Source organism: Ceratotherium simum, chromosome 7 (assembly GCF_057802395.1).
Source record: "Ceratotherium simum simum isolate JZ-2026a chromosome 7, ASM5780239v1, whole genome shotgun sequence".
NCBI lineage: Eukaryota > Metazoa > Chordata > Mammalia > Perissodactyla > Rhinocerotidae > Ceratotherium > Ceratotherium simum.
Window position 1 is genome coordinate 23,048,610 of NC_141906.1, and position 212,993 is coordinate 23,261,602.

At 39.3% G+C, this 212,993-nt stretch overlaps 3 protein-coding genes and 3 pseudogenes across 4 annotated transcripts; 3 read left to right on the forward strand and 3 right to left on the reverse strand.

The window, feature by feature from the left end:
- Nucleotides 1–4,171: 4,171 nt before the first annotated feature.
- On the reverse strand, nt 4,172–5,075 carry LOC101402480 (olfactory receptor 2AG1-like; annotated as a pseudogene).
- Nucleotides 5,076–13,446: 8,371 nt separating this feature from the next.
- Nucleotides 13,447–14,389, reverse strand: LOC147916582 (olfactory receptor 2AG2-like; annotated as a pseudogene).
- A 4,023-nt stretch (nt 14,390–18,412) lies between these two features.
- On the reverse strand, nt 18,413–190,172 carry LOC147916583 (uncharacterized). Of its 2 annotated transcripts, XM_087433281.1 has the most exons (3): nt 189,928–190,172; nt 104,203–104,304; nt 18,413–19,845 (listed from the first exon to the last, which is right to left on the reverse strand). In XM_087433281.1, exons 1-3 carry the CDS (start codon nt 190,170–190,172, stop codon nt 19,794–19,796), a joined length of 399 nt encoding a protein of 132 aa, XP_087289407.1. In that variant the 3' UTR covers nt 18,413–19,793. The 2 variants fall into 2 exon arrangements, 1 of the variants encoding a protein (XP_087289407.1); XR_015552675.1 differs by lacking the exons at nt 18,413–19,845; nt 104,203–104,304 and adding an exon at nt 159,848–160,340 and having other exon boundaries at nt 189,928–190,171.
- On the forward strand, nt 26,478–51,623 carry LOC147916584 (interferon-induced very large GTPase 1-like; annotated as a pseudogene).
- On the forward strand, nt 134,264–141,573 carry LOC101390184 (interferon-induced very large GTPase 1-like). The gene has a single exon (XM_004418631.3). The coding sequence runs from the start codon at nt 134,281–134,283 to the stop codon at nt 141,571–141,573; it is 7,293 nt and encodes a 2,430-aa protein (XP_004418688.2). The 5' UTR covers nt 134,264–134,280.
- Nucleotides 190,173–190,244: 72 nt separating the features above from the next.
- MRPL17 (mitochondrial ribosomal protein L17) lies at nt 190,245–191,727 on the forward strand. The gene is made up of 3 exons (XM_004418378.3): nt 190,245–190,468; nt 190,752–190,820; nt 191,164–191,727. The coding sequence occupies exons 1-3, from the start codon at nt 190,295–190,297 to the stop codon at nt 191,437–191,439; spliced, it is 519 nt and encodes a 172-aa protein (XP_004418435.1). The 5' UTR covers nt 190,245–190,294; the 3' UTR covers nt 191,440–191,727.
- Nucleotides 191,728–212,993: the final 21,266 nt, after the last annotated feature.

Below are 212,993 nucleotides of genomic sequence, written 5' to 3' on the forward strand. Positions count from 1 at the left end.
AAATCATAAAGGAAGAACAGATTAGCAGGAGGACTAATCAAGAGTTATGTGTTGGATTAGGTTTGAAATTCCTAGTGGACACAGTGAGTAGGTAATCGATGTGTGAGTCTGTGGTTTATGGAAGCAGTCAGGTGCTTTTAAACCTATGCAACTACATGAAATTACTCAGAAAGAAATTATTGAATGAGAAGAAAGAGAGGTTCATGTTAGTACTATGGGGAACTTCCAAATTCAGAAAGAGAAGGGGATTCAATAAGGTGAATAGAGTTAAGGGAGAAAGGAGGAAAACTAAGAGTGAGTGGTCTCTAGAAGCCAAGAGAAGAAACAATTTCAAGAGGAAGGGAGTGGTCAACAGTATCAATGTTGCTGAATGGTTGAAGGAAGAGCGTACAGAAATGATCACTTTATTTGAAACATCAATGATGACTTTAACAAAGAACAAGTCCATGGAAACAGATGAGGCCTTTCAGAGAAGAAAGTGGCAAGAGATGTACCTTTTGAGACTTTTCTTTCCCTGAAGAGAAGCTGAGAAAATAGGTCAATAACTGAAGGAGAAGTGGAGTCATGGAAAGGGATTTTTATGATGGGATAATCAGAGCATTTTTGTATCCTTATGGTTATGATCTAGAAGAGAGGAAGAAAATGATTAAAGAGATTCTGATGAAAGAGATTAAAGAGATGCTGCAGGAGCAAAATCTTTGGTAGGTGAATGAGATTGGGATCCAAATTACTAGTGGAGGGGTCAGCCTTGGATAGACAGTTGTAAAGGGGGAAAGCAGGATGTGAATGTGCACATACAGACAGGCGGGTGGGAGGCTTGAAGATGGGAAGATAGGGGTTACTCTTTTTCAGCTTCCCTTCCCCTTCTGATCCTACACTTCACTTTCTGTTCCAAGTGAGATATGGGGTAAAATTGTCAGCTCAGACTGAAGGTGTGAAATAGTTATTTTAATAAAGGAATTGAGACTGGGTTCAGAAAGTGTGGTAGTACACCATGTTCTGGAAGACATAGCTGAGTATTGCAAAAAATGCCCAAATTATAAATTAATTTATAAGTTTAATAGATTCATAATCAAATTACCAGTAAGTTTTTAATATGTAGATGATAGAATCAAATATCTTCAGAAAGAGTAAAGAAGAGAACAAAGCTAGAACTGAAGAGATAGCCAAGAAATGTAGCTTAAAACGGCATTTATGAGAACATAATATGTGGTAAAAGAAATAGAAGAAATTAATGGAAAAGGGAAGAATTATTTTAAAATGTTACTAAGAAAATTACAACTTAGAAAAAAATTAAAAAGGCACCATATCAAGATAAATTAGAAATTTACATTAAAGGTTAAATGTAAATTATGAAATGATTAAGAAAAAATAAAATATATAAATTGTTACCTAAAGAGAGAGTGGAAAATTACATCTTAGTAATTTTAGCAAAATCACTGAAAGAAAACAGAAAAGATGGATGGATTTCACTATGTAAATAATTTTAATACCTCTCAGTCTAAAAATTTTTACCGCAGAGACATAAAAAGTTAAATAGCAAACTGGAGAACGAGTTACTATCACAAATATAACAAAGTATCGGTATCCCTAAACTGTAAGGATTCCAACAACTCAATAAGAAAAAAAATAATTTATGAAAATTAAAATAACAGATTTAAATGTTATACCTAATAAATTAGTAAAGACTATATGTTAAACTTACCATGGAAAAAGGTGTCGTGGATTAAATACACATACATGTTGCTGGTAAAAATGCAAAATGTTTAGCATTTTTAAAAAATCAACATGTATTTTTCTATCAAGAATGTTAAATAGATTTAGACCTTGGTTTTACTAATTCCATTCATAAGAATTTATTCTAAGGGAAAAAATCAGTCACACATCCAAAAGATCAAGATTGCTGTTTTTACACAAACACACCACCCACCACCGCCACCAATATTAAATGCATAATGGTGATGAAATGGCCAATTCTATTACAAAGCATCCATGTGATTTAATATTATGTCACCATGTAAAAGTATTTCCAAGGTTATTTATTCATGAGGGAGTTAAGATTTATTAAGTACTCATTATATGCCAGAGGCTGTTCTAAAGTACTTATATTTACTACACTTATATTTACGCTTATATTTACTAACTTTTATTTAATCCTCACAACAACATCTATGAAGTAGGTCTTAATATTACTGCCGATTTACAGTTTGTAGACGTACAGACTTAGGTACAGAGAGGTTAAGTAACATACTCAAAGTTATATAAGTAAGTATTGAATTCAAACATTGGTACTCTGACAACTGACCCCAGGCTCGTTGTCACTGCTCTATACAGCCGCCATATAATACAGGAAAACATTCACTATATATTAATAAGTGAAAAAAATCTTTATATTACATGCACTTATCAACTCAGTAAAATACATGCCTGCATTAATAACGGAAGGAAACCTATCGAAATATGTATAGAAGTTATCTCTGGGTAAGGAGAATTTAGTTGGTTTTTGTCTATTTCTAGTGTTCTTAATCTTATTATTTTTTTTTTTTTTAAAGATTTTATTTATTCAGTTTTTTCCCCCCAAAGCCCCAGTAGATAGTTGTACGTCATAGGTTCACATCCTTCTAGTTGCTGTACGTGGGACTCGGCCTCGCGTTGGACGGAGAAGTGTTGCCACGGGGCGCTCCCGGGATACGAACCCGGGCCGCCAGCATCAGAGCGCGCGCACTTAACCGCTAAGCCACGGGGCCGGCCCTATTTTTTTAAGAATAACTTCTTTTAGTGTCACAGATGAAACAGTGCTGTTTTATTTTTGAAAGAAAAGGGGCAACTGTTAGCAAATTTCCACAAAAAGCAATATTCCCTAAAATAGTACCACTCGGATGAACCACGTTATTTTGAAGCTTCAAAACAACACACAGCTTTTGTTTAAATATTTCCAGACTTATAAACAAATGGTAGGAGAACAGAATATTTAAACTACTAGAAAAGGAAGGTATATGTTCTCGTCTCCTTTTGCAGCACAAATACACATCCACAGACTCACACATTCACGCATATCAAGCGTATGAACCCTTTGCGATTGTACGGATGCTTCAAGACAGCCTTGAAATAATGGAAAACCAATTTTGTTTTGTTTGCGTGTTTGTTTATTGTCAAGGAATAAGCATAGTTGTTTATTATGGATCTTGCTTATAAGATGCCTTAACTTTCTATTTTATTCATTTCAGTAGCAACTGAATTTTAGGCAGTATAAAATATTGCCATGTCAAAAACAAACAAAAAAAAACCCAAACCAAAAAAAAAAAACAGGGGTTGACATCCAGGTGGGGCAGTTTCCATAATGGCTGATGTTTGGAAAAAAGAGGAGTGAACATGATGTAAATACATGAAAATTGCTACCAGATTGGGCATAAAACTAGGCTGGCTACATGATTTTTTTTTTTTTTTGCTGAGGAAGACCCGCCCTGAGCTAACATCTATTGCAAATCCTCCTCCTTCTTTTTTCTTTCCCCTTTTTCTCCCCAAAGCCCCGGTAGATAGTTGTATGTTGTAGTTGCACATCCTGCTAGTTGCTGTAGGTGGGACGCTGCCTTAGCATGGCCAGACAAGTGATGCCTCAATGCGCGCCCTGGATCCGGATCTCGGCCGCCAGTAGCAGAGCACGTGCACTCAACCGCTAAGCCACGGGGCCAGCCCCTGGCTGTATGATTTTTAACAAAGCCACTTAGTCTAGAATTTGTGCAATTCTCAAAGTGTCCTCCCCTGATTTATGGGCCTTGTTAAGGCCTCCCACTTGAAACTTTCTTTTCTTTGGTTCTCATGTTGGTCCAATATGGACTCCCAAGATTAGAGGTCGTGTCTAAAGTTGGCAAAAGTCCCTAATCCCATTTAACTTAGAAGCAACCAGGGAAAATAGAGAGTAAATTTTAGAGTATGACTCATACCTTATAAACTACCTCCTGGAAAGAAGAATTAAAAGAGCGTTTGACAAGTCAAGTTACATTCCTTCACTTTTCTGCTAAAAGATATATTCCGCACTATGGTGTTTATGCCTCGAGTATTTGACTCTTAGCAGAAATCTTCTGATGTTGAGGAGGAAAGAATTTTGAGGGAAGCCATAAGCTCTTCCTAGGTGGCAGAGTGTGTTGGCAGTATTTCCCCAGGACCCTCCTCAAGGCCCCCATGACCTCCTTATTCCTGAGGCTGTAGATAAGGGGGTTCAGGGCTGGGGTGAAAATCGTGTAGAAAACAGAAATGATGTTGTCCTGCTCGGGGCTGTGGAGAGAACTGGGCAGGATGTACATGAATGTGGCAGCTCCATAGAACATTCCGACCACAGTCAGGTGGGAAGAGCAGGTGACGAGGGCCTTCTGATGCCCCTCATTTGAGGGCATATGGAGTATAGTAAATAGGATTAGTGTGTAGGAGGCAAGGATAGCAACAAGAGGGGGCATCAGGAAGGTCACACCCATCACATACACCACGAGTTCATATCTGGAGGTATCTGCGCAGGCCAACTTCAGCAGAGGTGGGATCTCACAGAGTAGGTGCCTGATCTTCTGGGATGTGCAGAAAGGGAACTGCATGGTATACCAGGTGTATCCAAGGGCACTCAGGGATGCCAGGATCCAGGATGTGGCCACCATGAGCCAGCAGACCCTGGGCCTCATGAGGACCATGTAGTTCAGAGGATAGCAAATGGCCACATACCTGTCACAGGCCATGAAGGCCAGTAAGAGGTCCTCTGCACCACCCAGCATCAGTGCCAGGAACATCTGAAGGGCACAGCCCCCAAAGGAGATGGTATTGTCACAGCGCAGAAAATCCACGATGGCCTTGGGAGCAACAACAGATGTGAAGAGGAGGTCCATGAGTGAGAGCTGCCCGAGCAGAAGGTACATGGGCACATGGAGCTGGGCATCCATTGTGATGACGAGGAGCAGCAGGCCATTGCTGGTCAGGGCCAACATGTACAGGACTGTGATTGTGGCACAGAGCAGCTCAGGAGACCCACTGTTATTCAGAATCCCCGTCAATATGAAGCCACTTCCCAGAGTGGAGTTCCAGTGCTCCATTCTGTGTTGTTTGTTTAGTTGCCTAGAACGAAATGGATTCTCAGTGAATTTTTGTTAACATGGCCCCCTAGTTTTGTAACATCAGAGGCCCTGACGATGGCAACTTGAGTCAAATGAGGTGATGCCATTCCCACGGGTAACTGACTTGACCTCTTGATCTCTGAGTTTCTGACTCTTTTAATTGTTTCTTGATAAAAGAGCCACGTAAATGGAGAACAGGCATCACGGTAATAGAGAAATATTAAGAGATCACTACTTGAAAATAATATTCAGGACATCAAACCTGAAAGTATGTCTTTCGGGAAATTGAAATCATCTCTCTCTCAATATGAAAACAATGTTCTGGCACCCATGCCCTTGATTATTCTTGCATAGGTTTTTTAAGTCTAATGTTTGACTAACGATTTAAATACCCAGGTAGTGTTCTGCATAGACCTATTTTGAACATGAAATTCTAAAACAGGTACAGAAATGTGATTTGGTTTTCAATACAACTTACATCCACATTTGTTTGCAGCACTCAAGGCTGTAAAGACGAGCCATCATTGGAAGAGCTAAAGCTGTGTCCACCTTAGTGTGTTCACCTCTCTGGACAAGCTCCACACTCTCCGTGGGCCTGAGAGAGAAGGGAGTCTAGACTGTCTGAGACTAGGAGACGGTGTGTGTGACATTGTGCTGCTTTTAGAGATGAACCTTTAGGATCAATGCAAACTTAGGTTTTTGGGGTTTTTTTTTTAACAGGTCATGATGAAATGTGAGCCTCAGAGGACTCAGAAATATAGCAGACAAGACCCTTTCCAGAAAGATCAGGGTGTTTTTGTTTGGGAGAAATGGTGAAAAGTGTAGGCAACAAAAGAGCATGTACTGTATGTTGTAATTAGTCTCAATAATCCTACCTTCACTCTCCTGCACCTGACCCAGATCCCCACTTGCCCTCTTGCAGAGACAGAGTATCCACACTGGATTGAAGGGCCACAGGGACAGCAACAAGGAACTCCTGTTCTGGAAGCTGCTGTTGGAGTGTGGTACCCAATTCCAGAGAGAAGCCAGAAGAGACAGGGACCTGAGATTGACAGAAATCAGGGTCCTGCATCATGAGTATTGCACAGATAAAGCCAACTCTGAACATGTGTTAGCAAATCTGTAAGGGAAGCATTTTTCTCTAAATCATTTCCCTATATTGTGGCTTCTGTATTTTTGCATTTCACTGGTTACTACTGATCTCCTCTGAGTTTAATGTTAAAAAGGTATTAGAGCATATGACAGGCATATCATCTGCTCTTAGATGGGACCTTGGTGGCATTTATTATCAGATAGGTGCAAAACTGCCTTATCAGAGGCCAGCGAAGCCCATTGGGGTCTAAAGACAGGTACTGATATTTCCACCAGGAAGCAGACAGCCAGGCCTGGGATGTAACAGAGATGCTTTCATCATCCTCACTGATTTCTCTTCATGTTTAGAACACCAAGAATAGAGCGAATTGGGATGGGTATAGAGCCCAAAGCAATAGAGAAGCTAGAGACAGAATAGCTTGAGTTCTTAGGGTCTGCTTTGGGCTCTGTTTCTCCGCTCAATATTCTTAGAGGCTGCATGCTTCCCAGAAAGAGAGAAAAGTCCTTACCTCAAGAGATGAGAAGGCCAGTTGCTTGAGCATGCAGACTGCTCTGGGGGTGGTTACAGGGTCAAGGATGTTCCCGCAGAAATGGGGAAGGAAGATAGGACTTTTCCAGCAGTATCCAATTTGCTTAATTTCTCCTGAGTTAAGAGTCTGAGGAGTCTGACCGAGATAGGTGTCAGCACCCTGTCTGGTCTTCTGTTCCTCTGCAGGTCCTCTCTGGAGATGCAGTAGATACACACGGAGAGCTAATACACTCCTTGGGTCTTTTCTATGGAGCAAGAAGATGGTTTCCTGTTCTTACACCTTAGGGGAATTAGGAGAAACTGTTTCTGTCACACAGTTTCCTCGGGAGAGAGTCCATCTAGCTCTGGAGCAGTAGTCGGACTGTGTTCTTGAGTACAGATGCTCAGACATTCATTTAGTCTTGCTAGGGTCTGGGGGCAAAGAGGAATGCAGCAGGAATCTGGAGGAAGTAGATATTGGACAAGCTGCCCAAGGGAGACCCTGCCCTGCCTGCCTTCACTGTCTCTGGGCAACAGAGAGCCAGGGCTCTGTCCTGGGGGAGGTTGCTCTGTCTCCTCATCCCATGACCCCACCCTTTCTCCTTTATTATTCTCCTAAATTCAAAGGGACTTATCTTCTCAGCTGAAATGGCCTCTCCTGGAAATGCTGGTCCAGGAAATAGGATGTTAATGAATCCTCTTGGGCATATTTCCTGGCCTGGTATCCCTGCTTTCTTCTCTCACTAAATGAGCTTCGAGACCCCAGGTTTCTATCTCTCTCTAAGGGAGGTACTGATGGCCCATTTCTAAAGTGCTGACTAAATAGACCAGGAAGAAAGGGCCCCTTTCATAGTCAGCACTCCTCCACAGATCACAAGGTGGGTTTTGTGGCATCTGTGGGACACTCCTTCCACCTTCCTCCCCCTGGCCTCTTTTATGATCCTCTAAGCCTGGACTATTTCCAATTCAATATGACTGTGCTGTGTGGAGTCTGTAATTACAAGATCTTCTTCACTGACCTTTGACAGTCCAGTGCGTCCTGTGCATGAGTCTGTGTGTCTTGGTGTTACTGTTTTCTGCCACCAGTGATGCTTGAAGAGAGTGGACAATTTTATATGTATTGAGCAGGAAAAATAAAAAGAAACACACATGGTACTGAAGCTGGAGAATGTCAATGTTAACGAAAATCTTTAAATGCTCTCAGAGACAAAAGATAGATTACCCACTAAATAAAGATAAGTAGATGATAGTGGACTTTTCAATGGCAGTAATAGGACACGAGAGAAAACCTTCAAAAGTTCTGATGGGGGGCTGGCCCAGTGGCGTAGTGGTTAAATTCGCGTGCTCTGCTTCTGTGGCTCAGGGTTCTCAGGTTTGGATCCCGGCGTGGACCTACGTTCCATTCATCAAGTCTTGCTGTGGTGGCATCACAAATACAAAATAGAGGAGGATGGGCACGGATGTTAGCCAAGGGCCAATCTTCCTCACCAGAAAAAGAAAAAAAAGTGTTGATGGAATATAACTGCACACTTAGAATTCTATGCACAGCTAAACCATCGTTAAAGAGTTGGGACAAATTAAAACAAAAATGGAAGAATCTACTGTGAAAGACCCCCCAATAAAATAATTTCAAGAAGAAGAAAAGTGATGCCTAGGGAATATATATAATATAGGAAGCAATGGTGATCACAGAAATTGGTTCAGTAAATGAGTTGGCAAGTTTAATTCATCAAAGAGAATAAATATACTTGTATTTTTAAAGAAGTAACACTAAAATTCTTCAACAAAACAACGAGATGGAAGTGGGATTTTTCTATGGGTACTTAAAGAAAGCCGTAGAAGCAGAATATTAAAAGTCTCATATTCATTTATTTAAAATGATCATTTCCCATTTTTAAAATTTTATTAAGGCAAAATCTGCATACTATAAATTCAGCTTTTTCAATATACATTTCTGCAAGTTTGACAAATGTATATAGTCATGTAACCACCGCCAAAATCAAGATATAGAAATTTCATCAACCCCACACATTCTCCTGTGCCCTTTCGTAATCATCTCCTGCCCCCACCCAAGCCCCTGCCAACTGTCTGGTCTGTTTACTGTCACTATTATATTGGCCTTTTCCGGAATGTCATGTAAATGATATCATACATTTGGAGTCTCGCTCCTTTCACTTAGCATTATATATTTGAGATTCATCCATATTCTTGTGTCTATTAGCAGTCCGTTGCCATTTATTACTGAGTTGTATCCAGTTATATGGATGTATCATTGTTTGTTCATCCATTCACCAATTGAAGGACATTTGTGATGTTTCCAGGTTTTGTTGATTGTGAAAAAAGCCATTATACACACTCATGCATAGGTTTTTGAGGGGACATAAATAGTCTATTCATGGGTAAATACCTCAGAGTGAACTTGCTCAGTTGTATGGTACGTGTATGTTTAAGTTGATAAGAAACTGACAAATTGTTTTCCATAATGACTGAACCATTTTGCATTCCCAATTTACTCTCGTTTTGCATTTTATTAAGCTGTAAAATATAGGTTCTTTAAATTCTTATTCAAAATGAATGAAATATTGCCTGAAGCTTTAAATTACAAGTCTTCCCAAGTCGCATTTTTTAAAAAAAAACAATTTGGGGAAATGAGAAGGATTATTTATGCAAGTAAAGAAGAAGGTGCAATTCAAGAGAGAAAGTCATCCGGGGAAACACACACACACACACACACACACACACACACACACTAATCATGCACACTTAGACTTGGAGACTAAAAACATTAATGACAATTAAGTCCTGTCTAGTTAAGGATGTTGTAAGTATTCTTACAAAATTGCTTTACGATTTTTTAAAATATGTGGATTATAAAGATTTACTATATTTCTAATGGAATATAGCTTTTAATCTCCACCCACTTTTATGCTCATTGGTCATTATAGGTAATGATATTAAAATTCACATTTACCAATTTATAAAATATATAAACACTCATTTTCTTTGTCAGACAGATGAATCATAAACCTGTGTCTTTATTTCTTCTTCCTTTGTTCATATCAAAGTACAATTTTAGAAAAAGCCAAAAATATGATGCATTCAAATATAAAGTGATACATTTATTAACTTATGCAAGATATCAAAGCTGATTCAAAAGGTATAAGGAACAGGGCTTTATATATTGCATCAGGAAAGGCATTTTTAAATGTTAGAAATAATGATTGTCAAGTTAAATACAAAATTGATTGAGGTCCCAGAGAACAATAAATCACAAGCCTTGTGGTTAGCGGTTAACATTTCTTACCATTGAGAAATCGTTCTTGGATCTATAGGACACAGGACCACAAACTAAAAGGTAACTTCAAAAGTCTGCACCTCTAGAAGATGGGCACGGATGTTAGCTCAGGGCCAATCTTCCTCAGCAAAAAGAGGAGGATTGGCATCAGATGTTAGCTCAGGGCTGACCTTCCTCACCCAAAAAAAAAAAAAAATGCTGTAGATAGAATTGAAACTCATGAGATGATGAAATAACCAAGGCAGAAAGTGTTGAGTGAGAAGAAAAGGGGGCTTGCAATGGAGCCAGGAGGAAATTCAATATTTAGATGTTGTGTTGAAAAGGAGGAGTAGACCAAGTGAAGACTGAGTCCAGTGGGGTACTTGGAAAATCTAGTGTGTGTGGTGGCCTGGAAGTCAGAAAAAGGAGGTGTTTCAAGAGGGAGAGAGTGGCCAATTGTGTCAAATGTGGCTGAAAGTTTGAGTAAGATGGAGACAGAGAAGTGATATTGAATTTGCAATACAAATATTACTGCTGATTTTCACAAGCGCAACTGCAGTGCGGGGGCGCGAGGAGAGAGCCTGATTACAGAGGCATGAGTCATAAATGGTAGAAAATGGTGTGGAAACTATGAGTATAGACAAATCTTTCAAGAGGATTTGCTCTGAGAAATGGAGTACACCTGCAGGAGAATCGTGGTTCAGGGAAGGGATCTTTAAGATGGGAGATACTAGAGCATGTGTGTAACCTATAGCAAATGCTCCAGTAGAGAGGGAGACGATGCATAGGAGAAGCAGGCAATTCCAAGACCAATTTCTTTGAGCAGTAAGGGAGCTAGGTATCAAGAATGCTAGTGGAAGGTGTGGCCTCTGATGGGCTCTTTGAAAAGACAAAAAGCTATGGGCAGATGTGCTGGTATGTTTGGTAGTGAAAGATGAGGAAAGACCTCTCTTTTCTCAAGGATGTATAATGCAAGGTTGTAGGGTGAGTGAAGGTGTAAAATGGTATTTTCAGAGGGTAACAAACAGATTGTACTAGGGTGGATCCTATGTTCCTGGAAGGTGAGACTGAGTATCGCAAAAAGTCAAAATTTCCAAATCAGTCTATGAATTAAATACAGTCGCAAAGAACATACCAATGGAATTTTTTTGGACATATAGCAGATGATTCAAAAGTTCATCAGAAAGAAAGTTGATGATAAAACTTAAGGAAAAGTTGGTGAGAAAAAATGAAGGAAGACAGTCTTAATAGACCACTAGAACTAGAGAAACAAGCCCAGAAATACTGCCAATTGCTATTCTTATAAATATTTATAACATAAATATTGTAACGCTTCCTATACAACAACTCTTACCACATAGCTAAACAATAAACTGAAAATAAATGTTGCCACATACATAACCGTCAAACTGTTCGTGATCTTCATCTATAAAGAGCTAGAGAAAATCATTAGATTAAAACAAAATTAGTAACATAAATGAAAACATCTGCTACATTTCATTAATATGTTTAATAAATTAGCAACGAGAGTTCATGTAATAAGTACACACTAAAAAGGGCACAGTGGGGCACGCGCTTCCACCTACTGCTCCCAGAATGCGGTGTTCCTAACTTTCTAGAAAGCAATTTGATTCTTTGTCACAAGAATTTTAAATAGTATCTTTGCCTATACCCCAGTAATTCCACTTCTAGAAATTTCACCTAAGATAAAATCAGACCCTCACATAAGAAAATTTGGGAGAATAAAACTAAATGTAAGCAATGCCTAAATGTATTACAGAGAACTCATATGATGGAGTATTACGTAGTCATTTAAAATTAAGTTTTTTCCTTCCAGTTATAAAAGAAGTAAGTCATGGGAGTGTAATGTACAACATGGTGACTATAGTTAATTATACTGCATTGCATATTTGAAAGTTTTTAAGAGAGTAGATCTTAAAAGTTCTCACCACAAGAAAAAAAATTCGTAACTATGTGTGGTGACAGATGCTATTACAGATGTGGTTACAGACTTATTGTGTGATCATTTTGCAATATGTACAAACATCGAATCTTCTGTTGTACACCTGAAACTAATAGAATGTTATACGTCAATTATACCTCAATAAAACAAATTAAGTTTCTTCAAGACTGTTTACTATTTATTCATGTCATAGGCAGAATGTTTTAAGAACTATTTGCCACACTCTGGTCTAAGCCCCTGATACTTATTGTCTTATTTATCCTCCACAAAACATCACGAAATCATCGTGAGTCCTAATATTATCACCACTTTTAAATGAGCAAACTGAGGCACAAAGAGCTTAATTTAGTGTCCAAAGACACACAGATAATAAAGAGGGAGCAGAGATTCACACACACGCATTCTGGCCTCCTGCCTCCCTGCCACTCACCCCCTACTTCTAAAGTATAATGTCCCCTCTTAACAAGGAAGAAAGTTCACCAAATTTAAAATGACAAAAAAGCAAGATTTTAATCAACATGTACATAACAATTCAGTAGAATACATATGTGGATAACAAAAATGAAAAGAAAACTTTTTAGGTAATTTTTGCTTTTTTTCAAATTTCAAAATTTTCTCAGTTTTCATAATGAATTTGGGTTAGTTTTATAAATTAGCTTTAGCTTTTATATTACGGTTTAGCTTTGTAGATTAAGCAATTTAAGATTCTTTTGGTCAAGAAAAGAAAGTATTCTGAGTTTTCACAAAGCACTATCCTCAACTATAATTCCAACTATGTGAGTCAGGGTATTACGGAGCTTCTTAACTGAACAGACTTAAGTTCCCAGCTTTTATTATAAACCTGCCCATACTGATAAATCCAATGATAAAATGAAGCGTATTTAAGCTTCCTAGAAAGTGAATTATATATTTTATCCCTCCTTTCCTGTGGATACTGACATATACATATACTCGCCTCAAGAATATGAACTCCTTGCAATTGTTTTGATGTTTCAAAACATGTCTGTATACATGTAAGGTCACATTTTTAAAAAATTCAAGCAATACACACAACGGATGTCTCTCACTGTTATCGTATCTCTAATCATCACTTCAAATTTGGTACTTTACATTCTCTTTTATTCATTTCTCTATTTTAATTTTAAATTGAATTTCAGGCAGTATAAAAACACCCTGTTCAGCCTTTTCCACTATGTCAACAGAGGTATTGTCTTTATTTATATAATCAATCCAAAGTGCTCCTTAATTCTGGGGTACAAATGCAGTCACAAATCTAGCATTCTTTCCAATTAATTGCTCAAACAACCATCTGCCTAATAAAGAAGCCCAATATATCTTCTAAAGATACTTCTCTCTATTAATTGTCTAAAAATCCAGTTCAACTGAGAGTGGTCCTCCCCTGATGTTAAGAAGCTATTGGAGTTTGGTCAGCCTAAAACTACTGCTGTTTCTCACTGCTGCATGATATTAAAATGGAAACTTAGTCCCCTACTGTGTCTACTTGGTAATTACGTCAGGAGTGTGTCAACAGCATGTATTTCCCCAAGACCCTCCTCAAGGCCCCCATGACCTCCTTATTCCTGAGGCTGTAGATGAGGGGGTTCAGGGCTGGGGTGACTATTGTATAGAAAACAGAGATGATGTTGTCCTGCTTGGGGCTGTGGAGAGAACTGGGGGGACATACATGAATGTGGCAGCTCCATAGAACATCCCGACCACAGTTAGGTGGGAAGAGCAGGTGGTGAGGGCTTTTTGCTGCCCCTCATTTGAGGGCATGTGGAGCACAGTAAGTAGGATTAGTGTATAGGAGGCAACAATGACAGAAAGAGGGAGCAAGAGGAAAGTCACACCTGTCACATATACCATGAGTTCATATCTGGAGGTATCTTCACAAGCCAACTTCAGCAGAGGTGGGATCTCGCAGAGCAGGTGCCTGATTTTCCGGGATGTGCAGAAAAGGAGGTGCATAGTATACATGGTATGTCCGAGGGCACTCAGGGATGCCAGGATCCAGGATGTGGCCACCATGAGGCAGCAGACCCTGGGCCTCATGAGGACCATGTAGTTCAGAGGATAGCAAATGGCCACATACCTGTCATAGGCCATGAAGGCCAGTAGAGGTCCTCTGAACCACCCAGCAACAGTGCCAGGAACATCTGAAGGGCACAGCCCCCAAAGGAGATGGTATTTTCACCGCACAGAAAATCCAAGATGGCCTTGGGAGTGACAACAGATGTGAAGAGGAGGTCCATGAGTGAGAGCTGCCTGAGCAGGAGGTACATGGGCACGTGGAGCCGGGCATCCACTGTGATGACGATGAGCAGCAGGCCATTGCTGGTCAGGCCCAACATGTACAGGACTGTGATTGTGGCACAGAGCAGCTCAGGAGACCCACTGTCATTCAGAATCCCCACCAAGATGAAGCCACTTTCCAGAGTGGAATTCCAGTGCTCCATTCTGTGTTGTTTGTTTAGTTGCCTAGAATCAAATGGATTCTCAGTGAAAGCCTTTCCAAAGAAGTTCACCCTAGTTTTACATTGTCTCATGTCACTATGGAGTGGCCCATAAGAATTCCATGAGATGGTATCTTTTCCTCTTGGTGGCTATGTTTGACATCTTACTTCTGAATTTCTGAATCTCTTCACTGATTTATGAGAAAGCATGTTGCTAATAGCTAATCATTTAGAAATCCCTTTAAATAAGCTATCCAAGAAAAGGTGCCTAAGCAAACATCTTTGTAGATAGATAAAAACATATCTATCTGCATCATAAAGAAACACATGGGCCATTGCTTTAAAATCTAGCTGGTTTTCTTCTTAAACTATACTTGAGATCCCAATTCAGTTTTTGAAGGGTTTTTTTTTTTATAATAAAGCTCTATGACATCTTCTCCACAGATGTGACATCTGCCTTCACTTCCTGGTCTCACTGTTGTTGACATCTTCCTCAACAAGGAACCTCTCGGCTCTTGGACCATTTGATCTCTTGTGTTCTTGAACTATCCTCACATCTTTAAGAGCATACCACTACTCTGTTGGAGGGAAAAAGAATTCTGGGCTGAATCGAATGGTTGGAGTAGTATAGATTTTGGAGGTTGACGTGCAGGAACAGTACAAAAAGTGTTTGCTTATTTGCAGGTAATGATAAAACATTTGCTTGGACAGAATCAGGGAAAAGTTAATAGATGAGATTTGCAAAGATCCCAAGGTGTTTGTGTTTAGGGCATATGATATAAGGGGTGAGCCATAAAAGAGGAGACTTTATAGAAAAGTCCCAAAGCCATCCTGCAGCCTGCAAGTAAAAGCAAGACCCTGAACAGGAAAAGGAGATTCTTCTATCTGACAAATCTAGCAATGTACAGAGGAAAGCTGGTCCTACTGAACCCTGAATCTATATGATAGTACTGGTGGAAGGTGTTGAGGAGGAGAGAAAGTGGAGAGTGTGGGGTGTGTGGGACAGTGTTCAGTCAGCTGTTCTTTATGAACGCAGCTCTTTCACAATTGAATGCAGAGGTTAGGAAGCTCTCTGGAAGAGAAGAGAATAATTCATGAAAAAATTCTTCATCATTCCCATGTAGCATCTGCTCCTACTCCTCCTATCTTCTGTGTATGTCATCATCCTGGTCAACTTAAAGTTGGGACCTTGAAGTGGTAGGATCATAAAATCCTGAAATTGGACAGCCCATCTGATCCAGCTCCTTTCATTCACTCAATAAATATTTACTAAAGACCTACAATGTATCAGGCACTACACTTGATGCTAGGGAAATGGCATACATGTGAAAAACCCATTACACAAACACCTACATTCATCCACTGGTGATGGTTGATATATGAAGGAAAGTATACGATGAGTCCACGTAAGTAAGGTTTCAGGAAAGAATTCCCTGAGGACATGACATATAAGCTACGGGCTGAGGATGATTAGAAGGTGGCTAAAAAAAAAAGGGTCAGGTATGACTATAGGGAAAGGAAATAACATTACAAAGGTCAGGACACTGAACCACAGTTCAAGAAGTCCTCCCTGCAATTCTGCTGCAATGAAGTCTGAGCAAGAAGCCAGCCAGGAAACCGTCCCCTGTAAAACTGTGTCTCATAATTCCTTGGAGTCTGAGATCTTTCCCTTGCCTTACAAAACCAAAACTATGGGTTTAAATACGAAGGATTGGCATGAAGACCTTCTTTGCCTACTGACAACAACAAGACAAATTCAAAGACAATTTTTAGCATTGCTCCTGGTTAATATTTGACTTGAAATATTTTTTCTTTTGTTGACTAAAAATGATGAATGGATAGAGTAATATATGGAAGAAATAATTAATTGGCATATTTTTCAAGATTTCTGCACCAAGAGGTTTTTCAAAGAGCAGAAAAAACAGGGCTTAAGGTGCTAATCCTTAGGACTCAGGATCCTACCTATCTGTCTTCCACCCCTTGATTCAGACTCCTCCTTTCCCTACTTTTCCATTCTCTGGTTCCTCTCCTCTAGGCCATCTGAAGATAAAGGCTGGAGAACACACACTGGGCATGCAGAGGAAGAGCCTGCTCTCTGGAAAACTGCTGTTGGTGGGGACCTCAGACCAAGAGATGTCAGCAGAGACAGATTAACAGGCAGACGTTATTGTACTTCACAGAAAATGGTCAGACAGAGCCAATTAACAAGATGAAGCTAAAAATTTGGAAGCATATTTTATGGTTTTATTTTGTTTATTACTTTATTATTTTTATAAGTTATTTCTCTGTATCATTTCTCAGGATATTTCAAAAATTTCATTGACTTCAATTGGCTTTTTCTGTGGCTTTGGGCTGTAGTGTAAAGCAGGCGTGTAGGGAAGAGGCACTTCAACTGATTCTAGATGATTGTCTTTTGAGGTACCACTCTTTTAGGGGCACACGTCAGACTATTAGAGGCCAGGATAATCCAGGTCCAAAGGTAAGAACTGAGACTTTTTTACCAGGGCACCAGCATCGGGAAGTACAGGAACCCAGGTCTGGCCAATGGAACAGACGCATATGTACCCGCACACGCAGAGTGCCCAGAGTGTAGAAGGGAGTGGGTGAGCTATAAAGCCTGAGGGACTAGAGAATCTGAGAAGCAAAGCAGTGAGGTCTTAACCTTGTTTCTCAAGACTTCAGGACTCCACATAATTCTGGATACAGAGGCAGAGCCCTTACCTCAGATGAGGAGTGGCACAGCTGCCAGACCACACCTACTGCCCTGTGATTCGTTTGAGGGATGAAGATGTTCAAGATGATGAAGTCAGAAGAGGTGGTTCTTCTGGCAGGGTGGGATGTAGAGGTGTGCCTGGCTGTGTCTGAGATCAGAGGTCAAAATCTCCTCCAGTCACTGGCATTGCAGATCCTCTCTAGGGGTAGAGATAGATGCAGACAGGCAGCTGAGAACCTAGGCAGGAAGCAAGGAGCTAAATCCCTCCCAACTTCTCTTGTCCATTCTCCTCGTGAGAAAGCCTTCACAGCCTTGGCATGGTTCTGGCCAAGTCCTTGAGTCCAAGTACTCTGATTTTCATGTGGTCCTCTCCTGCTGGGGTCCGTGAGAAAAGATGAGCACAGCAGGAATCTGGGTAAAGAGGTATGAGAGGAGCTTCCCCAAGGAGATGCTACGGGGCCCAGCCTCACTGCCCCTGGGGTAACAGTGAGCTGGGGCCCTGTCCTGGGGGAGGCATCATGGTCTCATCCCCTCAGCTGACATGAAAATGCTGATCCAGGAAACAAGATTTTAATGAATCCCCAGGCATATCCTGGCCTCCCACTCCTGCAAACTTCACCCACTAAATGAGCTCTGAGGCCTGAGGGCTTGTTTTGCCTCACATGGACTTACTGAGGCTGTTTCCAAAACCCTATCTATAGAGGCAGTGTCAGTAATGGACCTAAGAACAACCCCCACCCCCCGCCCAGTCCTCTGCTCAAATTATAAAGTATGTCTCAAGAGCACTGTGAATGCTGCCACTCCCGGTCTCCCTCTTTGTGCCTCGAGCATGAGCTATTACCAGCCAGAGGGAACTGAAATCAGCAGTGCTTCTGTTCATGTCAGGTCTTCCTTCCTTAACATTTAATTACCATCAAAGCACTGATTTATTGGACCTTTCTGTGCTTTTAAGTTATTTGTTGCTTCTTTCTCCTTCTAATGTACATGCACACGTATGTGCAGGAATGTATATATGTCCCTGCTCTCTGTGTCCAGTGGGCTCAGCTGCTTAGAGCCCTGGGATGATGATACAACACCCGCCTCCACCCATCACTGCTTTAGTTCAGGCCATTCTCTCCCTCAGTTTTCTGCCAGGTCTCTCTCATTCTTCAGTCTCTCTTTAATCACTGATTTTGTCAGTAAATGCTGAAACTGTTACTGGAGTTATATCTTTTTCTTTCAACTTTAAGAAAATTAAAAATAAGTTTTCATTTTCTGATTGTAAAAAGGCAAAGATACTCAAGAAAATTACTGCACAAGTACAACAAGAGAAATATAATACAAGATCTTTTTATTTTTCTTTTTATAAAAGGAACGTACTCCTAAGGTTTTACACATATAAAATGTTAGAACAACACTATTCACAATAGAACAAAAACTGGAAACCACCCTTATGTCCATCAACAATGGAATGGATAAATATTCACTCATGAGGATAGTATAAAGCAATCAAAACAAAGGAACCAGAAGGACATACAACCAAAAGAATAACTCAGTAATCTAATATTACGTGAAAAAAGGGAGTCCTAAGCATAATATATCATGATACTCCTTTCATAGAGTTAAAAACTCAAATAAAAATAAACTTCTTATGAATGCATTTAGATTCAGTAAAAATACATAAAAGAGCGAAAAGAGAATGATGGACATAGGACTTTGAACAACAGTTACTACAATGAAAGGAGGCAGAGACCTAATGGTTAGATGAAGGATGTTATCAAGGTCTTAGCTTTTGTTTCTGGATGGTGAGTTCATGGTAATGATGAATGAGGTCCTAATGCACCTGACTTTCAATCTTGCTTTCCACTTCATAGATAAAATAAAGATCAGAGGTGATTACATCCCTCAGATGCAAACTTCCTTTCACCTCTTCATTATCTTCTGTAGGAATTATTTTTACTGCTTTACCTTTTATTTCAAAGGAATGAATGCACCTTCTCCACTTGAGCATTGACTTCTCCAATTATTACTGAGATTCTATCTTTCTCATCTTCACTGCCTGCTCTATCTCTTTGATCCTACATTTACATGTTCTTCTTGTATCTTAAGGTCTCTCTCAATCCTCTGATTAAGCTTCCAAGGATGATGAAGATTTCCCTGTTCACAAAACTGTCCCTTGGGCCAGTCCCAGTGACCTAGCGGTTAAATTCGGCATGATCTACTTTGGTGGCCTGGGTTCGGTTCCTGGGCACCGACCTATACCACTCGGTTGTCAGTGGCCATGCTATGGTAGCGCCTCACATACAAAAAGAGGAAAATTGGCACCAGATGTTGGCTCAGGGTGAATCTTCCTAAGCAAAAAAAAAAAACACAAAACACACAAACAAAAAAAAAAACAGTCCTTTGGTTTTCCTTTCCTTGCACACTATTTCTCTAAATCCCCCCATTTTTTACAACAAATTTCTTGGAAAAGCATTTGGAATAACTGAGTCTACTTCTACTTTGAGTTGCTCACTCATTATATGTGAAGGTAACACTTGCTACCTGCTATATCAGACAACCCAGAAATGACAGCAGCATAACCCAATAAAATTGTATTTCTCACTCGTGTAACAGTTCAATGCAGATTTCTTGGTTAGGGAGCTGTCCTTAACTGCTTTCCTCTAAGAGGTGCTTTGAGGACCCAAGCTTTTCCATTTGGTGAAGGCAATTTCTTCAATATGTGCTTCCCAGGTTGACAACAAGAGTCATCTCCATTCTGTGTAGCCTGAAAAAAAAGAGATCCTTAGGTGTCAAGTGTAGGTGTTTTCTGTGGCTCCGACTTCACTTTATAACACACTTTGTGGCACACTTCACTTCTGCACTGCACTCCTCAGCCTGTTTATATCACCTCCTGCCAAGCGTCCGACGTGAGCTGAACTGACATTCTTTGTCCCAAAATCACCAATGTCCTCTTTGCAAAATCCAGTAGTGTGTACTGTTTTATGCTACTGGGTTTGTTTTAAACTCATTAAATTCCCATATTCCTCCTTCCTTTTGTGCAAAAAAGACTAACACTTTGTTTGTTTCATGCTAGCCCCAATACTTTCTTCCTGCTGATCTCAGGGTTATCTGGTAGCACTAGCATCTAAGCCCCAGAAAGGCAGAAACTGGACCTGTTTTGTTTCCAATCACATCTCTAGCTTCTAGCATGTAACCGGCGGAGGGTTGGTACTCAATAAATGTTTGCTGAATTAATAAATGTGTGAAAGTGTCTTTCACAGTTCCTCTCAAATTCCAACTAAAATATCCATGAAGATAAAAATATTTTTAAAAGCTGACTTCAGGTCAGTAAACCAGAGAAAAGAAAGGGTTATAGAACAAGGTTTAGAATAAATCACTATCAACTCTGTAATAACAATAATAATAGAGTTATATTAAAAACATAGTTTTTACTTCAAACTTGGGAGTATTTAAAGTTTGAGATATCCAAACAATTTAGGCTAAGTTTTATTTATGTCTAATTCTAGTATAAAGGGACTCTGCAGACCAGAAAATGGAGAAATATCAACTAATGATGCAGGAGCTAGGCCACGTCAGAGCCTTCCCCATGTTTTCTCTTCTCTACCTCCTTCACTCAGAACACGCAGGGAACACAGTTTTCAATGACTATTAAAGGATTAGGGGGCCGGCCCCGTGGCTTAGCGGTTAAGTGTGCACACAGCACTACTGGCGGCCCGGGTTCGGATCCGGGGGCGCACAGACGCACCGCTTGTCCGGCCATGCTGTGGCAGCGTCCCACATACAGCAACTAGAAGGATGTGCAACTATGACATACAACTATCTACCGGGGCTTTGGAAAGAAAAAGAGGATTGGCAATAGATGTTAGCTCAGGGCCAGTCTTCCTCAGCAAAAAGAGGCGGATTGGCGTGGATGTTAGCTCAAGGCTGATCTTTCTCACGGGAAAAAAAAAGTTAAAGGATTAGGCAGAGATAGCTTGCATTCTGAAACAATTTACAGCAAAGGGAAAACAATGACAAACAGTGAGTTATCTTAGTTTAGCGTCTCTCAAAAGTTGACCCTGAACGAGGATTTGAGTGCAAAAAGTTTATTTAGGAAGACATCTCAGAAAAAATTAGTCAGATAGGGAAGTGGGACAGAAAAGCAAAAGAGTCAATAAAGGGTGTGTCATCTAACAAGTTACCGTGGGCAACTGGATCTTAATAGTCTTGGGGAGCTCTGAGAAACAGAGTTGATCATATATCTCAGAGGCATATCACACCCAAGGTGTGAGGGATGTGGGGTATTTACATGCCAGCTCTCCTCAATCATCAGTTAAGGCCTGGTTGCTGCAGAGGACATTAACTCCTTGGGCCATTCTAGCTTCCTGGGCATGGGGGCAGAACTGGCATGTCAGCCAAAGAAAGTCCTCATGCAAAAGATGCAGATACTGGCTGTTGGAAGTCAGCATGCCCTGAGACGATAAGGAGCAAAAGGAGATGTGCAGGGCTTTGCCCTCATTTGCTATATTGTAAGACAATAAGGTTTATAATAATGACTGCTCAGAGGTGTAGTCTCAAATTTGCTAGAATGTACAAAAAGATGAAGAGATAAGGGAAATGATGGAATGATGAGTCTAATGAAGAATAACTAAAAATATTATGGCACATTATTTTTTAATTATACTCCTTGACTCAATTTCCTAGAATTTCAGTTAGATTATTGCTTCTATGCTAACGTAATAGAATAGAAATATTATCTAAAATCCAAAAATAAAACAATATTTTCCATGTACCTCCAAATTCTAAACTGAGGTGCTACAACATTAGGGGGGGACTTACATGGAGGTGATCAGTAGATGATTTAAAAACATTAAACCTTCAACCTTTCTAAGGTGTAAAAAAGAGATAGTTGGAAGCTGGTGGAGAGGAATACTTTGAAGATATTTTTCAGAATAGTCTTTTACTCCTCCCTCCATAAGAAAATAAGGTGCTTCCCCTCATCTTAAGTTAAGTGACAAGAGCTTCAAAAGCCCTGCCAGAGAACTTCATGTGTCTTATCTGGAATTTGAAAAATGATAGAACAAGTACTTTCCTCACACATAAAATATCCAAAGGTCAATTATGGACTGGCATGGTGTCCCTGGTTGAGGAGAAGGGACACAGCATTCCACACTCCCAGAATTTAGCAAGACAGGGTACATGTATGACTCCACTCGGCCATATGTGGATCCTGTGGAAGAGAATTAGCCAGGGCTCTTTGTAAAAGGGACTCAGTCCAATAGAACCACCTGGCAGGTTGAGGTGACTACCAATGGAGGGATAAACTATTAATTAAGGGGGAATCATATGTGACCAGCTGATGGAGGCTTTGCACATGCCAAATTACTCTTGATAGAGGATCTCCTGTGTTATGGGCTGAATTGTGCCCTCCCAAAATTCATATGTTGAAGCCCTAACTCCCAAAATCTCAGAAAATGACTGTATTTGGAGATAAGGTCTTTGAAGAGCTGGTTACATTAAAATGAGGCTATTAGGGTGGGCCCTAAATTCAATCTGACTGGTGTCCTCATATGAAGAGGAAATGTGGACATACAAAGAGACACCAGGGGTGCATGTGCATAGAGGATAGACCACGTGAGAACTCAGTGAGAAGATGGTCATCTACAAGCCAAGGAGAGGACTCAGGAGAAACCAAACCTGCCAAAACCTTGATCATGGACTTAGCTCTTTTCCTCTCTTTCTGCTCTCCTCCTCCTCCTTCTCCTCCTCCTCCTCCTTCTCTCTCTTTTTCTCTCTCTTCCTACTTCACCCCATTAGGTGATTACTTTTTCCTTCTCAAAATATTCTTGGCGGTTCTTTATACCAGCCACTTTCAATATCAAATCTTATAATGGCATTTTGGAGCTCCTGTCCTTGTCACCAATCCTAAAATTTCCTATATTTGGTCTAAATATTATGTTACTTTCCTCCAACCTTCTTGGGCTGACAGCTTTTTATAGATCCATAGTACTAGGAAGCAGGTTGGCAGCAATTTTGTTCAGATTCGTTTCACTGAGGGTTTGGTGGAATATGTACAGAAAAAGCCCTACTCTAAGCAATGAGCCTTATTCTAGTTCTTCATGTACATGGAACAATTTCAATTCTTATTATCTCACCATCACTGCATGCTTTCTTGTGAAAGAGAGAGATAGAGAATCCTGAAAGGATAAAAGTTGAAACATTGGCAACAGTTATTTCTGGAGAGAGTGTTTTTTTGTTTTATATGTGTTTATTTTTTAGTATTTTTCACCTTATTTCTTTCATAATCAGAAAAGGAAACATTTAGTTTTTATTTTCTGAGTTGAATTCACCTACCTTCTCTCTCCTCCAAAAAAAAAGAATGATAAATTTGAAAGCACTCTCACACTTATTGCGGGAAATGCAGACAGCTAGAAGGATGAGGAAGATATGGAAAACGATTGGGTAACAGATGAGATTGGCCTGAGGTAAAGTGGCATTTAGTCAAGGAGTGAGAAGGTGTCAGATTCAGGACTATTGGCAGAGAATTCTATATAGTTAAACTTACTTGTCACAGACAGGCACACATACACACAGACAATTATACATACTCACATACTCTTTCACATCTGCACACACTATACATAAAAACACCCACAAAAAAATGGAGGCAAGAGAAAGGAGAGAGAGGAAAGGGGTGCCTTAGGAAGGGTCATGATGCACCACAGCTAAATTCATCACAGAAACACTATAAGATTCAATCACTTTTAACTGGAAATAAGGCAATTGGAGGTAGAACACCAATGGGTACCATTCCATAGGTGCCATACGACACTCTTATGTCTGGACTGAATGCTGGCTTTCTGGCCAGTCACTGTTGATTTAGTCAGGAATGTGGAAACAAAACCTCAGCAAGCCCATAGGTGGCTGTATGACAACTTGGGCTTCCAGCTCATTTAGTGGGTGAAGGATGCTAGAAAAATGCTCAGGGAGATTAATCAAATTTTTTCCCTTGGGCCAACATTTCAAGGGTGAGTTTACTCTGCTGCAAGGGCACTTCCTTGTGGCAGAAATGCAGGAAGAAATGCAGATAGAGACCATAAGATAACAGAAGAGTGCAACCTCCCCTTAGGACAGAGCACAGCTCTCTGTTGTCCCAGGCGTAACGAAATCTTTTAAGGAAGGCACTAAGTTATACTAGTATTGAGAGGTTCTGGCACAGTTTTTGCACAGAGTAGGCATTTAATGAATATTTGTGGAGAAGAAAATCAACCGAGGCAAATAAAGCAAGGGAAGGAAAGGATGAGGATAGTAGAGCCACTGTTAATCACAGTGTTCCAAGTACTTAAGAAAACTGTCAGAAATCACTGCATCTGAAGGTGGACTATCTTCCAGCCAGCTTCCCAAGAGCGCCCTTCACATCCTTGTTCCTAAGGCTGTAAATGATGGGGTTCAACATGGAAGTCATAAATGAATAGAACTCAGAGATGACCTTATCCTTTTCATTCATTGCCTTGGAATTGGGTCTCATGTAGGCAAATATTCCAGAGCCATAGTAGAGAACCACAACAGTGAGGTGGGAGCCACAGTGAGGCTCAAGAACAACTTGAGCCTCCCCTCTCCTGACCGCATCTGAAACACAGTGGAGACAATACGCCAGTAGGAGACAAGGATGAGGGAGAAAGGTACTAAGAGGATAATCACACTCATTGAAAAGAGCACCATCTCAGCATTGTTGGTGTCTGCTGAACCCAGCTTCAGGAGTACAGGAGGTTCACCTAAACAATGATTAATAACATTCTGTCCCTGGTAGGGGAGACGCAGTGTAAATACACTGTCCACTGAACATGCAAACGCCCTGCTGATCCAGGACAGCTTGGTTTGAGTCTGAGGGCTGTGAATTAATAAATAGACCATCTTAAATAAGTCATTTGAGTTACATAAGCCTCAGTTTCTACATCCATAAAATGAGAATATTAGTATCTAATTTTCCCATTTCCTGCAACGATTAAATGAAATAATTTACATAAACACAGCTATTATTTGGTACATAATAAGTTTTAATTATCTAGAATAATAATAAACACGTGTTACTTAATGCACGCATATGGGACAGTCACTTTACATGTATTTTCTCATTTAACTTCCAATTTAAGACAACCAAAATTGAAACTATTATACTCCTTCTCTGTTTTTTTCTATAGTTTATGTTCTACACAAATGTTCCTTTTTTTTCTTCTATTGACGTAACTACTAAGTCAATCTCTCAGATGAAAATGGGAGCCATTTTCTCTTCCTTCCTTTTCCACCTACTGGACAGTTTAAATAGCCACTGGATTTATCTCAAATCTCTCTTCTCCTCTCTATTCTCAGTATCATAAACCTATTTTCTGACCCCATAGTTTCTACTTGTTATACCTCTATGATCTCTCTGCCTCCCATATTGTTCTTTCAAATAACAGAACAATCTATATAATTGTATCATTTTCAATTCCCCACTAAACCAAATCAATAGCTCTCCATTGTTTGTAGACTTAAATCCAAATGCATGATCAGGTCCTAAAGCATCTCTGCAAGGCGATCTCTCTCTACTTCCTAACTCCTAACTCATGCCCCTGTCGTACTTACAGATACATGAACCCATGCTTTTGCCTATACCATTTCCTCTACAGAAGTTCACTTCCTGCTTTATCAATTGGATAAACTCCTAGTCATCCTCCAATACTCGCTTCTAATGTCACTTCCTCACCCAAGCTTTCACTGACATCGTTAAGCTGAGTTGTTATCTTCCATCTCTCCACTTCTCTAGGTGTTATATCTACTACTATTACCATATCTTTTCTGTTATATAATATACATTTACTTCCAAGTCACTTTGTTTTTTATGTTTTATAAATTCTTTGAAGATAAAGACTGCCAGTAATCTTATCCATGTCACTTGACACAGACAATTTTTTCAATAAATATCTGTTGAACGAATCAATAAATGTATATCCCCTGCACATATTATCACACATACAAATTCATACATATTTTCACGCATATACCCAAACACAAACACTTATACAACCAGGAATAACAAAGTGTGAATTAAGTACAGAGACACAATATCTATTAGCATTGGTACCCACAGAAATGACCAGCAGGAAAAAGGAGGCTTGCTCACCTGCTCGGGGAGTAGGGTCAGTTGCAAAAACAATGGGTTTTTTTTCTTCCTACCTTGAGCTCAAGAAGAAACAAAGATTATAAATTGAACAAACTTTACCTTCCATATGAGTGGTGACAGAGATGATAGAGCAGGGTATTGGGTCTTACAGTAACATAAGTCCTCAAATAGCTGCCATATTTATGTCACTTTCTAGACCCAAGGATTTTCAAAATCAAAAAACCAGGTTTCTCTGGAGTCTTCTGCATGTGGTAATGGGGAAAGAACAAGGGGATGGGAACACAGAGTCAGCAAAGGGCAGCAGGGTATCTGGCAGAGTCCAGCTGTCAGAAGATGAGGTCAATGCGGGAGGTTATTACCCTAGAGATTTTAGGGTAAAAATCCTAGATTTTTTTTTCTTCTGTGTGGAATTTGATTTCTGCAGGCACCTTAGAGCCAGATTTCTATACTGACTTCCATGCAAGGAGAATTAAAGATAAGCCCTCCCTCAAAAAAAAAAAACAAAAAGGAAAGCCTAATTCTTTACAAACCCTGCAGAAGCTCCTGAAGAGACGCAGCCCCCTTGACCCATTCTCTACTCTCACTTGCTGGGCTCAGCTGAGATAAGCACAGAGCAGTAGAGTCACTGATGAGGGGGTCAAGGGCTGAGTACAGGATGGTGAAATCTGCTGATGGTGAAATCTGAAGATCTGAATCCTACTTGGCAGTTCTCACTGGATTTTTATTCCTAGACACACAGAATATTTCTGCATATTAAATCTAGGCCAACCACTTGTCTTAAAGACGCAAACCTAAATTCTCCAAGGGCCTGAACAGTGGATTTTTTTTTTTTTAATTTTTTGTTTATTGCAGTAACATTGGTTTATAACATTGTAAAAATTTCAGGTGTACATCATTATACTTCTATTTCTGCATAGATTACATCATGTTCACCACCAAAATACTAATTACAACCCATCACCACACACATGTACCAAATTATCCATTTCACCCTCCTCCCTCCCCCCTTCCCCTCTGGTAACCACCAATCCAATCTCTGTCCCTATGTGTTTGTTTATTGTTGTTATCATCTACTACTTAATGAAGGAAATCATACGGTATTTCACCTTCTCCCTCTGACTTATTTCACTTTGCATTATACCCTCAATGTCCATCCATGTTGTCACAAATGGCTGGATTTCATCGTTTCTTATGGCTGAGTAGTATTCCATTGTGTATATATACCACATCTTCTTTATCCATTCATCCCTTGATGGGCACTTAGGTTGCTTTCAAGTCTTGGCTATTGTGAAAAACGCTGCAATGAACACAGGGGTGCATGTACCTTTACAAATTGGTGTTTTCAAGTTCTTTGGATAAATACCCAACAGTGGAATAGCTGGATCATATGGTAGTTCTATCCTTGCTTTTTTGAGGAATCTCCATACTGTTTTCCATAGTGGCTGCACCAGTTTGCACTCCCACCAGCAGTATATGAGAGTTCCCTTCTCTCCACATCCTCTCCAACATATCTTGTTTCCTGTCTTGTTAATTATAGCCATTCTGACGGGCATGAGATGATATCTCATTGTAGTTTTGATTTGCATTTCCCTGATAGTTAGTGATTTTGACCTAAAGTATCTGGAATTATCCTAGAACTTCAATCTTTCAGCTATTGATAATCAAATCAGCCAAATAAGTAAATGTTATGAATATTGTGAAGCAGAGTTCTTTATAAGTGTACATGGAAATATATCATATAAACTCCTACATTTGTTGCATCATAATAGTAACTAGGTAAGTGTAGTAATAACAATTTTTTGTTGAATTTTGCAATTATTTCATCTCATTTTATTTGGAGGAAAGATATTGCTGCAATCTAAGGTGTAGAGCAGACTTGCCATCAGCTGCCTGTTCCATGTGTCCTTTGTCTGGTCTCCTGTCCTCTTTTGCTTTGGATCCTGGCTTATTTTCTTCTTGGATCTCTGAGAATGGCTATTCTTCCTTCTAAACCTCTTCTTCAGTTATTCTCAATAACTATTTACATAAGCAGGAAAGAGAAGAGCAAAGTAAAACAATCCAAAAGGAAGATCCAAGACAAGAGAAGTTTCCTTAAAAGATAAAAGAACCCAAACAGGCTACTTCTAAATTTGCTTTACCCACCAAAGCTTGATTTCCTAGCCTTATGTGCAATCATGTGTATCGATGCTGGGGAACACCCTTCTCCTGAGGAGAGGGATGGGAGGGAAACTTGTGCTTCTACCTAGAGCTTAGTATGTACTCTTAACACCGTTAAGTCATCTTTTGTAATTATGATCCTCTCACCAGCACCCCCTCTGAATAATATTAACGCCTTAAAATAATGGGTCACCAATAATAGTTACCTCCCAGACAACCACGGAAAGGAAGGAAAATCAAAGTTTGAGACTAGGGTTAGGATGAGTCATCAGGCTGATTTGCCATGAACCTGTTGCTGTTCTTCTCTGTTTCTCTATCTGATGATCATCTAGCATCTTCTCTGTTTGTTGACCTTTTGAAGTCACTAGGGAAATTTCTCTAACTTCTTTGTTATTGTTGTTCTTGAAACTCCTATAGAATTTGTGAATCAGATCCCCAAGGCTGTGTCTTTTAAAGAACAGTTTTCTTTGCTGAGCAGTGGGCTCACTGCATCCTGGACCTGTCCAGCTCTTGGTTCTCTCTGGGTGAGGACTGTGGGAGGAGTCAACATACAAAGCCAGCCCAAGTTCAGCGGCAGAACAACAAAGAATGAGATTGAGAGAAAGAAAGAGAGGAGTGAGAAGAGACACACACTGAACAGATACAGAGAAAAAACATATGAAACAAACATCTCTCGCATCTTGGGCTCTTATCAGCCAACAGGGCATCCAACAGGCCCAGAAGTAATGTTTTAATTCTAGATTTAAAAGTCTTACCACAAATATGAATTGAAGTGATTTTGCATTTTCTTTGAATCAATTGTAGAATAATTTTTCATTTCCCTATAATCTTTCTAGACCCCAGAATCTTTCCAAGGAAAGAAGAATCACAAAGTCATGGAACTCTTGAGTTTCACAGAGAAGCAATTATCTAGGATTTAGATCAGGCTATTCAAAAGACTCTCCTTTATTTCCTTTTCCCCTTCTTTTCCCTTTGCCTTTCTGTCACCTATCTGCAACTCCCTTCAGGTGGAGAGGCAAGGACTCACAGGGGCGGCACAGGCCATATTCTCCAGAACACCTCTCCATTGATCTGACCACTGGACAGCTGAACCAAGATCTCTAAGCCAGACTCAACCAAGATGACCTACCTCACCCAGGTCCCTAAAGAGACGTAAATAGAATGCACTATGGTTAGATATCTGGTCTTAATTAAACATTACAAATTATTTTCTTATTGAGTGCCAACCATGCATCAGGAACTGTGCTAGACACTAGAGATAAAAAGATGAACAAGTTGAAAATAGGATAAAATTGTTATTTTCCAAGGAGTTCACAATCTGGTAACGGTGACTGGTAAGCAAAATGATACATGTTATCATGATATGATGCTCTAAGGTCTAAAATGTTACAAAACCAGATAGCTGGGGTGATGGGCAGGCAGTGGAGATAGTGGGAGAGCTGTTAGGGATGGTTTGAGAGGATGAATCTGAGTAGGCATTCGCCAGGTGGCAAGAGTTAGAAAGAATTTCGGGTAGAAGACAGGGTATATGCAAATGTGGCTCAAGCCTGGCTTGAGTATATGACAAAGGAATAAGATTAGGATATGAGAAACATGGGGGTCATATCATGAGAGACCTGCTGCGGAGTGTAAGGAATTCAGACGTACAGTAGCCACTGAAGGATTTAAACTGCAGAGTCACATGTTCATATTTATATTTTGTCAAGATCACTCAGTCTGGAGACAAGAACACTATATAGTATCTACAAATGCTGTCTTACATGGAAAATAGCCCTTTTACCTGCCTCTATGTGTCTTGCAAGGCATGCCTACTCTATCTCTGCTGAGACTTGAAATTTTCATTTTCCTTTCCATCCTACCTTCCTGGTATTTGCACTATTTAACAAAGACCTCCAAGTTAGGAAATGGGCAGTAATGAGGTGGAACACACCAGGGCAGGGGCTGGATCAGAGGTCAATGTACGGTGGGGGAGGTCATGTAGATTCAGACTTTAAAGACATTTGGGGGTCTAACTAGAGGTGCGGTGAAAAGTATCTCAAATATTAGGGGGTCTTGAATGTTACATAAACCTGGAGGGTAAGTTGCTCATGGAAAACAACTAGCCAAATCAGGCTTTGGAATTTCAGATTGATAATAAAGGCTCAGATAGGGTGTAAAGTCTAAATTCAGGAGTGAACGGTTTGGACATGCAAGACTTGAATGAAAAGGAAAATTGGTTTCAGTACGAGGGTAAAGCCAGGCATAAAGAGAGTGGACAAGATGGTAAAGAAATAAGAAAAGAACAGACTATGGATCTACAATATTTGGGGTGTGAATTGGGAGTGTGGCAGTGGGAAGAGACAGAGGTGGGAAGCAATACCTAGAGAAGGAGGATTATTGCATAGTTGAAAGAGTATAGAGATTGACAGTCTTAGGTTATAATTCCATGTCTGCCACTTTTTACGTGTATGAACTTAGCCAATTGTTTCCCTTATTACCTGTAATGTGAGACCAATAATATCTGCCTTATTTGGTTGTTGTGAGAATTAAGTGAGATACAGTACGGAAAGGACTTAGTACCAATTCTGCCATATGATAGATACCCAGTAAATGATGAGTATTTTTATTCTCGGACAGATTATACAGGGAAAAACAGAGATGAGGAGTGAAGATGATGAAATCCAAGTAGCAAAACAGGGTGAGCATTCAGCAGAGAGCAAGTGTAGGACGTGTGTCTCTCATTCATGTATCCAGAATGGTGGGTATGTGCAGAGATCTAGGTCGTGTCTGAGGCAATACAATACTATCAACTTACTCTAAGTTTCAAGAATAAAATATGAACCTTAAAAATCGAGAGAGCTCAGGCTAATATTAAAGAATATGTAAATGAGACTCATCTTGTTTTCCACATGTGGTCACTGTGACAAGAAGTATTCCATCAGATGTTGCATGACCCAGTGTGTTGGAAATGGGGAGAATTAGTAAAAAGTTATAGGAAAAAGTGTGAAGTATTAGGACTAACCGTATATCACCTCATTCTCTAGCCTTGTCTTGAGCCATTTCTTTCCTCCATGCCACCAATTCTTTCTAATCAAAATGCAAATCATTCTATCATCAACTTTTTATCTCTTTACTCTGTGCCTTTGCATTTGCTATTTTTCTCTCCTTGATATTTCTCTTTCCCTCCGAAACTCTACAATGCTACATTTACATTCACATGGCATCTCCTTGGTGAAGGTTTTCTGGGCTTCTCTGACAAAGAATTATTCTCTACCCTGGCTTCCCAATACTCAGTATTCTATTGAGTATTAGAATACCCAATATTCTATTGCAATGCTTATTACATTATAGTCTAATTCTCTGTCCCTTTCTCTCTCCTTTACTAGATAGCTCCAATGTCTGTCTGTCTTGGTGTTTTCAGTGCCTGGAACTACCAGGCCCATGGTAGGCATAAAGGTGTGGGGGCTGGGATGAGGGGAGGGGTCATGGATTGGGAAACTAAAACTAGTATTTTTAAGATAGGAAAGACCTGGATATTACCAGAGAGGTAGTAGCAGTAGAAAGTAAGCAGTCAAAGGCAAGAAAAAAGAGGGGTTAATTGATGGAATGGTATTCTGAAGCAGATACAAAATTATGGCTAGTAAAGAAGGATTATTTTTAGGAACAAAGATAACTGATTGATCAACCTTAACAGTTATAGGAAATTATTCAAATAAGAAGAACCTGTCAGAAGAATTCTTGAAACATTGATAAGATCAGGTCACTCAACTGCTCAAGACCTTCCAAAGTGGCCCCGATCCACTCAGCGCAAAAGCCAATATGATTACAGCTGCTTAAAAGGACCATGGTGATAAGCTCATCATCAGCTCCCCTAACTCTTACTTCTCTGACTTCATTTCTCTCTTCCACTCACTCTGCTCCAACCATACTAGACTCCTTGCTGTTCCTCACATTGTGCCTCACCTTAGGGTCTTTCAACTACCTATCCCCTTTGTCTGGAAAGCTCCTCCACCAGACGACCACATTTGCTAATGCCTTTACTTTCTTCCTGACTCTGCTCAGTGAGACTAATCCCAACCATTCTACTTAAAATATAAACCTGCCACTACTCCACACACTCCTGATTTTACTTAACTTGCTCTATCTATTTTCTCCATAGAACTTATCAGTTCCCACATTTATATCTTTATTGTATTTATTCAAAGTCTTGAGAAGGACTGATTTACTACCTGTAGCCCTCCACTAGGATGTAGCTTCTTAAGATGAGGGCTTTGGGCCTGTTTTTGTCTGTTTTGTTCAGTGAGCTATAGCAAGCACCTAGAATAGCACCTGTCACATAGGAGGTGCTCAGTGAATATTTGTGAAGAGAATGATCTTAATACACAGAAAGAGACGGGATTTCTGATAGATGAGTTTCCTGAGAAAACTCATAGATGAGTTTCCTGAGAAAACTCATGGGTTGTAGAGCAGATAGAGGAAGCATGTTAGATAAGAAGTAAGGAAGGAATAAGCAGAGATGCCAGAAGGTGAGTATAATTATTTAGTAGTGGGAAGTTGAATAAATACACATCTGATAGCTTCATTTGACTTTGTAAAATAAGAAGTAAAATTGTCTGCTCAGAGTTGGAGGAGGAAGTGGAGTGGCAGATTGGAAATCAGAGGTGGGAGTCTCTAAGAAAAGTGGAGAGTGAATTGATTTAAAATATAGCGTAGGATAGCCAGCCATTGTTTGTGACCCAGTTGAGCTCCATGAGCATTAATTTATGATGGTATCATCTATTCTCGTTTGTGATTTTTCTCCAGCAAAATATGGGCTCAGATGCCCAGGCACAGATAAGAAGAAAGTCCCATTGTTTTCTTGGAAGGCCACCTCTGAAGACAGTGTTAGGACCTTCCTAGGGATATTGGAACATGTATCTTTCTTATGGCTGTAACACATTGGACTGTAATGGCTTGTTGACTTGTTTTATCTCCTTCTCAAGACTTTGGATGGAGAAATCTGACATTTTTCGTGTGTGTGTGAGGAAGATCAGCCCTGAGCTAACATCCATGCTAATCCTCCTCTTTTTGCTGAGGAAGACCAGTTCTGAGCTAACATCCACTGCCAACCCTCATCCTTTTTTTTCCTCAAAGACCCAGTAAATAGTTTTATGTCATAGTCGCACATCCTTCTAGTTGCTGTTTGTGGGACACGGCCTCAGTATGGCCGGAGAAGCGGTGCATCGGTGCGTGCCCGAGATCAGAACCCGGGCCGCCAGTAGTGGAGCACGCACACTTAACCGCTAAGTCACGGGGCCAGCCCGAAATCTGACTTTTTCATCTTTATAATTTCAATATGCAGTGTGGGGCTAGGCCCCCGAGAAGTACTCAATAGCTCCTTATCTTACCCACTAGCAATGCTATACATTGTCTGCATCCATGATTTGCTGAATTTTTTTAGTATTAGAGTCTTTTTTTCACTCTTAAGGGAACTGAAGTTTAGATAAATTGAGGTTTGCTTCACATTCAAAAGTTAGTTAGAGATAAATCATGGACTAGAATTCAGGTCTTCCAATTATTTGTCCCACTGCTCTGTAGTTTCTTTAAGGCTTTAGTGCATTCTGAATATTGGGGCTTCTTTTGTCCATGTTGAGTCTCTTGTTATGTAACTTTTGTTTTTCTATGATTCCTGAAATAGCAGACATGGGTCAGTGTGCATTCACATATGAAAATTCCTTCACAACCTTGTTCTGTAATTGTTCAGATTTAGGCTGTGTGCTTCCACATTGCTTCACACCTCTTGGGTAAAAATCACCTCCCTGAGAGAGTTGTTAAAATTAATTAAAGGCTATTTCTTTTTAGTGGAGAAAGCAGTCAAATTTGAGTTCTATTTCACTGTGGTCATTTTTCCAATACACATACCCAACTACTTTATTGTGGATCTGGGGGTATTAGGCCATTAAGTGCATGAAATACTTAATTAGTATATCAGAAATAATCACTAGGGGCCAGCCCGGTGGCTTAGCGGTTGAGTGCACGTGCTCCGCTGCTGGCGGCCCGGGGTTCGGATCCTGGGCGTGCACCGACGCACCGCTTCTCCGGCCATGCTGGGGCCGTGTCCCACATGCAGCAGCTGGAAGGATGTGCAGCTATGACATACAACTATCTGCTGGGGCTTTGGGGGAAAAAATAAATAAATAAAATCTTTAAAAAAAAAAAAAAGAAATAATCACTAATTATCAGAAATAATTACTAATTATCTAGGAAATTCCACGTCTTGTTCTTATGTCCAATTCCCTTAATTCTGCATTTCTTTTTCTAGATCATCTCTATTGGTCTCCTTGAAAAGTATCTTTTTAGAATAATTTTATTTATAGTCTCAAGCCAACTTTTATCTTTAATTCTCTTTTTCTTCTATCCGCATTTGTGAAGAAAGTGTTTTTAAATTTCAGTTCTCTCCTCAGATCATGTTGTATCCTGGGAAACTCAGAACCCTCTGAGTTGTTGCATTTCCTAACTCCCCACTCCCAAGGCAGCTCCTTATGCAATTTGTCCTCAGGCAGTGCCCATAATAAGGAGGAGTTTCAAAGTCAAGGAGTAAATAGAATTAATCAAGTAATACTTCTTCCAAGATCTCGAGTCAAGATGACGGCGTAAGCAGACTCGGAACTCACCTCCTCCCGTGGACACAGCCAATTTACAACTACTCGTGGAAAAATTACCCCTGAGACAGAACTGCAAACTGGATCAGAGGAACTCCTGCAACAACGGACAATCCTAACTGAGGTAGAAGAGGCAGAGACTATCTTCTGGAGACAAAAAACCCCACCTTCACAAGCAGCCAGCTTCACAGCTGCCGGGAGCAGCTCACAGGTACGCAGCCCTCCCTGGAGGCGCAGGCCCCTGAGCCGGGGAGCACCCCTGCTGTGGGCATTTTGTGGACCCAGCACAATCGAGACGAGTGGCATAATATCTGACTGTGCCTACTACTAAAACATTGGGGAGTACCCCCAGAAAACCCGGTTCACAAAGAAACTAAAACTGGCTCTTAAAGGGACTGCGCAAACTCACCTGTTTCAGAAATCAACCTAAAATCACCAGAAAGAAAGGTGCACAGTGCTGTGGTGAAAAGAGACTCACCTAATAGGCCCTGAGTGCATCTCGGTGAGAAATGAGACCTCTCCAGGGACTGGGACATTGGTGGCGACCATTGTTGTGGCCTGGTGTGGGCGTGCTGACACAGACGCCATTGGAGTTCTCCCTGAGGCCTGCTAGCCTAGGGTCTGCCCCACCCACTAGAACACCTATTTAATCCAGCTCAGCCAGGGCAGGCAGCCCACCCTAGAGACTGGCCCCACACAACAACAAGCCCTCAGGCAACTTGTGGGCCTGCATATATAGGTGACTGGATACTCTGCAGCCTGGCAACTGAGCCGAGTTTAGCGGGGCAGGGTGTGCATAAGGAGTGGGTGGAGAGTGCGGGGCGGTGGCGGAGTGTGTGGGGCTCCCACAGTGGAGAAACTGGGTCCGCTTGGGGAGGTCGGGGCGCGCACACGGGGCAGGACTGTGTTGACTGTGTGTGTGGACTTGTGGGTGGCAGGGCTTGTCAGCTGCAGAAGACTTGTGCTTCTCAAAGACCCACATAGGGGGTTTGCCCCACCTTCCAAAGCCTGAAACAATTGGGTGCTCCTGAGCCTGAGGCCAGCCCAACCCAGCTGCAATCCTCAGAGAGCTGACAAGAGACCTAATAGGCTAGAGGCTTACAGCAATTGTAAGGCCCTGAGCCTAACAACCTGCCACACTGGGGGCCTACTCACTTAAAAGAAATACTGCAACACAAATGTGCTATTAGAAGTTGCAGCCAACTGTGCTGGGGCTCCAATACCTGATAAAGAGACTGAAGGGCCCACAACAAATACAAGCAGCTGAGCATTACAACAGCTGGCCAGGAGCATAACTCGGCCTCCCTGGGTGCCTACAGGGAGAGCAAACAGGCCACAACAGAAGGACACATGTAGCCCACATAGGGGTCACCCCTGGAACATTGAGAACTGAGGGAAGCACACTGGAAGCCTCCTAAGGCATCACTTACATAAGGTCACCTATCCAAGAGCAGGAGACGTAGCTGACCTACCTAATACGTAGACACAAGCACAGGGAAAGAGGCAAAATGAGGAGGCAAAAGAATACATTCCAAGTAAGGGAACAGGACAAAACCCCAGAAAAGGGACTAAGCGAAAAAGAAATGAGCAACCTACCTGACAGAGAGTTCAAACTAAGAGTGTTAAGGATGTTCACTGATCTGGGGAGAAGAATAGATGAACTCAGTGAGAATGTCAACAAAGAAATGGAAGATATAAAAAAAACCACTCAGAAATGAAGAATACAGTACTGGAAATAAAAAATTCATTAGAGGGACTCAAAAGCAGAGTAGAGGATACAGAAGAACGGATCTGTGAGCTGGATGAAAGACTAGAAGAAATTACCCAAGGTGAACAGCTAAAAGAGAAAAGAATTAAAAAGAGTGAGGACAGTCTAAGGGACCTCTGGGACAACATCAAGCACACTAACATCCGTGTTATAGGTGTCCCGGAAGTAGTAGAGTGAGACAAGGGGGCAGAGAATCTATTTCAAGAAATAATAGAAGAAAACTTCCCTAACCTAAGGAAGGAAACAGACATCCAGGTACAGGAAGCACAGAGAGCCCCAAACAAGATAAACCCAAAGAGGCCCACACCAAGACACATCATAATCAAAATGTCCAGAATTAAAGATAAAGAGAGAATCCTAAAAGCTGCAAGAGAATGTCAAGTTACATACAAAGGAAACCCCATAAGGCTATCAGCTGACTTCTCAGCAGAAACCTTACAGGCTAGAAGAGAGTGACACGATATATTTTGAGTGATAAAAGGAAAAAACGTACAGCCAAGAAGACTCCACCCAGCAAGGTTATCATTCAAAATGGAAGGAGACATCAAAATTTTCCCAGACAAGCAAAATTAAAGGAGTTTGTCACCAAGAAACCAGTGCTACAAGAAATGTTAAAGGGACCGATTTAAGGGGAAAGGGAAGACCACAAACAGGAAAAGTTATCTATTTCCATGATAAGCACGTAATGGATACAAATGCACGAGAAAGAGGATAGATATGATATCAAAAACATAAAAGGAGGGAGGAGGGGAGTTAAATAGTACAGCTTTCAGACAGAGGTCAAACTAAAGTGACCATCAATTCTGTATAGAAGAAGAAAGGAACAGAGAAGGACTACTAAAAAAAAAAAAAGTTAAAAAATGGCAGTAAGTACATACTTATCAATAGCTACTTTAAACACCAATGGACTAAATGCTCCAATTAAAAGGCATAGAGTGGCTGACTGGATAAAAAAACAAGACCCACATATACGCTGCATACAAGAGACACACTTCAGACCTAAAGACACTCACAAACTGAAAGTGAAGGGATGGAAAAAGATACTCCACGCAAATGGCAATGAAAAGAAAGCTGGGGTAGCAGTACTCATATCAGACAAAATAGACTTTAAAACAAAAACTGTAAAAAGAGACAAAGAAGGGCATTACATAATGATCAGGGGAACAATCCAACAAGAGGACATAACACTTGTAAATATCTATGCACCCAATGTAGGTGCACCTAAATATATAAAGCAATTATTAACAGACATAAAAAGAGCAATAGACAGTAACACAATAATAGTAGGGGACTTTAACACTCCACTTACACCAACGGATAGATCATCCAAACAGAAGATCAATAAGGAAACATTGGCCTTAAATGACACACTAGAACAGATGGACCTAGTAGATATATACAGAGCATTCCATCCAAAAACCGAAGAATACACGTTCTTTTCAAATGCACATGGAACATTCTCCAGGATTGATCACATATTAGGCCACAGAACAAGTCTCCATAAATTTAAGAAGATTGAAATAATACCAAGCATCTTTTCTGACCACAATGGTATGAAACTAGAAATCAACTATAGGAAGAAAATCAGAAAAGCCAAAAATACGTGGAGATTAAACAAAATGTTACTGAACAACGACTGGGTTAATGAAGATATCAAAGAAGAAATCAAAAATTACCTGCAGACAAATGAAAATGAAAATAAGACATGCCAGAATTTATGGGATACAGCAAAAGCGGTTCTAAGAGGGAAGTTTATAGCGATACAGGCCTATCTCAAAACAAGAAAAATCTCAAATAAACAATCTAACAATGCACATAAAGGAACTGGAAAAAGAAGAACAAACAAATCCCAAAATCAGTAGAAGAAGGGAAATAATAAAAATCAGAGCAGAAATAAATGAAATAGAGACCAAAAAAACAACAGAAAAAATTAATAAAACCAAGAGCTGGTTCTTTGAAAAGATCAACAAAATTGACAAACCTTTAGCTAGACTCACCAAGAAGAAAAAGAGAGAAGGCACAAATAAGTAAAATCAGAAATGAAAGAGGAGAGGTTACAACAGACACCTCAGAAACACAAAAGATTATAAGAGAATACTATGAAAAGCTATATGCCAACCAATTCGAGAATGTGGAAGAAATGGATAAATTCTTAGAATCATACAACCTTCCAAAACTGGATCAAGAAGAAGTAGAGAATTTGAATAGACCAATCATCAGTAAGGAGATCGAAATAGTAATCAAAAACCTCCCCAAAAATAAAAGTCCAGGACCAGACGACTTCCCTGGTGAATTCTACCAAACATTCAAAGAAGACTTAATACCTATACTTCTCAAACTCTTCCAAGAAATTGAGGAGAGGGGGAAGCTCCCTAACTCATTCTACGAAGCTGACATTACCCTGATACCAAAACCAGACAAGGACAACACAAAAAAAGAAAATTACAGGACAATATCACTGATGAACATCGATGCAAAAATCCTCAACAAAATACTAGCAAATCGCATACAACAATACATTAAAAAGATTATACACCATGATCAAGTGGGATTTATTCCAGGGATGCAGGGATGGTTTAACATTCGCAAATCAATCAACATAATACACCACATTAATAAAATGAAGAATAAAAATCACATGATCATCTCAATAGATGCAGAGAAAGCATTTGACAAGATCCAGCATCCATTTATGATAAAAACTCTGAATAAAATGGGTATAGAAGGAAAGTACCTAAACATAATAAAGACGATATATGACAAACCCACAGCTAATATCATCCTCAATGGTGAAAAACTGAAAGCTATCCCTCTAAGAACAGGAACCAGACGAGGATGCCCACTGTCACCACTCCTATTTAACATAGTACTGGAAGTCTTAGCCAGAGCAATCAGGCAAGAGAAAGAAATAAAAGGGATCCACATTGGAAAGGAAGAAGTGAAACTGTCACTATTTGCAGATGACATGATTTTATATATAGAAAACCCTAAAGAATCCACCAGAAAACTTTTAGAAGTAATAAACGAATATGGTCAAGTTGCAGGATACAAAATCAACATACAAAAATCAGTTGCATTTCTATACACTAACAACGAAGTAGCAGAAAGAGATGTTAAGAATACCATCCCATTTACAATTGCAACAAAAAGAATAAAACACCTAGGAATAAACTTAACCAAAGAGGTGAAAGATCTGTACACCGAAAACTATAAAACATTTCTGAAAGAAATTGAAGACACAAAGAAATGGAAAGATATTCCGTGCTCTTGGCTTGGAAGAATTAACATAGTTAAGATGTTCATACTTCCTAAAGCAATCTATAGATTCAATGCAATCCCTATCAAAGTTCCAACAACATTTTTCACAGAAATAGAACAAAGAGTCCTAAAATTTATATGGAACAACAAAAGACCCCGAATAGCTAAAGGAATCCTGAGAAAAAAGAACAAAGCTGGAGGTATCACACTCCCTGATTTCAAAATATACTACAAAGCTATAGTAACCAAAACAGCATGGTACTGGCACAAAAACAGACACACAGATCAATGGAATAGAATTGAAAACCCAGAAATAAACCCACACATCTATGGACAGCTAATCTTTGACAAAAGAGCCAAGAACATACAATGGGGAAAAGAAAGTCTCTTCAACAAATGGTGCTGGGAAAACTGGATAGCCACATGCGAAAAAATGAAAGTAGAACCTTACCTTACACCATACACAAAAATTACCTCCAAATGGATTAAAGACTTGAATGTAAGACCTGAAACTGTGAAACTTCTAGAAGAAAACATAGGCAGTACGCTCTTCGACATCGGTCTTAGTAACATATTTTCAAGCACCACACCTGACTGGGCAAGAGAAACAATAGCAAAAATAAACTGATGGGACTACATTAAACTAAAAACCTGCTGCACAGCAAAGGAAACCATCAACAAAATGAAAAGACAACCTAAAAATTGGGAGAAGATATTTGCAAACCATACATCTGATAAGGGCTTAATCTCCAAAAAATATATAGAACTCATGCATCTCAACAACAAAAATCTAACAACACAATTAAAAAATGGGCAAAAGACCTGAATAGACATTGCTCCAAAGAAGACATACAGAAGGCCAAGAGGCACATGAAAAGATGTTCAAGATCATTAACTATCAGGGAAATGCAAATCAAAACTACAATGAGATATCACCTCATACCCGTCAAAATGACTATAATTAACAAGACAGGAAACAACATGTGTTGGAGAGAATGGGGAGAGAAGAGAACTCTCATACACTGCTGGTGGGAGTGCAAACTGGTGCAGCCACTATGGAAAACAGTATGGAGTTTCCTCAAAAAATTAAGTATAGAACTACCATATGATCCAGCTATTCCACTGCTGCAAATTCATCCAAAGAACTTGAAAACACCAATGCATAAAGATACATGCACCCCTGTGTTCATTGCAGCGTTATTCACAATAGCCAAGACGCGAAAGCAACCTAAGTGCCCAACAAGGGACGAATGGATAAAGAAGATATGGTATATATACACGATGGAATACTACTCAGCCATAAGAAACGATGAAATCCAGCCATTTGTGACAACATGGATGGACCTTGAGGGTATTATGCAAAGTGAAATAAGTCAGAGGGAGAACATCAAATACCATATGATCTCACTCATTAAGAAGTAGATAATAACAACAACAAACAAACACATAGAGACAGAGATTGGATTGGTGGTTACCAGAGGGAAGGGGGGAGGGAAGAGAGGGAAAGGGATAACCAGGCACATGTGTGTGGCGAAGGATTGTAATTAGTATTTGGGTGGTAAACGTGAGAACATGATGTAATCCATGCAGTAATAGAAGTATAATGATGTACACCTGTAATATATACACTGTTATAAACCAATGTTACTGCCAAAAAAAAAACCACTGTGAACATGTCATTCCACTCTCACCTGGACTGTAGGGTTTCTACTGAGAAATCCACTGATAGCCTAATGGGAGTTCCTTAATAAGTTACAATCTTCTATTCCCTCGTTGGTTTTAAGATTCTCTCCTTATATTTGATTTTTGACAGTTTCATTCCAAGACAGTGTCTTGGAATTGGTCTTTTTGCATTGAGATAACAGGGTGATCTATTAGCTTTGTGATCTTGGACGTTCAAGTCTCTCCCCAGGTCTGTGACGTTCTCAGCCATTATTTCTTTAAATAAACTTTCTGCACCCTTCTCCTCCTCTTCACCTTCTGGAATCCTGATTATTCTAATTTTTGTTCTTTATATGGAATCCCATAGATCATGTAGGCTTTGTTCATTCTTTTTCAATCCTTTTTCTTATTCTCCTAATTGGGTTATTTCAAAATTCCTGTATTCTAACTCACTTATTCAGTTTTCCATCTGCCCTAGAAGGCACAGATACTCTGTATTCCATTTTTCCATTTCATTCATTAAATTCTTCATCTCCAGAATTTCTCTTTCTTTTTTGATTTCTATCAATTTGGTAAATATCTCATTTTGTTCACATATTTTTTCCTAATTTCATTGAATTCGCTCTCTGAGTTTTCTTGTAATTCATTGAGTTTCCTCAAAACAGCTATGTTGAATTCTTTATCAACCAGGTAACAAAATTCCATGCCTTTGAGTGAGGTTATTGAAGAATTATTATCATCTTTTGGTGATGACATGTTTCCCTGATTTTCATGCCCTTGTAGTTTTGCATTGCTGCTTTCACATTTGAAGTAGCAGACGCCTCCTTAAATCTTTACTAGTGGCCATTAGAAAGGGTATTCTGTTTGTTGGTGCTGGGATTTTCTCTGCCTTTGTATGGGTGCATCCGCTTCACTCATCTTGCTCTCTCTTGTGGCAGAATTCTTAAGATTTTATGTCTTCTCTGGTTCTACAACACAACAGGCTGGCCACTGGAAGCTTCTCTTTTGTTTTCCAGAAGGTGGTGCTATACTTCAAGTGTGTGGTTTCTCCTTTGCGCACAGATCCTGGTCTGTTTTTCTGATACATGCTATTTACCAGACCAGCTCTCATCATCAAAATCAGCAATGTGCACAAGGAGCCAGCCACAGAGTGAGGGGAGTTGTGGGTTTAGTACTAGGGATGATGGGGGTGCCTGCAGACCTGGTGGGGAGATCCGTGGGTAAGGTACCCCAGAAGCACATGGGAGGACTTCTTGCAGAAATCTTGAATACAATCAGCAGGAACTGTCTCCCTTTAATGCCCTTTGATATTCTTATCTGCCTCTTTCCCAGTCTCTTCCCTCCTCCCAGTCATGGAGGTCTTGCCTCGTACTCTGAGTGCTGCTGGAAAGAAATGGGTTTCTCTAGTTACATCCCAAACAACTCAGCAGTGAGCCAGGCACTCACTCACCACTCTCCTTTTTCCACACTGGAGAGGTCACAGCCACAGGATAGTTTAGCCTCGTGCAATATCACCAGGCTTGTGCTGGAATCTCCCTTCAGAAGGCTGGACTTTTGCAAATTCTCCCCTATCTGTTAATATGTGCCCAGGTAAGCATATTCCAGGGTTTTTTCCACCAAGGCAGGAGGGGTTGGGTCATGTTCATTGGATCCGCTGGTCCCCAACCCATACTGAGGTCTTCTGCCTATTACCAGCTGCACAGGTAGGTCAGACTCCTCCAACATCCCTTGGCCTGTGGTGCTAGATATCACAACTCCCACAGAGGCACTTTTGCTCATGGACGGATATCTAATTAGTTGTTTAAAAAGGGGGACAAAAAGGAGGAATATCTTATACCACCATGATGCTGACATCTAGAAGAGCATTTTAAAGGACAGGAGTATAAACAAATATCATGAAATGGCCTAAGAAGAGGTGAAAGAGACACAGGAGGAAATCATTCAACACAGATTTGACAGAAAATAATAGAGGAAACTTAATTGGTGGTACCATATTTTTAAAATAAACATCAAGCTATCAAACGTATGCATATTTTCAACTCGAACTATCAGCTTAATGCTCTCCAGGCAATTGATTCTGTGTAATAGGAAGTGCCAAAAAGCCAGGCTATTAAGTTGCAACTCATCGTGGCAAATAAAAAGTCAATCCATGCTGAGAACACCCACAAAGATGTCTTGCACACAAAAAATTTAAAAATGGTACTAACAAAATATATTTGTTGGAACAATGAAAGGAGGGGAGGAGAAAGCCTTGAAGACTCGCTTCTTTAGTACACTCACCCTTTCAACCATGAGGCTGCCACTTCCTAGGGTCATGACACAGGCCAGCTACATTTCTTTTCTTCCCATAGCCATGGCCACAAGAGTCCACTCCTGATGAGCCCCTGCTCCGAGGTAAAAGGAGGCAAGATCTCCAAGAGATGTTGAGAGAAGTAGGACTGGAAGTTGAGTACTGGTTACCCAAGCTGCAGGAACACCTGGGTGTGACCTGTGCCCAGGCCTTACAACACCTAGAAGAAAATGACCTCCAGAAACTGAAATCTCAGGCACAACATCCCTGGGAGAAAAGAGCCCTGGAGAAGCTGCTTAACCTGTCACACTCAAATAGTATTTCAGAGTTACAGGACACACAGGAGAATATGATAAAGAAAAATCAGAAGCAGACAGAGCAGGCACTGCAGGAACTAAGAGACTTGCTGTCTGAAGGGAGGCAGTGACAGAAGAGGCAGTGAAGAAAAAAGAGGCAGAGCTGAGGCAGGCAATGGAGATCCCCAAAGAGTACTGGCCATCCCAAAAAAAAATCCCTAAGAAAAGTCATGGAAAACATGCAGAGACAACTCAACCTCATGGAGTGGACACTGTCTCACAGGCAAACCCTCCCAGTTAGATCTCTAGTGAGATGGGCATCTGGAGGGCTGGCCCTGCAAGGAATTTACAAACCCAGCTACCAAAGAGACCTGATAGAGAAGAGAGAGGAGCTATTCAGTGTCCCCAAGCAGTTCTCACTCTTTGGCCCTGAGCAGGGCACACAGATGGAAACAAAGGATTTCACATCTTCTCAAGCAGAATCTATGTCCACCCAGACTATAGAGAAGCTGGGCTTCAGTGTAACTACTTCACCAAGGGCAGAGGTTGAGGATTCAGCCTGGAAGCTGGTATGGATCACAGCAAACATTCAGAATCCAAAGAAGCCCAACAATCACATTCTGACACCTCTTATTTCTGCTCAACCAAGTTCAGCTATGTCCCGCTGGCCTCCTGCAACTTTCCAGTTGATCAGCTCCAGCTCTCCAAGGCTGCTCTCCAGGAATTGAAATGCATTGAAGACCTTCTGGGTCAGCCTGCAGGCCCAGACAGACTCCCCTTGCTGAGGGGCAGGACTGAAGCCTTCTTCCAAAGGTTTGGCTTTCATGCTAACCAAGGCCCTCTGCACCTGGGAGGAATCTATTGGCAGAAAGCCATTTCAGAGGGCTTCTGAAGTGAGCAGCTGGCAGAAGTGAAGCAGCAGACAGCAGAGGCCTTGGATATTTACATAAGGGGTAGCTACAATGGCTTTGGAGTGAAAGTTGCTACAGGTGTGGATGTGTCAGACTCTCATTCAGAAGCAGCCTCTCAGAGCACAACCTTCCAAAGTCTCCAAACCAAAGTCCAATTATCTGTGGCCCAGACAGGTGGCCCACCAGAAGCAAATGGCTTTTTGCAGTGCAAAGCAGGCCTAGTTGCCTGTAATAAAACCTGGTGTGTCATTGACCGGGGATTTCAGCTGGTGCTCATTTGGAACATCATCCTCTCCAGACACAGAAGCAATTTTAAGGATCCTTTTCTGGTAGCTAACCACCTGAAAGACAGCTACACTGCTCTGACTGGCCTCACTGCCCAGATCCAATATGGAGAAGAATTATTGAGTGTCGGGGAGGAGGTTGGGGTTTTTCCAGAGGATGTGAAATCCTGGAATGTATCTGATCCAGAAGAGCAGCCTACAAAACTAATAAATTTCATGCAAATGTTGACGCAAAAAATAGAAAGTCATGACACTTGGATTAATGTATGCCTCACAGATTGGAGTCTGCAGAATTTTCTGGTAAACACTGTCAACTTTTACAAAAAGTCTTCCATTTATAAAACTAAACATATTAAATCTCAGTTGCACAGCCTTCTGGATCCTCACATTTACACAGTGACAAACTTTCCTCAGGCTCATTCCATCACACAGTAGATCTTCCAATCAGAGTCAGGCCAAGAGCACATCAACATCTCCCACTTTTCTGAATTAATTAAAATCTTAAAAGAAACCCAGAATGACCTCATGGCAGTGAAGGCCAAATCTGAGTCCCCAGAAACAGTGGATGAAGCTCAAAGGAAAGCCACTTATGAGGTCAGCTTGTCTCTTGGCTGCTTCTTGAAATACCTCCAAGTAACCGAGCAGCCAGACACACAGATCTTGATACTTTCCATTGCTGCTGGTGCAGGATATCATGTGGGAAACAATACTTTTCATTATCTCCTGGGGTGTGATGAGTTAGACTTCCTACTGGATGAAACGCAAACTGCCCAAGATAAAAACCAGAGGCTCAAAAATATTTGCAGCTACAGGTGCTCACAGTTCTGACAGCTACTGCTGGAGTCACAGCTGTTTCTCCAGAGGAGAAAACACAATGCTTGGCATTAATAAGACATCACATGGGACAATCTTTGTCTAAAGAAGTTGTGCATATCCTCATCAAACTTGGAGCTGATCACGATTGGGAAAAGCTAGAGAAATACTTGAGATTCCTCATTGACGGGAATTATGAAGCCACCATGTCTTCATTGCAAATGGATGATGTGAGAAAACAATTACAAAGTCTCTTGCATGAAAAGAAACATGTCCATAAACCACATGATAAAGAAAATAGCAAAGAGGCGGTCATAGAAAATAGAGATCTCCTAGAATTACTCCAGCGTCTAGGCCTAGAACATTACTACCCAAAAAGGATGAGCAAAGCTGACTTCCATCTGATCTACAAGACTTCTGTGTACAACACCCAGCCTAGCTCTGAATGTGAGCTTCCCTTCTATTTTATCCAGTAACTACTGATGCTGGATTATGGGCTGAGATACTTGGTCTTCAAAGATGATGGAAACACAGAGAATCAAGTCTGTTCAAGAACCTCAAATCAGGAAAATGAGGCTTTTGATCCAAATGAAGACATTTTTAAAGACAGTGATAGTCCCACTAATCCTTCAGCCACAAAATCCAGGCCCCATATTCACCCTATAACATTCAGATGGCAGTACTTCACTGTGCAGATGATTTTGCCAGACAATATATTTTGACCAAACTTTCCATTTGTCAGTTTGCCCTCCCCCTTCTCATACCTAATCCCTGTAATTCTCAAATTGAATTCTCTCTCTGGTCTCTCAGTCAAATTAGAAGAAGCTGGCAGCAAGCATAGAAATCACCAAAGAAGAGAAGGACAATTACAACAATCAGCAGATGTGTCATGTCTCTACCCCCACTGTGTCCTTTAGTAGAGCTGGAAATGGCTTCTCTGCTTCCAAATCTCAGATCATGAACTGTCTTCTCAGTAAACATAAAAATGATGTCTTTTTTCACCGACACTGCAGAGAGAGCAACAAAGACTGTCTCTTGATGGAGGGTGTGGTGGAGGTCTGCTGGTTCTGTCCTGCAGGGGAGGATGAGGACAGATTTGATACCTGCTTGACCTTCACCAATGTTAATGGAGATGCAAAGGAACACAAGAAGCAACTCACCTTCCTGCAGGAGGTCTCTTCTCTCATTGTGATCCCCATGTCAAGTTCCGATGACAACAATGAAAAGCGAAAAGTAGTCCGTGACCTGTGTCAGTCATCAAAACCTTTGACCCGTTTACTTGATGACAAAGAAAAAACCCTGGCCAATAATTCTGGCCTAAAAGTGAGAATTGGGATCAGGAACAGAAATGAGGCAGAATTAACAGAGGAGCTCACAACTACAATCCGACGTTTGCTAGAGCTCTCTGGCACTGCTCTCAGCTTACAGGACTGTGCCCAGTCAGCTTGGAAGCAAGGACTCCTTGTTGATAAAGACCAGAGAGATTGCAAGGACGCCAAAGAAAAGGCAGAGATTCTAATGGCCCTACTAAAAGAAACGAAGATATCTCAGATGACGGAAAACTTACTACCCCTTCAAGGACAACTGTGGCACATTTGGTGTAAAAAGGACAAAGAACTCTACCATCTGAGAGAAAAGGGAAATCGGAGCGTTGAACAACACAAGAGTGAGACTGAGACAGATAAACAAATAATACGGCATGAACAGTTCACCAGAGCCTTTCCTCTCAATGATTTAATGCAATCTGTCCTCGAAATTCTCAAAAAACATTCAGAAACGAACACAAAACTGTACTTCTTGCAATGGCTGAGTGTGTTTTTGGACAACCTGACTGCAGGACACTTGGAAAAGCTGAATGAAAAGAAAAAGTCTTTATACAAACTGGTACAAACTGAAAAGCAACAGGCATCAAAGAGCAACAACCTGAAAGACTGGCAAAAGGAGATAGAAGCTATCTCTGCAGAGACTACTAACTGTACCTTGGGAATTCAGCAACTTCTCAGAGAAGTTGGCCAGATCTATGAAGCTCTGGAAGAAGCTTCCTTTACCAAAGATCTCCTTTTTCTCTCCCTTCCCCAGATTGCTGCAGATCTGATGATATCTGGTGTTCCCATTGAGCTCATGGATGGGGATGCTTCCTATGTGCCTCTAAAGTGGGTGGCCGCTGTTTTTGACAAAGACACTGCAAAACTTGGAGACAAACGGCTGTTTGTTCTCTCTGTCCTTAGCCTGCAGAGCTCAAGAAGTCCACCCTGCTTAATGCCCTTTTAGGGCTGCAGTTCACTGTCAGGGCTGGGAGGTGCACACGGGGGTCCTACATGCAGCTCCTGAAGGTTCAAGAGACCTTCACAGAGGAACTTGGCTTTGACTTTATGCTTATTCTGGACACGGATGGACTTCAGGCCCCAGAACTCAGCAACAAATCCCAGAATCATGACAACGAGCTGGAATCCTTTGTCATTGGACTTGGAAACTTGACTCTGATCAATATTTTTGGGGAAAATCCATCTGAAAATCAAGATATTCTACAAATAGCTGCCCAAGCCTTTCTGAGGATGAAACAAGTAAAAATCTCCCCAAGTTGCCTCTTTATCCAACAGAATTTGGGGGAAGTTACGACTAAAGACCAAACTATGGAAGGACGCAGGTGGCTAGAGCAGAAACTAGATGAAATGACAGCAACAGCAGCTGAACAAGAACACTGCTCAGATGTAACTCACTTTTGTGATGTCATCAAGTTTGATGCCAATACTCACGTCTACTACTTTGCTCACCTCTGGGATGGCAATCCCCCAATGGCCCCTCCCAATCCTCGCTACAGCCACAACGTCCAGGAACTGGAAAGTAGAATTCTTGTGACTGCCAAAGAGGAATCTAGGGGAAGTATCATGAAGATATCAGATGTAAAATTCCAAGTTCAAAAGTTGTGGAGAGCCCTGTTGAATGAGAACTTTATTTTCAATTTCAGGAACACCCAAGAGGTCATGGCCATGAGAAAATTGGAAACTTTGTATAACACATGGACCTGGGAACTGAAGAGTCATGTGTTGGGCTTGCAGAACACGCTGATCAACCAGATTCAGAATGAGAAAATCCAGACATTCAGAACAAGCACATTTGAGGCTCCAGTTACAGAAAAATATGAAGCCATCAAGCAAGAATTGGAGAAATATTTTGATGAAGATCCAGGTAGTGAAATACTGGTTCAGTGGAAAGCAAATTTTGAAAATAAGCTGATAATCCTTAAAGAGGCACTTATTTCACACAGCCAAAGAAAAGCCAATGAACTTCTTAGTTTTAAAAAATGTCAAGAAACACTGGATAACCAAAAGTCAGGTTATGAAAAGGAATTATTGGAAAGAAGCCGAAAATTGGCTTTAACTCTAAAGGGCAAAGAACTGAGTAAGGAAGAACTACATGAGAAGTTAAAACAACTTTGGAAAAAATGGATCTGTGCTGCATCCTTAAGGCTGCCTCCAATCACAGAGCATAATATTGATGTTTATTCTGAAAAATCCTTTTGAATTATTTCTAACAGGTGAAAAACATGGTGGACATACTGAGGAGAAATTCTGGAGAAAAGTTTCAATTCAACTAGGACAACAATGTCAAAACCACTGAGAAATACCTCCTATTTACAAGGCATTTAGACATCTGTGATAAACAGTCCATAATTATGACTACTGACCACATTATTTCAAGATTTACTGAAACTACTAATAACATTTAGAATCAACAGTGTGATTACAATCCAAGTTATTTCCATGGAATCCTGAGAATAATCGATGAGAAGGTGAAATCTGCACCCACTGGGGAAAGATACACATTTATAAGTAAATATAAAATTGACTTGGGCTGGCCCCGTGGCTTAGCGGTTAAGTGCGCGCGCTCTGCTGCTGGCGGCCCGGGTTCGGATCCCGGGCGCGCACCGACGCACCGCTTCTACGGCCATGCTGAGGCCGCGTCCCACATACAGCAACTAAAAGGATGTGCAGCTATGACAGACAGCTATCTACTGGGGCTTTGGGGGAAAAATAAATAAGTAAAATCTTTAAAATTGACTTATCTTTGTGTTTATTTCAAAGAGCATCAGAGAAACTTAAGGAGATGCACATGGCATTTGAGAGAGCTAGTGATCCCATAAACTATCTGGAAAGCAAGAAAGATGATTTTTCATTAGTTTCAAGATCTCTTGTCAAGGAGCAACCTCAATCAAAACATTTGTTGATTTTCTGTGGCAAAAACTCACTCCTGCTGTTTCTGCCACCATATGAGAGAAACTGGCCACTAACGTTGCTGGGAACATACAATCCACCTGCCCTGCATTCAATGGAAATAGGGGCCACCTGGAGAAACACATTCTCATCTCTCTGGCAGAAGAACAAAATTTTAATAATTATTCAGAATTATTTTTTAGGAATTACACTAAAAACCATATTGAAAGATATTACTCAGACAAAGGAAGTGAAAAAATGAAGACTTTTTTACAAATAAGTTTCGATTACATCAAGATTGCCATCCTCTCAACTATGTGTGAATCCACAGCAATAGCTAAAGATAAAAGCAACACTATGTGTAAGTGGTTGGATTTGTTCTGTGATCACCTGGGGTGGGATGTGATCTTTCCATGAAAAGACTTGGTAAGCATTGAACACCAGGAGATAAAAGATGTTGAATTTCTCAAAGAAGCCATGAGTGAAGCTTTGGATCCTGCAATGCAGAGAACAGAACAGAACTATTTGAGTATGTCTATAGAAAAAATGCCTCCTCAAATCAAAAAAATGCTCTTTGAACATCTCTCTGGCTGCTGGAAACAATGTCCCTTCTGTAAAGCAGTATGTACAAAGACATTCCCTACACATGAGGGAGACCTCAGTGTTCTCTTCCACCATCCTCAGGCTGTCAATGGACAGGGATGGCACGAAACAGACCACTTTCTCATTGAGTGCTGTCTTAGTGTGGTAGCAAGTGATTATCTTCTTGTTTTGGAAGATGGCCAGAAATTCCCATATAAGAACTATTGACAGGCCAGAGGGGTGTATGCCACATGGCACATCACCTCAGACTCATCCACCCAACCATACTGGAAATGGTTGGTCTGTCACTTCAGACTAAAGCTAGAAGAAAAGTATCAGAAAAAATTTATAGATAAAGGTGAAATACCCGATGCATGGACCAAAATCACAAAGCAGAATGTGCTTGATGAAAATGGTTTGTCTGTCACTTCGAACTAAAGCTAGAAGAAAAGTATCATAAAAAATGTATAGATAAAGGTGAAATCCCCGATGCATGGACCAAAATCACAAAGCAGAATGTGCTTGATAACTCGAAAAAACAATAATATTCAATGACCACAAAAGAGCCCCAGTATCTGAAAAAAAATCACCGTACCTGAACAATCCTAAAACACCCCCTCCTCAAAATGGGAATCCTCATTATTTCCATTTTTCAAATAACACATCTAAAAATATATCAATCAACATTTCAAGAGTTGAAGATTTCCTGTGAAAGGACTTCATTTTTCTTTGCCTCAATTCTTTCTGGTTTAAAAACAAATTACTAAAATCTATGAAGATATAATGAAATCAAATAGAATTCACTTAAAATAATAACTTCATATTTTAAACTATTATTCCGAATGTTGTTTTTTAATTGAAAATATATAATGTTATATAAAGACTCAGAGAAAGTCATTTTCATAGAGGAAAATGAAAATCATTGAAGACTGCTACAAATTTCTATAGAATAACTATATAGATATTCAACCAATATACAGTTCTTAGCTGGAGCTACAAATTGACTTTTTTTAAGTGTATTTCTTCAACATCTGAAATTGTGAGGAAAAGTTACTAACCCTTGAACAAAAAAACATTCATGGAAAGTTTCTGAATCTCAAGCATAGTGATATTTTGGCATAGTCTGTTCTGGGAAACAATACAAGAGAAACTTGGCCAGGATAGAGCCTGCATCAGTTCAAGAAACATTATCAAGGAAATATGGAAAACACAAATCAAATAACTGTTTTTCTCATTTAACCATCACTCCCTTCTTCTCTGACATCTTGGCAGTTGCCTGTGCATATTAAAACAAAAAAAAGGATGCTGGCCAGATTGCATAGTGGTTAGGTTTGCATGCTTTGCTATGGTGGCCAGAGGTTCATGGGTTCAAATCCCGGGGACAGACATATGCTACTCATCAAGCCATGCTGTGGGGGTGACCCACATACAAAATAGAGGAGGATTGGCATGGATGTTAGCTCAGGGACAGTCTTCCTAAAGCAAAAAGAGAAAGATTGGCAACAGATGTTAGCTCATGGCCAATCTTCCTCACCAAAAGAAAAAGTTCACAAGAGGTTAGGTATTCAAAGCCTAATGCTATGTATAAGTCTGAAAAGGACTGGCTTTTGGAATGAAATTTATGACCAGGTAAAAAGAGCCATTTTAATCAAGGCTGTGGACAAGTTCAAATGTGACTAAGCCATTAATGATGAAAAAACTATTCCTCCAAGAATAAAACATCAAAAAGTATGTAGTTTTTAGGTTCTGATATTTTAATGAGATTCTTTTTTGTGTATTAAAATGTAAGGAAATGCTTATCTTCAAATCAGTCACCCTTGTGACTTTTCACACTATTTGAGCCATAGGGTCACGATCAGAATAAAAATGAAGAACATTCTGAAAACAACCAAGGAACTGGGAGAAGAAAGAAATTGTCATTCTTCAAATCTACATCTTCTGAAACAATGACTTATGCTAGGTTCTCAAAGCTGATGATCTAAGGGAATTCTGATACAAAGAAGAAAATTTCTTCATTTTGGACATAAGGGCATCCATTGGCTTCCATTTACAGACACACTATCTACCCCTCAATAGCCAGTTAAAACAGACAGTCCAGGGAAGAGCAGTCTAAGGATTTGGATCTTCAGAGCTTGGATACAGGAGTGCTGACTCTGCTGCCCTTGTCTCCTTAAAGGGCTTCAAGCACATTCTCAGTTTCAGGTCAAATGACCTGAAACAGAAAAAATCCTCCAGAAAAAATCCTGAAACAGAAAAATTATGATGGAAACGTGTTCCTGAACAGTATGGTTTTCCTTTTTTTCTCTGGAAAATACTCTCAGTAAGTTGTGGAATGACTTTCTAATAAGATAAATTTGAAATGGAAATAGAACCTGTGCATAGCATGGTGCCCGCTTCTCACATCACTGCATCCTTGAAAACTGCAATGTTCAGTTAACATTTGCTGAGTGCTTTTTGTATTTGTTTAATGAATCGGTAATGTCCTTTAACTATAATGTCCTTTAACTAAGAAATATCATAAATTAACTTTGATTTTCAAGCCAAAATTTTCAAGCCAAAATAAATTAAAAAGAGCTTTGATAAATTCCTCGGTTATTTAAGCAGTCTGATCACTAAATGAGATTCAGAGGCTGTGCCCAATAGATCCAAAAAAAACTGGCAAGAAGTAAATTGGGATAGAGAGAAAAAGACTATGTAGGAAGGGGGTTTTCTGTGATAGTAGTGGAGAGAGAAATACTGCCATCAAGGTGGGGTCAGGATGAAGGGGATTGTGCTGTCAGTGGGTTGCGGTCACTGAGGGAGGAGACCTCCAGAACTGTGGGGTAGGGAGGAATGGAGTCAGTAGGGATGAGAATCACATGATCACCAAGAGTGGGAGACATTTGTCCCAGCTGTAGGTCATAGGATTGGAGTTGGCCAGAGTTGTAAGGTCAGTAGAGGTAAGGTTCATGTGGTCAGTGGAATTGCTCTCTCAGAGTCAGCGAAAGTGGGAAACATAGAAACACAGGAATCAGGGGTCACCATATCAATAGATTTAGGGGATTTCCAGAGTAAGTTAAGTAAGAGATCCCAAGTGCAGTGGGAAAGAAGGAGTCACAAGACCTGTAGGTATGGGGCCAGGAGGGTGGTGGATTCCAAGACAAAATCAAACCACATGAGTAAGGTGTGTGTGACTTAAGTGAAGATGGAAATTTGCACTGAGAAGTTTTGAAGTAGGTCTCTCTCTCAGAGAGAGAAGATATAAATATGAGAAAGTCTAGGGAATGGGATGTGTTATGGAATAATGTTTGTGACCCCTCCAAAATTCATATGTTGAAGACCTAAATCCCAATGTGTTGAAGCTCTAACTCCATAACTGTCAATTTAGAGAGGAGGCCTTAGGAGATCATTAAGGTGAGATAAGTTTATGAGGGTAGGGCCATCATGATCATATTAGTGGCACTATAAGAAGAAACACCAGAGAGGTCGCTCTGTCTCTATGTGCATGAACCAAGGAAAGGCCATGTGTGGCCAAGGAAAGGCAAGAAGGTGGCCATCTGCAAGCCAGGAAGAGAACCCTCACTAGGAACTGAATCAGCCAGCACCTTGATCTTAGATGCTCCAGAACTGTGAGAAATAAATTTGTGTTGTCTAAGATCCCCAGTCTACGGTATTTTGTTATGGCATCCTGAGCTAAGACACCGTGTGTCTACAAATTGACCCCCTTAAGTTTTGGCATGCTCTTCCCTTGGACCATGAGGAAAGACATATGAAACATACAATTTTTTGTTTTTTCCCCTTCCCTCAAAATCGTAATTCTCTTTAATCAGTCTAACCCTTTAGTAAGGTCTGAAAAATCCAGTCGGCCCTTTATGGTAGTGCTGCTGTGCATGAGTAGACAAGGCAGTGAGAAAGTGTGCATATTACACATGATACTGTCACGATAATTACTAATACTGCTATCTTTGTAGTAGTGGTGCCTGTGAGACCCTGGGCATGTAATTTAACCTCTCTGTGCTCAAGTGCCCTATCTGTAAAATAGTACATTTCTCAGCTGTTGTTGGGAAGAATAAATGAATTGCTATATATAAGGCATTTATGACAGTGCCATACACAGAATAAGTTCTCTATAAATATAAATTATTATGATATTATCCTGCCTCTCTCACGTTCCTTATTCCTTTGTTTTTGAATAACACTTTATTAGAACTACATCAATAGGTTGAGATAGTCTCATCTGAGGTTCGTTGGCAGGAACATTCAATAAGGACTCCTTGGGAATTTACAGTGGAGAGCACAGTATGTTCTCAATAAATGTGATCATAACATATAGCTCAAAATGCATCTCAAGACATTGATGTCCTTTGGTATTTTATCAGTAGTTACAACTATTTCAAACACTAATCAACCAATCAAAGATGTAGAGAAGTCACTGCCATAATTCTTTAGCAGTGCAGAAGATAATATGTCTCAGGTTCCTCAGAAGCAGGTCTAGGACATACAATCTCACGCATGTGATTTATTAGAAAAGTTATCCCAGTGAAAACAAATAAGGGGAAGCAATAAGTGGAAGGTAATTTAAGGTGAGGGAATAAATTAGTAGGTCTAAGTTAAGTTTTCAGCGTTAGGGAATGCCAGCTTGCAATTGTAATGAAGAACACAAGTTAGATCTGCAAGTTCAAGTTACACTGCTTGGTTTTGCATAGAGTCTCTACAATTTATATTTGGCATACAACATTGTGTGATTTTAAGGTGTAAAACGCCAATTTATTACATTTATATATTGTAATATGGTTGCTGCTTTAGCAATAATTATCACTTCTATAACATTACATAATTATTATATTAGTGTTTAGAATAATTTAGTTCTAGTCTCTTAGCAGGTTTGCTGATTATAAGACTATATTGTCATCTACATTCACTGTACTATGCATTGATCTCCAGGGCTTATTGACTACTCACTGTAAACTCACACCCTTAAAGTTCATTTCTATTCACTTTCCACATCAACCAACATACTCCAGTGATGCTGAATTTTATTCATTTCCTCAAATGAGGAATATTTTCTTCACAAGTGCAGTTACTTCTGTTGAGCCTTTGTCCCCTCTTCCTTCCCTTCATTGGAAGATTTCCTTTTATCTTTCAGTTCTCATTCCATCTTCCAGGAAACCTTCCCTAAAAGCTCATGTCAGAGGTAAGCCCTTCTTCTAATTATTTTTTCACAACGTGGAGACAATATGTAAACTCCTATGATATTTGATTCAATTCTTGACTTAATGTTCTATATACTCCTTATATTTCTCTGTCTAATGAAGTCATTTGTGAACTGAGCATCTAAATATAAATTGTTCATAAAAACTTTGGAAAGATAAGAGATATTAGATTCATGGTGCTGCTAGGAAACAAGATTTTAAGCTATGTAAGAATGATCAGCCTGATAAACGAAAACAAGATCTTGGAATATCTACAAAAGACACTTTTTGTCTGTTTTGCATTGTATAAACATCCTGATACATTTCCTGTCATCGAAAAAGTCTACTTGACAATTTTGAATGAAATCTCTCCCTCCCAACAAAAATTCAGATTTCAATGAATGTTGTCTCTTATGTAAGTTTTAATTTTAAAGCTATACCTATACTCAGTTGTCATGGAAAACTATAAATCACTCTAATGTTTTTACTTTATATAAATAGTTGTTATACTTTTATTAGGGTTAAAAGAAATAGTAGTTTTTCCAGTTTTTATATCTTTAAGTTTCATTATATTAACAAGTGATTAAAATACAATGACTATGGTCTGCATGTGTCCCCCCAAAACCCACATGTTGAAATCCTAACTCCCAAGTTGATGGCATTAGGACTCTGGTGTTTGGGAAGTGATTAGGTAACAGAGTCCTCATGAACGGGATTAGTGCCATTATAAAAGAAGCCCTAGAAAGCTTCCTTGCCCATTGTAGGGGAGGAAAAAGTTTCCTGGCCAGGTCTGAAAATTAAGCTGACAAAGAGAGATTAACAGGAGAAAAGCATACAAATTTATTTAATACAAGTTTTACGTGACAAGGGAGCCTACATAAGCAAATAAAGACCCAAACAAACAGTCAGACCTGAGTATTTTTATGCTAGTTTTGATGAAGAGTGGACAGTTGTAGAGAAATATGACAGGCCAAGTAGAATGAGGTAAATGCAGTAAACTTGGGGACATTTAGCAAGCCCTGTTTCTTCAGATCCTTCTCTTGTCCTCAGAGAAAAGAATGCTCCTTTCCTCCAAGTATAGGGAGGACACATCTCACATGAAGGTTTTATGACCTGTTTCAGGGGAGAAGGGTGGGGAGAATGTCAAAGTGACCTCCCTGCTTCTCAAACTCCTTCAGCTTAAAATATTGAATATGCCAAGGTGCTATATTTTTGGGGTAGCGTGTCCTGAACTCCATCACTTTCCACCATGTGGGGTTACAGTGAAAAGACGGCCCTCTACGAAGTGGGCCTTCAACTGACACCAAATCTGCCAGGATCTTGATCTTGGACTTCTCTGCCTCCAGAACAGAGAGAAATAAATTTCCGTTGTTTAAAGCCACTCTGTTTATGGAATATTATTATAGCGGCTCACATGGACTGAGACAATAATTAATTCCAAAAAAAGAAAAAAAAACATAATTTCTTTAAGAAACAGTACAAGACAAGGTTCTGACAGAAACATAGTCAACATAAGAAAAGCATGAATCCTCAGGTTATGGTTGTCCTGTTTTCTACTACAGCCTGCTTTTATCACCTCATTCATTCCTTGTACCAAAACCAAACTAAGATTTTCCATAATCAGCTTTCTTCTCTACTATCCTTTTCTTAATTATATCAATTACCACTGAGACCCTTGCATACAGGTATCCCTCACTAGCTGAACTTTTATTACCTGAAGCAATGTGTATGGAACTCCCAGCACTTCCAGCCTGCTCCACATCCTGGCTGAGCACGCCCAAGTTGAGACCACTGGTGCTTGCAATTGAAAGATGTCAACATGTGTAGGGGAAGAAAGTGTATGTCTAGGGGTTAGAGATGGGGCACCAATAGCCTCTGCTACAATGGGCAGGTGGTGGCCATTCTATTATTTTGTCTACTTTTGTATAAGTTTGAAATTCATCATAATAAAAAGAGTAAATAAAACAAAATAAAGGCCTAAAGTCATTGAAGAAGTTAGGCTAGTTAACATTGAGGGAGAAGAAAGATGAGGCAAACTTTTGAGGGAAAATAGAAACAGACTAAAGATTCAGGGGCTCTAAAAATTACTGTGGCAGTATACTGAGGTGGTAATAAACCTTAGAGGACATAGCTCTTTATGAGCAAAAGATACCAGATGCTAAGCGCTGGGCTCCCAACCTGTACGAGGATGATTAATCCTACTAGATTCAAGAGATCCAGGGCCGGCCCCGTGGCTTGGTGGTTAAGTGAGCGTGCTCCACTGCTGGCGACCCGGGTTCGGATCCCGGGCTCGCACCGACGCGCTGCTTGTCCGGCCATGCTGAGGCCGCGTCCCACATACAGCAACTAGAAGGATGTGCAGCTGTGACACACAACTATCTACTGGGGCTTTGGGGGGAAAAAATAAATAAATAAAATCTTTAAAAAAATAAAAAAAAATAAAAAAATAAAGAGATCCAAAATCTCAGAATTCAGAGGCCATAGACCTTGGACAATTGGAGATTTTAAAATGCTCCTGATGAATTGAAGATTAGTGGTCCTTTACCCTTTATCCTGAATTTGAATAAACATTCTGTATCTTGGTTGGTCCCAATGATGCCTGAGATTAAAATACTACACAGCCTGCTGGAACAAGGCTGTGTAATATTTAAATTAGCTCAGACTAAATTTAAGTTGATTTAATGAAAATTTTAAGGTGAACATTTGGCAGTCAGGGATTATGAATAAAATTTCAAACATGTCATCCTGTTATTATAAAATCCTTAGTGTTATTTAATGTTCATCTCTATCACTAAATAGTATGCTCCAATGGGATCTAAGGTGACCTCTAGGGTCTTCATCACTGTAATCCCAGTTTTCAGTAAAGTGCCCAGCATAGAGTACACAATAAATATTGAAGGGATAAGTAAATGAATCCTGGATGTGCCTCTCTCATTAAGCTACAAAACACAAAAAGGAACCAAGTTTGAGGATAAAGATCGTGATTTTTGTTTTGGACATATTGAGATATATAAGACATGTCAAGTATGGAGTTGCTAATAAATTGGTCACCGATACATCCTAGTTTTCACAAAACAGTCCAGATCTGTGCTTCTTATCTTAGGATCTCAAGGATTTCAGCATTTGCCTCACCATCTTTCACTCTCAAAAGTGCCCCCATTTTAAAAGCAAATTATGTGGTCACACCAGTTATATGGGTCTGGAACTCAAGACTTTAGTGGCTGTGTCCTATGTCCAATTAGTTAAGCTGAAACTACCTTTCCTAGAATTTCCTTCTCTGTATAGTTCAAGGTTAGCGTACACAAGAGATATTTTGTGTGAGATTTGGAAGGCAGAGGTGAAGTAGTAGGTGTATTCTTTTTACATGTAGAAAGCTGATAAGGGGCACAATTGCAGTTCACAGAGATTTTCAATTACTTGTCTTGCAGATGTGGGGCAGTAGTTCAGCCGACAACTCCTTCAGCTCCCACCCAGATCTCCTCCTTCATCTTCTCCGACTCTTGGGCTAGGTGGGAGTGTATCATTATGAGAAACAGCACCAGCTTCATTTGCAGATCACCTGCATCATCAAAGCTGGAGGATTAGATGATTGGAGGTGGTAAGAGACCAACAGACTTTTCAGCTCATCTCATGGATTACAGTCATGCACCGCATAATGATGTTTTGGTCAATGATGGACCACATATACAACAGTGGCCCCATAAGATTAGTAACATATAGCCTAGGTGTGTAGTAGGCTATACCATCCAGGTTTGTGTAAGTACATCCTATGATCTTTGCACAACAATGAAATAACCCGATGATGCACTTCTCACAATGTATCCTAAACGTGTGTGACTTAAAAATCCTTATTTTTTTTTTCTTACTATTGATGATGTCACACTAATTAAGAGGGAGACAAAAAGAAACAAAAAGCAAAGCCTGTTTGGTGAGGCTATGTGCGAAGGCCATTAAACAGGTTATTCTATTTGTTTCCTTAGTGAAACAATTTGGGCACTACTACTCCCATGTACAGCTGCAGAAACTTCAATTCAGAGAAGGATGGAGAGAAAAATCATTAATCCATTCAGCAATTATTTCCTGACCATCTATTATAGTCCAAGAACTCTGCCAACTTCCAGCAGAATGAAAATGAATATGAGAGCACCTCACCCTCAGTGGGAGTGACCAAGGGAAGACAGACAAACAAAAGTTGCCAAAAAGGTCATGTGGCCACTTATAAAGTTATTAAACAGATGATGTGAGATCAGAAAGGGAAAGAGAGAGAATACAAGTAGTTCCCTACAGGTGGGTCTTTGGTTGATGAGATACTAAAAACTATATTTAAAACTCATATGGGGCCGGCCCCGTGGCTTAGGGGTTAAGTGCACGCACTCCGCTGCTGGCGGCCCGGGTTCAGATCCCGGGCGTGCACCGACGCACCACTTCTCCGGCCATGCTGAGGCCGCGTCCCACATACAGCAACTAGAAGGATGTGCAGCTACGACATACAACTATCTACTGGGGCTTTGGGGGGGAAAAATAAATAAATAAAATCTTTAAAAAAAAAAAAAAAAAAAAAAAAAACTCATAGGCAGGGCCGGCCCGTGGCTTAGCGGTTAAGTGCGCGCGCTCTGCTACTGGCGGCCTGGGTTCGGATCCCAGGCGTGCACCGACGCACCGCTTCTCTGGCCATGCTGAGGCCGCGTCCCGTATACAGCAACCAGGAGGATATGCAACTATGACATACAACTATCTACTTGGGCTTTGGGGGGAAAAAAAAGGAGGAGGATTGGCAATAGATGTTAGCTCAGAGCCGGTCTTCCTCAGCAAAAAGAGGAGGATTAGCACGGATGTTAGCTCAGGCTTATCTTCCTCAAAAAAAAAAAAAAATAGGCAAATTCGACCAAATAATTGTAGAGATAACCCAAAAGAATAGTTTTATAAGAATATGTAGCAATTAAATTAATTAAAAATTAATAATGATGTGAAAATTGACCATATTTTATGGTATATTACACCTATTTATAGAGCACCAGCCATTAAAATCATTTGCTACTAGAGTACAAATAGAAAGATCAAAGGAATCAATGAAAAAGACCAAGCAGAAATTTGATATAAGATGAAGGTAGCATTTCAAGTAAGTAGAGAGAAGATGAATGTTCAATAAATGTGGATAAAAAAATAGTATATCATTCAGAAAAATACTTGTTAGATCATTACCACATATTTTGCATAAAATAAAAATCAAAATGTACAAAAGTTTTATAGATGTGAGAACTATTTTGAGTAACTTATACTCTTTCAGTGAGAAAGACTCTGCAATAAAAGCAAAGTCAGGCAATATTAAGGAAAACATTGATAGACTTGATTTGATATAAATTTAAAACTTTTATATAGCAAAACAAGAACAAATATCAAGTTTAAAGATAGACAGAAAGGGAAAAATATTTGCAACATATAACAAAGACAAAAATTTGTCATCTTTAATATGTAAAGAGTTTATCAAAATGTACACATAAACATGAAAAAAATAAACACATGAAAAGGAAAATCAGTAGAATATTAAAATGCATATACAAACACCTGAAATACAAAATGTAAATAAACCTTAAATGTCATTAATATCCAAATAAGTGTAAAAGAAACACAATAAAAACAAAGTTGACAAAGACTAAAATAAATAATAATGTCAACATTAGCCAGCATATGTGGAAATGGAAAAGGTTATATATTGCTGGTAGAAATATAAATTAGAAGGCAATTGCATGAAGAAGACACGAAGAAATGGAAAGATATTCAGTGCTCTTGGATTGGAAGAATTAACATAGTTAAGATGTCCATACTTCCTATGGCAATCTATAGATTCAATGCAATCCCTATCAAAGTTCCAACAACATTTTTCACAGAAATAGAACAAGGAATCCTAAAATTTATATGGAACAACAAAAGACCCCGAATAGCTAAAGGAATCCTGAGAAAAAAGAACAAAGCTGGAGGTATCACACTCCCTGATTTCAAAATATACTACAAAGCTATAGTAACCAAAACAGCATGGTACTGGCACAAAAACAGACACACAGATCAATGGAATAGAATTGAAAACCCAGAAATAAACCCACACATCTATGGACAGCTAATCTTTGACAGAGGAGCCAAGAACATACAATGGAGAAAAGAAAGTCTCTTCAACAAATGGTATTGGGAAAACTGGATAGCCACATGCAAAAAAATGAAAGTAGACCCTTACCTTACACCATACACAAAAATTAACTCCAAATGGATTAAAGACTTGAATATAAGACTTGAAACTATGAAACTTCTAGAAGAAAACATAGGCAGTACGCTCTTTGACATCGGTCTTAGCAACATATTTTCAAGCACCATGTCTGACCGGGCAAGAGAAACAATAGAAAAAATAAACAAATGGGACTACATCAAACTAAAAGGCTTCTGCACAGCAAAGGAAACCACCAACAAAATAAAAAGACAACCTAACAATTGGGAGAAGATATTTGCAAACCATACACCTGATACGGGGTTAATCTCCAAAATATATAAAGAACTGATGCATCTCAACAACAAAAAAACTAACAACCCAATTAAAAAATGGGCAGAAGACCTGAACAGACATTTCTCCAAAGAAGATATCCAGATGGCCAACAGACACATGAAAAGATGTTCAAAATCATTAACTATCAGGGAAATGCAAATCAAAACTACAATGAGATATCACCTCACGCCCATCAGAATGGCTATAATTAATAAAGCAAGAAACAACATGTGTTGGAGAGGATGTGGAGAGAAGGGAACTCTCATACACTGCTGGTGGGAGTGCAAACTGGTGCAGCCACTATGGAAAACAGTATGGAGATTCCTCAAAAAATCAAGGATAGAACTACCATATGATCCAGCTATTCCACTGCTGGGTATTTATACAAAGAACTTGTAAACACCAACGCGTAAAGATACATGCACCTCTGTGTTCATTGCAGCGTTATTCACAATAGCCAAGACTTGGAAGCAACCTAAGTGCTCATCAAGGGACGAATGGATAAAGATGTGGTATATATACACAATGGAATACTACTCACCCTTAAGAAACGATGAAATCCAGCCATTTGTGACAACATGGATGGACACTGAGGGTATTATGCAAAGTGAAATAATTCAGAGGGAGAAGGTCAAATACCGTATGATTTCCTTCATTAAGTAGTAGATAATAACAACAATAAACAAACACATAGAGACAGAGATTGGATTGGTGGTTACCAGAGGGGAAGGGGAGAGGGGGGAGGGCAAAAGGGATAATTCGGCACATGTGTGTGGTGATGGGTTGTAATTAGTATTTGGGTGGTGAACATGATGTAATCTGTGCAGAAATAGAAGTATAATGATGTACACCTGAAATTTATACAATGTTATAAACCAATGTTATGGCAATAAATAAAAAATTTAAAAAAAAACAACAAAAAGAATTCCAATGGAAATGATAGAAACAGGACATTCAATAGGCAATTCACAGAAGAAATGCAAATGCCTCAAAACTGACCGTGTAAAGAATGTTCATCCTCACTTGGAATTGGAAAAATGTAAAATAAAATAATAGTTATTATTTCCCTCACATTAGATTACCAAAAATGAAATAAACTGAAATCACCCACTGTATTTTTGACGTGAGGGGGCAAACAGACATGAAAAATGTAGGCATGGACATTTATAAAATCTCTCTGGAAGGCTATCTGATCTTATTTTCTGAACAACACTATTTTCAGGACTTTATATTTTGGAAATAATTATAGGTATGCATAGCTTTGTTTAAAGAATGCTCACATATAGAATTGTTTCCAGAATAAAACAACCTACAGTCTAACAGTAGGTGAAGTGTGAAGTAATTTATAGTTTTCCTCTATAACACAGTCTATACAGGATAGAGAAATGGGTAAGACGGAAGACGTCTGAGTCCCACAGACATGGGTTGGATCCTTGTACCCCCATTTCTTAGCTCTGTGCCCTGACAATTTATTTAGCTCCTTTATGCCTCAGTTTCTTAATATAAAATGGATATAACGTCACAACTTCATTGTATGGATGCAAATATTAAATTAAGCACTTAAGGGAAGTATTTTGCACAACGTCTGGCTACTACATTCAAGAAATGGCTGCTAAGATAATAATGATGATGCAATAAAGTTAAGCCATTAAAAGATAAGTAGACTATATTTTCCATAAAACGATGTCTGAGACACTGTTGAGTTAAAAAGTGGGTTGCAAAATAACATGTAGAAGTATGATTCATATATATGGGGTGTGGGTGTGTGTGTCCTTCCTTGATTCCACAGATAATACCCTTACCACACTGATAAACTCAACACACAACAAAACTTAGAACCCAGGTAGAGACTGTACAGTATATATAAAGAACGGTTATCTCTTTCTCTCTCAAAGGTAGGATTTGTAGATTTATGTACAGATGTGTGCATATGTAGATTGGGAAAGAATGTAGTTTAATCTCCAAACAGGAAAGGAAAGTAATAAATGAGTGAAAAAGGAGCTAAATGAGATGAAATGTCATAGCGTTTATACTCCAAGGAAGGCCAGGAATAATTATTCTTTCACATTCTAAAGATTTAATATCACTGTCCACGCTACTAATTAATTCAACAATGATGTCTCTTTTTTCTAATATGAAAAGAAAATTAGTAAGAAATAAATGAGTGGGAAAATAGAATAAAGAGAATAGAAGTTAGAAGAAAGCAGGGAAGGGAAGCTGAACACAGAGGACACAAATCCAGAGATGTGGAGAAAAAGCAGAAGGAAGAAGGGAAGACAGGAAGAGCTCTGGTAAGTTAGGCTGTTTCCTCAAACTGAAAGGATGGGCAATGAATCTTATCCCTCTGAGGGCCTCTGAGGCCCTAACAACATTGTAACTAATACCGCCTTTCCAGATATCTTCTCTTAATGACTCTGTCTCACATGTACACAACTGCATCCCTCAGGATTATTCCTTATCATACACACACCCCCCTGCTACATAGACCTACTCACTCAGCTTACAAACAATATCTCACTCAAACATGCGGTCCACACGTCCCAGATATACTCACATTCTTATATACATACATACATACATATATACATATAAGTATTTCACATTCTTATATACATACCCTCATGGCCAACAAATCTTGCAGGACAACAAAAGGAGTCACAGAGTAGGTACTGAGGCACTTGGATACTGACTGAGGCTGGGTCATATGGGAACCCACCATGCCTGACTTGTAGGGGAAGGATGTTGGAGTATGGGGTATATGTGTGATGGCATCAGCAGTGGGGGCTAGTATCCTCCTCTGGACTAGAAGGACAGCACTAATTGTAACTGAATCCACTCTCCTCCATCTGCCCTAATGCACCAGGGGTGACAGCATTCACAGGACAGTGTAACATATAGTCCTGGTCCCTTCACATCTCCTAGACCCAGAGCACGCTCAAGAGCAAGAAGCTCTTGGTGGGGTTCCTTAAAGCAAGATTCCTAGTTTCCTTCCAGCTCCCTGGCTGTTCAAGATGGTGAAACAAATGCAAGCTGAGGGAAACACTGAAGACTGAAGGGCTGACAGCAGAGGGCAGGGGAGAATCAGGCAGAGTTGCTTTTCATCGGCAAGAGGAAAGTAATGTGAGAGGGTGCTGTCTCTGTGATCTGTCTGGAAACAGCCTCATCCCTGAAGGAGAGTCTGGAAGAGGATTTTGGGGGTGGGATTCTGGGGAGAAGAGTAGGAATAGAATTGTTGTCTCTGGGAGTCTGGCAAGGAAAACACTGATGTGTCAGAGAGTAAATGACAAAGATCATCTTTCCTTATCATAAGGAATATGATCTTTCCCAACACCATGCCCACCTCCCAACTCCGAACCAGTATTGCAGGATCCTACAGACTGAGGGCCACCAGCTCCTTCCAACTCTCACCTAAGGGCCGAGGAGAGGCAGAAATTGTTCTGAGGGGTCATTGGTGAAGGAATGGAGTATCAAGTGTGGAGGGAGTGATTTCTGTAGTCTGCAGATCCACTCTTGAAGGACAGCAACAAATGTAGGCTGGCTCCTGAGCAATGCCTCCCAAGGCCTGCTCTAGAGTCATCCTACGAGTGTGCCTCCATTCCAAGCCTTTCTGCCTTACCTGATTCAAGGTACAAACTCCAATTCTCCCAGGTCCCTTCTGTACAGAGGATTTTCCTTTGAGGAAATATTTAAAGGTGAGGTCCTGGGAGTGATGTAAACAGGGCATTCCCTGGAGCTTTAAGAGCCCTCAACTTCATTATCTTTCATCCTCTGAGACACCCTAGGGCACTCTGTGTTATGTTTGAATCACAGACTGAAGTCTCCAAATCATGGTCACCCCTCTTTCAAACCTTACACCAATGTCATTCAAAATTGCATCAGTGGATGTATTCTCAGAGGTTCATAAGTTATTGAACTTGTGTTTTCACTTATATGATAATTAAATAGAAATAAAAATGAGCAGATACTGTCCCTCTTTATCCAGGGGATAAGATCCCAACCCCTAGTGGATGCCTGAAATGGAAGATAGTAGCGACCCTATATGTATCATGTTTTTTCCTATACATACATATTTGAGATGCAAGCAAAACTAGCACAAATTTCTTTTTCCTTCTTCACAATTTCACAGATAGAAGATTCATTCTTACTGTAGATCTTAGCAACCTCAGCATATGATTTTTTTTCTTACTTTATTTAGTAGAAAACTTTAACCTTTTCACTTAAAAGAAGCACTTTATCGCTTCTTTGTGGCATATCCAAATTGCCAGCATCACTACTCTTGCCCTTTGGGGCCATTCTTAAGTAAAATAAAGGTGACTTGAACACAAGCACCATGATACTGGGACAGATGACCTGATAACAGAGATGGCTTCTAAGTGACTGAGGGCGGGTAGCTGATACAGTGAGGATACACTGGACAAAGGGAGGATCCATGTCCTGGCAGGATGGAGCAGGATGGTGTGAGATTTCATCACCATACTCAGAATGGCATGTGATTCAAAAATCATGAACTATTTCTTTCTGGACTTTTCCATTTAGTGTTTTCAGACTGCAGTGACTGCGGGTAACTGAAACTGCAGAAAGCAAAACCACGGATAAGGGGGGACTACTCTGTTGGATTGTCTGAATGCCAACTTTCTCACTGAGTAATGCAATTAGATTGCAGGGCTTGCACTTTCCTTTTGGTTTATGGTGGTTTTGGTGCCACATGATGACCTTAAGTGGTAGAGTTTAATTTGGTTAGCACTGTCCTGATATCAATACGACAACAGGGGTTCTGAGTGTGCTGTTACATTAAAGTTGTATACTTTACTGGACATAAAATCAAAGCTTTTCATTTGTGGGGATAATTCACAGTCAAAGGACAGCTCTGTGGAATGAGAATTTAGTTTCTTAAACTGTTCAATTAAGACTTTGGTCTGACCACATGAAAATGGAACTACTCATATAATTCTCTCAAGCTGATGAAAAAAATTCTTAAAGCAAGTTTAATGACACATCCATATCATCTGAAGGCCAAACGATATAAGATAAAAATGGTGTAAGAATCAAGTGATCAGATGGAAGTACAGGCCTGTAAGATTCAAGGAAATGCCCCGGAAGCTGTTAGTCCCCGAATCACGTTTCAAGTGGCAATTTAGTGTCAGCAAAACATTATCTATCACATTGAGAAAATGCTATTAATTTGAATTCTCTTGTTTCACTCATTTTGTGGCTTGGCTTACACATTTTTTGTAGTTTAGTTTTGGTTTCATAGCATATATGAATCTAAATCATTAAAAATAAATGGATTATGGGGCTGGCCCCGTGGCTTAGCGGTTAAGTGTGCGCGCTCCGCTACTGGCGGCCCGGGTTCGGATCCCGGCGCGCACAGACGTACCACTTCTCCGGCCATGCTGAGGCCGCGTCCCACATACAGCAACTAGAAGGATGTGCAACTATGACACACAACTATCTACTGGGGCTTTGGGGGAAAAAAAAGGAGGAGGATTGGCAATAGATGTTAGCTCAGAGCCGGTCTTTCTCAGCAAAAAGAGGAGGATTAGCACGGATGTTAGCTGAGGGCTGATCTTCCTCACAAAAAAAAAATAATAATAAAAAAATTAAAAATAAATGGATTATGTTCTATGGTATAAATATGCCATGATTTATTTAACCGTATCCATATTAATGGACATTTGGGTTATTTCCAATCTTTGGACATTAAAACAGTGCCACAGTGAACATCACTGAACATATATCTTTGTGTCCTTGTCCAATACATTTGAATAGTAAGTTTTCTGAGGCTTGATTGCTGTCTAAAGGCATATGCCTTTAAAATATCAATAGATATTGTCAGTTACATTAATTTACACTCCCATCAAAATTGCATGAAAGTTCCTATTTAGTTACACCTTTACTAACATTTGGTATTGTCAAACTCTTCAATTTTTTGAATCTGTTAGGTAAAAAAAAAAATCTCACTGTTATTTTATGATACTTTATACTTGAGGATCAGCAAAATGTTCTTGATCATTTTTCTTTTTTCTGTGAAGGGACCATTTATTTTCTTTGTTAATTTTCTTTTATTGAGCTGTTTAACTTTCTTTTACTGCTTTGTAAAATCTTTGAATATTATGAAAAATTGGCTCCTTGATTTTGCCTCAGAAGGAAATCTTTTTCCACTTTGCCGGTTGACTTTCTTTATGGATTTTTGTATCACATGAGTATTTTATAATGTAATCTAGGCAAATCAATCAGTCTTTTTCCTTATGACTTCTGATTTTTGTGTTAATATTTGAAAGGCCTCTGTTACTAAAAGATTATGCTTTTTAAAAATCACACATTTTTTCTTCTAAGATTTTCATGTGTTTCCTTACATATGTGGCTTCATTTACATCTTGATGTATCTAGAATTTATTTTTATATAAGGAGTGAGGTAGGGATCCACACTTCTTTCCCCAAATGGTCACTCAGCACCATTTATGGAAAAATTTCCCAACAGTTTAAAATGTCTTTTATATGAGAGACTAAATTCCTGCTAGATTTGGTCTATTTTTACACTCTCTAGTCTGTTCCTTTTCTGACTTTCTATTTCTGTATAAGTGCCAGGAAATCTTAATTTCTCATGTTTTTTGTTTGTTTATTTTTCTGATTCTCAGGTATAGAGAAGTGAATTAATTACATTCCTCAGTGTTTCACAGACTACTCTGATTTGTGATTTCAAAGCCCATCTCTTGTTTGCTTACTTATTCATTTACTTTATTTATTGTTTGCTTAATATATACCCATCCTTCAGTCTCATTGACTTCATAACCATTCCAATGTCTGCAATGCTTTGATTTCATTCTCACAAAATAATTTTTTGTTTGTGCATGTATTTTTAATTGATATAAATGATATGTTATATACCCCTTTGTTTATTATCTTTTTAACTCAGCTCTAAGTCTTTTAGATCATTCATATTCCCACGTGTGCATGTAACCTCTTCCTTCTAACTGCTGTGGAATATCCTTGGTGTTCATCCACTGCATTTTCATTTATCTCCTGTCCCACTGAGGGATATCCAAATTACACAACACCTGGCCAACACAGGTAAGAGAACCACAAATATCCCAGCAATGTACCATATGAGTCTGTGTGAGAATTTTTTTTGGCTTTATATTTAGCAATAATTCTTATGTCATAGAATATACATAAGCATAAGATGACCCAGTAATACTGGATTCCTTCCCAGAATGGCTGTACCTCTCTACATTCTTCCCAAATGTGAACGAGAGTTCCTCTATTTTCTACTTTTTTGCCAACACTTTATAGAATTTGACTTTCTAATTTCTGCATATCTATTACAAGTTTAAAAAAATATCTCTTTGTTCTAATTTGTATACCTTTGGTTACTAATAAATTTGAGTATTGCCTTATTCTTTACTGAAGACAAATCTTAGATTTTGATGAAATCAAATGCATCACGTTTTTCACTATAATTTCTGCCTTTGTAGGTCAGAAAGATGTTCTCCTATGTTTTCTTCTATAATGCCATTGTCCTATTTTAACGTTTAGATATTTAATTCATTTAGAGGCTACCTTCTTGTATCATGTTAGGTAAGGATCCAGCTTTACTTTTCTCTATGGAGTAAGCTAATTTTACCAACACTATTTACTAAACTATTTGTCCTCTCCCTAATGAGTTTTGGAATAACTTTGTCATACATTAAATTTCCTCTTGGGTTTATCTATGAGCTCTCAATTCTGCTTGTTTATTAGTCTTTTTTTGCACCAATACCACCTGGCTTTTATTTTTGTGGCTTGGCAACTTGTCTTAAAATCTGGTAGGGTATTCCTACCCCACCCTTTTAATATTCTGACTAAGTGTGAATTGTTATTTATCCACATAAATTTGAGAATAAATCTATTGAGTTACTCAAAAAGTCCATCTGAAAATGTTTTTGGCATTACTCTAAATTAATAGATCAATTTGGGAGAAATGAAATCTTTATAATATTAAAGCCATCTGATCCACAAAATAAAGTATTCATGCATTTATTCAGATCATCTTCTACTTTACTAGAGCTATGTTTTTACCCATAAAGGTCTCGTTTCTACACACTTTATAATTTTTGTTGCTATTGTGAAATTGCCCCATATTTTAAAAATTATATTTTCCAGTTGATTACTGCTGGTAGAGAAATTTTTCTTTTTTTTTTTTTAGGTTTGAGCTCTGATCTACGAAACTTGCAAATCTTCCTTTATTACTTCTAACAGCTTGTTCACTGAAGATTTCTGTTCTTGTTTTTTTCTAGGTGGGTAATCATAGGATCAGCAAAAAGTACAGTTTTATTTCTTTCCTTCCAATTCTTATATCTTTTTTTTCTTCATGGTGTTTTCAGTGACTCTCAGTGCCGTGCTAAACCTGATGGTGATAGCAGCATTCTTCTCTTGTACATGATCTTAGAGACTGCACCTAAAATTTCTACATTAAATATGAGACGTAGTATTGGGTTTTGGTGTATAATCAATCAGGTAAAAGAATCTTTATTTTAATCCTAGCTTATAAAGATTAAAAAAATAATAAATAGGTGTTTTTCTTTAACAAATATTCTTCCTACATTACTGAGATTATTATCTGATGTTTATTCTGCAGTATAATAATTTGTGAATTTCCTTGTAGGGTTTCTGATGTTGAAACATATTTGCATTCCAGAGACAATTTATGTTTGATCATGCTGTTTTATTTTTAAACACATTTTTGAATTTATTAGCTCCAATTTTAGTTAGGATTTTTGCATCTACATTCGTAGGTGAAATGAATCTATATTTTTCTTTTCTCATATACACTATTACATAGTTTTGTACTACTCAAATTTACACAAGTCTTATAAAATAAGACAGGAAGCATTAACTTTTTTCCCTTTTAGGGAAAAATGTATAAAGAAAGTAATGGACTGTTTCATGAAAGTCTGGTAGAAGAGAACTGTAAGACTATCCAGACCTGGAGTATACTGAGGGGGGAGGTCTTTGTGGTTTTATTTTCAGTGGTATTGGTCATTTCAAGTTCTCCTGCAATTCTTTTGTACATCAGTTTTGCATTTTATGTTTTCTACAAATTTATTCATTTCATCTATTTTAAAATTTATTGCCATATAGTTGTTCATAATAGTCTTTCATTTAACAAAAGTTTTATCTGTAGTTATTTTTCTGTTATTCTGTATTTTGTTGATTTGCATTTTCTCTCTCTCTAAAAAGTCACTCTTTTTTTTCAAACAAAAGTCATGACTCTCATTTTTTTCCTTAAATAATGCATCATAAGAGAAAAATATTGCTCCACATAATTTGCAGGAAAGGCAATGAGTTGGATTTGTGTTACTTGAGAAGCAACAAAATCTTCAGAGCACTTTGTCCTGCATTTTAATAAATACATTTGGGTCCCTAGTGTTGTCATTATTTTGTGTGTTTCTTCTACTATTCATTTACTCAATTGTGGTAAAATACATATATCATAAAATTTACCATTAAAATGTACAATTCAGTGACATTTAGTACATTCATGATGTTATGAAATTGTCACCACTATCTAGTTCTAGAACATTTCATCACCCTGAAAGGAATCCCTATGCCATTCACTGTATGGTATCATCACCCTCTCCAGCTACTATCTGCCACTAATCTGCTTTCTATCGCTATGTATTTCTATCTCTATGTATTTGCTCATTTTAGGTATTCCATGTAAATAGAATAATACAGTATGTGGCTTTTAGTGTCTTGCTTCTTCCACTCAGCATGTTTTCAGAGTTCTTCTATGTTGTAGCATATATCAGCACTTCATTTCTTTTTATGATTGAATAATATTTGTTGTATGGGTATACCACATTTTGTTTATTCATTCCTCAGTTGAGGGACATTTGGGTTGTCTCCATCTTTAGGCTATTGTGAATAGTGCTGCTATGAACATTCACGTACCAGCATTTGTTTGAACACTTATTTTCCATTCTCTTGGGTATATACCTAGGAGTGGAATTGTTGAGTCAGATGGAAATTCTATACTTAACTTATTGAGGAATGGCCAAGCTGTCTCTCACAGTGGCTGCACCATTTTACATTCCCAACAGCAATGTGTGGGGGCCCAATTTCTCCACAACCTTACCAATATTCCTTCCTTCCCTCCTTCCCTCCTTCCTTTCTTCCTTCCTCCCTTCACTTGATTATCAATGGAGTCCCTGCTATGAGCCAGGAATTTTGCTACATGTTGTGGATATAGAGCAATATAAGACACGGCCTCTGGTTGTTATATAAATGAGCCAAAGACAGCCTCTTTATGTTGTCTCTTAGGTTGTTTATTTCTTCACTGTAGTCTGGGACCCATTAGCTCAAAAGCCCACTGGTGCCACACTCAAAATTTTACACAGTTGTTTTTGCTATAGCCCAAATAAATATATTTTAGCCAGTTAGTGCCTGCCTGCTTTGCACACCTTGCAAAACTTACCCCAATATCTGTTAACCATAGAAAGATAAACTCCGTGGCTATAAAGCCCCCAAGCTGCTGCTGCCCTTTGGAGCTCTCTGATTCAGAGACGGCCCACTAACTGTTGAGTATGTCACCTGGACATGTAGGCCCTTCTCTGAGCCCCTGGGAATTCCCTTGCCCTCCTTCCCTTCTGAGTGGTGGCCCCACCCCTCCACGGTCCCCTCCTGTGGGGGGCTTATCCTGCACACAAACCTGTCAGTCACCCAAATAAAGCTAATGTGCTACTGCCGTGGTCATGTCTTTTTCCTTGATCAGCCCTGAAATCCCTCAAACCTCCTACACAAAAGTTACACATGTTTTATTCAATGACTGCTTGAGAGGAAGAAGTAAATATTATTGACTACAACAAATTATAGGATTTTCTATTATTGAAGGACTTAAGGAAAGATATGAGGACACAGAGAGAGTAAGGCTTAGCTTAGCCTAAGTTGGGTGAACCATCAGGAAACGGTTTGAAGATAAGGGAGATGAAGCCTGAGCCCAATCTAGAAGAATGAAAACTGTCAAGCAAAGGTAAAAAATTTAGGCAGTGGGAAGAGCTTGGAGACTCTGAGGAAGTAGAAGCCCACTGATATGCTTAGAGCACAAGTTGTACGTGGGGCCTGATAGGAGATTAAATTAGACAGGAAGGTAGGCGCCATGTTATATAGGCCATGAAAAACAAAGACAGACTGAGAAACTGTCACAGACAAGAGGAAAATAAGGGTACATGACAACTAAATGCAATGTTGTCCCGAAACAGAAAAAGATATAAGTGGAAAACTGGTGAAATTCAAATGAAGTCTGTATTTCAGTTAATGATAATTACCAACGTTAATCTCTTAGTTTGACACATGTACTATAGTTATGGCAGATGTTAACATTAGGGGAAACTGACTAAAGGGTAGGCAGAAACTCTCTTACTATCTTTACAACTTTTCTTTAAAAGTAAAATTGTATTCTTGATTGTTGTAGCATTATAGTAAGTCCTGAATATGAGTAATTTCATTCCTCTAATTTTATTTTCCTTTTTCAAATTGTTTTGGCTATTCTAAGTCCTTTGCCTTTCCATATAAATTTTAAAATCTGCTTGCCAATTTTTTCAAAAAACCCTTTTAGGATATTGATTGGGATTGCATTCAATCTATAGATAATTGAATCTATGGTTTAATAAAACACTGAGTCTTTGAATCCATGAACGTGTTATATCTCTTCGTTTATTTAGATCTTTAGTTTCTCTTTGCAATGATTTATAGTAGAATAGAGTCCAAAAATAGACTGACACTTACATACTTAATTTTTGACCAAGTTAACCACTAGATTAAGATGGAAAAAGATAATGTTTCTAAGAAATGATGCCAGAACAATTGGACATTTGTATGGGGGAAAAATGAACCTTGACCTTTGTCTCACAGTGTAAACAAAGGACAACAGAAAATGGATCACAGAACTAAATGTAAGATTTAAAACTACTAAATTTTGGGAAGAAAACATAGGAAAAAAATCTTTGTGACACTGGGTTAGGTAAGAGTTTCTTAAACAGGACACACAAAGCACAAACTATCAAAGAACAAATTGGTAAAATGAACTTCATCAAGATTAAAAACTTTTGCTCTTTGAAAGAGTAAGTTAATAAAACAAAATGTCAAGTCACAGAAGGGGGGAAAATTTTGCAAGGCATATATCTAACAAAAGATTAGTGTCCAGAATATGTAAAGAACTCTCAAAACTCAAAACAAGTAACCAACTCAAAAAGAGAACAGGCAAAGGATTTGAACAGACATTTGACAAAAGAGGATATACAAAAGGTCAATAAACACATGAAAAAAATGTTCAGCATAACTAGTTACGAGAGAAATGCAAATTAAAACTATAACGAGAGACCACTACATACCCACTCAAATGACGGACAATACCAGTGTTGACAACGATGTGGAGCAACTGGAATTCACATACACTGTTGGCGAGAATGCAAAATGGAACAATCATTTTAGAAAGTAAAGCCAACTGGACCAGAATTTGTTTCCCAATTCTTCATCCCTGAAAGACTCCAGACCCATTTTTATAGGATAACTAGATATTTGAAAACAAATGCCTATCTCGTAAACTATTTGGGAGATGGGAGAATCTCCCTATTCTAGGCATGAAGGTCCAGAGACAAATAGGAGACTGAGAAGTAATGAATGTCCAGATAATGATAAGAGAAAAACAGAGGGAATGACTTTAGGGGAAGTGGAAGTTGGTTTCTACAAGCCTGACCTTCATTCATGCCTCTGGAGAGAACATGGCTACAGTATTCCCTTCTTTCTCTTTCTTCCTGTTGAGTAGTCTGAGAGGCTGGAGGAAAGACATGAGAAGGGAAGAGATGTTCTTGAAGAAAGGCAATTTGGTCACTGAACTCTAAGACTTAGGTGGTTCCCATTTCTAAACTCCACCCTAAACTCATCATCATCCAATTCCCTAATAAGTTTCACAGCAAAAATCTAAAGTTAGTTCTTTCAGGCTAAAGTTAGTTCTTTCAGGCAAAGGTGAACCATAGCCAATCTTGCCCAAGGAACTAGATATAAATTGGACAGAAAGGATAATTCCTAGGACCTACCATTCAAATGCAAGTGAGGGGATGTTGAATTATATACGGTGCAGATGGAGGGAGGTTGCAGAAGTATGATGTGGCAAAAAGTTCAGATCTTTGAACTCGGATGATGTGGCTTACTGAGTGGCAGAATTACTGTTTTTCCTCTATCAGGAAGTTGTTTCAGGGAGTGGCTGGGACCAAGGGTTGCTGAGCGCCAGAAATAACCTGGTGTACTCTGTCTTGGTCTCGCCTTATACCAGGCAAATGCCTCACCTGGCACTGACTGCCAGTTATCCTCACCACTTTGGACATATTCCCCATAAGAAAGCCAAGAGGGATGCCAAGCAGCCAAGTGAACTCAAATATATCTTTTGTCTCTGCAATTTTCTTATCCTTCCGAATGCTTTGTAAATCCAGCGAGTAGAACTGACTGTGAGCTTCATTTTTGCCAGCCCTCACAGATTTATTCCTTAAGACATGGCATCTAAAGACTCAGACATAAAAGCCTGTGCTCTTTCTAATACTCTGCACTAACTCTAGGCTGGGAAGGAGAAGGACACTGGAATAAAGCACTGAAATGAGGAGTATGACACCATTTTTTTCTTTTTTTGATGTTTGACTGCTAACAACTTTTAAGACTCACCCTTTCTTCTTCCTGTTGTGTCCACATCGGGGTAAGCTGATGAGAAAGCCCAGGTGCTCCATCCTTTGGTGCCAGGAGGAGATTCAAACCACACAAGCCCCTGCCCACCTGTGAGAACTCTCATCCCGGCCCCTCCCCCAACCATGATAAAAGCCCAGGCCAGTCTCCTTTCCTTACTCTCTCAAGCCATTTCAGATCTGCATGAAAGGCCTTCCCTGCTCTCTGCAGAGACCTCAATCATTTATAAGTAATAAACATTTTCATCACCTTGGCGGGGGTGGGGAGTAGCATCATCAGTTTTGAGATCAAACCAAATTTTGGGAGGAGGTCCTCTACCTCTGCTGAAAACTGTTACAAGCACTCTGGGAAAATCCATTTCCTCTGGCTCCAGGACTCACGGAGGCATCTTTCTCTCTTTCCAAACTTCCTTCTCCTTCATTTCAGGAAAAAAGGTTACAACCTTGAGTATGCCAATTTATTCAATGTACATTCCCAGACTGCATATTACATGAGAGTGATTAACAGCACAGCAGGGGAACTAGGATTTCCTGAGCTCAATCCTGGCTGTGTGGTCAGGACAAGTCATTTAAACCTCTCTGTGCCTGTTCTTTCCTTCATTTGTAAAATATTGCTATTTAGAAGTGGTGGTCATAATTTTTAAAGATGGAAAGGTAGCAGCACTGACTGGTCTGGGTGGGGTCTGGCTCTCTGCAGTGCCCAGAATTAGCCCTTTAGATGCTACTGGATCATGGGGAAGACTGGTTGCAGTCAGGGTGAGCAGGACAGCAAGGCATGCCCTTGACCTAAGAAAAAATTGACAAATTCCTTAGAAATCCTAACTTACTAAAATTAACCCCAAAAGAAATAGGACATGTGGATTGCCCTATGTCTATTAAAGAAAATGAATTTGTCGTTTTAAAAATCTCTCCAAGAAGATAATCCAAGGCCAAGATGGCTTCACAGATAAATTCTATCAAACATTTAAGGAGGAAATAATATCAATCTTACTCAAACTTTTTCAGAAACTACCAGAGCAGAAAATACAACACAAATTGTTTTATAAGACCACTATAACTCTGATTCCAAAACCTGAAAAAGACATCACAAGAAGAGAAAATTACAAACAAATGCATCTCTTGAAATATGTGTACGAAAGTCCTCAACAAAGAAAATCCTATGCCCAGATGGTTTCATTGGCAAATTCTACCAAAAAGTATGAAGTAATTCTAATTACACACAATGTCAGAAAATAGACGAGGAAACTTCTACTCATTTTGTGAGGACAATGTTACCCTGATACCAAAGCCAGGCAAAGGCAGTACGAGAAAACTACAGACTAATATCTCTCATAAAGATAGACACAAAAATCTTCAACAACATATTAGCAAATCAAATTCAGCAATTTATATAAGTATATTACATTATGCCCATGTGAGGTTAAAAAGTCAAACAAAGTAACTTACCACATTGATAAAAGAATGAAGAAAATTCATGTGATCATCTCAATAGGTGGAAAAACTTTGATAAAATTCAACTTTTGACAAAATTCAACTCACTCCTGATAAAAATTGTCAACAAATTAGAAATAAAAGTGAACAACTTCAATCTGATAAAAGGCATCTATTAAAAAACCACAGCCAACATCATATGTAATGTTTAAACATTGAATGTTTTCATTAACATCACTAACAAGGCAAATACTGCTTTCATCACTACTGTTCATCATCATCCTGGAAGTTCTAGCAAGTGCAGTAGGGCAAGGTGAAGAAATAAAAGGTATATCGACTGCAAATGATGAAGCAAAGCAGTATATATTCGCACATGACATGTTTATCTACAAAATAAATTCTTAAAAAAATCCACCAAAAAAAACCTATGCTAGAATTAATAATTGGATTTAGAAAGGTCAAAGGATACAAAGTCAATACGTAAAAATCAACTATATTTTTATAATCTAGCAACAAACAATTAGAAAAGAAAATTTTTAAATATTACTATTTAAATAAAATTAAAATAATAAAATACTTGGAAATAAATATATCAAAAGATATTGGGGCCATCTCAGTGGTATAGTGGTTAAGTTCAGTACACTCCACTTTGGCAGCCCGGGTTCTCAGGTTCAGATCTAGGGCGCAAACCTACAGCACTCATCAAGCCATGTTGTGGTGGCGACCCATAAACAAAGTAGAGGAAGATTGGCACAGATGTTAGCTCACAGCCACTCTTCCTCACACACACACACACACACACACAAAGATATTAAGAGCTGTATATCAAAAACTACAAAACTTTGCTGAGAAAAATTAAACAAGCTCTCAAACTTTCTTAAGTGATCAGAGTGTTCTACTTTTTACTTAGTTATTTGATTTATGGGCACATACATTTGTCAAAACTTATGCTATACGCTTAAAATCTGCATTTAATTGTTTTTACATTATGTCTCAATAGAGTTAATTTAAAATGAAACTTATCATACTGATAAAATATTACAGATATTTATTTTAAAATCAGGCAAAGAAAGATGCCTACTATCATTGCTTCTACTCATTATTGTACTTAAGCACTCAACAGCTGAGAATGAAAAGAAAAAGAAAAAAATTAAGTATATGAAAAAGAGTAAAAAAGCTTTCTTTATTTGTAGATGTGTGTTATATGTAGAAAACTCAAGAAAATATCAATAGTAGAATTAAGTGCTTAGCATTGTTGCTAGATGTAAGAGCAATATACAAAAATTAATTACACTTCTGTAAACAATCACAAATAGAAAACTTATTTTTAAAAGTTATTTTTAAGAATAGTGTCAAAAACTGTAAGGTAGCTAGAAATAAATCTAGAAAAATATATTCATGACTATTATGGGGAAAGCTATAAAATTTGTTGATAGATGTTAGAAGAAATATAATAAACGGAGAGACACACCATATTATTAAATAAGAAGGTTCACTTTTCTGCAAATTGATTCACTAAATCAATTCAATTGCAATCAAAAGTCTAACAAGATTTTTGTGATAATGAACAAGCTATTTCCATAACATCTGTGGGAGGAAAAGGAGCCTAGAAAAGTGGTTCTCAACCAGCAGCAATTTTGCCCCCCAGGGGATATTTGGCAATGTCCAGAGACATTTTTTTATTGTAACAACTGGTGGAGCCAGGGAGGGAGGTTACTGCTGACTTCTGCTGGCTAGAAGCCAGGGATGCTGCTACACATCGTACAATACACATCCAAGTCCCTCCCCCCACTATAAAGAATGATCTGGGCCCAAATGTCGATAATGTCAAAGATGAAAAACTCTGCCTTGGAATTACCAAGGGAATTTTTAAAAAGAAAAAGGTGAGGAGATTTAGATTATCAACTATAACATTTTATTATAAAGCTATAGTAATTAAAACAGTGTGATTTTGTCACTGAAATGGACAAATACATCAAAACAACAGAATAGAGACTAACTAGTCCTTTGAGGGTGAGGAAGAAAGGGGCAGGGAGGACCAAGTACATATACGGGTGCATCAAGTATATTGGTAATATTTTTTCTTAAGTTAGGTGGTGAGTACACAGGTTTGAATGGTGATGCTCTTTTTTGTGTTAATTGAAATACTATTTAAGGGAATCTGTAGCAAGTTAGTAAAGTGGACTGAAGTGATGTGGTCACCACCCTGTCCAAATCAAATGAGTGGAAATTCTGTATAAAATATCAGAAAACAACACAATTGAGCAGTAAGGAAAAAAATGTGAAACTCTCAATCCCAGAAACTGAATAAGAAAATCAAATAGACAGTGACAAGTATGAGTTATTAATTCCATAACTCATGAGACTTTCACCCAGACATAAGTACTAGAAGCCTGGAGCCAAGATCATAACGCCAATGTAAGAATGGAGGTGGGTCCTCAGACCATTACAAATTGTGAAAGCTAGATTTGATTCCCTACAAGAAGACCAGTGCCTTCAAGAATGCTCCCTTCATCCCACTTTGAAGGGAATTAAGAAGTAATACTCCCTGGGATGGCAAAGAAATGAAGATACATTTTGCTTTTCTTGGACCATGGATGGTAATGAGGTCACCTCTCAGGAGCTGAAACTTCAGGCTTGTGCCACTTACAGATATATGGTCTTAAACTACCTTCTTGTTGGTTTAACTCAAAGCTGATATATTAAAATATAAAATGTCCTTGTACATTGAATCCTCTGGGACTCCAGCAGGTGCAAAACACAAAACCAACATATAAGGATAGTTACAACCAATCAGTCTCAGAAATCCCACGATTAAAATCTACAAAATAGGAGCCAGCCCAGTGGTGTAGTAGTTAAGTTCACGCACTCTGCTTCGGTGGCCTGGGGTCCGCGGGTTCAGATCCTGGGTGCAGACCTATACACCGCTCATCAAGCCATGCTGTGGCGGTGTCCCACATATAAAATAGAGGAAGACTGGCACAGGTGTTAGCTCAGGGACAATCTACCTCAAGCAAAAAGAGGAAGATTGGCAACAGATGTTAGTTCAGGGCCAAGCTCCTTCATCAAAAAAAAAAGAAAATCTACAAAATAAAGTAACCACAGCTGGAGATGAGCACAAATTGAGAAGAAAAATTCCAAACTGTATACATAAATGAACTACCATGAAGGGAGAATTAGCCTACACGATGAAAAGGCAAAACACATCTACTGGAAATAAGAGAACAGTCTAAAATTGATTGTAAACAAACATGCTTAAAATTATTAAAAATATAAAGGTAAAAATGTAAACAACAATGAATAAAAAAAGAAAGTATGAAAGCAAAATGAGATTACTAAAGTTCAGGCTCTGAGGACGAAGTCAAGATGGCAGTGTAGGCAGACTCTGAACTCACCTCCTCCCGCAGACACAGCCAATTTACAACTACTCGTGGAAAAATTACCCCTGAGACAGCACTGAAAACTGGATAAGAGGAACTCCTGCAACAAAGAACAATCCTAATTGAGGTAGAAGAGGCAGAAACTCCCTCTGGAGAGGAAAAGCGCCGCCTTCACAAGCAGCAGCACCTCACGGCCGCCTGGGAGCAGCCCACAGGTATGCAGCCTCCCTGGAGGAGCGGGGCCCCGAGCTGGGGAGTGGCCCCGCTGTGGGCATTTTGTGGACCCAGCACAATCGAGAGGAGTGGCATAATATCTGACTTTGCCTGCTACTAAAACATTGGGGAGTACCCCCAGAAAAGCTGGTTCACAAAGAAATTAAAACCGGCTCTTAAAGGGCCCACGCGCAAACTCACCCGTTTCAGAAAGCAACCTAAAATCACCAGAAAGAAAGGTGCACAGTGCTTTGGTGAAAAGAGACTCACCTAATAGGCCCTGAGTGCATCTCGGTGAGAAATGAGACCTCTCCAGGGACTGGGACATTGGTGGCGGCCATTGTTGTGGCCTGGTGTGGGCATGCTGACACAGGGGCCGTTGGAGTTCTCCCTGAGGCCTGCTAGCCCAGGGTCTGCCCCACCCGCTAGAGCATCAATTTAATCCAGCTCAGCCAGGGCAGGCAGCCCACCCTAGAGACTGGCCCCACACAACAACAAGCCCTCAGGCAACTTGTGGGCCTGCATAGATTGGTGACTCGATTATCTGCAGCCTGGCAACTGAGCCGAATTCAGTGGGGCAGGGCGTGCACAAGGAGCAGGTGGATAGTGTGGGACGGCGGTGGAGTGTGTGGGGCTCCCGCCATGGAGAAACTGGGTCCGCTTCAGGAGGTTGGGGCGTGGGAATGGAAGGAATGGAAGTTGCTCCGGGGCAGTCAGTAAGTGAGGGGTGAGTGAATGTGAAGGCCTAGGACATTACTGTACACTACTGTAGACTTTATAGACACTGCACACTTAGGCTGCACTAAATTTATAAACAGTTTCTTCTTTCTCCACTAAAAAATTAACCTTAGCTTACTGTAAAATTTTTGCTTTATAAACTTTAAAATTTTTTTAACTCTGACTCTTTTGTAATAACACTTAGAACACAAACACATTGTAGAGCTGTACAAAAATATTTTATTTTTTATATCTTTATTCTATAAGCTTTTGTCAATTTTTAAAATTTTTATTTTTATATACTTTTTAAACTTTTTGTTAAAAACTAAGACACAGACACACACATAAGCCTATGCCTACACAGGTTCACTGTCTTCCACCTCCACATCTTGTCCCACTGGAAGGTCTTCAGGGGCAATAACACGCACGGAGCTGTCATCTCCTGTGACAACAATGTCTTCTTCAGGAAGCTGCCTGCGGCTCTTCTTGAGAAGGTGTCACTCTCTTCAGAAATATGTCCATGGTGGTTTGCTTGGTTTGTTTCTTTTTTCATCCTAGATTTGCTTGTAAGCAGATAATGCACCATGAAAATTCCTCCCTGTTAGTGAAAACCTTTTCGTATCGGGGGGTCCATGTTTTCAAACTTTTTAAGGAGCTTGTTGAGGTCTGCAAAAGCTTCTGCTAAACCCTTCACTGTAAATTTTCCTGGTGGGGTCTTCTTTTTTTCTCCTGCAGTTTCCTATTCTCTTTCCTCTTCTTCAGCTATGTGTTCCTGTTCCAGTTCCAACAACTCTTCATTAGTCGGTTCCTTAGGAACCACTTCTAGGGGCTCCTCAATGTCATCCTTATCCACACCCATGTTAAAGTTGTTTGTTATCTCAACCAACGTCTTGATTTTTGCAACCTTCTCATCCTTGGCAAATCCTTTGAAGTCATGGATGAATCTCTTGAGCGAATTCTTCCAGATGCCATTCATACACTCCTTGGTGACACCACCCCAAGCCCAAGTAAGGTTCTTGATGCAGTCATAGATGTAATCCTTCCAAAATGGCATAAATGTCTTCTCAGTATCTTCCTCAGTTGCAACAATAACCTGGGCAAAGTTCCTCCTCAGATAACAGGCCTTAAAAGCTGCTATAACTTCTTGATCCATTCGTTGGATCAAAGAGGTGGTGTTTGGAGGGAAAAACATCACTTGGATATTGGGATGAACATCACCAATAACAGGAGGATGCTGGGAGCATTATCCATCCACAATAAGCAAAATCTTGAAAGGTATGTTATTCTCCAAACAGTACTTCTCCATTTCTCTGGCATAGAAATCCAGGAGGGCATCTTGGAAGAGGAGCTGGGTCATCCATGACTTCTTATTGCTCTTGTAGTACACTGGCAGTGCGTGCTTATTGATATACTTGAAGGCCCTGGGATTTTCACTGTGCCAGATCACAAAAGGTTTCAATTCGTAGCCTGCAACACTGCCCCCAAGCAAGACTGTTATCCTGTCCTTAAAATCCTTGAAACCTCGTATTGACTTGGCCTCCTTATGGATGAAAGTCCTTTCAGGCATTCATTTCCAGAATAGGGAGGTTTCAACTATATTGAATATTTGCTCTAAAATATTTAAATTTTAGAAATTTGCAAGTAATTTTACTCCACAATCAGCTTATCTAGAGTTTCCAAAAATTCTTCAGCTTCCTTCACATCAGCACTCACAGACTCACTGCTCATTTTCACAATATGTAATGAATAACAATTCTTGAATCATTTCAACCACCCAGAGCTAGCAGTAAATTCAACATTGTAGTCAGGCCCAGCCTTTTCTTTCAACATCACAGACAAACTTTTTGCTTTGGCCATGACTATTATGGTGCTGAGAAGGATACACTTCTGTTTTTGGTCTTTGATCCAGGTCATTAGAAGTTTCTCCATGTCTGACATAGGCCCTTCTCAAATTTTTGTTAGTCTAGTTGCCTTCAGCAAAGCAGATCAACAGCTTCTGTCACATTGTTCTTGTTCTTCAAGATCATAGCTATGGTGGAATGAGACATGCCTACCTAGTGAGCAATAACCACCACAGATTTTCCACCTTCATAGCCCTTAATCAATTTTAATTTCATTTCCAGGTCAATCACTCGATGTGGCCTCTTACTGGCAACATTAGCAGTGGACTTTATACACTAAGGGGCCATGATGAACAAAACAATATGAGATTAAATCAAGCACAAGAGGAAATGACTCAATCAAGAGATGCAGTAAACACAACATGTATGAGGCTGCTGCCAGCATAGTATGGCATATTGTTTTACAGTAAACTTTTTAAAAATAAGTACGAAGAGCACACTCTAAAATAATGATAAAAACTATAGTATAGGGGTCAGCCCCATGGCCTAGTGGTTAAGTTTGGCATGGTCCACTTCAGCGGTCCAGGTTCATGGGCTCAGATCCTGGATCCTAGATGTTCAGTACTATCGCTTACAGAAAATGCCATAATGTCTAGAGAGGTACAGGAGGTTCTTCCCTTGGTTTGATGGGGGAGGCTACTTTGAAGTCCATCTTGTATTTTCTGTAATTGGTTGTAACATCCCCACATGAGGCTGAGATGGAGTTTACACTAAAGGGTTCTTTAAGCAGGACTTGAATGGGAATAAGAGATGGAAAGAATTAATTTTTTGAGCCCATACTTCAGGTCAGGCACTAGAATTCTCTCATTTGATCAACACAAGAAAAAGTGGTAAGATGAGAGATTAAAAGAGTGACCCAAGATCACACAGTTACAAAGTAGTGAGAAACAACTCTGAGTCTACTTTCCATGTAAATACGTGACTTGAAGGGGACTAATGACAATAGCTATCTCTTAACTGGACAAGTCAGCCCAAATTCTCAAATCCCTGTCATCTGCAAGGATAATGCCACTTAATAATTTGCTCCGAAATTCATATTTTCCAAAGTGAGTTGGACAGAGGTATGATCAGACAGCAGAAGCAGGAAGAACTCGGGGTTCACAGGAGAAAATGAGGGGGCTCTTCCTCTCTCCCTCCTCTGGCAAGCAGAGCCCTACTGGTCCCAGCTGGACACTGCTCTGAGAGGGAGGGAGAGAAGACAACTGAGGGCAGGATCTGATGCCTCTGTGTCATGTCTTTCCCTGGGTTATCTGATTTTTTCTTCCTCTTCTCACTCTCTTTCTTGGTTGGCAAGTTTCTCCCACCAGATTTCAGAAGAGGCTAATGGAGTCCCTTAAAAGATATGTTCTCTTAGCCAAAGATGAGCCAGCTGGAAGAGAGGATCAAGGGGAAATGCTGGTCAGGAGAGACCCAGTGTTATTAGCAGCCCTTCTCTCTCTAATCAGTGGATGACAGATTGGCCCACTCCACAGGACTTTAGTCAAAGCTGGCATTAGGGCTGGAATGAGGGTGAGGCAAGTGAGGCAGCTAGAGAGCAAAGTTTAAGCACTCCCTCACTCTCAAGCTCCCTGGCACCCTAGCTGCCTCTCTTGTCTCACCCTAGTCCCATCCCTGGGTGAACACCTAGGTGATTAGCTCTCCTTACTATCCTTGCGGAGCTGTGGGTGAACTTCTTTTCCCTCTGTTTATTCAGAATAAGACTAGAAATTTTCAAACGGAACTTAAGTTAGGAAACTGTCAGGACAGAAAGAAACATGGAAGCCTAGAGAAAACAGCTTACAAAGAACTTTCAGTGATCACTTAACAAACATTTGTGTTAAAAACAAACATTTCTGGAAATTGAGATGAGACTTGCAATATGAAGCCAGAAGTCTTTTCTCAGTATTGGGGCTTGACTGTCTGAGTAACAGGAGCAGGTCTGTGGTGGAATGAACTTATTTGTGCATCTGATTTTGAGGCCATGGGATTGCTTTACCCCCTTATTAATGTAGACAACATTGACTGAGATCTTACCATAGACAGAAAATGGGAATGTAATTAGAGAAACTTATGGAAGTTATTCAAAACTCTGAGTTTTTTTATTAAAAACTTTTCTATATTTACATTATTAAAGTACTACTATATAGACAATTTAGAAAACATTAAAAAGGAGAATTAAAGAATAAGTATGAAACACTGTAGAGACAAAAAGTCCTGAGAGTTAGAAGGACTGCCTCAGGAACTCAGGTTTGTGGGTTGGATGGTGGCTTTAACATAATACACATCTGTTAGTTCACCACCCAACCTGAGAACTAGACTATTGACAATGACTCACATTTACTACTGTCCTTCCTCCCTATTGATTCCCCTGCCCTCAACACCTGAGTTAACCATTAGCCTGATTCTTGAGTTTTTCTCCCTTAAACATTTTATAAAGGGTCTTAAGTGCTCTATAATCATGGATTTATATTTTTAACTTAGGACATTATTGCTAAGATTCACCAATATTTTCATGTGTAGCTCCAGTTCATTTTTGTACCGTTGTGTAATAATATTGCATTATGTGAATATGCTAGAATGTATCTATTGTCCCAAACCTTTGTTTTGTTTCCCCAGCTTTTTGCTTTTATGAACAATATTGCTATAGACATCTTTGGACATATCTTCTGGTGAACATATGCCAGAGTTTTTCTTTTTTTTTTTTTAACTTTGTTGTTTGTTTGTTTTTACTGCAGTAACATTGGTTTATAACATTGTATAAATTTCAGGTGTACATCATTATACTTCTATTTCTGCATAGATTACATCATGTTCACCACCCAAATACTAATTACAATCCATCACTACACACATGGGCCTAATCATCCCTTTTGCCCTCCTCTCTCCCTCCTTCCCCTCTGGTAACCACCAATCCAATCTCTGTCTCTATGTGTTTGTTTGTTGTTTTTGTTTATCTTCTACTTATGAATGAGATCATATGGTATGTGACCTTCTCTCTCTGACTTATTTAGCTTAGCATAATAACCTCAATGTCCATCCATGTTGTCACAAATGGCTGGATTTCATCGTTTCTTATCACTGAATAGTATTCCATTGTGTATATATACCACATCTTCTTTATCCATTCGTCCCTTGATGGGCACTTAGGTTGCTTCCGTGTCTTGGCTATTATGAATAATGCTGCAATAAACAGTGCACGTATCTTTATGCATTCGTGTTTTCATGTTCTTTGGATAAATACCCAGCAGTGGAATAGCTGGATCACATGGTAGTTCTATCCTTAATTTTTTGAGGAATCTCCATACTGTTTTCCATAGTGGCTGCACCAGTTTGCACTCCCACAAGCAGTGTATGAGAGTTTTCTTCTGTCTACATACTCTCCAAGACTTGTTGTTTCCTGTCTTGTTAATTATAGCCATTCTGACGGGCGTGAGGTGATATTTCATTGTAGTTTTGATTTGCATTTCCCTGATAGTTAATGATCTTGAACATCTTTTCATATGCCTGTTGGCCATCTGTATATCTTCTTTGGAGAAATGTCTGTTCAGGTCTTTTGCCCATTTTTTAATTGGGTTGTTAGTTTTTTTGTTGTTGAGATGTGTGAGTTCTTTATATATTTTGGAGATTAAGCCCTTATCAGACATAAGGTTTGCAAATATCTCCTGCCAATTGTTAGGTTGTCTTTTCATTTTGTTGATGGTTTCCTTTGCCTTGCAGAAGCTTTTTAGTTTGATGTAGTCCCATTTGTTTGCTTTTTCTATTGTTTCTCTTGCCAGGTCAGACATGGTACTTGAAGACATGCTGCTAAAACCAATGTTGAAGAGTGTACTTCCTATGTTTTCTTCCAGAAGTCCCATGGTTTCAGGTCTTACATTCAAGTTTTTAATCCATTTTGAGTTAATTTTTGTGTATGGTGTAAGATAATGGTCTACTTTCATTTTTTGGCACGTGTTGTCCAGTTTTCCCAACACCATTTGTTGAAGAGACTCTCCTTTCTACACTGTATGTTCTTGGCTACTTTATCGAAAATTAGCTGTCCATAGATGTGTGGGTTTATTTCCGGGCTTTCAATTCTATTCCATTGATCTGTGTGTCTGTTTTTGTACTAGTACCATGCTGTTTTGGTTACTATAGCTTTGTAGTATATTTTGAAATCAGGGATCGTGATACCTCCAGCTTTGTTGTTTTGTCTCAGGATTCCTTTGGCTATTCAGGGTCTTTTGTTGTTACATATAATTTTAGGATTCTTTGTTCTATTTCTGTGAAAAACGTTGGAACTTTGATAGGGATTAAATTGAATCTATAGATTGCTTTAGGAAGTATGGACATCTTAAATATGTTAATTCTTCCAATCCAAGAGCACAGAATATCTTTCCATTTCTTTGTGTCTTCTTCAATTTCTTTCACCAATGTTTATAGTTTTCCGTGTACAGAGCTTTCACCTCTTTGGTTAAGTTTGTTCCTAGGTATTTCATTCTTTTTGTTGCAATTGTAAATGGGATTGTATTCTTAATTTCTCTTTCTGCTGCTTCATTATTAGTGTATAGAAATACAACTGATTTTTGTAAGTTGATTTTGTATCCTGCAACTTTACTGTATTCATTTATTATTTCTAAAAGTTTTTTGATGGATTCTTTAGGGTTTTCTATATATAAAATCATGTCATCTGCAAATAGTAACAATTGCACTTTTTCATTTCCAATAGGGATCCCTTTTAATGCTTTTTCTTGCCTAATTGCTCTGGCGTGGACTTCCAATACGATGTTAAATAGGAGTGGTGATAGTGGGCATCCTTGTCTGGTTCCTGTTCTTAGAGGGATAGCTTTCAGTTTTTCACCACTGTGCATGATATTAGCTGTGGGTTTGTCATATATGGCCTTTATTACATTGAGGTACTTTCCTTCTATACCCATTTTATTCAGAGTTTTTTATCATAAATGGATGCTGTATCTTGTCAAATGCTTTCTCTGCATCTATTGAGATGATCGTGTGATTTTTATTCTTCATTTTGTTAATGTGGTGTATCACACTGATTGATTTGCAGACGTTGAACCATCCCTGCATCCCTGGAATAAATCCCACTTGATCATGGTGTATGATCTTTTTAATGTATTGCTGTATGTGATTTGCTAGTATTTTGTTGAGGATTTTTTCTTCAATGTTCATCAGTGATATTGGCCTGTAATTTTCTTTTTTTGTGTAGTCTTGGTCCATTTTTGGTATTAGAGTAATGTTGGCTTCGTAGAATGAGTTAGAAAGCTTTGCCTCCTCTTCAAGTTTTTGGAAGAGTTTGAGAAGGATAGGCATTAAGTCTTCCGTGAATGTTTGGTAGAATTCACCAGAGAAGCCATCTGGTCCCGGACTTTTATTTTTGGGGAGGTTTCTGATTACTGTTTCAATCTCCTTACCTGTGATGGACCTATTCAAATTCTCTATTTCTTCTTGATTCAGTTTTAGAAGGTTGTATGATTCTAAGAATTTATCCATTTCTTGTAGATTATCCAATTTGTTGGCATATACCTTTTTGTAGTATTCTCTTATAATCTTTTGTATTTCTAAGGTGTCTGTTGTAATTTGTCCTCCTTCATTTCTGATTTTATTTATTTTAGCCTTCTCTCTTTTTTTCTTGGTGAGTCTATCTAAAGGTTTGTCAATTTTGTTTATCATTTCAAAGAACAAGCTCTTGGTTTCATTAATTTTTTCTATTGTTTTTTTAGTCTCTATTTCATTTATTTCTGCTCTGATTTTTATTATTTCCCTCCTTCTACTGATTTGGGGCTTTGTTTATTCTTCTTTTTTCCAGTTCCTTTAGGTGCACGGTTGGACTGTTTATTTGAGATTTTTCTTGTTTGTTGAGATAGGACTGTATTGTATAAATTTCCCTCTTAGGGAAATTTGTGCTGGATCCAAAAAATGCCTAAAGTGGGGACGCTCCCTGGCTCAGGTCCCCCACTCCACCAGGGAAGGCTGCATACCTTTGGATTGCTCCCAGGAAGCTGTGAAGCATTGCGACTTGTCAAGGTGGTGTTTTTTCTCTCCAGAGGGGAATTTCTGCCTCTTCCACCTCAATTAGGACTGTCATTTGTTCCAGGGGTTCCTCTTATCCAGTTTTCAGTTCTCTCTCAGGGGTAATTTTTCCAAGAGTGACTGTAAGTTGGCTGTGTCCATGGGAGGAGATGAGTTCAGAGTCTGCCTACACTACCATTCTCTGCTGCCAGCGTTTTTCTTGAACACATGCCTAGGAGTGGAATTCTAGGGCATGTAAATGTTTGACTTTACAAGACAAAGCCAAACATTTTCCAAAGAGATTGTGCCAATTTACACTCCCACCAGCAAAATACATGCAAGATCAACATGCTCTTCAACACTCATTAGTTTCATATTTCTTAATTTTGCCAATCAGATAAGAATAAAATGAAATCTGAGTGTGGTCTTGATTTGCATCTTCCTGATCATTGTGAAGCTGAGCACCTTTATTGGCCATATATCTGTGCAATGCTATTCATACCACTTGTCATTTTTTCAACTTTCTGGTTCAAGGTGGTTTTTCTGGAAGACAATGGAAAATCTGCCCAGGGGGTGTTCTCATGTCATATGGACTGGAATTTTCATGAACTTTCCTGAACTTTAACCTCTACACTCAATTTATTGACCAGGTGTTAGGAGCTGCCCCAAGCTAAAATGGAGCAATAATGAAGAAGTGTGCAGGCTTAGCTAAACCTGGAGAGTACAAGGTCCTGCTGAGGAGCTCTGAGGGAGGAGACCATTTTATCATTCCCTCTCACCACCAACCTTCATCAGAGGAATAGAAAATTTTCTTGGTAATATGCTCAGGTTCCTGCCTCATTAAATCTTCTGGCAAACAGACAAAATACTAGACTGCCTCTCTCAGCCCTTGCCACCTCCTCAAGCCACCTTTTTCTTGAGCCTTCCACTCATGGGACTGCCTCCTACAAGCCAGTTTTAGACCCTCAGGACAGGCAGTTTTAACAGAAAGGATATGCTGCTGTGAGATAGTTCAAAGCACAAAAAAACCTAAGAATTGTTCTGAGTAACCAGAACATCTAAGGATTCAATCAGTTAAGGTCTCATCCCTACAGAACCTAACTCCCCTGGGGGTGGTACTAGAAGCCCTGAGGGTTACCTTCTGTTCCTCATCCCCTGGAAGGGAAGTCAGCAGTAGTCCTTATGCACTGCATTCAACAACACAAAAAACTTAGACCTAAATACGTTGCTAGGGTGAAGAATATGTGGAAACTTTAGCCTATTTTGGAACTTCCCTGACATCAAGTGGGCATCTATTTTTCAGGGCTTTTCTTGATGGGTACCCTGTTTTTGAAGCATTTTCTCACAATCCTCTCTCCTGGCTTAAAAATAAAATAAAACCACTCTCTTTTGTTTTAACTTTCCCTCAGCCTACCAAAATTCATATGCTAGGCGGGAAGCCCAATACTACACAAACTTATGTCATTTGTCCTTTAAATCTTAACCCTCCTCACCCACACCTGACACACACAGGGCCAGGGTCAGGGTGAAGGAAGTGAGGGATCTAGAGCTCAAAATGTGAGGAGGCACTCACTCTCAGGGTTGTGCAAGTACAGAGTTGGCTTACCCATGAGAATAAGTAGGCACAGTGTTTAGAGCTTACAAAACTTTTAGGGACCCATGAAAATGTTTTAATTTTAATTAAAGATGAAAAATGGCATAGGAAAAATGATATAATAATGATGAATATATAATCCAGAATCCAGCTTGGATTATATTTGTCTATATACCAATTCAGTGGCAAAATAAAATTTTTAACGCTTTTTATGGTGGAAGGGGCCCAAGAAGGCAAAAGTGCCTAGGCCCTACAAACATCATAATGCGGTCCTGGAACCCTGCACAAACATGTTCATCTAATCATTTAATACTTATCTAAAATCTACCTAAATAATCAAAAGATATAATTATATGAGAATCTCTATGATTCTTAAAAAAAGAAAAAAACACCTGGGCTAACTTCCATACAGTCTTAATTCCTGTGTTCTAATAATCCCCAGTTCCTTCAACTGTTTCTCATGGGATGTGATTTTTCACTCCCTACGTACACTATTTACTCTCCCTAGAACACTTCCATGCATGGTCCTATTAATATGGTGTGATCAGAACCAAGCAAAACACCCCAAAGTTTGGTTGATGGCCACAGAATGAAACTGGATTCTCATATCTCTTGTTCTAAAAGGAAATCTATTTCTGCATTTGTTTCATTTGATGCTTCAATCCACTTCATCATTTAGCCATCACTTCAAGAAAAATATTTTAAACCTTTATTATATTACAAGCACCATGAAATTACTGTAGCACAGTAGAAAGAGAGCAAAGTTTTCAGGAGTGGGAGAAAAAGTGCTCTGGGATTACTTGAATTTGAAGGACCTTGGAAATAATATTAAGGAGCTGATTGCAGAATCTTGAAATAAAGATTTGCATGTCATCAGCAATCAAGTGGTATTTAAAACAACAAAGTAAATTAAATACCCTAAGAAATAAATGAAAGAGAGAGAATGTGGAGGACAACATAACATAATATTTGACATCTAAAAGAATGCACATTCATTGCATAAAACCTGGAAAATACACATACAAAAAATGAAAGCACAAAGAAGGAAACAAAAAAAATAGAATCATATTGTGAATACTGCTTTGGGGCGCACTTTAAAAATAAATTGGCAGGGCTAGCCTGGTGGCATAGTGGTTAAATTCTCACTCTCTGCTTTGGCAGCCCTGGGTTCAAGGGTTTCGATCCCAGGTACGGACCCATACACCACTCATAAACCACACTGTGGAGGCATCCTGCATATAAAGTGGAGGAAGGTGGGCATGGAAGGTAAAAGAGGAGGATTGGCAAGAGACGTTAGCTCAGGGCTAATCTTCCAAATAAATAAATTGGCAACACACTGTAAACTTTTAGACCACAGACCAAGTCAATGCAATCAGTTACCAAGGGGCAAAAATCCTGGATCAGCATCCTCATCAAATATGACCCCAAACACCAAGGGTACTTTTAGTGATTAGTAATCTCTTCTAATGCTCTCAATATGCACCAGTGGTGCTAGAATGCAGTCGAATCCCCTTCAGAGCCAGTGAAGTCCACAACTGCTGCCATACTGATGGTGGCTCTTTACTTAAGCCCATCTCTACCACTTCCAGGATGGTCACTCTTCCGAGTTAAGCTTCTGACTTGATTGCCCTTTGTGTTCTATCTGACAATGCTGAAAATTTCTCAGGATCCTCTGCAATGGGGGCCACCTTAAATCCCCATCCACTTACAAATTCTCTACATTTACTCTTCCAGATCCTCATCAATGGATATTTATCCTAGATCCTAGATGCTCAATACCATCACTTATAGGAAATGTCACAATGTCTAGAAAGGTGCAGGAGGTTCTCCCCTAGGCTTGATGGTGGAAGCTTCCTTGATACCATCTTGCGTTTTGCACAATTGGTTTCAACATCCCTACATGAAGCTGAGATGCAGTTTACACTAAAGAGTCCTTTAAGCAGGACTTGAATGGGAAGAAGACATGGAAAGAATTAAATTTTTGATCCCATACTTCAGGTTAGGCACTGGAATTATCTCTGATCGATATAAGGAAATGTAACAGAATAAAAACTGAGAGATTAAATGAGTGACCCAGGATCACACAGTTAGAAAGTAATGAGAAAGGACTTTGAGTCCACTTCCCATGTAAATACATGACGTTAAGGGGACTAATAACAATAGCTACCTCTTAACTGTACAAAGCAGCCCAAATTCTCATAGCCCTGGCATCTACAAGGGTAATGCCACCTGAAAATTTGCTCATAAATTCATCTTTTTTGACATGAGTAGGATGGAGGTATGATCAGACAGCAGAAGAAGGAAAGTCTCAGGGTTCACAGCAGAAAAGGTGGAGACTCTTCCTTTCTCCCTCCTCTGGCAAGGAAAGCCCTACTAGTTGCAGCTGAGCACTGCCCTGAGAGGTCAAGAGAGAAGCCCACCGAGGGCAGGATCTCACGTCTCTGTGTCTTTCCCTGTGTAATCTGACTTTTCTTCCTCTAGTCCCTCTCTTTCTCTGTTGGCAAGTACCTCCCAGCAGATTTCAGAAGAGGCTGAGCCCCTTAAAAGATGTATTCTCTTAGCCAAAGATGAACTAACTGGAGGAAAGGATCAGGGGAGAGAGACCCAGTGATCAGAGCTGTCCATCTCTCTCTAATCAATGGGTTAGAGATGGATTGGCCCAATCCACAGGACTTTTTTCAAATCTGTAAGTACAGTTGGAACTAGAGTGAGGCAAGTGAGGCACCTAAAGAGCAAAGTTTAAGCACTCCCTCACTCTCAAGCTCCCTTGCACTCTAGCTGCCTCTCTTGCCTCACCCCACTCATAGCCCTGGCTGGGCTCCAGGGTGATTGGCTCACTCTAGTATCCCTGGGTAGTTCTGTGTGAATTACTTTGCCCTTGGTATATTCAGAATAAGACTCAAACATTTCAGATGGAACTTAGGAAACCCGTGAGGAAAAAGAGAAACATGGAAGCTTAGAGGAAACAGCTTACAAAGAACTTTCATTAATCACTTAACAAACATTTGTGTTAAAAACCAAACATTTCTGGAATGGAAATCAGATGGAGAAATTAACCTGAAAGTCTTTTCTCAGTATTGGTAAATGACCTGAGTAACAGGAGCAGCTGTATGGTGGAATGAACTGGTTTGTGCATCTGATTTTGAGGCCATGGGATTGCTTTACCCCCTTTATTAGTTTATACAACACTGACTGAGATCTTACCATATACAGAAAATGTGCTCCCAACAGGAGAGAATCTGAGTGGGATCAGATACAGACTCTATCATCTGTAGACTCAGAGCACAGCAGTAGAGAGACATAGACATTGATACAAGACCCAGCATAAGAGCAAAAAAAATCCCCCAAGAACAGTAAGATGGTGGCACTCATATAGAAATGCTCAGAGGTTCAAATTAAAGACTTGAGGGAACACTGCAACTGGAGACATTCTCCTTGATGCCTATTGTTCTGATAGATTTGATCTTCAAACCAATTATGTGCTGGGGAGAAAAGAATTCATATTTGAATATCTACTTCAGGTCAAGCACTGGGTAGATTAACCTCATTCTATTTTTATTAATGATCTGTGCAATGGATACTACTGCAGAAATCCATTCCACCACTCAGCTGCGTCTCATCACTAAGGTCGCCCTCCTCACACCCAATACTTAAGTAAATATAGCTAGTAACTCTCAGATCCTGGACTCAAACTTGTCTCTGACATTAGAACTCTTGCCTATTAGAAAACACACATGCTCCTAGTCTAAGGGAAAGAGTAAGAAAAGGTAATTCTTACTGGTGAGACACTATGCCAGCCCCCTTATGTCTTCTTTGTACCTTGTGTCAACTCACTGAAATAGCTATGAATATCCTCACATATACCAGAGGAAACAAACTCAGACAGATATGCTAATTTCATTTTTCAAACATCACACATTTCTTCATCATCTATATATTTCATGCACTGTGTTGGAAATGGAATGTGAAGATGAATATCACAGAAGCTTTCACAACAGGAAGGAGCACAAGGAGGTGGGATGTTTGAGGTTTGCGGGATGGGAGACTTCCTATAAGGAAGCAAACAGCTATAATGCAGCACAATGTGATAGGAGCATCACAAGAGTGTGAAGTAAGTGCTGTGAGAGCACAGCCCAGAAGAGCTCAGTATAGTCCACGGAGGTAGAGTCGTGCAGGTGTACTGGGAGCGGGAGAGGGAAATATGGGACAATGTGGGTAGGATTTGGGGAAGAACTGGAAAAAATGAGTATGAAGTTCACCTGGAAGAATATGTGTGTGTCAGACATAGAAAGCTGGAAATAGAAGAAAAACAATGAGGCAGGAGGTACCAATGTCCAAGCAATGTTATAATGAATTAGATCATGGAGAAAGATAATAATTAACAAAACAAAATGCTTTACAGGGGATTTAGGTTCGAAGGAACACTGTCAGAAATAACATTACTAAAAAGCTCTAAAATAAAAGATAGAGAACAGTGAAATTCTCTTGTTCATCATGAGCACACAATATGCTTTTAAGAGTTGAGCTCACATTAGTGTTGAATCATCCAAGTCAGTTAATGCGACATTAGAAACTTTGTTAATTTTCAAATCAACCACTGTAGAAAAACAGCTAATTCTGGCATAAAGATCTTTTACAGGAAATTAAAACTAACACTTTCATTAGCACTGGAAGTATGCTTCACTCTTTGTCCTTGGGTGACTTGAGAACTAGAACAGTAAGGCAGTTAAAGCACTTTCCCTCAGGAAGAAACTCTGATGTGCCCATGTGTCTTCTCCCAAATTCCTTCCCTATCCTGTTTCTGCTGTGTTCATTATCTTGCGCTCAACCACCCCTACCATTGTACACACATACACAGACACTCAAACACACACACACACACACACACACACCCCAGATGAACATTAGTCTTCTATCTGCAGTAAATTTAAAATCCATGAAAAACAACAGAAAGGAAGGAAGGAAGGAAGAGAGAGAGAAAGAGAGAAGACTCCTTTTAATCAGCTGAATACTTAAACACACACACACATACACATAGAAAAACAAAAGTGAAACCAGTTTTTCACTTCTTGTTCAGAGGATAAATTCAGGCCTGTCTGCCACAGAGGGAGCAAAGTCAGGGCTGGAGATGTGAGTCTGCAGCCTACCCGAATCACAGAAGGAACCTACTCTACCTTCTCTCTAGTCTCTCTGGAGCAACCTGAAGACAGAAGCGTGGCTCAAGGAGACAGGTACGTAGAAGAAAAAGAGGGAAATGAGGTAGACAGAGAGATACAATGACAGACTCACATACTAAAATGGAAACAGAAATTGGTGAAAATAGCCATAGGGATCAGTCAGAGACACAGGCAGATTATGACATATTAAGAACACAAATATGAACCTGGCATTGTCATTGTTCAAAAAAAACAACTAAAATTCTGGGGGAAATGGAGTACATTATCTAAACAGACAATTAAATAATTTGGTAATTTGTATTATCATATAAAAATAAATCCAGACTAAGGTAAAAAAGAGATTTTACTTGAAAGGATTATTGCAATAGGGGGAAGGAGACTATTGTAATAGGGAAAACAATTCAACCATAGAGCTGCTAGTATCTCAAATGTTAGGCAGAAAGGAATTTTCTTTTATGCAAAATGTCATCAAAGCTAGAAAGAAAAGGCGAAGGGAGTGGGATAATCAGGGAATGTTTTTCCCTGAGGTCTGCGGATTCTTAGGAGGGATCATTAAGGGGGGTTGTGTGCTTGGTCAGGAGGAGGGTGCCCAAAGAAAGGAGAAGCTTAACTAATTTTCAGTCAAGTCATAAGCACTTTGTTTCAATTGATTAATGAGACAAACAGCTCAGTTAATATTTTGTGAGGCAAAGAATGGGATTTAAAGGGTCTGTGTCTGGCCTTATTATAAGTTAAAAAGGAGACAAGAGTGAGTCTTACCAAAGTCAGTCATATGGAAAATCGTGGTTCTTTGCAGTCAGCCAATACTGAGAACACATAAGGGTGGATGGATTTCTTTAAGCATGACTGTTTCCCATGAGTAAAAGAGTCAGGAAAAGCCTACCATTATTATTATGATTTACATAAGTAATAGGTGTTATTGTAAGCACAGAGAATGGAAGCACTAACTCGACCTGGAACATTAATGGAAAGCTTCACAAATAAGGAGAAACTTGAACTGGGTCAGGAGCAATAATTGGCTGGTCTAATAATTAAACTGACATAAGACAGATTAACAGGAGAAAAACAAATTTAGTTATGTACATATGGGAGCCCAACAAAGACATGAAGACTCAAAGGCAGTCAGGCAACTGAAGCTTATATGCCAACCTGAGCTAAGGAGAAGGGCATAGGGGTCAGGATTTCAAAAGGGAGGAAGATGAGAAGAGCAAATGTTTGGTAAACAAATGTTTGCCACGCCCTGCAGTTAAGTCATTCTGGTATAAAAATTTATCTCCAGTAATAACTCTTTTCCTGGTAGAGGCCCCATATATAAATTCTTTTAGGCAGTTAAGGGAGAAGTAAAAAGCTTTTCCTGAGTCTGTTGGGTCTTAATTGTCTTGCACTCAAAACAATCCACATGACAAAGTGGCACATTTTGGAGTGGCGTACTCTACTCCTCCTCAATATACAGGGTTAAGAAAACTATGAGGTTGAAGAAAGATGTCATAGTGTAGTTTCTAAGGAAAGAGAGTTAAGTAGAATGTAGGAAAAGGAAAAAGAGTGGTTGTGAAAGGAATTAGGTTGATTGTTGCCAAATTAGGAGGAGTCTTGAATGCCAGGGTCAAATAATTTGATCGTATCATAAAATAATGAAGAGTTTTCAAAGTTTTGTAGATGTAGATAAGTAAATGATTTAAATATGAGTTTCAGGATGCAGTGTGAAAGGTGGATCACAATAGGGAGACAGATCACAGATAAAGAGCTTCTCATACAGAGCAGTGAAATACATAGGGCAAACTAACACCCAACATTTGATAGGTATCCAACAGGGACCACAATTTAGGGGAAGAAATGGGAAAAATGGGCTTCCAAGACAGAAAAGGTGCCCACATCACCATTTCTTCATCAAAATTGGATGGATATACCCAAATGGCTAGAGCCAGGAATTTAGGAGAAGCCATTCTACATAGTTAATCCAGTAAGTCCAAAGAGCAGTTCCAAATACAAAAGGAATAATAAGATCTAGGATAGGATGCTGTACGGGAGGAAGACAAATCCTTTACTCACTCTTGGCCCTCCTGGCTGGGCTATGAATTCAATTGACATGAGATAGAATAACAGGAGAAAATGAAACAAAGCTTTATATTATGTATACACGGGAGAAACCAAGGAAAACTGGGTAACTCACCAAAACGGCTGAGCTGCCAACTTAAATATCATCTTCAGCTAAAGATAAAGGAGAGTGTTGGGGGTAGTGGTTTGGGTCTTCAATGGGGAGGAAGGCAATTCACATGGAAATGGAAAACAAAATGTTTGGTAAACAGAACTTTGATAAGAATTGGCTTAGCAAGGACCCTCACAGGCTACTGCCCTGTCCTGGGGAGAAGCGTTTTATCTTAAATTCTTTTAGGTAGTTAGCAGGGAGGTCAAAGTTTCTTTCAGAGTCTTTTGTTCTTAAAAATAATCAAGCCAAAGAGACACATTTTGGGGTGACTAATTCTGATCCCCACAGTCCCGCCTTTGAAACTATAAGAAGTTTCACAGTCCTTTTGAAACCTTAAGAAGTTTCATAGTTCAAAAGCTGAATTGGCAGACTGTCCCATCTCACTGAACATATTTTTCTAGTCCTGATAACAGATCAGTCCAGTTAAATTCATTTCAGGAGGTGGTGATGCAGGTGGGCTCCCAAAACTAGGCCTATATTGTGTAATCAAGCAATCAGGTATTTAATAAGAAGTATTGCTATGGAAACAAAAAGAAAAACAAGGTTAATGGTTGGAGCAAATTATAAACCAGTTTCTGAATCCAGGGGACAACCAGTCAAGAAGATTTTTAGATGTCAGGGTCAAAGCATCTTTTGCAGTTTGAAATGTGTCTGAGGATGTCAGTGTGTGTTCAGGTATCCTTTTGAGTGGCTTACATAGCAACAGGTATGTTATTGTGGTGATCTCTCTTCAGTTTATATCAAGTTGTCCTGAATCAGTTTGCAGGGCTTCAGGAAGAAGGGTGGTTTCAGTTCTCAATTATTTCAAATAAAAATGATGGAAAAAATTGAAAATGTTGGTTTGAAGACTTGTAGCCAGATATTTCAGGAGACTAGAAGAATTCAGGATCCAGTCCAGCATACAGGTACAAAACAGAAACTTCAAAGACAGTTAACAGGACTGGAATGTAATATCCACAAATGTGGACTATAATTTCTACTGAAACATAATTTTTCTCTCTAAAATCACCCTCATTTTTACCAAAGATGGCCAAATTAAGACTAACTGGTTGTAAAGTAAGTCTAGTTTCAATAAATTTGGCCCAATTATCTACCTAAGTACAGCAAGAATAGCAGTTGATCATACAGGCTCTTTTAAAACTGTCTTGCTGAAGCTTTTTATAAGGACTCTCAGATCGAACTTTAAAGGCCTCTCAAGGCCAGGAAAGCCAAGGTGTTATCAGACAAAGCCTGTAATACATACAGATTTAGGTGAATTCTTCTCTTCTTTTGAGGTTCCCAAAATTATTGAGGTTCCAGGCACCTGCCAGATAAGTGACATTCCTTACTTACCCGGTAAGGTTGCTGGGAACCCTGTAAACAACATAGTAGGCTAAGATTTCCAAGTGGCTTTATTCCATAAAGTCCAATATTTGTTTCTCAAAAGCTGTCTGGTCATATCTGAGTCTATGTATGTTTCTCTCAAATATGATATCCCAGTCAAAGCTTTGAAAATATAACCAATGTCTCCAATAGTGTCCTGTTATAAGGAGAACAGATTCTTATTAAACTTCTGCAAATAACTATATTGCCATGAAAATAACAATACTCACTCACTTGCTCACTAAGAGTTTTCAAATTCTGGAGGGATCAGGTAGGGAGAACACAATAAATGTTTCAATTCTGTTTACAAAAGTATAATTTACCAAATTGCTATGTCATAGTTACCTTAAGAGAAAAGAGAGAAAGTTTTCCTTAAATCTGAAAAAGATATTTTTAAAAAATCAGCAATATTTTAAACAAAAAGCCATAAAAATTATAATCATCCTTATTAGTTCATTCAGTTCCATGTAATCAACTCTTGATCTTGTTTTGTTAGCAGTTTCATGAAGTCATCAGTTTCTCTGTTAGAGTTCTGTAATCTCTTACCCAGTTCAGTTTTATGATCTGAAAGTTTATCAGAAACCTGAATTCCAGAGTAAATGTCAGAGTCCTTTCCATGAATCTCTCTGAAGATGAGACCATTTGTATAAGCAGAGTAAAACAATAACTGTCTGTAAATGACAAAAGACTTAAAAATGACAACTGACAAAGAAACTTGGTTATTTTGTGACATATAACACTTCAAGATAACTAGAATTATGACTGATAATTTTTAAAACACTTATATCAATACATTTACCCACACAATATCATAGGTCCCTATGAAACAATTTTTAGTTATCCATTTAACCATATGAGTAACTGACAATTAAAGATTTTTATGTGAATGCAGAAGATTAAGCAGCTGTTAGAAAACTTTTAGCATCTGATAAAAACAATACAGGAAATTTATTTTGATAAAATATCAAATTCCCACCCTTCTGGTAGACTATTAAAAGAAAAAACCTTTTATAATCTCTTTATCAAGAGCAGACTAAAAGTCCACGAAAATTATCCTTTTACGAGAGAGGGAAAATCTAATTTTGCATTAGCTTACTTTTGATGTTAAAACTTATTTACTTAACTAAATTCTTTTTAACCTTAGCCAACTTGATCATGTACAAAATTCTTTTTTCAGAATTCCTTTTTCACAAACCTTTCATAATTTTCTTTTTACATTCCGAATTTGTCCCATGCCTTCTTTCTTGCCTTCTAGTACTTTAGGACAAATTTATCTTTCTTAACCAGACAAACAAAATATCTCTATTATTTATACCTGCTTTACTGAAAACATACATTTTATTTTCTTTGAATACAAACACATTTTCCTTAATTTTTAGTAGCTTTAATCATGTATTAGAATTTTTAACCCTTAGAAACCTTAATTTCTAAGTAAAAATGAAGTAAGCAATTATAAACTTATTTTACATTAGCATTCTGTGGCTTGACAACTTTATAAACACTTTTTATAATTTTTAGAAACATGTTACTTTATATTATAATATTTTAATAAAACAAAAGACATGTTTACCAATAGACCTTTTAGTTTTCCTGTAATAAGAAGCCAAAAGTAGGTAAACCTATATTTAATAATTAACATCCAATATTTTATCTTATTTGAAAATGATTTAGATATTCAATGAATTTTTATCATTTAATTTAACCTAGCAAAACTTCAAAGTTTCAAGTTACCAAAGAGATTTTGGAAGTTATTTTAAATACATGTCATAAAATATAATTATCACTAACAGTTTATCTATAAACTCTAAATCACTTATTCACAATAATTATGTTTAGATTACCCACAAAAACTTCATGAGACATTAGGCAAAATCAGCTATCATTTTAAGTTATTATGCTGACAAATTTGTAACAGGGATAACATGAGCTTATTTCACTAGTAAACCCAGGCTGCATGTCTGTATCATATCCAATGCCAATAACTCTGAAGACATGTCTATTTTAATCAAACCGACAAACTTAAACAAGCTTTTATTCACCAAAGATTATTTTATACCACATTAACTCAAGCAAAATTTGGGTTAGTTTCTATTATATTTAGAAATAGTAGGTAAGTGCTTACTTTAAGCCAATTAAACAGAGCTCTTAATTTTGGGCATACCATCCGGAGGTAAAATATTACACATATATAACATACACATAGACACATGTAGAACAAAGACTCCATAGCTATTGTTTTAAAACTTTAGGACAAGGTACCACACCTTTAAAAGTCTTCATAAAGCATTTAATAAAGGCCTTTTTTTGTATGATTTAACCCTAGACCAACTTACCTGGGGGGGAGGCTTTTTATTATCTTTTTTATTAGCACCTGATATTAGCCTCTAGTTTTTATCTCAACTGTGTGGGCTCAGACATTATTGACTTCCCTTTTGTAAGTTTAATTAACGTTGTCTGAAGGGCAGATTTATATGCTGACAATCAGGCAGGGGAAATGTTCCCTTTCCCCAGTGAGACACAATATCTATCCCCACAATACAATCTATAATACAATTAGGCAAAAAGAGATACAATCACTTCACATAAAAGCCCATAAATATATCAATTTCTTATAAAATATCATCCGAATTTCATCAACTCTTATAGCTCTAATTATAGTTTTCATTAGGATTTTATCCATAGGTCTTCACCTTATAATATTGGATAGGGGAAGCATTCCCAGCCAAACATAATTGTCCAATTTTATAACAGACTCAGGCAAAGTTGATATAACCTCTTTATATAAAATTAGCTCAAACATTCCAACCTTCATAATCTTGTGTACACTCACACTATTACTTTTTCTCAGTTTAATTGTCACCTGAGTCAGGGACTTAAGGCTGGTCATTATTTTTCTTTTTTTTAAATTTGGCTTTTTCATAGGTACCAATAAAATAATCATGATGAGAGTTGTCAAAAGTTTTTTCCCTAATTGAGAAGTTTTCCCAATTTAAACATTCCATCATCTGGCCACATTGATGACAAGGATCTTAATAGCAGCTCATACCAAAAAGCATTTTACAGCTTAACCATGGATGTAAAAGTCATCTCCAAAAGAAAGTGCAAAAGCAGCACCCCTCACAAAATCCAGAAAATTCTCTCCCAAAAATAGTCTAAGAAAGCAAAGGCCATTGTTGCACAATAAGCAATGACGGTTGAGATGACAAAGGTTCCTTATGAAAACAATTGGGGCCCTTTACGACAAACTCCCCTGAGAGCTGACACAGCTGGACAAAGAGAGTGTGTCCCAGAACCCCAGCCTACTCGACCAGCTGCCAAGATGCATGCAGGTACATGCATCCTCCAGATGGCAGAGACCAGGGAGGTCACAAAGCCAAGCTCTCAAGACATAGAACAAGACAAAAGAAAAAAACCTCATAACCCATGGCAAAGTTTACTGCAGGACCAGCCCAGCCAACAGGCTTATAGAGAAGCCTGTGTCTTGCTCTATGGTTTTTCCTTTTTATGGCAAATGACACAAAAGACAGAACAAGGAAAAATAGTGACATCTCTGGGAGGAAAAGGATCAATAAGCCAATGAGTACTCAAACCAAATCCTAGAGTCACTGAGTCCAAGAAGCTAGCTTCACCAATATTTTCTCCTGCTAATTTAAATTTAGAAAAGGAAAAAAAACTCACCACTCTCACTTCCATTGGACCCTGCAGGCAGAGATGCAGGAGACTGATGTGGTAAGAACTCTTACCTCCTGCTGGCTTTTGTCAAGGGTCCAGGATCACTCAGCTGCAGTAGTCCAGGAGAAAGTAGTGTCCAGCCAGTTAAATTATATCCTCTCCAAGTCACCAAACTGCAGGGGAAGAAGAGAATTTCTCTACCCTCTAGGTCCTTCTGGCTGGTCTATGAATTAAATTGACATGAGACAGAATAACAGGATAAATAAAGCAAAGCTTTATAACATGTATACATGGGAGAAACCCAGGAAAACTGAGCAACTCAGCCAGAATGGCCGAAGCCGCCAACTTAAATATCGTTTTCAGCTAAAGACAAAGGAGGGTGTTGGGAGTGGTTCTGGACTTCAAAGGGGAAGAAAGCAATTCACATGGAAATGGAAAAACAAACATTTGGTAAACAGAACTTTGATAAGAATGGGTTTAGCAAGGACCCTCACAGTTTACCGATACAGAGCTATCTATGATGATGGCTTGTCCTGGGGACAGGCCTTTTATCTTAAATTCTTTTAGGCAGTTAGGGGGAAGGTCAAAGTTTCTTTCAGAGCCTTTTGTTTTTAAAAATAATCAAGACAAAGAGACACATTTTGGACTGGCTAAATCTGATCTCCCACACTCTCCTGTATATTTTTTACTTATTTTAGCATTGGGTGTGCTAGAGTTTATAATCAACCTCTTTAACTTATAACAATCTATTTTGAATTAATCCCACATTAAGTTCCATAGGTATACAAAGATTCTGATCCTACACTGCTCCATCTCTTCACGTTTACTGTGTCACAAATTACATCTTCATATATCATTTGCCCATTTAACACAGATTTATAATTATTGTTTTGTGCGTTTGTCTTTTCAATCAAATTGGAAAAGAAAATGGAGTCACAAACCAAAAATACAGTAATACTGGCGTATATTTTCCTAAATAGTTGTCTTTACCTGTGTTACTTCTTCACAAGGCTTCAAGTTGCCACATGAAGAAGTCTAGTGTCTTCAAGTCTAGTGTCCTTTCATTTCCACCTGAAGGACTCCCGTTACCATTTCCTGTTGGGTATATTTACTAGTGATGAACCCTCCCAGCATTTGCTTATCTGGGAATGTCTTAAGTTCTCCTTTATTTTTGAATGATAGTTTTGTCAGGTATAGGACCATTGGCTGACAGCCTTTTTCTTTCAGTACATTAAATATGTCATCCCACTGCCGTCTGGCCTGTATGGTTTCTCCCGAGAAATCTGCTCTTATTCTTATTGAGGATCCCTTGTACTTGATGACTCACTTCTCTTTTGCTGATGTCAAGATTCTTTATTTGTCTCTGGATTTTAAAATTTTATTATAATATCTCAGTGTGGACCTCTTGTGTTTGTCCTTTTTCAGGAGTTCAATGAGCTTCTTCAATATTTAGATTCATATATTTTATCAAATTATGGCTTTTTTAGCCATTATTGCTTCAGAATTCTTTTACATCCCTTTCACTCTCTCCTCTCCCTCCAGGACTCCTGTTACGTGTATGTTGTATGATTGATGGTGTCCCACAGGCATCATAGGCTCTCTTTATTTTTTTTTTTCATTCTTTTGTCTCTCTGTTCCTCAGATTGGAGAATTTCAATTGACCTATCTTCAAGTTCTCTGATTTTTAGTTCTGCCTCCTCAAATCTGATGTTGAAATCCTTAGTGAGTTCTTCATTTCAGTTATTGTAATGTAATTTTTAACTCCAGAATTTGTTTGGTCCCTTTTTGTATTTGTATCTGTTTGTTGATGTTCAGTATTTGGGGGACATTGTTCTAGTGTTTTTCAACTCTGCCTCTGGTTGCCTTTAGCTCTTTGAGCATATTTAAGCCAGTTGACTTAAAGTCCTTGTCAAATAAGTCCTATGACTTGCTTCCTCATGGACAGTTTCTGTTAATTTTCCTCAGAATGCACCATGTTTTCTTGTTTTTTTGCATGCTCTTTAATTTTTGTGGAAATGGACATTCTGAATATTATAATGTAATTCTTCAAGTCATATTCTTCCTCATGCTCAAAGTTTGTTTTTGTTGGTTGTTGTGGGTTGTGGATGTTTGTTTAGTGACTTTTCTACTTTTTTCTGTAAAGAGTGTATTTGTGACGTGTGGTCTCTGAAGTGTGTTCCTTTAGTTTATGATCAGCTCATGTGTTGATAGATTTTCTTGAATGCTTGAAGACAAAAAAAAGAAAAACCTCTCTTTGCATATTAGCTAGGTATTTAGCATTCCTTCCATGCTTAGTTAAGCCCTTCACAACTCTGCCTTACCCATCATTTTCTGCTTATCTTGAGCCAAGGGTCAGTTAGAGGTAAAGACAGGGTCTTCTCAGGACTTTTCTAAGCATATATCCTGTCCTGAGTTTTCATGTGGCTTTCTAAATTCCTATACACAGGGAGCTTTTTAACATTCTACTTCCACACTAAATCATTCTCCCCAAGCCTTTCTCCCAGGTTTTCAGCATGTCTATTGTTTGTCTTAACCTTAAACACTTCCTCCAGGCAGTAGAGATTCTTCATTTATTTACCTTTCATTGTTTTCAAGCAATCCCTCCACTTCCACTTTTCCGCCATGAGAAAGCTCTGTGCTAGGCAAAAGAAAGGCAAAACTGCCTTTCAAAGTCTTTCAGAGAGCTCTCAGAGGGATCCAGATAAACACATCTCTTTGAGAACAAGACCTGTTCTTCTCCCTTTGGAAGCAGGGACCAGGGTCCCACATTAGGAATGTGGGCTGATATCTTCAAGACCTCTAACAAGCAGGGGAAGAGGGTGGGCCCAGGGCAAGTAAAAGGGCCACAATGCTCCTCTCCCATTTCTCAGTTGTCTTTTTCTTGATTCAGCATTCATTTGGTTGCTATAAAATTTGGACTATTTTCCAAAGTTCCAACAACGTTGTTTCTGATGGCTTTTCTCTTGCTTGTTTACTGTTTCAGTGGAAGGATGGGCCTTGGAGTTATTTATCCCTTTATATTTGCTGATGTGACTCATATAATTTATTTTTCATAAGGGCTAAGCTTAATAAATGCCTTATAAAATTCCTGAAAATATAACAATTGGTTCTCATGAGCCAGTACAAGCTGCTTCCAGCATACCACAGAAATGTATGGTCACTGAGGGCATAACAGAGGTTTGCAGAGGTCACTGAGAAAGCATTGAGAGGGTGTCTACAGGAAAGGTCCCCCAACTCAGCCCACATAAGATGACCCACAATTGAGATTTTATTCCTCCATAAAAATGCTCTCGGATTCTTTTCTAACCCTCTTATCAACTATTCTCCTCTCCTGCACCTAACCCATTTCTGATCTTGATGATAGCTTCTCACAGAAGATGGACCCACACCCACTCTAACTCCCAGTTATCAGAGCTCCTAAAGTTCTTAGGCACCTTTAACAGGCAAAGTAATAGAGGATTTCAGTGTTCTCACAATAGATTTCAAAAAAAAAATATCCTAAACCAAACTTTTGTGGAAGAAAATGCAAGCACAAAAATTTCATAGGTTCTATTGTAATGTTAGACATGCATCATTATAGTTATAATTAGGGTCATATTATGTAGAAACAGTACTGAACAAGAAAAAATGTTTATTTCTAGGAACTTAAAAGAAACTTAGAGAGACAACTTTGAAATTCTGTTCCAAGAATGAAGGCCAGACAGGATCCATAATGCACTGCCATATTTCCCTATCAAGAAAAGTTTTCTATCCTTGCCAAAGCACTGCTGACTTAAAAAGAAGAAAAAAGTATTATTTCTGGAAAATTAGAGAGATATAGAGAACTAAAACAGAAAGCCTTTCCACAGCAGTGGGTAGAAGAGAAGGAGAGGGAGCTACAGACAGCTGGGTGATGGAATGGGCTTATACGTGTGATGCCCCATCCAGGAGCATAGGCACAAATACACAGACACACACATAGACACACAAGACAACCCACTTTATAATTAGTAGTCTTCTTCCTATGATGATTTTTAAATGAGTCATTATTTTTTTTTCCTCTCCCCAAAGCCCCAGTAGATAGTTGTATGTCATAGTTGCACATCCTTCTAGTTGCTGTATGTAGGATGCAGCCTTAGCATGGCCAGAGAAGCGATGCGTGGGTGCACGCCCAGGATCCGAACCCGGGCTGCCAGTAGCGGAGCGCGCGCACTTAACCGGTATGCCACGGGGCCGGCCTAAAAGTCATTATTAAAGACACAATTCAAGATCCTTGGGCCTTAACAAGATAATAACAAGTGTTAAAACACAGTGAAACCAGTTTTTTTACTTCCTGACCATACTATAAATTCATGCCCTCTGCCACACAGGAAGCAAGAGCCTGGACTAAAACCATAAGCCATAACTCTAAGAGACTCAGGTAAGGAACCCACACTATGTCCACATATCTCTGAAGCAACCTGAAGACAAGAGCTTAGTCTGAAGGAGAAAAATAGATGAGAAAGAAGGAAAATGGAAGAGAAAGAGGTATAAGAACTGACACAGAGACCTGAAAAAGAAACAGTGATGAAAAAAGTCAAAAGGAACAGAGACCAAAACAGAGACACGAGGATAGACTGTAAGTCTTGTTAAGGACAAAATATGAATCTGACATGGTCATTGACCCATAATAGCTACAAGTATGAGAAGAAGGGTAGTTTATGATCTAAACATATATTTAAGAAACAGTTTGAAAATCTATAATATATATAAGCACAAGGTACTACTGATAGCACAGACAAGAGAGCTACTAACTCAACCTAGAAGATTAATAAGGTGAGATTTGACCTAGGCCAAAAGAAATACAGAGCCCCTGGCAGGGAAAGTGGGGAAAGCCTCATGCAACGTAATATTTACAGTCAAGAAATACCATCAGAATGAAGGAAGATGGCAGAGTGTAGTTTCTAAGGGAAGAGATTGAGGTAAATATTAGGAAAAGGAAAAGGAGTAGTTGTGAAAGAAATTGTAAAGATTGATTGTCATTCAATTATAAGGGCCTTGAATGCCAGAGTAAGTAGTTTTAATTGTATCACAAGGCAATGTAGAGTTTTCAAAGTTTTGTAAACACAGCAATAAATGATTTAAATTTGGATGTCAGAAGGATGACTCTGGATGCGATGTGGAAAAGGAATTACAAGAGAGAAAAAGCAAAATTACTCAATACACCAAAGCAGAAAACATGAGGGTCCAATGAGAGTGTGGATATAGAATAGTAACAGATTCAAGAACAAATTGATAAGGTCAAATATATAGGAGAACTTATCCCTAATAGGTAGTAGATTCCCAACAAGAAAAGTTATAGATGGAGAACTAAGAAATAAGATGTCCAGAAAACAAATGTGCCTGTATCACCATCCCCTCATTGTATTTGGGGATATATGCAGTCCTAGAAGAGAATCTGTGCAGGAGTCTAGAGCCAGAATTGAGAATGAGTCTCTAACTAGAGTGAGCCATCATCCTGTCACCGACTAATGGCCCCAAGGAACTCAAAGGTGGGTTCGGAAGCATTTAACTGTTTCAGAGAGGCAATCACCAACCACCTTCAACCAGACCAAGCCCCACCACAAGAGGGACACCTATGACCTTTGCCTCAACTTTTATGTTACGATCTCCTCTCCTGGAGGAGCTTAGACCTTATTACCATAACCTGCAGTGTATGTGGAAGCATGTTTTCCATCTGAGCCTGCACAAGGGAATACCCACCTCTCCCTTTTGAATACTAATTCCCCATCTGAAATAAAAGGCCCTTGTTTCCCTTTGTTCAGGGACAGCCACGACTTTGGAAATGATTCCACGTGGCCTCCTATTTGCGGCAAATAAGTTCTACTTTGTGTGACAACTACTTCTGGTTGAGAGTCTGATTTTAACTCTGCCAGGAGGCGAACCCACTTGGTTTGGTAACAATCCTACTCAAGGTAGTCAATCCAATAAGACCAAATACCAATACCAAGTCCAAAGTGAAAGAATAGGAGCACAGATAGAAAATGGGCATCAAAAACCAGACAAAATTCTAATAGAAACTAGGAAAGTTAGAAAAAACGTGGAAGGCCTCAAAAGATTCCCATGATCAGCACCAGAACTACAGGTCATGACTCCAAAGTCAACTTCTTGAACAGGCATTCCCTAACCACTTAATCTACAGTGACCACGTTCCCTCTCAAGTTGTTATCCATCATATCACTCTTTTGACTTCCTTCATAGCTTGAATCACAGACAAATTCTTTTCTGTATTTATCTTTTTATTTAGGTATGCATTGTCTGTCTCCCCCACCCTGTATGAAACACCTCTGTCTTATTCAGCAAGAAATTCATAGCACTTAGAACACTAGCCGGCACAAGGCAAGTATTGGTAAATACTGTGGAATAAATGTTTGAACCTCCTTCATTTATTTTTGCTAATTCTGGTCTATGATACTTAAGTGTATCAGATGAGCTTAGATGATGATAAACACAAGAAAAGAGGAAAGGGTTGCATTGGTCTTAGCATGAGAAAGATGAAGTCAGAGTACCAAGAAAAGCCTAGTTAACTTGATAACTAGAACTTGAAGGACAGGATTGTGGAAAGCCATTTTAAATAATTTTATTTGTTTATTTTTCCCCCAAAGCCCCAGTAGATAGTTGTATGTCATAGTTGCACATCCTTCCAGCTGCCATACGTGGGACGCGGCCTCAGCGTGGCCGAACAAGCGGCGCGTCGGTGCGCGCCCGGGATCCAAACCCGGGCCGCCAGCAGCGGAGCGCGCGCACCTAACCGCCAAGCCACGGGGCCGGCCCATGGAAAGCCATTTTAGAGAAGATGGAAACAGAAGTCATGCTGCACAATGAAAATTCATGAAGAAATAGAGACGGTGAAAATTCATTACCCAAATAAACTACAAACTATAGTAATATCGTCATATTTATTGAGCCAAATGTTTCAATTTTTTATAAATCTTCCACTGAAGGGAATAAGGAGATTGGAAGCTTAATGAGGAGACAAACTCTAGCCTGCATTTATTTAGAATGGGGATACCTGAGCATGTTTGGAGGCTGGTGTGAAGCAACCAAGGGAACAAGATAAATGCAAGAAAGGATAAGTGAGGGAGCAAGAAAGATGGATGGAGCTTCTGCATTCTCTAGAGAATCAAGAAGTGAAGTCATCTAGTGAGGATCAGAGGAGCTCCAACTACAACTTTGTTTCTCCCTCCTCCCAGACCACTCTTATGTGTTTCCTTCCTCCTAGACTGGCCCAGGGCCATCTCTCACCATGTCTTATTCACACCTGTAACCCCACTTTCTAACAGAGCACCTGGCACGTGTTATTTTTGTTATGAGCTGTGAAGTCAGCTCTGACTCCCGGTGATCCTATGAATGAGTGATATCCTCAATGTCCTGTCCTCAGCAGCCCTGTTATGCTTCTGTAGACTCATGCCTATGGCTTCCTTCCTTTATGGAGTCAAATCATCTCATATTTGGTCTTCCTCTTTCCTGCTTCCTTCTACTCTTCCCAGTATTGTCTTTTCCAAAGAATCCTGCCTTCTCATTAGGTGCCCAAAGTAGGACAAACTCCGTTTTATCATTTTTGCCTCCAGTGATAGTTCAGGCTTAATTTGCTCTAGGGCCCACTTGTTCATCTTTCTGGCAGTCCAGGGTATCTGTAGGGCTCTCCTCCAGTACAATATTTCAGAAGAATCACTTTTTTTTGTCAGCCTTCTTCACTGTCCAGCTTTGACACCCATACATAGTAATGGGAATATGAGGATGTGGATAATCTTGGCCTTAGTCTCTAACGACAGTTCCGTACAGTTCCGTTGATGATCTTTCCTAATTCCTTCATTGCTGCCCTTCCAAGTCTCAGTCTTCTCTTGATTTCTTGGCTGAAGACTCCATTTAAATCAATGACTGAACCAAGGTAAACAAAATCTTTAACCATTTCAATGTCTTCATCATCTACACTAAAGTTGTGTAGTTTTTCTATAGTCGTGTTTTTTGTGTTCTTAGTGTTCAAATGCAGTTCCTGCTTTGACATTTTCTTCTTTCACTTTTGTCAGAAGACATTTCAAGTCATTGCTGCTTTCTGCCAGTAAGATGGTGTCATCTGCATATCTTAGATTGTTGATATTTCATCCACCAATTTTCATACCTCCTTCATCTGAGTCTAGCCTAGTTTTTCATATGCTATGTTCTGTGTACAGATTAAGCAGATAGGCACATAGTCTATGATAAATACATGTGTTTAAACTGGATGAAAAATTTTGAGAATACGATGTTTGATTATAGGGAGTGAAAGAGAGACAGAAGTCAAGGATGATTACTTGGAGCCTGAGACACTGAAAGGCTGGAATAGGATGAGTGTGATGGAAAAACAAAAAGAGCAAGAGGTTTGGAAAGCAGGTGATGACTGCATTTGGGACACCCTGTCTTGATCCACCCTCAAGGTTAGTTCTGGCTGAAGACCATATCTCTGTCTTAAGCTGATTCGTAGATTGGCTCTCCAAATGCATGTATTCCTGCCCTCACCCCAGATATTCAGCTCTCTTCTCCCCACTCCTCAGCTGTCGAGAAACAATCGCGAAACACTTGGCTGTCCCCTGCCCAGATGCGCAGTTCCTTTGTGCCCAGCCTAAAGGTTTTCTATAAATCATTACAGACACAATGACAACAATGCTGTGTGCAGTGTTCTACATGTGGACATTAGGTTGAGTTGTTAATAATACTGTTCAAATGCTCCTTATATTTACTGATTTTCTGTCAGATTGTTTTATCAGGTACTGAAAGACATACTAAACATTTCCTAAAGTAATTGTAGATTATCAATTTCACCAAGTAATTCTGTAAAATTTACTTTAGTTTTTTAATTGACTTTCTTTTTTAACGCAGTTTTAGGTTTACACAAAATTGAGTAGAAGGTATAGAGATTGTCCATATACCTCCTGCCCCCTCACATGCATAGTCTGCCACATTATCAACATCCTCTGCCAAAGTGGTACACTTGTTACAATTGATGAACCTACGTTGACACATCAATATTACCCAAAGTACATAGTTTACATTGGGATTCACTCTTGGTCTTGCACATTCTATGGGTTTTGACAAATGTGTAATGAAGTGTAACTGATCTTACAATATATGGAATAGGTTCACTGTCCTAAAAATCCTCTGTGATCTGCCTACTCATCCCTTCCTTCCCTTACCCCTTGGCAATCACTCATCTTTCTGCTGTCTCCATAGTTTAGTCATTTCCAGAATGTCATAAAGCTGGAATTACACAGTATTTAGCCTTATTAGTCTGGCTTTTTACACTTAGTAACACTCATTTAAGTGTCCTCCATGTCTTTTCATTTCATTTCTTTCCTTATTTTCCTTTTGGAACTGAATATTTCATTGTCTGGATGTACCACAGTTTATTTATCCATTCGCCTACAGAAGCTCATCTTGATTGCTTCCAAGTTTTCAAAATTATGAATAAAGGTGTTATAGACATCTATGTGTAGGTTTTTCTGATGACATAAGCTGTCAAATCATTTGCGTAAAAATCAAGGAGGAGCACAATTGCTGGATTGTGTAGTAAAAGTATGTTTAGTTTTGTAAGAACCAACCAAACTGTCTTTCACAGTGGCTGTACCATTTTGAACTCCAGGCAGCCATAAAAGAGAGTTCCTGTTGACCCACATCCTTGCCAGCATTTGGTGTTGTCAATTATCTGGATTTCGGCCATTATAATAGGCGCATACTGGTACTTCATTGTTGCTTCAATTTCCATTTCCCTAATGACATATGATGTGGAACATCTTTTCATATACCTATTTTCCATCTGTATATCTTCTTTGGTGAGATGTATGTTAAGGTATTTGGCCCCTTTTTAATAGAGTTGCTCAATTTTTTTGTTGTTGGATTTTAAGGATTCTTCAGATATTTTGGATAATAGTCCTTTATCAGATATTGCAAATATTTCCTCCCAATCTATGGTTTGTCTTTTCATTCTCTTGACAACATCTCTTGCAGAGAAAAAATTTTACATTTCAATTAACAAAGTCCACTTTATCTATACTTTCTATCACGTATCATGTCATTGGTGTTATATCTAAAAGATCACTGGCACACCTAAGGTCATCTAGATTTTCTCCTGTTATCTTCTACGAGTTTAATAGTTTTGCATTTACATTCAGGTCTATGATCCATTTTAAGTTAGTTTTAGTTAAAGGTGTAAGATAGGTGTCTAGGTTCATTGTTTTTCCATGTCGATGTCCAGTTGTTCCAGCACCATTTCTTGCAAAGACTATCTTTGCTCTATTGTACTGCCTTTGCCCCTTTGTCAAAAGTCAGTTGACTATACTTATCTGTGTCTATTTCTGAGCTCTCTTTTCTGTTCCATTGATCTATTTATCTCTTCTTTCACCAATACACACTGTCTTGATTACTGTTTCTTTATATTAAGACCAGCAGTCAGGTAGTGTCAGTCCTCCAACTTTGCTCTCCGTCAATATTGTGTTAGCTATTCTGGGTCTCTTGCATCTCCATACAAACTTTAGAATCAGTTTGTCAATATCCTTAAAATAACTTTAATTTTTAATTGGGATTGCATAGAATCTATACAGAAAGTTGGGAAGAACTGACATCTTGACAATATTGAGTCTTCCCATCAATGAGCAAGGAATAGTGCTCCACTTATTTAGTTCTCTGACTTCTTTCATCTGAGTCTTCTAGTTTTCCTCACACAGATCTTGTACATATTAGATTTATACCTAAGTATTTCACTTGGGGGTTGCTAATGCAAATGACATTGTCTTCTTAATTCAAATTCCAATTGTTCATTGCTGGTATATGAGAAAGCAATTGACTTTTGTATATTCACCCTTGTACCCTGTAACCTTGTATAATTATTTATTAGTTCCAGGGTTTTTTGTTGTTAATGCTCATGGATTTCCTACACAGAAAATCATGTCATCTGCAAATGAAGACAGTTTTATTTCTTCCTTCCCAATCTCTGCCTTTTCTTTTCTTTTCTTTTCATTCCTTAATCCATTAGCTAGGACTTCCAGTAGCATTGTCAAATAGGAGTGGTGAGAGGGGACATCTTTGCCTCTTCCTCATTTTAGGGAGAAAGCTTATAGTTTCTCACCATTAAGTATGATGTTAGCTGTAGGCTTTTATACATGTTCTTTGTCAAGTTTGGGAAGTTCCCCTCTATTTCAAATTTGCTGAGAGTTTTCATAATGAATGTGTTAGATTTTTCTCAAGTGCTTTTTTTCCATCTATTGATATGACCATGTGATTTTTCTTCTTTAGCTTCTTGATATGTTGTATTACATGAATTGATTTTTGAATGGTGTACAAGCCTTGCATACCTGAGACAAACTCCACTTGGTCATGGTGTATAATGCATTTTATACATTGTTAGATTCTTGCTAATATTTTGTTGGAGAATTTTTTGCATCTGTGTTCATGACAGATATTAGCCTGTAGTTTTCTTTTCTTGATATGTCTTGTCTGGTTTTAGTATTAGTGTAATAGTGACCTCATAGAATGAGTTAGAAAGTATTCCTTTGGCTTCTATCCTCTGAAAGATACAACTAATCCAAGTCCACTTTCAAATAGCACTACACTGCTTCATGGGTAGTGCAAGTAACTTTAACAACAAGACAATCCTAATTCCACCCTTCTAGCCCTTGTGTCATTGCTATCATTCATTTCACTTATCTATAAGCATACATAGCATATTTATACTCACATAATTAAATACATAAGCATACATAATCAAATATATTGTTGCTATTATTATTTTTGAATGAATCATTATCTATTAGATCAATTAAGACTAAGAAAAATAAGCTTTTATTTTACCTTTACTTATTCCTTCTCCCAAGCTCTTCCTTTCTTTATGTAGATCTTTATCATTTTCTTTCTCTCTAATTTTCTCTCTAAACTGTTAAACTTCTTTTAACACTTTTGCAAGGCAGTTCTACTGGCAACAAAATGCCTCAATGCTTGTTAGTCTGAGAAAGCCTTTATTTTGCCTTCACTTTTGAAGGATAATTTTGCAGGGTACAGAATTCTGAGTTGATGGAGTTTCTTCTCTCAGCATTTTAAATATTTCACTCCAGTCTCTTCTTGTTTGCAGGGTTTCTATGGAGAACTCAGATGCAATTCATATCTTTGCTCCTCTATAGATAAGGTGCTTTTTTCCCTCTGGCTTCTTTCAAAATTTTTGTCTTTAATTTTTGGCAGTTTGAACATAATATGCTTAGGTATGGTTTGGGGGGGCATTTTCCTGCTTGATGTTCTGGTTCCTGGATCTGTGGTTTAGTGTCTGATATTAATTTGGGGAACTTCTCAGTCATTATTGCTTCAAATATCTCTTCTGTACTTTTCTGTCTTTCTCCACCTTTTGGTATTCTCATTATGTATATGCTACACCTTTGTAGTTGTCCCACAGTTCTTGGATACTCTGTTCTATTTTTTTCAGTCTTTTTCCTTTTTGCTTTTCAGTTTTGGAAGTTTCTACTGAAATAGTCTCAAGCTCAGAGATTCTTTCTTCAGCTGTATCCAGTCTACTAACGAGCCCATCAAAGGCAATTTTCATTTCTGATACAGTGGTTTTTATCTCTGGCAGTTCTTTTTTATTCTGTCTTAGAATTTACATCTCTCTGCTTACATTGTTCACCTGTTTTTGAATGCATTCTACTTAATTGATTAGAGGCCTTAGGATATTAATCATAGTTGTTTTAAATTCCCAATCTGATAATTACAACATCCCTGGCATATCTGAATCTGGTTCTGATACTTGATCTGTCTCTTCAAACTGTGTTTTTTATCTTTTTGTATGCCTTATAATTTTTTATTGACAGACATGATGTGCTGTGGAAAGGAACTGCTGTAAATAGTCCTTTAATAATGTGATAGTGAGCGGTGTGGGGAGGGGAAATGTTCAAGAGTCCTACAGTTAGGTCTCTCTTTTAGTGAGACTGTGCTTCTGGACTGTGAACTTCACAAATGCCTCCCAGTTTTTTTTTTACCTGCTAAGGTGGGAGATAACGGCTAGAGTGGGCTAGAGTTGGGTATTTTCTTTCCCCCAGGTGGAATGCTAGAGTCGATTGGACTTGGGTATTTCCCTTTCTCCAGGTCAGTTTGACTCTGAAAAAATTCCCAATAATTTAGGCTCTGGTAAAATAGTTTCTTTTGAGGGCAGTCCTTATTAAGAAGAAGAGAATACTCTGTCCTATTTCAAAATAGTTACTTTCCCTCTCTTTGCATAAGTGGATTTTTCTCCAAAATTCTCTGTGAGAACCTGGTTAAGCTCTTGGAGATAAAACTCACAAAAGCATGGAAGCCCTCTATGACAGGGTCCTCTTGGAGTTTTTGATGCTCCGACTTGTCCACAAAGCCTCCACCAATTTTCAGTTACAGTTTTGGTTTTCCTACTCAAGCACTAGGTCCCATGGAGGTTTCTACTTATAGGTTTATCCTCCAGTAAGTTGTGATTCTCTGTATTCACTTGTCATCTGGCCGATGTTGGGAGGCAACAGATTGCCCCTCTGTCCTCACTTATCTGACAGATCTAAGAATTGTTGATTTTTCAGTTTGTTCAGCTTTTTACTTGTTGTTGGGATGGAGTGATGACTTCCAAGCTTCTTACTTCCCAGACTGGAAACTGGATGTCTTCATTTTTATTTTGAGGCCATGGTATTAGATGATACTAATGTAGGATGATTACATCTTTCTGAAAAACATTTATCATTACAAATTAAGATCTTTGTCTCTCAGGAGGCCTTTTCACTTACATTTTACTTCTCTTTTATTAATATAGCTAGCTATTCCAGCTTTCTTTCGGTGTTTGAATTTTCCCATCTTTTTACTTTCACACTCTCGGTACCCTTATGTTTTAGATACGTTAGAGTTTTGTTAATAGCAAAGACAAGTGGGTTTTCTTGTTCATTCATTCCTATAATCTTTGTTTTTTACTGAAGCATGTAGTGTACTTATACTTAATATAACTACTAATATATTTGTGTTTGCAATCTTACTATGTGATTTCTATTTGAACCACCAGTTCTGTGTTCCTTTTTCCCTCCTTGCTTGCCAACTTTTGGATTAATAAAGTATTAAAAGTAGTAATTAATAAAGTATTAATTAATAGATTTTATTTTTAGAGTTTTATATTTACAAATAAAATTGAGTGGAAAGTACAGAGAGTTCCATATACCCCCACCCCACACACAGTTTCCTCTATTATCAACATCTTGCAATAGTGTCATATATTTGCTAGAGTTAACTCTACGTATTACGCATTCTATAGGTTTTGACAAATAAATAATGACATGATCCACCATTACAGGATCATAAAAAATAGTGTCACTAACCTAAAAATCCCTGTCAATACCTATTCTCCCCTTCCTCACCCCAACCCCTGGATTCCACTGATCTTTTTAAAGTCTCCATAGTTTTCCCTTTTCCAGAATGTCATATAGTTGGAATCATAAATATGTAGCATTTACAGACTGGCTTCTTTTATTTAGCAACACGTTTTTAAGGCTCCTCCATGTCTTTTCATGGACTGATAGTTAATTTCTTTTTTTTACTAAATGATAATCCATTGTACGGATGTACCGCAGTTTGTTTGTCTTGTTTTTTTATCCATTCACCTATTGAAGGGCATCTTGTTTGCATCCAACTTTGCAACTATGAATGAAGCTTCTATAGACATAATGGAGGAGTTTTTGCGTGGATATAAGTTTTCAACTCATTTGAGGAAATACTAAGTATTGCAGTTGCTGGATGAAACAATAACAATATTTTTGTTTTGTAAGAAGCTGCCAACCTGTCTTCCACAGTGGCTGTAACATTTGCATTCCCACCAGTAATGAATGAGAGTTCTTATTGCTCTGCATCCTCATCAACATTTGGTGGTGTCAGTGTTTTGGATTTTAGCCATTCTAGTAGGTATGCGGTGGTAGCTTGTTTTAATTTGCAAATCTCTAATGACAAAGTTTGTGAGCAATTTTTCATATATTTATTTGCCATTTGCATACGCTTTTGGTGAGGTATCTGTTCAGAAAATTTGCTCAGTTTTTAATTGGGTTTTTTCTTTTATTATTGTTGAGTTTTAAGGGTTATTTGTACATTTTGGATACCGTCCTTTATCAGATATGTATTTTGCAAAGATTTTCTCCCAATCTTTGGTTTATTTTTTCACTCTTTTCACCATATCTTTCACACAACACAAGTTTTTAATTTTGTTCTTTATTTTTCTTTATTGTGAAATTTTTCTTGTACATTATTGTCTGTCAGTCACCATATAAATGTCTCCCTTCACCCCTTGTGCCCACCCCCCAACTCCCTTAACCCTGGTAACCACCAAACAGTTCCCTCTGTCATTGTGTTAATTTATCTTCCACTTATGAGTGAAATCATGCGGTGTTTTTCTTTCTCCTTACAGCTTATTTTGCTTAACATAATACCCTCTTGGTCCATCCATGTTGTTGCAAATGGGATGATTTTGTCTTTTTTATGGCTAAGTAGTATTCCATTGTGTATATATATATACCACATCTTCTTTATGCACTCATCAGTCGAGGGACACTTGGGTTGCTTCCACATCTTGGCTATAGTGAATAATGCTGCAATGAACATAGGGGTGCATAAACCTCTTTGGATTGTTGATTTCAGGTTCCTTGGAAAGATACCCAGTAGTGGGATAGCTGGATCATAAGGTATTTCAATTTTTAATTTTTCAAGGAATCTCCATACTGTTTTCCATAGAGGCTGCACCAGTTTGCATTCCCACCAGCAGTAAATGAGGGTTCCCATTTCTCCAGAACCTCTCCAGTATTTGTTGTTTTTTGTCTTGGTGCTTATAACCATTTTAATAGGGTGATATCTTAGTGTAGTTTTGATTTTCATTTCCCTGATGATTAGTGATGTTGACATCTTTTCATGTGCCTATTGGCCATCTGTAGATCTTCTTTGGAGAAGTGTCTGTTCATATCCTCTGCTTATTTTTTGATTGGGTTGATTTTTGTTGTTCAGTTGTGTGAGTTCTTTATGTGTTACGGAGATTAATCCCTTGTCAGATATATGGTTTGCAAATATTTTTTCCCAGTTGGTGGGTTGCCTGTTCATTTTGATCCTGGTTTCCTTTGCCTTGTAGAAGCTCTTTAATCAGATGAAGTCCCACTTGTTTATTTTTTCTTTTGTTTCCCTTGTCCAAGTAGACATAAAATTTGAAAATATCTCTTTATGACCAATGATGAACAGTGTACAGCCTATATTTTCTTCCAGGAGTTATATACTTTCCAGTCTCACATTCAGGTCTTTGATTCATTTTGAGTTAATTTTTGTGTATGGTGAAAGAAGATGATCTACTTTCATTCTTTTGCCTGTGGCTGTCCAGTTTTCCCAGCACCATTTATTGAAGAGACTTTCCTTTCTCCGTTGTTTGTTCTTTGCTCCTTTGTCAAAGATTAGCTGCCCATAGATGTGAGGTTTTATTTCTGGGCTTTCAAGTCTGTTCCATTTATCTGTGTGTCTGTTTTTGTATTGGTACCATGTGTTTTGATTACTATCACTTTGTAGTATATGTTGAAGTCGGGGATTGTGATGCGTCCAGCTTTGTTCTTTTTTCTCAAGATTGGTTTAGCTATTTGGGGTCTTTTTTGCCCCATATGAATTTTAGTATTCTTTGTTCTATTTCCCTGAAGAATGTCATTGGGATTCTGATTAGGATTGCATTGAATCTGTAGATTGCTTTAGGTAGTATGGACATTTTAACTATGTTTATTCTTCCAATCCATGTGCATGAAATATTTTTCCATTTCTTTATGTCATGATTAATTTCACTCAATGATGTCTTATAGTTTTTATTTTATAGGTTTTTCACCTCCTTGGTTAAATTTATCCATAGATATTTTATTCTTTTTGTTGCAATTGTAAATGGGATTGTCTTCTTGAGTTCTCTTTCTCTTAGTTCATTATTGGCATATAGAAATGCAACTGATTTCCGTAAGTTGATTTTGTACCCTGCAACTTTGCTGTAGTTGTTGATTATTTCTAATAGTTTTCCAATGGATTCTTTAGGGTTTTCTATACATAAGATCATATCTACAAACAGCGAGAGTTTCACTTCTTTGTTGCCTATTTGTCTTCCTTTTATTCCTTTTTCTTGCCTAATTGCTCTGGCCAAAACCTCCAGCACTATGCTGAATAAGAGTGGTGAGAGTGGGCACCCTTGTCTTGTTCCTGTTTTCAAAGGGATAGCTTTCAGTTTTTCCCCATTGAGTATGATGTTGGCTGTGGGTTTGTCATATATGGCCTATATTATGTTAAGGTACTTTCCTTCTATACCCATTTTGTTGAGAGTTTTTATCATAAATGGATGCTGGATCTTGTCAAATCTGCATCTATTGAGATGACCATGAGGTTTTTATTCCTTGTTTTGTTAATGTGCTGTATCACATTGATTGATTTGTGGATGTTGAACCATCCCTGTGTCCTTGGTATGAATCTCACTTGATCGTGGTGTATGATCTTTTTAATGTATTGCTGTCCTCAGTTTGCCAATATTTTGTTGAGGATTTTTGCATCTATGTTCATCAGTGATATTGGCCCATAGTATTCCTCATTGGTATTGTCCTCGTCTTGTTTTGGTATCAGGGTAATGTTGGCCTCATAGAATGTGTTGGGAAGTGTTCCATCTTCCTCTATTTCTGAAATAGTTTGAGAAGGATAGGTATTAAATGTTCTTTGAATGCTGATAAAATTCTCCAGAGAAGCCATCTGGTCCTGGACTTTTATTTTTGGGGAGGCTTTTGATTACTGTTTCAATCTCTTTACTTGTGATTGGTCTATTCAGATTCTCTGTTTCTTCTTGATTCAGTTTTGGGAGGTTGTATGAGTCTAAGAATTTATCTATTTCTTCTAGATTGCCCAATTTGTTGGCATACAGTTTTTCATAGTATTCTCTGATAATCCTTTGTATTTCTGTGGTATCCATTGTAATTTCTCCTTTTTCATTTCTAATTTTATTTATTTGAACCTTCTCTGTTGTTTTTTGTTTTTTGTTTTTTTGCTGGGTATGGCTGTTTGTCAATTTTGTTTATCTTCTCAAAGAACCACCTCTTTGTTTCATTGATCCTTTCTACTGTTATTTTTGTTTTGATTTCATTTATTTCTGATCTGATTTTTATTATTTCCCTCCTTCTGCTGACTTTGGGTTTTGTTTGTTCTTCTTTTTCTGATTCTTAGGCATAGTTTGAGGTTGCTTATTTGGGCTTTTCCTTGTTTGTTAAGGTGGGCCTGTATTGCTATATGTTTCCCTCTCAGGACCGCTTTTGCTGCATCCCATATGAGTTGGTATGGTGTATTTTCATTTTCACTTGTGTTCAGATATGTTTTGATTTCTCCTTTAATTTCATCAGTGATCCATTGGTTGTTCAGTAGCACGTTGTTTAGTCACCATATCTTTGTCACTTTCCTGGTTTTTTTCTTGTAGGTGATTTCTAGCTTCATGGCACTATGGTCAGAAAAGATGCTTGTTATGATTTCAATCTTCTTAAATTTATAGAGGCATGCCTTTTTCCCCAACATATGATCTATTCTTGAGAATGTTCCATGCACACTTGAGAAGAATGTGTAATCTGCTCTGTTTGGATGGAGTGCTCTATATATATCTATTAAGTCCATCTCAACAACATTTTTGTTTAAGTCCACTATTTCCTTGTTGACTTTGTGTCTGGATGACCTATCCATTGATGTAAGTGGGGTGTTAAGATCCCCTCCTATTACTGTGTTGTTGTTAATATCTCCTTTTAGGTTTGTTAATCAGAAATTTTTAATTTTAATGAAGTCCACTTATCAATTTTTTCTTTCATGAATCATGCTTTTGATGTTGTATCTAAAGAGTCATGGTCAATCCCAATGTCACCTATGTTATCTTCTAAGACTTCTATAGTTTTGCATTTTATATTTAGTCTATGATCCATTTTGAATTAAGTTCATGAAGGGTCTAAGGTCTCTCTCTAGATTTATTTATTTATTTGTTTATTTATTTTTTTGTGAGAAAGATTGGCCCTGAGCTAACATCTGTCAACCCTCCTTTTTTTGCTCAGGAAGACTGGCCCTGGGCTAATATCCGTGCCCATCTTCCTCCACTCTATATGGGACGCTGCCACAGCATGGCTTGCCAAGCGGTGCGTCAGTGCATACCTGGGATCCAAACCTGCGAACTCCAGGCCGCCGCAGCGGAGCACGTGCACTTAACCACTTGCACCACCGGGCCAGCCCCTAGATTTGTTTTTTTGAATGTGCATGTCCAGTTATTCCAGCACCATTTGTTAAAGAGACTGTCCTTTCCCCAATTGGATTGCCTTTACTCCCTTTAAGATCAGTTGTCTATATTTTAGAGTCTATTTCTGGGTCCTCTATTCTGTTCATCAATTCTTTTTGTCTATTCTTTCAACACTACCACACTGTCTTGATTACTTTAGAGCTTTATACTAAGTCTTGAAGTCTAGGTGTGTCAGGACTCTGACTTTGTTCTTCACCATCAATACTGTGTTGGCTATTCTGGGTCTTTTGTCTTTCCTTGTAAACTTTAGAATCAAGTTGTTGTATACACACAATACTTCCTGGAGTTTTGATTGAGATTACATTGACTCTCTAAATCAAGTCCCAAAGAACTGATGTCTTAACAATATTGATCATAAAATATCTCTCCAATTATGTAGGTCTTCTTGGATTTCTTCCACTAGAGTTTTGTAGTTTTCCTTATGTAGGTAATGTGCATATTTTGTTTGGCTTATACCTAAATATTTTATTTTTGGGGTCCCAATGTAAATTACATTGTGTTTGTAACCTCAAATTCCAATTGTTTATTGCTGGTATATGGAAACAATGATGTTTGTATGTTAACCCTTGTATGTTGCAGTCTTGCCATATTCACTTATTAATTCCAAGAGATTTGTTGTTCATTTTGGGGGGTTTTCTACATAGACAGTCATGTCACCTACAAACAAAAACAGTTTTATTCCTTCCTTTCCAATTGGTATATTCCTTATTTCCTTTTCTTATCTTAACCCATCAGCTAGGACTTCCAGTAGGATGCTGAATAGGAGTGGTGACAGAGGATATACTTGCCTGCTTCTAATTTTAGTGGGGAAAGCTTCTAGTTTCTCACCATTAGTATGTTAGCTATAGGGTATTTTTAAATACCCTTTATCAAGTTTAGGAAGATCTATTCCTAGTTTGCAGAGACATTTTTACAATGAATGTTTGTTAGATTTTGTAAAATGCTTTTTCTCCATCTATTGATATGACCATGTGATTTTTCTTCTTAGTCTGTTAGGATGTATGACATTAATTTGCATTTTGATTGTTGAACCAGCTTTGCATACCTGAGATAAATCCCACTTGGTTGTGGTGTATAATTCTTTTAAATGTTGTTGGATTCGATTTGCTAATATTTTGCTCATGAGAGACATAGGTTTATAGTTCTCCTTCCTTGTAATGTCTTTGTCTGGTATTGGTATTATGGTAATGCTGACCTCATAGAATGAGTTAGGAAGTATTCCCTCTTCTTTTGCTCTCTGAAAGAGATTGTAGATAATTGGTACAATTTCTTCCTTAAATGTTTGATAGAATTTACCAGTGAACCCATCAGGGCCTGGTGCTTTCTGTTTTGGAAGATTTTTAATTATTGATTCAATATTTTAATAGACATAGGCCTATTCAGATTATTTATTTCTTCTCATGCAAACTTTGGTAGATTGTGTCTTTCAAAGAATTGGTCCATTTCATCTAGGTTATCAAATTTGTGAGCATAGAGTTGTTCATAGTACTCATTTCCTATTCTCTTAATGTCTATAGGATCATTATTCACAACCCCTATTTTAGTTCTGATATTTGTAGTTTGTGTCTTTTCTCCTTTTTTCTTAGTTAGTAGTGCTTATCAGTTTTATTGACCTTTTTAAAACCAAATTTCTCTTTCATTTATTTTCTCTACTTATTTTTTCTTTTCAATTTTTTTGATTTCCTCTTAAATTTTCATTATTTCTTCTCTTGCTTATTTGGATTTAATTTTTTCTTTGTTTCCATAGATTATTGATTTCAGACATTTATTCTTTTCTAATATATGCATTCAATGCTATAAATTTCCCTCTAAGCACCACTTTCACTGTATCCCACAAATTTTGATAAGTTGTATAATCAAGTGTTTTTATTATTTCATTTTTCTTCTGTTAGTTTGACAGTTACACATTCTTTTAATCTTCTATTTAGAGATTATACTAGAAATTGCAACATATATCCTTGACTTAACCAAAGATACCAAAATAAATAGAACATTTGACACATCCTCCAAATATTGCAAGGACCTGGGGGCACTTAATCCATTTGGCCACAAACTCCAGCCTTAATGCAATTGTTATCATATATTTTAAGCCCCACTCTTTTATGCATTTATTTAGATTCATCTATGTATTTGTTTTGTTGCTCATCATTTCTTCGTGCATCTCTCACCTTCAGTTGGTGACATTTCCTTCTCCTTAAAAACACTTTAGTAATTTCTTCAGTGTGAAGTTCCTAGTGGCAAATTCTGTCAATTTGTTGTTTTTAATTATGGTTTCTCCACCATAATTCTTTCAGGATATCTCACTCTGTATAGAATCCCATTTCTCAGCTATTTTCTATCAATAGAGTAAAGATTCCACTCCACTTTCTTCTGGCTTCCATCAATGCTGTTGAAATGTCACCTGTCTCTCTAATTGTTAGTTCTTTAAAGATAAACTCTTGTTTTCTCTGGATGCTTTGTTTTTGTTGGTTTTTTTGTTGTTGTTTTTCTGCATTTTCATGATGGCATGTCTGAATGTGAATTTCTTTTATTTGTCCTGCTTGGTGTTTGGCAAGGCCTTACATTTTGTCTTTAATTGGTAATAGAAATGTTTCAGTCATTATTACTTCAAATTATTGACCTCTTATATCAGATATTTTTCACTCTCTAGTCAATTACTTGAAGCTTTAAAGAATTTGCCTTAAAATTATATTTACTTATTTTAGATATCTTCAGTTAGAAAGGTTGGTCTGAATTTCTGAGTCTGCTATCAAAGTCTATTTCAAATGTTAGTAACATTGGGGAAGATGGAAAGCACACGATGAAAATGACTGTAAGATGAGATGACCATTATAGCAATCCAATAAAAACACAATGAAGGCAAAATCAAAGGGAAAGCTGGTGAGGGATGAAAAAGAAGTGAGATTGAAGAGAGATTTAAATGAGTAAATTGAAAAGACATAGTGAATTATATTCATGTTAGGAGGAAGAAGAATGAGTAGGACATCCACTGGCCTCAAAGAATAGTACTGCCATTCAGTAGGACAGGAATTACAGGAAGAATGGAAACCTGAACAACGTGTGAAGTTGAGACTCATCTCATGAAGTTGAAATCTCATCTCATCTGCTGTCCAAGGATATATCCTGAAGGCAGTGGGGGAAAAAAACATAACATTTGTGAAACATTGAATACAAGAGAGCATTTGGGTCTATATAAACAGATTAGCATGACATCAGTACATAGACAGTTGTTCATAATACATACAGAGTTCATAATACATACACAGTTATTCATAATACAAAGGATATTAACTAGGGGCAGATGAAGAGTTAGAAGTGAGTGACAAGCTTACAGCAGGTTAGAAGTGCAATTTATTTACTTATTTTTATTGAGATATAATTGACATATAACATTGTATAAGGCTAAGGTGTACAGCAGGTTGATTTAATACATTTACATATTGCAATATGATTACCACCATAGAGTGGTAACACCTCTATCATGTCACATAATTATCATTTCTTTTTTGTGGTGGGAACAATTAAGATCTAGTCTCTTAACAACTTTGAAATTTACAAAACAATACTGTTGTTTATAATCACCATGCTGAGCATTAGATGTCCAGGACTTATTTATCTACTGATTGCAAGTTTGTAGCCTTAAACAACATCTCCCTAATTCCCCCACCTGCCAGCCCCTAGTAGCCATCTTTCTACTCTCTGTTTTCACAAGTTCAGCTTTAGATTCTACATACAAGGGATATCATACAGTATTTCTGTTTCTCTGTCTGTCTTATCTTACTTAGTTAATACCCTCCAGGTCCATCCATGTTGACAGAAATGGCAGGATTTCCTTCTTTCTTGTGGCTGAATAATATTCTGTTGTTGTGTGTGTGTGTATATATATATACACCACGTCTTTTTTATCCATTTAGCCATTGACTGACACTTAAGCTGCTTCCATATCTTGCCTATTGTGAATAATGCTGCAATAACCATGGGATATATCTCATGTATCCCATGTTTAAACATGGTATATATCTCTTAGATATCCTGTTTTCACTTCCTTTGGATATATACCCAGAAGGACAATTGCTGGATCATATGGTAGTTCTATTTTTAATTTTTTCAGGAATCTTCATACTGTTTTCCATAGTGGCAGAACAAATTTACATACCTACCAATAGGGCAGAAGGTTCATTTCTCTCCACCTCACCAGCACTAGTTGTGTCTTTTCTTCTTAATGACAGCCATTCTAACAGGTATGAGGTGATATCTCATTGTGGTTTTGATTTTTCATATCCCTGGTGATTAGCGATGTTGAACATCTTTTCATATACCTGTTGGCCATTTGGATGTCTTCTTTCAAAAGTGTCTATTTAAGTTCCACTGCCCATTTTTTAATTGGATTGTTTGGGGTTTTTGTTACTGAGGTGTCTGAGTTTTTTATATATTTTGGATATTAACCTCTTATCCAATATATATATTGCAAATATATTCTCCCATTCTGAAAGTTACCTTTTCATTTTTTTGATTATTTCTTTTGCTATGCAGAGGCATTTTAATTTGATGTAGCCCCACTTACAGATTTTTGCTTTACTTTTTTGTGTTTGGGTGTCATGTTAAAAAAAAAAAATCATTACAAAGAACAATGTCAAGAAACTTCTTCCCTATGTTTACTTCTAGAATTTTTACAGTATCAGGTATTATATTTACATCTTTAGTCCATTTTGAGTTAATTTTTGAAGGTAGTATAAGATAGGGGCCCAATTTCATTTTTCTGCATGTAGCTATTCAGTTTTATCAATACCATTTGTTGAAGAGACTATCCTTACCACATTGAGTGTGTTGAGTGTTCTTGGCTCCTTGGTCAAATGCTAGTTGACTGTATATTCAGGGGTTAAGTTCTGGGCTGTCTCTTCTGTTTCATTGGTCTATGTGTCTATTTTTATGCAGGTATCATACTGTTCTAATTACTATAACTTTGTAGAACTCTTTTAACTCAGAAAATGTAATGCCTCTGGCTTTGTTATCCTTTCTCGGGATTGCTTTGTCTATTTGGGTTCTTTTGTGGTTCATACAAATTTTAGGATTGTTTTCCTCTATTTCTATGAAAAATGCCATTGGAATTATGATAAGGATTATGTTTAGCCTATAGATAGCTCTGGATGGTATAGACATTTTAACGATTAATTCTTCTGGTCCCTGAACATGGGACACCTTTCCATTTGTTTGTGTCTTCTTCAATTTCTTTCATCAAAGTCTAGTAGTTTTTATGGTAAACATCTTTCACTTTCTCGGTTAAATTTATCCCTAAGTATTTTACTGTTTTTGATGCTACTGTGAATGGAATAGTTTTATTTATCTTTCTGATGTTTCATTGTTAATGTATAGCAATTCAATTGATTTCTGTATGCTGATTTTATACCCTGCAAATTTACTAAATTTATTGATTAGTTCCAATAGTTTTTTGGTTAGTGTATCATCTGCAATAATGACAGTTTTACTTCTTCCTTTCCAATTTGGCTGTCTTTTATTTCTTTGTCTTGTCTAATTGCACTAGCTCAGACTTCCAGTACTATGTTGTATAAGAGTGGTGAGCGTGGGCACCCTTGTCTTGTTCCTGATCTTAGAGGAAAGGCTTTCAGTTTTTCACACTTGAGTATAATGTTGGCTATGGGTTTGTCATACATGACTTTTACTATGTTGAGGTATGTTACTTCTATACCCAATTTGTTTAGGATTTTTATCATGAAAGGACGTTGTATTTTGTCAAATGCTCTTCCTGCATCTATTGCAACAATTATGTGATTTTTATCTTTCATTCCATTAGGGTGATATATTACATTTATTGATTTCTATACGTTGAACCATCCTTGCATCCCAGAGGTAAATCTCACTTGGTCACATTGTGTAATCCTTTTAATGTGTTCTTGAATTCAGTTTGCTAATATTTTGTTGAGAACGTTTCCATCTATATTCACCAGGGATGTTATTCTATAGTTATCTTGTAGTGCTTATCAGGGTAGTGCTGTTCTCATAAAATGAGTTTGAGAGCATTCCCTCCTTTTCAAACTTTTGCAAGAGTTTGAAAAGGTTGTTGTTAATTCTTCTTTAATATTTGGTACAATTTACCTGTGAAGTCATCTGGTCTTTGGGTTTCCTGTGTTGAAAGATTTCTGATTACCAATTCAGTATCCTTACTTGTTATTGGTCTGTTCAGATTTTCTATTTCTCTCTGATTCAATCTTGGAAGGCTGTGTGTTTCTAAGAATATATCCATTTCTTCTAGGTTATCCGTTTATTGGCATATAATTGTTTATAGTAGTCTCTCATGATTCTTTGTAATTCTGTGGTACTAGCTTTAATGTCTCCTCTTTCATTTCTGATTTTATTTATGTGAGTCTTCTGTGGTTTTTTTCTTAGTCATGCTAAAGATTTGTCAAATATGTGTATCTTTTTGGAAAACTAGCTATTCATTTCATTGATTTTTTCTCTTTTGTTTTTCTGATGTCTATTTCATTTATTTCCAATCTGATTTTTGTTATTTCCTTCCTTCTGCTAACTTTGGGCTTAGTTTGTTCTTCTTTTTTGTAGTTCCTTAAGGTGTAGTTAGTTTGTCTATTTGAGATTTTTCTAATTTCATCATATATGTATTTCTCACTATAAACTTGTCTGTCAGAACTGCTTTTGAAGCATAGGTTTTGGTATGTTGTGTTTCCACTTCATTTGTTTTAAGTTATTTTTTGTTTTCCCTTTTGATTTTTCTTTAACCTATTGCTTGTTCAGGAGTATGTTGCTTAATTTCCACACATTTGTAGATTTTCCAGCTTTACTCTTGTTGTTAATTTCTAGTTTCATACCCTGTGGTCAGAAAAGATATTTGGTATAGTTTCAATCTTAAATTTTGCTTAGATTTGTTTTGTGTTCTATCACATGATCTATCTTGGAGAATATTGCATATGCATTTGAGAGGAATGTGTATTCTGCTGCTATTGCATGGAATGTTCTACAAATGTCTGTTTGGACTATTTGGTCTAATGTCTGTTTCAAATCCAATGCTTCCTTATTGATTTTCTGTCCGGATGATCTATCCATTGCTGAAAGCGGAATATTGCAGTCCCACTATTATTGTATTATTATATATTGATCTTCTTTGTCTTTTATTACCATTTTCAGCTTAAAGCTTATTTTGTCTGATATAAGTGTAGCTCACCCCATTTTCTTTTGGTTTCCACTTGCATGGAATATCTTTTCCATGCCCTCAATTTGAGCCTATGTGTCTCCTTAAAACTGATGTGACAGCATCACATAGTTGACTCTTTTTTTTTAATCAATCTAACCACTCTGTCTTTTGATTGGTGAATTCAATCCATTTATATTTAGATTAATTATTAATATGTACAGAATTCCTAATGCAATTTTATTAATTGCTTTCCATTTCTTTTGTATTTCTATTGTTTATTTTTCTTTTTGTTTCTTTTTTTTTTTTTTTTTTTTTTTTTAAAGATTTTTAATTTATTTTTTGCCCCCAAAGCCCCAGTACATAGTTGTCTGTCACAGCTGCACATCCTTCTAGTTGCTGTATGTGGGACTCGGCCTCAGGCTGGACAGAGAAGTGGTGCCTTGATGCACACCCGGGATCCGAACCCGGGCCGCCAGCATCGCAGCGCGCGCACTTAACCACCAAGCCACAGGGCCGGCCCTTTCTTTTTGTTTCTACCTACCTTTGTAAATTGGTGATTTGCAGTGGTGGTATACACTATTTCCCCTTTCTTTATCTTTTGTGAATCTATTCTAGGTTTCTGCTCTGTAGCTATCATGAGGCATACATAAAACATCTCACAGGTAAAACAATCCATTTTAAGTTGATAGAAACTTAAGTTTCATCACCTACAAGAGCTCCACCATTTTACTGTCCCATCCTTATATTTTTAATGTCATAATTTACTTCTTTTTATATTGTGCATTCATTATGATAGCAGCTATAGTTATTTTTAATACCCTTTTCCTGCAACCTTTATACTATAGTTAAATGGTTAACACACCATCCTACTACAGAATTAGAGTTTTTTTTAATACTTACTTTTACCAGTGTGTTGTATACTTTCATATGTTTTCACATCACATCTTTTCACTTCAGCTTGAAGAACTCCTTTTAGCATTTCTTGCAAAGCACATCTAGTGGTGATGAACTCCCTCAGCTTCTGTTTGTCTGGGAAAGTCTTTATTTCTCCTTACTATCTGAAGGATAACTTTGCCAGAAGGAATATTCTTGACTGGCAATGTTTTTCTTTCAACACTTTGAACATGTCATTCCACTGTCACCCATACAGTAGGGTCTCTGCTGAGAAATGCACTGATAGCATAATGGAGGTTCTTTTATAGGTTACAATCTTTTCTTCCCTGGCTGCTTTTAGGATTCTCTCTGTATCTTTGATTTTTGACAGTTTCATTATAATGTGTCTTGTAGAAATACTATTTTTCCATTGAGATAGTAGGGTGATCTTTTAGCTTTGCGAACTTGGATATCCAAGTATCTCCTCAGGTTTGGGAAATTCTCAGCTATTATTTCCTTAAATAAACTTTTTGTATCTTTTTCCTTCTCCTCTTCTGGAGAGCTGATTATTCTAATTTTTGTTCTTTTTATCTCATAGATGATGTAGGCTTTCTTGGAACCTTTTCAATCTTTTTTCTTTATTCTCTTCAAATTGGGTTATTTCAAAATTCTTGTCCTCTAACTCACTTATTCTGTCTTCTATTTTCCCTACTCAGATTCAGATGCTCTCTATTGCATTTTCCATTTCATTCATTAAACTCTTCAGCTCCATAATTTCTGTTTCTTTTTTGATTTCTATCTCTTTGGTAAATATCTCATTTTGTTCACATATTTTTTCCCTCATTTCACTGAATTCTCTTACTGAGTTTTCTTGTAGGTCATTGAGTTTCTTCAGCTATTTTGAATTCTTTATCAGTCACATCACAGAATTCCATGCCTTTGAGCTAGGTTATTGGATAATTATCACTATCTTTTGGTGATGACATGTTTCCCTGATTTTTCATGCCCTTGTGGTTTTGCATTGCTGCTTTCACATTTGAAGTAGCAGACACCTCCTTAAATCTTCACTAGTGGCCTTTAGATGGGGTATTCTGTTTGTTAGTGCTGGGAGTTTCTCTTCCCTTGTATGGGTACACCTGCCCCACTCTTCTTGCTCTCTCATGGCAGAATTCTTAAGCTTTTATTGCTTTTCCAGTTCTTACAATGCACCAGGCTGGCTACTGGAAACTTCTCTTTTGTTTTCCTGAAGGTGGCACTATACCTCAAATGTGTGGTTTCTCGCTTGCTCAAAGATCCTGGTCTGGTAAGCACTGCACTTACCAGATGGGCTCTCACCACTGAAATCAGCAGTGCACAAAAGGAGCCAGCCACAGAGTGAGGGGAGATGTAAGTTTAGCAGTCAGGGCATTTGGGGTGCCCACAGACATGTGGGGAGGTCCCTGGGATAGGTTCTCGCAGAGGCTCATGGGAGGACCTCCTGCTGAATTCCTGAGTACAATCAGCAGGAACTGTGTCCCTTTAATGCCCTTTGATATTCTTATCTGCCTCTTTCCCAATCTCTTCGCTTCTCCCAGTCATGGAGGTCCTGCCTCAGTACTCTGGGTGCTGCTGGAAAGAAATGGGTTTTTCTAGCCATGTCCCAAACAACAGAGGTGGCCAGACATTCACTCACCACTCTCCTTTTTCCCCACTGGAGAGGTCACAGCCATGAGATAGTTTAGCCCCGTGCAATGTCACCAAACTTGTGCTCGAATCTCCCATCGGGAAGGCTGGACTTTTGGAAATTCCCTCCCATCTGTGGATATCTTCCAAAGTGAGAACATGACAGGTATTTTTTTCTGACCATGGCAGGCGGGATTGGGGCAGGTGCATTGCCTACGCAGCTTCCACAGCCCGTACTGAGTTCTTCTGCCTATTATCAGATGCACAGGTGGGTCAGACTCTTCCCACATCCCTGTACTAGACAGCACAACTCCCCCAGAGGCACTTTTGTTCATGGACAGATGTCTAATTAGTTGGTTGAAAAGGGGGACAATAAGGAGGAATATCTTATGTCACCATGATGCTGACACCTAGAAGAGCATGTTTTGTGTGTGTGTGAGGAAGATCAGCCCTGAGCTAACATCCGTGCCCATCTTCCTGCACTTTATATAGGATGCCGCCACAACGTGGCCTGACAAGCGGTACGTCAGTGCGCGCCCAGGATCCAAACCCGGGCCGCCAGCAGTGGAGCGCACGCACTTAACTGCTACGCCACGGGGCCAGCCCCTAGAAGAGTATTTTAAAGGACAGGAGAATAGATAAATATCACGAAATGGCCTAAGGAAAAGTGAGAGAGAGACAGAAAGGAAATCGTTCAACACAAGTTTTACAGAAACTAATAGAGGAAAGATAATTGGTGGTACCCTCTTGTTTTTTAAACATACATCAAGGGATCAAACTCATACGTACTTTCAAACTCTGACCCTCAGCTTAATGCTCTACATGCAACTGATCCTGTGTAATAGGAAGTGCCAAAAAGCCAGGCTACTAAGTTGCAACTCACCCTGCCAACTAAAAAGGTAATCCATTCTGAGAACACCCACAAAGATGTCTTGCACACAAAAAATTTAAAAACAGTGTTAATAAAATATATTTGTTGCAACAATGAAAGGAGGGGATGAGAAAGCCTTGACGACTTGCCTCTTTAGTAAACTCACCCTTTTGTCCATGGGACTGACACTCCCTAAAGTCATGACACAGGATAACTATGTGTCTTTTCTTCCCACAGCCATGGGCACAGCAGAGTCCACCCCTGATGAGCCCTTCCTCACAGGAAAAAGGAGGCAAGATCTACAAGAGATGCTGAGAGAAACAGGACTGGAAGTTGAGTACTGGTTGCCCAAGCTACAGGAAGACCTGGGTGTGACCTGTACCCAGGCTTTACAACTCCTAGAAGAAAAAGACCTCCAAAAGCTGAAATCCCAGGCACGACATCCCTGGGAGAAAAGGGCCCTGGATAAGCTGCTTAATCTGTCACAATCAAATAGTCTTTCAGAGTTACAGGGGTCTCAGGTGGAAATGATACAGAAAAAGCTTAACCAAGCAGAGGAGGCACTGCAGGAGCTAAGAGACTTGCTGTCTGAAGAGACGCAGGAGCAGAAAAAGGCAGTGAGGAAAAAAGGGGCAGAGCTGAGGCAGGCAATGGAGATCCTAAAAGTGTACTGGTCACCCCTCAAAGAGTCCCTAAGAGAAGTCGTGGAAAATATACAGAGACAACTCAACCTCATGGAGGGGACACTGTCTTATAGGCAATACCTCCCAGATAGAGATCTGGTGAGATGGGCGTCTGGAGGGCTGGCCCTGCAGGGAATTTATAAAACCAGATACCGAAGGGACCTAATAGAGAAGAGAGAGGAGCTACTCAGTGTCCCCAAGGAGTTCTCACTCTTTGGCCCTCAGCAGGGCACACAAATAGAAACAAAGGACTTTACATCTTCTCAAGCAGAATCTATGTTCACTCAGACTATAGAGAAGCTGGGCTTGAGTGCAACTACCTCAGCCAAGGGCAGAGGTTGGGGATTTAGCCTGGAAGCTGGTATGGACCACAGTGAACATTCAACATCCATGGAAACTCAACAATCACATTCTGAGATCTCTTATTTCTGCTCAGTCAAGTTCAGCTATGTCCCACTGGCCTCCTGCCACTTTCCCATTGATCAACTCCAGATCTCCAAGTCTGCTCTCCAGGAACTGAAATGCATTGAAGACCTTCTGGATCAGCCTGCAGGTCCAGACAGACTCTCCTTGCTGAGGTGCAAGACTGAAGCCTTCTTCCACAGGTTTGGCTCTCATGCTAACCAGGGCCCTCTGCACCTGGGAGGAATCTACTGGTGGAAAGCCATTTCACAGGGTTTCCAAAATGAGCAGATGGCAGAAGTGAAGCAGCAGTCAGCAGAGGCCCTGGATATTTACATAAAGGGCACCTACAGTGGCTTTGGAGTGAAATTTGCTGCAGATGTGGACATATTAGGCTCTCATTCAGAAGCAGCTTCTCAGAGCACAACTTTCAAAAATCTCCCAACCAAAGTCCAATTATCTGTGGCCCAGACAGGTGGCCCACCAGAATCAAATGGCTTTTTGCAGTGGAAAGCTGGCCTAGTTGCCTGTAATCAAACCTGGTGTGTCATTGACCGGGGACTTCAACTGGTGCCCGTTTGGGACATCATCATCTCCAGCCACATAAGTGACTTTAAGGATCCTCTTCAGGTAGCTAACTGCCTGAAAGAAAGCTACACTGCTCTGACTGGTCTCAGAGCCCACATCCAGGATGGAGAAGACTTACAGAGGGTTGAGAAGGAGGCTAGGGTTTTCCTAGAGGATGTGAAATCCTGGGAGGTATCCAATCCTGAAGAGCAGCTTACAAAACTGATAAATTTCATGCAAATGTTGAGTCAAAAAATAAAAACTCATGACACTTGGATTAACATATGCCTCACAGATTGCGGTCTGCAGAATTTTCTGGTAAACACTGTCAACTTTTGCAAAAAGTCTTCAATTTATGAAACTACTTTTATCAAATCTCAGTTGCGCAGCCTTCTGGATCCTCACATCTACAGCGTGACAAACTTTCCTCAGGCTCATTCCATCATGCAGTGGATCTTCCAATCAGAGTCTGACCAGGAGCACATCAACAACTCCCAATTTTCTGAATTAACTAAAATCTTAGAAGAAACCCAGAATGACCTCATGGCAGTGAAGGCCAAATACAAGTCCTCAGAAATAGTGGAGGAAGCTCAAAGGAAGGCCACTTATGAGGTCAGCTTGTCTCTTGGCTGCTTCTTGAATTACCTCCAAGTAACAGAGCAGCCAGACACACAGCTCTTGCTACTTTCCATTGCTGCTGGGGCAGGATATCATGTTCTAAACAATACTTTTCAGTATCTCCTGGGCTGTGATGAGTTAGACTACCTACTGGATGAAATGCAAACTGCCCAAGATAAATACCAGGAGCTCAAAAATATTTGCAGCTACAGGGCTCAAGCATTCCTGGTGCTCACAGGTCTGACAGCTACCGTTGGAGACACAGCTGTTTCTCCAGAGGACAAAACACAACGCTTGGCATTAATAAGACAACACATGGGACAATCTTTGTCTAAAGAAGTTGTACATGTCCTCACCAAATTTGAAGGAGATCATGGTTGGGAAAACCTAGAGGAAAACTTGAGGTTGCTCATTGATGGGAATTATGAAGGCTTTGTCTCTTCAATCCAAATGGATGAGGTGATAAAACAATTGCCAAGTCTCCTCCATGAAACAAAACAGCCCCATGAACCACATGATAATGAAAATAACAAATCAGAGGTCATAGAAAATGGGGTCTTCCTAGAATTACTCCAGCGTCTAGGCCTAGAACATTACTACCCAAAAAGGATGAGCAAAGCTGACTTCCATCTGATCTACAAGACTTCTGTGTACAACACCCAGCCTAGCTCTGAATGTGAGCTTCCTTTCTATTTCCTGCAGAAGCTACTGATGCTGGATTATGGGCTGAGATACCTGGTCTTTAAAGATGATGGAAACAAAGAGAATCAAGTCTATCCAAGAGCCTCAAATCAGGAAGATGAGACTTTTGATCCATATGAAGACTTTTTTGAAGACAGTGATAGTCCCACTAATCCTTCAGCCATGAAATCCAGGCCCCGTATTCACCCCATGGACATTCAGATGGCAATTCTTCACTGTGCAGATGCTTTTGCCAGGCAATATATTTTGACCAAACTTTCCATCTGTCAGTTTGCCCTCCCCCTTCTCATACCGAATCCCTGCAATTCTCAAATTGAATTCTCTCTCTGGTCTCTCAGTCAAATTAGAAGAAGCTGGAGGCAGACAAGGAAATCACCAAAAGAAAAGAACAATTACAACAATCAGCAGATGTGTTGTATCTCTACCCCCTTTGTGTCCTTTATTAGAGTTGGAAATGGTTTCTCTGCTTCCAAATCTCAGATCATGAGCCATCTTCTCAGTAAACGTAAACATGATGTCTTTTTTCACCGACATTGCAGAGAGAGCAGCAAAGACTGTCTCTTGATGGAGGGTGTGGTGGAAGTCTGCTGGTTCTGTCCTGCAGGGGAGGATGAGGACAGATTTGATACGTGCTTGGCCTTCACCAATCTTCATGGAGATGCAAAGGAACATGAGAAGCAACTCACCTTCCTGCAGGAGGTCTCTTCTGTCATTGTGGTCCTCATGTCAGCTTCCAATGACAATAAAGAAAACCGAAAAGTTGTCCATGACCTGTGTCAGTCATCGAAACCTTTGATCTGTTTGCTTGATGACAAAGAAAAAACCATGGCCAGTAATTCTGGCCAAAGAGTGAGAATTGGGATCAGGAATAGAAATGAGGCAGAATTAACAGAGGAGCTCACAAGAACAATCAGACATTTGCTAGAGCTCTCTGGCACTGCTCTCAGCTTAGAGGACTGCGCCCGGATTGCTTGCAAGCAAAGATTCCTTATTGATGAAGACCAGAGAGATTGCAGGGAAGCCAAAGAAAAGGCAGAGATTCTAATGCACCGACTGAGAGAAATGAAGATATCTCAGATGAAGGAAAACTTACTACCTCTTCAAGGAGAACTGTGGCACCTTTGGTGTAAAAAGGACAAAGAACTCTACCATCTGAGAGAAAAGGGGAATCGGAGCATTGAACAACACAAGAATGAGATTGAGACAGATAAACAAAGAATACGGCATCAACAGCTGACCAGAGCTTTTCCTCTCAATGACTTAATGCAACCTGTCCTCGAAATTCTCAGACAACATTCAGAAACTCACACCAAACTCTACTTCTTGCAATGGCTGAGTGTGTTTTTGGACAACCTGACTGCAGGACACTTGGAAAAGCTGAATGAAAAGAAAAAGTCTTATTACAAACAGGTACAAACAGAAAAGCAAAAGGCACCCAGGAGCAAAAACCTGAGAGACTGGCAAAAGGAGATAGAAGCTACCTCTGCAGAAATTAGTCAGTGTACCTTGGGAAGTGAGCAACTTCTCAGAGAAGTTGGCCAGATCTATGAAGCTATAGAAGAAGCTTCCTCCACCAAAGATATCCTTTTTCTCTCCCTTCCTGAGATTGCTGCAGAGCTGATGATATCTGGTGTTCCCATTGAGCTCATGGATGGGGATGCTTCCTATGTGCCTCTAAAGTGGGTGGCCGCTGTTTTTGACAAGGTCGCTGAGAAACTCGGAGAGAAACAGCTGTTTGTTCTCTCTGTCCTTGGCCTGCAGAGCTCAGGGAAGTCCACCCTGCTGAATGCCCTTTTTGGGCTGCAGTTCACCGTCAGTGCTGGGAGGTGCACCCGGGGGACCTACATGCAGCTCCTGAAGGTAGAAGAGACATTCACAGAGGAACTTGGCTTTGACTTTATGCTTATTCTGGACACAGAAGGACTTCGGGCCCCAGAACTCAGCAACAAATCCCAGAATCATGACAATGAGTTGGCATCCTTTGTCATTGGACTTGGAAACTTGACTCTGATCAATATTTTTGGGGAAAATCCATCAGAAACGCAAGATATTCTACAAATAGCTGTCCAAGCCTTTCTGAGGATGAAACAAGTAAAAATCTCCCCAAGTTGCCTCTTTATCCATCAGAATGTGGGGGAAGTTACAGCTAAAGACCAAACTATGGAAGGACGAAGGCGGCTAGAGCAGAAACTAGATGAAATGACTGCAACAGCGGCTGAACAAGAACAGTGCTCAGATGTAACCCACTTTAGTGATGTCATCAAGTTTGATGCCAATACTCACGTCTACTACTTTGCTCACCTCTGGGATGGCAATCCCCCAATGGCCCCTCCCAATCCTCGCTACAGCCACAATGTCCAGGAACTGAAAAGTAGAATTCTTGAGATTGCCAAAGAAGAATCTAGGGGAAGGATCATGAAGATATCAGATGTGAAATTCCGAGTTCAAGACTTGTGGAGAGCCCTGTTGAATGAGAACTTTATTTTCAGTTTCAGGAACACCCGAGAGGTCATGGCCATGAGCAAATTGGAAACAATGTATAACACATGGACCTGGGAGCTGAGGAGTCATGTGCTGGGCTTGCAGAACAAGCTGATCAATCAGATTCAGAATGGAAAAATCCAGACATTCAGAACAAGCACATTTGAAGCTCCAGTTACAGAAAAATATGAAGCCATCAAGCAAGAATTGGAGAAATATTTTAATGAAGATCCAGATAGTGAAATACTGGTTCAGTGGAAAGCAAATTTTGAAAATAAGCTGATAATCCTTAAAGAGGCACTTATTTCAGACAGCCAAAGAAAAGCCAATGAACTCATTAGTTTTAAGAAAAGTCATGAAAAACTGGATAACCAAAAGTCAGCTTATGAAAAGGAATTATTGGAAAAAAGCCGAAAGTTAGCTTTAACTGTGAAGGGCAAAGAACTGAGTGAGGAAGAGCTACATGAGAAATTCGATCAACTTTGGAAAACATGGGTCAGTGCCGTGTCCTCAACTCTCCCTCCAATCACAGAGCCTAAAGTTGATGTGGATTCTGAAGACATCCTTTTGAATTATTTCAAACAGGAGAAAAACATGGCGGACATACTGAAGGAATATTCTGGAGACAAGTTTCAAATCAACTATGACAAACATGTAAAAATTACTAAGACATTTCACTTATTTAAAAGGGATTTAGAAATCTGTGAGAAAGAGTCCATAAATATGACTACTGACCGCATTATGTCAAAATTTGATGAAAAAATTAATAACATTAGGAGGCAATGGTGTGATTACAACCCCAGTTATTTCCATGAAATTCTGAGAATAATAGATGAGGAGGTGAAATCTGCACCCACTGGGGAAAGATACACATTTACAAGTAAATATAAAATTGACTTATCTTTGTGTTTATTCCAAAGAGCATCAGAAAAATTTAAGGAGATGCACATGGCATTCAAGAGAGCAAATGATCCTGTAAACTATCTGGAAAGCAAAAAAGATGATTTCTTCATGAGTTTTAAGATCTCTTGTCAAGGAGCAACTTCAATCAAAACATTTGTTGATTTTCTGTGGCAAAAACTCACTCCTGCGGTTTCCACCACCATACGGGAAAAAATGGCATCTAAGATTGCTGGGGACATACGAGCTACCTGCCCCACATTCAATGGAAACAGGACTAACCTGGAGAAACATATTCTCATCTCTCTCATAGAAGAAGAAAATTTTGATAATTACTGTCAATACATTCATAATCCAGAATCATTTTTTAGTAATTACATTCAAAACCATATTGAAAGATATTGTTCAGACAAAAGAAGTGAAAAAATGAAGACTTTTTTAAAAATAAGTTTAGGAGACATCAAGAATATCATCCTCTCGGCTATTCATGAATCCACAGCAATAGCTAAAGATAAAAGCAGTACCGTGTCTAAGTGGTTGGATTTGTTCTGTGATCACCTGGGGAGTAACTTGATCTTTCCACGAAAAGACTTGATGAGCATTGAACACCAGGAGATTAAAGATATTGAGTTTCTCAAAGAAGCCATGAGTGAAGCTTTGGATCCTGCAATGAAGAGAGCAGAACAGAACTATTTGAGCATGTCTGTAAAAAAAATGCCTTCTGAAATCGAGAAAATGCTCTCTGAACATCTCTGTGGCTGCTGGAAACAGTGTCCCTTTTGTAAAGCTATTTGTACAAACACATTCCCTAAACATGACGGAGACCACAGTGTTCCCTTCCACCGTCCTCGGGCTGTCAATGGAGGAGGATGGTATAACACAGACCACTTTTCCATTGAGTGCTGTACTAGTCTAGTAGCAAGTGATTGTCTTCTTGATTTGGGAGGTGACCAGAGATTCCCATATAAGAACTATCGACAGGCAGGAGGGCAGTATGCCACATGGAGCATCAGCCCAGACTCATCCACCCAGCCATACTGGAAATGGTTTGTCTGTCACTTCAGATCAGAGCTAGAAGAAAAATATCAGAGAAAATTTACAGATAAAGGTGAAATCCCCGATGCATGGACCAAAATCACAAAACAGAACGTGCTTCATTATTTGAAAAGCAATATGTAATGACCACAAAAGAGCCCCAGTATCTGAACAAAAAATCATAGCATCTGGACAATTCTAAAATACCTGCTCCTCACAATGAGAATCCTCATTATTTCCATTTTTCAAATGACACATCTAAAAATAAAGCAATTAACATTTCAGGACGAAGATTCCCTGTGAAAGGACTTCATTTTTCTTGCCTCTATTGCTTCTGGTTTAAAAACAAATTACTAAAATATATGAACATACAATAAAATCAAATAGAATCCACTTAAAATAATCACTTCGTATTTTAAACTATTATTCAGAAGGTTGTTTTTTATTTTAAAATACATAATGCTGTATAAAGTCTCAGAGAAAGTCATTTTTGTAGAGGAAAATGAAAACCCTTGCAGACTGCTACAAAGTTCTATAGAATAACTATATGGATATTTCAACCCATATTCAGTTCTTGGCTGGAAGCTACAAATTGCCTTTCTTTTTTTAAGTGTATTTTTTCACTCTCTGAAATTGTAAGGAAAAGTTACTAACCCTTGAGTGGAAAAACATTCATGGAAAGTTCATGATTCCCAAGCATAGTGATATTTTGGCATATTCTGTTCCAGAAAACAATAAAAGAGAGTCTTGGCCAGGATAGAGCCTGCATCAGTTCAAGAAACATTATCAAGCAAATATGGAAAACACAAATCAAACAACTGTTTTTCTCATGGAACCTTCACTCTCTTCTTCCCTGGCATCTTGGCAGTGCCCCGCGCAGGTTTAAAAAAAAAGGGATTCACAAGATCTTATGTATTGAAAGCCTAGTGCTACGTATAAGTCAGAAAAGGAGTGGCTTTTGGAACAAGATTTGTCACCAGGTAAAAAGGGCCATTTAATCAAGGCTGTGGACAAGGTCAAATTTGATTAAGCCATTAATGATTTTAAAAACTCTTCCTCCAAGAATAAAATACCAAAAAGTATACAGTTTTTAGGTTCTGATATTTTGATAAGAGATTCTTTTTTATGTATTAAGATGTAAGGAAATACTTATCTCCAAATCAGGCACCCTTGTAACTTTTCATACTATTTGAGCCTGACAACATAGGTATGCCACGTTTGTCCGCTTGGTGACCCTGGGAAACCAGCCACCCTGAAAGAATGCAGAGCAGTTGCTTGTGGTGGGAACCAACCCTTCTCCCACAATACTAGCTGCAATTATCTAGGTTACAAGACTCCTGGGATGTCAAGGACAGGCTCAGACCGGCCATCTGTGTCCGTCGGAGATAAGTACCAGGAGTCACAGTGCACGTACACACGCAATAACAGCAAGAAGGAAAAACACCAAATGTTCCCATAAACATGGTCTCTAGATAGAAACATGCATAAAAGCAACTCACAATTCTGCTTGGGCGAGAGTCTCGCCTGTGGAGGGACGCCTTGCCCAGGACCACTTTCGATGGGCACTCCCGCCTAGCCATGTCAGTTAAAGGGACTGTCCCCGGCGTAAAGGCGCGGATGTTGTAAGTATCGGTCTGATGTTTTCCCCTTTCAATCCATCTGATGTTTCCCTTTTCCCATCAATCTGATGTTTTCCTTTTTCGATCGGCACTCCCGCCTAGCCATGTCAGTCAGAGGGACTCTCTGTGGCATAAGGGTGTGAATGTTATGAGTACCAATCTGATGTTTTCTCTCTCTCTCTCTCCCCCCTATTTCTTTCCATTGTTATTGAATTATTATTTGCTTATGCTTATGCTGTACTGTATCTGTATATATATAGCATATTGTCTTCCTAATAAATATATGCACTATTTTCTCACTAAAACCAGCATATTGGTGTCTTATTGAGCCGAAAGAGTCCATTCCATAAGTCAATCCAAATGTTGTGCCCCTTTTTTCCTCCCCTGCCACAACAGAACTATAGGATGACCCTACATGATCCGAATAAATATAAGGACACTCTGAAGCCAACCAAGGACCTCAGAGGGGAAAGAAATCAGTGTTCTGCAATCCTACACCTTCTGAAACAATGACTTATGCTAGGTTCTCAAAGCTGATGATCTAAAGTAATTCTGATACAAAGAAGAAAATTTCCTCATTTGAGACATAAGGGCATCCATGGTCTTCCATTTATAGACACACTCTCTACCCCTCCATAGCCAGAGAAAACAGACAGTCCAGGGAACAGTAGCCCAAGAATTTGCATCTTCAGAGACAGGAGTGCTGACTCTGCTGTTCTTGTCTCCTCAAAGGGCTTCAAGCACACTCTGAGTTTCAGGTCAAATGACCATGTCTCCAGAAGAAATCCTGAAACAGAAAAGTTATGAAGGAAACAGGTATTCTTGAACAGTATGGTTTTCCTTTTGTTCTCTGGAAAATACTCTCAATAAGAGTTGGAAGGACCTCCTAACATGATGAAGCTGAAATGGAAACAGAACCCCTGCATAGCATGGTGCCCGCCTCTGACATCATTGCATCCTTGAAAACTGCAGTGTTCACTTAACATTTGCTGAGTGCTTTTTCTATTTGTTTAATGAATCCATAATGGCCTTTAACTAAGAAATATCATATATCATATATTAACTTTGATTTTCAAGCCAAAATTGTTGTAAATAAATTAAAATCTTTGATAAATTCCTGTCATTTAAGCAGTCTGATTACTAAATGACATTCAGAGGCTGTGCCCAAGAGATCCAAAAAAAACTAGGAGGGAGTAAATTGGAATAGAAAGAAGATGACTATGTAGGGATGGGGTTTTCTGTGATAGTAGTGGAAAGAGTAATACTGCCATCAAGGTGGGGTCAGGATGAAGGGGATTGATTGTGCTGTCAGTGGGTTGGGGTCACTGAGGGAGGAGACCTCAGGAACAGTGGAGTAGGGGGAATGGAATCAGTAGGGATGAAAATCACATGATGATCAAGAGTGGGAGACCTTGCAGGGCCAGCCGGGTGGCACAAGCGGTTAAGTGCGCACACTCCGCTGCGGCAGCCCGGGGTTCCCCAGTTCGGATCCCGGGTGCGCACCCACACACCACTTGGCAAGCCATGCTGTGGCGGCATCTCATATAAAGTGGAGGAAAATGGGCACAGATGTTAGCCCAGGGCCAGTCTTCCTCAGCAAAAAAAGAGGAGGATTGGCAGATGTTAGCACAGGGCTGATCTTCCTCACAAAAAAAAAAAAAAAAAAGGAGTGGGAGACCTTGGGCTCAGGTGTAGGTCACAGGATTAGAGTTGGCCAGAGTTGTAAGGTCAGTAGAGGTACAGTTCACATGGTCAGTTGAATGGGTATCTCAGAGTTACTGAAAGTAGGAAACAGAAACACAGGAATTGGGGTCACCACATCAATAGATATAGGAGATTTCCAGAGTCAGTTAAGTAAGAGATCCCAAGTGCAGTGGCAAAACGGAGTCACAGGGTCTGTAGGGATGGGGCTAAGAGGTGATGGATTCAAAGACAAGATCAAATCACATGAACAAAATTGGAGTTACTTAAATAAAGGTGGAAATCTGCACTGAGAAGTTTTGAAGTAGGTCTCTCTCTCTCTCAAAGATATAAATATGAGAAAGTCTAGGGAATTGGATGTGTTATGGAATAAATGTGTCCCCCCAAAATTCATATGTTGAAGCCCTAACTCCCAGTGTGATTTAGAGAGGGGGCCTTGGAAGATCATTAGGTAGAGATGAGTTCAGGAGGGCAGGGCCCTCATGATCAGATTAGTGCTCTTATAAGAAGAGACACCAGAGAGATCTCTCTCTCTCTCCATGCACATGAACCAAGGAAAGGCCATGTGAGCCCACAGCAAGAAGGTGGCCATCTGCAAGCCAGGAAGAGAACCCTCACTAGGAACTGAATCAGTCAGCACCTGGATCTTAGATGCTCCAGAACTCTGAGAAATAAATTTCTCTTGTCTAAGACACCTAGTCCATTGTATTTTGTTATGGCAGCCTGAGCTAAGTCAGGGTGTGTCTAAAAATTGACCCCTTTAAGTTTTGGCATGCTCTTCCTTTGGACCATGGTAAAGACATATGAAACATACAATTTTTATTTTTCCCCTTCCCTCAAAATTGTAATTCTCTTTAATCATTCTAACCCTGCAGTAAGGTCTGAAAAAGCCAGTCAACACTTTACAGTAGTGCTGTGGTGCATGAGTAGATAAGGCAGTGAAGGAAAGTGTGCGTAATACACCTGATACTGTCATGATAATTACTAATACTGCTATCTTTGTAGTAGTGGTGCCTGTGACACCTTGGGCATTTAACTTAACCACTCTGTGCTCAGGTGCTCTACCTGTAAAACAGTACATTTCTCAGCTGTTGTTGGGAAAAATAAATGAATCGCTATATATAAAGCATTTAGGAGAGTGTCATACACAGAGTAAGTAGTCTAGAAATGTAAATTATTATGATGTTATACTGCCTCTCTCAAGTTCCTTCTTCCTTTGTTTATTTTTTTTTTTGTGAGGAAGATCAGCCCTGAGCTAACATCCATGCTAATCCTCCTTTTTTTGCTGAGGAAGACCGGCTCTGAGCTAACATCTATTGCCAATCCTCCTCCTTTTTTTCCCCCAAAGCCCCAGTAGATAGTTGTATGTCATAGTTGCACATCCTTCTGGTTGCTGTATGTGGGACGCAGCCTCAGCATGGCCGGAGAAGCGGTGCGTGGGTGTGCCCCAGGGATCCGAACCTGGGCCGCCAGCAGCGGAGTGCACGCACTTAACCACCAAGCCACGGGGCCGGCCCTGCGCCCCCATTTTAAAAGCAAATTATGTGGTCACCGAGTTATATGGGTCTGGAACTGGAGACTTTTAGTGGATGTGTCCTGTGTCCACTTGGCTAAGCTGAAACTACCTTTCCTAGAATTTCCTTCCCTGTATAATTCAAGGTTAGTTTAGACCACAAGAGATGTTTTGTGTGGGATTTGGAAGACAGAGGTAAAGTGGTAGCTGCATTCTTTTTACATGGAGAAAGCTGATAAGGGGCACTATTGCAGCTCAGATTTTTTCACTGACTCACCTTGTAGATGTGGGGCAGTGGTTCAGCTGACAACTCCTTCAGCTCCCACCCAGATCTCCTCCTTCATCTTCTCTGACTCTTGGGCCAGGCAGGAGTATAATATTATGACAAAGAGCACCAGCTTATTTTGTGGATCACCTGCATCATCAAAGCTGGAGGACTGGATGATTGGAGGCAGTAAGAGACCAACACTGCCTCCAATGAGTTTTCAGCTCATCTCATGGTTTATAGTCATGCACCACATAAGGACGTTTTGGTCAACGACTGACCATGTATACAACAGTGGTCCCATAAGATTAGTTTCATATAGCCTAAGTGTGTAGTAGGCTATACCATCTAGGTTTTTGTAAGTATACCTATGATGTTTGCACAATGATAAAATGCATTTCTTAAAACGTATCCTAAACACTTCTGACTTAAAAATCATTTTTTTTCTTACCACTGATGATGCCACACCAAAGAAGAGGGAGACAAAAAAAAGCAAAGCCTGTTTGGTGAGGGCCTGTGCTAGGACCATTAAACACGTTATTCTATTGTTTCCTTTAGTGAAACAATTTGGGCAGTATTACTCCCACATACAGCTGCAGAAACTTCAATTCAGAGAAGGATGGAGAGAAAAATCATCACTCCATTCAGCTTTTATTTCCTGACCCCCTATTATAGTCCAAGAACTCTGCCAACTGTTGGCAAAGTAAAAATGGATATGAGAGCATCCACCCTTAGTGGGAGTGACCAAAGGAAGACAGACAAACAAAAGTTACCAAGAAGACCATGTGGCCACTCATAAAGTTATCAAATACCTGATATGAGATCAGAAGGAAAGAGAGAGAGACTGGAAGTAGTTCAATACAGGTGGATCTTTGGCTAGAAGAGATACTAAAAACTATATTCAGAATTCATTGGAGAATTTGACCAAATAATTACAAAGATCATGTGAAAGAATAATTTTACAAGAATATCCATTAAATAATTTAAAAATTAATAATGATGGAAAATTGCCTAGATTTTATGGTATATTACACTTATTTATAGAGCACCCACAATTAAAATGGTATGCTACTAGAGTACAAATAGAAATATCAAACAAATCAATGAAAAAGACCAAAACCAGAAATTTGATATAAGATAAAGCTAGCCTTTCAAGTAAGTACCGAGAAGATAGATATTGAACAAATGTGGCTGGAAATAAAATGGTATATCATTCAAAAAAATATTTGTTAGATCATTACCACATACTTTTACATAAAATAAAAATTCAGGGGCCGGCCCCGTGGCTTGGCGGTTAAGTGCGCGTGCTCCGCTACTGGTGGCCCGGGTTCAGATCCCGGGCGTGCACCGACGCACCGCTTCTCCGGCCATGCTGAGGCCGCGTCCCACATACAGCAACTAGAAGGATGTGCAACTGTGACGTACAACTATCTACTGGGGGGCTTTGGGGGAAAAAAAGGAGGAGGATTAGGCAATGGATGTTAGCTCAGAGCCGGTCTTCCTCAGCAAAAAGAGGAGGATTAGCATGGATGTTAGCTCAGGGCTGATCTTCCTCACAAAAAAAAAAAAAAAAAAAAAAAAATTCAAATGTAAAAACGTCCCACAGAGGTCAAAACTATTTGGAGTAATTTATAATCTTTCAGTGAGAAAGACCTTGTAATAAAAACAAAGTCAGACAGTATTAAGGAAAATATTGATAGATTTGATTGCACATAAATTTAAAACTTACATAGAAAAAATAAAGCAAAACAGAAACAAAAATCAAGATTAAAAATAGGGGGAAAATATTAACAACAGGGCCTGAAACAAAAGCAGATCAATGCTCTCAAATAAGCTCCATGTTTCACAATGGCCATGGAGTCCCTACACAGAGAATCTAAGTACCTGGGTGACCAGTAGAGCAGCACACCTGACTGAGTATACTTTTCTTCTCATAATCAGCCTCTGCATTTGCTATCAGGAGAAGCATAATTTTCACATACACTGGGGAAATTCATTCCATCTACTAATATGGGTCAGTCCAACTGAAAATCACCAATACCGCTAAAGAAAACAAACAGAAAAAGAGAAACTAAGCTGAACACAGAACTAACCCCAAGGAAACTGCTAATGCTGAAACAGATGAAAATTTTAAAATGAGTAAAATTAATGTAGTATTCTCAGAAAAATTTGAGAGACTATCTGAAAACAAGATGCTTCCATAAAGAATCATCTTTAACATCTTCCTCTTCTTACCGTTCATATCTAATCTATCACCATGATCTGTCACCTTTACCTCACAAATAGCTTTCAAATCTACTCAATCTGTCCATCACCAACATCCTAGTACAAGCTACCATCATCTCTCTCCTGGACTACTTACTAATTGTTCTTTCCTCATTCATTCTTACCTATCCAATCCATTTTCCAAATTTTAACCAAACAGTAGTTTTCAAAATTCAAATATGATCATATCACGTACTACTACCTTCTCTTTCAATCTTTTTTATGACTTCCTAATACTCTCTGAAGAAAGACCAAAATCTTTACCATGATTGACAAAGTCCTCCTGATACCAGCTCAACACAAAGTTAGCATAAGGGAAGCCATCTTATAGAAGAAATCCATGTTGGAACTATGAATAACCCTAACTCACCAGCCTCTTTGGATCTTTGCTTTAGTCTGCCCAGATAAGTAAGGGTCTGTCTCCGGGGAATTTGCAGGCTCTGTAGATTTTATGGCCCCTCCCAGCTGCAATAAGACGATAATTTTGTTCTTTTGAGTTCTCTAGGAATGTGATGACCCCTGGGAAGAGTCTATGCTGATAGCCATCATCAATGAAAACTGAAAGATGTGGTGTGGCAACTCCCAGTCTGTAACATCAGAGGGTCAACATTCCTAATCCCCTCCCCTATAACCCACTGGCCTATACAACTGCTGTAAGATTTTGTGCCCCTTTAAGATGGTTCTTTCAGACATTAGTTGGCCATCTTCCCTCTTGCTAGCAAGCTGTGATAAAAAATCCTTTCTCTCCTACCTCCTTGCCTCTTGACTATTGGCATGTCTTGTGGTGGGCAGACAACACCCCCCGCCCCCTTGGGCAGTAACACTCCATGGAGTGAATACTGCTTATCTTTCTGGCTTTGTCGTCTACCACTCTTCCACTTATACATTATTATAGAGCTACAGTGGCCTTTTTGTTTTCCCATTTACTTGAGTGCCCAATGCCTTCTCACTTACCACTGGGCTTACTTATTTTTACCTGTTTGATCTGTTTTTGAAAGATATGGTTAAGTGCCATTATGAATTTTTATTTGTTCCTCCCTGTATATTTAAAACAATTTTTGTTACTTTATTACTATTAGCTCTCCTTGTTGGATTTTATCTTTTATTAATTTAATTTTTCCCTGAAATACTATGTATTTTACTAGTTAATTGTACTCAATCACCTTTATTGTCAGCATTGATTAAGTTATTTTATTTTATTTTATGGTTTCTTTTTTGCATGTTATTCCTGGTTGTTTCCCTTTTTTTCCTTTCCTGACTTACTGGATGAATCAAGCTCTTTATCTTTATTTTTCTTGTGACATGGATTTTCCACCTTTATTTCCACCCTACAAATGGTTTTTTATTTTTTTAATAACAAATATAACTTGTTTATTAAATGAGTTAGAATCAGTAGGGTGAAAGCAAAAAGAAATTTTATTTTTCTCATGACTGCCTCCTTCAGTCTGTTCCGTGGACTCAGTTCTCACCAACTCTGGATGAAATACTAGGTGAATCTCCTAGTTTTCTCAGTGAATCTTAATCCTTAAAAACTTTAATACAGTCTAATATAATCTCTTATTCAATTGAAAGCTTATCTCTTCTGACAACTCCAGGCCTGCCTCAGTCTGGCAATGGGGAAAGAAGTGAGATTAGCTTCTTCACTATTTTCCCACCTTGTTCCTTTACTCTTCTTTCATTACTGTGCTGTCTCTCACTTCCCCAGGGTTGAAAGTGGGAACATATACAAATGGCTAATAAGCATATAAAAAGATGCTCAACATCACTAGTCATTTGAGAAATGCAAATGAAAACCACAGTGAGATACCACTTCACATCCACCAGAAGAGCTATAATCAAAAAGACACAGAGCTGGCCTGGTGGTGCAGTGGTTAAGTTCACACACTCTGCTTCGGTGGCCCAGGGTTTGCAGGTTCAGATCCCAGGCACGGACCTACACACTGCTCCTCAAGCCATGCTGTGGTGGTGTACCACATACAAACATGGAGGAAGACTGGCACAGATGTTAGCTCAGTGACAATCTTTCTCAAGCAAAAAGAGGAAGATTGGCAACAGATGTTAGCTCAGGGCCAATCTTCCTCACCAAAGAAAAACGACAGATAATAACAAGTGCTGGTGAGGTTGTGAAGAAATTGGAACCCTCATACATTGTTGGTGGGAATGTGAAATGGTACATCCACTTTGGAAAACAGTTTGTCAGTTTTTCAAAACGTTAAACAAAGAGCTACCATATGACCCAGCAATTTCACTCCTCTATATATACCCAAGAGAAATGAAATGTGTCCACACAAAAACTTACATGGATTTTCATAGCAGCATTATTCATAATAGCCAAAGTGGAAACAACCCAAATGTCCATCAAGTGATGAATGGATAAACAAAATGTGGTAGAATCATACAATGAAATATTATTTGGCATTAAAAAGGAATGAAGTATTGATACATGGCTACAACATAGACAAACTACAAAAACATTATTCTAAGTGAAAGAAGCCAGACACAAAAACCACATATTCTTTGGTACTTTTTATGTGAAATGTCCAGAATAGGCAAATCTATAGAGACAGAAAGTTGATTAGTGCTTGCCTAGGGCTGCGAGATGGAGGTGGGGAGAGGACAGGAGTGAAATGCTAATGAGTACAAGATCTGTTCGGGAGGTGACAAAATGATCTAAAAGTAGATTATGGTGATGGTTACACAACTCTGTAAGTATACTAAAAACCATTAAATTTTGTGCATTTTAAGTAGGTAAATTTTATGGCATGTAAATTGTATCTCAATAAAGCTATTTAAAGAAAAAGTTATAAATAATAGGCCATCAAAGTGTCAATATGCCCCAAAATGCAGAAACTGTAAAGGCTACATTATCTAAAATTAAGAACAAATCCCCCAAAACAATTAACAACTTGGAAACTTTTAACTATCTTTTTATATAAAGTATAAATCAAAACTGAAATCACAAACTATTTATAAATAATTAACAACTAAAACATTGTACAGTGTATAACAAAATATTTGGGTTAGAGGAGAAGGATAACTCAGAGAAAATTTTGTTCCTGTAGATATAGAAAATAAAAGACAAAATAAATTAATAAAGATAAAATTTTCAAATAGCAAAATAAAATAAATATATTTATTATAAAAAATGTAAAGTAAATAAATAGAAGTAAAAGCCGGATCACTGAAAAGAATTACAGTCATGCATTTCTTGACAGTGGGGATACGTTCTGAGAAATGCATCATTAGGTGATTTCACCGTTGTGTGAACATCATTGGGTATACTTACACAAATGTAGATGGAATAGCCTACTACACACCTAGGCTATACGGTACTAATCTTATGGGACCAACGTCTTAATATGCAGGCCATTGTTGAAGGAAACGTCATTACGCAGTGCACGATTGTATACACATACAGAAAAAATCTTTTGGCAAGCCTATACAAGACAAAAGGGAAACATATATAAATATTAGGAATAAGAAATAGAATACAATGCTATATGTTAGAATCTTTCTGAAATATATACATTTCAAGGAAAATTTAAATTACAGAATATGGCTTAAAGCTTGATTCAAAAAAATGAATGAGACTAATAACAAAGACAAGAATGGAAAGGATGTCAAAGATCACCTCACGAAAAAAAGGCAGTAGTCCCAGGTAGGTTTTAAAGCAACTTCTATCAGACCTACAAAGACTACACACTCTTTTTTTTTTTTTTTAATTTTTTGTTTATTGCAGTAACATTGGTTTATAACATTGTAAAAATTTCAGGTGTACATCATTATACTTCTATTTCTGCATAGATTACATCATGTTCACCACCAAAATACTAATTACAACCCATCACCACACACATGTACCAAATTATCCATTTCACCCTCCTCCCTCCCCCCTTCCCATCTGGTAACCACCAATCCAATCTCTGTCCCTATGTGTTTGTTTATTGTTGTTATTATCTACTACTTAATGAAGGAAATCATACGGTATTTGACCTTCTCCCTCTGACTTATTTCACTTTGCATTATACCCTCAATGTCCATCCATGTTGTCACAAATGGCTGGATTTCATCGTTTCTTATGGCTGAGTAGTATTCTATTGTGTATATATACCACATCTTCTTTATCCATTTGTCCCTTGATGGGCACTTAGGTTGCTTCCAAGTCTTGGCTATTGTGAATAATGCTGCAATGAACACAGGGGTGCGTGTACCTTTACAAATTGGTGTTTTCAAGTTCTTTGGATAAATACCCAACAGTGGAATAGCTGGATCATATGGTAGTTCTAGCCTTGATTTTTTGAGGAATCTCCATACTGTTTTCCATAGTGGCTGCACCAGTTTGCACTCCCAGCAGCAGTGTATGAGAGTTCCCTTCTCTCCACATCCTCTCCAACATATGTTGTTTCCTGTCTTGTTAATTATAGCCATTCTGATGGGCGTGAGGTGATATCTCATTGTAGTTTTGATCTGCATTTCCCTGATAGTTAGTGATTTTGAACATCTTTTCATGTGTCTGTTGGCCATCTGTATATCTTCTTTGGAGAAATGTCTGTTCAGGTCATTTGCCCATTTTTTAATTGGGTTGGTAGTTTTTTTGTTGTTGAGATGCATGAGTTCTTTATATATTTTGGAGATTAAACCCTTATCAGATGTATGGTTAGCAAATATCTTCTCCCAATTGGTAGGTTGTCTTTTTGTTTTGTTGATGGCTTCCTTTGCTGTGCAGAAGCTTTTTAGTTTGTAGTCCCATGTGTTTATTTTTTCTATTGTTTCTCTTGCCTGGTCGGACATGGTGTTTGAAAAGATGTTGCTAAGACCGATGTCAAAGAGCGTACTGCCTACGTTTTCTTCTAGAAGTTTCACAGTTTCAGGTCTTACATTCAAGTCTTTAATCCATGTGGAGTTAATTTTTGTGCATGGTGTAAGGTAAGGGTCTACTTTCATTTTTTTGCATATGGCTATCCAGTTTTGCCAACACCATTTGTTGACGAGGCTTTCTTTTCCCCATTGTATGTTCTTGGCTCCTTTGTCAAAGATTAGCTGTCCATACCTTTGTCAAAGATTAGCTGTCCATAGATGTGTGGGTTATTTCTGGGCTTTCGATTCTATTCCATTGATCTGTAGGTCTGTTTTTGTGCCAGTACCATGCTGTTTTGGTTACTATAGCTTTGTAGTATATTTTGAAATCAGGGAATGTGATACCTCCAGCTTTGTTCTTTTTTCTCAGCATTCCTTTAGCTATTCGGGGTCTTTTGTTGTTCCATATAAATTTTAGGATTCTTTGTTCTATTTCTGTGAAAAATGTTGTTGGAACTTTGATAGAGATTGCATTGAATCTATAGATGGCTTTAGGAAGTATGGACATCTTAACTATGTTAATTCTTCCAATCCAAGAGCACGGAATATCTTTCCATTTCTTTGTGTCTTCTTCAATTTCTTTCAGAAATGTTTTATAGTTTTGGGTGCACAGATCTTTCACCTCTTTGGTTAAGTTTATTCCTATGTATTTTATTCTTTTTGTTGCAATTGTAAATGGGATGGTATTCTTAATTTCTCTTTCTGCTACTTCGTTGTTAGTGTACAGAAATGCAACTGATTTTTGTATGTTGATTTTGTATCATGCAACTTGACCATATTCGTTTATTACTTCTAAAAGTTTTCTGGCGGATTCTTTAGGGTTTTCTATACATAAAATCATGTCATCTGCAAATAGTGACAGTTTCAATTCTTCCTTTCCAATTTGGATCCCTTTTATTTCTTTCTCTTGCCTGATTGCTCTGGCTAGGACTTCCAGCACAATGGTAAATAGGAGTGGTGACAGTGGGCATCCTTGTCTGGTTCCTGTTCTTAGAGGGATAGCTTTCAGTTTTTCACCATTGAGGATGATATTAGCTGTGGGTTTCTCATATATGGTCTTTATTATGTTGAGGTACTTTCCTTCTATACCCATTTTATTCAGAGTTTTTATCATAAATGGATGCTGTATCTTGTCAAATGCTTTCTCTGCATCTATTGAGATGATCATGTGATTTTTATTCTTCATTTTATTAATGTGGTGTATTACGTTGATTGATTTGCGAATGTTAAACCATCCCTGCATACCTGGAATAAATCCCACTTGATCATGGTGTATAATCTTTTTAACGTATTGTTGTATGTGATTTGCTAGTATCTTGTTGAGGATTTTTGCATCCATGTTCATCAGTGATATTGGCCGGTAATTTTCTTTTTTTGTGTGTTGTCCTTGTCTGGTTTTGGTATCAGGGTAATGTCAGCTTCGTAGAATGAGTTAGGGAGCTTCCCCCACTCCTCAATTTTTTGGAAGAGTTTGAGAAGGATAGGTATTAAGTCTTCTTTGGTAGAAGAAGTCTTGTTTGGTAGAATTCACCAGGGAAGCCGTCTGGTCCTGGACTTTTATTTTGGGGGAGGTTTGTGATTACTGTTTCAATCTCCTTACTGGTGATTGGTCTACTCAAATTCTCTACTTCTTCTTGATCCAGTTTTGGAAGGTTGTATGATTCTAAGAATTTATCCGTTTCTTCCAGATTGTCGAATTTGTTGGCATGTAGCTTTTCATAGTATTCTCTTATAATCTTTTGTATTTCTGAGGTGTCTGTTGTAACCTCTTCTCTTTCATTTCTGATTTTACTTATTTGTGCCTTCTCTCTTTTTTTCTTGGTGAGTCTAGCTAAAGGTTTGTCAATTTTGTTGATCTTTTCAAAGAACCAGCTCTTGGTTTTATTAATTTTTTCTATTGTTTTTTTGGTCTCATTTCATTTATTTCTGCTTTGATTTTTATTATTTCCCTTCTTCTACTGATTTTGGGCTTTGTTTGTTCTACTTTTTCCAATTCCTTTAGGTGCATTGTTAGATTGTTTATTTGAGATTTTTCTTGTTTGTTGAGATAGGCCTGTATCGCTATAAACTTCCCTCTTAGAACCGCTTTTGCTGTATCCCATAAATTCTGGCATGTTGTATTTTCATTTTCATTTGTCTCCAGGTATTTTTTGATTTCTTCTTTGATTTCTTCGTTAACCCAGTCGTTGTTCAGTAGCATTTTGTTTAATCTCCATGTATTTGTGGCTTTTCTGATTTTCTTCCTATAGTTGATTTCTAGTTTCATACCGTTGTGGTCAGAAAAGATGCTTGGTATTATTTCAATCTTCTTAAATTGATGGAGACATGTTTTGTGGCCTAATATGTGATCAATGCTGGAGAATGTTCCATGTGCATTTGAAAAGAACGTGTATTCTTCGGCTTTTGGATGGAATGCTCTGTATGTATCTACTAGGTCCATCTGTTCTAGTGTGTCATTTAAGGCCCATGTTTCCTTATTGATCGTCTGTTTGGATGATCTATCCGGTGGTGTAAGTGGAGTGTTAAAGTCCCCTACTATTATTGTGTTACTGTCTATTTCTGTTTTTATGCCTGTTAATAATTGCTGTATATATTTACGTGCACCTACATTGGGTGTGTAGATATTTACAAGTGTTATATCCTCTTGTTGGATTGCTCCCTTGATCATTATGTAATGCCCCTCTTTGTCTCTTTTTACAGTTTTTGTTTTAAAGTCTATTTTGTCTGATATGAGTACTGCTACCCCAGCTTTCTTTTCATTGCCATTTGCTTGGAGTATCTTTTTCCATCCCTTCACTTTCAGTTTGTGAGTGTCTTTAGGTCTGAAGTGTGTCTCTTGTATGCAGCATATATATGGGTCTTGTTTTTTTATCCAGTCTGCCACCCTATGCCTTTTAATTGGAGCATTTAGTCCATTGACGTTTAAAGTAGCTATTGATAAGTATGTACTTACTGCCATTTTTTAACTTTTTTTTTTTCTCAGTGTTTTAGTAGTCCTTCTCTGTTCCTTTCTTCTTCCATACAGAATTGATGGTCACTTTAGTTTGACCTCTGTCTGAAAGCTGTACTCTTTAACTACCCTCCTCCCTCCTTTTATGTTTTTGATATCATATCTAAACTCTTTTTTGTGCATTTGTTTCCATTACATTCTTATCATGGAAATAGATAGTTTTTCCTATTTGTGGTCTTCTCTTTTCCCCTTAAATCAGTCCCTTTAACATTTCTTGTAGCGCTGGTTTCTTGGTGACAAACTCCTTTAATTTCTGATTGTCTGGGAAAGTTTTGATCTCTCCTTCCATTTTGAATGATAACCTTGCTGCGTAGAGTATTCTTGGCTGTACGTTTTTTCCTTTTAGCACTTTAAATATATCATGCCATTCTCTTCTAGCCTGTAAGGTTTCTGCTGAGAAGTCAGCTGATAGCCTTATGGGGTTTCCTTTGTATGTAACTTGACATTCTCTTGCAGCTTTTAGGATTCTCTCTTTATCTTTAATTCTGGACATTTTGATTATGATGTGTCTTGGTGTGGGCCTCTTTGGGTTTATCTTGTTTGGGGCTCTCTGTGCTTACTGTACCTGGATGTCTGTTTCCTTCCTTAGGTTAGGGAAGTTTTCATCTATTATTTCTTGAAATAGATTCTCTGCCCCCTTGTCTTGCTCTACTCCTTCTGGGACACCTATAACACGGATGTTAGTGCGCTTGATGTTGTCCCAGAGGTCCCTTAGACTGTCCTCACTCTTTTTAATTCTTTTCTCTTTTACCTGTTCACCTTGGGTAATTTCTTCTAGTCTTTCATCCAGCTCACAGATCCGTTCTTCTGTATCCTCTACTCTGCTTTTGAGTCCCTCTAACGAATTTTTCATTTCCAGTATTGTATTCTTCATTTCTGATTGGTTCCTTTTTATATCTTCTATTTCTTTGTTGACATTCTCACTGAGTTCATCTATTCTTCTCCCCAGATCAGTGAGCATCCTTAACACTCTTAGTTTGAACTCTCTGTCGGGTAGGTTGCTCATTTCTGTTTCACTTAGTTCCTTTTCTGGGGTTTTGTCCTGTTCCCTTACTTGGAATGTATTCTTTTGCCTCCTCATTTTGCCTCTTTCCCTGTGCTTGTGTCTACGTATTAGGTAGGTCAGCTACGTCTCCTGCTCTTGGATAGGTGACCTTATGTAAGTGATGCCTTAGGAGGCTTCCAGTGTGCTTCCCTCAGTTCTCAATGTTCCAGGGGTGACCCCTATGTGAGCTATGTGTGTCCTTCTGTTGTGGCCTGTTTGCCCTCCCTGTAGGCACCCAGGGAGGCCGAGTTATGCTCCAGGCCAGCTGTTGTAATGCTCAGCTGCTTGTAGTTGTTGTGGGCCCTTCAGTCTCTTTATCAGGTGTGGGGAGCCCCAGCACAGTTGGCTGCAAGTTCTAATACCACATTTGTGTTGCAGTATTTCTTTTAAGTGAGTAGGCCCCCAGCGTGGCAGGTTGTTAGGCTCAGGGCCTTAAAACTGCTGTAAGCCTCTAGCCTATTAGGTCTCTTGTCAGCTCTCTGAGGATTGCAGCTGGGTGGGGCTGGCCTCAGGCACAGGAGCACCTAATTGTTTCAGGCTTTGGGATGTGGGGCAAACCCCCTATGTGGGTCTTTGAGAAGCACAAGTCTTCTGCAGCTGACAAGCCCTGCCACCCACAGGTCCACACACACAGTCAACACAGTCCTGACCCGTGTGAGTGCCCCGACCTCCCAAAGCAGACCCAGTCTCTCCACGGCAGGAGCCCCACACACTCCACCGCCGTCCCACACTATCCACCTGCTCCTTGTGCACGCCCTGCCCCACTGAAGTCGGCTCAGTTGCCAGGCTGCAGATAATCGAGTCACCAATCTATGCAGGCCCACAAGTTGCCTGAGGGCTTGTTGTTGTGTGGGGCCAGTCTCTAGGGTGGGCTGCCTGCCCTGGCTGAGCTGGATTAAATCGGTGCTCTAGCGGGTGGGGCAGACCCTGGGCTAGCAGGCCTCAGGGAGAACTCCAATGGCGTCCGTGTCAGCACACCCACACCAGGCCACAACAATGGCCGCCGCCAATGTCCCAGTCCCTGGAGAGGTCTCACCCCTCACCGAGATGCACTCAGGGCCTATCAGGTGAGTCTCTTTTCACCAAAGCACTGTGCACCTTTCTTTCTGGTGATTTTAGGATGTTTTCTGAAAAGGGTGAGTTTGCGCGTGGGCCCTTTAAGAGCCGGTTTTAATTTCTTTGTGAACCAGGTTTTCTGGGGGTATTCCCCAATATTTTAGTAGCAGGCAAAGTCAGATATCATGCCGCTGGTCTTGATTGTGCTGGGTCCACAAAATGCCCACAGCAGGGGCGCTCCCCGGCTCAGGGCCCCGCGCCTCCAGGGAGGCCTGCGTACCTGTGAGCTGCTCCTGGCGGCTGTGAAGCTGGCGGCTTGTGAAGGCGGCGTTTTTCCTCTCCAGAAGGGAGTCTCTGCCTCTTCTACCTCAGTTAGGATTGTCCGTTGTTGCAGGAGTTCCTCTTATCCAGTTTTCAGTTCTGTCTCAGGGGTAATTTCTCCACGAGTAGTTGTAAATTGGCTGTGTCTGTGGGAGCAGGTGAGTTCCGAGTCTGCTTACGCCGCCATCTTGACTCGAGATCCCTAGACACTCTTTTTACTGGTTTTATTGTGTGGGAGCATAGAAGAGAATGGAAGCCTCCAAATTCATTCCATAAGCCTGAACTGATACCAAAATTGGACAAGGATATCTAGCGTACAATCTCTCTCTCTCCTCCCCCCACCCCTCACACACACACACACGTACACACACAAAACCTCTCCCTTATAAATATAGAAAAATTTTCTTTAAAAAAAATTGGCAAGCAGAATTTTAAAACAAGAATGGGGGTGCCTTCATATAAAGTCCTATGTTAAAAGATTCAAAGAGAAAATCCATATAATTATCATGGTAATGGTAATGGTAGTACTACAGGACAATTTGGGAATTATTTAATAATTTTTCCAATATATGATAACTGTTATTATTAATAACTTTTTTCAAATCCTGTTCCTTTACCCTGACTTGTTTTAAAATAATCCTTTACTGTATATTCAAAATGCCTATTTTGGAGTCAAATTTCTTTCAGATTTAAGTAGTTTAAAGAGAACATTTGTTCCTTTTTTTTTTTTTTAAACTAATCAGCATCTGAATCTGAATCTCTTTTTTAGGCTTGGGGAATTCTCTACCTCGAGTATTTGGTGCAAGACCAAGAGGAAAATGTCAGACACTAACTTGCTTACTTCCCCTTGTCAGCTAGGGCTTGGGCACACAACACAGGATTTGCCAATCAGATGCCCCCACCTGGGATTTTTTTATGAAGATCTAGTGAGTCAAAGAAGCAGAGGCAGTAGAGAATGTTTTTCTTGCAACAGCATCAACAGTGGCAGCCACATCCAATTTTCAGGGGTAGCGGCCTGCAGAGGTGGCAGAGGCAATATCCACAAAGTATAGCATCTTATATTCAGCAGCAGTGATAGCGTTGTCATCACTAGACCAGTTCTTTTGCAGATTTTCACTGTGATTCTGGATGCATGGCCATCCATTTTTCTGCCCATTTCCTCTTCTCTCAGACTCCTTGAAGATTCTATGAGTTTTCAAGAGCCAGTCAATAGATTTCTTATCTGCTTTAATCATCCAGTCAGTTTCTATTGCCTGAAACTAAGAACAGTGACTGACATAAAGGTCTATTATTATAAGACGAAATTCTAGGTTGGTTGGTTGGTTGATTTTTAAGAAAATCCCTATTCTTAACTCATGTAAATCCTGCCAGGTAAACTCCCTGCCCACAAGTAACAGAAATCACCTATCTACCTATTGTGTTAACAAGAGGGAGACACAAAGCTCAGACTACTGAGTCAGCACTGAGCTGCTGCTCCTCATTGGCAATGTTTTTAAATAAGAGAAGTTACATAGGTAAGAGAAAGAACATAGATACCTTGATGTTCTTAAACAAAAACTCCCAGACATACAGGGCATAGTGAAATTTGAAAGACAAATTTAGCCCCCGCCTTGAAGAACATCACTGTCTACTGAGAACAACAGGTGACAAACAGATTTGGAATCCAAGATTCCAAAAAGAGTTGCTAGACACATCCACAGGACTTACTAGGAGATAGCAAAAGTGGTCCTGCGAGATCACTCTCCTCAATCTTATATTTATGTAAGCTTATATGTAACAAGATTTTCAAATGGGATTCTTAATTTTGCTACAATGTTCCTCCTACCCCAGAAGATGGGTGGGAGTACTTCCCCCATATTCTAGTCAAGAGAAAGGAATTTCAAAAGAATCACACATACAGATTGGGTTCTTTTTTTTTTTTTGCAAGAAGGAAGACTGACATTCTCCCTGCTCCCTTGCTTACCGAACTATAGAAACTCACAGGTCCATTCTGTATTCCTACCAGCATGGAAGGTGAACAAGTTATTGGGAGAAACACGCACTTTCAGAAAATTGCTAGGCAAAGATACTGAGTTTAGATCTCTAAGTCCATAGGATACAGATGGGATCCTTTTGAAAAATCCTGCCCAACAGAGTTGCCTGGTGAGGTGAAATAATTTCAGCAGAAAGAGACAACTGGAAATGTACTGCCAGAAGCAGAGCTAAGGGAAAGTCAAAAGAGGTTACCCAGGAAACCTTAGCAAACCCGGCTGGCAAACAGTATACTGTCAGATCATTAACTGTATGGGGACATTCTGAAGACTCCATAAAAGCATGCCACAAGAGGCAGAATTTGAATATCCATGGCACAGAGTATTCAACAGCTAAAAGAAAATCACAGGGGGCCAGCCCCGTGGCTTAGCAGTTAAGTGTGCGCACTCTGCTACTGGCGGCCCGGGGTTCGGATCCCGGGCCCGCACCGACGCACCGCTTGTCCGGCCATGCTGAGGCGGCGTCCCACATATAGCAACTAGAAGGATGTGCAACTATGACATACAACTATCTACTGGGGCCTTGGGGAGAAAAAGGGAAAAAAAGGAGGAGGATTGGCAGTAGATGTTGGCTCAGGGCCGGTCTTCCTCAGCAAAAAAAAAGAGGAGGATTGGCATGGATGTTAGCTCAGGGCTGACCTTCCTCACAAAAAATATAAATAAATAAAATAAAAAATAAAAGAAAATCACAAACAACACCAGCGATCCTTGGTCTCTCATCCCTCAAACCAAATCATGAGACTGGGAAGAGGAAAGGAAGTACTTAGAGCAATCAGAAAAAGAAAATAGGCTGTGACATCCTTCCCCACTACCATTCTCTGAAATTGTGAATCAGGCCTGAACTTTATGGAGGTGGTGAGGGGTAGCCTAGGAGATCAGCTTAGGATTTGATGAGAGATGAAGTTTTGATATTAGTTGGACTGCACTTTGTTTTTTTTTTTTGGTGAGGAAAATCAGCCCTGAGCTAAGATCCATGCCAATCCTCCCCCTTTTTTTCCCCCTTTTTCTCCCCAAAGCCCCAGTAGATAGCTGCATGTCATAGTTGCACATCCTTCTAGTTGCTGTATGTGGGACGCTGCCTCAACATGGCTGGACAAGCAGTGCATCGGTGCATGCCCTGGATCCGAACCTGGGCTGCCAGTAGCAGAGCACGCGCACTTAACCACTAAGCCACAGGTTGGTCCCTGGACTGCACTTTTTAATGCTTAAGAATTTAGATATTCTAATACCCAAAAGTGACTAGAAAAGTTATTGGCACTTCCCAAGAATATTTTCAGGAATGGGGAAGGGAAATCTGAAATAACATGGTGCACACAGAGGCTAGAGATAAAAAAAAAAATCCAATTGTACACCACTTAGTCTGTTACCGCACAAACCGGGTTCTCCTACCCAAAACACATTTTAAAAGCCAATTATTACAGCATCAGCTTTTGGGAAAAGAAATCTGCTTTACTCTGTGAGATCAATCTGTAAGGAGACAGGGGGTGTGTGCCCTCAGATCTGTCTCTCCGATCCAGGGCTTGGGGCACAACTTATGGGATGAAGGGCAGGGCAGTCTGAAGTGTGAAGATAGATGATCAGAGGAAAGGAGAAGTGAGGTAATTGACAACTTGCGCAAGCATAGTCAAGCATCATGCCTCTTCATAGGATGCATGTTCACAAAATGGCGGTGTTACCATGATCTGAAGGTGGAGTTTTTAGCTCCTTGAGGTCAAAAAGCTCACTTATCAAGCATTTGTGCAGGTCCAGTGATGGGTTGGTGGTCTTAACTGGCCTGAACTGAACAAGAGATCTCAGTTCCTGAAAAACCACTCTTAATTACTCTGTTGATAAGATGGGGTCAGTTGAACTGATCCTGGAGGGCCCGCAGTTACAAGTCCAGCTCATTCAATGAACAGGTTACACACAGATGAAGAAAGAAGAGGAAGAGGAGCAGGAGAGACTGACAACACAGATGAATCCCCTTCGGAAATAGGAGGGGGCATTTGAGGTGCCTTGTAGGCTGCTTCCAGGAAAAGTTTCCAATTATTTCTGATTATTAACTAGTGAGATATCGTGATATTTGGTCTCTATCCAGGTTCCTGGCACAGAGCTCCTAAAACTCTTGGAATTTCATGAGTGATAGGGGTGAGAGGAGCATCTTTTGTTATTCATAATAAGCTCCTTTCAACCAAACCTGAGTTTATGCTAATGAGGTGACTCCTTAAAGGCCTTTAGATAGCTTCAGGATGGAGGATCCTTGCCAGAGAAACCAACCGAGTCATTAAAGGGTTGGAACTCTAAGCCCCACTCCTTCCCCTGCCTCACCTCTGGGGCAGGGAGAGGGGCAAGAGATTGCATTAATCACCAATGGCCAATGATTTAATCAATCGTGCCAACGCATAAAACCTCCATAAAAAAGCCCTAAATGAAAGGGTTCAGAGAGCTTCCAGGTTGGTGAACACATCCACATGCTAAGAGGGTGGTGTACGCAAATTCCACGGAGACAGAACTCCTGTGCTTGAGGCCCTTCCAGACCTCGCCCTATATGCCTCTTCATCTGGCTGTTCATCTGTATCCTTTCTTTCCTTTATAATGAACTGAAAGTCCCTGAGTTCTGTGAGCCATTATAGCAAGTTATCGAACCTGAGGAGGGGGTTGCGGGAATTCCCCATTTGAAGCCAAGCTGGACAAAAGTGTGGGTAACTGGGGACCCACTACTTGAGATTGTCATCTGAAGTGGGAGGCAGTCCTGTGGGACCAAGCCCTTAACGTGTGGGGTCTGAACTAACTTCAGGTAGTTAGTGTCAGAACTGAATTAAATTCAATTAATTATTAAATTAAATAAGACACCTAGTTGGTGTCCTCAGAGAATTAGAGAATTGCTTGCTGTGGAAAACCCACACATTTGGTGTCAGAAGTATTCTGTGGGTAGAAGCATATCTTAGTAATAGTAACTAGTGATCATTATTAGTCCCTTCTAAACAAAATAAAATTATAGGTAAGACTCCTCATAATGTTAGCACTCACAGATTGTATTGACAAGAGATTTTCACATATCGAGGTATATGGGGGTAACTATTCTGGTTCAAAACTGATTCAGCTTGAACTAAAAAGCCTGACTGATGGCCTATCAAATATACAGTGGACATCTGCTTAACCATTAAAGTAAAGAATGTACACTCTTAAGATCAGAATGCACACTTCCCCTCCAATGTCCTATTGTAACGCCTGGATTAGTCCCTTTCCAGATATCAGGGTCATGTTGACCTACTAATTTGCAATGGAATATATCTTTGAAACTTTGATGAATACATATCCTGGGCATGTTTAATGTATGTTCTTTGTTCTAAAAAGATATGACTATGCTGAAAACCATGCTTCTCCAGAATGCTTTCTAAGGCCTTCCCGGGTTATCATCCTCACTCTGGCTCAAGTAAAACTCACCTTATTTCTCTTATCTATAGAATGGTTATTGGTTATTCTGCATCAACAGTATGATATAGGTAATGTTGTGATTTAAAGGTAATTTCAAGAGAATTAAATGAAATAAAGGTGAAACACCTGTTCCAGTGCCTGGCATTTATTCAGTCAACATTTATTAAGAAAAAGAAGCAGCATGGTAGTGGTTAAAAGCATAGAGTCTGGTATCGGGTTGTCTGGGGTTGAAATCTGGCTCCTCCACTTACTAGTCTTGTGATATGGGCAAGTTATATCTCCAACTCTGTATTTCTTCAACTATAAAATGGGGATTATAAAAATGAGCTTTTAGGAAAATTAAATTTGATAATTCCTGTAAAATCAAGAAGAATAGTTCCCGGCTCTGAAGCAGAGGTCAATAATATTAGATATTTTGGAAGGAGGAAGAAGAGTAGAAGGAAAAGCAGCAGCTGCTTCTGGCACCTTCAGAGGTCTTACAATCTAGTGTGAAAACCAACCCACATATACCTGTGACGTAGCATTACAAGTGCTGTGATTGATCAATGAGCAGGGACATTGGGGACCTCAAGGGAGAAGTGACCGATAGGACCTGAAAGATGAGGGAGTCAAGAAAGATAAGTCGGTGTGAAATGGTTTCCAGGTCAAGAGGGGAGGTTAAGGAAGGTCATGAAGAGGCCAGATAGTTACAGGTCAGGAATGACAAAGAATTCAGCGTCACAGGAACATGGACAGTGAGGAACAGCAGGAAAGAGATACGGCTGCAGATACAGGCAAAGATCATAGAGAGGAAAGGCTGGCATGCCAAGATTTAGGCCCCTGTGCAGGAGAAGATCCAGATTTCATGGGGCCTGAGTTTACACAATTTGAAAGGCTTTCTTTAAGAAAAAACAAACACACATAATTATAAATCCAAAAGTAGGTACAAGTCTTATAGAATAATAGAAAATTAAAAGACATATCACATTGTTTTTTAATGGGTAGGACTAAACTATAGTGCCTAGGGATGAACACTGGGCAATAAAACTATAAAGAAACACAAGCAAGCAATTAATGTAAAAGTCAGGAAAGTGATTTCTATTGAGGAAAAGAAGAGGATTAAAATTGAGATGGGGCACTTAAGAGAGGCACAGAGAAAGGGAGCTGATGAGTTCTATAGTTTGACCCAAGCAGTGGTTACAAATGTGTTTGCCTTCTTGTTTCCTGTATTTGTATTTTATTTCCTCTAAGTAAGATTTTTAAAATAAAATAGAATTAAAGATATAATATCAAAAAAGAAGTGAGGAGGGCTGGCCCTTTCACCTAGTGGTTAAGTTCGGTGTGCTCCACTTTGGTGGCCCAGGTTCAGTTCCTGGGCACAGACCTACATCACTCATTGGCAGCCATGCTGTGGTGGCAACCCACACACAAAATAGAGGAAGACTGGCACAAGTGTTAGCTCAGGATGAATCTTCCTCAAGCAAAAAGAGGAAGATTAGCAATGGATGTTAGCTCAGGGCGAATCTTCCTCATTAAAAAAAAAGAGCGAGTAATAGCGGGGAGGAAGGTGGCTAGGCCAGGGCAGAATGAAAGGTTTGTTGGGTTCCCTGGGCAACAGCTCCCTAATAGCACCCAATGCCATTATTGTTTCTAATGCAACCTAAGGAATTTGCATTTATTCTAAGTCAGAAAAGGTGTGAACCAAGGCATGTTCTCCTGGGAACAAACTCCCTAATAGTTTAATTATCTTTGGTGATTTCCCTTTGAACCAGGGGAACAATCATTTTTATCTCATAATTCACATTGTGATTCTCATCAATTCCTCTGTGGTAGACACAGAAATGTGCCAGGCAATTCCTCCTTCAAGGAAGCACTTGCTGCCCAGCTGAAGTGAGCCAAGTCAGCAGCCAGTCTGTAGCTGTCAGATTCTTCAAATCTGCCTCAACTGTGGAGAGCCTCTTCACCTGAGGTCATCTCCTTCCTGGGGCAGCCTGCATCCAGTGACAGAGTGAGACAGAATATCAAAAAAGACCCAACCCCTGTAGCCTGACACGAGATGCTCTGATGGGCTACACTTGCTCCAGAGCTCCCAAGAGGTTTGTGGGGCCTGCATCACAGTTCAACTTCTTCCTCTGCCAAATCTGCTTTGGCCCCCTTTCAACCCCACAGGTGTTGATCCCTAATAAACATCTTGCACCTCACACTGTTTCAGCATCTGCTTCTGGAGAAACCAATCTGCACCATTCTTTAAGGCCTTGGTAAAGATGGCTACATCTAAATGGATTTGAACAATGGGGTTGTGGAGAATACAGAAACACCGCAAAAAGGAAATAAGGACTGCATAACATCCCTACACTGGTAGGAAGAGAGCAGCATCCTTTCAAGGGATGAGAGAATGCAGGCCTTCCAAAAGTCACTAGCAGTCAGGAAAGTGAGCAGTAGCCCACAGCCCTGTTGAGAGCAGTGGAGAGGAGCACGACACATAGCTGCCAGATGGGCAACTCATTAGTAAGTAATAATTAGAAAACAGAACACTGGAGCGTGAGAAAAAGAGAAGTAAAGCTGATGAGCAGAGCAAGAATAGATATTGTTTTCTTCATGGTCTTGGGGGTGGAGTTGAGAAGGGTGGGGTCAAGTAAAGAAGCCTAGGCCTTGCAGATGCATTCCTTAGGAGGAATGAGGTGGAGATAATAGTTAATTGAGCCAAAACAAGGAGCCCTGCCTCGGTCCCATGTGCTTTGGGCTGAAACTATTCCTAGAAGAACTAAAGCTTTACTATCCCATATATGACGGAGGCACCTATGGGTGCAATTGCAGGTTCCTACCCTCCCCCACAACATTCTATCTGCCAGGTTAAAGCTATAACATTTACCAAAAGCCTTTCTTGCCTTAGCACCTAGTTATTCTGGGTCTCTGGAGTCACAATGAAACCAGAAAATGGGAATCTTAATGTGGGGCTTACAAACTCAGAATAGTAGCCTCACAAGCAACTACTGGTCCTATTAAGAGCATTGCAGATCCTCTCAACCACCAATTTTCTTGCTGTTCCCCTGCCTCCCAGTCTAACTCTAGCTATCCTTTGTGTTTTCTGAGGATCCTAGTTCAACCATCTGAATTCCTGCTGAAGCTACATGCCCTTCTCTTACCACCAGATGGTGGTAAAGTGCTTTATTATATCAGGATAATTCTGATATATTTCTTAACTTCTCTGTTGATGTTTGGGGCCAGATAATTCCTTATTGCGGGAGAGTGTCCCATGCATGAAAGGATGTTTAGCAGCATCTCTGCCCTTCACTCATTAGATGCTAGTAACACTCCTTGCAGTCATGACAACCAAATGTGTCCAGATATTGCCAGCTATCCCTGGGACATTTGGATTGCCCTGGCTGAGAACCACCATGCAATGAGACCCTGAAGGGTTTTGAATAGGAGAGAGAAAGAGAATCAGATTTTGATGGAATTTTAAAAATTTTTTGTTTTTTTACACAATAACATTTATTCACTGAAAAAATTTCAAAAATGTGGAAAAACATAAAAAAGGAAATTAAAAACAAACAAAATGCCACCCCTCAGATTAATTTCTGCAAACATTTTAATGACCATCCTTCCAGGCATATGGACACATAGTTAAATATGCACAATTCTGCATACATGGTAATGTATAGTTTGCATACTTTCTTATAATCTCCTTTTCCACTCAAATCTACTATGAACGTCTTTTGAGATCAACAATATGGTCTATTTTAATTAACCAGGTCTCTACTGGTAAGCAACCAGGTTCCTAAATTTTCACTATTATAAATAGCACTGAAATTAACATCTTTATACATCTTTGCACAGCCTGAGACTGACACTGTTTCACACACAACATTTCTGCGTGTCCAGAACTTTGCCAGCACCTAGAGCTTTAAAAAATGAATTAGACATAGATCTTGTTCCAAATATGTAATACAGACTGGTAGGGAAAAAAGAACACAGGACAAAATAAAATGTGATAAGTGGCACAGAAATGCAACGTGGAAATGTTGGAAAAGATGAAGAGAATTATAACTGATTAGGGGTCAGGGATGGGTTCACAGACATGGGCCTAGAAAGAGTCGATATAAAAGTTAGTCTCAGCTCTTTTTCCTTCAAATGGTTGTTTATAACAATCATTTGTTTACATGCCTATTTCCCTATTTCCCCTGCTCCCCGTGTGCAGGCCAGGGCCAGCTTTTCTCTATATACCTTGTACTTGTCACAGGTTCTCGTACTTAGTGAATCTTCAGTAAAGGTTTCCTGAATGGGGGTATTTACTGGAAACTTTCCAGCCTGGAGAGCCTTCTCCTAAAGAGAGAGAAGGGAGAATCACGTAGGAGCAAGTGGGCTGTGGATACAAGTTTAAATTCCCTCCCAACTTCTCAAACTCAAAGATAGGCCAGGTAACAGGGATAGGAAAGAGAGGGGAGAGGAAGACAGAAAGGTAAATTGATATGTATTTGTCTGATCCTCTCTTTCCTCTTCTGAAAAGCTTATCCAAGAAGTCTGAATGAACCTGCAGAAGGGCAATTTGAAATGAATCCTAAGGTTTACACTATAATTCAGATGATGTACAGTTAGATGTCACTTAACAACGGAGACACATTCTGAAAAAAGACATCATTAGGCAATTTTGTCATTGTGTGAACATCATAGAGTATACTGAAGGGGAACAAAATTTGCCACCCTAAAATGTTTCTCTTTAACATGAGGACTATTTTAGTCTGCTTGTAAGAAATAAGACTCAGAAATTTTTTCTTGTTACCTCCTCCTTAACTGCCTGAAAGAATTTGGGTTAAAAAAACCTGTCTCAGGAAGCGAGCTATCAACTTAGCAGAACTACGTGTAGACAGGGAGGAACCTAGAAAAGCCTGTTTGTTGGGCTCCCTTCTGTGTTCTGTTTCTGTGTAGCCAAACACTTGTTTTCCAAACATTTGCTCCTTTTCACCTGTGAATTGACTTCCTTCCCTCCGAAGTCTCTGACTCTCCCCACCTCCAACATCTTCTTTTGTCTTCAGCTGAGGATGGTACTGACACTAAGGTAAGGGCTTCAACCATTTTGGTGAGTTACTCAGTTTTCCTGGGTTTCTCCCGTGTACACATGATATTAAAGTTTTGTTTGTTTTTCTACTGTTAATCTGTCTCATGTCAATTTAATTCTTAGACCAGCCAGAAGAACCTAGAAGGGTAGAGAAAAATGTCTTCCTCCCCTTTAGTACTTACACAAACCTGGATGGTATAGCATACTACACACCTAGGCTGTATGGTACTAATTTTATGGAACCACTGCCATATATGCTGTCCATTTTTGACCAAAATGCTGTTATGCAGTGCATGGTTGTACAGAAATATTTTACTCTCCTATTTTAGTCTATAATCTAATATCCCTCCCAAATCCCCATCTACTGGTTAGCAGGAGAAAAAACTAACTAAATTTTCGATCTAGTTTAAACTTAATCTAATCTGACAATTTAAATATACTTTTAGGAAGTATTTGGTCTCTATTGGATAAAATAATGCTTGATCACTCAGAGAGCCTCTCCTTACCCTGTCTCTCCCCAGTGAATGGTGAAAAGCATGCTCCTGCAGTCTCCTGGCATTGAGAAGGGACTCTAGCCTCATGCTGGTTTTTTGTGTGGTGGTGGCTGCCATCTGCTGGTCTCTGGATCATGGTCCTTTGTGTAGCCAATTGCTGAACATTCTGCAGGATACTGCTGCTGAATTGGCTATAGATAACATGGGGTCTAGACTTTTCACAGGGAAATGTTTCTGAGTTGCTGATGCTGTACCAAGGATTCTGCTGGCTACAGAACCCTCAATTTATTGCCACATTCTCCATCCAGAAAGTTAGTGCAGCAGTCCACAAAACTTGATGCTTAAGTCAATTTACTCCGCTATGGTAGGTCTATGACAGCCCACTGGTTTTCAACTGAGCATCCACAGCACACAAAAACTCAGGGCATCTTTGTAAGTTAAACCTCAGGGCCTCCCTCTACCTGACCACGTGACTACATACTTAATTTCTGTGACTGAGTCCTAAAGCTGATACATGGCAAAATCCATTTTGGATATCAAAGACTAATATTACCTCAGTCTTATTTCTTTCTACATTCCTCTGTAAAAAATTCTAATCTCCCTGTTAACAAATGAATGCCTCTGATGGACTAAGGAAAAGCCCTAATCATGCCTTCTTCATCCACATCTTCATCCCCAGTTTTGTTGTGTCTGATGACTACAAAGCCTGTGTTTTTCTCACTTCACCTCCAGACCTTCAGCCTGGAAAGGTTGAAGAGGTTTGAAGATTAGAGGGAGAGACACCGGAAGAAAACTGCCTGGTCACATCACATCATACTGGTCTTGAATTCTCACAAAAACATCCTTATTTATTTCTAAAATCCCGTCATCATAATTAAGAATCAGACATTTTGGAAGCTTGACCATTCATTCAATACACATTCACACAGCACCCCATTATGTGCAATGTACTCTGACAGGTGCAATGTGTAACTCACTATTTGTTTCCTATTGCTGCTGACAAACTACCACAGACTTGGTGGCTTAAAACAGGATTAATTATCTTACAGTTCTGGAGGTGTAAAGTCCAAAATTGGGTCTTATGAAGCTAAACATATGTGGCAGGGCCACATTCCTTTTGGAGGCTCTAGGGGAAAGTCTGTTTCCTTGCCTTTTTCAGCTTCTAGGGGCTGCCCACATTCCTAGGCTCACGACTCTCTTCCATCTTCAAAGGCATCAATAGCCAGTGAAGTTGTTTTCATGCTGCTCTACCTCTGACTCTCCTGCCTCCCGTTTATAAGGACCCTATGATTACATTGGGCCCACCTGGATAATCCAGGCTACTCTCCCCATTGAAAGATCTTTAATTTAATCACAACTACAAAGTTCTTTTTGCCATGTAAGGCAACATATTCACAGGTTCTGGGGATTAGGATGTGGATATCTTGTGGGGGGTGTCTTTATTCATCAATACACCCACCCAGAGAGACATAAGTCCTAGTGAGTTGGAAGGCTATAAAAGATGTGGCTAGATCATCATCATGACAGAGTGAGCTTTCCCCATAGACTCTCTCCCAACAAGACACAAGAAAAATGACATTCGCATATCAATAAAGGGCACTGACACAACATAAAAAACATCTGAGAGACCCACACAACAGTACATCTAGATGAAGATGAAGGTGCTGGAACCCCTGGAGGAAGTGGGGAGAGGTAAGGAGACATCCTCTCCCTCCCCATTCGATCTGTGACTCCGTGCCTGCACAGCTCGGGGCGGGGGGCAGCCCTCTTCGGGAAAACCATTGCTCTCCAAGTTCCTTCACAGCCTGTGGGAAATTCCCACACAGAGGAGATGGAACTGTTGCAGGGGTGCCATCAACATCTGAGCACCCCAGGAGAGCAGATAGTGAAGGAAGAACAAGAAGCCCCTGAGATCCGGCAGGCAAAAGAGAGAGCCCCTCCCCGCTGCACGGCCAGTGCTTCAGCACAACCGGTTGGCCAGAACGCCCATGGATCACAGTGGGCTCAGAATACACAGCCCTTGACACCCACCCAGTGGTGGCAGGTGGAAACTGCAACCAGATATTTTTAGGATGAGGAAAAACAAGCCAATATCAGCAGGCATGATGTAAAAATATATTAAATCTCCAGATCAGAAGGAAAATGACAAGCACCCAGAAATCAGTCCTGAAGGCACAGAAATTTATAACCTAAACAACATAGAATTCAGAATAGCTATGATAAAAAAGCTCAATGAATTACAAGAAAACACAGACAGACAATTCAATGAAATCAGATATTTCTTCACAAAAGAGATTGAAACCATGAAGAAAAACCAATCAGTAATGTTGGAGATGAAGAACACAATAGAGGAGATAAAGGAAAATCTGAAATCTTTAAAGAACAGAGCTGACAATATGGAGGAAAGAATTAGCATTATTGAGGACAGGAATGCAGAAATGCTCCAGATAGAGGAGGAGAGAGAACTAAGACTAAAAAGAAATGAAGAAATTCTCCAAGAAATATCCGACTCAATTAGGAAATGCAACATAAGCATTATAGGTATTTCTGGGGGAGAGGAGAGGGGAAAAGGAACACAGAGCTTGTTCAAGGGAATAATAGCTGAGAACTTCCCAAATCTGGGGAAGGAGCTGGAAATACCAGTGAATGAAGCCAATTGATCGCCTAAATATATCAACATGAAAAGACCCTCTCCAAGGCATATAGTAGTAAAGCTGGCAAAAGTCAATGACAAAGAAACAATATTAAGGGCAGCTAGACAAAAAAATAAATAACATACAAAGGAATTCCCATCAGGCTGTCAGCAGATTTCTCAACAGAAACTTTACAGGCTAGGAGAGACTGGAATGATATATTCAAAATTCTGAAAGACAAAAACTTTCAGCCAAGAATACTCTATCCAATGAAAATATCCTTCAAATATGATGGGGAAATAATAACTTTGTCAGGTAACCAAAAGCTAAGAGAGTTCATTGCCATGAGACCTCCACTACAAGAAATGCTCAAGAAGGCCCTTATGCCTGAGAAAAAAAAGAGAAAGGGGATACAAAGCTTCAAGCAAGGAGAAAAATAGGTAGACAAAATCAGAAAAATTGCAGCTCTCTGTCAGAATAGGTCAGCCAACACTCAATTATAAAAATCAAAGATTAAAGGAAGGAAGACACCAAAAATAAATATAACCTCATCACTTTAAACACACACTCACAATACAAGATGGAATAAGTTGTGACAATAATAACTTAGAAGCAGAAGAGGGAAGGGATCGAGTCAACTTAGGCTAAGGAAATAAGAGGTCATCAGATAATGGACTATTTCACCCATGAGATTTTTTATACAAACCTCAAGGTAACCACTAAACCAATAATCAGAACAGAGTCACATACAATAAATAAAAAGAAGACTAAAAGAGTCATCATACAGAACTACCAAACTGAATTGGTAGTCTGAAACACACAGGACGAGAAATGAAGGAAATGCAAAAGAACCAGAAAATGAGTGAAAAAATAGCAACATTAAGGCCTCATATATCAATAATCACTCTAAATGTAAATGGATTTAATTCTCCAATCAAAAGACACAGAGTGGCAGGATAGATTAAAAAGCAAGACCCAACAATATGCTGCCTCCAGGAAACACATCTCAGCCCTAAAGACAAACACAGGCTCAGAGTGAAAGGAGGGTAGACAATACTCCAGCCTAATGGAAAACAAAAGAAAGCAGGTGTTGCCATACTTATAGCAAAGTAGACTTCAAGATAAAACAGGTAATGAGAGACAAAGAGGGGCAATATATAATGATAAAAGAGACACTCCACCAAGAAGACATATCAATTATAAATATATATGCACCCAACACAAGAGCACCAAAGTACATAAAGCAACTATTAACAAACCTAAAATGAGATGTTAACAACAATACAATAATAGTAGGGGATTTTAACATCTCACTTACATCAATGGACAAATCATCCAGACAAAAAGTCAATAAGGAAATAGTGGAGTTAAACGAAAAACTAGATGAGATGGACTTAATAGACATATACAGAGCACTCCATTCAAAAACAGCAGACTACACATTCTTCTCAAGTGCACATGGAACATTCTCAAGGATAGACCATATGTTGGGAAACAAGGCACAAAGACTAAAATCATAACAAGCATCTTTACCGACCACAATGCTATGAAACTAGAAATCAACTACAAGAAAATAACTGAGAAAGTGACAAAGATGTGGAGACTAAACAACATACTACTGAACAACAAAGGGATCACTGATGAAATTAAAGGATAAATCGAAAAATATCTAGAGACAAATGAAAATGAAAATATGCCATACCAACTCCTATGCGAAGCAGCAAAAGCAGTCCTGAGAGGGAAACTCATAGCAAGACAGGCCAAACTGAGCAAACAAGAAAAATCCCAAATAAGCAACCTCAAACTACACCTAACAGAACCAGAAAAAGAAGAACAAACAAAGCCCAAAGTCAGCAGGAGGATGGAAATAATAAAAACTAGAGCAGAAATAAATGAAATTGAAACCAAAAACAAACAGTAGCAAGAATCAAGGAAACAAAGAGCTGGCTCTTTGAGAAGATAAACAAAATTGACAAATCATTAACCAGACTCAGCAAGAAAACAAGAGAGAAGGCTCAAATAAATAAAATTTGAAGTGAAAGAGGAGGGCCAGCCCTGTGGCTTAGCGGTTGAGTGCGCACGCTCTGCTACTGGCGGCCCAGGTTCGGATCCCGGGCGCGCACCAACGCACCGCTTCTCCGGACATGCTGAGGCCGTGTCCCACATACAGCAACTAGAAGGATGTGCAACTATGACGTACCACTATCTACTCGGGCTTTGGGGGAAAAAAAAAAGAAAGAGGAGAAATTACAACAGATACCACAGAAATAAAAAGGATTATAAGAGAATACTATGAAAAACTATATGCCAATAAATTGTATAATCTAGAAGAAATGGATAAATTCTTAGACTCATACAACCTCCCAAAACTAATCAAGAAGAAATAGAGAATCTGAATAGACCAATAACAAGTAAAGAGGTTGAAACATTAATCAAAAACCTCCCAAAAAATAAAAGTCCAGGACAAGATGGCTTTTCTGGAGAATTTTACCAAACATTCAAAGAAGATTTAATACCTATCCTTACCAAACTATTCAAAAAAATAGAGGAAGATGGAACACTTCATAACACATTCTACAAGGCGAACATCACCCTGATACCAAAGCCAGACAAGAACAATACAAAGAAAGAAAATTACAGGCCAATATCGCTGATGAACACAGATGCAAAAGTCCTCAACAAAATATTGGCAAATCAAATACAGTAATACGTTAAAAAGATCATAAACCATGATCAAGTGGGATTTATACCAGGGACAGAGGGATGGTTCAACATCTGCAAATCAATCAATGTGATACACCATAGTAACAAAATGAAGAATAAAAACCACATGGTCATCTCAATAGATGCAGAAAATGCATCTGACAAGATCCAACATCCATTTATGATAAAAACTCTCATCAAAATGGGTATAGAAGGAAAGCACCTCAACATAATAAAGGCCATATATGACAAACCCACAGCCAACATCATACTCAACGGGAAAAAACTGAAAGCCATCCCTCTGAGAACAGGAACAAGACCAGGGTTCCCACTCTTGCCACTCTTATTCAACATAGTACTGGAGGTTTAGGCCAGAGCAATTAGGCAAGAAAAAGGAATCCAAATAGGCAATGAAGAAGTGAAACTCTTGCTGTTTGCAGATGACATGATTTTATATATAGAAAACCCTAAAGAATCCATCGAAAAACTACTAGAAATAATGAACAACTACAGCAAAGTTGCAGGGTACAAAATCAACTTACAAAAATCAGTTGCATTTCTACAATAACAAGCTAACAGAAAGAGAACTCAAGATGACAATGCCATTTACAACTGCAACGAAAAGAATAAAATATCTAGGAATAAATTTAACCAAGGAGGTGAAAGACCTATGCAATGAAAACTATAAGACATTATTGAAAGAAATTGATGGTGACATAAAGAAGTGAAAAGACATCCCATTCACATGGATTGAAAGAATAAACATAGTTAAAATGTCCATACTACCTAAAGCAATCTACAGATTCAATGCAATTCCAGTGAGAATCCCAATGACATTCTTCATGGAAATAGAAAAAGAATACTAAAATTCATATGGAAAAATAAAAGACCCCAAATAACTAAAGCATTCCTGAGAAAAAAGAACAAAGCTGGAGGCATCACAATCCCTGACTTCAAAATATACTACCAAGTGATAGGAATCCAAACAGCATGGTACTGGTACAAAAACAGACACACAGATAAATGGAACAGACTTGAAAGCCCAGAAATAAAACCCACACATCTATAGACAGCTAATCTTCAACAAAGGAGCTAAAAGCATACAATGGAGAAAGGAAACTCTCTTCAATAAATGGTGCTGGAAAATGGGCAAAAGACCTGACCAGACATTTCTCCAAAGAAGATATACAGATGGCCAATAGGCTCATGAAAAGATGTTCAACACCATTAACTATCAGGGAAATGCAAATCAAAACTACAATGAGATATCACCTCATGCTCGTCAGAATGGCTATAATTAACAAGACGGGAAACAAGTGTTGGAGAGGATGTGGAGAGAAGGGAACTCTCATACACTGCTGGTCAGAGTGCAAACTGGTGCAGCCACTATGGAAAACAGTATGGAGACTCCTCAAAAAACTAAGGATAGAACTACCATATGATCCAGCTATTCCACTGCTGGGGATTTATCCAAAGAACGTGAAAACACCAATGAGTAAAGATACATGCACCCCTGTGTTCACTGCAGCATTATTCACAAATCCAAGACTGTAAGCAACCTAAGTGCCCATCAAGGGATGAATGGATAAAGAAGATGTGGTACATATACACAAAGGAATACTACTCAGCCATAAGAAACAACGAAATCCAGCCATTTGTGACAACATGGATGGACACTGAGGGTATTATGCTAAGCGAAATAAGTCAGAGGGAGAAGGTCAAATACCATGTGATCTCACTCATAAGTAGAAGATAAACACAACAAACAAACAAACACAGAGACAGAGATTAGATTGGTGGCTACCAGAGGGGAAGAGGGGAGGGAGGAAGGCGAAAGGTATGATTAAGCACATGTGTGTGGTGATGGATTGTAACTAGTATTTGGGTGGGGAACATGATGTAATCTATGCAGAAATAGAAGTATAATGATGTACACCTGAAATTTATACACTATTATAAACCAATGTTACCACAATAAAAAAAAAATTAAAACTCACACACAAAAAAATAAAATGACAGTCACAAAGGAAAAAATAAAAATAAATAAATAAATGGTGCTGGGAAAACTGGACAGCCACATGCAAAAGAATGAAAGTAGACCACGTTCCTTTGCCATACACCAAAATTAACTCAAAATGGATCAAAGACCTGAAGGTGAGCCCTTAAACTATAAAACTCCTGGGAGAAAATATAGGCAATACACTATTTGACATCAGTCATAAAGGGATCTTTTCGGATTCCATGTCTACTCAGACAAGGGAAACAAAAGAAAAAATAAACAAGTGGGACTTTATCAAATTCAAGAGCCTCTACAAGGCAAATGAAACCAGAATGAAAGTGAATAGACAACCCATAAGCTGGGAGAAAGTATTTGCAAATCATATATCAGACGAGGGGTTAATCTCCATAATATGTAAAGAACTCACATAACTGAACAACAAAAAAACAAACAACTTGATCAAAAAATGGGCAGAGGATATGAACAGATACTTTCCCAAGGAAAATGTACAGATGGCCAATAGGCACATGAAAAGATGTTCAACATCACTAATCATCAGGGAAATGCAAATCAAACTACACTAAGATATCACCTTACACCCATTAGAATGGCTATAATCACCAAGACAAAAAACAACAAATGTTGGAGAGGTTGTGGAGAAACAGGAACCCTCAATCACTGCTGGTGGGAATGCAAACTGGTGCAGCCTCTATGCAGTATGGAGAGTCCCCAAAAAATTAAAAATAGAAATACCCTATGATCCAGCTATCCCACTACTGGGTATCTATCCAATGAACCTGAAGTCAACAATCCAAAGAGGCTTATGCACCCCTATGTTCATTGCAGCATTATTCACTATAACCAAGAAGTGGAAGCAACCCAAGAATCCCTCGAGTGACGACTGGATAAAAAAGATGTGGTATATATATATATAACGGACTACTACTCAGCCATAAAAAAGACAAAATTGTCCCATTTGCGACAACATAGATGGACCTGGAGGGTATTATATTAAGCGAAATAAGCCAGAGAGAGAAAGACAAACACCGTATGATTTCACTCATATGTGGAATATAAACTAACACATGGACAGAGAGAACTGCATGGTGGTTAGCAGGGGCAAGGTGGTTGGGGGTGGGCACAAGGGGTGAAGGGAGGCATTTATATGGTGACTGACAAACAATAATAAACAACTAAAATTTCACAATGTTATAAACTATTAAGACCAATAAAAAAAGAAAAAAAGATGTGACTTTTTTTTTTACTTTTTTTAACTGAAATACTAAAAATACTTTTTTTTAACAGTTATACTAAAAAAGTATGCAGATTGTGTGCATATATCTCCATGAAATATCACAAAACAAACACACTGAGGTAACCATCATCTAGGCCAAGTTATAGAACATTACCAATATCCCAGAATCTCACCCCACCACCATCTCACCATGCCCTCTTTTAATCACTATACTCTCTCTACTCCAGAGATTCAACACTGTAGATTAGCTCTGTTTTTGACCAGGCAATTGGAATGATACAGTGTATATGTTTTGTGTCTGACTTCCTTCAGTCAACATTGTTTGTGAGATCTATGTTACTAAATGTAGCTGTGGTTAGTTAATTTTCATAATTGTATACTATTCCACTATATGACCATATTGCAATTTGTTTATCCGTTATACTATTGGTGGACATTTGGGTTGTTTCCATCTTGGGGATATTTTAAATAGTGCTTCTGGAAGCATTCTTGCACACGTCTTTTGTTGCATATATACACACAACTCCATTAGGTATGTACTAGAACTGTTGGGTCATAGTGCGTGTATATGTATCTTCAACTGCAGTGGAGAATACCAACCAATTTTTAAAGTGGCTGTACCATTTTATACCCTTACCCTAGCAACGTATGAGGGTTCTAGTTGCTTCTCATACTCACCAACACTTCGTATTATCAGTCTTCTTAATCTTAGCTGTTCTGGAATATGCAGCACTATCTCAATATAGTTTTGATATGCATTTCTCTGATTACTAATGAGGTTGTGCATCTTTTCATGTTTTATCGACTATTTGGATATTCACTTTTATAAAGTGCCTGCCCAAGTCTTCTGTCTATTCTCATTTTATATTGATTTTATAGTTCTTTACATATTCTGTGTGCAAGCCCTTGGTCAGTTATACATGTTGCGTACATGGCTTCTCTGCCATGAAAATATGCATATAAAATTGAATTTTAAGTGTCAATTGATTACTTATGGATTCAGTTATCATTTCCATTTTTGTTAGCACACGACAAAGTAAAACAAAATATTTTACAAATTTGTGATGTCTTAAAAATAAAGAATAAAATTTTTACTGAAAATACATCATCTGAGGAAATGGATGGGGCAGGGTTTTTTAATTAGTCCATCTATCCCTAGATGAATAAAACCCAAAGCTAAAATGAGACTGAATTCAGCGGAGATTAACAGCAAAAAGAAAAGACGGTATTGGGCCACTTGGAAGTACAGGGCTTAAAAAACTATACTAATTACTGTTGTGTAAGGCATTATTTACAGTAGAATCAGCAACATATTCAAGTAAATCTAAATCTCTTAAATAAATAGCAGGAATGAATAAATGCCCAGAGAATTAGTTGGAAAACGACAAGTAAACGACTTCAGCCCAAGGGAAAAAAGTGATATGCATCTGCAGTATCCAAACCTTGGTCAAAACCTAATGAAAGAACCTTATGATATACAAATTTTATTTCAATCAAGCTGTTTTTTAGAAAAGCTAATGAAAACATTTCTCCCATGAGTCTGAATAAATGTTCACAATTAATTTACCTTCAACATATATTGCTTTTCCTTTTAGGCGCAACATTAAACTATTGGAAATAAATATAAAATTTTCTGCTCCTAAGTCCTGAAATTATATGTAATAGTCAACTGAGACATAAGTGAATGAAAATACTCATTAAGCTTTTTCTCACTGAAATTAATGCAAATGTGGAGATAACACATTTTGTAGAAGATTATTTCACAGCATGATTTTTATAAATCTTAAATATTCTAATTTGAAGATAGATTAGATAGATTTTTTTTTTTACTCTGCGGACAATGTACCATAGTAAGATTCAAGATGGGCAAAAGAAATGGCTTTCTTTTTTAAAACAAGACGAGTCAATGTGAAATGTGAGGTGGGGAAGAAGAACCAAAATGTTATTTCTACTATAGACTTGTTCTTGGGCAGATCACTTTTAGAAAAGAGACATACGGAAGTTGAGGACCTGGTAGAAATTACCTTAAAATTATCCATACATGTGTATTTCCTGCAAAATCACTGTGTACCTGTTACAGAGCCCTAATGGACCAGTGACCCACAAGTGGGTCCTTTTGCCTGGAGCCGCTCGAGCCAATAGCATAAGACTGAGTTTGGAATAGCAGAACAGAAACTTTATTTGTTGATCAACAAATGGAGGAGGCAGAGCTCGTGTTCTAAAACACCTTCTCCCTGAAGGGAAGGTGAGCAGGGTTCTAATGGGATGTGAAGGCGGAGGGGTCTCTGTGGCATTCCTTGGGGCAGGGGCACTTGGGGCACGCGCAGATCTTCCCTTCTTGCACACAGCACCTTTCGCACACGTTTCCTTCTGCTCAGGGCACCCCAATGCCATCTTGGACCTTTCTGGTTTGGACTGGTTCTGCAGTGTGGCCATCTGGCCATGTTCTGCCTTGATTCCTACAAGCAAGTACCACTTAAAAACAAAGCATTACACATGTAAAACGTTTTAGAGACTTCTCTGGGTGACACACCCTCAGGAATGTGCATACTTTGGTTAAAGACAGCTTTCCTAGACTATAAACCCTATGAATGCAGGAACTGGGTGTGGTTTTTTTTCATTATTTGTGTTGGATATTTTCTGTTTGCCTCCCTAGATATACTCTCCATCATTCTCTGCCCTGGTCTGTACCCTGACCCTGGGCCCCACTGCCCTCTGGCATTTGGATGGGTTCAGTCAATGGGAAGCACCAGCAAAAGATCATAGGAAAAAGGAGAATGAGTTCTGGTTACTGATTCCCCTAGGTCCCTTCCTGTCCTGCACATTACCCCCACCACCACCACCATGTATCTCCCTTTACCTTGTATCTCTCCCATCTTAGAGCTACCCTCTCCAGCTTCCAGGAATTCCTCCCCACCCTTGCCCCGTCAGGCCTAAATACGGCAATGGCTCCAGTATTGCTAGCTCAGATGGCCCTTGTCCTTTTTGTAAATCCAACCCACGTCTTACATAATTCGAATGTGCTGTTTCCTGTCAGGACCTTGCAAATATGCAATAAATATTTGTTGAAGGAATAAGTGAATCTCTACCTCTCCTTTTTTTTTTTTTTAAGATTTTATTTATTTTATTTTTTCCCCCCAAAGCCCCAGTGGATAGTTGTATGTCGTAGCTGCACATCCTTCTAGTTGCTGTATGCGGGACTCGGCCTCAGGATGAACGGAGAAGTGGTGCCTCGATGCGCACCCGGGATCCGAACCCGGGCCACCAGCATCGCAGCGCGTGCACTTAACCACCAAGCCACAGGGCCAGCCCATCTACCTCTTCTAAGTCACCATCTTCTTATCTACACTATAAAAACTTCTTAACTGATTTTTCTGACTCTACTCTTGCTCGCTTCTAAACTAAAGAGATCTATTTAAAATGCAAATCTCATCTTGTCATTCCTCTACCTAAAACACTACAGTGGCTTCCTACTGCTTTTAAGACAGAGTTTAGGGGCCTGCCCAGTGGCATAGTGGTTAAGTTCACGCATTCTTCTTCAGCCGCTCGGGGTTCGCAGGTTCAGATCCCAGCACGGACCTATGCACTGCTCATCTAGCCATGCAGTGGCAGCATCCCATATACAAAATTAAGGAAGATGGGCACAGATGTTAGCTCATGGCTAATCTTCCTCAGCAAAAAAAAGGAAGATTGACAGAGGTTAGCTCAGGGCCAATCTTCCTCACCAAAAAAAAGAAAAGAAAAGAAAAAAAAATCAGATAGAATTAAAAAAAAAAAAGACAGAGCCTAAATTGTTAAAATTATTCATATGGCCATGCACAATCTGGCCCATGCCTCACTCCAGCCTAATGCTCACCACTTTACACGCACTCTTTCCCCTCCAGCCACAGGGAAATTTTCTCCATTCCATAAATGCCCCATGCTTTTTCTTCTGGGCCTTCAAACATGCCATTTCTTTCACTCAGAACACCCTTCCCCTACTTTTTCATCTAGCTATCTCCTGTTATCCTTCAGGTCCCAGCTTAGACACCATTTCCTCAGAGAAGACTTCTCCGAATTTCTTCCATTACATATCCTCACAAAAACCCATATTATCCCTTTCTAAGCTTGTAAACATATTTCTATACGTTTAATGTTTAACTCCTCACTAGATTACATACCTTACAAGAACAGTTATCCAGTGAGTCCCCAGTGCCTAGTCCAGTGCTTGGTACGTAGTAATTCAATACACACTAACTGAATAATGAAAGAAACTGGGGGTGGGGGTGGAGGTGCTGACTTGATGCTCATTACTGAGCTACACTGGAATTCAAATGTTGTTCTTCTCTTTCCAAGAATAGAGCTGACAAGAGAATTTCACATATTGAGGCATATGGGGTAACTATCTGGGTTCAAAACTGATTCAGCTTGAACTAAAAAGCCTGACTTATGGCCTATCAAACATACATTGTACATCTGCTCAACCATTAAAGTGAAGAATACACTCTCAAGATAAGAACGCATACTTCCCCTGCTACGCCCTGTTGGTAACATCCTATTGGTAACGCCCGGATTAGTCCCTTTCCTGACATCAGGGTCATGTTGACTTGCTAATTTGCAATTGAATACCTCTTTGAAAATTTGATAAAAATGTATCCTGGGTGTGTTTAATGTATGTTGTTCTAAAAAGATATAAGACTGTACTGAAAACCATGCTTCTCAGGAATGCTTTCACTTTCTAAGGCCTTCCCAGGTTATAATCCTCACTCTGTCTCAAGTAAACTCACCTTATTTCTCATCTATAGAATGGTTATTAATTATTTTGCGTCAACAGAGCTCTTGTCACTTTTTCCACAGGAGCCTTCCTCAGTTTCCTCACTTGCACAATAAATCAGGTATTCTTAAGCTGGAGGTCACAGATATACAAGAGGTCAATGAATAAAACTCAAGGGGTCCATGAACTTGGAGGAGAAAAAAAATGCCTTTACTGACCTGTTACTGAAATGTAGCATTTTCTTCAATTTGTGCATAGGCAGCAAACCACAATAGTATTAGTGGAAATCAAAGATATTTTTGTATCAAATTACAGTTGATATGAATACCTCCAAATATCATTCACGTTCATTACTACTTTGAAAAACCAAAGTCCTTATTAAACATACCACTAGGTAGGTCTTGTTATTTAATGTGTTAGTTAAAAAGCACATATTACAGGGGCTGGCCCGGTGGCATAGTGGTTAAGTTTGCGTGCTCCGCTTCGGCAGCCCAGAGTTTACAGGTTTGAATCCTGGGTACGGACCTATGCACCACTCATCAAGCCATGCTGTGGTGGCGTCCCACATACAAAATAGAGGAAGATGGGAACAGATGTTAGCTCAGGGCTAATCTTCCTCAGCAAAAACAGGAAGATTGGCAACAGATGTTAGCTCAGAGGCCAATCTTCTCACCTCTCAAAAAAAAAAAAGAAAAAAGCACATACTACAATCTTACCAATTTGGAGTGTTTTTTAAAATATTTTGATGTTTCAGTATAATTGATTTCCTTTTTAATCCTTTATAATTTATTTTACACATTTAAAAACATTTTCAGAAAAATAGGATTTGTAAGTCTTGGTCAAAAAGCACAAAAACAGTTTAAAACCCTTGGACTGGCTAAACAGCAAGGCTCCTTCCAAATGGATCCAGTTTACAGCTATTGTCTCCTCTGATGTTTCTACTGTCCAACTTCTATGTGGTTCAAGAGTTTCTAAAACGGTAAGTTAAAAAAAAACAACCAACTCCCAGTGTGAAGAAATATGTCAGCTAGGGTGAGAGAAAGGACTTAAAGCAAAAGCAAGTCAGATGCTTTGCAAATAGCAAATGTCAGTGACAAGTGTGACTTCACGCTCATAGGAAGAAGTGAGCCGGAGAAATCTTAATAATTTAGACTCAGAACAATTGTTTATCCTCCCCCTTGTCTTTTGTTTGATAGATAGTTATTGAGAATTTACTGTGTGGCTAGATACATTGCTTGTTAGCTAGCTTCCATCACATCTCAACACCAAATATCTTACTAATTATACCTCTGCACAGTACATCCCTTTCTCTGTGACCTTTTACTAAGTAAAGGTGAAATCATCAAGGGTCACAAACAAACAAACAAAAAAACACAAAATTCTCTTTTTTACAAACTTGTATCAAAAGACTTTAGGAAAAGAAATCACAGCACTAAGTTGGAGGTGGAGGAGAAGAGAGGGGAGATGGGATGCATGAGTCAGAGTCCTTCTCTGACCTTGAAGGACCTTATAATCTCAGCAGCAGGCAGTGCATCTCACTAATAATACAAGGAAATGAAGCAGGGAGGGGAAAGAACACCACATGAAGAGAGTAAGCCAAGTTGGAAACAGCTAGTCATCATTTCCAGAGGGAAACATCACCAGAGAGGGTTAGGCTGATTTCTATCCAAACTCATGTCCCTCCACAGTCAGGGACTACCTCAACTTTAGCTGCATATAGATCAGGAACTCATTTTCCTAAATTCAACTGCTTACAAGGTTTCTTGTTTTCATTTGAGATGTGTTTTATTTACTGTTTTCTTCAATATCCTAGTGATTCTAATTGTGAAAAACTATTTTAACTGAGCCTAATATGATCACAATTCCATCTGACACCAGAGACAGGCTCTGTCTTTGGCCAATCCTTCCCAGAACATCGGATCCAGAGAGTTGTTAAAACTCTGACCTGAGAGTAAAAAGATATCAAGAAAGAGCAAGTTCCTAAGATACTTCTAGACCTTCAGGATTCTAGAAATAGAACCAAAGTTGGCTTGGGTTCCAATCGACAATTGCTTTCCCCCAACACCACTAAATCCCTGATTGAGCACTTGCTGAGCTCCCTGAGTTGGCTCCCAGAACACCACTTCATGGAGGGTTCAGCAGAATAGGATGTAGTCATTCAGGGTAAAGGAAAAAGCTTGTTCCTGTACTCACAACACTTCTGACACCAAATATGTGGGTTTTCCACACCAAGTGATTCTCCAATTCTCTGCAGACACCAACAAAGTGTCCTATAATTCATTTCAGACATTTAACTTCCAGGAGTTAGCACAGACCCCACAGCTTAAGGACTCAGTCCCCCACTTCAGACGCCAATTGCAAGTCCCAGGTTGTCACCTATACAGTATTTCTAACCAAATGGTTATAAATTGGAGGTTCCCACAATTCTCTCAAGTTTGATAATTTGCTGGAATGGCTTACAAAACTTAGTAAAGTGCTTTACTTACTATTATGGTTTATAGAAAGCACACAGCTCAGGAACAGCCAAATGGAAGAGATGCATAGGGCAAGGTATGTAGGAAGGGGTGCAGAGCTTCCATGCCCTCCCAGCACCTCAATGTGTACACCAACCCAGAAGCTCTCCAAACCCCATTGTTTAGGGTTTTTCTGGAGGCCTGACTGGTTAAATCATTAGGTCACTGGTGATCATGTCAATCTCCAATCTCTCCCTTCCCAGGAGGAGACACAGAGGGTGGGGTGGGGGGTACTGAAAGTTCTAATCACTCTCATCACAAGGTTGGTTCCTCTGGTAACCAGCCCCCATTCTCCAAGAGTCACCTCATTAGCATAAACTCAGGTATGGTTGAAAGGGACTTATCATGAATAAGGAAAGACACTCCTTCATCCCTATCACCTTGGAACTTCCAAGGGTTTTTGGAGCTCTGTGCCACTAACTGGGATGAAGACCAAATACATATTTATTATATCACAATGTCAATGCAAATAATCAATAATCTATAAATCAAAATTGGGCTGAGTTTATTATATGAGCCTATCTGAGGACCATATAGCCCAGGAGAACAGCTTCACCCAAAAAAGGAAGCTCTCCAAAGAAGTGAAGTGTACAGCATAGTTATATACCATCTCAGAACAAGGAACATACATCAAATATGACAGGAATATCTCCTTTTACTATAGTAGCAAAATGTTTTGCTAGCACAGCAGGTCAGGGGTCACAAGATGAGTATAGCAGGTCACTGGTCAGCAGCTCAGTGGTCACAAGATGTACACAGTAGGTCAGTTTGACCCTTAGTTTCTGGGAAGAAATGCTTATCTTTAAAGAAATGCTGCTATGGGCAGAGGCACACATCCCTATCTTTAAAGGCATCATTCTTTGCTGTGGGATATTGTAAATGTTTAAAGCAGATGTACAACTCATGTCAGGCCATTCCAAAAAACAAGGTCAGGCTGAATTAGTTTTAAACCAAATGGCTTCCTCATGTACCTCAATATTTTAACTTTTCTTATTCATTCATCAACAACATCACACAGGGGTTCTCTGCAGTAGTGTGTCTAACTCCCTTCCCCTAGCATAAGCTATAAAATTGTATATATAAAATTTTTCTATAAGCTGGGATCTTTCCTCCTCAGCTGCCTCCCAGAACATTCTTGGGACCACTTTCCTCACCTCTGCCAGACTAACTATAGTCACTACCAATACCTCCTCAGGAGTTCAACCTGGACTCTCACCAGAGTTACTCCAAATCCTGGCTCACCAAGAACGCCCAGATCCATTTGAGCACTTTCCCTGGTGGCTCAATTGGACACTCAGAGCCAGTGGGTACCAAGGGTCAGGAGGTGAGAGCAGTGTGTCCCAATGCAAGCATAAGGAGGTGAATTGTCTGTAAAGAATTTTAAAATAGTAATAAAACTAACTAAAAGTCAATCTGATATTTATCTCCTTGCACAACAATGTTAAACAGTGTTAGTGATACACTAACCCTCAAACAAAAGTCTTTTGTTGGTCTAAGTTCTAAACAATTGCTATAGTTACTACTGAGTTATAATAATACAAATGTAGGCTTCAAATTATCACTTCTTTAAACTAATCCACTAAAAAATGTTTTATTCTACATGGAAGTTAATTTGAAGAACTATCAGTTACACAAAGATATATTACCTTTCATAGTAAATTCATAAGAATTTATGATCTTTCAAGTTCACTTCAGGTGCATTTTGGGACTCCAACCCTTCTGGTAGAACATAGCTCAGCTTCTAACACAGTAAATTTAAAATAAACAGTTTTGGGACCAGCCCAGTGGCACACCGGTTAAGTTCTCGTGCTCTGCTTCAGCGGCCCCAGGGTTTGCCAGTTCGGATCCTGGGTGCGGACTTACGCACCACTCATCAAGCCATGCTGTGGCGGTGTCCCACGTAGAGGAACTAGATGGATGTGCAACTAAGATATACAACTACGTACTGGGGCTTTGGGGAGAAAAAAGAGGAAGACTGGCAACAGATGTTAGCTCAGGGCCAATCTTCAAAAAAAATAAAAAGAAAACAGTTTTAGTTGTACGAGACTTTTCTGAGTTATCTTTTTTTATGAATGTGAAATTTCAGGTGAGATCAGACACAAAAATACTTGCAATAGCCAAAATAAGGCTTGAACAACATACAGTAAAACATCACGGTTTAAAACTGTTCCTTGAACACTAGCCCACAGAAACTGTGGAGAAAGCCATTACTATGCAACAACAAAATGTACACAAATTGACATAGAAAAAAGAATCCAGGGCCGGCCCCGTGGCTTAGCAGTTAAGTGCGCGTGCTCCGCTACTGGAGGCCCGGGGTTCGGATCCCGAGCACGCAGCGCCGCACCACTTCTCCAGCCATGCTGAGGCCGCGTCCCACATACAGCAACTAGAAGGATGTGCAACTATGGCATACAACTATCTCCTGGGGCTTTGGGGGAAAAAAAAAAGGAGGAGGATTGGCAATAGATGTTAGCTCAGAGCTGGTCTTCCTCAGCAAAAAGAGGAGGATTAGCATGGATGTTAGCTCAGGGCTGATCTTCCTCACAAAAAAAAAAAAAGAATCCAATTTTGAAGACTGCCAGAAAAAGAGACAAGAGATGATGGTCTTGTACCGCCAAAAAAATAAAGAAGGATAATGTTTGAGGCTGTATGTTTTCACCAAGCGGACATTCCTTCTAAAGCAACAGATCAAAATAATGTCAGTGTCAATGTACATTTTCTCTGACTTTTGCAAAGATGAAAATCTTCACCAATAGAAATAGTTTTTACCAACAGAAATTTATGATGAATTTTCTGATGACAATGTTTTAGTGAAATTTTTAATTGTGGAGATGATTGAAAGCTACAAGTATTGATCCCAAAGAAATAAGAACACGGACAATATTGTAATTCCTAGAATTTATTGTGAAATGTGATTTGTATAAATCTCTGCCTACATATCCGTATATTTAAGACTTTCCCTGTTTCTACATCTGTTGCTTCAGATGAAACAAACTTTTCAAATTTAAAATTAACAAGAAGTGTTCTCTGATCACCCTATGAGTGAACACAGTGTAACAAATCTAAGAATGCTATCTATTGAAAACGAATATGTAAAGAGGACTGTATTAGGTTCCCAGGGCTTATAAAACAAAGTGTCACAAACTGGGCAGCTTAAAACAAAAGAAATTTATGTCTCCTAGGTCTGAAGGCCAAAAGTCCAAAATCAATGCGTCAGCTAGGCCATGCATTCTCTGAAGGATCTGGGGAAAAATCGGTTCCATACCTTGCTCTTAGCTTCCGGTGTTCGCTGGAAATCCTCAGCGATCCTCGGCTGGCAAATGCATAACTCTAACCCCTGCCTTCTCGGTCAGAGTTCTCCCAGTGTCTGTGTTTTCACCCTGTATGCCTGACTCTGTTTCTCCACATGTGTTCTTTTTAGAAGGACACAAGGACACCAGTCACTTTGAATTAAGCGTCCACCCTAGTCCAATACGACCTCATCTTAACTAATTACATCTGCTATGACCCTGTTTCCAAATAAGGTCATACTGGGAGGTTGAGGGGGGCGGGTGGAGGAGATTGGGGAGGTTAGGACTGAACATATCCTTTAGGGGGAACACAATTCAACGCAGAGCAAGGAGCAATTTCGACAGTCATTGCAAATTTGCAGATGTTAAGGCTCAAAAACAGAAATTACGTTATTGTACATTAACACACAAATACGTTGGTATGCTTTCTCTCTTTAAAAAAAAAAGTGACGTAATTAAAAAATATTAATCCATTACGCTTCCTTTGAGCGCTGTAATTTTTCTTTAACTGGGACGACAATATGTACTTGAACAAAAGAAAATTTTCACTATCTGCGTTTCAAGCATTATCGTTATCCGTTCCATTTCACCACTACTACTGAAAATAATTTTGTTAAAAAGTGACTCGCTCAGAGGGTCTGACACGGAGGCCAGTCGCCGCGCGGGGAGAGGCCGACTACGAGACCCCGACCCCTCCGGGCGCCCCGCCTCAGATACTCACTTTCCCAGCAGGCTCCGCGGCGGGGCTTCCCACAGCCCTGCAGGCCGCAGGACACTGACGCAGCACGAGAGAAACCCGACGGCTGGCTCATCCCACGCTAGGGGGCGCCGGGTTCCCTGGCCCGACAGGGAGCGATCGCGGCGGCGTGGCGCCCGAAGGCCGCCCAGCTCGCCTCCTCCGAAAGAGGTCAACACCGCTTCTCCGCCCTCCCCCAGGTTGCCAACGAGGCAGGCTCTGATACTCATGCGCAAACACGTCCTCCACGCGCCTAGCTACGGCGCATGCGTCCTCTTAAAGTGGCCTTTCCGTAGCGTCTCCCGTCTAGTTTCCAGTTCCGGCCTCACAAGGGCGGGGAGAAGCTGTGGACATGCGGCTGTCGGTCGCCACTGCCATTTCCCATGGCCGCGTATTCCGCCGCCTGGGTCTTGGTCCCGAGTCCCGCATCCACATGTTGCGGAACTTGCTCACGGGACTGGTGCGACACGAACGCATCGAGGCGTCATGGGCGCGCGTGGACGAGATGAGAGGCTACGCCGAGAAGGTGAGGGGCGGGACCATCTGGTCCTGCGAGCGGGTCTGGCCTGAGGGGGCGGGGTCCGCCCTGGTAAGTCCTGCCCAAGGTCTGAATTCCCTGGTGTCCTGAGCTGAGCCCACTCCTCCGGCGCCTTAAATGGCAGACTGGTGATGGCCGCGGAGTTAGGGGTGGCTTGAATTAGAGAGATGCATTGCTAGTAGAATGAATGGGTTGCAGTCTGGCATTAGAGGAGCAAGATTGGCGCCTCGTTTCTTGCTCGGGTTGGATCAGTGATGTTGTGTCCTCACAGCTCATCGACTATGGGAAGCTGGGAGACACCAACGAACGAGCCATGCGCATGGCTGACTTCTGGCTCACGGTGAGTGCATCCTGTCTGCCTCCCAAATCTTATCCTTTGCTCCCTGAGGGAGAGGGGTTATTAGAGTAAGGGGGACTGGGCAGAATGAAGCTAAGTACTCACTTGTGGACAAATGTTGTGAACCAAATTAGACATGTGTGTGAATTAGTTGAATTCGATGTGACTATGAATCTGCATAATTGCCTGTGACTGACCCCCCTGTGTAACTTTGAGTCTGCCACATTATGGGGTCGGGGAGGTCTATGTGTGTGTGTTTGTACCCTGCCGTTGGGAGTGCTCAAAGTTAAATGTGTCTGCAGTGGTGCCTGACTCTGCTCTCTCCTGGATAACTCTCCCCGTCTAGGAGAAAGACTTGATCCCAAAGCTGTTTCAAGTACTGGCCCCTCGATACCAAGGTCAGAATGGGGGCTACACGAGAATGCTGCAGATCCCAAATCGGAGTGAACAGGATCGGGCCAAGATGGCGGTGATCGAGTATAAAGGGAACGGCCTCCCACCTCTGCCCCTGCCTCGCAGGGACAGCAACCTTACGCTCCTGAACCAGCTGCTGCAGGGGCTGCGGCAGGACCAGAAAGCAAGCATCCACAGCTCCCACACAGCTCAAACACCAGGGATTTAACTGGAGCCCAAGGGTGTATGGCACTCATCAGTGCCGTGATCACAGGCCTTTGGAGCACTTTTAATTTCTGAGAAGAACTGGAGCTCAAGTTGTAAAATGGACAACTTAATGGAGCCCAGAACCTTCTGGGAGCCAGAAAACCCTCTCTCTGCACAACAGATAAAATTCCTTGTATGAATACGTGTAAACTGATTTTTTTCTCTCCTTGGGATTTCTGGAGAATGAAAACTAGCCAAATGCTCAGTCTCTGTAGGCTAGTAAATTCACAGCGTGTGTTTCTGGCTCTTATCTGGGTTGTGTTTGATTCGCACAGTTTTGTTTTTCTTAATGCCAGTTTATATGGAGCGTGTGTCCTGTAATTCCAAACTCGCCCCCAAAGGTGATTGAGTTTTGACATCTAGAGACTGAGCCCCTGGGATTTCTTAGAGAAAGATTACTTCCTGACAGGGATAGGAAAGTGAACATCTAGAAGTGAACCTTCCATATAATCTGGTACCCTAGGAACCTTCAGGGAACACTACAACCATTCCTCTGTTTCTACGCAGGATCACATATTACCTTCACGTGTTCCCCTCAAGCCCTGAATGGGCCTCAGAGGAGAGGACCTGAGAACTCAGATGTACCACCATCCTGGCCAAGGGGGTAGAAGCATTCAGCAGAGGATATTGGACTCCAGGATAAGCTCCTTCCCCTGGGGGGCGGGGGGTAGGGGGGTGTCAAGGAGAGGGTTGAAGTGGGAGGAGGATTAGGAAGTTAAACCTACTGGGAATTTCCTGGAAGTTTTTATTGTTGTGAACTCTGGGAACTCAGAAAAGGGAAATCCGGCTTCAGAATGGCCAGAGCATATGAGAAGTAGGAAGCTCCTTTATATCTACTAATTACTGTGAAGCCAGACTTGGCCCAGCCAAGCTGCCCATCCCTCAGGCTCAGAGGCTTGACAGGGTGGTAGTCGTGGGAAGACTGGGAGCTGTCATCCCTGCGGGAACACTTGATAGCAGCGCCTGACAGTCTCATATCCCTAGTAGAGTGGAAAGAAGAGATTTTGTGTTAGGTTGGACCTTCAGAGTGTATTTGGCTCACCAAATCTATCCATTGTCTGAGATAATAAGGGTGAGGGTGGAGTGGTCACTGGTCTGGCAAATAGATATGAGCTTCAGTGACATAGCTATTCTGGTGCCATTTCAATGCAGCCACTCTAGCCTGAGACTTTTCTCCCAACAGGATTCTCGATCTCTTTCTCTCTACTCCAATTTCTCCTTCACACTATTGCCAGAAAGCTCTGTCTGACATATTTTGAGTAATATATAGTAGACACTCAAAGCATTTATTGAATAAACCTGTAACTCTGAATCTTAACCCCCAAAAATTCATCCCCTTCCTGTTTTCTTGACATGAACATCCACCTAGCTAGATATCTTGGAGTCATCCTTGACTCCTTGAGAAAGCACTTTGCTTAAAATTAAAACCACATCTCTAAGTATTGGTAGTAAGTGGGTTATGGCTGGACTTTCACAGCTTTTCCTCTTAGCCCCCAGAAATGTACCTCCCTTTGGGGCTTTCAGCGGTTCCCTAAGTGCTTATTAAGCATCTGCTAGTACCCAGCATCATTTTAGGCACTAGGGATACAATCTTTATCAAGTATTTGCCACATGTTAGGCCTTGGGCTAGATGCTAGAGATACAGAGATGAAAAGAAACAACTTTGCCATGAAGGAGCTCACAATCTAATGGGCCACTCCCAATGCCACAGTGACCTCAAGGGACACTGGGTCCCCTTTAATATTTTGGCCCAAATAAGAGTACATGAATCCTACAACATTTACTAAAGGCTCAGGGGTAACACAAGGGAAATAAACAATGTATCGGTTTTTACTAATCTGGCCTATAAATGATGATTTTTTCCCCTCAGTTGGTGGAATATGCCCTCAAATCCGTCTAGGCACCTCTTTAATAAATTCCAAACCCCCAAGAGAGGGGCCCAGATAAATTGGAATTCCATCTTTACTTTGAAAGTTTCTCTGCTTCGGGTTCCAGTTCTTTACTCAAGGCTGACAAAATTATGCTCACTCCCTTCAAAAGATAATGAACTTAGTCTATCCTCAACAGATCAATGACAGTGTAAGCCCAATATCCAGAGGGAGACAACTACAAAAGCCAGGGACTCTTTCCTTACACTCATCTTCTACAGTCAAATTAACAGGTCATGTTGATTTTATTTCCATAATGTTTCCCAAGTCTGCAGTCACCTCTCCCTAGTCTGAAATCCAAGACATCTCTATCCTAGATTACTGCAACAGCCTCCTAAAGTGCCTCCCTCCATACCGCAGCCATAGTGATAGAAATTTGATATCTTAACTCCCTGCTTGATCTCCAGTGGCTTCTTTCCTATGGAGAAAGACTCCAGATTCCTTACCATGACTCCCCTCATGACTAGGCATCTGCTCACTACCCCGGCTACTTCTCTTGCGTCTAATTTTATGCTCCAGAAGCATGGAAGGCCTCATTTTGACTGTGTCCCTATGCACAGCTCCCCTTAGCACCTTTTGTTCATGCAGTCTTTACTACGCAGAGAACCGCCCCCTTTTACCTACCTAACCTGTAAACAAACTTTTGGCATCTCCTGGGTGGCTCCTCTGACCATCCTCACACCTAGGTTTATTATTTTGTGAATCTAGGGGCAGCAACAATATTTCCATAATGCACTGAATTTACCACATTGCATTACAGTTCCATACAGTGGGTTGGTTCCCAAACATCCACCCCACATTAGTCTAAGGCAGTCAGTATTTTCATCCCCTTGCTATTGATGGCTTCAGGGATAGACAGGCCTAAACTAATTTGAGGCAGTGAGGATCCAGGCTCTACTCTGCTGGATAAGAATAAGGTAGCATGTTATTCTGAGTGCCACAGGGAAGTGGCTTTAGGCTGAAGGTGACACTGAGAATGACGGGTCAGAACAACTAAAAGAAACTATATAGTAATAATATTCTTTAGTGATTATTCCCATTTGAGCCTGGGTTTTCTGTTAATTGCTACCAAAAGTAATCTGATATATTAATTTCTACCATTAAACCTTTAGTGTTTATCAAAAATATTTTTACTATGACCCACAGATCAAAAAACATTTTACATCAGAACAAAATATTCACATATATATATACATAATTGAAACAAAAGCATCACAAAACATTATTTACCTTTACAAAAATGATGCACACTAATATTGTCTACTCTTTTCTAGTTCACTTTTTTAAAATGGTAGTCTCAATTCACTAAATTGATTTTACAACTCATTAATGGATTATAACCTGCTTTTTGAAAAACACTGATGTCAACCAGCATTACAGTGACTCACCATTGCCTTTGCTGGATAAAATCCAGACTTATATCATGACACAAAGGCCTATGGCCCAGTCTCAGCCACCTCTCAGCCTCCTCCTACCATTATGTGCTGCCCCCCTTCATAGAAACTGCTTATTCTCTGAATATATCATACTTTCATGCATGATATTGCCTCTACCAAAATGCTTGCCCTCTTTCAAGTTACCTCCTACCTGTCCTTCAAATCTCTGCTCAGAAGTCACTTTTGAGGCCTTCTGCAATCTCCCTATCACCCTCCAAATAGGGCTGAGTCCCTACCTGTGTGCAGTTGTAGTCCTCTGGGCCTCAAAGCACACATCACACTGCCACAATTGCCTGTCTGCTTGACTGACATCTTCATTCAACTGAGCTCCTAAAGCCAGGAACTGGGACCCGCTCTTCTGGATGACTCTTCCTGTCATAGGGCCTGATTCATAATAGGGGCTCAATGTATGTTTATTAAATGAGGAGGAGTAAGTGACATGTCCATGACATACTCAACTCTCTGGCTGAGCTTTACAAAACAATAAACATGGTACTGTGTGCAGGGACAGTGCTAAGCTACACGGCTAAGTATACCAAGGCTGAAGAAATGGGCTTCTTCCTCTCCAGGGACTTACATGCTCATAATGACTGTCAAGAATGTAAGCATGTGTCTAATTTGTTTCCCACACATTTCATTTTCCTGAAATATTTCTAACCAACCTACAGACAGAAAACACCTATACATTTTCCAATGCTTAACCAAGAGCTGAAATGATGCCTCTTTTGTGGAAGTATTCACTGAATTCCCCAAGCAAAGCTAGGCACTTTTCCAGTGGTCTAATTTCACATTGTACATCCTTCATTGTAGCAATGACGCAATTACATTTTTCGGCACCCATCACTAGATAGTGAACTCCTTGAGGGTAGAGGACACATCTGATTCACTCTTGCGCCACCCAGTAGGGAACAGGGGACAAAATAGGCATCTGTAAATGTCTATTGACTGAATCAACGCATTGTACTAAGTTCCTCAGCCTAGCTCTCCATTTTGGGCTCACAAACTCCTCCCTTCCCTAGTTTCCTCCTGCTTCATTGAAAAAGAACTTCCTGCAAAGCTGATTGCCCATTGTTCACTACTGGGTCATGTCTGTATGCTTACGGCTTTCCTCTCCATGCCCTGAAATGCGTGGGCATATCCTAGCTCTCCTCTGACTCTGGGACATGACTTTGGAGTTAAATTTGAGATGCCCTAATAATAGAAATGGTCTGTGTGCTTATATTTTGAAGGAAGAAATTTAAACTTTTCTGACATTTTGAATTCTGTTCCACAATATATCTGTTTAATATAAAAATAATGTTTTTAGTTCTTACAAGTTAAGTAATTACACACACACACAAACTTCTATCAAAATTGATGCTCTAGGAAGATGAGCCTTGTTTACACTGTGACTTCACATATACCTTGGCCCACCACTGTGTAGCCCAGCATGGGAAGCACAGCATTAAAGGAGTTTTACTGCTCTTCACTTCATGGAGAGGAAAATGCAAAAGCTGTACCTAGGGATGTCATTGAAAACTTAATGTCATTGCCCTGACTTAATTTGTAACTGCTTTTCCTTAAAATGGCCTCAGAAGCTTTCCTGCAATTATCTTTTCCTTTTATCCCAGAAGGAAAAATAGTTCAGTTTTGTATGTACTAAGTTTGAGATGCCTGGAAGCATGTGGAACTTGGGAAGAAGTTCTTTGCTGGAAGAACAGATTTGGGAGTTGTCAGCAATTAAAGCTAAGGAAATGGACGGGGTGACTCAGAGTGTATGTGTAGAGGGAAAGCGGGCTAAGTTCAGACATTAGGGAACAGACAGGATACAGAACCTATGAAGGAGACTGAGAAATTGCCTTTAAGAGAGGAAAGAGAACCTGTAAAATTCATCACAGTACCTAGTACAGTGTCTTCCTTGTGCATAGGAGGCACTCAAAAAATAATTATCAAATGAACTTAGCAAGCATATTCCTTCTCCTTTCAAAGCACTGTACTAATATAGAGAATACAGGGACCCAACAGGCCAATTGGAGGGCCCAACAGACTAATTGGAGGGACAGATCATAAACAAGTATAACATAGTAAGACAGGTACTATGAAAGTGGTGTGCACAAGGCATCCTGGAGTACCAAGAAAGGAGGAGGTCAGTGCATAACTTATCAGAGGAAACAATGCTAGGGCTGAATCTTGAAGAATGAGTAGGTATTCATCAAGCATGAGGGAGAGAAGTCAGCTGCGAGGGCATTCCAGGCAGCAAGATCCGCAGGTATAAATGCACTGAATTATTAAACAGTATGGGGTGGTTGAAAAATTCCAAGTAAGTAATTTGGTACAGCTGGGATTTAGTATTTGAGGAAGAAGTGGAGGAAATGAAGCAGGAAAGCCAGGCAAGATCAGGTTACAAAGGGCCCTGTAAGACATGATAAAGTGCTTGGATTTTATCCTGAAGACCAGGGGACGCCACTGAAGGATTTTTAAAGGGAGAGAAAAGGGATCAGATTTAAATTTTAGAAAGATCTTTCTTGCATCAGACTGGAAGATGGGTTAGATGGGCAAGACTAGAAGTAAGGAAACCGAATAGGAGGCTAGTTAAGGAATCCAAGGGTAGTTGATGGAAGACTAGACTAAGCCAGAGGCAGTGGGGATGGAGAGACAGATTGGACAGGTATAGAAGAAATAGAATAGACTAGACACTGTATGTGATTATATGAGGTAGAGGAAGAAGTTCAGAGTCAAGGATGACGCCAAGTTTCTACTTGGGCAGTTGGGTGGATTAATTCCATTCACAGAGAATGAGGATAGCAGAGGAGAAGCAGATCCGAGATAACTGTGATGAACTTTGTTGTAGACATATTTGTGTTAAGGAGCTGTCTTGTGAAAAGTTGTTCTGGAAGTCAGAGGATATATGTAAGCTAGCAATACAGATATGAGAGTCACATGCATACGTGAGAATTGAAGAAATTGGACTAGATGAGATTTCCCAATTGGACTAGATGAGATAGAGCCTACATTCAAAGGCAAGACAGAGATAGAAAGAGAAGCCCTCTGAGGAGGGTGAAAAGAAGGACTACAACTACAACACTGGTATATCAAAATCCAGGGGATGAGGGTGTCAAAAACATCTATTTGTGTCTATCTCCCTTAGTAGATGTGAGTTGTGAGAGCAGATACTAGATAATTTTTGTATTCTCCAAATCTAATGTTGGCCAGGCTCCAGAGTAGTGGTTTAATGAGTATCTTTGGTCATTGGACTTGGAAATTAAGATGTTCACTTTTGACCTCTGATAGAGCAGTCTTGAAAGAGGCAAAAGCAGAAACAATAAAAACAACTTGAGAAGTTTGGTGACAATGAAAAGAGAAAACAGGGCAAAGATATGGCAGCAACTTGAGAGGAAAGCAGATTTAAAAACTGCATTTTGAAGATTAATGTGTTCATTTTTGCTATGGTCTGAATGTTTGTGTCCCTCCAAAATTCATACGTTGAAATCCTAATGCCCTATGTGACAGTATTAGGAGGTAAGGGCTTTGGGAGGTGCATAGGTCATGAGGGTGGAGCCCTCATGAATGGGATTATTGTCCTTATAAAAGAGACCCCCACAGAGTCCTCTGCCCCTTCCACCATGTGAGGACATGACAAGAAGGCACCAGCTATGAACCAGTAAGAAGGTCCTCACCAGAACTTGACCATGCTGGCACCTTGCTCTTGGACTTCACAGCCTCCAGAACCGTGAGAAATAAATTTCTGTTGTTTATAAGCTACCCAGTCTGTGTTATTTTATTATAGCAGCCTGAATTGACTAAGACAATTTTATGATAAGTACTTTAGTTATGGAGACAGAGACTTACGCATATATATAGGTTGAGGAAAAAGTTCAAAATCTTGGGTTGAGGGCAAAGGGGGAGGGAGGAGAGCTTTCTCATTCCCCCATTGTGGCTTCCATGGCTCCTCCATCTTTATATAAAGCCCCTTCTCTTTGGGGACTCAATACATTGGTTGTACCGTCTCCTCCTGATGGTCATGGCCTTAGCTGCTAAGGAATGCCTAGAGCACCTGCTGGCCCAACTCACAGGAAGTCAGTTGGCAAGCTTGCAGTTTGAGCATGTTTGCCTTTGAGGAGAAAACATGCATGGTATATATCCCAGAACTAGTTATAAAATGAATCATTAAATTCATTCAGTCAGAGACCTAACAGGATGGGCTAGAGCAGACAGACAGAATATCATGAATTCAAAACAGGACTGAGAAGTCAACACAAAGCTGGCAGAGAAAGAAGCAAGTACAGGAAGGTCAAAGGCCTCTATGGAGGAGTTTTGCAGACACTGAGGACCAGCTCCCCCCACTCCCCTTCTTTTTTATAACAGGCCAGGCCATTCATGCCAAGCTGATTGGGAGTGGAGGTGACGGAACACAGCTTCTGATCACTCACACATTCAGTGAAGTCTTAGGCCTACAGTCTTGCTCACCATCCTAAGACCTGCTACCATCCCAACCATGTGGATGCCCCATCCAAGACTCTGGCCCCACAGTTTTTTATTGTTCTCTCCTGAAACCCAGCCAGCCAGCCCACTCTGTTTACCAGGCCTTTGACCCTTTCGTGACCAGATCTACTTTACCCCCAAAATTTTACGCTCCAGAATCTCACTCTCTAAACCCAGCTTGCTGCCTCTGGTTGTCTCATCCCCTTACACACATATCAAACTTTCAACCTCTTGTAACTCTAGTCTTTTGAACTCTCTTTTCTCCTTGTGTGTACCAGGCCTTTCTTCCTTTTCAACCCAGCCTGGATGTCATGACCCAACACTTCCTCTGTTCTCATGGCAGCCCCTATTCAACCCCATGTCTTTCTCTCCCACCCACACCAGATTTCTAATCACCAGATTTCTCTACTCCTGTGCCCTCATCACTGAGAGCTCCTGAGAACAAAAAATATCACACAACCACTGGAACTGGAATCAACAGATCTAGGCACTGAACACAACTCAACAAGCCTAGATTGCTCAATCCTGTCATCTCTTTGACTCCTGCAAACTTTCTCCACTTAAACTCCTTGTATTACCTTTATCTCTTACTATCAGCACTTAACCTCACCTCCTACTTCTCAAAAAAAGTCTTCTCAATTTCCTACCACCTGACCCTTATCTACATCCAGGAACTAGTTGAAAATCAATTATCTACATCCAGCAATTAGTTGAAAATCTATTAACTGAAGACAGTTCAGCCAATGACCAGGCTACCTAAAGGTCACTATCAAGTTTTGGACACCAAAATCCAACTTAGTGAAATTATCAATTCACCCAAAATTTGTTTCTAGCAATAATTTATAAAATTTATAGAAACTGTTGCATGGAAAGTTTAGCTTTGTGGATTCTCTCTTTCTCTCTCTTTTTTTTTAATTTTTCAGTTAGTTTCAGTTTAACTTAGTCTAGTTTTAGTTTTGCCAAAGTCTTTTCATTAGATCTGTTATGTACCAGATTTCAATCAAACTCTGTTGAATGTCACTTTTGTATATTATACTCATTGCAGTCACTTAGGATTCAGATGCCTAAAACAAATAGATAATACTCATTTGATCAAGCTGATAAACAAATTCTTGAATTAAAAACAGCACTTTCTAACTCTTACACTGATACTAAAACCAGAAAAAAATCACAAGAAAACAAAAATACAAATCAATTTTCCTTATGAATATAAATGCAAAATTCCTCAATAAAATACTAGCAAACTCTACCCAACAACATAGAAAAAGAATTATACACTGTGACCAAGTAGGGTTTATCCCAGGAATACAAGCTTGGTTTACCCTTCTAAAATCAAGTAGTATAGGGCCAGCCCCAGTGGCCTAGTGGTTAAGTTTGGTGCGCTCCACTTCAGCAGCCCTGGGCATGGACCTACACCACTCATCTGTCAGTGGCCACGCTGTGGTGGCGGCTCACATACAAAAAGAGGAAGATTGGCAGCAGACGTTAGCTTAGGGCGAATCTTCCTCAGGAAAAAAAATAAAGTAGTGTAATATGCCATATCATATCAACAGAATAAAAAACAAAACCACATGATTATCTCAGCAGACATACAAAAAGCATTTGACAAAATCTGACACATTCTCATCATAAAAACACTCAAACTAGGAATAAAGGGAATTTCTCAACATAATAAAAAAATTTCTCAACATGTATGAAAAAACCCACTGCTAACATCATACTTAATATTAAAACTCTGAATGCTTTCTCTCTAAAATCAGGCACAGGACAAGGATGTCCATTCTTGTTACTTCTATTCAACATTGTATTAGTGGTTCCACCAGAGCCATTAGACAAGAAAAAGAAATAAAAGACATTTTTATTGGAAAAAAAGAAGTAAAACTACCTCTATTTGCAGATGACATGTTCTTGTATATAGAAAATCCTGAGGAATCCACCAAAAAACTACTAAAATTAATGAATGAGTTCAGCAAATTTACAGGATACAAGCTCAGTATACAAAAATTAATTGTATACAAAAATCGGTTGTACTTATATACAGTAGCAAGGAATAATCCAAAAAAGAAATTAAGAAAATTCCACTTACAATAGCATCAAAAAGAAAAAAATGCTTAGAAGTAAGTTTATCAAAAGAAGTATAAGACTTATAGTCTGAAAACTACAAAACATTATTGAGAGAAAATTTTAAACACCTAAATAAACGTAAATGCCACATGTTCATGGATTGGAAGACTTATTAAGATGGAAATAGTCCCCAAGTTTATTTACAGGTTCAACACCATCACTATCAAAATCATATCACAGCTGCCTTTTTTTTGCAGAAATTGCTAAACAAATACTAAAATTCATATGGAAACTCAAGGGACCCAGAATAGCCAAAATTATCTTTAAAAAAGGAGAACAAAGTTAGAGGACTCATACTTCTCAATTTTAAAACATCTACAAAGTGATCGAAACTGTGTGGTATTTGCATTAGGATAGATATGAAGATCAATGGAATAGAACTGAGGGTCCAGAAATAAATCCTTACATTTATGGTCAATTGATTTTTTGACAAGGATGGCAAGAAAATTAAATAAGGAAAGACAAGTCTTTTCAACATATGATGCTAGGACTAGATATCCACATGTAAAAGAATAAAGTTGTACCTCTACCTCACACTACATAAAAAATTGACTCAGCTATATCTTGGACCTAAATGTAAGAGCTAAAACCACAAAACTCTTAGAAGGAAACATAGCAGTAAATCTTGACCTTGGATTACACAATGGTTTCTTAGATATGATGCCAAAGGTACAAGCAACAAAAAAAAAAATTAGACTTCACCGAAATTAAAAACTATCATGATTCAAAGCACACCATCAAGAAAATCCACAGAATGGGAGGAATATTTGCAAATTATATATCTGATAAAGAACTTATACCCAAAATATATAAAGAATCCTCACTACTCAACAATAAAAAGACAACTCAATTTTAAAATGGGGAAAAGGTTTGAATAGACATTTTTCCAACGAAGAAATACAGGTAGTTTCTGGTTTGACAAGAACTAGGACCCCCACCAGGTTCTAACTGTGAAGATCAGAGAAAATTTTCTCATGCTTCCAGCAAGAGGACAAAAAAGTAACCACTGCAATATATGCTCAGAGCTGTCTGTTCCCCTTAGCAAGGCTAGCCCTCAAGGGAAACTATTTTACCAGAGCCTAACCAAGTTGGGTTTTACCAAAACCTAACTAACATGGAGGAAGGGAAATACTCAATTTCAGTCACGCCTAGCCTTTGTATCTTAAGGCTAGGGTGGGAAGGAGGGGAGAGAAGCTCAGAAGCAGTTGTGACTGTCACAGCCCAGGGACACAAGCTCACTAAAAGACTGAGACTTAATCTTAGGACTGTAGAATGCTTCCCCTCCTCCCATACCTTATCATCACATCAATAGGGCTCCTGTATAATAACATGGAATTATAGCTAAAAGAACTTCAAGCCTCAGGCCCTATTTAAGAAGGAGTCTCTAGGGAAACCCAAAGACAACAGGGAGAACAAAAACAAGGACACTAGAGGATTAGCCTCTGATACTACAGCTGTAGCAAACAGCATACAGCCTAATTCCTAGCCAGATAAACCTAAAACCTCACACTAAAGGCCTATGTACCTCAGTTCCTTTTACTCGATACATGATGTCCAGTTTCACCAAAAAATTACAAGTTATGCTAAAAAGCAAAAACAGTTTGAAAAGATAAAGCAAGCATCAGAACAAGACTCAAATATGGCACAGATTTGGGGGTTATCAGACAAAATTTAAAATAAACATGGTTATATGCTAAGGGTGCTAATGGAAAAAGTGGACAGCATGGAAGAATAGATGGGTGATGTAAGCAGAGAGAAGGAAACTCTAAGAAAGAAGCAAAAGGAAATGCTAGAAATTAAAAACATTGTAATGGAAATGAAGAATGCCTCTGATGAGCTTATCAATAGACTGGACACAGTCAAGGGATGAATCAGTGAGCTTGAAGATATGTCAGCAGAAACTTCCCAAACTGAAAAGCAAAGAGAAAGAAGAATGAAAAAAAAAAAGGAACAGAATACCCAAAAACTGTGGGACAATAACAAAAATAACAAGAACTGTGGGGCAATAACAAAATACGTGTAATGGGAATACCAGAGGAGAAGAAAGAGAGAAAGGAACAGAAGAAATATTTGAAGTAATAATGGCTGCAAATTTTCTCAAATTAATGACAGACACCAAAGCACAGATCCAGAAAGCTCGGAGAACACCAAGCAGGATAAATACTGAAAAAAACTACACCTAGGTGTATAAAACAAAGAATATTCAAACTATAGAAAATATTCAAACCACAGAAAATCAAAGACAAAGAAAAAAATCTTGAAAGAAGCCAGAGAAGAAAATATACAAATAGCCAATAAGCATATTAAAAGATGCTAAACATCATTAGTCATCAGAGAAATGCAAATCAAAACCACAATGAGATAGCACTTCACACCCACTAGGATGATTATAATAAAAAAGATGAACAATAACAAGTGTTGGCGAGGATGTAGAGAAATTGGAACCCTCATACACTCCTGGTGGAAATGTAAAATGGTGCAGTTGCTGTAGAAAAGTTCGGCAACATTTCCTCAAATATTTCCTCAAAATGTTAAACATGGTTTACAATATGTAGTTACAATATGTACCATACCAGCAATTCTACTCCTAGGTATACACCCAAAAGAGTTGAAAAGATATGTCCACACAAAAACTTGTATACAAATGTTCACAGCAGCACTATTCATAATAGCCAAAAAGTGGAAAAAATCCAAATGTCCATCAACTAGTTAATGAACAAACAAAATGTGATATATCCATACAATGGAATATTATTCATCTATAAAAAGGAAAGAAATACTGATATATGCTACAACATAGATGAACCTCAAAAACATGCTAAGTGAAATAAGCCAGACACAAAATGCCACATATTGTATGATTTTATTTGTATGAAATATCCAGAATAGGCAAATCCATAGACACAGAAAGTAGGTTATTGTTTGCCAGGGGCTGTGGGGAGGAGGGAATGGGGAGTAACGGCTAGTGGGTGTGTGATTCCTTTCAGGGCAATGAAAATATTCTGAGATTTGATTGTGGTAATGGATACAACTCTATGAATATACTAAAAACCACTGTGAATTGTATATTTTAAAGGGAGAAACTTTAAAGTATATAAATTGTATCTCAATAAAACTGTTTTTGTAAGAAATAAAAAATAAAACCAAAGTAAAAACTTAGCTATTTAGAAGTAGTAACAACTACACAATCAAGGTTAAGGATAAGGAGAGATCTTCCTAAAGTACAGTCTTCCTATTGTGATATGAATGGAGCTTGCAGAAATTCCCCAAATATTTCTTAGATGTCACTATGGCAGGAGGCTCATTTATCAATAGTCATCATGATATTTTAGAACAATTATCTTGAACTACTGAGTTTATAATAGAATTTATAAAATTAATTTTATCACATCATGGTGACTATTAATAACATTTACCAACCAGTGTAGAAATACAGTATAGCCATATTTCAGCCCATATCTATATATCTACTAAAATTACAAATGCACAAAAAAATGCTAACAAAAAAGGCAAATTTTAGGATTAAAAATATTTTCAGGGGCCAGCCCAGTGGCACAGTGGTTAAGTTTGCCTGCTCCACTTCAGCAGCCCAGGGTTCACAGGTTCAGATCCCAGGCGCCGACCTACACACCACTTATCAAGCCATGCTGTGGCGGGCGTTCCACATATAAAGTAGAGGAAGATGGGCACAGATGTTAGCCCAGGGCCAATCTTCCTCAGCAAAAAAGAGGAGGATTGGCAATGGATGTTAGCTCAGGGTTAATCTTCCTCATCAAAAAAAAAAAAATGTTTTGGAAGAGAGAATACCCACCCACCGATGATTGTTTATAAAATTTTTGACATCTGAGTCACTGCACAACACTTGTAGAGCAAAATACACAAGAAATCCTCATTGCCAAAAGTCATAGACTCAAAGTAAGGAAAAACTTAGAATACACTGAACTTTGGCCAGCCATGGCAAAATGACTTCAGTGAAACAGCTGCAAATAAGTTAAAACTAAAACTAAGCTAAACTAAACTTCAAATTAGTCAACTGATACTTTGTAGAAATCTTCAAAAGTAGTTAAAATTCACTCAACCATGCAAATTGTTGTAAACTTTACATATAATTAAAAGAAACAAAATTTTGGTAAATTGACAAAATTGGTAAATTCAGCAAATTGATCACTCTGTGAATTCAGAGAACTGGCTTTCCTTACTTCCTATCCCAGAGGACAGGAGTCCTTCCTCTTCTCCACATTTAATCCCTCCACCTGTGTTCTAGATCCCATCCCCTTCTGCTTTGTCTGGCTTTTGCTCTTTGGGAGACAATCAGGAGTTTCATTTTTTCTTTCCTAGAGTCTCTACAGGGAATTGAAGTCCTTCAGAGCCTGGAAAATATACTTGCTCTTGGAAGATCCCAATCCAAACAGTGCTGGACTCTGGCTATTTTTTAATACTCCTGCTCACTTTCTCCAGGGCTGGGCTCTACCAAAGAACTCTAATGACTGGGGCTTCTCATGAGCATTTAAAGGTGGGTGGGGTACTAAGGCTTGGAGCAGTCTGAAACCAAGCACTGATGCTAGCTACCCAGTGCCTCCTCCTGCACCAAGAAGAAACAAATGAGTAAAGAGCCAGTGAGACTTGTCAGCCTCCAATCTTGTCATTCAGGATCATCATTCACAAGGCAGTCCTTTTGGGTCATCTTTTCTTTCCCATTTGGTTATCCCCACACTGATCTGTACTTCCTTGTCCCTAGTTAATTCACCCTTCCACTGCTTCCCTGCCTTTTAGCCCTTCCCATCATGGACCCACTTCCCAATCTTTCCTGTTCTGAAACCTCCATTTCATGGTGACAAACCCCTAAATTCTTAGCCTCTCTATGTACCTCTGAGCCTCCACTTCCTATGTAAGAGAGCTGGCTTTGCTTAAGTACTTCACTTCTGTACATTCTTCCACATGTCTGGGGAGGAGAGGGAAGGAGTCTCCACTCTCAGGCCTCCTCAAAGCCCAAACACAGACAACTACTTCTTCACACACGCCCCCAACATTTGAGAATCATACCATCTTGTTATACAAGCCTCTACCATCCTCAGTGTTGTCATGAAATGACCTCCCCTCTTTTTCATCAAGGACTTCAGTGTAACTGTGCCTATATCCTTTGTTCTCTACCAGCATCCTCAACTCCGTGGTCCTTTAGGCCTGTAAGGCCCCTAGCCATCACTCCTCTTCACAGTGTCTCCACTTCTTTAACACTTTCCTCAAAATCCCTAACATATCGTCTCCCACTTGTCCCATTTTTCATAAAATCTCAACTCTTCTCCAGAAAGAGTGAGATCACCAGGTATGTTGGCCTCAAATTGCTGCCCTGTCCACCTTCCTCCGGCACTGCCATCATACCCTCACACATGCACTTATCTGCATCCTCACCCATCTTCCCTTTCAGTCTTGAAGGAGGAGATACCTCTCTTCTGTTAAAAACCAATTCCTTCTTGTAGTCATGCTTAATTCTTCAGTGCCTTCTCTCTCCTCTGGGACCTTGTTACACTAGCCTTTGCCTCTCCATTATCCTCTTACCTGCAGTGTTAAACACAGTCACGCTGCTTTCTTCCATGCAACTGTTCCTCAGTCTTTCCCCTTCCCACTCCTCCTCCCAGCTTCCTGTTACCTATCCTTCCTGTCTTTCCTTACAGTACTTACTGAGTAGTGGTCCTTGATTCTATTGTCTCACTAACATCCTTTCTTATTTTTTTTTTTTTTTGTGAGGAAGATCAGCCCTGAGCTAACATCCATGCTAATCCTCCTCTTTGCTGAGGAAGACCGGCTCTGAGCTAACATCTATTGCCAATCCTCCTCCTTTCCCCCCCACCAAAGCCCCAGTTGATGGTTGTACGTCATAGTTGCACATCCTTCTAGTTGCTGTACGTGGGACGTGGCCTCAGCATGGCCAGAGAAGTGGTGCGTCTGTGTGTGCCCGGGATCCGAACCCGGGCCACCAGTAGCGGAGCGTGTGCACTTAACTGCTAAGCCACGGGGCTGGCCCTAACATCCTTTCTTAATTCTGAAATAGCAACCCCCTGCATGCCAGTCACTCAATTAACAAATATTGATTAAACATTACCTATATGCAAGCACAGCAAATATGTGCTACAAGAGTGAACAAACTAGTTTACTGTTTAGTGGAGTATATAGCCATTTAATCAAATATTCACACACCAGAAACTTGCACTGCCACAAAGGAGAAGTGATAACAGCCACAAAGGAGAAGTACCAGGCACTGTGAGAACCCATCATATGGGGATTTGACATAGTCAAAGAGGTCAGGAAAGATGTCTGTGAGAAAGTGATGCTTAAGCTGAGATCTGAAGGTTAAATGAGAAGTCACTTAACAGAGGAAAGGACCAGAGCATACCCTGGGCAAAAGGGCAAGTTTATGCCAAAGCATTTTTAACAATCAGTCTGAATGGGAGCTGCCATCTTCTTAAGTGATCTTGCCCTCTGCTCCCAAGATTGATCTGGATGGGCACATGAGTCAACCCCAGCCATCTGGAGTCTTTCCTCAGGATTTCTGAATTTGCTAGTGATGTTATAAGCCCTATCTTATTATTTGTTTTAAGTGTAATATTGATTTTAAAATTAGTTTAAAACATCAGGAAGGAGGAGAAGAGACAAATCTTCCAAACAGGAGAATTACAAATAATATACTACATATTATAACATATATCACATGTTCCACCCTCCAGGAGGTAGAGCTTAATCTCTCCTTCCCTGAATATGGGACCTAGTGACTCACTTTCAAAGAATGGAATATGGAAAGAGGAAAAAAAAAGAGTAGCTTTACTGTGGACAGACCTGGGGGACACAACCTTAACTGAGTGATCAAAGTTAACATCACCAGTGACAATTCATGTTGGTATGTACCCCCTGATATGACATGATGAGAAGAGCACTTCACCTCTGTGGCACTCCTTCTTCCCAGTCTAATCACAAGGAGAACATCAGAGAAACCCAAACTGAGGGACATTTCTACAAAATGCCTGGCCAGTATTCTTCAAAACTGTCAAGGTCATGAAAAAACAAGGAAAGACAAAGAAACTGTCAAAGACCCGAGGAGACTAACTAAACATGATGACTAAATGCAATGTGGTATTCTGGATTGAATCCTGGGATACAAAAAGGACATTATGAAAACACTGGTGAAATCAGAACAAAGTCTGGAGTTTAGTTAACAGTGATGTACCAATGTTAACCTTTCACTTTTGACAAATGTATCATAATTATTTAAGATGTTCCCACTAGAGGAAACCAGGTAAAGGGTATATGGAATCTCAGTGCTATCTTTGCAACTTTTCTACAAATCTAAAATTACTTGAAAATAAAATTTTTAAAAAATCAGTAGGAGAGAATGAAGCAAAATAAAATAAAAGGAAAAACAGAAACTAGAGACACAGAGAAAGTCTTGACGGTATTTAAGTTTCTGGTTCCATTTGCCAGTCATCACCCAGGTTTGGTAACCTGGGCCAATAAATCTACCGCCCTTTCCTAAGCTAATTCAGTGGGGTTTCTTTCAGATGCCACTAAGTTTTCATTCTTACATGCTGTCACTACTATTTTACCTCCACTCCCTCCTTATCTCATTGTGGCCTGGTTTCCTTCTCCTATTCTCTCTCTCTCTCTTTTTTTTTTCTTAGCAAATTTCATTTACAGAATACAGTATTATCAACTTATAGTCACCATGTTATACACTGGATCCTCAGACCTTATTCACCTTATAACTGAAAATTTGTACCCTTTTACCAACATCCCCCATCCCCTGGCAACCACCATTCTACTCTCTGTTTCTGTGAACTTGACTTTTATTTTTTTTTTAAGATCCCATATATAAGTGATACTGTGCAGTATTTGTCTTTCCCTGTTCGACTTATTTCTTTTAGCATAATGCCCTCTAGTTTCATCCATGTTGTTGCAAATGGCAGGATTTCCTTCATTTCTAAGACTGAATGATATTCCATTATATATATGTGTAAATATACATATATATTTTTACATATTTTAATATACATATATATATTTATATATAGTATATGTATATATACACATATACCGCATTTTCTTTATCCATTTGTCTGCCAATAGACACTTAGGTTGTTTCCACATCTTGGCTTTTGTGAATAATGCTGCAATGAACGTGGGCATGCAGATATCTCCTCGAGATAGTGATTTCATTTCCTTTGGATATATACCCAGAAGTGAGATTGCTGGATCATATGGTATTTCTATTTTTAATTTCTTGAGGAATCTCCATACTGTTTTCCATAATGGCTGTACCAGTTCACATTCCCATCGACAGTTCAAGGATTCATTGTTTCTCCACATCCTCACCAGCATTTGTTACGTCTTGTTTTTTTCATACTAGACATCCTGACAGGTCTGGGGTGATACCTCATTGCGGTTTTGATTTGCATTTCCCTTGTGATTAGAGATGGTGAATACCTTTTCATGTACCTGTTGGCCATTTGTATGTCTTCTTTGGAAAAATATCTATAAGGTCCTTTGCCCATTTTTTAATTGGGTTATTTGGTTTTTTGCTATTGAGTTGTATGAGTTCCTTGTAAATTCTGGATATTAAGCCCTTATTGGATATGTGGTTTGCAAATATTTTCTCCTGTTCAGTAAGTTGCCTTTTCATTTTGTTGATGGTTTCTTTTGCTGTGTAGAAGTTTTTTAGTTTGATGTAGTCCCACTTGTTTATTTTTGCTTTTATTGCCTTTGCTTTTGGTGTCAAATCCAAAACGTCTTTGCCAATACCAACATCAGGAGCTTACCCCCAATACTGAGGTTCTTCTAGGAGTTTTATGGTTTCAGGTACTGCATTAATCCATTTTGAGTTGATTTTTGTGTAGGGTGTAAGTTAGGTTTCATTCTTTTGCATGTTTCATTCTTTTTGCATGTGCATATCCAGTTTTCCTGAGAGCATTTATTGAAGATACTATCCTTTCCCCAATGTGTAGTCTTAGCACCTTTGTTGAAAATTAATTGACAGTATATGCATGAGTTTATTTCTGGGCTTTCTATTCTGTTCCATTTATCTATGTGTCTGTTTTTATGCCAATACCATACTCTTTTGATTACTATAGCTTTGTAATATAGTTTGAATTGGAAGTGTGATGCCTCTAGCTTTGTTCTTCTTCTTTTCACTTTTGATCACTAAGATCACCAGCTATATTCTAATTCCAAAATCTCATAGAGACCTGTCAGACCTCATCTTATTGTGGTATTTTTACTCTGTTGAAAACTCTTATTCTAGTAGCTGTTTCTTTCCTTGGCTTCCATGATAACACGTTGGCCACTATTCTTACTTTATTGGCTGCTTCTTCCCAATCTTCTTCACAGCTGTTCTTTTGTTATCCACTCCTTACAGGCTGCCCAGACCTTCTTCTCACTATATGTTCTCCATAGGTGACCACATCCATTCTCTTGGTTCTACTTAACCACCTATAGACTGATGGCTCTGACATATCTATCCTCAGCTAAACTGTCTCTTCTGCGTTCCAAATTTTCTACTCAACCACATACTAGACATCTCATTTGGATATGTCACATACATCTTAAACTCATCATGTTCAAAACCAAATTCATTAACTTCTCTCTCTCCTCCTGCTCCTCCTTTGTTCCCCAACTTCGTCAGTAACATCACTAATGTATGACCCAAGAACATGGAAAATATCTTAAACTCCTCCTATGCCACCACTCTTCATTTCTAGTCAGCCACCAAGTATTGTAGTTTTATCTCTGTAATTTCTCTCATATCTTTCTCCTCTTTTCTAATCCTACTATCACTAACTTAGTTTAGACTCTCATTATACACTGGGCAATTGAAACTGACTCCTATCTGGGCTCCTTTGATCCTCAAAATGGCAGCCAAAATGATAAGGATGTCACATAACCTGACCATTGTACTTCCCTTATTAAATAACCTTTCAGCGGTTCTTCAAAGCCTGGATGCTTTGCATGACATATAATATCTTCCATGATTTGGCCCCACTTACCTTTCCTGTTTTTTCCCTTCATACTAGCCCATACGCTCTACACTCCAGCCAAGTCAATCTATTCAGAACCACCACCACTACCCGCCATACACCAACCTCCATGGCCAGAAGCTATTTTCTTTCATGCCCTTGTGATTTTGAACGTGGTGCTGTTTATACTGCCTGAAAGTCCTTTCTCCAACTTCTTCTACTATGCTTCTACTCATCCTTCAAGATCCAGTTCCAGTGTCATCTTTCTGACACCATTTGCTGATGTCCCAACCCTGGGCTGGATCAGGACTCTCCCCTCTGCCCACAATCCCATGTCTTCCTCTATCGTTATACTTCCTGGTGCCAATGCGCAGATTTGTCTTCATAGTTTACTGTGAGCTCCTTAGTCATATCTTAACTCTGTATCTTAAGTATAAAGCTGGCATATAATGGGCACTTATACGTGTCTTCAACAAATGAAAAAAGCAAGAAAATGCATTTAGGTCCTTCTATAGGAAAAACTCTCTAGCCCCATAAAACACCTATCCCTTCCCCCTGCTACAGATCTCTCTCCTTCCCCGCAGTCAAGTCTCTTTAAAAGAACAGGCTGTACTCCAAGTCTTCAGCTCCTAACTGCTAACTAGTTACCACACCTACCACTCTACCTATCCTGTTGTCACCAAGGTGACCAGTGGCCTCCCTCTGGCCAAAGCCCATGGATAACTTTCGGTCCCTAACTTCCTGGCCTCTTCTGTGCCATTCAACCCTGATGCCCACTCCCTGCTGCATGGCTTCCTTGCTGGCCTTTCCTCTGGTGCAGTAGGACCACTTGCCTCTCTTTCTTTCTTCTCCCTCTCTGGCCACTCCTTCTCCCTTTGCTTTGAAGGCTGCTCTTTCTCTCCTCAACCTTTAAATGCTGGAGCTTCTCAGGGTACGTCCTAGACCCCCTTCTCTTCCCAAAGTACACGCTGTCCCTGAGCAATCTTATTCACTCCTATAGCTTCACTTACCATTTGTCACATTTACCGTATAAGGTAACCCAAACCTAAGGCAATTTCCAATCAGAAAAATCCAAAAAGCTTTTTGACCAACCTGAAAACATATACCTTTAGGGATGAGGATGAAACAATCAAAAGTCTACTTCTATTAGTTAATGGACTTTATTATACATATATATAAATTAATATATCATATAAAATAACATATTGATTTATAAATATTGCTTTCTTTCCATTCTCATAATTCACTAAACACTTTTATGCATACTCTTAACAGGCATCTTCCAAAGCGGTGTCTTTCTCATTAATAGAGTCACTTTTTCAGCCATCTTACACATTTTCCAAAACAGATGACCTTCTCTTCAGTCTAAGTGAAGAGTTTGGGAGAGGACACAGCACAATTTGAATCCACATATGATGCAGTCATTGGAAACTTTATCCCGTTTGCATCACACTCGGGCAGTTGGTTTTTGGCATGCATCCTGCAAGAGTATATTCATGACCTCTAAAAATCGTTTACTGTATTGCCATTTTAAAATAATATTTTTTAATTGTTAACTTTTTTACTGAA

Coding starts and splice junctions, on each gene's coding strand:
- LOC101390184 (XM_004418631.3), top strand. CDS start 134,281: ATGGGCACAGCAGAGTCCACCCCTGATGAGCCCTTCCTCACAGGAAAA.
- MRPL17 (XM_004418378.3), top strand. CDS start 190,295: ATGCGGCTGTCGGTCGCCACTGCCATTTCCCATGGCCGCGTATTCCGC. Junction 190,469..190,751: donor TGAGAGGCTACGCCGAGAAG/GTGAGGGGCGGG, acceptor GTGTCCTCACAG/CTCATCGACTATGGGAAGCT. Junction 190,821..191,163: donor TGGCTGACTTCTGGCTCACG/GTGAGTGCATCC, acceptor CTCCCCGTCTAG/GAGAAAGACTTGATCCCAAA.
- LOC147916583 (XM_087433281.1), bottom strand. CDS start 190,172: ATGAGTATCAGAGCCTGCCTCGTTGGCAACCTGGGGGAGGGCGGAGAA. Junction 104,305..189,927: donor CCGCGGAGCCTGCTGGGAAA/GTGAGTATCTGA, acceptor CTTCCCCTGCAG/TTTGGTGACTTGGAGAGGAT. Junction 19,846..104,202: donor TTGACAAAAGCCAGCAGGAG/GTAAGAGTTCTT, acceptor CTTTTTTTTCAG/GCTACACAGAATGGAGATGA.